The sequence below is a fragment of the Nannobrachium achirus genome, assembly GCF_963921795.1.
Source record: "Nannobrachium achirus genome assembly, chromosome: 17".
Taxonomy (NCBI): Eukaryota; Metazoa; Chordata; class Actinopteri; order Myctophiformes; family Myctophidae; genus Nannobrachium; species Nannobrachium achirus.
Genome location: NC_137824.1, coordinates 49,112,886 through 49,401,243, shown reverse-complemented (window position 1 = coordinate 49,401,243; position 288,358 = coordinate 49,112,886). Strand labels below are relative to the sequence as shown.

The following is a 288,358-nucleotide window of genomic DNA, read 5'->3' as shown; positions in this document are numbered from 1 at the left end:
ATGACTCCATGCATCAGATAGCCATCACAGGATATGAGGTGGGCATTGTGTGTGTGTGTGTGTGTGTGTGTGTGTGTGTGTGTGTGTGTGTGTGTGTGTGTGTGTGTGTGTGTGTGTGTGTGTGTGTGTGTGTGTGTGTGTGTGTGTGTGTACAAACAGAAACTTTGTATCTCCAAATTTCAAATTTTAATGTTTTTCCCCCTGTAAGTTAAAGCTTCTTTGTGGAGTGTCACACAAAATGAGTGAAAAATAGCAGATCTGACTACAAGCACACAACGTGCACACAAGTTGTGCGCTTGTAGACCTGCTATTCTCACAATTTAAAAATGTTTTTTTAAATAATAATAAAAAAGGAACTGTTTTGGGTATACAAGGTTTCCACCCGACAGCGATGTTAGGCAATTATGGTGTACTGCATAACAACACATGACTCTTACATTTAGCAAAATTTGTTACAGAAGCTGTCTTTTTTTGTGCATAAACTGCCATGAATATCGTCGTTGTCGGGTGGAAACCTCGTATCTCCAAGTTTAAAATTTGTATGTTCTTTTGCAAAGTAAAGCCCTGCTTCATCATACAAGGCCACAAAAGTAGTGAAAACAGCAGATCTACAAGCACACAAGACACAACACCTCGTGGTGCGAGGAGTTGTGTGCTTGTAGATCGTCTGTTTTCACTAGTTCAAATCATTTTTAAAATGATAATTGCAAAACCAACGGTTTTGGACATAAAAGGTTTTCACCCGACAACGACGATATTTGATATCCGTAAAGAACCTAGTGAGAATGAAGGCTTTATTTCGTGGGTCACTTTTCCATCTGGATGGGACTGAAACGAGCGTGAAATCGAACCCAACCTCTGTGCGGTTTCCTCTGGCCAGGGGGAGCTGTGCGACCTGGGCCGTGTGCTCATGCAGGGCTCCTTCAGCGTGTGGATCAGCCATAAGAGAGGCCCCACGCGCATGAAGGAGCTGACCCGCTTCAAGCCCATGCAGAGGCACCTGTTCCTCTACGAGAGAGCCCTGCTGTTCTGCAAGCGCAGGGAGGAGCCGGGAGAGGGCGGAGACAAGGCCCCATCCTACGGCTTCAAACACTGCCTCAAGGTTGGTGTGTGTGTGTGTGTGTGTGTGTGTGCGTGTGTGTGTGTGTGAGTGTGAGTGTGAGTGTGAGTGTGAGTGTGAGTGTGCGTGTGCGTGTGCGTGTGCATGTACGAGCTTTGTGAAACATGCACTTTAGGGCTGAAACTATCCATTATTTTCTACCGATTACTGTTTGAATTAGGTCCTGTCTCTATGTGAGACATATTCTGCGCAATCAAAGTGTCTAAAATAAATAAAGACTAAATTCAACCACCCCAATTGTATAAGGTATATTCTATTGTACTCTACCATGCAGATAAATAAATAAATTATAAATAGTGCCGCTTTAAAGGATAAAAACGACTTGAGTAGTTCACACCAAAAAATATTTTTTTTTTCTATCAATTACACACCCCTTGAAGCCTTGAATTCATGGAAATTGTTTTTGATTTTATTGCATTCTCAGTCTCCGGTAGCGTTATTGGCTTAGGAATGTGGAAAAACAAAACAAAACAACAACAAAAAGAAATCTCCATGACTTCATGCTTTGGGTGAACTACTCCTTTAAGAGACAAGTTTTGGTTGGTGTCATCATGCATGGAAGTCACTGCGGATGGTGGTGTCACACCAACAGCTGCCACTGCACTTGATTTATTATTGAGGCTGTGGGGAGGAAACAGTCACACGTCGTGTGTGTGTTTGTCTGTGCCACGGAGCAGATGTGTAAAGTGATGTAAGTCTGATGTACGATGATGAGCGCTGCGTTTGGTACGCCTCATCCTTCTCGATGCCATGTTGTGAGCGTGTGTTTCCTCTCCCCGTCCTTCTCGATGCCATGTTGTGAGCGCCGTGTTTCCTCTCGGCAGATGACTGCGGTGGGGATCACAGAGAATGTCAAGGGAGACGTGAAAAAGTTTGAGATCTGGTACAGTGGCAGGGAGGAGGTGTACGTGATCCAGGTGAGGACACGCTTTCACTGCTGGATCCACAATAAATACATGTGTACCATACTGTGTGCGACGTGCTCACACCGCAGCCATTTCTGTTCTATTCATTTATATTGATGCATTCATGTAACTCATCGTGATGGCAGTGAAAAGGCTGATTTCTGCTTACATGACGGAAAAGCCGATCTAGAAGCTCACAACGTGTTGTACTGAGATGTGTTGTGAGCTTGTAGTTCTGCTATTTTCAGAGCGCAACAACCGAGCGCAACCAAACATGAAATGACTTGTCATTTAGTTCTACTGGATCTCTTTTCCACTAGTCCCTCCCTAACATTTTAGTCTAGTTTTTATTTATTGACAAAATTGAAAATATATTAGTTTTAGTCATCATAGCTTAGTTTTTATTTAGTCAGTGAAAAAAGTTAGTCAGCGAACATATTTCGTCATAGTTTTTGTCAACGAAATCAACACTACTTTCAACACTGTGAAAAAACCACTGGCGGGTCTATGGCTGGTGTCTTCCTACTGTATACATTTGGTGGAATCCATAATAATGTAACATTTCTGACATGTTCGATGTTGTGATCTCCCAGGCTGCCACGGTGGAGGTAAAGATGGCCTGGCTCAACCAGCTCCGCAGGATCCTCACCAACCAGCAGAAGCTCCTCAAAGGTCTCAATGCGTCTCACTCTGCATGTGGTCGCTGTCATGTGGAAACCTTGTATGTCTACAACTGTCGCTTTTTTTTCAGGAAACGGAAGAAAAGAAAAACTTGCGCTCCAGTGGATCCAATATAGTTATTATTTAGTCACAAGCTCGTCTTAATTCTTTTTATTGCTTCAATATTTATTTTCCCATTAAGACCTGAGGCCGATTCTACGAGTGCCTTCTAAATCAGTAGTTCTCACACAAAAATGTTCAAAAGTAGCAGATGTACAAGCTCGCCGCGACCATACGCAAAAAAAAAAAATTACACAAAGACCTTCTCCCGGTTTCAATGGGTTAAACCCAAAGACAGACTTTCACTTTATTCTTATTGTATATTGGCTATTTTTGCTAAGCTTTTTATAAAAATGTTGTAACCCATTTTTTCACGGACACCGGCCAATTGTGTTTTTATAGAGGCCCAATAAAGCTGGATGCACCCTGTCGGATTCAAACCCACAACCCACAAGTAGAAATAATGTGATGCAAGGTTTCTGCCTGACAGCGACAATATAATACCACCTGAATGATCCGGATGCGACCAAATTCTTTTGTTTCTCTTTCTCTTCTTTCTTTCTTTCTTTCTTTCTTTCTTTCTTTCTTTCTTTCTTTCTTTCTTTCTTTCCCTCCTCCTCCTCCTCCTCTTCCTCCTCCAGATGAAGCTTATCAACACAGCCACATGGTTGAACACATTCCCCTCTCCTCGCTGTCTGAGAGGTCAGTCAGCGCCAGACTGTGGCTGCTTACTCATGGCTATCAGTGTATTCTTCTGTCTGTCTAGAACACTGTTCTCAGGGCATGTACACACACACACACACACACACACACACACACACACACACACACACACACACACACACACACACACACACACACACACACACACACACTCACACTCACACACACACACACACACACACACACACACACACTAAATGTACTGTAAGTAACTGCACTACTGTCTGCCTTTTGCTGAATTTTCATCTAATCTTCACTGCTTCAGTGAATGTGTGGTGAGTGTTTTGTTGAGCCTTTGGCATAGTAGGCTGTGCGTGTGTGTGAGGTTGTGCGTGTGCAAGTGTGTGTGCGTGTGTGTGTGTGTGTGTACAAGTGCGTGCGTGCGTGACTGCGTGTGCGTGTGAGAAAGGGGCCAGAGTGGCCCGCTCTATCTCTCTCTCTCCTGTGGTTGTGTGGTTGCCTATCCCCACTCCTGCCATGCCGTCCCTTGCAGGGGCGTGCGTCCGTCCAGAGGGGTTCCCAGGGGCTGTCTGCCGGGGCTGGACTTTGTCTCGCTGTCTGCCGATGTGTTTCTGTGCCTGCGTTCCCGGAGCCCCCGCCCCAGAAGCCCCCGGCAACGGCCCCGGCCACGCCCCCACCACCGCCCCCAGCGCCACTGACCCAACCCTGACGCTCAGTGGTAAACTCAGCCTGGCCCGCCTCGGTTCCACTCGCCTCGGCATGGCCCGGCCCGGCTTGGGGGCGGAAAAAAAAAAGAAAGAAAAGAAAACGAAACCCAGGGCTGCTGTGTTTGCATACTGACCGTCACCTGCTACCCCCTCCCTTCTAGAGCTGCCATTATGGCTCATAACTAACCCTAACTAACACACACACACACACACACACACACACACACACACACACACACACACACACACACACACACACACACACACACACACACACACACACACACACACACAAACACACACACATTGAGAGGCCAGTGTCCCTGCAGCCCTGCCACCTCTCACATGGCTCCAGCCATCACTGCACTCATCTTTGCATCTCCCGAGCTGCAATTCTGCATGTAATGCAAAGGGTTCAATTCAAATAACAACAAAAAAAGGAAGAAAATGAAAGAATGTGTTGCCTTGACTTGAATTTTCTACATTTCCTCATGTCAACCGCTTTTTTTCTTTTTTTAGATGAGTCCCGTTTTTTGAGATCTAATCCGATTCCGTTCCAAATTGAACTGGAATCTGTTTAGGAGAAAACATTTCTCTCCCAAAAGAAACATGTTTCATGTTTCGTTGCGACTCAACGTCCGAGTGCTCTATTTGGATCTTGATAAATGGAGACCAGATCTTTTGACTCGTTTTTTGACCCGTGTCCAACCTGTGTTGACATCCTGGTGGTCAGCTAACGGCCTTCCCTCTGCAGAGGAGCTTGCAATGTGGCTGCTCTGTGTGCTCTGCCCTGCTGTCTGGCTTGCACCTGAACGGTCATGGCTGTATGAGTTTGTACTGGACACTAAAGGCGTGCATTGGCACTACCCTCACGATTCAATTCGATTGCGATTCACAAGGTAACTATTTGATTTGATTTGATTTGATTCGATTCTACAATGCATTGCGATGCATCACACTTTTCTATATCACTGCACACCATGGCAAATTTCAGTCAATACAAGCAGTCAGATATATTGAGCATCATATCTTATTTCGAATTATATTAAAATGTTGTTGTCGGTTGGAAACCTTGTATGTCTAAAACCGTTCATATTTGCACTATTTTTTTGTGCGATGATGAAGGATGGCTTTACTATTTATATATAATTTTATTTAGGCTTTGATTATTGATTATCGATTATCAATTATGTCAAGTTGCTGCATTGAATTGAATTGAATTGAACTGAATTGAGATGCATTGCTGAATCTTTGACACCACTGAATTTTTGAGTACTGGACACAAGTTGCTCCTACAGACACTGATCTGAGGAGCAGTTTTTCTGTTCTCTGCCATGGTTTCTGGGTTGGATTTCAGTAGGTCAAAAAGCTGCTCCTGTAGATACTGGAGAAACTGTGGCTGAGAATAACATCTCCCCTGAGTGTGTTCGATCACCTTGCATCACAGCGTGCAGAGCATCTTGTAACATGTATTCCATGGTGCGGTTTCTTCCAGCAAACAGCAGAGGGCGTCAGTGAGTTCAGATGATACTGAGTCAGGCCGGAGCAGTCCGGACCCCCAGTCTCACTCCCCTCCTCATCGCCGCAACCGCAGGAGTGAGTGCACCGCACGCACACACACACACACACACACACACACACACACACACACACACACACACACACACACACACACACACACACACACACACACACACACACACACACACACACACACCAAGGCCGAGGTTGGTGTTTGAGTTCCTCCTCCTGAACAGAGTGTCACAGCAGATTATAGCCTTCCATTACTATACCAATGATACTATTGAGTGGTCCAGACTAGAGATAACTTATTCTATTATTGCTATAAGTCAGCACCTTCCTGGTTCTCTTAAAAAAGGTCAATAGGATTTTTACATGATACTGAACATAATTTTCTCAACTGAACACCAGTGTTATGTGATTTGTTTTAAAAGTTTGCAATCAATCATGTCATGAACGCCACTGTGACAATTATTTTTTGTTTGACATGATGATGTGTAATGTCCCCCGTCTGTAGTTTCATTTAGCCACTTGTTTGTAACCGCCTTTTTTAAGACACACAAAATCTTTCAGAATGTCTACAAGTGAGCTATTTACTAACATATTTTATGTTGTGGAACAAAAAGCGTGAAAATCCCTTAAACTTGTGTTAACCACAGATCTTATTTCAGACATTTAACCAAAACCCCATAAACAAAAAGCCCATAGACTTTGAGAGAGAGTACAACATGCTAACTCGTTTCCATGTTTTAATTGGGACCACAAACTTTGCCACTCTTATTAAGGTTTTGTTCCATTGACGTTAGAGAGAGTAAGGTACATGTTGGCTCACTGGAAAGGCTATGCTACACTAAACGGAATGTCAGTATGGCTGCCATGAAACAACTCTCGTGTGTGTGTGTGTGTGTGTGTGTGTGTGTGTGTGTGTGTGTGTGTGTGTGTGTGTGTGTGTGTGTGTGTGTGTGTGTGTGTGTACTCCCAGGTTGGCCCGGCGCTCACCACTCAGTGGACGTCTGTGAGAGCTTGGAGGAGTGGTCTGGAGGACAGGACCCCTCCCATCCCTCTGACACGGAGGAAGATGCCCCCGGACAACTGGTCAGCACCATAGAGTTATAATAAGAATAGAGAGGACACCAGATATCCCCGCCCGTCCACTTGCATAGAGTTGCTCACCCAGCGCATGAGGCGTTTTCACCCCTCCTTCCGGCCAGTAAAACCGTGACGTAGTGGGTCTACTGTGACGCGTTTTGCGTCATAATTTGTGTTCATGGACGCGCTTCATGAACGAGCACTTCCGGTATGAACGTGCGTCAATACAAGGAAGCCTAGACGCGCGTTCATGTGAGTAGACCCAACTGCAGTACCTCAAAACGGCCACCATGTCCATTTGGTTTCAGGGCGCCCCCAGGGTTCTGGGGGCTTGGTCAGCACTCTGACACTACTATAGAGTTAGGCCACACCTCCTCCATTGGTTGTGCTCTGTAGTGTCTTGTGACTGGATGACACAACATTGTGTTTCCTGTAAAAACAGGTCTTTTAATGCAGGACGACCGCAGATATGGATTGGCATTCATGGTAGCCAACGGGATTCCATAAAAATCTGGTGTTTCGCCCAGGGGGTGGGGCCTTACAGACTATAAAGGCACCCGCCCTGGGTGAAACATCTGATTGGGTCGTCTTGTCAAGCTATGCTAACTAGGCTAACAAAAATGGAACCTAAACAATTATTAAACTAATCTTAAGCTCTAGATGTGACTTCAAACTGAGCTTATTAATGCATTTGTGTATAAATGATAATCGATTGATGAAGATAACACTAGCTGCTGCAGCCTGGTGGCCAGTGAAACACATTGTCATTGTACATTTCCACAGATACTGTATCTCTTGTGCATTCAGTAACTGGCTGGATTTATAGAAATGGTTTTGCACCTCTGCACCTCTCTCAGTCTCCAGGCAGATACAGGGCCTTGGCAGACTGTCACAGGAACGGACCGGACAGCGTCACCATCAAATGTGGTGACGTCATCCACCTGCAGCACCAAGGCAGCCAGGGCTTCTGGTGAGTTGTGGCCTGACACCGGCAGTGGTGGGAAAAGTACTCACATTTTGTACTGTTCAAATAATTGTAGTGGAGTAAAAGAGTCAAGTGTAGTAAATATTTGCGTTTGAAATGTAGTGGACTTGTACTTAAGTATAGTACTTAGAACTCTTACGACAGGGTCTTACTGTAACGTAAGGTTTGTACCCTGTTACTGCCAGGGTGTGTGTCCATCGATGACTGTGTCGTATGGAAGTACTCGATAACAAGACACTTAATCTACCTTACTTACTAGCTGGCTGCATCAGTTATATGCCTAAGAATGCTTGACCTGCCTGACAGAATCGCAAAGTAGGATATTCCAGTGGTATATTTTAATAGGAGGTTATTGGGCACTGGAAATGTTAGATCTTCACCAGGAGCATGGACTTGAGCATCCCTACATCCACAGGCAATGTGAATGTGGGGATGTTCAAGGCCATGATAAAAGATGGAGCTGAATGGTTGGAAGAAATCAATGACAAACCTAAATTACGTACATAGTGTCAGTTTAAAACTGTGTATGAATGTGAAATATATGTTGTGTATGATCTATCAAAGAGCCAGCGATCTCTGGGTGAACAGAAACGGGACGGTACACTGGAACAGAGTTAGATCAAAGACTACAGTATGTGGCTGTTGTGGACTTGGTGAAGTGGAGGATGAAACCCAATTTCTATTGTACTGCCCATTTTATTATGATTTAAGGGAAACACTCTTTGACAAAGTACATGTACAGTCAGTAGGTCTGTCCCTCCCTGGATAGTGATTTAGTTAAATACTTATTTGATAAACGCATTCGCGATTTCAAATTTGGTCCATAAAGCCTCGGTCAGAAGAAAACAAGCAACTTAAGCATAGTGGCACTGTGATGGATCATACCAACTCGTTCTTATTCCTAAATATTGAGTTATTTGTATTGTATTATGTACTGTACAGTACACCTTGTCTAAGTTAACATTCAAGTCTGTCTTCTGTTTATTCTCTCCTTGTTCTTTTCTTTTCTCTCTCTCTCTCTTTTGCCTTCCACTCTCTAGTTTGAAAATTAGACCACTAAACTGTCTCTGTACTTTTGATCAGTGATGTATACAGTATGTGGTATTTATTTATTTTGTTTATTATTTTGGTGTCAGCATGTTGGCACTAGAAATATTGTGTTCTTTAAAATTATTCATTCATTCATTCATTCATTCATTCATGCATTCACCCACCAGTGTAATGAAGCTGCTTGTCTGTCACTGTGTCCAGTGTCCACCACCAAAAGGTGCAGAAAACGCACACCTTCAAGTCGCCTCAGTTGCACAGCACTTTTTGAACGTTAAAGTTACAAAGTGCTTCATAAATGGTAAATGATGCATTTATATATTTTATCCAAAGCGCTTTATATAGATCTGTGCATTACATTCACCCATTCACACACCGATGGCGGAGGAAACCATGCAAGGGACCAACCTGCCCATCGGGAGCAATTAGGCGTTCAGAGTCTTGCTCAAGGACACTTGAGCATAGAACTGGGAACCTCCTGGACGCTCTACCGGCCACTCTACCCCTGAGCCACTACCACCTTTCTATGCACAAGATATTTCAGCCTTAGATCAAGAGTCAACGCAAAATATTGGAAAGAAAGTGCAAAATAAATTAAAGTTACGAACCTGGATCAAACAAAAAGATAACACCCTTGTGTCAGGTGGTATGTTGAATGCACACTCATTTCCTTCGCAGTCCCTCACCCCCTCAAAAGCCGGTATGAGTTGATGGAATAGTTGTGACAACGACCTAAAAATGTGCAGTTCAATTTATAAATGCAGGAACATTTTTAAAGATAATTTGCTGTATAAAACTTCATTATAAATCATAAAATATAATTTCTAGTATGTGAAACGTCCTCATTTTTTTCTTTGTTTTTGCCTTTTGTAACAATGTTTTGTTATTGTTTCCGTTTTAAGTAGATTATAAGACAAAAAGGGTAGGCATTATAAGCTACGACTTCAGCCTACACCTTTTCGGTCCAAGTATAGTTTTTTCTTTCATGTTTTTAACTCTGTACATGGCTTAAGACCAAATAAAATAAAATAAAACTATTCATTCAAATCTCTTCCTTCCTCCAGGCTAGTGAAGAACTTGAGTCGGCGACAGGAGGGCCTGATCCCAGCATCCAGCCTCCAGATGATCTTGGGAGACAGCAGTCGAGGACACTCCACCAGACTGGAAGGTAAATGGAACTGGGATGGGAGCATAACACAGCACAGGTACCATAAATGTATTATATACTGTAATGTCTTCAGAGAATTCGGAGAGTGTTTGAAATCTCTATATTCTCCCGTAGACGCAGGGAATCTGAAGGCCAGAAAGCTCAGCACCCCATAGGGAAGAAAGCACAACCGAATGGGTAAACTTTGGACTTACAAACATGCCCCCGGACAGGCAAACAGACATGACGACACAGCTGTCTCATAACTGATGGACGACACGTTCCTCTCTCCAGCGGCTTTCACCACAGCATTCTGGTCAGTAGGACGAGTACAGTACGTAGAAGTCTGTGGACTCTGCCTTTACCCCAGCTTTTGATTGACAATCTCCTGGATCGATGCTTTTATGTTGCTTCTCCTGTCTCCTTCAGTGGACACCGTCACTGAATGTGTTGGACAGATGGACAACCAAAGGTGGCACCAGCAATACGGCACAGGAGCTATTTGGAACTATTAAGAACTATTAGCTCTCATGGAGAATCCACAGCCTATCCCTGGCTGAGGTTTAATCAACAGTTATTACTATCTGAACATATATTTGGTCCCTCTAATACTTGAGACTGCAGAATCTGTGTGTGTGAGTGTGTGTGTGTGTGTGTGTGTGTGTGTGCGTGTGTGTGTGTGTGTGTGTGTGTGTGTGTGTGTGTGTGTGTGTGTGCGTGCGTGCGTGTGTGAATGACATGTTAGTGGTCACCATTATTTGGACACTAACCCAGGATTTGCCTGAAACTTTTCTAGGAAAAACGTTTATACATATGCAGTACAGTACCACTCATTTTTAACATGTACCTCGTTGTTTCATTTTACCTCATCATTGTATCTTCATAGATTTCATTCCTTAAGGCACCTTTCCTCTGAAAGAGTTAAAATGCCAAAATGTGCCGTGCCATATTGCCTTTTTATTCCTCCTCTTTTTTGGAATTTTATGCTCTTTTGTAAGTACTGTACTGTTTTGCGACGCAAGGTCAGTGTTTAAATACTGTTCCTGCTTCCACCTCACTGATATTCAAGAGGCACTTTAACACGGTCGAAGGTCGATAGGAGAAAAATAGAAAAGAATTGTGCTTATCGAAAGGTAAGCTGGTCTCTGCTTTATATCACTGTACGCCTTCCTAATCAGCGCTGTTGTTGGCTTTGTTTGTCACTATTCAGGATAGGCAGCAGTCCCCCTGTACCCCAGGTAGTTGCCACAACAGGGAAGATGAAGTCAGACTTAAGCCCTTTGCACACAGGCGCGTTTAACCGCACGGATAAAACGGACAATATAATTTTTTGAAAAGAAAACAATGATTCTCTATGACCTCATGCACACCGGCTCCGAATTAGCCGTGCGACGAGTGGCTGCCGCCGTGCGTTTTTTTCTCGATCGAAACCAGTTCGATTCGTGCGTCTTGTCGCATGCGGTAAAAAACTCATCACTCCTTTTATGACTCCTTTTTGGATCCGCAGCGCCGATTCCGCACAGCCTTGCACACCAAATCCAATGCGTTTTATTCATGCCGCAAACGAAAAAAACGCAACTGTCCTGTGTGCAAAGGGCTTTAGCCCCGGGTGATGAAGAATGATATGAAAGAATTCATCAGTCAGCTATATGAGAAGACGCTGCTACAGACACAGCTCTGTCCTCTGCATCCCACTCTCTGTCTGTCTGTCTGAGACAGACAGACATCTCCATAATGGAGGCTGATTGTCTCCTCTTTGGCATTACAACTCAGTTAATCTTGGGGCTCGCCAATTGGGGTGATGGGGGAGGGGTGGTCATACAACAAACATGAAATATACCCACTGTGTCGAACGCTTAATTAAATATTGATTGCGGACTTATATGAATTTACCACATCAAATCAAGGCCCCAGTAGGAGGGCCGCCTTTGATATGTCGCCTTTGATATGGAAATGAGCCAGGCGAGCGGTAGGGGCCCTGCTCCGCACATTTCATGTGTTGTTCATTTATTTATTTTGCTATCATGTTGTTCCTTTCGCAGCGTGAGGCGTTGACGCAGCCCCGCGAAATGATGTCTCTTTAAGTTTACGGGAGACACACTTGACTGCACCACCACTGAGTCCTTTTATTGTCTTCCGTACATGGCAACAACTATAAAATACATTTTTTTATACCTTCAATCCAAAATGCTGCAGTTTTTGCACTGAATTTCCAGATATGGGAAAGGGAAATTGTCTAGTGTGTTTGTGTTGCTAAATCTTTATTTATGACAGGAAAATGCATGGCAATGGCAACTGAGCAGGTTTGTACTGTATTGTTGTTAAGAGATGAGTCATTGGCCTTGACTGGCTTCCTTTTGTAAAGCCTCAGTATTGTACAGAAATGAATAAAACATATTTATTGAAATCGTTATGACATTTTTATGTAACAGCTAATGTGAATAAAAATGACACATTTGTTATGTTTATCTTTTGTTTCGTTTTTTCTCTTTTTTTAAGTGAACACAGGCTGCTTGCATCAATCAATCAGCTTTATTGTTACAACACAATTACAGGTAAGGTTGAGGTGAAAGTAACTGTGAAAGTAACTAGGAATTACGTAGAAGCAAAGAATGGAAAACAATATGAGCACAACAAATCTGAAAAAGCAGCATGTTAATATCAGTATCTTGTCTAAAGAGATCCTAAAAATGTTGGCCTAGTGTATTCAATACAGTGCATGTCAGTATCATGTTGCTTAGAAGTCTGAATGGGAGTCCTAAACACATTAAATGTAGGCCTACATCAGTATAGTGCACACTCATTCTAACATCACATGTATTTTGCACATCCCACAAGAATCTCTTGATACCAAGAAATCTTGGAAACTCGAGTCACTGTGGAAGCATAAAAGAAGTGTGCCAAACAATGTGCATGCGAAGAAATAAATAAAGTATTGGAACAGCACATTAGTTCAAGCTTGAGATATGCTCTTCTCTGCTAATTAACTTGCATGTGTTTTGTTTGCCTTCAGATGTGAGTGATGTACTCTGATTGTCATTTGCGCCAACTTTCTTTGTAATTTTATTACTTTATTTACATAGAGACAGGAACCCATGGGCAGAAAGAGGGGAGACATGCAAGACATGATGTGAGTCGGATTTAAATTTGTGTGCTCGCAACTCACAAAGAGCATGTGGTCAGTGCACAAACTGGTTAAACTACCCGGCCGGCACCCACTGTTCGTTCGCTATTATAATATTACTGATATGAATCTGATTTGATATAATCCTATCTGTTATATCCATAATTAATTTCAATTTGAATACAGCCAAAACACTAAACATGCTGGAAAGTGTACATATTATGCATTTATCGCAAATACAAGGGTCAAAGCCCAGAGATTGGCAATGAGGTGTCGTAAATTGTGGGACCGGTTGAAAACTGTCCCTTTGGGTTACTCTCAATAGGCCTACAGTAATTTTGCAATCAAGCGAGGTGAATAATTTAAGGTAGGAAGAGATTCTAAATGGCAAAGGGGCACATCATCGGAGGGATTGATTCTTTGAACCAGGACTTTATTTCATATTCAGCATGTGCTGTTACTATATTTTGTACAGTATTGGTTTAAAATGTGCACGTAAAAGGAGTAGTTCACCCCCAAAATGATTAGTTTTCTATTGATTACTCATGCCATGGAGACTTGAGTTCAATAATATTTTTTGGTTTTAGTCGCATTCCTAAGACAATAATTTAATTACAATAAATGTACCCCCATTGATTCCGGATGGGGACCCGAATGCATTTGGGTCCCCATCCGGAATCAATGGGGGTGAATTCACTAAAATCAATTTTTTCTCTTAGGAATGCGAAAAATAAAAAATAAAAATTATTGAACTCAAGTCTCCATGGCATGAGTAATCAATAGAAAAAAAGTCATTTTGTGGGTGAACTACTCCTTTAAGGCAGTGTCTCTCATAAGTTAAGGGTCAGGTTCATCCACATCGTTTGCCACTGCCAGTCTGCTCCTGTCCTCCTCCATGACGTATCTTATCCAGCGGTAGTAGTGGGACACGCGGGTGTACACGCCGTACTTCCCCTCCTTGGCGCACTCCTCTCCCCAGCTTATAATGCCCGTCAGGAACCAGGTGTCGTGGAAGCGGTTGGCGTGCGGGCCGCCGCTGTCCCCCTGGCAGGAGTCCTTCTCGGTGTCATAGTACCCCGCGCAGAACATGTAGCGCGTGATGCGGGCACTGCTGCTGTCCTTGCACTCGGTCCGGTCCATGAAGGGGACCTCCACCTTCTGCAGGGTGCTGCTGGTAGCGCCGTGGAAGCGCGTTCGGCCCCAGCCGCTGACCGTGGCCGGAGAGGCCTCGGTCACGATGGCCTCCGTGAAGGCCTTGGGGCCCAGGCAGATGGGGCGGGCGGTCGCCGAGAAGACGATGGGGGTCTGGAGGCGCACCAGGGCGATGTCATTGTTGTACAGGCTCACCTGGGATTGGTAGCGAGGATGGACGCGCTGCTCGGACACCTCGTGATCCTGCTCAGTGCCCTCCTCGATGTAGACGTTGTGCTCCCCTGGCAGAATACGGGTTACAGTTTATAATAATAATAGCAATACGTTTAATATGTAACGCACTTTATATTTGAAACAAATCTCAAAGTGCTCTGTTAATTTATGTAGCCATGATTTTTTCTCTTCAATGGCCCACGTTGCCATGGTTACCATAGACTTCCATGTAATTGCGCAATTGTGTAAAAAGTGCACGCCCATGCCTAGATGATGCACCACGTGTGTGCAGGCTGTTCACAGCTTTCAAACAAAAAAATCCGCTTGGAAATCCGTTCAGGCATTCATGATTTATAGGCCATTATGTTTTCTTCAGATGTAAACAAACATGGCTGGCATGTTTGAAAGAATGGGTTGGTATGGGGGTTAAACATGCAATTTCGCGATCGCGATCATGCCTAATACATTTCTGGAGGTCAAAAAAAAATTTTTTTTTTTTTAAATGTTGAAAAAAAAAAAAAATGTTTTTTCAAAAACGGCCCAAACTCGGGAAACTCGGGGTTGGCACAGCACTAGTACCAATACAAACTCGGGAAACTCGGGGTTGGCACCATATGTGTTAAAAGAAAAAAGATTTTGAATGAAAATAGTGAAATGAATAATATTCAAATCAGTGCTCAACTATACATAGCTAAGAAAGGTTTAAAAACACACAAGGAATCAATAAGTCCATCTAGGCAAATGCCTTGTTCCACAGCCGAGGAGCAGCTGAGCAGAAGGCCCGCTCCCCCGTGGTGCGGAGATTCATCATTTTGGTTTATAACAGTACATCATTGCTGTTGGACAAAAACCTCCTATATATTAAAACCTTTTGTGTTGTTTTGTAAATTAACACCCATAAAAGCATCAAAAGTAGCAGATCTACTGTACAAGCTTGATAGCTTGTAGATCTGCTACTTTTGCTATTTTTTGCCATTTGAATCTTGAAAAGGTTCCACCCGACAGAGACGATATAATCCATACAACCTGACAAGATTTACCCTAAATGAGGCTTTGTACAGAGACAAGAGACATACAGTAACACTGCCTCCATTATGCTTTGGCTACAGTGTTTAACAGAGGAGTGGAATAAAAACCCTTAATTTGCCATGAGTGGCGTCCTGTCTTACCCACTCTAACGAAGAAAGATCCCTGTCCCTCCACCAAACAGTGTGCAGCAGTGACGACCCACAGCTCGCTGAGAATGGCCCCCCCGCAGAAAACCTGACCGCTGGGACGCGCCACCAAGGCTACCTGGGCCAGAGCAGGAAGAGGAGAGCTGGTCATCAGCTACAGGTCAGAGAGTGTACAGCAAGCTAGGTTTCCCAAACTTTTCAGGCCGCTCAAAACAATCATATTTGAACTGGGGACCCCCACCCCCCACCCAGACAAGCACTTGGAATTGCAAACATTACATTCGGTTTGACTTGGTTCCACAGATATATTTTGGGAAATAGCCGAACTACAAGTTCACAACGCCTCACACTGCGAAGCGTTGTGTGAGGTTGTATTCACAATGTTTGCCTCTTTCTTATGTAACATTTGACAATTTGGTATTAAAAATGTCTTAAAAGTAATTCAATTGTAACTTTAGAAATGTGCAGATATACCCTGTATAGTGTATACTTATATTTACAATGAAAACCTGCAGCTCCCATGCGTCAGTCAGTCAGTCAGTCAGTCAGTCACACCTCATGTCACGCTCCATACAGTATACTGTATAGCCAATGGATATCCATTATTGGAGCTGACTATCATCACCTGGTACTGTTTGTTGGTTTGTTTACTGTTGAGTGAGAAAACAATGTTGCACATTAAGCTAATCATTTGGGGACACACCAAAATAATTTGTGGACCCCCGGTTTAGGAACCACTAGTGTACAGTAATGTTTCAGGTCCTGTTACAAGGAAATATAGCCTGTCGTTACCTTTCTTTATCCCCTTATACCAGCTTTTGTTAGCCACACCACATCCAAGGTTCAAGTTAGTTTTCAAGCCATTTTTCACACTCTACCTTATATGTACGGTACATTTCATACCTGCCATGGGATCTCTCCGGGTATGACAGTTTCCCCTCCGACGATGCGTTTCTTGACCTCAAACAAGGGCAGCCTGCTTTGGGACGGGGCTAATGTAGAATCCTCTGCGGCTGGAGAGGATGCGGTGGTGCTGGCTACCGTCGGAATGGGGGAGGTAGTGGCGTTGCTACTCATGTTGGTCTGCAAAGTGCCATTTCCGAGACTCACTTCTGTGTTATTTTCGAATAGAGACCTCGTGGATCCACTGATCACTGTCAGGACGTCTCTGCCACACGGATATTCAGCTGCTCACAGTAACATTGGGAACCTTGTTAGAAAAGGTCAGTATTGTAACATTTAGCCCAGCTTCTGCTGAATATAATAGGGGAATGAATTGGATGTAGTTACCGGTTGGCTCACAGTTGACCCCGTCCTTTGCCAGTTTGTATCCCTCTGCACAGGAGCACTTTCCTCCGAAGGTACCCATCGACTCGCAGAAGTGCATGCATTCCCCATTGTTCACACTGCAAACTCTAGCAGTGACTGAACACAGATACCACACCAACAGTTTAAAAAGTGCCCCATGTGGCTGTCACCTCGTATGTATTAAATCGTCGTTGTCGGGTGAAAACCGTGTATGTCCAAAACCGTTCGTCTTGCATTTATCATTTTAAAAATGAAGTGAAAACAGCCGATCTACAAGCACACAACGCCTCGCACCGCGAGGCGTTGTGTGCTTGTAGATCTGCTGTTTTCACTACTTTTGTGTGACGGCCTTGTATGATGAAGCAGGGCTTTGCTTTGCGAAAGAAATTACAAATTTGAAACTTGTAGATACAAGGTTTTTGCCCGACAGTGACGAAATCATTGTTCATCGTTCATTTGAACAATGAACTTTATAAATCTGATTATAAACAGATTATACATCTGATGTCTTCTCATTTGACATCTCTATTGGGAAACATTTAAAACAAAGCCATGAATGTTACTCTGGGATCAGGCACCAAGTCAGAGACTGGAGCAAAAACTGTATCTGGCATTTAATCGAGGTCCCGTGAAATGATCAGGTCACAGTCCTATGGGATTATAAATCTGATGTCTTCTTATCCCGTTTCAAATCCTAGCCGTGGGATGTTCACTTACAAATCTCACAGTTTCTGCCGGTGGAGCCGCTGAGACAAGAGCAAGTGTAGGAGCCTAGGTGGTCCGTACACTCTCCCTGGTTCTGACACGGACTCGATTTACACTGGTCTCCATCTGAACACACACACACACACGCACACGCACACACAAGCACACGCACGCACGCACGCACGCACGCACGCACGCACGCACGCACACACACACACACACACACACACACACACACACACAGTAATTAGTTTAACCACTTAAAGGACGACTTCACCACTTTTCAACCTACATCTTCATATAATAGGTCCTCACTAATGTTCAGGATAAAATAGAACAATCCTTTTCTACTCTGCCTGTCTACCAGTGACATCATCGTTAGGCAGATTTCTTTTTCTTTTTAAACAATGTTTAATTCATTTGCAAGTGTGATTCACGTCATGGCAACCACACTTGCAAATTAATTCTGCCCTTGTCCCTTTTATGCCCATATATGGAGATCCCTGATGTCATCAATATTTGTTTTATTATTATCGCAAGAACAATGGCTTCCATTATAGCATGGTAGTATTTTCAGCAATAGAAAGCCTGCAGTTTCTATTAGCTTGGATTCCCCATCGATGATGTCACTGGTAGGCAGGTTCCTGAACTTCCCACAGAATTGAGTAGAAAATAATTGTGCTGTTTAATCATGAACATTAGTGAGGACCAGTTATATTAAGATAGGTTGAAAAGTAGTTGACCCCATGAGTCCCCCATGGCTCCATACTTGGTCTGCTCCTTTTTTCCCCTCTTAAGCCGAACATAGCCTACTTCATAATGTGTCGTGAGCTTGTAGACCTGCTACTTCCACCAAATGTTCCCCCCAGAATAGGAATGCTATGTGGTTTAATAACAGCACCATTTGGTTGCTTATAGACCAAGTTATAGTGAGAATTGGTAGACAAACACAGGGACAGAGAGGCATGCACATTCTTGAGTCATTTCTCCCATGTTTGATGTGTCGATATATATAGGTCAGTCGGTTAAGCAAGTCTTACCTATATATCCCACCCAGAACTCCATCTGAAAAACAAACGTTAAAGCCTTGCAGATTAATGCAATCCATGTTAACAATGATGTGTATGACTCGGATCAACAAACACACACATACGGCTGTGGGCATTTCATAAACGCACGCACGCACGCACGCACGCACGCACGCACGCACGCACACACACACACACACACACACACACACACACACACACACACACACACACACACACACACACACACACACACACACACACACACACACACACACACACACACACACACCGTCAATTCATCATCCTCAAACACCTCCCTGGCCTCCTCTAGATCACATCTTTCCTCCAGACACTCTCTCTCCAGGTTGCCTTGTTGCCACTCCTCAAACAGCCCGGTGTTGTGGCGTTTATGCCTCCGTAGGACGTTGTCTGCTGCCTGGCCGGACAGGAACACATGGCTGCTGTCTGGAGCTGCTGGGGCTAGAGAGCAAGGATGTAAAGTAACTACCGTATGTACATTTACTTAAGTAATGTACTTAAGCACACCTTTTTAGGTATTTGTACTTTACTTGAGTATTTCCACATTTCCAATACTTTTACTTCTACTCCACTACATCTCAAGTGCATCCTGAATTCCAGACTTTAACAGAGTATTTCTATATTGTAGTATTGATACTTTTACTTAAGTAAAATATGTGAGTACTTTTTCCACCACTGAGAGCAAGGCCAAAGAAAAATAGTATACAATCACTGTCGCTGAGTGCGAGTGAATGCTCACACACAGAGGTTCTGTAAACACAGCAGTGGACCCAATACAAAACAAACAAAAAACGGATGTTAACTTTATGTTTAACTTAACCATACCATACCATACTTATTTTAGAATAACCAACGCAAACATCTAAAATGACAAGGAAGCTTTCCCGGTTTAAAAATCCCAAGTAGGACATTTTCCAAAACCTTAAAGAACAAATCCTTTTGGGATATGCAGGCAAAAATAACTCCAGTATACTACTCATATATAACAGCATACACACACATACAGTATGCACACCACACAGAAACACCCACAAGCTCTGGATGACTCTTGTAAATATATTCATTACCTAGCTGTGTCCTCCATAAAAAAGGCCTTTCTTGTTGAAATGAAAAGAAAAAAAAGAAAAAAGAAAAGAAAATTAAGAAACGTAACAACCTTAACAACTTAACCATACTTCTCTCTTTCATCAGTAGCATGCATAACTGTGAAATTAGTTTTTGTGATATGACAGTTGCTTCATATGGGATTCAAATTGGCCCACTTACTGAAATTGGTTAGCAAAACACCTATTCTAGAAGTATAATTTGCCTATAACGTGGGGGGATTCCGGACTATTGCAATACCCCACCTCTCTTCTCTACTGCCAGCCCTATACAGACGCACAACTGGATCACTGGACTCAGAAATCAAAATAAAACTTTTGAGATATTACGTGTGGCTATATGAGATAAAGATAAGCCTTATTATACTGTACCTGCCAAGCCCAGCTGACGGTCCAGCAACAGCACACAGCATAGAAGAGACAAAATGACCGGAGCCATAACAATCTGATAGCCTGACATATACACACACACACAGTGGGTCACCACTCCAAAGTACAGCACATGGTTGTTTATACTTAATCTGCACCGTGTGGGTGCAGATTAAGTACCGTAAGAAATGTTTGTCCAGAAACTGGAGTAGAGTGTATAATGTGTGACTAATAGTTATTGAGTGTTTCACTGTGTCAAAACAAGGATGTTTTCCTGTACTGTATGTGCAAGGTTTTAGAGAGTTAGTCACGTTTAATAGATTTACAAGAAGGGAAATGTAGAATTGAGACCAAAATGTACTTAGTTTAATGTAATGTGTGCAGTGCACTTTAGACTCTTCACCACAAGATGGCACACGTATACCTCAGTCTTTTTCTCTGTGGTTGGCACAACATAAGTCAACACATTCTTTGTGTACATGCGTCCGTGCCTGTGTGTGTGTATCCAGTTGGGTCTACATAATACAAAACATATTATGTTTTGTGGATCTGGAGAAGTTGTATGACCGGCTCCTCCCTGAGAATGGAGATATTGTGGAATGTGCTATGGGGTGAGGGGACCCTTACTGAGGGCCTGCCAATGTCTGTAGTGTCATACAGTTGGGATGATCAGCATCCATGGTTTTTCAGGCCATGGTTTTTCAGCAGGGAGTGAAGCCGCTGTTCTTTGCATGGAAAAGGAGCCAATTTAGGTGGATCAGGCATCTAGTAAGGATGGCCCTGGCTTGTTCCCCAGGGAGGTCCTCTATAGGCACGCCCAGCTCAGGGATCATCAATATGTCCGTACACGGACAGACGTGTCTGTGGCAAAGAGTTGGTCTTTGGATAGGCAAATTTTAGATTTTCTTTTATAATGTTCTTATTTTGATCATATATGACCCAATTACTGAATGTCAAGTCTTTTACAATATGTACAGTATGACACTGATTTACTTTGACACTATTGCACATTATGAGTCCACAAGGACTAGTTCTCAAACGTTTTATTTGCAAGGACCGCTTTAACTCTGAGAGTGTACAAATGAACACTCTCAGAGTTATAGACCTGTTATGGTCATTCAGGGCTATCCTTTTATAGGTTTCTGTTAATATTATTGTCCAGGTGCGCCCACTGGCCTAATAGTCCAGGCGCATATATCACATAGGTTTTGATGCCTGATGGCGTCACCAGATCGATTCCCAATCCGGACAAACTTTTCCACATGTCACTCCCCATCTCTCTTCCCTTTTCCTGTCAGTCTACTGTCCTATCAATGAAGCCATAAAAGCCCCAAAACAAATCTTTTAAAAAGTATATATATCATTGTCCACTCATATTGTACAGTATGTCCATGGCAAAAATTCAATTTTGACAAAAATGTCCACCACAAGCCAGCATAGCGATGACCCCTGGCCCAGCTGGGAAGAGACCACGGGTCAGGCAGTGCACTTGACATGCACTTCATCGGCTATAGCAGTTTTAAGGATCTGGTTGATATTCTGCACATTTATAAAACTTTACCTTATGTGGCCCTCCCCCTTTCTAATAATTTGCTTGTGAATGCATCCCAGCCACGCTCTCAGGTCAGGCTCAGATCATGACTTGAGGCACATGCTGATTCAGCAAGCCAATTGAAGATCTGTGTCTGTGGTTGTACTCCAGTGTCAGTCTGTGGTCTCGCTCGTAGAACCCAAGCCCCCCACCGGCCCAGGAGCTCTCCCGAAGAGGGAGTCCCAACGCTTCTCGAATGGAGACAACTATTGACCGGTGGCATCATGTATATTTCATTGAATCGTTAACAGGCTGAATAATTCATCCCTGAGTAATTAACACGGCTCTCTCAATACAAGAGCTTCTCAATCATTTCCCCTGGATTGAAAACCAGAGTGCACAAATTGACACTAACTTGACAATTAGCTGTAGAACGTATTCTTGTTATCATGTTATAGTTATAGTAGTTGTTTGGTCTCTAACAACACAAATCAGTGGAGAGGAGTGTTGTCACTTAGATTAGGTCATCCATTTCATATTTCAAGTTTAAAATGTAAATTTACACAGAAGGCTTCCAGTTGCTGAGGCTCTTACCGCTGGGCCAAAGACAACCCACTTGATGAAGCCCTAGTACACTTATAAAGACAGTATATTGTGTGTGGACTGTGGACATTCCCATTTTCTTCACTTGATTATTTTTGGATCCGACACTGTGTTTAAAGAACTGTGGGGATGTGCCTAATCCTTTTGCATCAACTATTGGGATGACACAGAACTGCAGGCACACCCGACACCCCCCTCTATTTTTGAAGACATGGCACTCTAGGGGTCATTCGGGCCCAAATATCGAGTTAAACACAGTTCCGGTCTGACCTCCAAGTACTGGAAGCTGAACCGTCATTAGACCCTGTCATGTTTTTTGTATTTTTAAACAATGGATTGAGGATTCACATATTGATTCTGTCCAGATACAATACGATAAAGCGACATGCAGGTTTGTTCTTTGTCTCTGAACAGAGGCTCAGGCTGTCGCTGTTATGGACATGCTATTCAGCAGTGTCAGGAGTGATGGATGGATGGACAGGCAGAAAAATGAAAAGACATTTGGATAGAATATAGGAGAACAGTCTTGACAGTGACAATTTATTTCCAGTGACATCTCTTACTCTCCCACTCTCTCTGTCATCTGCCGCACCATCTGAGCAGCTGAATCTGTTCTGGCTGAAATTAGATTAGGCTCTACATTGGGGGATCAAGGCAGAGACTGGAACATTATGAGAACTCTGATGCTTGCCCCATGCTATTGATTGTTCAATGTATAGTAGCTACTAGCTGCTCCTGGCCTATGGGGGATATGGAGGCTTGGAGGTGTGTGAGGAACTCCAAAGGCCTTGGCATTATAGATTTCAAATGTTGCCTTTTTCCACAGCCTCGTCCAGGCTCTCTGCAGGGACCCATTGTCATTTATGGGGGGCTTATAGCGTATAGCTTGTGCCTGCACAGTAAAATATTAATGCAGCTGCTGTTTGAAATGTTTGCAGAGCTCAGACGTGACCAGCATGGTGGCTTGGATAATGATTCAGCAACAATATACTCATAGTCAACGCTGTCATGTTCAAGCATTTGATCTTTTGATAGTTAAAATAAAGAGATGTTGTGAACTCGGCTAACCCACTGTAAAATGTTGCTGTTGGCGCTGCCATGGAGACAACAGAACAAGTTTTATTTTCATAGGTTTATTGATTTTGGCCGCCACATTGCCGATGACAAGCATGAGATTGCTTCAGTCTCCGCTACCATGGAGGAACTTGTGATTGATCCCACGTGATCAGTCTGGCAATATGCCAGGCTACAGATTGCTAGGAGGACATAGCACTGTCTCAGAGGTCATCAATATGTCCTTACACTGACAAATGTGTCCTTGGCAAGACTTGTCCTCGTCCTTGGCAAATCTTTTATTTCGTTTTGACATAACATTATAATGTCCTTATTTTGACCTTAGACCCAATTACTGAATGTCATTATAGATAGAATATAATCTGAATTGTGAACTAACTCCCAGCAGGGGGCAGCAGCAACAACTTTGTTTCAGCTGATGAACCAGTGATGAGAACTGAGCCATACACTATTACACATCCAGCAACTGAGTGTGGGCAGTTTGCTTCCTTGGAAATTGTATTACCTTTTTTCGACTTTCCAAACGTCAATACTTAACCTACATTTTCCAAAAGGAACCTCCTGGTCAGGGGCGTCACAAGGGGTAGGAAAGTGGGACTGAGTTACTGGGGCCCAAGGTGGAGGGGCCCTAATAACTTTATCTATTGAAAAATAGCAGATATACAAGCTCACAGCGCGGCACTCTTTTGAAAAGTCCGCGCTGTGAGCTTGTATATCTGCTATTTTTGAAAAGTTGTGAAAATGTGTGAAAATCTTTGAATATATGTATTTTTTCAGCGAAAATTAACTAAAATTTTGCTTCTGGGGGTCCCTGGAACTAAATATTTTGAGATGGGGGTCCGTGGCCAAATACATATCATCTTGGGGGTCCTTGACATAGATTTCTTGCACACATTTTCACGATTGTTCAAAAATAGCAGATATACAAGCTCGCAGCAGTGAGCTTGTATATCTGCTATTTTTCAATAGTTAACATTCATGGGGGGCCCGCAGTGAATCCTTGTACCCAGGGCCCAGAATTTGGTGTGACGCCCCTGCTCCTGGTACCTGACCGATGGAGCCAAACAGAGTGGCCTCTGCACAGGGATGAGCAGGAGTCAGAGCTGCCTCTTCCTGGGGAAACCCCCAATATCATCTCCTGTCTGATTGTTGTGTGGATGAGGGCTGATCACTGCCGTCATGTGTTGTCAGCTTCTATTTAAAACTGTCTAGAACTACAATGTCTTTGGAGGAAGGTTCTTCAGCTCACTTAATCTGACCTCACAACCCTGTAGTGTAAACCACTGGTTCCCAAACAGCGGGTCGGGACCCATTTGTGGGTCGCGGACAAATTTGCATGGGTACCTTAATTTTTGGTTTCCTACATTTATTTATTTTTTATTTATTTTTTCATGAATTAAAATACAAATTCAATGATTTTTTTCAGTAATTTCATGGAGAAATAAAAATTAAAAAACAAAGAAAATGAACGTGCCACATTCACTATTTTCACTAGTTTGAGTCCTGGGCAAACATCGAATTTCTCTTTTGGGTCTTGAGCTCTTCCCGTTGCTCTCTTTCTCGTCTCTCTTACACTGCTCTGATTGGAATCCCATGCAGAGCACTGAGCACAATCTGACAGATACATTGTTATCACATATTATTGTGCCCTTAGGGCGAGGTTGCATGTCGCCCTGAGGCGTCTTACTAGTATATTTACTGTATATCACTGCACTCAGAGGATAGTATGTGATCTGCAGTTTGGTCATTTGGAAAGAGCTATGATTGCATGTTTGAACCTGTAACTGGCTGTACACATTGATACGGTACCTCGACTAAGTTGGCGTGCCTTTGAGGTTTAGTGACATTCAACTGATGCACTGACATATCCGGGGGCATCAAGAGGATGAGTGCTGTAGCTAATTAATCATAGCAGTGATTCTCGGGAACTGTATGAGCTGTATATATGGCTTGAAATCAGGTCTTTCCTCTGGCTGTAATGTGTAAATCGTGTTATGTTTTATTTTTTTTCAGTCAGTCAAAAGCAGTTTGCAGAAGCCGCAGGCCACACATGACGAGCACCAGGCTGATACCAGAGGTTACAGTGGTTTTATCGTCACCTTTGCTCCTCTGAGCGAGGTTTTTACATAATCAGCCCACCGGTGGTCTCCAGATGAGGAGCTGCTGTCTCTGCGCATTAAGGGAACTGCAAGAGCAGTGTTAGACTTCTCTATTCATAGACTCTTTGTGTGTGTGTGTGTGTGTGTGTGTGTGTGTGTGTGTGTGTGTGTGTGTGTGTGTGTGTGTGTGTGTGTGTGTGTGTGTGTGTATACACCAATTGTTATATTGTACTATTAACATACTCTACCATACAGATTGGAAAGAAATTGCATTTTATTCAATTAAAAAAAGTTACATAGTGAGGCTTTAAGGACAGTATTTGAGTAAATGTACTCTGTTACTTTCCGGCAGCGAAGGGAGAAGCAGCCATTGTGAGCAGACCGACTGAATGCTTTTCTTCAAGGCACACATGACTTTGTGGTGCATGACGTCATTGTTCTATTTCAGTGGGACTGAGACCCTGGGAAATGGAGAAGTGCTCTGGTTGACAAAGAAGGCGTTAAACTACGAGACGGTCTCCTTATGAAGACTGAAAGTGTGCTTTTATTACCGTAATCTGATGTTATTCCATCTATTAACCATAAATCTTAGAGGTGAAAAGATAGCTACAGTAGCTCTGGGCAGGGAGGTGGGGTTTAGCAGCCATTCGCTTTTTTACGGCAAACCAGGAGGCACAAAACTCTGTGTGGAGACACTCTGTGTGGAGACATACCTACCTGTACTTATTTACAGTATAGACCTATTGTTGCTTTCGGGCAGAAACCTCCTATCTCCATAATATTCTAACTTTGTTTTAGTTTTTATTAAATGAACGCCCGACTTCTTACTACAGCGTAGTGTAGATTTTGACAGCAAGTCTTCTGAATAAAATTCCATTTAGTTTTAGTCATATCTTATTCGTCTGAAATGTTTTAGTTTTAGTCTAGTTTTAGTCAACTAAAGATCATAAGATTTTAGTCGACTAAATCTACAGTTGATTTTGGCGGTTGAAGATGTGTTTGATGTATATTTTTTTGTAATCAGAATCAAAATCTACAAAGTGACTAGTGACTAAAGTTTGTAAAAATGTAGTCTACTTAAGTAAATGTACTTGTGTACTTATTTTACACCACGGGACCGAGACGTTATAGGATATATACGCACCTTGCTCCTCCAACACCACCCGTCTCTAGATATGGTCATTGACATTAAAGTGATATTTGAAAGCGAGAGACTCCCTCTGTTAATTACTACAGTCATGCCTGCATGCCATCTGAAAGGCTAATGTTTTGCTCCCCCCCTCTCCCCCTCGCTTTTCCTTGCATCCCCCACCGAACCAAACACTCTTGACATTTCAACAATCGTCTTGGTTTATTGCCAAAGAAGGCCAAAGAACGCTTGCTTTTTAACTGTCTCACATCGCTGGTCACAGTCCAACTAGACTGTTGGAGAGCGATCAGATGAAATCCAGCCAATATAAACAGGCAACAGGGTTGCTGTTTAGAATCCATTGTATATTTGTGTTTATTCCGGGAGTACTGCTAATAATAAATTACACAACACTTCACTGTTACATTTTAGCACGTCCTTTTGATTTACGGCACACTTCAGCCCCCTAGAAAGAGGGATGGCGAGAAGCTGCCTAGAAACAGTATACTCTAGTAGTCTCGACTATAATATATATACCGTATTGCGACCATAGCAGTTAACTATGAAAACCGTCACATTTTGTCAGTAACGTCAGTAACGTCAACCTCAATGTTATAGCTGACCTATGACATCACATTGATGTGACATCACATTCTGTCCTTGACCCTTGTATGCCCATGTATGGAGATCCCTGATGTCATCAATATTAAGCCCCTAGCTTGGAATGCCCATATATGGACATATTGTGTGAGTCTCATGTGGTCTATAACATAAGACATCTATGATGTCAGACTCACGTCACTCACGTCAGTCACTCACGTACGTCACTCACGTCAGTCATATCCATATTTGGGAAAAATATTTTGTCCACATTTTGTCCAACTTAAACAACCAACCGCAACTCGATTTGCCTATCAACTGACAAGAGGGAGATTCATCGGTAGGACACAGTGTGTGGAAGTAACACTTTTTGTTAGGGTACCTGCCCTAGGGGACACGGGGAGAACATGCAAACTCCACACAGAAAGGCCCTTTCGCCAGCCCCGCCTAGGCGCGGAGGAGAGAACACGCCCCCAGTGCCCACAGCGTCACCCGGCAATACTTAATTTAACCGTGACTGCCGTAGTCTATAGGATGACCCAGAAACATGGCTGCTGTATAATAATAATTTAATGAACACATACTGTAACAGCTTTAAGCCCGTGTTCTGTTGCCCTGCCATCCCTGGGCTGATCCTGGAGGGGTGTGAGCCGTGATGCAACGTGCTGGCAGCTCAGGGATGTTCAGCCACCGTTAACTAAAGGCGGAGCTCCCGTCCCTCCTGGACAGACAGAGCTGCCCGTAAAGATCACTGTTTGCCTGCTGAATGTCAAACATGAAGTCAAAGCTGCAGTTGCAGTGCACAGAGACCCGAGTGTGGGAGGAGAGGACTCTCTTGACAGCACGTTTTTTACTTGAGTAAAAGTGTAAAAAGCAATATAAAAATACTCTGTTACAAGTGGAAGTCTGGAATTGAAAGTTTACTTGAGTAAAAATGCAAAATGTACTTAAAAACAAGTACCAAAGGCTAGGTACTCATTATGCATGCAGAATGCCCTGTTTCACATTTCAAAAGTATACAAATCCATTGAAAATATCAGAACTACCAAGCTCACAATGCAAGATTGGCCGTAATGTATATAGTGCTGAGGTGGTTAATGTTTGTTTTGTCAGGAACACTCACGTCAAAGTAGATTTAACCATTTATTGCAACAAATGGAATACAGTTAAACTTGGCATTAAAAGACTCCGTGTTCGGAGATGTTCCCTGAATTTTGTTCATGCTTGCTTGCTATGCAAAATCAGGGAACGCTAAGCAAGACCCCCTATAGGGATACAATAGTAGTACAAAGGCAAATAGCAATACATGTCCATGCCAGTTTCTGCATCGCTTAATTGACAAGAAGATTGTTTTATTTTGATCAATGTTTGGCTGTTGTCTCTACTGTGGTACCACATCAATACAGCGTGGACTTATGGTCAAAAACTTATCCAACGATATAGTATAAAATATGAACAAAAATATTCAGTTTTTGTTTTGAGAGGCTAAATCTCATCAAATGGTGGCCGTGGCTCAAATGGAGAATAAAAATCAAACCCATGTTTGAAGTGAGCAGTGGATGTGAGCAGTTCATTTCGTAGTTAAGTTTCCTAACGTGCACGCGCGTGTGTGCGTGCGTGAGTGTGTGAGTGTGAGTGAGTGCGTGCGTGCGTGAGTGAGTGCGTGCCTGTGTGCTGCTCAACAGCGACCCTTATTCACCCAGCGGTATTCAGCTCATGCTACAAAGAGACATAGTAACATACGGTTAACGTTAGTAACATACGGACAAAGTCAAGTATAGGAGACGGTGTGACCACTTCTCAAAAATGAGTTGAAAAAGGTTGAAAACCACTGATATGTATCAAGGTCTGTCACATACAGTACAGTCCTGTTGCAGTTTAATATTCTGAAAAGTCTAAAGAAGTCAGTGATGTTTATAGTAAAGCACAGGGCACCTTTGGTCATCATTCAGCTTGCCAAGAAGCCTGGCAGCTGAAGACTTCATCACCAGAAGTAAATGGGAGACTTGTCAGCTGCTGTGATTTCTCCACACCCACACACATGCCAGTGAACATCATTTACCCCACTGCTAAAATATACCCTGACCATGTGATATGGGAGGTATGAAAATGCACTCCAGGAGACTTACAGAGTCCATTATGTGGTGTGCGTGTGTGGAACGGAAAACGTGACAGAAATATACAACATCGTGTTACGGACTTTTGACCCCGGCTGCTCGATTATAGAAACAAGCAGCTAACCCCATGCATGACCTGTGGCACGGCGGTCAGCAAGGCTCCTCTGTGGGCTCAGAGATAACCGGGCAGGTGTGACCTTTCTCAGATTGATGAAATTCTGAATTAATGTTCCAACGAAGAACATTTGTGTGGGTGTGTGTGTGCGTGTGTGTGTACACTTCTGCTTTGGCAATGTAAACGTATGTTTTCTCATGCCAATAAAGCCCTTTGAATTGAATTGAATTGTGTGCGTGTGTGTGTGTGTGTGTGTGTGTGTGTGTGTTTTAAGGCTTGACTCATAAAATATGATTGGGGCATAATGGTAAATGTAAAATGTTTGGGGTGCCTGCTGACCTAGCGGTCCAGCACATACCACATAGGCTCTGATGCCTGACAGTGTGTCGCGGGTTCAAGTTCCGATCCCGACGACCTTTGCTCCGTGTCACTCCCCGTCACTCTCACCATTCAGTGAGAGTGTCAGTCTACTGTCCTATCAATATAGGCAGGTGTGTGTGTGTGTGTGTGTGTGTGTGTGTGTGTGTGTGTGTGTGTGTGTGTGTGTGTGTGTGTGTGTGTGTGTGTGTGTGTGTGTGTGTGTGTGTGTGTGTGTGTGTGTGTGTGTGTGTGTGTGTGTGTGTGTGTGTGTGTGTGTGTGAACATGGAGAGCTAGATTAATACAGGAGTCATCCTTACACTGTATAACTGTGGGACCCTCGTTCCATCCACAGGTGTTCCAGATCACCCAGCAGTCTTTCCATTTGTTCACTCTTTGGATCATGTTGTGTTTGCTTCTCTGTTGTCAGTTCCTATGCTTTTTGAAATTGTCTCATCTTAAAGTTCTATTATGTAAAAGACATGTATTGAATAAAATCAACATTTTATTCATGGTAGAGCATGTTAATACAATGATAACTTATACGATTGGGGTGGTTGTATTTGGTGTCCCTGCTCTTAGGTTCGACACAAATGTATTTGCACAGAAAGCAGACAGGTTCTATAAGCTCAGTGGTAAGAATTGTCGCAGGAGGAGACTCGGGTCAAATCTGAGCTAGAAGAGTAAAGTCAAATAGCGCAGCTTTAGGGAAAGATTTTACTTAAAGTTTTTTTTACTTGGCATAATGTGTTTAAGAACATGCATTTTGATCTCCACCTTATCGAACACAAGCTTTACACAGCATGTGCACTTACTATCCTATGCTAACAGACAGATGCTATAGATAGAGGTAGATTCAGTGAATCAGCCATTCTCTGATAACACATCACTAGAAGTAATAGTAGAGGTGGGACGTTCGCGAACGAATCGAGTCTTTTGAACGGCTCTTTGAAATGAACGATAAGATTCGGTTCACAGTAGGGAGCTGTTCCTTTCTAATGAACAGTGGTGTGAAAAGTACTCAATTTCTTTACTTAAGTAAAAATATCAATACTGCAATCAAGTAGAAGTTTGGAATGTTAATGTACTTGATTAAAAGTAAAAAGGTATTGGTATGAAAATGTACTTAAAGTACCAATATTAGAACGTACTCATTATGCAGAATGTCCTGTTTCACAGGTTTTCCAATGAGTAAAATGAAGAAAAATCATTTGAAAATAGCAGATCTACAAGCTCACAATGCGTTGCGTTCAACGCATTGTGAGCTTGTAGATCGGCTATTTTCAAATGGCAGGTTTGTACCTATATATGTCTGAAATAAATGTATATACGGTTGAAGTTAACTAGTAAAATGTCTTTTGAACGGCTCTTTGAAAGGAACAGATCCCAGAGATTCGGCTCACTTCAAAGAGCCATAAATCCCATCTCTAAGTAGTAGTTAGTAGTCATCACTGAATATATTGAATATAATTTGGGAGTACACATGTATAAACACAGTAAGCCGTCACAAAGCCAAAGCCTCACCTCCGCCCCACCCCCCATTATCTGTGTCCCCTGTAACAGAGCTGGGGCTGAGTCCCTTATCAGCCACTCCCAGAGCTTGACTCGGGCAAACATCTGCAGTCAGAGAGACAGAGGACTAAACCTTCAGCACCGCATCAGGAACATTAATCACCGGCCACTGCCTGTCCCAGAAAATATTTTAAGACACACGCAAGCACGCACACACGCACGCACGCACACACACACGCACGCACGCACGCACACAGCCTTCCCTACCTACAAACCGTGAGTTGGTTTCAGTTCTGCCTAATTTGCAATTTTAGGCATTTAGCAGACACTCTTAATCCAGAGCGATAAGCACAGACAGCACAAGGTACTGTAGGTCACAGTAATACATCAAATCCATAGAAATTGTAATCTAGAATCATAAGTAAACCAAGAACCTCATCAGTCTAACAGTAGAATAACAAAGAAAATCTATAATCTGTACATTGAGACTACAGTACACACTATAGGACAGTGGTCCTCAACCTTTTCAGGCCACGACCCCCAAAATAATCATATTTTAACTGACCGCCCCCACCCTGATGTGCACTAAGAGTTGAGGAATTACATTTTGTATAACGCGGTTCTATTGAGAAAATAGCAGATCTACTTGCTCACAACGCCTCGCGTTGCAAGGCGTTGTGAGCGTGTAGATTTTCACAATTTCTGTCTAATATTTGACAATTTGGCCAATGTTTAATTTGTCATTTTAGAAATGTGCATATACCCTCTATATACACTTAAACTTTATGTTGGGTTGTTTACTGTTGAGAGAGGAAAACAATGTTGCACATTAAGCTAATCATCTGGGGACTCCCCAAAATAATTTGGGGACCCCCGAGTGGTCCCGACCCACAGGTTGAGAAACACTGCTATAGGATGCCAGTTCAACAATAACCTGGCAACAGTCTACATATCATGCTATCTGGGTTACATTTTAGGCTTTGCATAATCCTGCAAGGTCATCGAGGCTATAGGGCAAGTGCCACGGGCGAAGGTGGAGTCTGAAGAGGTGAGTCTTCCAAGTTGCAAATCATGTACACCCCAACCCACCAGCCACCATCCTGCATGGTCTGATCACGGTGCCAGATGCATTATCCCATCCCAGCTGATTTATGCCTCAGCTTGCGTGCAGATGAAGAGTGTGGCCCATGTTGTCCATGCGATGGGAAATTGATTTCAAATTGATTGCCACGGTAAATTAGCACCGCTGGGGGGCTGATGGGAGCACTGCAACGTTTTATGGGTTTCAACAATAATCTGCTCTAATATTGAGAATGTACATCATTATGTTGTGCATGGAGAGAGGGAAAGACAGACTACAACGTAAGAACTACAACAGAGCTTATAACGCATTACAACCGGGAAAGCATCTGTGTCACTTTAGATTTGAGCTAAAAAGCGTTTTTTTTTTTATACTTTGGCTATAAAGAAAATCACACCTAGTGTGAAGTGAGTGGTGCTATTTATGTATGTACTGTAGTGTAGACCACGCTTATGCTTACTTTTGGGCCCAGACATTTTCCTTTTATGGACAACAAACTTTGAGACGTTTTTGCCAAGATGTAGGCCATATCTAAGCCAGATGTAGGCCATGCTTCAGTTTACTTTAGGGCCCCGAAATATTTTGGGAACCGGACAAAGCCAGATGTTGGAGCTTAGCTCCTTCGAGGAGCACCGCTGCAAAAGTAGCAGATCTATAAGCTCATAGCTTGTAGATCTGCTATTTCTTTTTTGAACAATTGTGAAAATGTGCGTGAATCTTTGAATATTTATCTTCTTTTAAATCAAACGTTTGCTTAAATCAAACTCAAATCTTTGCTTCTGTGAGGTTCCTGGAACAAAACATTTTAAGATTGGGGGTCGGTGGCTAAATGTATAAAAGTTTGGGGGTTCTTGACATGAAATTGTTTGAGAACCACTGATATACGTAGCAACATACGTTTTTAAGTAAGCTCAGGTCAGGTCTAGTGTTGCCACTTAGATTTTGCGATAGAAATAAGCAACCAGGTCTATGAAACAAGCCCAAAGGAAGTGACTAAATTAGGCAATCACAGAGCGTCCTGCGAAGCTTGACGAATCTATGTATTTCGCAGAAGGGTGGCCGGCCTCTCCCTTAGAAGGGTGGCCGGCCTCTCCCTTAGAGATAGAGTGAGAAGTTCAGTCTTCCACGAGAGACTCAAGAGTAGAACACTTCCTATCACTTCACTTGGATCCTTCACTTGAAAAGGAGCCAGCTTAGGTGGTTCGGGCAACGCCTCCTCAGTGTCTCCCTATAGGGAGGGCCTCGCTGTACGTTGCACTGGGAGGAGACTCCCTGGCAGACCAAGGATCAGAGGGGGGGATTACATCTCCACACTGGCCTTGGAACACCTCGGGATCCCCCAGGAGGAAGTTGCTAATGTTGCTCTGGAAAGTTCTGTTGGAACTGTTACCCCACACCCAATTCCAGATAAGCAGTTGAAAATGGATGGATATTTGGGAAGATCTTTGAAGCTACACAAATCTGGTACGGGCCTCCCTGGCACATGGGGGTCAGTCAGTGGTCAAATGACATGAAAATATTGGTTTTAAATAATAATAAAACAATTTGGAAGCAAGCCGAAATTAGCCACCTACACATTAGAAATGAGCCCAAAAAAGCGCAACCCACAACTACCAATATTTACAAAGGACTTTACAGAAAAGAAGACACTTATAATAAGCACATGCTGTGCACATGGCAACACTGGTTAGGCCATGGTTGATTTCTATCAACACCTGAGTTGCCCGTCTCCTGGAAGACCTCTGTCCATCTTTGCACTAATAAAGGACCGCTGTACAAGGACACACACAGTCATGAGACCTTTCAAATAGCACTGTGTTATCTGTAAGCCTCCAATGTCCATCCCCTAACAGATGATCTTCATTAAAACGTATTGAGACAGGACAGAGAGAGAGAGAGAGAGTGAGGGTACTATGAAATTTTAACCTGGTCAAATGAATGTGTAGCCTACCACACAAATTGAGGGATGACACAGGCATATCAATGTGTGCGTGCATGTGTGTGTGTGTGTGTGTGTGTGTGTGTGTGTGTGTGTGTGAGAGAGAGAAAGAGAGAGAGAGAGCTTGCATTAAGGGAACATTTTAAGCTTGGGCTGGGATTGATGGTGTGTTTTCTAAAGGAATAATTAATGTTACACATAAAACCACTACTTTCACACATCCGCGTACAGGCAAAGAGTTTAACGTCAAGGGATTGAGCACATGTAAAACCAACAATTTGATCTACGTATATAGCATATAGAGGTAAAACCACCAGACCAGATTACAACTAGGATCTCTGAACAGAGATCCAACATCCGTATTTCATCACATTAAAAGCCCAGGAGTAGTACACTTTACAGCAGCATCTCACAATGTTTCAACACTCATAGAACATAGAAACTTCCCAGACGTGGTGGTGACATAAATATATTACTGCTTAAACAAGAAGCTTTCTGGATTTACACTTAAGAGACATAATTGGCCCCCAAGGCTCTAAATGAGGACTTGATTTGCGGCCTTTCCTGTAGTGTGCCTGTCTGTTTTGTGCTGGGTCAGCCTTTCCACTTTAGCCCTGTTTTAGTCCTGTTTCCATCCAAAATGGGTCTATGCTACCTATAAGTAATACATACAGGTCCAGGTGTATAGTCTTCACTGTGCTCTCTGAGCCCCACTTAACATTTTGAACATGAGTTTACTGTGGATAACATGTAGATTTAAAATGTCCATGTATGTTTCATTTATTCCACCATTTTTGAGTGGTGGTACACCGTCTCCTTAGCTTGAGCGTGTGTGTAGGTTACTATGTGGGTATGCGTGTATGAGCATGGGTATGTAGCCTGCAATACCGCTGGTGACCAACGTGGCGCTGTTGCGTCACACACACACACACACACACACACACACACACACACACGCGCATCTGCGTGCGGCGCGAATGGCGCGAACAGGTATCTTCTGTATCTTCGCATCATTTGCATATGACATAGTAGATATAATTTCCTGTTTTCTGGTGAATTTGGGGAGTTTGATTCCAAATTCAGGAGAAATTCAGGAGAAATGACAATTCAGATGCACTGCAGGAGAAGGTGTTAACATTCGGGAGAGTCCTTCTGATTCAGGAGGGTTGGCAACACTGTGTGAGAGATGGTGTAGTTGTATAAAGAGCTGACTCTCAGTGCAGAGGTCCCATGTTCAAATCTCAGTCCTCCCACATTGCTGTAATACATTTTCAACATTAAAATACAAAAGAACATGTCAAAATATCTTTATTGGCATATGGTTTAGACTTTAGAGGCCTGGTGAATGGACTCTCAGGGCCCTATTTTGAACCAGGTCTTATGCCTTATGCCTTAACTTCTTTACCTTTTTTTCACTATTTTGAAAAACATTTTTAAATACTTCAAATGCTGATCTACATCTGCACGTTGTGAACTTGCAGATCAGCTATTTGAAATATTTAAAAAACAAAAACAAAATAGTAAAAAAAAGGCAAAGAAGTTAAGGCATAAGGCATAACACCTGGTTCAAAATAGGGCCCTCAGTTCAAAGGATCCATGTTCTAATCCGAGTCCTACTAGGAATAAAGTTAATACCTCTGATGAGAGATGGTCTACTCTAGTGGTCTAAAGATCAGCCTCTCAGTGCTGAGGTTCCAGGTTCAAATCTCAGTCCTCCTGCGTTGCTGTATTACTTGGACCTTTTTCAAGGCTAAAATACAAAATAATTACTCAAAAGCACCAAGAGGTCTCTATGTTGAGAGATGGTGTAGTGGTCTAACGATCAGACTGAGTACACCTGTGAGCAACTTGATCTGTGTTTGGAGAGCCTTCTGAAGCCAGGAAAATCAGTTTATTTTCGCCTAAAGACTTGATTTTTTTTCGAATAGCAGTTTGTTATCAGTGTTTCTTTAAATCCCCCAGCAGCTTGCTGTTTGGGGGATTTCTTCGTTGGGCCGTTTTGGTTCTTTTGAGGCAACAATGGAGGTCGGGCAGGGACAAGCACCAGAGGGACCGAATGAGAATGTGAAGGAAAGAAAAGGAGGATATGAAAAGGCTTTGACAATAGGAGTCGAGATACAAGGAAAGGATTCTGTTACGATGATGGAAATGTTGGCGGTGGTGAAGAAAGAATGTGGAATTGTTCTGGGGTGCAGGATTAAAGAGGGACGAAGATATGAGCTGACGATGAAGGACAACAAAGGCAAAGCAAGGCTGTTGGACGGATTGAAGGTAAAAAATAGTCGGATTATGGCAAAGGAACTATCAATGAATGAGTTGGTGGTGTCGTTTTTGAACCTGCCGACATACATTGAAGACAGTGCAATTTTAGAGAAGTTGGCCATATGGGGAGTGAGGCCTCTGTCCCCAATGAGAAGGAGGATGTGGCCTGGAACAAGTATTGCAGATGGCACGAGAATGCTCAAGGTACAGTTCACATATAAAGTGAAATCATTGCCGTACTCTGCCCGATTCGAAACGCTGGAGGGGGTTGAACATTTCCGTGTCATCCATGACCGGCAGGTCAAAGTCTGTAGACTGTGCATCCAGCCTGGTCACATACTTAGGGACTGCCCAGACTTCAAATGCCATAACTGCGGGGGCCAGGGACACTACGCGAGAGAGTGTGGGCGCTGTGGAGGCTGCCGAGCATTGAAAGACAGCTGCATCTGCTACGCTGAAGAGAAAGGGGCTTCTGAGGCTTCTTTTGGTGAGGACAGCAGCGAAGAGGATGAGAAGATCGACGATGTGGAGAACAACGGCAATGAGGAGGGAAACGGTGACGAGGAGGGAAACGGCGATGAGGAGGGAAACGGCGATGAGGAGGAAAACGGCGGCAAGGAGGAAGACGGCGATAAGGGGGAAAGCAGCGAAAGGGGGGCTCAGGAGGAGATGGAGATGCAGAGAGAGGACAAGGAACCGGAGCCTGGGGCACCAGCCCCAGAGAATGCTGTGGATGGAGATGGGCTTTCTAGTAGTGGAAGCCAGCTGCCCGCCGGGCAGGGCAGGGGCACTGCCAAGGATGGAGATGCTGCTGGAGTGGGAAAGGGCGATCCAAGCAGTAAGCCGGCGGGATACTGGTCGCAGTTCCTGCCGGATATCGGACATAAAGAAGTTGAAAGCGAGATGGCGTGGAGGTATGGAGAGAGTGATGGCAAGGGACAACAGGATTTGGGGGGGAAAGGGGAAAAGGGGGCTGGGGAGGAGGGGTTGGCTCAGAGGTTGCGTGCTAAGAGGAAGGCAGAAAAAGACAAGGCATGGGAGAGCAGGGTCAAAGGGCCGCGGAGCGGGATGTAAAATGTGTGCATAATGTCTGGCTTTAATTTCTTTTTTTTTGTTTGCTCTCATGGCCACTGTTACTTCTGTAAATGTAAACGAAATGTGGGAATTATAGACTTATTCAAGTCGTTAATGAGGAGAGATGTAGGGTTAATTTGCAAATATGGAGGGGAGGTAGTTAAACAGTTTTTTATGAGTGGGAACACATTTGTTGTTGAAGGAGAGGCAGGGGGCATTAAATTTGACTGGTGAAGTGTTTGATTGCTGTTCAGAATTGTGTCCACTTGAGGGAGACACAGACCACGGGTTGATTTCAAGGGGTTTCTGGGTGTTTGGTTGCTGTAAGAATTATGTCCACTTGAGGGAGACAAATATCATGAGTGTTCTTTATTTTTTGTTTGTTCCCATGCTGCATAAATGTGATTGTGGACCTGTATATTGAAGATAAAAAAAAAGATAAAAAAAAAAAAAAAAAAAAGATTAGACTCTCAGGGTAGAGCTTCTGTGTTCAAAGCTCACTCCTCCTATGTTGCTCTTTTACTTTAACATTTCTTTCAAGGTTAAAATATAAAAGAGTTAGTCAAAAGCACTGGAAAATGCGTCTAAAGATCAGACCCTCATTTTCAAATCCGAGTTCTCGTACCGATCATTGTTGTTACTTTTCAAGGTTTAAATACAAAAGAAGTATTCAAAAGCACCGGGAGAAAAAAGCTCCCATCAGCTGTGGGAGAAGGTGTAGTGGTTAAAACATCAGACTCCGAAGGTAGTCTGTAGGTTGAGTGGGATTTCAACATGGAACTTCTTAGTTGAGAGTCTGAGCATTAGACCATCAGGCCATCTCTCACTGTAATTTTGTTCTGGTGCTTTTGAGTAGTCATTTTGTATTTTAACCTTGAAAAGATCCAAGTAATAGAGCAGCAATTAGTAGGGTGACTGGGTTTTGAACACAGAACCTCTGCACCTCAAGGCTGATCTTTAGACCACTACACCATCTCCAACCTAAAAAACATCAGGTGCTTTTGAGTAATTATTTTGTACTTTACCCATGAAAATGTCAAAGTAAAACAGCAATGTAGGAGGATTGAGATTTGTACATGGAACATCAGCAATGAGAGTCTGATCTTTAGACCACTACTCCATCTCTCACTACCTTTTGAGTGCTCTTGAGTAATCCTTTTGTATTTGAACCTTGAAAAGCTTAAAATACAAAACAATTACTCAAAAGCAGCAGGAGTTATCTACCTTGAGAGATGCTGTTGTGGTCTAGACATTTGACTCTCGGTGCAGAGCTTCTGTGTTCAAATCTCACTCCTCCTATGTTGCTGTTTTACTTTTACATTTCTTTCAAGGTTAAAATACAAAAGAGTTAGTCAAAAGCACTAGAAAATGCATCTAGTGGTCTAAAAATCAGAGTTCTCGTACAGATCATTGTTGCTTTTCAAGGTTAAAATACAAAAGAAGTATTCAAAGCACCAGATAAAGTCTACTGTGGGAGATGGTGTAGTGGTTTAAACATCAGACTCCGAATGCAGAGGTCACATGTTCAAATCCTTTCCTGTAGTGCTTTGACCTTTTCAAGGCTAACATAGAAGAGAACAACTCAAAAGCACCAGGAGATACCTGTTTAGGGCCCAAAGGTGCCTTGGCTCAATGGTATGGTCGCTTGATCGGTTGTCCCTGTTACAGGCAGGTTTCAGACAGGTTCAAGTCCCATGCCCGAGGTACACGGAGGACCATCGTGGAGGGGTGTCCCTCCCCCTGTTTCCTGAGAGCTAAAGGTGGGGGGTTATATCTGAAAGAACTCTGTCCAACTAAAATTTTACTGAAAAACAAAATCTTAGCTACATGCCCTGAGAGCACTGGTGGAATCTGAGAAAATTGAGACAATTTTAGCCTTAAAAAGGTCAATGTACTCCAGAGATGGACTGTAGGTTGAGTGGGATTTGAACATGGAACTTCTTAGTTGAGAGTCTGAGCATTAGACCATCAGGCCATCTCTCACTGTAATTTTGTTCTGGTGCTTTTGAGTAGTCATTTTGTATTTTAACCTTGAAAAGATCCAAGTAATAGAGCAGCAATTAGTAGGGTGACTGGGTTTTGAACACAGAACCTCTGCACCTCAAGGCTGATCTTTAGACCACTACACCATCTCCAACCTAAAAAACATCAGGTGCTTTTGAGTAATTATTTTGTACTTTACCCATGAAAATGTCAAAGTAAAACAGCAATGTAGGAGGATTGAGATTTGTACATGGAACATCAGCAATGAGAGTCTGATCTTTAGACCACTACTCCATCTCTCACTACCTTTTGAGTGCTCTTGTCTGAGTAATCCTTTTGTATTTGAACCTTGAAAAGCTTAAAATACAAAACAATTACTCAAAAGCACCGGGAGCTAACTACCTTGAGAGATGCTGTAGTGGTCTAGACATTTGACTCTCGGTGCAGAGCTTCTGTGTTCAAATCTCACTCCTCCTATGTTGCTGTTTTACTTTTACATTTCTTTCAAGGTTAAAATACAAAAGAGTTAGTCAAAAGCACTAGAAAATGCATCTAGTGGTCTAAAAATCAGAGTTCTCGTACAGATCATTGTTGTTGCAACATCAGACTCCGAATGCAGAGGTCACATGTTCAAATCCTTTCCTGTAGTGCTTTGACCTTTTCAAGGCTAAAATAGAAGAGAACAACTCAAAAGCACCAGGAGATACCTGTTGAGGGCCCAAAGGTGCCTTGGCTCAATGGTATGGTCGCTTGATCGGTTGTCCCTGTTACAGGCAGGTTTCAGACAGGTTCAAGTCCCATGCCCGAGGTACACGGAGGACCATCGTGGAGGGGTGTCCCTCCCCCTGTTTCCTGAGAGCTAAAGGTGGGGGGTTATATCTGAAAGAACTCTGTCCAACTAAAATCTTACCTACATGCCTTGAGAGCACTGGTGGAATCTGAGAAAATTGAGACAATTTTAGCCTTAAAAAGGTCAATGTACTCCAGAGATGGACTGTAGGTTGAGTGGGATTTGAACATGGAACTTCTTAGTTGAGAGTCTGAGCATTAGACCATCAGGCCATCTCTCACTGTAATTTTGTTCTGGTGCTTTTGAGTAGTCATTTTGTATTTTAACCTTGAAAAGATCCAAGTAATAGAGCAGCAATTAGTAGGGTGACTGGGTTTTGAACACAGAACCTCTGCACCTCAAGGCTGATCTTTAGACCACTACACCATCTCCAACCTAAAAAACATCAGGTGCTTTTGAGTAATTATTTTGTACTTTACCCATGAAAATGTCAAAGTAAAACAGCAATGTAGGAGGATTGAGATTTGTACATGGAACATCAGCAATGAGAGTCTGATCTTTAGACCACTACTCCATCTCTCACTACCTTTTGAGTGCTCTTGTCTGAGTAATCCTTTTGTATTTGAACCTTGAAAAGCTTAAAATACAAAACAATTACTCAAAAGCACCGGGAGCTAACTACCTTGAGAGATGCTGTAGTGGTCTAGACATTTGACTCTCGGTGCAGAGCTTCTGTGTTCAAATCTCACTCCTCCTATGTTGCTGTTTTACTTTTACATTTCTTTCAAGGTTAAAATACAAAAGAGTTAGTCAAAAGCACTAGAAAATGCATCTAGTGGTCTAAAAATCAGAGTTCTCGTACAGATCATTGTTGTTGCAACATCAGACTCCGAATGCAGAGGTCACATGTTCAAATCCTTTCCTGTAGTGCTTTGACCTTTTCAAGGCTAAAATAGAAGAGAACAACTCAAAAGCACCAGGAGATACCTGTTGAGGGCCCAAAGGTGCCTTGGCTCAATGGTATGGTCGCTTGATCGGTTGTCCCTGTTACAGGCAGGTTTCAGACAGGTTCAAGTCCCATTCCCGAGGTACACGGAGGACCATCGTGGAGGGGTGTCCCTCCCCCTGTTTCCTGAGAGCTAAAGGTGGGGGGTTATATCTGAAAGAACTCTGTCCAACTAAAATTTTACTGAAAAAAAAATCTTACTTACATGCCCTTAGAGCACTGGTGGAATCTGAGAAAATTGAGACAATTTTAGCCTTAAAAAGGTCAATGTACTCCAGAGATGGACTGTAGGTTGAGTGGGATTTGAACATGGAACTTCTTAGTTGAGAGTCTGAGCATTAGACCATCAGGCCATCTCTCACTGTAATTTTGTTCTGGTGCTTTTGAGTAGTCATTTTGTATTTTAACCTTGAAAAGATCCAAGTAATAGAGCAGCAATTAGTAGGGTGACTGGGTTTTGAACACAGAACCTCTGCACCTCAAGGCTGATCTTTAGACCACTACACCATCTCCAACCTAAAAAACATCAGGTGCTTTTGAGTAATTATTTTGTACTTTACCCATGAAAATGTCAAAGTAAAACAGCAATGTAGGAGGATTGAGATTTGTACATGGAACATCAGCAATGAGAGTCTGATCTTTAGACCACTACTCCATCTCCCACTACCTTTTGAGTGCTCTTGAGTAATCCTTTTGTATTTGAACCTTGAAAAGCTTAAAATACAAAACAATTACTCAAAAGCAGCAGGAGTTATCTACCTTGAGAGATGCTGTTGTGGTCTAGACATTTGACTCTCGGTGCAGAGCTTCTGTGTTCAAATCTCACTCCTCCTATGTTGCTGTTTTACTTTTACATTTCTTTCAAGGTTAAAATACAAAAGAGTTAGTCAAAAGCCCTAGAAAATGCATCTAGTGGTCTAAAAATCAGAGTTCTCGTACAGATCATTGTTGTTGCTTTTCAAGGTTAAAATACAAAAGAAGTATTCAAAGCACCAGATAAAGTCTACTGTAGGAGATGGTGTAGTGGTTTAAACATCAGACTACGAATGCAGAGGTCACATGTTCAAATCCTTTCCTGTAGTGCTTTGACCTTTTCAAGGCTAAAATAGAAGAGAACAACTCAAAAGCACCAGGAGATACCTGTTGAGGGCCCCCAGGTGCCTTGGCTCAATGGTATGGTCGCTTGATCGGTTGTCCCTGTTACAGGCAGGTTTCAGACAGGTTCAAGTCCCATGCCCGAGGTACACGGAGGACCATCGTGGAGGGGTGTCCCTCCCCCTGTTTCCTGAGAGCTAAAGGTGGGGGGTTATATCTGAAAGAACTCTGTCCAACTAAAATCTTACCTACATGCCTTGAGAGCACTGGTGGAATCTGAGAAAATTGAGACAATTTTAGCCTTAAAAAGGTCAATGTACTCCAGAGATGGACTGTAGGTTGAGTGGGATTTGAACATGGAACCTCTTAGTTGAGAGTCTGAGCATTAGACCATCAGGCCATCTCTCACTGTAAATTTGTTTTGGTGCTTTTGAGTAGTCATGTTGTATTTTAACCTTGAAAAGATCCAAGTAATAGAGCAGCAATTAGTAGGGTGACTGGGTTTTGAACACAGAACCTCTGCACCTCAAGGCTGATCTTTAGACCACTACACCATCTCCAACCTAAAAAACATCAGGTGCTTTTGAGTAATTATTTTGTACTTTACCCATGAAAATGTCAAAGTAAAACAGCAATGTAGGAGGATTGAGATTTGTACATGGAACATCAGCAATGAGAGTCTGATCTTTAGACCACTACTCCATCTCTCACTAACTTTTGAGTGCTCTTGAGTTATTCTTTTGTATTTGAGCCTTGAAAAGGTCCAAGTAAAAGAGCAGTGACCTATGGGATGACTTGGATTTGAACATGGCTGCTCTGAACTGAGAGACCAATCATCAGTCCACTAGACCATATGCAGGGATGGCAACATTAGAATGTCAGAACCAATAAGATTTCCATTTCTATTTTTTTAAGGGGGTAGGGGGGGGATTCCCTAAACGGGGTCTGAGGGTCCTCCCCCAGAACTTAATCTTAACATATATATATTTTCCTATGTTTTATTGAATTGATTTACACTAATGATTCACCATGCAACAAAACTGTTCTAAAGTCAACCGCACCAAAGCAATTCTTTGCAACTGCCATAATGGTTGCCTGATGTTGCAAATCAGTGGTGTCAGGGTATAACATGAGTTGGCTTGTTGTCCAGGACAACTAATACATACCGGTATTTAAACGTAGCCTACTGGCTTGTGGTTTCATCTCTATGTGAGGGGGTGGAAGTAGCGTTATCCTTTTTATTTTTTATTTTCTTTAATAATTGTTTGTTTTTACAATTATTTCCTTTTGTTTGAGCATGTTTTGTATAATTTCTCTAATATGTTTCGTTGTGATAATGCTATATTGCTGTCTCCCTCTAACAACCTCCTCTCTTTCCATGTGTGAGTCTGACTGCGAACTGATAGGATAACTAGACGCCGGTGCTGGCCAATGTATGGGGGACTGACGTCATGACCAGCCAATGGGCGGCTGGCAGAGTGGGAGGCGGCCCTTTAAGAGGAACGCCAGGCTCAGTCTAGGTTGACAAGCAAGGGGCGCAGACGTGTGTGTGGAGCAGGCTGAGGGAAGTGACTCAGGTGGCCGGCTGTGATGAGCAGAGAGACAGGCACAGGCCGAGCCAGGCAGTAACTGAACTGAACCTTATTGAACTAAAGTGCTAGGACCGAGTAGCGCTTTACCTTACAAACCCAGCGGATTCCAGACGGTGATCCGGGTGTCAGCGGTACCAGGCAGGGTCCGGCCATCCAGAGACGAGCGAGAGGGTCCTGACGAGCCGAACCGGCTACCCGGCTAACGAGAGGGGTCGTTGTGACTACTGTGGTGTCGTGTGAACTATTCGCAGCGGCAGGTCACAAGCCTGCCTGCGTGTGAGTATCCAATCCTGTACACCACTGTCACTAAAGTCACTGGCCTAGAGTTGAGCTGTATAGTCGTCACGACAAGGATACTGGCGTATTCTTTGTATTCACAGAACGGTGGACTAAAGACGTAGATGACCAAAGATGAGCTGTGTGCCGCTGTGTGTGCCATCCCACCTGCTGTAGAAGTCACTATTCCCACCTGCTGAAACGATACTCTGCCTATTATTTCATATCTGCTTAGTTATATAACATTTATTCGTCCTTAAATCTGCGCTCCTTGCATTATAATTAATTATCGTAATTATTATACTATTACGATTTGAGGCCTTAACGAGCCGGTACCCTAAACTAAGTGCACTTTAATTGTCACCAAGAACGTTACGATAAGAGAAAGAAGGGGGTTTGAATTAATGTTTTATTGTTGACAGTGCTCTTATTTTTAGTTTTTTAGTTAGTTGGCGCCGTAGGATTTCAGGGTTCCCTTTTATTTTATTATTGTGTTTTTGGCGTGATAGAGGCCGCTGTAACCTAGTAATAAAGATTGTTATACTTTTCTAAACTGTCGTCCTGGTCATTCTCTCCTCATGATTTATATTGCTCTGGTGTTCCGTAAACGAACTTGTGTGTCCCTAAAGGTTGTGCCTTTTGTGCACTTATTTTCCTCTTTAAACGAGGTGGCGTTGTCGGAAACTTATAATTATACAATCTGCTAATGATAATACTTAATAATATACAACAAACCAAAAAGGTGTATTTACAATTATTTATTGGCAAATTCAGTAACAAGGTAATGACAAAGGTACCAGTTTAAACACTGGCGGTTGATGTGAGTTGGGCCACCCTTACATAAATTGGCGTTTGTAGCGGCAGGATCGGACACAGAGCAATATAGAGGAGAGAGTGAATAAGTGTGTAATTGTGAACTTGTTAATATGATGATGATGCCGGTGTATCCGGGCGCCCCGTGGCTGCCCACGTTTGGAGGTACAGAGGGTGAACTTAAGTACAGGGAATGGAAAGTACAGATTAAAGGGCTATTGGGGACGCAAGATGTTAATGAGGCTAAAAAGGTTGCCATTCTATTACAAACCTTGACTGATGAAGCTAGACGGCAAGTTAATGTGTTGGATGAGGGGGATCGAGATACTGTGGCCAAAATCTTTGCTCATCTAGATAACGTGTACAAGGAAACAGTCCCTGTTGCAAAGGTACGCTCACAATTTTATAGTTGCGCACAGCGCCCTGGAGAGAGTGTCAGTGCCTTTATTCTGAGACTTAGAGAATTATTTTGTGGGTTGCGGCGTTATGATGCGACTACAGCCCCCTCCGAGGCCGTCTTGAAAGACCAGTTTCTTATGGGGTTAACTGAGGGCCCACTTGGTCAAGCACTGAGAATATATGCTCGACGCCACCCTGACGAAGACTTCGCCGCGCTGCGACAGGAGGCCTTGACGTTGGACACGGAACATGGAGGTACGCCAGCTACTGAAATCGCTTGTCATGCTATTAACCCCGTAACTGTCCCTGTGCCACCACAGACCTCTGCGTGGAGAGATGAGCTGAAGCGAGAAATAATGGAGGATGTCAAGACGCAGTTGCACGGTATGACGAAAGAGTTGATGAGTGAACTCCGACCGCTCATCCAGGCTGCCGCTCCTGCTGTGCGTCCCCAACCACCGCCGTCTGAGGCGTCCTATGTGCCACCTGCGCGCCGGTACGCGCCACCTCAGAGATATGAATGGGATGGGGAGGGGAGGCCCATATGCCGTCAATGCAAACGGTCAGGACATATAGCTAGATGGTGCACTACTAATCAGCCGTCGTTAAACTAAATCGTCCTGTTGCCGAGGTCCAGGCAACAGGAGTCCCCTTATCTGTGACACATACTCGGGCCAATGATGCATTTATCGGGCAATGCCCCATGATTAAAGTAAAGATGGGAGGCGTTCACTTAAAAGGGTTGCTTGATACGGGGTCCCAAGTCACTTTAATGCAACAGAGCTTATTTGAAGAACACTTCTCTCAAACTGATTTAGGTGCAGGGCCACTTGTGTTTAAATTAAGAGCAGCAAATGGCCTTGACATACCGTACACTAGTTATGCGGTATTTGATTTGGAGCTAGAGGGAGTGCAAGTCCCAGGGCGAGGGGTCGTAATTGTTAAAGATGAACACTGTACGCAGCCCTTGATTATTGGCATGAACGTAGTGAGTGCATGCTGGCGTACACTGTTTAAATGGCCTGGGAGGGTTGCGTTTCCCCCGCGTCAAGCGAACGCGTTGTGGCGAGACGCATTCGCTGCCTGTAAAAGAGTTGAGGCTGTGACTAATGATGACGGGTCTTTGGGTTATGTGTGGCCCGTCAGTCGCCAAAGGATTCGGGTCCCCGCCCGCAGTGAAATGGTTGTATGGGGACGCACACGTCGGGGACCGGGAGGAACTGACTTTGAGGCTCTGGTCGAGGCGCTACCAGACATGAAGGAATTGGGGTTGGCGCGCGCCTTGGTTACGGTACGGGGCGGGCGGGTCCCTATTCGTCTCTGTAACCCCTTTCCTTATAGCCTGACGGTGAGGCGCTATCAGAAGTTGGGGAAACTGTACCCTGTGCATGATGCTGATGTTCGGGGAAGTCAAGATCTGAGCCTGTCCATGTCCGCTGATGGCCTGGTGGATGTTGCCCTGGTGAGCGCTGCGGAAGACGGACCCGTGCGCACCCTATCCCAAGAACTCGGTGGGCTGGCTGATCGCACTGACCTGCCCGAGGGAGAGAAAGAGGGACTGCAGTCCATGTTGCTGAGATGGGAAAAGGTGTTTGCTGTACACGATGAAGATTTCGGGCGGACGGACGCCGTGCAACACCAAATCCACACAGCGGGCGCCGCACCCATTCGTGAGCGACACAGGCCACTGCCGCCCTCCATGTACAAAGAAATGAAGGCCTTGTTAGGTGACATGTTGGCGAAAGGAGTCATCGCGGAGAGCTGTAGTCCGTGGGCCGCACCGATTGTGCTGGTTAAGAAGAAGGACGGCAGCTGGAGGTTCTGCGTGGACTACCGTAAGTTGAATGCAGTTACCCATAAAGACGCGTTCCCTTTACCTCGTATTGAAGAAACATTGACCAGTTTGACTAAAGCACAGTGGTTCTCGACTCTTGATTTGGCCAGTGGGTATTGGCAAGTAGGCATGGATCCACGTGATCAAGAAAAGACTGCCTTTACGACCCCGCTGGGTCTGTTTGAATTCAAACGAATGCCCTTCGGGCTGTGTAATGCGCCTGCTACGTTCCAGAGACTCATGCAGCACTGTTTAAGTGGACAAGTAGCTGAGTCTTTATTAGTTTATTTGGACGATATTATTATCTACTCCCCTGACTTCTGTTCTCATCTACAGCAGCTGGATCGGGTGTTCCAGCGACTATGGAAGCACGGACTGAAACTGCGCCTTGATAAATGTAAACTGTTACAACGTGAAGTGCAGTTCTTGGGGCATGTGGTGGACCGGGAGGGAGTGCGCCCCGACCCAGACAAGTTAGTGGCGGTGCGAGGGTGGCCAATTCCAACCACGGTGCGGGAGGTTCGTGCATTTCTGGGTCTTGCAGGCTATTACCGCCGTTTTGTAGAATCATTCGCTGCTATAGCCCGTCCACTGAATAATCTCTTAATTGGGGTCCCCGTTGATAACAAGTCCTCACAGAAACCGATTATATGGACGGCAGAATGTCAAGCTGCTTTCGATGCGCTAAAAGGTGCCCTCACCCAAGCTCCGGTGTTGGCCTATGCTGACTATGAGGAACCTTTTGTGGTATATACGGATGCGAGCAACCGGGGGTTGGGTGCAGTGCTAGCCCAAATCCAAGATGGGAAGGAACGAGTTATCGCGTATGCGAGTCGTAGTTTGCACCCGACAGAACAAAATGATGCTAATTATAGTTCCTTTAAATTAGAGTTATTGGCCCTTAAATGGGCTGTAACCGAGAAATTTAAAGATTATTTGGCTGGGGCGCGGTTCACTGTATTTACCGATAATAACCCGGTGGCGCACCTCCAGACAGCTCGCTTGGGCGCTATCGAACAACGCTGGGCGGCCCAATTGGCTTCTTTTACGTTTGAGATTAAGTACCGGCCAGGCAAGAACAATGCTAATGCTGACGCCCTATCTAGATTTCCTGTAGACACCGGGGCGGTCGCGACGGTGGAACTAACGCCCGCAGCAGGGAATGCTGGCTGGGCTGGTGCTGAGTGGCTGCGAGCACAGAAGGATGATGAGGCTATCCAGGTGGTGACGCGGTGTGTGGAGAGGGGCATCCACCCTACGTTGACAGAGAAGAGGAGCTGGACGAAAGAGGCGGCCCAGCTGTTGCGCCAATGGACGAAACTGCGGGTGGAGGGGGGGATATTGTACCGTAATGTGACTGACCCTTACACCCAGGAAGAATATTTACAAGTTGTCTGTCCAGGTTCCAGGAGGAAGGAGGTGTGGAGAGAGATGCATGTGGCTGCGGCACATGCGGGGGTGGACCGGACGCTGGTGCAGCTCCGGCGGCGTTTCTACTGGCAAGGCATGGAGGGGGAGGTACGTCGTTTCCATGAGGGCTGTGTAAACTGTAGCTTACAAAAAACTAGGGTCGAGCCTAGAGCCCCTTTACAACCTTTCGAAGTCTCGTACCCCTTAGAAGTGGTGGCTATTGATTTCCTTACCCTGGGTCGACCTGCCGACACCTGTCAAAATATCCTTGTAGCCACAGATCTATTTACTAAATATAGCTGGGCCATACCCACACGTGATCAAACTGCTCAGACCACTGTTCGGGTGTTATGGACCCATATTATACAGCCGTACGGTTGCCCCGCCCGTTTTCATTCGGACAGAGGCGCTAACTTCGAGTCTGCGCTCATGCAACAGTTATGTAATAATTATGGTATTACTAAGAGCCGTACTACGCCGTATTATCCAGCCGGAAATGGTGGCGTGGAACGCTGTAATCAAACGGTACTTAATTTACTACGCTCGTTGGACACTGATAAGCATGGCCGATGGCCTGAGCATCTGCCTGAGTTGATTCATGCGTATAATAACACTCCTCACAGCGCCACTGGCTATGCCCCGGCGTTTCTAATGTTTGGCCGCCATCTGCGGCGCCCTGTAGACGTGGAACTGGGAGTACAGCCTAGGCAGGACAGATTTGGGGTGGGGGACTGGGTTCAGCATCACCAACGGCGGTTGAATGATGCGTATCGCACCGCAGGGCAAAGGATGGAAAGGATGGCAGAACAGCGCAAGCGCATGTATGACAAGAGGGCGGGTATCCCACCGTTGGTATCCGGAGAGCGAGTGTGGGTGAGAAATCGGAACAGACAGGGGCACGGGAAGTTGGCTTCTTGGTGGGACCCAGAACCCTTTGTTGTACTAGAAACAGTGGGCGAAGCTGGGCTAGTTTATAGGATTCGACCAGAAAAGGGTGGGCGAGATCGAACGGTGCACCGTAATGCCTTGAAAGTCTGTGTAGCGCCTCCAGAGGTGCCCCAGTGTCCCGAACCGACACCCCAGCAGCCAGTCGTGGGGCCGGTGTGGCAGCAGTGTTATGGTTTTTTCCCCGTAGCTCAACGACGTTCAGGGCGGGCTAATTTTGGGCAGCCGCCCGTACGCTACAGCCCTGGTTGAGTTGGTCGCAGGGACTGCTAATGATTTAGTAGGGGGGAGTGTGAGGGGGTGGAAGTAGCGTTATCCTTTTTATTTTTTATTTTCTTTAATAATTGTTTGTTTTTACAATTATTTCCTTTTGTTTGAGCATGTTTTGTATAATTTCTCTAATATGTTTCGTTGTGATAATGCTATATTGCTGTCTCCCTCTAACAACCTCCTCTCTTTCCATGTGTGAGTCTGACTGCGAACTGATAGGATAACTAGACGCCGGTGCTGGCCAATGTATGGGGGACTGACGTCATGACCAGCCAATGGGCGGCTGGCAGAGTGGGAGGCGGCCCTTTAAGAGGAACGCCAGGCTCAGTCTAGGTTGACAAGCAAGGGGCGCAGACGTGTGTGTGGAGCAGGCTGAGGGAAGTGACTCAGGTGGCCGGCTGTGATGAGCAGAGAGACAGGCACAGGCCGAGCCAGGCAGTAACTGAACTGAACCTTATTGAACTAAAGTGCTAGGACCGAGTAGCGCTTTACCTTACAAACCCAGCGGATTCCAGACGGTGATCCGGGTGTCAGCGGTACCAGGCAGGGTCCGGCCATCCAGAGACGAGCGAGAGGGTCCTGACGAGCCGAACCGGCTACCCGGCTAACGAGAGGGGTCGTTGTGACTACTGTGGTGTCGTGTGAACTATTCGCAGCGGCAGGTCACAAGCCTGCCTGCGTGTGAGTATCCAATCCTGTACACCACTGTCACTAAAGTCACTGGCCTAGAGTTGAGCTGTATAGTCGTCACGACAAGGATACTGGCGTATTCTTTGTATTCACAGAACGGTGGACTAAAGACGTAGATGACCAAAGATGAGCTGTGTGCCGCTGTGTGTGCCATCCCACCTGCTGTAGAAGTCACTATTCCCACCTGCTGAAACGATACTCTGCCTATTATTTCATATCTGCTTAGTTATATAACATTTATTCGTCCTTAAATCTGCGCTCCTTGCATTATAATTAATTATCGTAATTATTATACTATTACGATTTGAGGCCTTAACGAGCCGGTACCCTAAACTAAGTGCACTTTAATTGTCACCAAGAACGTTACGATAAGAGAAAGAAGGGGGTTTGAATTAATGTTTTATTGTTGACAGTGCTCTTATTTTTAGTTTTTTAGTTAGTTGGCGCCGTAGGATTTCAGGGTTCCCTTTTATTTTATTATTGTGTTTTTGGCGTGATAGAGGCCGCTGTAACCTAGTAATAAAGATTGTTATACTTTTCTAAACTGTCGTCCTGGTCATTCTCTCCTCATGATTTATATTGCTCTGGTGTTCCGTAAACGAACTTGTGTGTCCCTAAAGGTTGTGCCTTTTGTGCACTTATTTTCCTCTTTAAACGAGGTGGCGTTGTCGGAAACTTATAATTATACAATCTGCTAATGATAATACTTAATAATATACAACAAACCAAAAAGGTGTATTTACAATTATTTATTGGCAAATTCAGTAACAAGGTAATGACAAAGGTACCAGTTTAAACACTGGCGGTTGATGTGAGTTGGGCCACCCTTACATCTACTGTGATGCTCCTAGCACCTTTAATAGGTTTGTTCAAATCTGGCCATGGTTGAGGCGGGGTCTGCTTGGGGTGTGTGGGCAATGCATGCAAGATCATACAGATATTCACTTAAGTAATGACTTAAAGATGAGAAGGCGGATGTCTTACTTTGCATCAAATCTGTACACCATTTGGTATTTTAAGGCTGAAATTGTACCCACGCTAAAGCAAGCCTGATAAAAGTATCAAACATGTAAAAAATATTTAACAGAACACAGGGGAAATATTGGAAATATAGGAACCCCAGACCCTTGTTGTGGAGTTCTGTGCACCCCCACCGACCCAAAAAAGTGAGTCCCAAAATCAAGGCGGAACACCTGGAAAAAAGTGAGTCCCATCAAGGCGAAACACCCAGAGAAAAATGAGTCCCAAAATACTAAAAAATCCCCCAAAAAGTGAGTCCCAAAATCAAAGCAAAACACCTGGAAAAAGGTGAGTCCCATCAAGGCGAAACACCAGGAGAAAAGTGAGTCCCATCAAGGCGAAACACCTGAGGAAAAAAAAACTCATGCTAATGAAGAAGGCCACTTCTGTCTGTAATCGAGAGATTCTAGGCTGATTTGTTTTTTTTTTCCCTCCGGGTGTTTCGCCTTGATGGGACTCACTTTTCTCCGGGTGTTTCGCCTTGATGGGACTCACTTTTCTCTGGGTGTTTCGCGTTGATTTTGGGACTCACTTTTCTCCGGGTGTTTCGCCTTGATGGGACTCGCTACACTTTTCTCCGGGTGTTTCGCCTTGATGGGACTCACTTTTCTTCGGGTGTTTCGCCTTGATGGGACTCACTTTTTTCCAGGTGTTTCGCCTTGATTTTGGGACTCACTTTTCTCCGGGTGTTTCGCCTTGATGGGACTCACTTTTCTCCGGGTGTTTCGCCTTGATTTTTGGACTCATTTTTAGGGGATTTTGGGGGATTTTGGGACTCACTTTTCTCCGGGTGTTTCGCCTTGATGGAACTAACTTTTTTCCAGGTGTTTCGCCTTGATTTTGGGACTCACTTTTTGGGGGATTTAGAACACACACACACACACGCGCGCGCGCACACACACACACACACACACACACACACACACACACACACACACACACACACACACACACACACACACATGCACAGTGCACGCACAGCGCCGTTTTTCTGCTAGCCAGATTGATAAGGCTGAAGTGGTTTTTGCATGTTTTGTAATAACAATTAGAATCTTCAAAGTAACTAAAGTTTTCAAATAATTGTAGTGGAGTAAAAGTAAAAATGTTACCTCTGAGATGTACAGTAGTGGAGTAGAAGTAAAAGTATCGTAAATCGGAAATAATCAAGTAAAGTACAAATACCTTAAAATTGTATTGGGAGGGTAGAGTGCTGTAGTGTTTACATAATGAGCTGGAGGGGATCAATTTACATTAAATTAGCCCATTAATTATTGTTTGGTGAGGAGGGGAGCGACTTGCATTATATTAGGCTGTAAATTATTGTTAGTGACCCGTTTCTAGAAAAAACGAGAAAAACAAATAATTTCACGGAAAAACCCAGAATCGGCCTGAGCCTAGGGCACAGTTTGACATTAATACGGCCCTGCGCACACACACACACACACGTACCACCGCTCACTTCAAATTTGGCAGCAGAGGTGCCTCTAAACAGCTTTTAGGTTAACTCTTTTCAAGAGTGTTTTTCTTCTTGTTCACTTGACTTCTATGGTCCAATGTGTAGAATTGATGGTTTTTGGATTCTAACCTCTGCTCTGGTACTTGCTACTTCAGTGAGCGGTTGTTTCTGTGTTTTCTAAAGAAATAAATGAATAAAAGAAAATATGATGTATCAGGTAAACAAAGGATAGGATTTTTGTGATTATACTTTGGTGGACAAGGGGCATCACTGCATGTGGGACGCTGTGTCTGTGTGTTGTAGACTAGTGTTGATTTCGTTGATCACTAAATATAAGACTTAATATATTGACTATTTCGTCAATGAATAAAAATAAACTAAAATGTTAGGGAGAGACCAGGACGAGTGGAGAAGAGATCCATTAAAGGACAAGTCATTTTATGTTTGGTTGTACTCTAGACGGGTGTTGCGCTCTGAAAATAGGAGATCTACAAGCTCAAAACGTGTTGCAGCACGACACGTTGTGAGCTTGCAGATTGGCTATTTTCAGCACGCCACCAAGTGTAAAATCACCATCAAGGCCTGTCAAAATACATTTTTGTTCACAAAATCTACTGTAGATTTTGTCAACTAAAATCTTATGACAATTAGTCGAATAAAACTAGACCAAAACTAAAACATTTCAGACGACTAAAATATGAAAAATATAAAAATTAAATTCTATTCAAAAGACTAAAACTAAATCAAAATGTTCTGACAAAATCAACACTGGCTGTGGCTAGGCTGTGTTTACTGTCAATATTCCAGGATGACCTCCCACTTGGGTAATGACGCCCCCTGGCGATCATTCAGAGAAACTACTTCAGCTCCCGTACTAACGTAGGTAGGAAGGGCCTGTCACTCAAACCGGAGTGACCCGCCTCCAGGCTATATAAGCCCCCGGAGGCGGAAGTAACATCCTCTCTTTTCACTCTCTGCGATATCACATTCAGATAAGTTGAAACTCAGCCTTTGTATTTTATTCTTCGCGCATTAGCCTAAAGCGGTGGCATTGGAGTCGCCCACCGGCGAGTGTTGAATTATACCCGTACTTAAGAATAATTATTCTTGTCCCGTCCTAAACCGACGGTTTTCTTTTCTATAACAAAGAAGTTTACCGCTTGTTCAGGCTTCTGCCCGAACCAAGCGTGGCCTAGCTTTAGCCGTTAGCTTGTTAGCTCGTCAGCTTCCTTTGTTAACGTTAGCTACACTGCTTCGCTATGAACCCTCTTGCTTTCTGCCGAGGGAATGTATGTTTGTTCTGCTGTTAGCTTGTTAAGGCCTCTGCCTGAACCAAGCGTGGCCTAGCATTAGCCGTTAGCTCGTTGCTCGACAGCTTCCTTGTTAACGTTAGCTACATGTTTCGCTATGGTCCCTCTTGCCTTTCTGCCGAGGGAATGTATGTTTCTGCCTGAACCAAGTTTGGCCTAGCTTTAGCCGTTAGCTCGTTGCTCGACAGCTTCCTTGTTAACGTTAACTACACTGCTTCGCTATGGTACATCGGTTCCACCTGGCTAGGGCAGGCCTCGGAGCCTGCGCTCCACCAGGAGGGCTTAACGCTCTGGATCCTACAGCCCAGGCTGTCCGCCCCAGGCGGCCCGCACCGATAGTCAAGGTGCGGCGCTGCCGTCCGGGGCACCGCTTGTTCAGCAGCGCACCTTGGTCAAGATGGCGCCAAGCGACGTGAGACACCGCCTGCCGTGCAGCCGACCGCAGCTAGCTCCACTGTCACTGGAGCTGGCGGGTCTGGCGGAGTTACCCGCACCGATAGTCAAGGTGCGGCGCTGCCGTCCGGGGCACCGCTTGTTCAGCAGCGCGCCTTGGTCAAGATGGCGCCAAGCGACGTGAGACACCGCCTGCCGTGCAGCCGACCGCAGCTAGCTCCACTGTCACTGGAGCTGGCGGGTCTGGCGGAGTTACCGCGAGGAAGGTGACTAAGAAGTCTAACAATATCCCTCCGGTGACCATTTCTCCTACGGGCGCGGTGCCTAAAGAGTAGCGTTGTGATGTGACCGTCGGGGACGTCCCCTTCGACGTGAACTTTAACAAAGCAGTCCGATCCTTCAGGCGCGAATCGGACCTGAGCTCCAGTCAGAGCTAGGGTTCGTACTCAGGATACTCTGAGGACGAGAAGGAGGAGGACATGGCGGAGGAGGATGGCTCTCGCCCTGTCTTTACAGTGAAAGGTAAGGCCCCTGCGGCGCCAGCACTTCAACTGCCCCTCCACCCGCCAGTCAGGCGGGTGGAGCGGGTGGAGCGGGTGGAGCGATGGCAGAGGACGTTGGTTTTCTGCAACGGAGATGTTGGATTCACTAAAGCGCTACAATCCTCATGGAAGTTACACAAGCACAATCTTTTCTGGGTTCTGTCAGACCCCAGTATAGAGTGGTGGGCACGACGTTTATTTTCTGTACCCCGCGTCGGGGAAATGAAAATGAGAATGTCGATGTATATGCCTCCTGTGTCCCAGATAGATCTGTTGAAAGAACAAAGTCTGTTTCTGTCCAACTCTATTGCACTAGCACAGATGACTCCATCTTGCATGACTCCTGTAAAAGTGTTGAAAGTCCTGTCAGGACTTTTTAATCAATCACGGGTTTTATCAGCAACCAGTATGGTTAATGTCAAACATTTATATGGTTCCTCTTACACGCGAGGGGAATATCCCTCGCGTGAACAATGCAATGAATTTAACGATGAGTCACCAATTCTGTCGGCCTACTATGAGCCCTCGTCACGGGACAAGCATGAAGGCCATAGCGCAGGTATTAAACGTAAAAGTTCCTCCCCTGTCAGGGGAGAATGCTTTAGTTGCGGACATTGTAGAGGGGGATTGTGTTGGGGCAGGGGTCCGTGGTGTCACCCGGTTCCCCTCCCCCCAAACGAGGACGTTTATTTTTCCCCGCGTCGGGGAAATAAAAATGAGAATGTCAATGAATATGCCTCTTGTGTCCCAGATAAATCTGTTGAAAGAACAAGTCTGTTTCTGTCCAACTCTATTGCACAGACGACTCCATCTTGCATGCCTCCTGTAAAATTGATGTAGTCCTGTCAGGACTCTGTAGTCAATCACAGGTTTTTATCAGCAACCAGTAATGTTATGTCAAACATTTAGATGGTTCCCCTTACACGCGAGGAGAATATCCATCGCGTGGTCAATGCAATGAATTAACAATGAGTCACAAAATTCTGCCGGCCTACTAATGAGCCCTCGTCAAGGGACAAACATAAAGGCCTTAGGACAGGGGCTAAGATAAATGCATGCCTCCTGTAGTATTGATGAAGTCCTGTCAGGACTCGTTAATCAATCACAGGTTTTTATCAGCAACCAGTAATGTTAATGTCAAACAATTATGTGGTTCCTCATGCGCGCGAGTGGAATATCCCTCGCGTCGACAATATGACTCCTTTATGCATGCCTCCTGTAAGAATGATGGAGTCCCGTCAGGACTCCTTAATCAATCACAGGTTTTTATCAGCAACCAGTAATGTTAACGTCAAACAATTATGTGGTTCCTCATGCGCGCGAGTGGGCTTTCCCTCGCGTGAGCGATGCTATGAATTTAACTTTGAGTCAGAAATTCTGTCGGCCTACTATGAGCCCGGGTCAAGGGACAAGCATAAAGGCCTTAGAGCAGGTATTAAACGTAAAAGTTCCTCTCCTGTCAGGGGAGAATGCTTTAGTTGTGGGCGAGTCTGTTTATCAGTCGAATCGCTTGGTTCTTCCTGTCTCTCTATCGAGCGAAGTGCGAACGCTTCCGGTGACACCGGATACGGATTCGCTCGCTCCCCGCTTCCGGTCCCGCCGCAAAATAGCTCCGCTAGTCAAGCGGTACAACCAGAAGGTGTTTCCGCCATGCGGCCTATTGAACCCTTGCGCTCCGCATCCGGTCGTTCCGGATACGGATACGCAGGTCTCCCGCTTCCGGTCCAGTCGCCAAATAGCTCCGCCGTCACGGAAGCACAGTGGTGGGGTTTCTCTCTCTCAAAACACGCTAGCACGCTGCGCGTGCCAGTGGAGGTTATGCGTAAAAGTTCCTCTCCTGTCAGGGGAGAATGCTTTAGTTGTGGGCGAGTCTGTTTATCAGTCGAATCGCTTTGCTCCTCCTGTTGCTCTATCGAGCGAAAACCGAACGCTTCCGGTTTCACCGGATACGGATTCGCTAGCTCCCCGCTTCCGGTCCGGCCGCAAAAAGCTCCGCTAGTCAAGCGGTACAATCAGAAGGTGTTCCCGCCTTGCGGCCTATTGAACCCCTGCGCTCCGCATCCGGGTGTTCCGGATACGGATACGCAGGTTCCCCACTTCCGGTCCGGCCGCCAAAAAGCTCCGCCGTCACGGAAGCACAGTGGTGGGGTTTCTCTCGCTCAAAACACGCTAGCACGCTGCGCGCGCCAGTGGAAGTTATGCAACCCGAGCCATTGGGTATTTCGAACGATAACCAGGGGTTACAGGTTACAGTTCGCAGACATACCCCCGCTTTCGAGCAGGGTTATTCATACCAGGGCGCGTGGTTTAAAAGCAAATCTTTTGAGAGAAGAGATCAGCTCCTTGCTAAGCAAGGGTGCTATAGTGGAGCTGGACAGGACCCAATCCCGCATGGGATTTTGGAGCCGTTATTTCCTGGTGCCCAAAAAAGGGGGGGGGGCTACGTCCCATCCTGGACCTAAAGGCACTAAACGTGTACCTGAAGAAATACGTTTTCAGGATGCTAACTGTACCCACCATGTTACGGTCGGTCAGGCAAGGGGATTTCCACTGTTCAGTGGATCTGAAGGATGCTTATCAGCACGTCCAGATTTATCCCCCACACAGGAAATTCCTACGGTTCGCCTTCGAGGGTCGCCTGTACGAGTATACAGTACTCCCTTTCGGTCTGTCACTGAGCCCGAGGGTTTTCGTGAAAGTGACCGAAGCAGCCATCGCCCCGCTGAGACAGCAGGGCGTCAGGTTGGCGACGTACATCGACGATTGGATGATTTCAGCGAGCTCCGCCCACGAAGTGGCGCGTCACACACAAGTGGTTTTGGCTCACCTGAAGGCCTTAGGTTTCATAGTCAACCACGGCAAGAGCATGCTGACTCCAGCAAGTCGTCTTACATTCATTGGGGTCCTTCTGGACTCATCCGACATGTCGGCCCGTCTCTCAGAGAAGAGGGTGGACAGGTTTCGGGAATGTCTCGACTCCTTTTCAAGTGGGCCAGGAGGTCACTTACAGGAGTTGCATGGTACTGACGGGAATGATGGCTTCCGCAGTACATCTGTTGCGTTTGGGCAGGTTTCATATGAGACCTTTTCAAAGATGGATGTTATCCCTCGGGATCCCGCCCTCCTTGAAGTACAAGAAGGTTACGGTTTCCCCTTCCTGCGCGATCGCCCTGTCTCCGTGGCTGGTGGAGGGGTTCCTCACCAGCGGAGTCTCGATTGGCGAGGTGGTTTCCCGCAAGTCGATCACGACAGACGCCAGTCTTAGTGGATGGGGAGCCACTTTCGAGGGGCGCACAGCGCAGGGGCTTTGGCCTCTGGAGATGAGGGGTCGTCACATCAACTATTTGGAGTTGATGGCTATACTCCTGGCGCTCAAGCATTTCGAGCCTTGGATTTTGCATTGTCACGTCCTGGTCAGGACAGACAATACGACGGCCATGTTTTATGTCAACAAACAGGGGGGCCTGTCGTCGTTGCCACTGGACCGTCTGGCTCGAGAATTGACGGTTTGGTACTTGTCGCGCCTCAAGTCGATCAGGGCCTTACACGTCCCAGGTCTCCTCAACAGCGGAGCAGATCTCCTGTCCAGGGGAGGTTCTCGCTACGAGGATTGGTCTCTCCACCCCAGGGTGGCGAGCCAGATTTTTCGCAAGTTCGGTCAGCCAGTGGCGGACCTGTTTGCGTCAGCGGAGAATACGAAGTGTCCGTTGTTCTTCGCGGTGAAGGGCAGTCCTCCCTTGGGGTTGGACGCCTTAGCGCACACGTGGCCGAGAGGTCTACTGTACGCGTTTCCCCCCTTCGACTTAATCCGACCCACTCTGGAGAGAGTCAGGAGGTTCGGTCTGGAGATGCTCCTGGTGGCTCCCTACAAGGGCACGTGGAGATCGGCGATCGCCCCTCTCCTTTGCGAACCGGGTTGGCAGCTGCCTCAGTGCAGGGATCTGTTGAGTCAGGCCAGGGGGGAGATCTTCCACCAAGACCTGCAGGTCCTAGACCTGTGGGTTTGGCACGTGAAAGGTTAAACCTGCTGGCAGCTGGTTTTTCTTCTGAAGTGGTTGCTACCATTCAGAGTGCTAAGGCGCCTTCTACGAGGGCGTCTTATGATGGAAGGTGGAATGCCTTTGAGGACTGGTGTGAGTCGCGTGTTCCACCGGTGGTGGCCCATGTGGCGTCAGCCCAGGAAATTCTGGAATTTATGCAGGACCGCTTGAGAAGTGGTCTTGCATTTTCTACCCTTAGGGGGTATTTGGCGGCTATTAATGCCTGTCACCTGGGGGTGGCGGGCAGGGCACCTTCTAAAGTCCCGGAGGTCATCAAGTTCATGCAAGGAGTTGAACGTTTGAGGCCGGTGACTAGGTCTTTGTTCCCAGTTTGGGATCTGCAGGTGGTTCTAGGGGGCCTATGTCGGGCTCCCTTTGAGCCGCTTGTAGGGATGCCTTTGAAACTTTTGAGTTTCAAGACGGCTCTTTTGCTGGCTTTGGCCACGGCTAAAAGAGTTGGTGACCTGCAAGCTCTCTCGGTGTCTGCGGAGTGCATGCAGTTTATGAACAATGATCTCAAGGTGTTGCTCAAGCCTCATCTTAAGTTTGTTCCTAAGAACATGGTGGTTCCTAAGGAGCCTGTTGTTCTTCTGGCTTTTCATCCTCCTCCGTTTGTCTCGGTGGAGGATGAACGGCTGAATTGCCTTTGTCCTGTCAGGGCATTGAAGGCCTACTGTGACAGGACTGCTGGTTCTAGAGCTTCTTCTCAGCTCTTCGTGGAAATGGGCAATGTTCTTGTCAGAAAGCCGGTGTCTAGACCCACTCTTTCGAGGTGGATTGTGGATGCTATTAGGCTGGCTTACTCTAGTGCGGGTGTGGAAGTGCCGGCGGCACTTAAAGCCCATAGCACTAGAGGTGTGGCTACTTCGTGGGCACTGGCAAAGGGAGTCTCCGTTCAGGAGATTTGTGTTTCGGCGAATTGGTCTTCGCCTTCTACCTTTGCAGCCTACTATCACCTGGATATCGAATCCTCTTCGCTAGCGCATTCGGTTATGGGTGCAGTTGCCTCCTCTACGTCATAGAGGAGTCGGATCTTCCCCTCCCACAGGTGGGCATGTAGCCACCTGGGGTATTTTGGGGGGGACCCTGTGTTTTCCTTATATAGTGTGTCTTACTTATAAGGCGGACTTGTCCTTTTCATTTAGTTGAATGAGGCGGACTTCGGTCTATCAGGGTCTCTCCTTATTTTCTCATGCCTTCACACCCAGGTCCGGTGGGCCTGGGACCTTCTGGGTGATGGGTCACGCCCGTTTGGGCTGTGTTCACCCGTATGAGGGGTGTGTGGGGGTATGAGAGTAGGTTGTGGCTTAGAGGGGAGTTTAAGAATCCCAAGTGGGAGGTCATCCTGGAATATTGACAGTAAACGGTAGGTTCCGTACGGAACCATTGTTTACTTAGATATGGAAGGATGACCTCCCACGTAATGCCCCTCTGTTTCACTGAATGTGGCAGAGAGTGGTATTAAGAGGATGTTACTTCCGCCTCCGGGGGCTTATATAGCCTGGAGGCGGGTCACTCCGGTTTGAGTGACAGGCCCTTCCTACCTACGTTAGTACGGGAGCTGAAGTAGTTTCTCTGAATGATCGCCAGGGGGCGTCATTACCCAAGTGGGAGGTCATCCTTCCATATCTAAGTAAACAATGGTTCCGTACGGAACCTACCGTTCTGGGCAGGCGGGGGAGGGGCGTGTGAGTGTGAAGGTACTGCTGTAGTATCCAGCCTCTGCTCTGGAAAGGTCAGAGCTGCACAGGCCACAGCCCACCACCCACTGACATTTAATTTCACTATGTCTCTCTCCAGTGGTGTTAAGTAACTAAGAACATTCAATTAAGTACTGTACTTGAGTATTTCCAATTTCCAATACTTTTACTTCTACTCCACTACATCTCAGATCCAAATACTGTACTTTTACTCCACCACAATTATTTGAACACTTTAGTTACTAGTTACTTTGTAGATTTTTATTATTACTACAACACATACATTAACCACTTATACTGTATAGATTTTGACCATAGCCGATCTGACCAATAGCCGATCTACAAGCTCACAATGCGTTGCTTGTAGATCTGCTATTTTCAAATGATGTTTAAACATTTCAATACTTGAAACGGGACATTCTGCATAGTGAGTATTTTCTCATTTTGGTACTTTAAGTACATTTTGATACCAATACTTCTGTACTAAAACTCAAGTACATTTTTAATTCCGGACTTTTACTTATTATTTCTACACTGCAGTATAGATGCTTTTACTAAGTAAAACATTTGAATACTTTTCCCACCACTGTCTGTCTGTCTGTCTGTCTGTCTCTCTCTCTCTCTCTCTCTCGCTCTCTCTCTCTCTCTCTCTCTCTCTCTCTCTCTCTCTCTCTCTCTCTCTCTTCCATGAGAGACATCACTGGCCAGATGGCCAAGACATGGCCCATATCTGTGGGCCTACACACATACATGCCATCTTGTTGAGTCAGAGTTCAGCCTCATTTACTGTAATGCCCCGTCATCTCCAGTCTCCACAGAGGGTCAGCATTGCTGGATTCTGCATTCTGTATTCTCATTCTAGCATAGACTTCTCTACAGACACGCTGTGCGCTTGTTTGGATGCATTGTGTAATGAGCCTATTTGCACGCATAGGGGTAACGATAATGAATCGTAATTCATCGTTTCGGTGCATTTGATCATTTGACACTACGTGCATGTTAACCGATCCTAAGGCATTACAAACGGATCAATAAGCCTCCACTCTGGTGACCTAATCACAATGTTTGACATACAGGCAGTAATTGTCAACAGCCAAATATGCAGCGCAATATACAGTTCAGTGGGAAGCAGGGCAGGAATTTCAGGGAGGCCATGAAGGCCATGGCAGTCGTTGCCCCTCAGCCTGGCCTTGTGCCCCTCCAAAAAATGGCATGCCCTGAGGCCACAGTGGCCTTAATGCCCCAGCTGACTGTATCACTCTCTCCTCTGTTTCTTTCTTGCCAATATGTAGACACCAGTGTCTTTCTTGACACGTAGAAACCAGTTTATTTGGTTGAGTCCCCATTTTTAAACCAATCCAGTATCTTTGATTTGTGCAGGGCTGTGCATGGACCAGATTGTAAATACCAATTTATTTATTTCACAGCAGAAAGTCTACATATTACATTTTAAATCCTTAACCCTTACATTCAATTAATTATTGATGGCCTTCCTGCCCTGGCATTTGGCCTTTGTGCCCTAAAAGAATGGACAACACCAAAGGCCAAGTGGCCTTGCCCCTAAAATGACAAAATCCCAGGCCTGGTGGCAATTACAACAGGTTATAGTCATAGATTTACAAGTGGATGCTTGTTAACATAGCATTAAAACAATCCTCTGTCTATCTGCCTATCTATCTGTCTGTCTGGGCAGCACTACAAACATTCAGCTAGCTTGCAACAGCTCAGTAAAATCTAAACCTTGGCTTGCGAGCGGTTGAGCATACAGGTGTTTTGGCAGCTGAAACAGTTTTGTTGTGAGTTGATATTGCTGTGTGTGTGTGTGTGTGTGTGTGTGTGTGTGTGTGTGTGTGTGTGTGTGTGTGTGTGTGTGTGTGTGTGTGTGTGTGTGTGTGTGTGTATGTGTGTGTGTGTGTGTGTGTGTGTGTGCATTCTCATATTATATATTATGTCAGTGGTTCACAACCTTTTCACCCCTTGACCCCTCAAAAATTTGAACTGGTGACACCCCCACACACACACACCATGACAAGCACTTAGAATCAGCGGCGGCTCCAGAGAATTGTGACTGGGTGGGCTATGGGGGAGCTGGCTTTTCTAGAGCAGGGTCTAATACATGTTGTCAACAAACAATAATAATGAATAATACTAAGTTACGACAAACGAGATTCTCTCACTTAGAGTATGGATAACTGAACAGACCAGATCATTGGCAGATGCCAGGTCCAAATCTGTGGACTGTAGGTGAACAGATAGGGTTTTTGTGAGGCTGAAGATGCTTTCCAGCATAAAAGGTATGATTTCATAGTATGGTTTACATAGAAGTAAACAGTGGCCAGGATTTTAAATTTAATATGTAGACTATCTGCTGTGAAATAAATAAATTGGTCAGTTGTCTTTCACATATTCAAATATATTTTATGTATTTATTCCTTAAATATTTTTCATCACAACTCACAAGCCTTAACCAGGGGGTCCCCTCTAGCCCCCCTGGAGCCACCGCTGCTTAGAAGGGTTAGAGTTGAGACATTGCATTTAGTTACACGGATAAATATAACTGATCTACAAGCTCACAATGCCTCTTTCTTATATTATCTGACAAATTGGCCAGTTTTTATACAGTTTTTGTTCATTACTTTTGATGCAGTAGGCTAATGGTCTTTTTCATTTATTTTCTTTCTTTCTTTTAGATATCAAAAAGGTCTTAAAATTCCTTAAATTGACATTTTACTTCCCCCCCGACCCACAGGTTGAGGACCACTGTATTAGGTTACTGTAAGGTGTAGCATTTCCACATGTCCATGGCATGCAGTCACTGACTCCCCCTCTGTGATTGATCAGGCCCAGTGTAACCTTGCTGACTTCTCACTACGTCTGCTTCTATTGATCTCCGCTCTCGGGCTCTCCAACTGTTGATGTTCAGATCGCACCTTTCCTAAGATAATAGCCGTGCACCTTCTCGGGCCTCATTAATACTAATGAACAGTCAGACCAAGTGACTCAAAAGGAGGGATACATTCATTTTGTTCATGGGGGATACATCGTCCTCATAAATCTAAAATAATGGGACAAAGGGAGTTTGTCCTGCATCTGCTGTACCTCTGTCTGTCTCCTCTTCAGTCAATTTTACTAATATTTCTACAGCTCTATCTCATTCAATATTTTACAATTAGGCAAAACAAATTGATAGTTAGTGCAGAGAATAATGTATTTTGTGTAGGCTAGGTCTATAGCATTTAGGTCTGGTCAGGGGTGCCCACACTTTTTTGACTTGAGAGCTACTTTTAAAATGACCAGCTCAACATGATCTACCCACTGTACCCACACAATCAAGTCACCTTAATTAAAAAGTGACAGATGCCAAAAGAGTTTTTTGTAAAAAATGTTTATGGATATATATTTTTTTTTATATTTTAATGATATATTTTTAGGGGCATGTCATGTGGTCTACCTGCACAGCCTTTGTGATCTACTGGTAGATCATGATCTACCTTTTGGGCACCCCTGATTTAGGTGATTGCTAAGGAAATCTGTTTGTGTGCCACTGAAACAGATTGGCTGCAATTTTTCCTTAAAGGGGATCTTTATGTGCATTGTATATGTGTCTATTAACACCAGAGGTTAAATGTTTCTGGCTGCACTTTGAGCACAGTCATCCCTGCAGGAAGATCTGAGCATGTGAATAAAGTTTCAAATGGTTTCTAGTTTCTGCTAAAAATAGTATCTGTAGATCTGGTAACCATCAACTGCGGATCCTTTTCCGCACTGTCCCTGCGCGCCACTTAACACGCTCAGGGCCAAGAAATGTGATGTGACATAACGCAAGGTTAGGTCTGGGATTGGATAGAACCTGGGACATCAGAATTTAAGAAAAATAATAAAAGCCAAATACTAAAAAGGTCTTGAGGACATCTATCATAAGAAATCAGGATACATACAGGCTGTCAACCACCCGCTGTTTTATTTTAAAAATAATTGGAGGCTTTCTCTGCAATCAAATGAGGGATTAACTTTGACTTCATGTCAACTTTTTCTTTTCCCTTTTATTTCCGTGCTGTCATATTCAGCAATATCTCACTCCCAACATAAGTTAAGTCACAAGGATCGATAATATATGAACTAAAAGGCATGCCCTAGCTAGTTGATTAAATGTATCGACACTAGTGTAGTTTGAAACCAAAATGCAAGAGATGCAAACTTAAAAACAAAACATATCAAATGTGTGACATACAGCACGACTTTGAACTGACCTGCACCTGTTGCAGGTGATGTTAAAGCCAGTGGTTCTCAAACTTTTTCATGTCAAGGACCCCCAGTTTGACTTGCATTAGGCTACTCTGAGACCCCAATTTATACTGTAAAATCTATGTTAATTTAACTCGAGAGTGTACAAAAATGATTTGGTTCCATTTTCTCTCTGGGTCACAGACCCATGAAGGGTCCATTTGGTTCCTAACTATCATTTAGCTGGGGACCCCCTGGAACTCCCTCAATGACCCCTGCCTGGGGGTCCTCCCGGACCCCACTTTGAGAACCAATGTTTTAGCCTACCTGAAATACCCAAAGTAACCAGTAATAAGGGCTGCTGGTGCCAAAGAAGTGATTGATCAGAGTCACAAGTGTTGCGCTCCGGTAGAATTACGCACGGCGCGCGCGCGCGCGCGGAACGCACATTTGGGCTCCCTCGTCATTTGACACACACACACACACACACACACACACACACACACACACACACACACACACACACACACACACACACACACACACACACACTCTCTCAGCTGTTTGACTCCAGGCAGTGCGTATCTGTCATTCAAGTAGTCTATGCTCGAGGACAGGCGACGGAACAAGTGCAACGCGGACGACAGAGGAGACTGAGGACTAGACTTTTCTGGAGGCTTTTTGTGGGCTTTGTTTGTTTGTTTGTTTGTTTTACAAAGTGAAAGCTGCCACAACGAAGAACAGCACGGGAGGAAGACACAGGAGGAGCACAGTGTGGAGTAGGCTATGTTTACTCGCACATTATTTCAAACACATTATCATCAGTGGTGTAACTAAAAAGTACTCACATTTGTGTACTTAGTATCAATACTGCAATGTAGAAATACGCTGTTACAAGTAAAAGTATGAAATTCAAAAATGTACTCGAGTAAAAAATACAAAAGTATTAGCATCAAAATTAAAGTACCAATTGTGCAGAATGTCCCATTTCAATTTTACAAATATTTTGAAAATAGCAGATCTACAAGCTAAGCTCACCATGCATCTCATGTGAGCTTAGATGGCCGAAATGTGGCTATATAGGGCTGAAGTGATTAATAGCCTACATGTTTTGTAATATAATAATAATCAATTTACAAAGTAACTATAACTCAAGTTTTCAAATAAATGTAGTGGAGTAAAAAGTAGTCTACAATATTTGGATCCGAGATGTAGTGGAGAAATTTTGAATTACTCAAGTAAATAAGCAAATACAATTTAAAAAAAGTACAGTAGCCTACTTAAGTAAATGTAGGCCTACTCAGGTACTTTACACCACTTGTTTATTCGCAGATTAGGGCCTACAGCATTTCAACCTTATTATTGTCAAGTTGTCATTAGGCTTACAACCACAGACACAAACACATTAATAATGTAGCCAACACACGCTATTAATGTGTTTGCTTCACCTAGCTCACCAAGGAGAGTTTGTTATAGCCAGCTAAATTATTGAACACATTGTACATTTGTGATTATAATAATAAGAGTGACGCTGTGGTTGTCCCATATCGACTATATTATGCACGAGTATAGGTCATCTTGTCTGGTACAGACCGTACAGTAGGTCTAGAGCACTGTTTCCCAAACAGTGGCTCGGGACCCATTTGTGTGGGTCACGACTCAAGAGTAAAAATCCCATTTCTTTTCCTACATAAAAAAAAACATTGCATATAGGCCTCTTTTAAAACGTTTTTTTTTTAGATATTTCAAAAGGGTTTCAAATCTAAATTTCCACGATTATAAAATACAGTTTGGGTCCTGGAAGGAAACCCTGGTCCAGGTTATACAGTGACTGAGGGTAATTGAATCGGAGCAACAGCTGCGTAGGCAAAGACGCAGCGCGTCCCCCCTGTACGCGTCACACATTGCCTTCACATGTCATGATAATATGATCTTTACGGTCCCTCCGATGACTCCGATCGCTAATATTTTCTTAACTCCTGATAATTGATTTGAACGCAGTCCTGGTCTACTTTACCCAGGCGCTGTTAACGCAGAGCTTCTCACTTTGTAGATCCTGTTGATTCGCAGTGAGCTCCTCCGTGCAGCAGGCGGATGATAATAAAACGCGTCGTTCTGGCCAACGGGAGGGCATAGCAGGATTTTCCCGTGCGCGTAGCATGAAAGAGGACAGTTTATTTTGACATCATCTGCCTGTTGTTGTTGTTGTGCTTATTTTTTCTTTTTTGGACGGCGTTTTGACATTTGCGTGCGAGAACCTGCGCTTGTTTTTGAAGCTTTTTTTCTATTTTGTGTTGCGCTCCGTTCCTTTGTGTCTCGCACTCTTCATCAGAGCAGGTCGTGATTTTGTTGCCACAGAACATAATTCATGGTGGGAGCGCTTTGTTTCATCAATGTGCATTGATGTAGCAGGAAACGTGGAGGAGATAAGGTAGGCTGTCTACATGCTCGTTTAGACACGAGAACAACCTTGCAGGATGTTTTGGATGCTACAGTAGGATGTTTTTTCCCCAACCATGGCTCTTGGTCTTTATTTGTGGACTCAATATCTAGGTTAATTGTCGTGTGTGTGTGTGTGTGTGTGTGTGTGTGTGTGTGTGTGTGTGTGTGTGTGTGTGTGTGTGTGTGTGTGTGTGGAGAGAGAGAATATCAATTGATGTTGGAATGGATGCTTTAATTGGAGAGAGACTGGGGTAGAAAAATGGAACCCCGGGAAGCCCACATGCTTTATTGTTTTGTTACCATCTTGCGGCTTTACTATTAGTTTGGCTTGATGGGAAATAAAGGAGCCTGTCATAATTTGAGGACTAAAATTGCAATTATCTTTTCCCCACAGAACCCTTATCTCGGCAACTGGCACCCCTGAAGAACACGATTCCACTGAGGACAGCGAGCGATTACAAACAAGGATTTCGATTCTTGCCCATAACTCGGGAATTACACGTCCAAACTGGGATCTATGAGCGGCAAAGTGGCGAAGCCTAAAGAAGATAAGGATGCTTCCAAGGGTAAGAGGCGAGCCTCAGAGCACCCCTACAAACCCCTGGGTTTTTAAAGCGACCGTGCACCCATTCATCTCCTGCATGCATGAGCACCCACAGACAGCGCACGAGCTCCATTCTTTCTCACCACAATAATAATGACAATGGTTTTGAGAGCTTTAACACTTGCTGCTGTTGCAGTCCAAGGTTAATGATACCAGGCCTACACAAAGCCAGTCCGTCTGACCAAATAGGCTATTTAATATTTCATTGGTCAGCAGTATAGGCTACCCTATGACTGACTGTGGAGCAATGCGAATCAATTAAGAAAAAGCACAATGGAAATGGTAAAAGCATGTAGGCCTATAGTCGATGTAGGATGCTTTCTTTGCAGGGTGTGTGTTAAATTGATTTCTTGTTTCTTTTACATTTATAAGAGTAGCCTGCTGTCGCTTTAACACGACGAGGAAGAATGATAGTGAAACATGATTGCCACGGGCATTGTGTCCACTGTGGTAGCCTATTGTTTCCGCACATTATTGCCACACTGCCTGGTATTACTTTGTTCTGTTGTTCAGTGGTCACGACGTGTAGGCTATAGCTATAGCATCCACCTTTTTTGTTCTCCTAGTTAATGACCTAATGCGTAAAAATGAGCCGTTGCATTGCATGCTGCAAGCAAGCGCCTCCCATTGCCATGGAGACAGCTAGAGCGAGACAGGGTTGCCAGAGAAACCTGGCGGGGCCAATCAATGCATTATGCTCCATCCACACATGGACCGGGCGCACACGACACGACACTCTAAGCACTTTACTGCACTCTTTGTTTGTGCGGTTTATATTTTGAATTAAACATGAAAAAGAAAAACATCAACACGTGGCTCTTCTCTGAGAAATGACACATTATTTGTGTGTTTTTTTAAGGCTGATATTTCACCAAATTATTGTATCAGATAAGAGTCGGCATTTAATTTGTTTAATTCGAGTCTGAGGGTCTGTTTTTTATTGGCTATATATGTTCAATTCAATAAGAGCATATAGTGGTCATATTTAATAACCAAGCTGTAAATGAACCTTTTTCCTATGGCAAATGTGCCCCTGAATGGCATGATCATGGAATTTCATGGATGCCTTTTTGTATTAGGTTTCCTGCTTTGTTCATGTGTGGCTCTTGGGTTCACCCACAACCACAACAGATCAATATACTGTAGCTAACAGGTTTACACTAGCAGCGCTGATAAGCATTGGTACTGTATGGGCAGTTAATGGAATCCACACGTTATTTTCAGAAGACAAGCCATGAAGATAAGTAGCCTGCAGAAACTATACAGCTACACTGCACAAACCTTTTGCCTGTATAACACATCTTTATGCCCCTGCTGGCGGACAACCATAACGGAAGAATTATATGTTTCTGGGTCCTCCTCCTCATTGTGAATGCAATCTCTCAGTAGCACCTTGAAGGAATGTCATGACTTTGACACAAAGGTCAAGGCCATTGTGACCTCACAAAACGTGCATTAAATCCCTTCAAAATATTCTTTCAATTCTGGACAGACATGGATCTAAATGGCAACTGGTAGGCACATCCACAATGTAGTGTTGTATTTCTAGTTCTCCCGCTTTCAAGTGTGTAGGCCTACATTAGATTAGACTTTATTATACCAGAGGATTATTTGGTTTCACAGCCTGTTCGACATAGAAACACATACAACTAATAGGGAGGCTCTCTCCATTCCGACATGTCGCCACTCCGAAATTGACTTCTTATTGTCGGAGTGGCGACACTCCCATGGGGGTTCGGTTTAGGGTTAGGGTTAGAGATAGGGTTAGTGTCGGAATGGAGACATGTCGGAAAGGAGACATGTCGGAGTGGAGAGATGCACTCCAACTAATACATGTAATATCTAATATACATCCATATTTCCTAACACACTTCAATTCCATTCTATTTCAGCAAGTTGTCCCAAGGCACTTTATATATAGAGAGAGAGAGCAGAGACCTGACAATGTCCCACCCTGAGCCAGCATTTTTGCGACACTGGCAAGGAAAGACTTCCCCTCAACTGGAAGAAATGTCAGGCAGACCCAGGCTCCAGGGTGGGCAGCCATCTGCCTTGACCATGTCGGGAAGGAGAGGGAAAGGACATGTTAGAGAGGCAAGAATTAGACTTAAAGCGTTCCACTGCATAGCACACACTGGTAATGGGATTCTAGGAATATATTAACTAAAATAACTAAAGATTTAAGTAATGAACCATAATCATTAAATTGAGTGCACTGTGCTGCACTCAGCCACTGAGAACCAGCCTCCAGATGGTTACACTTAGGTTATCTTAATGAACATGCATCTCGTTGTTGAAATGTTTGTGTGCAAGGCTGCTACTTCAGTTCGAGCAGGGGCAGAGCTTCAGGAAGGGCTGAGGGGGCAGATGGCCCTGGGCATTGGACTCTCGGGGACCATCAAATTGAATTTTTTAAGACCGGCCCCTGGCATGTCGGACAATGTTGCTCATTAGTTAAAATGGGCTCCAAAATGACATGGTCGCTGTCCGTGGTGCTGAAATCGTAGGTTGAATGCATGCATGTGCTGTTGTGCATATTTCGTTTTCCCTTTAACTACAATCAAACAAATTAGCATCAAATAAAAAATGTCTAAATAGCATTTAACTCTAATACAGAGGTAGTGGCTTGTAAGCCCCACTCTTGTGGGCATGTTTTTTATTTTGCTGGAAAGCGATGATGAGGATTTGGAACTGCTGGGGTTAATACAGGGGTAGTTGATTTATATTTCCAACTTTCAGTCAACAGCTTTGACTGAAAGATTTATTGTCAGAGGCTTCATTGTGTTTTCCACTCTGCTTTTTATGTTTTATTTATTTCAGTTCAAGGCATGTATAGATGTTATGCACATGACATCATCATCATACCCGGAAATTATGCGGGAACACCTACTGAGTGGCAGAAAAATACTTTCTGGCCTTGACAGCCCATACATCCAAACAGAAAAGTCCTGATTGCATTAATATATTTTTACAACATTCAATTCAATTTGCCACTCACTTTGCCACTCGATTTGCCACTCGATTAGCCACTCGATTAGCCTTTCACTTTCTGCATGCGCCTACCCTTTATTGTCTTCATCAAGTACATACCTGTACTTTATGTAGTCATAGTTAATGCACAATGACTCCCCCGCAACCTGCCGCAATTTGTAGGAATCATTTGATTCAAAGTAACAGGTCATCATCATTGTAGCATCTCTGTAACCCTCACTTCACCCAAGAAACCACAGCAGATCCTGATCTAAAGTTCTAGCTGCAGACCCCCGAACACAGTGCGATGGACACTTCCGTGTGCCACAGTAAAAACCCGCAGGCTGTCCTGTGCATCGCTGAGCAGGGCACCTGCTGCCAGCTGCACTCCATCAAGAACCTGAATGGTGCCAGAGCAAGGACTTGAGCAGGGAAATGAGATCACGGCTGATTCAGGCAACCGCCTGTTCCAGAAATTATTTTCAAGGAAACGTTCCATTATATCCCGAACCAGCTGCCACCACAAAAGGTTTTTTCAATCCTGGCTTCCGACACAACCTCTTAGCCAGAACCTCACTGACAACTCTTCTACAACCCAATCACCGCACAGACAGTATATACACTGATCATTTAGTATTGGATTAGTTTCACATGTATCACGTTCATTTAACTCTGACTTGAATCGACACTCCAGGTTATTTTTAGCCATGGGGGGAATAAGGATGGCAACGTCCGGTTCCTCCAAACAAGATATCTAAAAAACTACTGACTGGATTCCAATGGAACCTCAACATGTCCTTTCCTTTCCTAGCGCCACCCTTAGGCCAAAATCTCCATGTTCATGCAATATATCTCAATAATGTGTGGATGGCTAAGAAACTGCTGAGCACATTGAGGATGAACCCTAACCTCCAGTGCCACCCTGAGGCCGAAATGACAACTTTGCACCCTTAATATTTGATAATCATTAAGATTGCAGGATGAACACAAGTAGCACCTATTTCAACAAATATAGAAAATGACCCTACCACTATAAACAATAAAAAAAAAAAAAACTATTTTGGCCTCACTAGAGAGTGCAGGACTCTAAGGACAGCAGTGTAGGTCAATTCAAACCACTGAATTGACCTACTGAATTGAGTCTGGATAGGTACAGTATAAGGACCAGCATGGCTTCTAGGGGCCACTAGCTTTTATCTGCTGTAAAATGTCCTACATTTTCACAATGGGTTAACCCATGGATATCACACACTATCATATGCATACTGACTATGAGTTGTATGAGACTCAAGAACAACCTTTATAATTCTTTATGCTCTACTATTGGTGCAAGGGTCAGTCAGTTGTCCTGTACATGGTGATCAAGAGACCTGCAATAGAAATCTGTTCTCTGTTCTTTGGCTCAAATCGGTTACAGACCACGCTTCATGTGACACAGTTGGACATCCTGTGTTGGAACATGAGAGTAGAGGAAGAGGAAGAGCAGGGGAGAGCCTCTTATAGTGCTCATGTGGGAGCTGCAATAGCAACACGAGTAAATCATATTGTGTTAGCCTCCCTGTGCCCTTGTGAAGCTGTGTTGTCCAGTCCAGTCAAGGCGGTGCCTCAAAGCCCCTGTGAGTGACATAACCATTCGCCCAGGCACCGTCCCAGTGCATCTCAACTGGATTGAAAGGCATTTACATAAAATCTTAATGCTGACATTCTACCCATATCTCTTTGATAACAAAGCAAGTAGTTATTATATTCTATCTGTTAAGAAAAAAAGAAAAAAAAACATTACAAATTCCATGTTTCCCCCTCAAAATGTCAAATCAAATCAAATCCACAATAGATTTCCTTTAGTTGTGTAGGCACTCTAGTCTCTGCCTAGTGACTACACAAGTACACAGAATAAGTTTCATGTGAACAGCTCATTAGGGTCATCACAAGGGGGGGGGGGGACTGAGTTACTAGAGCCCAAGGTGGAGGGGCCTTAATTATTGTATACTTTAGCTATTGAAAAATAGCAGATGAAATAGCAGATAAAATAGCGCTGCGAGCTTGTTGATCTGCTATTTTTGAAACATCGTGAAAATGTGTGCAAATCTTTGAATAGCGTATATGTATTTTTAAGCGAACATTTGTAACTCTCATTTTGCTTCTGGGGGGTCCCTGGAACTAAATATTTTGAGATGGGAGTCCGTGGCCAAATACATATAATTTTGGGGGTCCTTCACATGAAATAGTTTGAGCACCACTGACATAGAAACTTAGGTTTTTCAAAAAACCTTAGAAGGATTAGAAATATTCTGACTCACCCATTTTCACGATTTTTCAAAAATAGCAGATCTACAAGTCAAGTCAATTTTATTTATATAGCACATTTTAAAAACCACCAGGGTCAACCAAAGTGCTACAAGCTCGCAGCACTCGATGCCACTCGATGCACTCTGTGCCGCGCTATGAGCTTGTATATCTGCTATTTTTCAATAGTTAAAGCACAAAACGATAATGCGTTCCCAGTTCCTCCTATGGGGGGCCCGCAGTGAATCCTTGTACCCAGGGCCCAGAATTTGGTGCGACACCCCTGCAGCTCATAAATCAGCCATTTGGAACTTTAACAGCAGCTCTTTCACTCTGCTCAGACTTCATTTCAGACTAGCACATTGCTAGTCTTCCCCAGCCTCTTGGGTAGTGACTGAGTGTCAGCCAGTGGATTCATGTCTCTGTGGAATTGCACAGCCGTGTCCAGCAGAAGGCATAAGTCTTGCATATTTGCTGGCAGATTAATTCAGGCCGAGGCCAGCCACACAGCTGAATCAATAGATGCCCAGAGACAAGTTTGGAGTCACTTCATTAATCACAAAGAAGGCAGGCTCTCTCCTGCTCTCTGCTGACACCTGCTTCTAATCTCAGAGACAACAACACTGTTTGCCTTATCATTACAATATCTTTTTATCTAGTTACTAGCTGCCCCAAAAGCCACCTTGAATAGCATGCGGTCTGTACAAACACGTGCAATAGCTGAGTTTTGACCATGATACGTTTTTTTGCTGATTGTTATGCTATAGGCATAGTTGTGTTAAAGGGGTCATGACATAAAAAAAATAAAAAAAACACTGAATGTTGAATGTTTTTTCAAATTTCTTTGGGGTGTAATGGAGGTCAGGAAACATGAAAAAAGCCACACAAAAATATTTGTATTTTTTTGATGTCATGACCGCTTTAATGTCACTGCCGAGGGGAAGAATGGCAGGGCTAACTTGCCATGTGTATCTAATGACATGTACGTACATATTCCAACATCCCAACACATTTCTGTTTACAACAGTTGCCCTCACATAATACAGCTGTTAATGACACCTGTGTGTGTGTGTGTGTGTGTGTGTGTGTGTGTGTGTGTGTGTGTGTGTGTGTGTGTGTGTGTGTGTGTGTGTGTGTGTGTGTGTGTGATCGCTGAGAGGAAGTCGTTGTGCTACATTGTCCCTGGTGCTGACGCAGGTATAGCCAGCGCTGCCCGGAGGGAGTTGGCTGGCCTCATGTCATGGATCTGCCACTCTGTATCACTGCGTGGCAGCAGATAGAGGCATGTTTTATTCTTCTATTCAGCTTTAAGCTACTACCTATATTTCAGGCCAGATTTAATTGTTAATTAATTATACATTTGAAGGCATTTCGCTATATATCAACTTCAAGATTGTTTGCCTGTGGCGCTTATAACAATAACAACAACGATATTGGCACTAAAATGTGGTCAACTAAGGGCTCGTACACCCTGCCCGACTTTTTGCGCCGATTATGCTGTCGCCGACCATTTTTGGCGCTCACCGACAAAACCGCCGATCTGCCACAAGATCGGGCTTTGCTTGCCGAGTTTTTGCTTGTTGTGTGTGAAAGGCACTGCGAGAAGAGAAGTTTGATATTTGTCTCTGTCGCAAATTGGACATCATATACTACAGTATGAAAGAGGTTGCGAGCGCACCCCGAGAAGATCCAGACAGCGAATGAGAGCACAGGACAGCTTTGATCACAGGCAGAAAGTATGTCTTTCTGTATAGATGGAGGGTGAACAGACTTCTTACCATCATGAAGACCTTTATTCCAAGGGTAAATTCAGGTGTCATATTGGTAGTTATATTGCTGTTAAATAATAGTCTGTTTCATAATAATATAGATGCTGTTTCATGGCAATATAAAACCGTGCAGCAGCACTGCACTGAACACGTGCGCAGTGCTCTCTCTGTGTTGTGTGTGTGTGTGTGTGTGTGTGTGTGTGTGTGTGTGTGTGTGTGTGTGTGTGTGTGTGTGTGTGTGCGTGCGTGCGTGCGTGCGTGCGTGCGTGCGTGCGTGCGTGCGTGCGTGCGTGCGTGCGTGCGTGCGTGCGTGCGTGCGTGCGTGCGTGCGTGCGTGCGTGCGTGCGTGCGTGCGTGCGTGCGTGCGTGCGTGCGTGCGTGCGTGCGTGCATGTGCAGAGAGTGACAAATCATTAGCGTCCTGCCTCACTCTCATGCACATTATGAATTATAATTACAAAAACAAAATGTTGGCTATGTAGTATATGTATCGGGTCTGGATCGCATCCTGGTATGTGTGTGATCCCTTGTTTGCGATCAATCTTTTTTTAATCACTTAAAATGTTATTCACACTTTTACTTTACATCACACAAACAATAAACAGACAGAAAACAACCAAACACGAACAGTCGGCGATCAATGTTATAGTGTGAAAACCACACCAGCATATGACGTGAAATGTGAAATACTTCAACGATCTGACAAGTCGCCGACACATCAATATCGTACAGTGTGTCCGAGCCTTTATCTCACTCTTGTCAGAAGGTAGTGTTCTATCCTCAATCTCTGAAAACCTAATTGTTATGACGCATTAGTAAACCAGCTGCTGGTAGGTCCACAGGGCTGTGCAACTTCTGATTTGAATGACTTTTTAAGCTGCTCCCTCTGTGAAGTTTAGATCATGACTATGATTGGCACATGTCAGGCCACAGTAATAATAACCCTGATGTGCTGCTGGGTATTTCATCTTTTCTGTGCTACACTGTCCCCTGCCCTTATCTCCCTCTCAATGCTAACCCTTCAACCACAACCTTTGTCTTCATACTGTGGCAATGCTTCCCTAGCGGAAACGTCACTTGGAATTTCATTTCCATGAAAAGACACTGGCCCTCGGCAGATTTGGTCTGACCCTGCTCGGTTGTGATTGGATTTCCCTGCCCTCGAAGTTGTGGGCCACCAATCAGGGCCCAGTATGCAAGTATGGAGCGGGTTTAATGTATTTTTAAACACTTGGAAATGCAGGTTCCACCCAGAGATTCCAGACTAATATCTTATCTAGTCATTAATGTTCAATGAGAGGCAGATTATGTGGGACGCGCGGTGAAGTTGAGGAGCAGAGAGGCAGGCGTTCCCTTGAAATTCTTGCGCGTGTGCTCGTTCGTGCACATGCTTGTGGGTGGCAAGAGCTGGATTGTGGTCATCTTTGTGAAATATCGGCCGGCGTTTACTCGCGGAGTTTTGCGATCCCCGCTGGTCCAAGCCAGAAAGCCCGCGGCAACCGCGCCCGGTCTGTAAGGCACTTATGACTTGTAACATGTGGAAAGAACGCTATAGTCTAGTAATTCTCAACAGGGCTGCCCCTGTTGAGAAACTAGAGACTAGTGCTATTGTTGAACTCCCCGTTTCACAGAAGGGGGGATTAAAATGACATAGAATTAGATAGTCCTCATTCCTCCTCATATACTGTAATACTTTGTGGAGATGGGTGAGACTCCCCCAAATCTGAAAGCTAATGGGCCCATGGGATCAGCCCGGATCAAACGCTTGAGTCTGTCTGAGTTGGAGGAAACGGTTCATCTGTTGGGCATGTGGCCATGCTGACTCATAGTCTGTGACCTTTCATACCACTGCGCACAAACTCACTCTGTGTACTGTGTATGTGTGTACGAGGGCGTGCATGTATGTAGATTTGTGGCAGCTGAAGACCACATTATGTCTACGTTGATTATCAACAAATGGACAAATGAGGACTTTTAGGGTCTTAAAGATAATGTTTTAAAAGGAGATTTAAAAGACACTGCTTTAGCAAGTTGAGTTGCAACAACTGGACTATACTGTAGGTGCAGCAAACCTAAAACAATACATTATTTAATTCTAGTGTATTTGCGCAGAATTACACTTTTAGTAAGACATGGATTTCATGAGTGCTGGTATATTAGTGACCCATTCTCGTACGGCTTTCTTGGTTGGGCCATGAACCACTGAAAGGCTATATTAATGATTAACATATAGTCCCCAGTGGTCCTTATTTGAATTGTCTTGCACATTACAACACTAATGTTATTGCATCAGAAATGGGATTGGTGGGAGGAAACCGCTGATGGTGCCGAGAGCTATTGTAAGTTCTGAGGGCAGAATGAGGTCAGAAAAGCAATTATCCCAAGGTCAGAAGCCACAAGCAGTCATTGTTAATGAAAACAACCTACAGAGCGCCAGCAGGGTGTTGAAACATGTTCATTTAGCATCACTGAGTTGGGATTTGGAGGAAGGGGCGTTTAAAGGCTTGATACGCTTTGTTGCACGCGGTGACACTCACCGAAAAGAGACCTACAAGCTCACAACACAACGCTATGAACATTGTGCGCTTGTAGACTGGCCATGTTCGGTGCGCGACACCGTCCAGCACTCGACTTACTCATCCAGCTCTATTTTCTCCAAGCATCACAAGTGATGAACGTCCAGGCGAAGTCAAGGTCTTGAAGTCCTATATAGTGTGCAAAGCCTTTCCATCCCCTAGTAGATGGCTGTTTTTTAAATCATGCTCAGGATTAATAGTTCCCCTAGACATGAACTAATTAAAGTTAGTGAACATTATAAAGGGGATTATGGACGAGGTAAGAAAGGGAGGCGATAAGGCCTGGCCTCTGGTAATAAACAGGGGCTGCGGGCTGGAACAGAGCGGGGAGGCCCACTAGTATAGGCAGGCTATCGTGGCTCACAGTGAAGCGGTGGATGGAGTGGACAAATGCCTCCAGGCGGAGCAGTGATAAGTGATTTGCATTGGCCTTGCTGTGAGGCAAGGCCCTGGGACATTAGCCGGGTGGACTCCAGATTGACGGCCCTCGAGTGCCTTCCCGTGCTCTCGCACGCACACACAGATGAGTGATGTTACGAAGGCATTATCCTCCCGTCCAGCAGCTCAATTAGCCAGCCTGTTATGTCCACAGTCTCACGTCGGCACCCATCAGCGCCGTGCCTCAGCGCAGCGGCGCTCACTGCCCAGGAGGAGGCGCCCCCAAATTAATGCCATTATCTGGCACAACCCCCAACATGTCCTAAAGACGAGGCAAATTCATTAGTCTCATCCGGAGACCCCTGTGTGACGCATACTGTAGCTGCATGGCTGGGGGAGATGTTGAGGAAACGCCAGGAGTCCTTTTTTTAAAGCGTCAGCTGGGAAACCTGAAGAGGAGTAAGCAATTCCTTTTCCAGATGCCGGCCATTCATTAAAGTCTCGTCTGCCCCCTCCTTGCTGCTATTAAGTGGCTAAAGACCGAGCTATACTTAGCTGTGTGTGCACCGAAAATAGAAGATATACAAGCTCACACTGTTTTGCAACGCTACACGTGATGAGCTTGTAGATCTGCTGTTTTTGGTCCACGGCACGGGCACAACCAAGTATAAGTCGGACATAATACCTCATACTATTACTATTACTACCACATTAATTTGTGGGCCACTCCCTCGAAACAGCCGTATCATTAGGGATGAGATGTGGACTGGCTAAGGATATAATCCGTATTTGTGCTTTCCTTGGTACAGTACAGTATGTGTGCTTGGTGCAGTACAATATCTTCAGGTGTTCTGACTCACAGACAAGCACAGGGTAAAGGCTTGCACGTGAACGGTAAAGTGAGTGGTCAAGACCATTAAAGACATGGAAAGACAGTCAGAAAGGGTGTTAGTATGTCAATGTACCTATTTGTGTGTGTGCGAGAGGGAGAGGGATCAAGAGCTACAAGATCTACCTACCTTCATGAGTGAATAGACACCAGAATGTAATTGCAAAAGTAATGTAATATGTTTTTGATGAATCCATACGTCTTGACACTTCACTTAAGGTTTCGAATGACTAGCCACAAAGGTATTGACTTCTGTATCACTGGATGAAAGATGATATACTGTATATGGTAGTAGATGCCATTTAGTAACATTCCTCAGAGAAAGACTATTCATTCAGCTTCAGCGGTGTTGGGTGCAATCCAAGGGAAGTATACTTAACAGAGAAAACCGACAAAACAAAACACAAAGTGGCGGAGAGGGGGCGAGATATACAGCAGTGTGCCATTCCCTAATTGGTAAAATGCTAGTGGTGCTCATGCTTGCCTGCATTTGTGTACAGTTATAGCCTACTCAAAGCCCATAGCTGAAGCGTACAGTTCATGAGGACACCTATTTTCAGAAAAGGAAAAAAAATCCATTGTTAAGAGGAGTGCTAAATATAGCACAGATCCTTCGCTGGACCCTGAAGCCAACTTTACATTTACACTGCAGCGGTGAACACAGTGGCTGGCTGTGTCTCTTTCTCTCCCTCTCGCTCTCTCTCTCTGTCTCACCATAGGGGAGATGTCATTTACATAATGAGACGCTGCCACAGCAACAAAGCTCCAATAAGCACAGGACTCGTCAGTCAGAAGGTGACACTACAGCTGGTGGCTACCAAGCAGCGCACACCCAGGCTCCACTGAGGGGCCACAGTGCTTTGAACACAAACGCACGCACGCACGCACGCACACACACACACACACACACACACACACACACACACACACACACACACACACACACATGTGCGTCCTTACAGAAACGCGTGCAAAAAAAAGCACACACGCACTCACATTATAGATAAAAGAGAGAGTCCACATAGAGAGATTAGCTTAATGAGCAGTCCACTTGCTGCGTGTGTGTGTGTGTGTGTGTGTGTGTGTGTGTGTGTGTGTGTGTGTGTGTGTGTGTGTGTGTGTGTGTGTGTGTGTGTGTGTGTGTGTGTGTGTGTGTGTGTGTGTGTGTGTGTGTGTGTGTTATGGGATTAGATCTGTTGAAGGTGCAGGTGCAGAGAGACCCAGTTGGCCCGTTCACGACAGTCCCCAAGTTGTTTACATGCAAGCTGTGACAGAAACCGTCTCTGTGGACTTTTGGGTTTAGGACGGCTCTGTATATCACTAACTTTACTTTGTATTTTGTCATTTCTTGTACCCCAGAGATTTTTCAGTCACGAAAGATCACATCATCTGCGCTGTCATTAGAAGAGACAACTCACTGCCTAGCCTGCAGAACAAAGAGAGCGAGAGAACGAGAGAGATGGCAGGCAGTGATCTCACTGTGATCCATGACAGTTGAACTGTCATAAAAGGAGACGAACAGCACTGTGGGTGAAATGAAAAGGTTATGTGCAATAAAGACAAAACGCCTCGGCTTTGCTTAAAGGTTACGGCGGAGAAATTAGGACGAGGACAGTGTTAAATTGCTCCAATTCCCTCACTCACTGCGCTTCCTTGAGTAATAGCTTCTTTACACGTCGGTGCAGTTTCATCTCCAATTCCCCCAGTGGATTTTTATTCTATTCTTTGGGAAGCGTCCTATTTTATTTGAATGCAGCACATGAGCATGTTGGTTCATGGCCTGTGCCGGATTAACCCTTCGTGGTGCCCGGTGCTACGGCCCGTTTCATTGCCCCCCGGGTCAGAGCGGAAAATAGATGCTTTGCGGATGCGCTTCACAGTTTTAGCGCTCCTTCAGCATCCTTTTGCTGCGATAGTTGAGTCTTCTTTCACTTTCTCCCCGCTGTTTGATGCCCTTGCGCCCCCAGGCTTGGTGCCCTGTGTTGCAGCACCTAAAGCCCTTGCATTAAGCCGGCCCTGGTCACGGCAAAACCCATACTGTAGGCCAGGGGTCTTCAACAGGGGGTCTGGGACCCATAGAGCGTCCTCAGTGTCTACTAGATTACAACAGGTCACAGCTTATAGAATTGCTATTTTCGGCAAAGAGGTTTGGTGTAGAGGGGGAAGAAGAACAGAGCAAAAGGTCAATATTGACGGGTGACATATTGGCTAATAGAAAAGATAATCAACAATGAGACAAAAAAATTGCTACACAATTTTATACAATATGTAGTGGGCGTACAGTACCTGCTTCATCTCTCCCAGCTAAGGGGTCCTTGGCCTTAAAACGTTGAAGACCTCTGCTGTAGGCTTATAGAGATACAGTACACTGTAAAATCTGGACTGTAAACATGTAAGACACGTAACTCAAGTTAAATTGAGTAGTGTATAGAGTTTAATCTTGTGTCCTTTCTTGTACAAGACATGCCATGCTAACACACTGCAGTAAAACCTGTGTGTGTGTGTGTGTGTGTGTGTGTGTGTGTGTGTGTGTGTGTGTGTGTGTGTGTGTGTGTGTGTGTGTGTGTGTGTGTGTGTGTGTGTGTGTGTGTGTGTGTGTGTGTGTGTGTGTTTGTGTGTGTGTGTGTGTGTGTGTGTGGAACAGCTCAGCTGGATAGCTGGGGTGCCAGTCAGGTAGATTGTCAAAGCCAAATGTCGCTCCTTATTACAGTCATGCATTAACTTATAGCTTACCCTTACACTTTATTTTTGGAGCTGTGTGAAGCACAGGCTCCCTATACGTGGCCGTGTGGGTCTGTCTGTCTGTCTGTCTGTGTGTGTGTGTGTATGTAGCCTGAACTTCCTAAACTTCGGCACGCCACTAGTCCCACAGTTTTGCCACCACACACTCGCGCCATATGTCAAATCGACCGGCTTACTCGGGAATCGTGGGCTATTACTTTTCTAAGAGAAAGGTTCTATAGTTTAATTGATATTAATTTATTAGTGAATTAATTTTCCCCATTGACTTATAATGGGAATCGCAAAAACTCACATTCAATTATTTGTCTCTCGCAAACCATAGGGGCTACAGTTTCAAGACTTGGAGAGGAGGTTCATAATGATTTCAAGGATTAAATAAAAAATAATTGTGTCATTTGGCCGCATGGTGGCGCCATAACACCCCACTTTACGTTTTGGCCTGTAACTCTTGAACCGTAGGTCGGAAAATTAAAAATATTTTTTCCCTGGATTCCTTGGGTCATGACGCATCTCCCCATATAGGCCACGCCCATTTGCGCCATGATAGATTTTCCGCCATCTTGAATTTTCTCCAAAACACACTTTTTGCTCCTTTTCCTACATATTTTCTTCAAATGTCACAAAAATCGGTACACATGATCCACACACACACACACACACACACACACACACACACACACACACACACACACACACACACACACACACAGCTCCACTTCACACGGGTGTGATTTTTAACTTATATACAGCCGATTTATAGCAACGCGGTGTGAGCTTGTAGATTGGCGATTTTCAATGTGCGAGACTGGTGAAATCAGCCTTACTAGTCTGTGTGAATGTCATATATCGTCACTGTCGGGCAGAAACCTCCAAGTTTCAAATTTGTACATTTTTTCACAAAGTAAAGCCCTGCTTCGTCATACAAGGCCGTCGCACAAAAGTAGTGAAAACAGCAGATCTACAAGCACACAACGCCTTGCGGTGTGAGGCGTTGTGTGCTTGTAGATCGGCTGTTTTCACTAGTTTAAATCATTTTTTAAATGATAAATACAAAACAAACAGTTTTGGACATACAAGGTTTCCACCCGACAACGACGATATACCATATAACTATATTTGTGATTACTTCCAACTTAACCAACTTTATACAGTATATGTGTGTGATTTCCAGTGTGTGCACTCCGTGGACTCACTGTTACTGTATATCATCCAGAGGACAGAGATGTGTATCGGCAATCTTTAGAACATCTCTGGAACTGAGTGAAATATGCTCTGGCCACCAGCCACTGGCCTCGGAGATTACTCACTGTAATGTGAGGCGACATGTTGCCCTCTTGAGTCTGTGGGACCCACATCATTTGAGGTTCTATATCTTCCCTCCTCTCTCCAGTCTGTCTGCTCTGTCTTGGAGTTTATCAAAGTCTCCTTGACCCATCAGTTATTTTACCTGCACTGAGCAGAATTAGTAAGAAGAAGGGGAAGGCAGCTAGACTGCTGTTTCACTTGTGGTGGTGCAGCCTTTGTGCATCCAAGACAAATAATACAAGACCCCACTGATTTAACTGAGAGTGTAAAACATTTTGAATTCATAATTTTGTGGTAGAGGCAACTGAGTAGCATATTTGCATGCTCTCTCATGAATCATTTAGGGGAGTTCAACATTCAAATTCACTTTATTCATATGAGCAAGAGAGAAAACCAGGCGCTCACTGGAGATGAAAATAGTAAAAAGCTCTTGGATCGACAGGATCAAGTCATAAAAAAGAAGAAAGGTGATCCAGGCACTCAAGGTTTAAAAGGGAGGAACATGTCCTGATGATGACCAGCTTCTGGTCGAAACATGTCGGCAGTTGCCTTTTTTAATATGTTGTAATAAAGGCTTATTCCTCCCTTTTAAACCTTGAGTGCCTGGATCACCTTTTTTCTTTTTTATCACTTTATTCATCTCTCAAGGTATTGCTTTCCTACAGTTGGCAAATAGAAACTGCAAAAACGAGAAGAAACATCCTGCCAGACAGACGGTGAAACTACCTAAAGGCTTGGCAGGGGTGTCGCACCAAATTCTGGGCCCTGAGTACAAGGATTCACTGCGGGGCCCCTGTGCTTTAACTATAGAAAAATAGCAGATATACAAGCTCACAGCGCGGCACCGAGTGCCGCGCTGCGAGCTTGTAGATCTGCTATTTTTGAAAAATCATGAAAATCTTTGAATATTTCAAATCCTTCTGAGGTTTTTTGAAAAACCTATGTTTCTATGTCAGTGGAGCTCAAACCTTTTCATGTGAAGGACCCCCAAAATGGTATGTATTTGGCCACAGAACCTCATCTCAAAATATTGAGTTCCAGGGACCCCCCCAGAAGCAAAATTTGAGTTACAAATGTTCGCTTAAAAAATACATATATTCAAAGAAAATAGCAGATCTACAAGCTCGCAGCGCGGCACTCGGTGCCGCGCTGTGAGCTTGTATATCTGCTATTTTTCAATAGCTAAAGTATAAAATAATGAAGGCCTCTCCACCACCTTGGGCCCTAGTTACTCAGTCCCACTTTCCTACCCCTTGTGACGCCCCTGAGGTTAGGCCCGGGACAGCGTGTCATTTTTTATCACCGTGGTGAAAAAGCAACATGTCCTGTTGGTCAACCCGCCCATCCGTAGCTGTCATAGTAGCAACAGTGAATAAAACACTGCAAGAGGTAGTAGTGGGCCAAGAAAACAAAAACTAAAGAAAGATAAAGCAAAAAGATACAATATAAAATAGGCTAAGACACAAGACATCTGCACTGGGTCTTTGAATGACTGTAATGAAGTCTTATCAGTAAATACAAGTAAAAATGTACAGCCTGTGAATACAGTATATGAATGAATTTGGTCTGGGTAATATATCAATACGGTAATAATGTTATATCATAATATGGGACTAGAGGGGTGGCGCAGTTGTTAACGCTTCGCCTCACAGCTCGAAGGTCCTGGGTTCGATTCCCGCCGGGGGACGCTGCGGGCACTGGCGGCGTGTTCCTCCCTCCGCGTCATCAGCGCCCACACCCTAGGTGGGGTTGGCGATAGGGCCTCTCTTTGTGGAGTTTGCATGTTCTCCCCGTGTCTCCTAGGGCACCCGCTTCTGATGATATCATGTCATACAATGGCCACTTATCATGTATTATCAGCCCATAGTAATGGGGCCAGAAGGGCCATGCTCTGCAGACTGCTGACGCATTTGCACCCTCTAGTGGTCAAAGAAAAGAAAAAAAGAGACGCAATTGCATCCTCTAGTGGTCAAAGAAAAGAAAAAAAGAAGAAGAAAAGGGAATTGAGTAGGAATCGAACCCATAACCTTGTATTCCCCAGCCACCCAACACTACAGCTCACGCCACAGGATCCATGATGGAAACTAGGATTTGCTTTAGATTTAGCCATAGTTTTACTGAGGTTAGGGTTAGGGTTAGGTTTAGGGCTAGGGTTAGGGTTAGGGTTAGGTTTAGGGTTAGGGTTAGGGTTAGGGTTAGGGTTAAAAAAAAAAGAGTTTGGTCAGCCGCTTGGTAGCTCAGTGAGTAGAGCAGGGTGGCTACTAAAACCAAGACCCGGGTTCGCCTCCCACTGGGGAGATAGTGAAAGTGTAAATATTAGCACTCTGACTGACTCAGTAGGCAGAGCATGGCCCTCCTGGCCCATTGCAATGGGCTGATAAGAAGTGATAAGAGCCCAAGTAATGGGATGATAAAGGGAGAAGCCGCTGCCTAGGGTTGATACCCTCACAAAAACATGCAGTAATCCTGGTCTCAATAATGCCTCCCCCTGGCCAGCTGGGGCGCCTGATGGAGGGGAAAGAAACTGGTTGGAATAACGTGTTCCTTCCACGCGCTACGTCCAAACCAGGGAAATGTCCACTGTCAGGTGAAAAGAAGCAACTTGGGCTCCTCATGCATAGAAGGAAGCATGAGGTCAGTCCGTTGTCTCCCCAGTTGCGGCAGAGGGAGAGCAGAGCCCAGGATTACATAGGCAATTGGCACTGGGTGAAAAAAATGGGTTACAAAATCGTGGGACAAAAATTATTAGAAAAAAATAATAATATGGGACTAGACACCGTCTGTGATTTTGACAAGTGTTGTCTTTTCTTCTATGTTAAGGCTGCATTACAGCAAAGTGACTTAACTGGCTTAAGGTTGGAGTTCACACGTTCAAACTTTGGTTTAAATAGATGAATAAACACTATTCAGGCTGTCAGTTCAGTGGTGTTGTGGATCGAAGCTATACACCGATTTTCTTTACTTCACAGCGACACACACACACACACACACACACACACACACACACACACACACACACACACACACACACACACACACACACACACACACACACACACACTACTGTAAAGCCACACATAACCTATGTGGACTCTCTTTTATCTATAATGTGAGTGTGTGTGATTTGATTGGCAGGCCTTTCAGTGACCTTACCCCCAGAACTGAGTTTCATGCACTACGTAAACCAGTGGTCTGGGAGTGCTGTTCTCAACAGCAGACTTTGAAGGTCTAAATCCATATTAATGTTTTATGCAGAGTGCCAAAAAACACCAGGATTTCCGTGGATAAGCCTCAAAAATATATTCGTTTTGGGTGGAGAAGCACTTTTAAGTTTTAGTCTTTATGTCTAAAACAATCGAGCTTGTAGATCTGCTATTTTAAAAGTTATCCTCTTAACGCTAATGTCGAGGGTCAGACTCAGATCATAACTCGGTGTGTGACTTGGAGACTGGTGGACATGGGGCGTCCCTCTTGGTAGGAACAAGAGTGTGTGTCTGTGTGGGTGTGTCGACATCAACTGCATGTACTTTGTGCAAGCATAAGCAAAAATAATCTATATACGTGTGTGTGTGGGTGTGAGTTCAAAAGTCTATACTGTGCAATGCTGTAAGGGACAGATGGCATCACCACCCCATTGTGAGTTCTTTTATAGTCTTTGGCTCATGGTTTTCATCCTGCCTTGGATGGAGGATCCGACGACAGCCATTAACTAAACCCAACCAACCAACCCAAAAACGACACACACATGCACACGCAGAATACTCGCCACCAGACAAGACACATAACCCGACTATATTACACTGACTCTTTTAAATTACAAGTATATATTAATGAGAGTCATTATAGGGCATTATTGTGCGCTTGCAATCTCCCACATGTTATTACACAGGTCAATACACTCTAATAAGGCCACTGTAAAAGTGTGTTCTCTACCCATAGAACTACTGCCTGTTAAAACCACTGGGCCATTTCTCACTTACCCCTCTCCCCTCTGTGTGTGTGTGTGTGTGTGTGCGTGTGCGTGTGCGTGTGCGTGTGCGTGTGCGTGTGCGTGCGTGCGTGCGTGCGTGCGTGCGTGCGTGCGTGCGTGTGTGTGTGTGCGCAAGTTTATGTGTGTACCTGTGTATGACATACAGATGCAGAGGCAATAAGGAATCACTTATGCAGAGACGGGGGGACTTATGATTTATTCACACTGTTGAAAGAGGAGAAAAGGTTATATACTTAGCCTGTGGTTGAATTGATGACTGCTGTCCTGAGCGCTGCGCATGATGCTCTGAATTAAACCCCCGCTCCTGGTGGATGGTGTGTGTGTGTGTCTGTGTGTGTGTGTGTGTGTGTGCAGGGGCGTCACAAGGGGGAGGGTGGGGGGGGGGAGTGGGACTGAGTTACCAGGGCCCAAGGTGGAGGGGGCCTTAATTATTTAGCTGTTTTAAAATAGCAGATATACAAGCTCATAGCGCAGCACTTGTGCTGCGCTGCGAACTTGTAGATCTGCTATTTTTGAAAAGTTGTGAAAATGTGTGCAAATCTTTGAATATATGTATTTTTTTAAGCGAACATTTGTAACTCAAAGTTTGCTTCTGGGGGGGTACCTGGAACTAAATATTTTGAGATGGGGGTCCTGGAGGACTTGCCCAGATTTTCAAGATTTTTCAAAAATAGCAGATTTACAAGCTGGCAGCGTGGCACTTGGTGCAGCGCTGTGAGCTTGTAAGATCTGCTATTTTTTAATAGTTAAAGTACCCAGGGCCCAGAATTTGGTGCGACACCCCTGTGTATGTGTGTGTGTGTTAGCTAATGCATGTGTACAGTATATCTGTGTGTATGCGGGTGGGATAGAGAAGCTGCAGCATGCAGCTCTATTTCCGTAGTCTCTCTGTGTGCTATGTTATGTACTGCACTCAAAGTCTTGGAGACTGATCAAACAAAACGCTGGGCGCGTGCGTCCTGTTAGGACCGATTTATACTTTGTGGCACTGCGACGCATCGTGAGCTTGTAGATCAGCTATTTTTGGCGTGTTGTTTATGTATCAGGCTTTAGATGCACTTAGCGTACACACACCCTGTAAAACATGCACACACACACACACACACACACACACACACACACACACACACACACACACACACACACACACACACACACACACACACACACACACACACACACACACACACACACACACACACACAGGAGCACACAGCTCAGGCTTTTTATAAGTCCCCTGTTCACAATGTACAGTAGACTACACCATTCGCTACACGGTGTGAGTAGGAAAGGTATGTGTTTGTGCGCACATGCCTGCTTTCGTTTACATACTGTTTGTGCGTAGGTGTTGCTGATCAGTGGCAGAAAGTAGGAATATCTTGAATTCTTGATATAATCTGATTACCATCGGTTATGTCAATATTGCTTTCACATGACATGTCGCTGCCGAGTTCCTGCCATCTCCTCCTGCAGTGAGCTTCAACAATGCCCTCGCTTTTAAAAATGCAACTCTACTGTAGCTTGGGCATAATTATAGAGTGGCTGATATGATGATACGATGATAGCCATGTTTTTTCCGAACCATACTGAGCTGAACCTATTGATGCAGTGCTGCCACTAATTAAGTTGTTTGTGTTTGCAAAGTAATCTCCGCCCGCTGCCACTTACTAATAGCTCATTGCATCATGGCACCCTGCTGGGAGGGGAGATGAAAGCAGGAAAACAAATTCCAGACAAAAAGAATCCGATGCGGACAACCTTTTTTATTATTATTCAAGACCTGGTGAGGCCGCACACCCACACCACAGGCACTCAAAGGGTACCGATAGAGATTCATTACTGGGTGTGACCGTTGTGTTGGTGTTTCCGAAGGCTACTGTGATGATTCTTAATGATCTTTCTCCCTACTCGAGAAACACACCAAAAAAGTTTTAGGTGACATTGTGCTGTAGTGTGGTGTTCTGTAATGGAATCTCACGTCAGCATTACATTAAAGGGATATTATTTTTGGGTCATTTTATTGTCTAATCAGGCTTTTGTGAGCCACCCACACGGTTTTTAAATTGCTCGATTCAAGCACTCGATTATGTTAAAGCAGTGGTTTCTCAACCTGTGGGTCAGGACCCCCAGAGAGGTCCCCAAATTATTTTGGGGGGTCCCCAAATGATTAACTTAATGTTCACCATTGTTTTCTCTCTCAACACTAAACAAACCAACATAAAGTTTAAGTGTATCTGCACATTTCTAAAGTGACAAGACTTTTTTATTACCTCTGGTCAAACATTGGTCAAATTGTCAAATATTAGATGCAGAAATTGTGAAAACAGCAGATCTACATGCTCTGTAGATCAGCTATTTTCAGAATGGAATAGATTGAGTCAAACTAAATGTAATGCCAACCCCTACAATACATACGGTACAATTCCAAGTGCTTGTGCAGGGCGGGGGTCCCCAGTTGAAATATGATTATTTTAGGGGTCGCGGTCTGAAAAGGTTGAGAACCACTGTGTTAAAGCACCCACGGAGCCAGGGTGTGTCTGTGAACTAACATGGACCTAATGACTTTCCCATCTGCTGTGTCTGGGCCGGTGTAGGGTTGTGGACTGACCTAATGGCTCCTTACAAATTGTCTAATCCAACATCATCTTTCACCTTTGTCTTTATTTGGTTATTTTGGGGTGAGGGCAGGAGCATGTCCTGGAATCGTCTACATAATAAAATAATAAAAAAAGCTGCATACAAATAAAGTAAATGAAAATCGAGTTGCACGGTCAACACCAAACACAAGGTACACCTGTAAATACATTCTACTATCTTATAATAAACAAGCATAGCTGACAAGATCATCATAAACAAACAAAATATTATCCAAGGTTGGCAGCATCGTGAAACATTTACACATTCATCATCAAAGCACCACACCATCAACACTATCCATTCATCCCCCCTATCCTGAGCTTGTATCTATTGCTCCTTACAGAGGGAAATGTGAACCGGCAGCCAGAAGGATCCAAACTCAGAGTGAAACGGGTGGGTGCTGACTGATGGGATGGATTTAGCCTTCCACACTAACTGTCTGCTGTACAGATCAGTCTGGCTACTATGCCGGGAAGCCTAGAATTTTACTGCTGACTTTCACTGTTTTGGAAAGAGACGTTATAGCCTTGACACTGGAACTGTCATACCAGCAGATTACAGAAAATGTTAATACAGTACGATTTGTTTAAAAGGGGACTTTATCTAAGGCAGACGTTGGGCACTTTTACACAGCATCTCTGCGTTGGAGTTAAAATGTAATTATTATTATCATTCTGCCAAGATACGTATCGATATCATGGGTTCGGGAGAGGGACACCAGACAGGTCTTTTGTCGCTTACTCCTGTCGACCCCGGTTTAGCAAAGTGTGCTTGCACGATTCTGGATTAATGATTAATAATTATGTGGAAGGTGGATGCGTGTGTGAGCGTGTAACCATGCTTGTCCATGTGCACTTGCACGCATGGGTATGCTTTAGTGCATAGGAAATCACAGCGTGTGGTGTCACGCACAGTAAGCTCTGCACATGCACATTCGACTTTGTGCTTTGAGACCGAGGCCTATGATGCTCCAGTCAACACAAGATTGCAGGGTTGGGATCTGTTAGATGCTCCAGTCAACAAGAGGCTCCAGGGTTTGGACCAGTTAAGCCTCATTTATACATATGTGAGCCAAGCCGTGGCTCCTGGCTCACAACCCATAGCTCTGTACTAGATACTATTGGAGCTACAGTATGAACCATGCGCCACAGCTAGGCTCACACATAAATTAGGCTTTAGATGCTCCTATCAACACTAGGTTGCAGGGTTGGGATGAGTTGGGTGCTCCAAGAAACACAAAGCAGCTGGTTTGACTTCCTATTCATTTGTTGTGACATCGTAAGCAAGCGTGCACATTTCACTTTTGGAGCGGTGGTCACACCGTCTGCGTGTGTATGTTAGTTTGCTTGTCTGTAGCATGAGCTGCAATACCGCTGGGTGACCAAGTGGCGCTGTTGAGTCACACACACACACACACACACACACACACACACACACACACACACACACACACACACACACACACACACACACACACACACATCTAGCTTAAAGAAATAAACTGCTCACATCTACCGCTCACTTCAAACTGTGGTTAGATTTTTTATATCTGGATGAAAATGTCCTTATCTAATTGACTGAATTCATTGAATTCTCTGCGTAGCACTGCATTTCAACAGTGATAGTATAGATGCCAAGGGTCATGAAGGAGAAAAAAGTACTTAAGGCAAACCATGATAGTATTTTCCCCCACTAGATCTATAGACAACTATTTCACCCATGAGTAGAGCCCAGCCACCGTGCATGCTAAGATTACCATGGCGTGTGTGACGCTGATTAAGTATGTATGGATGTGTGTGTGTGTGTGTGTGTGTGTGTGTGTGTGTGTGTGTGTGTGTGTGTGTGTGTGTGTGTGTGTGTGTGTGTGTGTGTGTGTGTGTGTGTGTGTGTGTGTGTGTGTGTGTGTTTGTGTGTGTGAGAGAGAGAGAGTGTGTGGCTTGCATGGCAGTGGCCCATACTGACAAGGTTATTTCATGTGACTCTTCTGGCTCTAAGGTTTGTCTGTGTACTCTCTCTCCTCTCTCTCCTCTCTCTCCTCTTTTCTGTCTTGTCGCTCTCTGAAGCGTGCTGTGGATGGGATGCTGTCTGAGCCAGCAGCAGTCTGGATGCTGATGGCTGTCTGCACACATAAACTGGGACTGCTGTCGCTGGCTGACTCTCCCTCCCTAAAACCTTAACCCTTATTTCACCGGGGGAGCTGAAGAACAATGCATTGCTAATACGGTAGTAGCAGAAGTTGTGGGCGGTGATATACTTAATCTACTGTAGGGTTATCCCACATTTACTTATTCATCTTCAGACTTGCAGAATATATAACCAATGTTCAAGATTCAAGATTCAATAACTTTATTGTAGTGTCAACATAGTTGATAGGAATTTGTCTTGGTTCACTCTCAAATGTAAAAACAAAAAAATTAGGACAGTGCACCATAATATACGAACACCCATAAATACACAAGAAGGAAACAACGGGAAACAATCCCCAGAAGCAGTTTAAAGTGCTATATACATACACAGTATATTGCCATGTGAAGCAGTTCATTCTGTCATACTGAACAAGACTAAAGCTGGGTTCCAAAAACATACAAATTAACACCAAACAGACAAACACAGAGAGTAGAACCGAGTCGCCTTTCCGCGGCGCCATAGTGTCCCCAGCAGCAGTAGCCCGCGCTGTTGCTCAGTGTTGCACTACTGTCCACTGAGCAGCTCCACAGCTGCAGGCACTGCGTTGCTAATTCTTAATTGAGGGAGAGGAGAGTTTTAACTTTTAATTGTACCCAAAATAACAGATCTACAAGCTCACTATGAGCTGAGATCAGCTATTTTAGGTGCACGACACCCACATGAAACTAAATGAAGCGTCAGCGTTAGTATATGCAGGACACAGGAGTCGTTCCGCCCAGCTGTAGTCAGCTGTCAGTCAGCTCTGTTCTCATACCTCATTATCATATCTGCTGGTCATTACGTCACATGACTGCCATACTCCAATCAAAGCTTTCAATCAGTAGAGAAGGCTCTTTTAAATACGGCTTGCTTTCTCTACCTATGCATGGTTCCGAAGCTTCTGAATCATCGCTGCCTCCTCCATCCCAGCCTCCACCTTTGCACGATCAGTATGTCTAAGCTCAAATACTTGTGATTGTCTGATTGAGTTACATGTCCATGTTGTTAAGCTCAAATACTGTGATTCGACTAATTTAGATGACAATGTATTGCTATTGTTCTGCTATTGTATCCCTATGGGGGGTATTGCTTAGCGTTCCCTGATTTTGCTTTGCATGCTCAGAAAGCTTGCACAAAATTCAGGGAACATCTCCGAACGCGGAGCCCATTAACGCCAAGATTAACTGTATTCCATTCATGCAATAAATGGTTACTCTACTTAGACGTGAGTGTTCAACCCAGTACGACCCAGGCTTCAGCACCCCTTTGTATCCAGCCCACTCTCACCCTTTTCATTCAGGCTAATGAGCAGGTACCCCAGCCCCTCAGTCATCCAGTCATCCTCTCCAGCCAATGAGCCAGTCATATCCCAGGCACCCTATTCTCTCTTTCAAATACGGAATGAGAAAAATAATTGACCATTTTTGTGTGTGCTGCTGTGCATGAGGTAGTTGCCTTTCCAGAGGCCAGATGAAGTGGGCTCTCATTCATCTGAGACCAGAGCGCCTATTACCTGTCATCCATTCCCCTATAGACCTCATCGACGAGTTGCCTCCTACCCCCTCCCTCCCTCCCTCCCTCCCTCCCTCTCTCGACTTGTCCTCTGTGCTGCTCTCATCACCAACGACTCGCCCTCCCTCTGCAATGCACTCTGCCTGACCTCGGCACACCAGCCATGTTGTCACACGCTACATTGTGATGCCACTTCCCGAAGGTGTGGCCCAAACAAGTGTGTGTGTGTGTGTGTGTGTGTGTGTGTTTGCGTTTGCACATGCGTGTCCAAACATAATTATGCACATACAATACAGCAGGGGTCTTCAACAGGGGGTCCGGGACCCCTAGGGGGTCCTCAGAGTTACTACAGGGGGTCCTCCAAATCTTTTTTTCTCCTTTTTTATATTAACCACTTGAACCCTGGTGTCCATCCATATTCTGAGAACTTTAGCCAAAAATAGCTGATCTACAAGCTCACAACGCCTCGCGCTGCGAGGCGTTGTGAGCTTGTAGATCGGCTTTTTTTAGCAAAGAGCTTTGGTGTAGAGGGGAAAAAGAGCACACTAAGTACAGAGTGAAAGGTCAAGTTTATTAAGTATTGACGGTTCAAGTGGTTAAATATCTGAAATCACAAAATTGACTTGAATCCAAAATACACTGATTGTGCTGTCAAACAATGAAACTATATGGAATCTATGAACAGGTTGTGGGGGTCCCTGCTTCATCTCTCTCTCAAGGGGTCCTTGGGCTGAAAACGTTGAAGACCCCTGCAGTACAGTATGTGGAGCGAGTCATGGCCACCACCACGCATGAGCGCAGGGATCCCAGGGTGCAGTGGGGGAGCGCTCGAGGAAATGTAAGCAGCTTAAGTAGATGGCGATGTTGTCATCTTCACTCAGCTGAGCTCCCAAAATAACAGAGCCCCGTGGGCGCAGGCTGGCAGAGCTGAGAGGAGAGGACATAGTCAACAGACAGGGCCAGAACAGCCCGGCCCAGTTTAGACCGACTCAGTCTAGCCCAGTTTCTCAGCCCAGTTAAGCTCAACACATGGCACCGTTATAGCCAGGGCAAAGAAGCCATTCCTTCCAGTGCCATTTCCTCTGGCTTGGCAATTTCCTCTGCTCTCCGTCACAGTTCGGTGCTGAATTGAATTTTGCACTGCATTGGCTTCATGAGGTATAAACCTCACAGGCAATCAGCCATTAAACCCTGCCCTTGTCCCAAAACACAGCTTCTCAATGTTGAATGATCTTAATGAGCGTGCTCTCTGGATGAGCCCAGTGTGACTTTCGGCAGTCAGGACGGTGGCAGGGGAGATGGGATTAACGCTGTTTTACACGCACGCACGCGCACACACACACACACGCACGCACGCACAAACGCACGCACACGCACACACACACACACACACACACACACACACACACACACACACACACACACACACACACGCACACACACACGCACGCACGCACACACACACGCACGCACAGTATTCCCTGTTAAATGGGTTTGTTTTAAATGTGTCGGAGAAGGAGTGCCTGACACTCCCACTGAGGCACCAGAGACAGAGAGGTGTTTAAGTCTCCTTGTTGCCCCCCTTTCTACCATGTAGGTCATAATGTAGGTCTCCTCCATATACCACTATCCTATATGCTACAAATGCATTAAGCCTTTGCTATACAGTACGAAAGGGAATGGTTCCTCTCATTTGTGTGAAGGGCCTCTGAATGCATGCCACATACACGCTGTGGTTTTGCATCTGCATATCGGCTTGACTTTGCTGCACTGTTTTTATATCTAGTTGTACTGTTGCCCTTGAAGCAGCGCTGCATGTTTAGTCAGATGAGCTCATCTCGAGTCCTACCTGTGATCGTACACTGAATTATTCATGAGCGAGATTTAAATCGGAAGGCGCTGACAAAAATGCCTTTTTCTGGTCTGTCTCATTAGAATTGTAAAGAAAAACACACCATAACTAGAAAAGGTGCTCCTCGGGGCACAGGTCTCCGTCAGGTCAGGTAGGTTATTGTGGGCCAGCAATGTTCTGAATTGGCCAATCAGGATGGAATATGAAAATTAGGACAGATCCGAATTGATCACATGACTTTAGAGGTGCCGAGTTGTGTGATGTTTGGACAAGATCTGTAGGAGTAATAGCAAAACATTTGTTCAGCTAAAATTGGCCTCCTGGTAGTGCTATAACAGGACAATGTGAAAAGGGGGTTCCTTAGCCTATTGGGAATGTGCGCGCAGTTTCACTGCAATTGCACACTGCGTTCATAATTTGAGGCATTTTTTTCAAAACAAGACACTCCTCCTTTAGATGCAAATTAGCCAATCAGGATGGAATATGAAAAATCGGACACAGCCGTCTTGATCACATGACATGGTCTGTACTGCTTACCAATTTGCGTGATATTTGGATCTGTAGGAGTAATATTAAAAAAAGCTATAACAAGCCAATGTGAACATTTGGGTGCAGAGATTCTGCTCTGGCATCCAGGGTGTGTGTGTGTGCACAGTTTCACGCCGTTCAAGCCAACGGAGATGTTCACAGACAGACAGACACACACACGCGCGCGAGTGGATCGACAGATGGACAGGGTGCAGAACATATAGCCTAGTCTCTGCCATGCTTTCGGCCTGGGGGAGACAACAACTCTCAACTCTCAAATACCTGTACATTGGCAACATAAAACTTTTTTTCTCCAGATTTGGAGAGATGCTGATTGCATTTTGAAGAATGATGACCAGACTTTTGATTGGACTTCTAGGCTCAGAGTTAACTTGAATCGATATTGAGCGTTGCTCTTTTAAAAAAAAAAAAAATCACCGTTGCTAGTGAACCCCGCCGCCATTATTCACATTTAGCTTGCAGACGTTGTTCTCTGTCCTGCCACATAAAATGAGTAATGGAAAAACAGCGAATGTTGTGCATCTGTGATGCACATACAAATTGTTGGAGCTGAATCTATCTATCTATCTGTGCTGTGGGGTGGCATGCAGTGGCAGGAGTGTGATGAGACGGGGCTATTCATGCAGAATTCCTGCCATTTATCAACGTGCGGCAGACTGATAGCACCTGACAAGTGTCATGCGGGGTTATGGTGGGGAGTCATGTACTGCGATTGCTGTCATAGTCACAGTCCTAATCTACATGTTTTTCCTCTGGTTTATCACCTACTTTTACTCACCACCATCTACAGTACGAACCGACAGAATCGCACTTGCCACGGCGCTCTTCTGCCAAATGCCTTTCGAGTCTCCCGACTTCAGGAGCCTGATTGGGGCCATCTCACGTGCTTCCAGTGGCCCATTGTGAAATTCAACTGGCCTTGGGTTGTGTAACTAGAACTAAATGTCTGTCATCCATTTTGGTTGTCAAACCCCAAGGCTGTGGTCAGTTCCTGCCCTGGGCCGGCGACTAGACCACCATGGGCGTCATTTAAGTCACTGATCGGTCACAAAGCTGTCATCATGGTCCCAGCCTTGGACTGCCATGGTCAGAGCGTTACTCGCAGTGCCATTACACCTGTTTATTGTACAGGTCAGGGGCCAAGGCACTGGTAAAGGGTCTGCGGCATTGATGAAGGGAATGATGGATGTTAAAGACGTGATGATTGCTGCTGTGGTTGCCATGTTGGTTGGGGTTGATATTTTTGCTGGGTGACCACTGAGGTGCTGGTATGTAATGGACGAGTGCTGGTTGGTTTGATGGCCTCACATATACAGTATATGCTGAGCATAATTGCCACCGAAGGTCGCAGTTTAGCATGAGAAACGCCACAGCTCGTCCGCGTCTGTGTACACGTGTCAATGGGTTTGCACTGTGATGTCAGGGGAACCACTCTACCAGAATGGGTTTGCCGCTCTGATATCACACACTCTGGCTTCACTGTGATATTTTCCCTTTTATGCCCATATATGGAGTTCCCTGATGTCATCGATATTAACTGTTCTGCTGCTGTTGACGGTGCTCACCGTCATTGAAAGGGTTAATACCATGGCGCCGTTGACGGTGAGGACTGTCAATCTTACTGTATATACAGTAAAGATATTATTACTTACTGTACGTCGCTCCGGTCCCGCCCGCATCGGCAATGTCCGCGATTTGTTTACAACGCACGTCGGGCGTGCACGCGAAGTTAACGTCCTCCATAGTAAATCCATTGAGAGGCCCATAAAGATACTTCATTTTCTCCAAAAGGGACATTCTTATACAAAGGATGGTCTCCACTCTTCCATACTGTACACAAAAGCTGGGCGCAGCCATGTTCTCTTGTGGGCCCACACTGTCATGTGACTAGATGACGTAATCGTTGCCGTCAAGTGATAATCCAAAAAAACAAAAACAAACCCCTTCCGGCCCTTCAAAATAATAGCGGCGGCCTATGGAGGAAACGGCGTGGCACCGAGGCACCAAGCAACTTTCAGATTGTGTTAATGATGCCCTGTTAGAGAGATCGCTGTGATTCCACGGGAACAAATCTCTTTTATGTCCATATATGGAGATACCTGATGTCAATGCTCCCTGATGTCCACATCCCTACATCTGTGATGCTAGGGGAACAAATCCCTTTTATGCCCATATATGGAGATCCCTGATGTCCACTTTCCTGATGTCCACAGTCCCTGATGTCCACATAACTGTGGCGCGACCTCGCCCTGAGGCGTCTTACTAGTTTATTTAGTCTGTCTGTCTGTTTCATTTATCCACTCTTCAAGAATGAAGGTGCTGACCTGAAAGACCACTCTCCTCACGTTCCCCACTCTGCTGTCTCGCTGCCTTTAACCACGATCCCCTGTGGTTACCAACACTGCAGGCAATGCAGCAGCAAAGGTCATGGAAAATCACAGCAGCTTACTTTGTTCGTTGTTTTTGTATGCAGCTGTGACTCTGTCTCCAAGACAAATTTCTCCCCTGGGAGACAAATAAAATTGAACCTTGAACCTTGAACCTTTTCTAACCAGCACAATGAGCACATTATGCCATGTTGAAGAGGTTTAGACGTACAGTAGGTGTTGATAGAGTGCATGTACACGTCTCATCACGAGTATTCCGTAATATACCCTTTTCACAAAATGTTCTTTTTGCCTGTTGTTGGTTCATCATGTCATAAAGCAGACCGATGCGTTTGGGTGGTGCAGGGCTGAAGTTCCTGCCCAGTCCCCAACACCATGGAGACTAGAACATTGACTCTAGTCTAAGTCTAGGCTTTGGCTCCTCCTCGTTGCATTCTAATGAGCACCACTGGTCGTGTTCACGGATTGAAAGCCAGTGGGGAGGGCTATCTCTGTCACTGTACTAGTGACTCTGACAGGTTGGTCAGGGTGACTGTTCAGCTGCCTGTGGAACCAGGAAGAATAGCCTTAAGGTTGGGTCTATAATGTGTTATAACCAGTGGAACAGCCCATTATAACTACCAGGTAACACTTTACTTAACGGTTGAGTCTTTAATGCATTATAATCACATTTATAGTGCATTTTAATACATCATAATACATTATTATAATGCACTTATAATGCTTCATAACTTTGACCAAATAACCTTTTTTAACTAATACTGTACATTTAAATGTTGGCCAAACTGTATGGTACAGTATCTTAATACAATATAGTAAAGTATAAACAGTCTGATACTGTATATCTTATCAGACTGATTTGTTTTATACACGGTTTGCTATGGTATACATAGTCTGATACAGTATATACACTCAAATAATGGTATTCACGGCCAGATGCGTATACACAGTTTCTTACAATATACACATTCCCTTGAGGTTTTCGCAGCCTGAGGCTCGAGTGGAATGTTTGTGGTCAGGTCATCTGAAGGACAGCAGTCGATGCAGCTGTCTGCATTGGATTGTGACTTGGGTAAATACAGTAAAGCCCAACACTCAGCCTTCTCAACTACTGTACACTGTAGTTGCTAATCCATACTGTATAACCGGGGCAGGGAGTTGGTGTTTATGAGCACTCGTGCCATTCTGGCACAATTTTAACAAGCTGTGATCTAAAGATACTGCAGATAGATAGCTTTATTGTCATTCAACAATACATGAAGTGAATAATTGAACGAAATTCCCTTCCACTGGCTTACTATAATTTAAAACTATTCGTAGTTAAAAGAATACTAAAATACTACAATTCTAAAATCACCACCAATAAAATCAGTCAGTACTTACAATAATAACACATATTGCACAGAAAGGATTACTCAGCAGCATATACAGTAGATTCAAAAGATAATGGATATTGCACTCATAGGGGATTCTTGCACTTATTAAGAGTTCACAAGTCTGGTGGCTTGGGGGAAAGAAACTCTTGCAAAATCTGTCTGTTCTGTGGAACCTTTTGCTAGAGGGCGGCAGAGTGAACAGTCCATGATGTGGGTGGGTGTAGGGTCTGTCCTGATGTTAGTGGCGCTAGTCTGACAACGGTTGTGTGAGCAATGTCCTTGATGGATGGAAGGCAGTGAAGTTTATGATCTTCTCCGCTCTACCCAAAACAATTAAGTGGCAGGCAGCTGTGAAATTAAAGTGTCCCCCCCCCCCCCCCCCCCTCCGCTTTTATTTTCCTCACAATTTTGTTATTCAAATTAGTTTGATTTCCTCCATTATCCTATTCTTCTGACTACACATACTGTACGTCACGTGATTCCCTTGTTCGGCCCAGAAAGAAATCTGATGTGTCTCTCAAAGGATATATTATTGGCAGAATCGTGGAAGGTTTCGAATATTTGGCGTTCCCGTTGTTTTGACTTTTTGTCCTTCGGGTATGAAACTAATAATCGGCCCTGTAGGCCTCCGTAGATAATGTCCGTCTCAACAGTATGCCCAGGTCACCACCCGCCAGTATAGAAGAAGAATGATGTGGTAATAATACGGAGGCGTCTGGGAGTCTGTGAATATTATTTTATTGATGGATAAGTTTAGTAGAAACGGCATTGCTTCTTGACACTTCTGGTCCAATAAAATCAGCCGGCGTACATCCCCCACTGACAGACCACGCAATAAATAAACTTGGATGGATGCTATAATAAGCCTCTGTCTCATTTGCAGTCACACCACTTTGGCTGCTTCTGAAACTTTGTGTTGGACTTGTACGGTACTTAAAATTCACTGTGTATTTTACAGGCTGTGTAACGTTGCCTTCAATCCTTCAAGCTGAGAACGGTTTGCTGTGAAGCCATTTATATAACTGGTGTGGAGGACCAGCATTACACGATTCCGTTTTCTTCATTCTTTATGAGCTGCTTTCCTTGAGAGACCAGAAACCAAGTACTAATTAACTTGGAGTGATGGAATCAGTCAGCGTCTCGTTTGTTTGTTGCTTTGTCATGAAAATGCTATGCCATTGGGTTTATTCCCAGTATCTCTGCATCCCAGTTGAATGGGACATCTGGACCCCCACTCTGCAAATGTAATAACATGAGAAAATGGATGCTGTATCAAGACCCAGCATCTATTTTCCCGTGCCATTTGCCGCATCAGCCTGGCGATGTGTCCATTTGTGTTTGTGTCTCGTGTGTTAAAAACAAAAGGGCAGCCCTGTTATCACAAAGTGATCCATGAAACTCTAGAATGCCCATTAGCAAAACGTGAATGTTGTCAATTTATGGTCTGTGCTGTGCCTCTAGAGAAACAGACTGGCTGGAGGGAGATTTTCACCACATGAATAGGTTTTTTTGTGTACAGTATATATACACACACACACACACACACACACACACACACACACACACACACACACACACACACACACACACACACACATAGCACAGTATTCTTTTTTTGTTCCATAGAAGTGCACAACGGCACAGTACAGTAGAGTGACATGGTAATTGACTCAGCTAGTTTCTCTTGTGCTACAAATAGCTGTACAGTAGCTATACTGCACAGGCATGGCCATCAAATATTCAACATGACAGTTGACAAGGATTTCTACTTCCCAACATATTAGAAGAAACACAACGGTTTGTTCGTCAGGAGATTTTATTTTAAGGGATGGTTCAGATTTGTTTCCCTCTGATGCCCAAGATGGAAAAAACTGTGAATGTACCATAAACAAGAACACTGCAGCTAATTCATGTAGACAAGACTTGCATCCCTGCAGTTACTACTGTAGTATTCTCTGAAGGCAGGGTATATTCAGCTTGACGGCGTTGGTAAAGGAAATGCTTTTAAGCATTCTGAACACCTCCCTCTCTGGATCGCAACCATAACGCTGCTTAACTTTAAACATCCTGGGCATTGCTCACACACATAGACTCACTTACTCAGTACATTTAGTAAGTACTGAACCTAAGGGCTATTTTGAGGTACTTTCACTTTACTTGAATAGTGCCATTTTTCTATACTTTTTTCTCTGCTACAATCTTTTGAAAACTTTAATTACTAGTTATTTTGTCGATTTAGATTAATATTACGAAACATATCAACCAATTTTATAGTTTGCCTATTCAAAAATAGCCGCTCTACAAGCTAACATAGATCAGCTATTTATGAATACTTTAGAAGATTGTTGAAATATTCTGATGGCAATACCTTTGTACGTACCTCAAGTACAATTCTGGGACTTTTACTTGTACAGTAACAGAGTATTTCTACATTCTTTTTTTAAAAGATTTGTTTTGGGGCTTTTATGCCTTTATTGGATAGGACAGTAGACTGACAGGAAATGGGGGGAGAGATGGGGAGTGACATGTGGCAAAGGTCGTCTGGATCGGGAATCGAACCGGTGACGCTGCCAGGCATCCATGCCTATGTGGCAATGCCTAAGTGGTATGCGCCTGGACCAGTATGCTAGCAGGCACCCCACATTCTGGAATGTCTACTTGTAGACTTAAGTAAAACATCTGCTAATCCATATATGCATCTGATGCCAGGCTCCCACGCTGCCTAATCAAATAAGCACTGTGGCAGATAACTATGATGTAGCAATTAATTCTTAAGTGTTACCATTGTTCCCCATTAAATGGATATCGACCACCCTTGATAGCTCATACCCCAGGGATAAACTGGCTCAATCAATGGATTCCTCTGACATCGCGGCGTTCCCATTCCAGCCATGCTATCCCGTCTCCTTTCAACCCTTTAGCTGTTGTCATAGGGATTATCTGCATCAATGTGAAGCGGTTTTGCATATTGTGGCTTTGAGTCCTGCTCTTCTACATGTATTTGCACCGTTTACATGGGCCACATACAGTATACACACACACACACACACACACACACACACACACACACACACACACACACACACACACACACACACACACACACACACACACAAACAACACATTTACAGTATGATCACTTTCACAGTCACGTACAACTGCTGGTCCATGAAAAGAGGATTGGAAAGTACAGTGTAATCTCTCCCTGCAGGTGGAGGATTAAGTGCGTACAGCTCAGGCATGGGTCGTTTTCATGAATTAAACTATAGCCAATTAATCATCTGATCTATCGATCAAAATAATGTAATTATATTTTGTTGTATTGTGCTGCATATTTTGAGGGAAGAATTATCAGTTACTGTGTCTCAGTATTCTAAACACAGACAGATGAAGCAGAAGCTAGCCACAATATTACTGTAGCAACATGGATTCTAAAGCGTACTGCTGCTGTAGACCCAATTCTGCTCTCCTTTGACCTGCCCCTATTTGAAATGGGGAAATAGGCTACCGGTATTTCCTTCCCACCTCGGCTGGGCTGTTCTGGAGTGCTGATTCTACTGAAAGGACAGCTGGTAAACACGTACTGTAGCCTTTAGTTACTGCTTTCATGCGACACAAGGATCATCAACAACCAGACCGCGCGTCTGATCATGGCTCAGTTTACGAGCATAAAAACATCTGTCCCCCCCACCCCACCCTCAGTTTTGGAAGAAGTACTCAGATTACTCAGATAAGTAGCAATACCATGCACGATTGAATAATACTGTTACAAGTAACAGTCCTGTGTTCAAAAATCGATGTTGTGAGATTGTAGATTGTTTATTTTAAAATTGCCCAAGTGTAAAATAGGGCTTTGGTTAATGTATGTTTTGTATTAATAATCTAAACCTGCAAAGCAACTAGTAAATAAAGCTGTCAAATTGCAGTGGAGTACAAAGTACAATATTTGCCTCGGAAATGTACCGGTACCGTAGTGGAGTAGAAATATAAGTATAAAGAAATGAAAATAAGTAAAGTAAAAGTACTTCAAATTTGTACTCAAGTACAATCTACTATTTCCACCAGTCTGATGGCTCAGTTTGCAGGCATAAAATGCCCCCCTCCCCCAACCCCCCACACTCTGTCTTTCTCACATGACAAGGGTAAACCTTTCGACAGCTCTAGTCTTATTCTAGGTGAAAGGGAATAGGCTCATGTTAGGGTAAACAGAGTTTCTGTCCCAGTCACTGGGCCAAACATAATCTGCTAATGTAGACCCAAGCCTGATTTACACTTTGTTGTGCACGGGTGTCATGTCTCGTACCCGAAAATGACCGATCTACAAGCTCAAAATCTGTTGCAGTGTGACGTGTTTTGAGCTTGTAGATCAGCTACTTTTGCTGCTCTGCTGGATTATGTCACCAACTCTGCTTGTAGGCAGACGGTGCTGCTGTGTAGTTCCAGCAATTAGGTCTGAGCAAATGGTCACTAGGGCACTGTTGTCATAGCCATGTCCCAGAGCAGTTCAGAGTGAACTGCCACCGGCCTTTTCATACAAGCCCTGCTGGCTCCTCCAATTAGTGTGTACATTTTGTACTGTAAATACGAATATTGTTGCGACCGTAGGTCGCATTTACTACCAAAACCTCCACCGGCTGTCTGTCTGTCTGTCTGTCTGTCAGTGAGTGAGTGAGTCCGTCACACTTTTGCCCTGCTCATATCTCCACAACCGTTGCCCCCATCCATGCCAAATTTTGCACACACACTCCTTGACTGCCAAACTACAACCTCCAAGGACCTCCGGAGCCCCAGGGACCCCCAGGTCCCTGGGGGACCCCCAGATGTACAATATGACCAAATGTGCTCACACGTCACACGTCACACTTTTTCCCTGCTTATATCTCAGCACCCGTTGACCCGATCCATGCCAGATTTTACACACACACTCCTTGCCTGCCAAACTACAACCTCCACGGACCCCAGATGTAAAAAATGAACAAATGTGCAAAAATGACCAAATGACCACCCCAACGGGGCTGCTCACGGGGATTTCCCGGGGACCACCGACTCCTGGTGCTCCAGAACGGATGCAAAAGTGGTGGCGCCCCCAGTGGAGGACCCCCTGCCACTGCAGCGCACATAAAATGCCGTAACTCGGGCTAGGAGCGTCCGGGAGAGCCGGGGCCGGTACCTATTCGTCCGCCAAGGCAACGCGGAGACCCCACCCCTCATTTCTCACATGGCCCTATTCTAGCGCCACCTTCAGGCCGATTTTTAAAACACATTTTTGGACACTGCTCCTACAGTTTTTGCACTAAAATCACGAATATCACTACACAGCATGTCTACACTCATGTCATCAACATGGATCAGGAAGATTTTGGAAAAACAAATTTTTGCCCTATTTGTGGAGATAAGCCACCTACGGTCGCTTATCTCCCGATTAGGGAGTCTTACTGGTTTTAGAAGCTATTTGTATTGGTATAGTCAGTGTCCTGAGAATGTTGCAATGATGTTGCAACGATTCATTTAAATTATATTCTGAAGGTGTTATTATTGCGACTGTAGGTTGCAGTTTACTATCAGAACCGGCACATCTTGTACGTAAACGTATGGGTAACGCCTGACACTGTGGTTCCCCTGATACATCACTGTGACATCACAGGTGACATCACAGGTGACATCACAGTGATGTCAGATACTCAGAGCAGGGATAACGTCTGACACTGTGGTTCCCCTGACACATCACTGTGACATCACAGGTGACATCACAGTGATGTCAGATACTCAGAGCAGGGATCTGTATGGGCATAAAAGGGATTGTATGTTGTGAGGGTCATGGGAACCACTCTCACAGAATCCCTTTTATGCCCATATATGGAGATCCCTGATGTCATCAATATTAAGCCCATATCCAACAGGGACATAAAAGGCATTCTGTTAGGGATCTCCATGTATGGGCATAAAAGGGATTGTATCCCAGATGATGCCCTGTTAGGAGAACCACACTAACAGAATCCATATATGGCCAAGACAGATGGCGCGACCTTTAGGGCAAGGTCGCTTTTCGCCCTTAGGTTATTTGAGTTCTGTAGAGAAACAGACTTTAAAATGTCTTGCCTGCTGATTAAGCTACCTGTTCACATGAAGTTGTTGGATGCAGTACTTCGGATGTCTGTTGGCCACTGGTGTGGTGTTATTGTGTGTGGAGTGTGGGTGGTTGCAACAACTTGTGCTAGTAAAGCATCTATCCTAAGCTGTGAAGTAATCCCCCCCCCCCCCCCCCCCCCATCAGGTACTCTGTAAACAGAAGATAGTGAACCTACCCTGGAGGGAAGCTCAGAGTAGAACACACATGTACCCTACACAGCATTTCTCTTTCCCTTTCCTTTTACACACACACGCGCACACACACACACACACACACACACACACACACACACACACACACACACACACACACACACACACACACACACACACACACACACCAAGAAAGCCTGCTGGTTTTTGGTGCCATCCTTGTGTGAGTTGTCCTTAGGTCACAGTGAGCCATTCTTGGAGAGTGAGCAACTAATTATAGCTTCAGTATTCTCTACTGACTAGTCACCATCTGCAGGGCTTAATTTGTTGACCCTTTATCCATCCCAAATTTGAACAGATGGTGTCCCCATGGCCCTATTCATACTTATTATATGACTCCACTGCGACTGTCACGAAACCTTCATCGGGTTAAAATATCGTCGTTGTCGGGTGAAAACCCTGTATGTCCAAAACCGTTTGTTTCGTGTTTTATCATTTTAAAAATGATCTAAAATAGTGAAAATAGCCGATCTACAAGCACACAACGCCTCGCATCGCGAGGCGTTGTGTGCTTGTAGATCTGCTGTTTTCACTACCTTTGTGCGACGGCCTTGTCTGATGAAGTAGGGCTTTATTTGCTTTGCGAAAAAACACACAAATTTTAAACTTGGAGATACAAGGTTTCTGCCCGACAGTGACGATATACAGAGATGAGAAGAGCCATGTGGAATCAAAAAGAACTGTCATTCCCTTACTCTCGTGTAAGATTTGAGGTACCCACACGCCTGCTCGCTCTCACTCACTCCATTCCTCGCTCTTCTCCACTCTCTTCCTTTCTCTCTCTCTCTCTGCTGCTGTGAGTGGCGGGAGGCAGGGTTAACTTAGCTCTCTCCTGTTAAGGCATTCATAAATGATACAGAGCTACACGTCTGGATGCCCCGACTGCATAATTCATGTCGTGGAGTAGAGCTAAATCCTACAGTGCACTCACTCTCCCTTTCTTCACTTGCCTCCTTTCCATACCTCCTTCCCTGCCATAGCCACCGCAATATACAGTAATGGTCTCAATGTTGACAAAGAAAATGCTCTGTGGTAGCGGAGACTAATTTCCCACCTTCTCACCCACATGCCTTCCCATCGACCCCGCCCCCCCGGCACCCCACCCCGCCCCTCCAGCCCCAGCCCTGGCAAAGAGTCGGAACCAGAACTGCACTCGACAAAAAAAAAAATCTGCACTTTGTAGGCATATTTTATTAATCAAACTGTTGTCTTCTTCCAACCCAATGTACCGCCACTCACTGAACGTGGGAGAAATAACAGTAACGCACTTGTGATTTGACTCACACACTTGAGCACTCTGGCGCTGAACGTGTTTGTACAGCACATGCACGCCGTGTTCCCATCTTATGTGTTAACGAGCTGTCATTACTGCGACCACAGGTCGCATTTACTATGAAAACCTTTTTGCATTGTGAGTTTGTGACTTTGGGGCGACGGCAGAGGCGTCTTACCGACTTGTCAGACAGGTCGGGGGCATGGTCGGCAAAACTGCTATTGCGGCTCTACACATGCACAAATGCGAAATATAGCTTCCGGAGAAGTTCTGCAAGATGTATGCGACTTGTCCGGAAGCCTTGTTTAATGTATTAGTCTGTATTTTTAAATAAAATTAGTTTTTACCAAGTGTACTGCTTTTCCTCGTTTGCTACAATGTTAGCTGCAACAGCGCCCGTTGGTGGCTGGAAGCATTATTGTGCATTCTTCCATATGCACATACGTCATGTCCTTGTATGAGCGAATGGGGGAATGGATGAACGTCACGTGATAAGTGCAGCCATGTTTAACCAAACCAGTGATGCTCGATTTGGAATTGACACACACTTAGTAAAAACTAATTTTATTTACAAATACGGACTAAAACATTAAAGAAGGCTTCCTGACAAGTCGCATACATCTTGCAGAACTTGTCCGGTGTGCTATATTTCGCATTTGTGCATGTGTAGAGCCGCAATAGCAGTTTTGCAGACCATGCCCCCGACCTGTCTGACTAGTCGGTAAGACGCTTCTGCCGTCGCCCCAACGTCACAATGCGAAAGACTCGGCAGAATGCGTCTTAATGTAAGGCTAGTCATGCTCCATATATGGCCAAGACAGCATTAATTTGCAAGTGTGACTCGCGTCACGGCAACTACACTTGCAAATGATTTTTGGATATCAATAAATGTTCTTCGATATCCTAAGTCACTCCAGCTTTTGCTTTAAAAATACAAATCACATTGTACAAAGTACAATTACACATTATGTTGTAATAATAACCTTTGTAATTTAGAACAGATTTAAAACTGTTCAAAGAAGACGCAACCTCTTGACATTTATTTGCTTGTTTCAGATTAATGTTGCCAGGCAGCTAATCAATGAAAGTAAACGCTTGTCTTAGGCTATTTGGAAAGGGTTTCTGTAGTGCGATAGGGTGCCAGTCGGCATAAGATCAGTGTGGTGCGCACACACACGCACGCACGCACGCACGCACGCACGCACGCACGCACGCACGCACGCACGCACGCACGCACGCACGCACGCACGCACGCACGCACACACACACACACACACACACACACACACACACACACACACACACACACACACACGCATGCACGCACTGTACAGAGAGAGAGAGTACATCTCTTGATACCCATAGGCCCCCTGGGCAGAAGGACTCTCCAGACAATCCTGCCTGCGCACATTTCAACTTTCATTCTGTTTGTTATGTAAGCATATTAAACAAACAGCATGCACACATTTCGGTGCACGAGGCATGCCTGAAATATGTGACCACGAAAAAGCAGAATTATGGTGTTTTTCTTTTTTGTTATGAGAAAAGTGTGACGTTTTTCCCCACTAGCATGCATTACGCAAGTGTGTCAGGCCATCTGCCTGTGCTACTGAGCCTGGTGGTATACTAACATGCCCCATTTAAATCCTCTAGTAAACCAATACTTGGTTGACCTGGGGGCCCTCTCTGTACTTGGTCCGCTCCTTTTTCTCAGCTACACCAAATATCTTCACCAAAAATAGCTGATCTAAAACTTAAAACACGTGAACTTGTGGAGCATATACCTGTAGATCTGCTGTTTTCTCCTCAAATGCCCCCCGCACCCCCCGAATAGGGATGCTATGGTTCAAGTGGCTAATTGAACCTACATCTGTGTCCAGCTCTGGAGGGAGCTCTCTCTCACACGCACACATGCAGGCACACACACGCAGGCACACACACATACGCACGCACGCACGCACACACACACACACACACATACACTCACGCACACACGCAGTGTACAAAAGGCCAGATCGTGTACTCAGGAGCTCAACAGTGCCATGATGACTGACTGGCACGTCGTTCACACAGTACAGTACCACGCTCTCTCTCTGCTGACGCTCTCCACCTGAGTGGTGCTGAGTGCTAACTCTCCAGTGGGGCCACCGTGTGTAATCGTAGGACAACTACTTTGGCGTAATTATCCATGATGGCTGCCACCGACGCCACCCTTCACCATCCCTGCATGCACTGCTCCTCCTCCTCGTTGTCATGCCTTTGTTCTCATTCTCTTTTGCTGTGTGTGTGTGTGTGTGTGTGTGTGTGTGTGTGTGTGTGTGTGTGTGTGTGTGTGTGTGTGTGTGTGTGTGTGTGTGTGTGTGTGTGTGTGTGTTTGTGTTGCACATGGTAGTTAATAGTGATGATGGGAGTTGGAAATGTTTAGACTGGCCTGCAGCAGTTTGCCATGTCAGTCTGTTTGGGCAATAGAATTCAATCCCTGTTCTGCTTCCACCTTTTTGGATTATACATCTTTGGATTTATACCCATATATGGAGAACCCTGATGTCATTAATACAACCACCTCACAAAAAGATCAGCAACTAAACTCGGGCAGATTATTTCTCCCCTTCAATAATACCAATTGGTATTGTATTGTATTTTATATAATTTTTATCACTGATTAGTCACGTTTACAACAATGTATAACTTGTAATCGTGCAATTGTGGAATGAGCAACAAAGCTAAACGTGTGGGTAGCGCCCCCCAGAGATTTGACACACCTGCTGGCAGGTGTGTTCAGTGAGTCACAGGTGTATGACTGGCACCTGAGCATGGGTCCTGCAGCTTTGACATCTGTCTGTGTTGCGACTTGCCGTTGTGCAAATCTTGCCTGTAAATCTCTGGAAGAAAGAGAACCTATGGTTTCTCAGTGAAGCAAGGGTGAGCAACCGGCCTTCTTGGGATGTTGTCTTCCTGGGACTGTCCCAGTCTGTCTTTGACTTCACCAGTCTGTCTCACAGAACTTGGTTCTAAGTTTGTAAATTGTACCAGGGCTGACACCAAATTATGCTGCCACTCTGAGTAACGGGACACCAGCTTCCACTTGCCCTGTTGCACTGGCCTTATCCTGAAGGGACAAACATGGCATCTTTCCATGGGGACGGTGTTGCTGCTTGGAGCATACACAAACTCAGTAAAGTTGCAGGACTCATGCTCAGGTGCAAGTTACACATCGGTGACTGGCATTTGCTGGCAGGCTCACTAACTGTGTCATTCCCACCTTCTTTTACAAAGGAAGGCCCAGCTGTAATCAATTAGAGCTATTTAGTCCATACTACCATAACTATAACGCCTTGACTGACCTGTGGATCTCTATATAACTCTAGAGTTACAGTATATGTCTCTATAACTCTGAAACTATAGACTATACCAATAGAGTTATTGGGGGAGACTGTAGATTTGAGCACAGGCAGATTTATAGCCCATGCAGTTTCACAACCCAGACCTAAATAACCTTAAGTTCCAAAGGAACAGAGCTTTAGCGCAAAGTCAAAACCGGAAGATAACCCAGCTCTCTATCGATCTGAATTACACCTATAAAGTAGGACAAAAATAATTCAGTTTCTGATAACACTATTGAAAAGGCACAAGCTGAGTGTCGGTTTAATCAACAAGGTTGATAGGAAACTTATTTCTGCTCTCAGATATTAACACATTTTCAACTAAATATTATTAATATTGAGTAACGTCATGGCTTATTTGTCACCTAAAAATCACACCTAGTGTGAGGTGAGCGTGTGGTGCTATTTATGAGTTAATTTCATTAAGCGTCTCGCGAAGCTTGGCCAATGTGACCAAAAACTTTTAGCGCTTTGTGCCAAGATGTAGTCCAGATGTAGGCCACGCTTTGTGTCCCAGACAAGCCAGTTGTTGGAGCTTAGCTCCGAGCAAAAATGTTCTTATTTGAAACAAGTTTTTAATAAGACAGACATAATGGGCAGCAGGGTAATGAAACTGCAGCACCCCCCTTATCTTATCATTTGGCAGCTGGGGGGGGGGGGGGGGGGGGTTTAGCCTGATTCATATCTAATTGCACATCAGTGTCACAAATCAAACATAGCCGATGTACAAACTCACACAACGCATCAAATTGTGATGTTTTGTGATTTTATCGATTTTTGGTGTGTGACACACCACGCAACCAAGTATACTAAATCAAGCATTATGCTCTAAATTTCATATTACTAGGGTATGAAAGTATACATTCCCATCATGCTTGCTTGAATGTACTCTGTCTCAATGTGTCCCATGCTTGCTTCGTTATTTAGTAGACTTGAAAACTGTTCAAAAAGTTGTCTCTCTCTTGCTACGTTTTCCTAGCAAGTTCACATTGTACTAATTGATTCACAAAGACTTTGAACACACACAGATTAAAGTGTGACATTGAACTCAGATGGACGGCAGTCTCTGGCAATAAGCAGTGTTGTGGAACAACCTTGTTTGAGAGAGAAAACAGAACTTGTCCTTGTTTTGGGAAACAAGTCTCCCACTGTGCTCACATCATTAAATGTGGCAAACAGCTGGATGTGGGCTCAACTCGACACAGGCAAAACAGCAGCTGAGGGATTCATGCTGCACCACAGGACACCAATCCTATATATACTGTACAGTAGTTGAATTATTAGATAGCATATAGGCTGTACCTAAAGCTCCCTTCTCTGAATGCCCTACTTTATGTAATCCAGGGGATCAGGAGCCAAGGGACTCTAACAGTTGTCAGATTCAAACCAGTAGTGTGTCTGTGTCCATTACGTCACTGCATTTATACTGTATCTCAGGGAATGTTGGCCTTAATGCAGCCTCACGCCTTGTTTCCATTTCGTTCTGTGTGATGTCGGTAATTGTGTTTAGTCCACTTGTGAAACTCCTCCATCCGTTTTTAAGCGGTGCTAACCGCTCCTACGTCTGTCTTGGTCTGTTTGTACGTACTGTATTTCCCGCGTCTGTCTGTATGTCCCGCCCCATCCCACATTGGCCATTGGCGCTTAATGAAATGAACTCATAAATAGCACCGCTCACTTCACACTGCCATGGGTGTGATTTTTTCCTCTCTTTCCCATACAGAATTTGCCTCGAGTACACGATTTCAGAGAGACTGTATGTATTGAATGCCAGGAAACAAGCAGAAGACAGTATTTTGATGATCCCCTCAGTCCAATCCTTTTGTTTTCTTAGTTGTCTTCGATGTTCTTTTTTACTGTCAGTAGCTGTTGTTATGTGATCAATTTGCGAATACGGAAACGGTGTGTGCATGTGTGTGTGTGTGTGTGTGTGTGTGTGTGTGTGTGTGTGTGTGTGTGTGTGTGTGTGTGTGTGTGTGTGTGTGTGTGTGTGTGTGTGTGTGTGTGTGTGTGTGTGTGTGTAAGAAAATTACTGGATATAGTGGGTGGGCTCTAGACAGGATCTGACTGGTTCGTTTATGGAACCATTCTCATTCATTCATACATATTGTACTCCTTCCTTCGAATGTACAGTACTTTGCTACTGTACTATTCTGAGGTGATTCAGAATAGAACAAGTGCTGAACAAGCATGCACTCACTGACTCTCATCATCACTTCTGCAGGTGTGTAATGTATTCTTTGTTGCATCCGTTACTGCCATGCATATAGAGGGTATGCGTGTGACATCATCATCATACCCGGAAGTTCTGCGGGAACGCCTACTGAGTGGCAAAAAACGACTTTCTGGCCTTGACAGCCCATACATCCAAACAGAAAAGTCCTATCTGATTGTATTAAACAACGTTAAACAACGTTAAACTCACTTTGCCACTCACTTTGCCACTGTCTTCCCCCGCACCCAGTGTCAGAAAATAAACAGCAGTCTAGTAGCATGCTCCTCTCGTCTGTGTTGTTACATAAACATATACAGTACACTGGGTACTGAGAGAAGTGATCCTTCCTTGTTGGTTTTCCAATGTCTGCTTTCAGAAGGTTTTTGATATACACAGTCTAGAAGAACATCTGAAAAGTATGTGCACAGTGGGAGGTGTAGCAGCATGCTCAAAGTGAGAGAGTAGTTGTCGGAAAGCCTGATTTATACTTTGTCATATGCGGTGTTGCGCCCGTTGAAAATACTGTAGCTGTTACATGCTCGCTTGTCACCATAGGGGACGTTTCTGTGTATTCTGTGCCTTTTTATTTTCACTCTATGGACAGTTCAAAGAACCTGTGGCCTGGAATTTTGTCACTTTAGGGGCCACTTGGCCTTTGGTGTTATCCATTTTTTGCGGGCACTAAGGCCAAATGCCAGATAAAATGTCAAATAAAACGCATTTTATTATTTGTCATTGATCAGATTGCGTGAATCGCCGGCTACAAATGATTGGAATTCTCCGATCTCATATTTATATAAAAAAATCGGCTGATTCGATTGGGGCATCAATATTTCCCTTTTATTCTCACTCTCTCTCACTCTCCCCCCTTCCTTCCACCTCTAATAGTTTCCTGCGCGGCTCTGTTCATTAACTTCAACCTCGGAGATGTTTAACCTTTCCCTGTGGTCTTTCACTTCAGTCGGTCTCCCTCCATTCTTTGTTTCTCTCTAAAACACCCATCTGTCTCTGCTGGCAGACTTTCAGACTCAGCAGTGCTTGTTTTGGGACGGCTCTCGTCTTATTAAAGGTCTGCTGGAGAGCTCCGAGGTGTCCACAGGGCAAGTCCGCACTGATGGAGCTTTAAGGTCATTCTACTCTACTTCCATCCACTCTCAGTTTGTCGGAAAATGTACCCACTTTTGCTGTTCTCTCTCTCTCTCCTGCCCTACTCCTGCATCCCTCCAGCTCCCCGATGTGTCTGCCACTAATGAACAAGCAGGGCTGCCCATAAAGCCGCGGAGACAGTGTGTGTGCGTCAGTCTTTTTGAAGGCCATCTGGGAAGTGTTCTGGTTTGCACGGGTCAGAGCAAAGAAACTGCCCTCCATGTCTGCTGTGCCACAAAGAGCATCTTTTGGCACAGAGGCAAAGGCAAGGGAGGGAGTTCGCATACTAATTGAAAGAGAAGTCACAACCTGCAATTGTGGGTGGCTCCCCATTGATACAGTACATTCAGCGTTACATATTTTACTGTGCAAAAAGACGTATTTCCGAGTTTCTTTGTCGACAATGGGCTGAGTCCTCTCAAACTGCACCTATGTCTGTATTCACATTTCAAGGCAGAATGCACTGGATAGATGTAAGTTATAGTGAGATAACCTACTGTATACACTGTATCATTGCCATGTCAATTCGGCCTGCAGAGATGCGGTCTGTTGATCGCTATGACTACCGAAGAGGGCGGATGATGAAAGTGTCTGACAGGTCCTGACTCCTGAGTTGGTGCCAAGTGCAGCGAGCCAGAACCTGACAGCTCAACATTAACTTATAGAGATGGATGGCTGTGGGATGCTCCAGGGCACTTACAGATCACTGAGTGTTGGATGGCTGTGGGATGCTCCCGTGCACTTAGAGATCACTGAGTGTTGGATGGCTACGGGAATGCTCCCAAGCACTTGGAGATCAGTGAATGTCTGTGACAGAATAGAACAAAACTGTCACTATTTCTACCCAGCCACAAGGACAGCTCTTCCATTATGATGTTTTAATTTTGATCAGGAAAACCCATAGCAATTTCAAACAGTCTCTGGTAATGTGTTGACATGGCATTATTTAACCGCTTACGGTACATCCCATATGGTTGACCTGTGTCCCCCAGGGCTCTATAGTGTGTTTTCTGATATTGTGGGGAAAGCTTTTGCTGAAAATAGCCGATTGTCAGCCTGTCGGGTTTAAGTTGTTAAAGTAATATATTCATGTTAGAAACACATACTATATTGTTAGGGTTATAGAACTACATTGTCAGTAGCCTGCCCGAACACAGGCTGATTTTGGTCTAGAAGGGGCGGATTCAAATGCCGCTGAAAATAGCCGGTGGATCCTATTGGTTCACCGATCTGTGCACCCGCCCCATGGCCCGCCCCCGCTCCCCATAGCACACAGCTCAGAGCCCTGATGTCATTGTGGACACCCCCTGCACTCTGGTTGGTTGGGGAAATGGAAGATTGACTCCCACTTCCTATGCCAGAAAGTTCAGCAGCATAGCCCAGGCTTTTCTTTTTGTGCAGAACGCAGATGAAAATAAAATCCTGGATACCGAGGCTACATCGTCAGTGTCAGTCACGGTGTGTTACTCCGATTCTGGTTATGTACATCATATACTCTGTAGACTACAGCATGTAAGTTCTATCTAGACAGACTTCTTTGGTCAATAACAGCTGTTGTTTGTTTATTTTTTTGTGTGTACAGATTATGCTTCACTTTATGGAGCAGCAACTCTCTCTGTTTCTGATTCTCAGAAACACACGTCCCATGCTGATATTGTGTACTGTGCGTAACTGGTCAGACTAGTACAATGCCATGTTGGTAGATAACGTGTGTGTGTGTGTGTGTGTGTGTGTGTGTGTGTGTGTGTGTGTGTGTGTGTGTGTGTGTGTGTGTGTGTGTGCGTGCGTGCGTGCGTGTGTGTGTGTGTGCGTGTGCCTGTGTGTGTGTGTGCGTGCCTGTGTGTGTGTGTGTGTGTGTGTGTGTGTGTGTGTGTGTGTGTGTGTGTGTGTGTGTGTGTGTGTGTGTGTGTGTGTGTGTGTGTGTGTGTGTGTGTGCGTGCGTGCGTGCGTGCGTGCGTGCGTGCGTGCGTGCGTGCGTGCGTGCGTGCGTGTGCGGTTCTTTAAGCATTGACTTGTATGTGTTTTTGACGCAGTAAATTGATTGTTTCTAGAATTTCTTTTTTAAATGACCAAGTCCTCCGGGTCCGTATTTGCTGCCATTTCATGAAACATAGCATATTGGTATTAAAGTATAATCGGTGGTGCTTATTTAATTCGTAAATAATTAGTTGCCAGAGCACCTGCATATATTTTTCATAAAATACATTTAATTTCTTTAACCATATAATATCCCCAGAAAAGGGCCAAAGAGATGTTGCTTCAAAGGAATGCATTTATCTGAATATTCACGTAAGCGACAGAAGAATGCGAAATATTTATTTATTTACGAACGATTCTGTCAAAAAATGTAAAGGGGAGGTGTGTGGAATGAGCTCTCTTGTCTGTCTCTTTCTGTCTCTCTCCCACTCCCACTCTGTGGCTTCACTTCCCTTGTCTCTCTTTTGTCTGCGCACAGAATTGTAAAAATGAGCACAGAAAGAAAATTGAATTGGACAGCACGACAAGTTTCATTTTGTGCACGCGATGCTCATATGAACCCACGTTCTCAAGCAACACTGTTTATCAAACATATAGACAATCTAGGTCTGTTTATGCAATCCATATGACACAATATTTAAACAATCAAGAGAACATGTCTGAAACGGTACACATTTTGGCTATTTATAGGCTGCAATATTTTCAATTCCTCCGTTGACTTTTCTGTCATTTTAATTAGTCCATGGTGAGTAGAACTTGATAATGTGTTCAATGAAATTCTTCTGGCTGCAGGCCTACAGTATGTGTGAACGTTTGTGACTGCTGATTGCGTATATTTAGTGTCTGGGGATGTTTTCATTGCCTGATATCTTTTTCTAAAACTCACAGGTCTGTGATGTTTTTTCACAGCAATAGTATACAATAGAGATTGTCAAGGCGAATTTATCATCTATCTATAAATGCTAGAAGTCTCTGCGTGTCTGTCTGTCTGTGTGTCTGTAATCCGCGTATCTCGAGAACCGTTCGTCCCACCGGCTTCAGATTCGGCACGCGAGTTCCCCGCTGCGGCACGGAGTGCAGTGCCGGGTCTCGACCCGACCCGACGCGCGGTTTTCCCGAACCGGCGCGAAACGTTCGGAATCTCCTTATTTGATTGTTGGTTTATTTGGTTGATTGTTGACATCAGGCTGTTCCGGAGGAAATCGGCGAAAGCTCTGACTCATTGTGACATCACTTCATAAAAGGCTCTGACATCACGTACGCCACATGAGTCAACAAAAAATCTCTGTGAGTGTGTATGTATGTATGTAATCCGCGTATCTCGAGAACCGTTCTTCCCACGGGCACGCGCGTTCTCCATATATGGGCATAAAATGAATGCCCCCATATATGGGCATAAAATGGATTGCAGACAGACAGATACAGATATCTCCATATATGGACATAAATGGACAGAGGCAAACAGATGGTCAAAGATCTCCATATATGGGCATAAAATGGACGCAGACAGACAGATACAGATATCTCCATATATGGGCATAAATGGACACAGGCAAACAGATGTTCAAAACGGGTCCTATGACAACAGGTATAATGAGGTTTGCATTAAAGGGGGAACCGGCACTGTGTCTGCAACACAGTTGGAGGCACAGACAGATACTCCATATATGGGCATAAAATGGACGCAGATAGACAGATATCTCCATATATGGGCATAAAATGGACCCAGAACTATAACTGCAGTGATCTCCATATATGGACATAAAATGGACAGCGACATACAGACAGACAGATACAGATAACTCCATATATGGGCATAAATGGACACAGGCAGACAGATGGTCAAAACGGGTCCTATGAAAACAGGTATAATGGGGTTTGCATTAAAGGGCGGGGCATTCATTCCCTATTTACATTGTTCCGAGTTGGCCAGGTCGCCGACTAGACGCTTCTAGTGTAAATAAAGGGATGCACCTAAAGCTAATAATGGCCAAATATTTTACTACTGTATTATAGTCCATGTTAAGTTGGACAAATAAATCTAACATCTAACCCCATTCTCGAATAAAAAGAATTGAAAACATAATCTGACATTTTCAAGTTCAACCAAGAATATAAAAGTAGCCTACTTCTGCTGTTATGTTGTGCGTGTTTGTTAGATTTTTACCTTTTCATATTTATGTTTGTGTGGATGTGCAACATAGTACTATAACATTTAGCATATTGATTCAGTGATGTGTTGCATCAATAATGATGCAGAATCACAGAATGATATCTGTAATTGATAAAGGGTTCAAAGTTATTAAAGCATCCTCAACCTAACCCATAGTAAGAAGGCAGGCTTCAATCTCCTTGCATTACGTCCATAAACGGCATAATATTTTTATGGCTCGACAGTTTGATCTCTTCGCCTCTTATGTTAAGCTGATTTTCTGTAAGTTTCAATCTCTGTCTGGCTGTCTGGCTGTATGTATGTATGTATGTATGTATGTATGTATGTATGTATGTATGTAACACACACACACACACACACACACACACACACACACACACACACACACACACACACACACACACACACACACACACACACACACACACACAGTGTGAGTGTACTATATTGCCAACACACTTGGGGATTTGGAGGTTGATATCATAATCTTCTCTGTGTCGCTCACAGTGCGGTCCTATGTTGATCCTATTACATTTGAACTCCCTCCCACAGAGTCGTCCTAGGCTAATGATGGGTTAAGCAGGCAGTAGTATATGCTCCACAATCCTATTTGCTCCTGTCAGCTGTTAATTGCAGAGAGCATGATCCTTAGCATTAATCTGCCGTAGTGCTGGTGTGTGTTTGGTCTTTGTCTGTTGGCTATCCTCATGAAACCTTTTAAATCCGATGCTTTGTGTACCTCTAGCCTATATAAGATAAAAGTATGATTTTGAGACCTGTTTAACCACAATTTGAGAGTGAATGGAATCAATCACTACCCATGGTTTGTCACTCACAGAGGATAAAACAAACAAATAAAGTTGTTCAATATTTTGATTTATACCATGTCCATCAAGTTCAACATTGCTAAACGCCCACAGTAAACTGAATAATTACTGAACACACCATATCCCAAGCCACTTCATAATCCACTGATTTCCAATTTCCATTTCTGCCAAGCAGCAGCTAACTACCGGTAAGCTAGTTCGGCATCAACTAATTTGGTTTTCAGATTGCGGAGCTACGCAGGCAAAACAAAAGTGGGGAAATAATCTGAATAATTCAGTTCAATTCCCGTTGTCCTACTACTGGAGTTTTACGACACAAGAGAGACATCGAAACACACATGTGAGTGACTCATCAAATGGGTTGGAGGGTGGATTAACCCTAACCCTAAGGCCAAGGTAGCTGTCATGATAAAGACAAATGAGCCCTCTTCAAGGTCACACTGTGATGCAGGATCAATACATTTTCCGTGGGATCAGAGCACTCTCTGTATGTCATACGTAGAACCTTCATTGCATGGGAGCTCTATCATTTATCTTGCCTTTTGCCATTGCTCTCCTCCCTCCCCATCATAAAATACACAGACATCTTCTGTCCAACCAATCCTTCTCCCTGTGCCTGTCTAATAGAAAGAATAATGATGGGACTCATACTGTTGGTGTGACAGTGTGTCAGAGTAGAATCAACCCCACTTAATCTGACCATGTTGTTACGCACCATCTCTCAACAGCCCTCTGTTGCCTCACAGCACACCTGACTCAATTACAGGTTGTAACCACTTAAACCCTATAGGCCTATACGTCATTGAGTCATTGGACGTGAAATGGTTGTGGCGCCTTGTGAGCTTGTAGATCTATTTCCACATAATCGTCTATTTTCTGTCTACTAACATTTTCCAATTTTCGACGAATGTTTGCCTATTATGTTAGGTTCATGTGGTTAAAGGAACACTCATGCTATTAATGTGTATTTCAGTAAATTATTGATGGTTATCATAGTTGAAAAAACAGAAATATTTGGCATACAATCTATATTGACGGTTCAAATTTTCAGTCTGTTTCTCTGTTCCTATTCACATGATGCAGACACAGAAGATGACTCCGTACTATGAAGGAACATTAGCCCTACTCGAAATAGAGATAAGGTTTTCTGGAAAATCATCATAGTGCTAATTAAATAAGACTCTAACAATATATAAAGGCTTGATATGAGTTTGATGTGTTTGTACGCTGCATGTGTATCGGGGGAGGGCTTTGTATGTGTTGTACGGAGGTGAGCTCCACTCTCTTGATGAATAAATACCATTAGGTTGTCACCCTTTCATGAATGAAAGACTCAGCAGATTCATAGCCTCTCTACGTATAATGTACATTGACTTAAATAAATTGCATTCGTGCTTCGAGCGTGGCCTGAGCCATGACCATTTCGCACAGTGTTTGAGTAATCACCAGCATTAGTGGAAATGGTTTCTCTGCATCACACCTCCTCTATGCGGATGGCTTGAGACTTACAAAAAGCAATAAAACATGTTTCTCTCAAGACATGGAGTACATACTCATTCTGTGCCAGATGCCAAAATGGCTCCAAGGTAGCTGTGCCGAGATTTTGTATGTTTTTCTTTACTATGCAATGAAAAAAAAGAGATTTTTTTTTTATAATTTTTTCCCCCCACAGAAACAGACACAGTTGTTGTGATTCAGTGGCAAAAATAATTTTGGCAATCGGACAAATGGTTCCAGAGATAGAGCTGTTTGAATGAAAAAAAGTGTCCATCCACTAGAATGGACACACATGAACACACATTTTCTCAATCAGCTAAACGAGGGAGCGAACACACAAACAGAGAAAAGCATCTCTCTGATCTCAGGTCATTTTGACATCTTTAGAAAAAAAAAAAAAATGTTTTTTTTTTTTTTTTTTTTTTTCTATGTAAAAAACACAAAAACCGTCATAAGCCGTCATTGGCACACAGGGCTATTGGAAAAAAAACGTCATAAGCAGTCATTGGCACAGAATGAGTTAACTAGATATATAATTTCATTTTGACAAACAGCCTAATGGTTTTAAAATGTGACTTCCACAAGGTTCTATGAGACAATGTAACTACTGCATACTGTACGTATCTATCCTATGTCCTATGATGTCTATGACGTCTGACATAATACCCTTTTATGCCCATACATGGAGATCCTTGTGTACATGCCGTTAGTGTGGTATGTGGCCGATGTGGCCTCCATATATGGGCATTCCAATATGAAGTCCTGTTAGATATGGGCTTAATATTGATGACATCAGAGAACTCCATATATGGGCATAAAAGGGATTCTGTTAGTGTGACATCACAGTGAATGTCAGAGCGTGCAGCAAAAAAATCATCGATCACTGATGAGTGATTAGTGATCGATGATGTCATTAGTGATATATATATATATTTTTTTTTATTTTTTTTATTTTTTTTATTGGATATTTGATTAAGTCTCTAGATTTTATTTTATTTTTAAACATTTTGTGAAACCACCTATGTTAGAGGGTTTACAGAAAGACACAGTTAAGAAAAGGCGCAAGTTTGTTCAGCGTCAGAGTGCAGTCTTCGAGTTCCATCAGTCATGGCTGCCAGTTCCCACCTGATGTTGTGTGGGAGTTCAGCCTGATCCAGATTGTGCTGAATAACTGCTAGTTTACATAATGTCTTCAGACTAGGATTCAAGTCTAAGATAAAAAGGCCATCACTGCAATTTCCAAAGAAACGATCTCCCACCATGCCACAGCAGCCACCATTGATCCATAATGGGCCTTCCCGCTTGGGCTTCACCTCCTTCCACTGCTTCCAGGAGAAGGTCTCTGGACTGAACTTCCACAGATGTACAGCCTTCACACCACAAGAGTTCACACCACCAAATATGTACAGCTCTCCATTGTAGGCAAAAGCTGAATGACGGCAACGTCCTTCTGGAGGACGCTGTGCAGAAGGTGTGTTCAGCCAGCGGTTGGTCTCTGTGTCAAACACTCTGATGGTGTTGCAGTGGTGGAAGCTCCCACGCCAGCCCCCAAATACAAACATCTTTGTCCCGATGATGGTGGCAGAGTGTTTTGATGAAGCAGGTGGAGGAGTGCCTCTGGTGTTAATTAAAGACCAGACCATTGTGGTGGTGTCCAACGTGTACATGTCATTAGTCCATTTCCATCTGGTCATCTGGGTGAATCCCCCATGAATATACATGACCTTCCCCAACGCACAGGCCGAGTGGCACTCCCTCCCCTCGGGGACAGTCCCAGAAATCCTGGGTTTGAACCATCTGTGGGCGTCAACATCAAATGCATAAAGCACGTTGCAGAAACCCCTGTTAATCCAACCACCCCAGATGTAGATGGTATCTCCTACCAGCACAGCAGTGTGGTACCGGCGCCTGCAGGGAACCTCAAGGGGACGTTCTCCTCGTCTTGTTGCCACTGGGGGCAACGTCCTCCATCTCAGAGACACTATGTTGAAGACGTACACATTCATGTGATCCTTTAGAGGTTCACTAGAATTTGGAGGTTCCTCACTAGAGGAACCTCCAAATAAGTACACCTCGTGCCCCATGGTCACTGCAGATCCATCATCTGGTGCTTCTTTCAGATTCACCGTCCAGTGCAACATTTTACACACCAACAGTACACTGTATAAGAACTAATCCTCATGACTCCTGTGTAAAAGAATGCGGTTTTATAACATGGGCCACCATTTATATAGGATGCAAGTCGATGAGGTCAGTCATCTATGTATGTCATTATTGTGACTTCATAAATAACCATATTTGGGCAAAGTTTCATCCCAAGCCTACTTACTAGATAGATGGATGCATTTATTACTTGCGTCATTTCCTTTGTCTGTGTTTGTCATCCAATGGGAAAACCCTTGAAAGAAAAAGTGTTAAGTCGCGTCCTGTGTTTGTGTTCACACCCCTAGCCAATCAGGGACCAGCATTCTTGGTGACGTCACCATCAGCAGCCAATGAGGGACCAGAATGTTTGGTGGTGTCACCATCAACAAGTGGGACCTGATATGAATAACAAGTAGCGCTCTGCTGGCGCACAAGTAGGCCATACATGGCCACGAGTGCACAAGGCATAAGTTGGCACCTTGACAAAGTGCAGTCTAGTTTACATCGTCATTAGAGAAAAGAAAAGATGAGTGTTAAAATGTTTTCATTTACTTCTTTCTATCGTTTTAGTGATTTTAACAGTTTTGATTTGCATGCATGCCCCCAGGTTGGGGGCATGCATGCTAGTGGCTAAATATGTCTTTTTTAGACACAATAAGCCCATTCCCAAGATGCACCGCAATCTTTCATGGACAGATGTGACTTATGGGGTCTGGTGTAAATAGTAACAAAGAAATCGCCGGCTTATTGTGTCTGAGTGACACAATGTGTCCATATATGGGCATTCCCAGATATGGGTTTAATATTGATGACATCAGGGATCTCCATATATGGGCATAAAAGAGACAAGGACAGAATTAATTAGCAAGTTTGGTTGCCGTGACACGAGTGAATTCTGTCTTTGCCATATACGTATGGAGCGTGACGTGAGGTGTGACTGACTGAGGGACTGACGCACATGAGTTGCAGGTTTTCATAGCAAATGCGACCTGTGGTCGCAATAAAATGGGGACAGAATTTGTTCACACAGAAAAAATGTATACTCGCACAAACCTTTCTCTGCTTTATTTTTACATTACATTTACATTTTGGTCACAGACTGTCTTTGGGATAAAAACACAGGTGATATAAATATTTTAACCATCACCAAACAGAGATGATTGGATTATTGAGAATCATCCAATTCCATCTCCACTGGCTGATCAACTCCATGGCACCTCCCCTACACAGCGAGGGGAACATGCCAGACAGAATTTGTCTGGCATAAATCAGTTTTAGTCATTTCCTGTGAATTTATTCAGCGATAAATTTGCTGATTATAAAGTTGTGAGATGTGTCCCTGGCTATCATGTGACTGTAGAAAGCTACTGAGATTTTCTTTTTAGAGAGAACGAGAAACACAAGAGGAATGAAAGAACCTCAAATCTGTTAGCTCATTCTATGCTTCAAATAAAACCTCATGTTCACTGCAGTCATCGTTTGCCTGCAAGGTGACTTCCAGTCCAAATAGAAACTCTTCCTTCTTGAGATGGAGCCAGACTTAATTCAATTCAGGACAGGCTATTTTAGCAGCACATACCTCCTCAGGGCACAGACCTGTGTCTGCGCTTCATTCTGATTCTGATTTAGTGAATATACTTTTCGCTTACCACAATTTTCCAACAATGTGTACCACCCATTTGATGGATATGAGTGCTTACTTGTAAATTCTTGTCGCCACTTAATCTCTGTGACCCCAATCTGCTGTTACTGCTCATATATATAATATATCGTTTGTAGGTCAGATGAAAACCTTGTATGTCCAAAACCGTTCGTTTTGCATTTATCATTTAAAAAACGATGTAAACTAGTGAAAACAGCCGATCTACAAGCACACAATGTCTCGCACTGCGAGGCGTTGTGTGCTTGTAGACCTGCTGTATCTCTCTTACCATTCGCATATCAAATCCACAACCAAATCTCTACCACCTCATGTTCACCTCTAGTCTCAGTAGGCAGATAAGTATTTGTGTGTGTGTGTGTGTGTGTGTGTGTGGCTCGGTACACACAGTACAGTACAGTATACTGTATATAATATATGAAAGGAGAGCTTGTTACTCTGGACTGAGACCACCTTAATAGCCTAACACGCATGTGTCCTTGAACCCCTTCCCCGCCCATGGAGTTTAACATGAGATGACAGGTGCCATTTGTGAGCACCGTCACCAATGTCGGACCTTTGTCACTTTAAACCCATCAACACCTGCATTTGGTCTCGCAAGGACATTGTTTGGCACTTACACTGCTGTAGAGTGCAAACACTGTACTGTATGCACTGTAGGCCTAATATTAAATGACATACTGTACTCGCTCTAATCAACAATGTAACCGCGTGCGTGCGTGTGTGCGTGCGTGCGTACGTGCGTGCGTGCGTGCGTCTGTGCGTGCGTCTGTGCGTGCGTGCATGCGCAAAATATGATACTTTTAATCCTAGTAGTTTGTGCGGCCAGAAAGACAGACTACAGACAGATATGTGAACTCAAGATTATAAATATAGGATGGAATTGGAATGTTCATGTCCAAGAGCACCAGTGTGTTTTTTTATCTTATGAACATGCAGGTTAGCTAGAGTGGAGATTTTACCTTCACAAATGGCAAGGTACAGTAGATGTTTGTAATGGCCCTTAGACTTTCGGCCGTTCTGGAAAAGTCCCTTATTTTAAACACCAGCCAAGAGGACACACACAAAGGCCCGGGATCCATCCATGCATGTGCCTGACAGTGGCAATGTCATGTCACTGCTGAATAGCCTGAGAGCATATCCTGTCATTACTTGCGTCAGCGGAGCTCACAAGTACTGCGTTCGGCTGCGTATGTACGTACTGTATGTATAACATGTTGGTGTCTGCCCGTGTTTAAGCCCGTAGCCCAATCAGGGACCAGCATTTCTGGCAACGTCATCATTAACAGCCAATGAGGGACAAGCATTCGTGGTGAATGCCAGTTGGTGATGTCACTGGCATCGCCAGTGGTGAGCGCACCTTATGGCACGCTCTGCTGGCGCACACGTAGGCCATACTTGGCCTACTTGTGCGCAAGGTGCAAGTTGGCACCTCGACAGAGTGCAGTTCTAGTTGGTATTTTTGTTTCCTTTTAATTGGCCTGTAAAGCCCTCTGAGACCATAGCAGTGATTAAGTGCTACAGTATACAAATGAACTTGACTTGAAAACACACATACACACGCACACACACACACGCACTCAAGCACTGCTCCCATGCCCCCCTTCCTTGTCTCTCAGCAGCGGCACAAGGTCATTAATTGTGGCTGTGGTGGTGCAGTGTGAGCGGTGGTGTCTGTATATCATGGCCCATCATGCGATTGGGTGACAGCTCATTCTGAGTGGCTGGCCTGATGGAGGGAACGCTATTCCGGGGGCCGTCTCACCGTTCATCATGCGCTCCCCTCAGCGTACACGCTTCATCACAGCAGGGAGGAGAGAGAGAGAGAGACGGGCAGTGAAATATGGCTCCCGCCAGGGGTGTCTCACCAAACTCTGGGCCCTGGGTACAAGGATTCATTGTGGGGGCCCGGGGCCCCCCATGAATGTTCTTCATTGGGGGAGGGGGTTTAACCCATTTAGATCGGGAGCGCATTATTACGCGTTATTTTGTGCTTTAACTATTGAAAAAATAGCAGATATACAAGCTCACAACGCGGCACCGAGTGCCGCGCTGAGAGCTTGTAGATCTGTTATTTTTGAAAAATCTTGAAAGTATTTGAATATTTCAAATCCTTCTAAGGTTTTGTGAAAAAAAACGATGTTTCTATGTAAGTGGTGCTCAAACCTTTTCATGTGAAGGACCTCCATGACATGTATTTGGCCACGGACCCCCATCTCAAAATATTTATTTCCAGGGACCCCCCAGAAGCAGAATTTGATTTAAAAAAAAGTGTTCGCTTAAAAAATACATATAATCAAAGATTTGCACACATTTTCACAATTTTTCAAAAATAGCAGATCTACAAGCTCATGTGAGCTTGTATATCTGCTATTTTCCAATAGCTAAAGTATAAAATAATGAAGGCCCCTCCAACTTGAGCCCTAGTAACTCAGTCCCACTTTTCCCCCCCTTGTGACGCCCCTGGCTCCCGCCGCACGGCCATCCTCTCTTCCCTTCACCGTTGCTCATCTTTATTGCTTCTGATGAGCTAGCAGTTAGCTGGCTCATTAATAACCACTAGCTGGAATTAGGTGTTGCTCCAAGTCCCCCAGAGTCTCTCTGTTACTCACTCACTCACTCAGTCAGTCACTCTGATTGCCTTAGTCTGCGTTTCAGTGACCGATTTGAAGTTTGACCCTTTGCCTGTGAACGATAATCACATCGGCCTTGTGTTGTCTCTTTGGACTGGTTTACCCACTTCATTTTCGGTTCTCTGATGGAGGTGAGAGACTGTGTCACTTGAACTTGTGTGCGCTCAAAAATAAACCTCTCCCTGATGATCGCACCCGGCAGTGTGAAAGACTGGTTTTGTTTGAGACTAGAATACAGTTGGACCAGCAACCACAAAGTACACAGACAGTACAGAATTTTATGATTGACCAGTTACTTTTTTGTGTTGACTTGGCTCTCAGACATACCTCTTAGAACAAGGAAAGGGTCTGGGTGCTCTGAAGTTCAAAGGAAAATGTGGCTCTTTCGTGGGCACTCTTCTAGTGAAAAATTATAGATAGAAAAAAAAGATAGATAGATAATAGATCATTAAAAACTGGGATAACCCTAGAACATCATGAATGAATGATTATGTTTTTGTGTGTGTCCGTGTATCTAGATGTTTAGCCCTTCTGTCAAAATGATACCTACAGACAGCGACAAGAACCAGACAGAGAGACCAATTTCCTTAGGTTCAAGTTTTTGAAGGTTATTCCAAGAAGTAATAATAACAAACTTGCCAGTGATGTATTGGACCAGTTACCCATATATGGAGACCCCTGGTAACCATTTATGGAGGTCCATGTACTGTATATGGTACATCCCCTTTATGCCCATACATGGAGATCCCTGTCTGAACCAGCCACACAGATATGGGCTGTCCTCCTCCATATATGGGCATTCCCATATGAAGTCCTGTTGGATATGGGCTTAATATTGATGACATCAGGGATCTCCATGTATGGGCATAAAAAGAATTCTGTTAGAGTGGTTCCCATGACATCACAACATACAATCCCTTTTATGCCCATACATGGAGAATCTGGACATCCCCATCTGAACCAGCCACACAAATACGGTCCATGTCTTGGCCATCTGGCCAGTGATGTATATCGATGACATCAGGGATCTTCATATATGGGCATAAAAGGGATTCTGGGGAATACCCATATATGGACTTTTACTTACTGTAGGTGATGTCACCTGTGATATCTTAAGATGCCGTTGATTAAACATTGATTTTATTGCAAAGTGTGCCAGGGTTTTTTAATGTTTTTTTCCTTATTTCGGAGGATCTGAGTAATTAGAGTAAATGTAATCAGAGTATTTACGGTTTTTCGTTGCGATCGTATTTTCTTTCACCCAGGACAGAAAAATGACAATCGCGGCCATCAGTGCTTTTGTAACGGTCAGTAGAGAAGGGCTTGTTTTAAACATGTACTGTATGTGATCTGGAGTTGGATTACGAGATAAATCCACTTTTGTGAATCTTATCCACAACTTTCCAACGTCCCATCGTGCATTGCGCAGAAGGTGTGCAGCAGCTTCCGGCGCCGCAGCCGAGTGTGATCTACAAGCTCACAACGGTTGCATCTGCGACGCGACGTGAGCTTGTATGTCTGCTGTTCTCCGGAAGTGTCCCACAAATAATGCTACAGTAAATTCTCACGGAAACAGGTGGATAACATTGGCCTGTATGGAAAACCGGATTTCCTGATTGAGCTATCTCGCGTTGCATTGTGGGAATTTGAGTTTTTCTCTTCAGCCGCGACTGCCCCCAGACAGCAAGCTACGGTTTAATATAAAACGTGAGTTAAAAGCCATAATGCAAGCGGAACATATTTCAAGACTTGCTTGTTAGGATATCTTTTTTTTATTGTGAATAAAAGACAAAGAAAACACACTTGCTGCTCCAGCTCTCGTACATTTCATAAAAAGTCATAATTCAATTCAATTAAATTGCTAGTGAAGTTTTGCCAGTGGGTAATATAACTTGGATTATAGAAGACAAACCAAGCAAATGACAAATAACAAGGTGTGATGTACAGTAATGACACAGCCTCAGTGTTATAAAGGGTCCCATTACCCTGCTGTTTGTCACACAGTAATACCTCTGTCTGGATATTGGACAGGGCTAGGTGTCGTAAAACGGCTATAAAATGCAATGTGTATGTTTTAAAGATGAGCCAAGTCTAGAATAGAGTGTCTTGGGGAATTAGGATTGGCAATGCATGTGACAACATATTGTTCATACTGTAGTTTGCAATGCCACTCCAAATGGTTCTATTTGAGTTGCAAATGAATACAAACTACACTAACGTTTGAAGATGTTTGATAGAGACTTGACTTGATTTTTGAAATGGTAAAAAATAGGGGCATAGGCAAGATAAGCTTAGACTTCATTCCTACTCCTTTTCGAACAATTATTATTGTATTGGAAATTAATTGTGATTATTATTGTATATTATTTAGTTTTTAATGTTTTTAATACAGTATTATTGAATTATCATCTTTTGTATTTTAATTTGGGTTTTTTTTACGTTTGAAATAAAACATTCAAACCAAACCAATTCAAAAAGACGCTCAGTCGTTGAACTAAAGAAATGTCTTACACTCACTGCTTTGCTTTCACCGGGGTAAAAAAAAAAAAGTTCTCTATAGTTCCGCTCCGCTGGCTGGTGTGTGTCGGTTTGCTTAGAATCAGGTCAAGTAGTTTTCCAGGGAGCTGGCCTGACCTCCAGACTCGTGAACACTTGCTGATAACACTTTCAGCAGGTCAGGGGTTATGCTGAGTAGTTGTCTGCTGGATCGGGGCCTCCTGCCAGGGCGGACGTGTCGGGGGAGTGCGCTGACCAGCTAAGCACCTGGAGCAGGCACAAAGATGCAGCACCTCTAGGAAACTAACTAGGTGCATGGTGATATATTATACTGTGTGTGGGCCCCCACAGGTCTCTCCGCCTGTGTGTCTGTGTATATACCGGTATGTGCGTGTGCGTGGGCGTGGGCGTGTGGGTGCGTGTGCGCGCAACGCAACTTTGAGTCAGCTACTCTGGCGCTTTCCAATTCTCAGTCTCCCTCCTCGCTAATTGTGAATCAGTTTGCATTAATTGTGACAGTAATCTAGATAATGTAGTTATAAACAAGGACAATCAGATGAGACTCATTAGCCGTTGCCACCGACTGAAGTCATGTTTAATCCACTCTCAAATTGGCGTGCCTATTTTGGGGCATGTCATAGGCATCGTACAACAAAGTATAGTATTAGTATTTAAGTGTTTAATGTTGTCCTTGTTCAGAGACAAGGTAAAAGCAACCATTAACTTTTAATTATTGCAACCCTTTGCAGTGCCCTTTTCCTGCTGCTATTTCCGTACCAGAAATGCACAATAGTTTATAACTTGTTATCCCTGTTCTTTTTATAAAGCAGAGAACTTGGGCTGCATCCACAGCTGTATGCAGCTATTAATTGGTCCTTCTATTTATTCTCCTTGTGTATTGTAAAGAGTATTCATTCGTGTGTTGAATGCTGTTCTATTACTCTATAGAATGCGCTTGTTAATATGCATAGTAGTCTGAAGTTGCCTGTAGTTGGAAATCAAACAAGAAGCAGCACTATAAATCTTTGTAAGAGAATGCACAACTACTTTCTTCTAAAACCTGCTGCATACTCCGAAGTATAACTTTTTCAGCAATCGATAAGAACTCACATAATTACATAATTGTGGAGCAAACAAACACAGTTTTTTGCACCTCCAAGTATTATAGTACTGACTAACTAGCCGATCGGAGTCACCAATGGGAACATTGTGTATGACTGGTCAGACACTCAGAGGGCTGTATTTTGATTGTCTTAAGTACCTGCTCTTATGCCTTAACTTAAAGGCCTGTCCATACTGTCTCCGACCACCAAACTCTTCGCCTGACTTTCCAACATGCAGCTTTCCAAACGGGGTAATGGTTTTCAGAAGATGCGAGTAAAGTCATTTTGTAGTTGAATCGGACCTTCACGACGAAAAGTTCGGTGGTCGAAGACAGTTTAACTTTAGACAGGTCTTTAAGTTAAGACAATCAAAATAGAGCCTTTCAATGTCCTGGTGATTTATTCTATTTCCGCAATCTGACAGCACCATACAGTACCATGGAATGGTACAGTACAAACACCTCCACTATCATCCCTCGTTGAGGGATTGCAAACACTACCATACGACAATTAATTAATGGAAAGAGACGTGGAATATGCTGCAGGCTTAACTTAATGTTAAAGTTTCTTACAGGTCTAGAAAGGTTCCTTTACAATCAAAGTGAATACCAGCACTCACAGAATTGTCCTTGAGTTACATTTATTTAATTGACATACAGGTACTGTATAAATGTTTTCTTTTTGGCACTATATTCGGCCGATTCAGCACTACATGAACAATACACAACAACAGCCTACTGTACATAAAACACATTTTGGACATACCCGGAAAAGATGGTGTTGTTGAAATATAACACATTTATTTCTCTGAGCAAGAGGTGGACCCTGTTCCATAATGAACAATTCATTAAGATCTACTTATGCCTTTTCCACCAAAAGAACCTTGGTTCCAGAACCAGTGCCGGTTCAACTTTCTTCGACCCGGCTTGCGTTTCCACCAGATTGAACCATGATTGAACCAGAGGAACCAAGGATTTTGTGGTTCCCATTCGGAACCAACTTTTACGGTTCGGAACCAACTCCGGTTCTCCGTGGAAAAGCTCACCTCTGGTTCATCCCATAGGCGGGAGAAAGAACCAGAACCGGTTCTTTACCAGTTCTTTAGTGTTGAGAAAGGTCAGTGGGATCTGTGCGTATGCATTCAGGAATCCATTTCATGAATCTTTTTCTTGTTAAATTGAATATACTGTACAGTTGGCTCCATCGTGTATCATAATTAGACAGGAGTGAAGTAAATTGTGGTTTAATGGCAGGAAGTGATTTAACACAGTCCAGTATTGAAGCCTTCCGAGCAGTTGTTTTCATTAGCCAGTGAATGTGTCAGACAGGCATGGTGCCCAAGGCCATTAGGAGAAAATGCCATTTAGCGGGCCTGATTCCCTTTTTAGCTAATCCATCAACGTGGAGAAAATGGGTCAGTGTTCGAAGCCAACTGTGCCCATAAGTGGAGTGCTGCCCTGTAGATCAAATACACGCTGGGCACTAAACTCCTGGCTCTTCACAAGACCCCAACAATAAACCCCCCCACAAAGAAAAGAATCCTATACCGTACACTTAGGGCTGTCACGATTATGACATTTTACATGACGATTAATTGTCACTCAAATAATTGCGATTAACGATTTAATTGTGTAGCCTACCGGTATTTGTCTTTGACAATTACATTTCTGTTTGGCTTTTAGGCTTTGAAGTTGCACATGGCAATCATCATGACACATGACTTAAATATACAAAGAAATTACTGACATATTTGATAATTTTATACTTAAAAAAGAACATTGATAGCTCGTAGATCTGCTATTTCCACTACTTTTTGAAAGTGTTTGTAACTAACTATATTAACACATCTGTTGCCATGGCTTATTTCTGTCTGTACTGTGCTCTTGCCATGTTTTTGACCAACTTCGAAGACAGCCTCCGCATTCAGTTTTATCGTGACAAAATCACACAACAACTAACCGAATGAAAGAGGAGATTCTCTAGTTTCACCCGGTCCAAGAACCATGTTTCTACGATGTTCGCTTCTGTATTTATAGGCCAGACAAAAAAAAAGCGGCCAAAAATGACCCCTTTTTAGACCTTGTTTTGAGAAAAACAGCTTTTAGTGAATGATACTGTATCAGGCTGAAAACTCACTTGATCTTTTTAGCTTTGACTTCAATGACTTCAATATTGTATTTACAGTATTTTTCCTTCAAAGTTTTCAATCAAGTGTATTCTTGCTAGTTCAGTGTTTCTCTGGCTTGTTCACATTGTTTCTCACATTGTGTGTGTGCGCGCGTGCATGCGTGCGCCTGTACGTGTGCACGTTCACAGTTCAGAGTCTGCATGCGTGCTCGTGTGCGTGTGCATGTTCACAGTTCAGAGGCTGCGTGCGTGTTCACAGTTCAGAGGCTGCGTGCGTGTTCACAGTTCAGAGGCTGCGTGCGTGTTCACAGTTCAGAGGCTGCGTGCGTGTTCACAGTTCAGAGGCTGCGTGCGTGTGCATGTTCACAGTTCAGAGGCTGCGTGCGTGCACGTGTGAGTTGAGATGAGGCCGGTCAGAAACAGCAGGCCAAGGAAAGTTTTCAGTTCTCCAAAGGGAAGTCAGCAGGCTCCTCTGCACATACCACTACCTATAAATATAGAAAAATAAAATCCATTTACAATACAATACAATGTGTCTCACACGCACGCACGCACGCACGCACGCACGCACGCACACACACACACACACACACACACACACACACACACACACACACACACACTCACACTATTTCTCTCTCTCCCCTCCCTCTCTCTCTCACACACACACACAACAATAAATACTTTTTCTCTCTCTCTCTTCCTCCTCCCTCTTTCTCTCACACACAATACATTCTCACTCACTCACTCACTCACTCACACACACACACACACACACACACACACACACACACACACTCACACTCACACTCACACTCACACTCTCTCTCTCTCACTCACACACTCACATACACACACAGACTCTCTCTCTCTCACACACACACACACACACACACACACACACACACACACACACACACACACACACACACACACACACACACACACACACACACACACACACACACACACAATACATTTCTCTCTAACCCTCTCTCTCTCACACACACAATTCAATTCAATTCAAAGGAGCTTTATTGGCATGAGAAAACATACGTTTACATTGCCAAACAAGTATCACAAATACAATAAAAAACAGTTGAAAATGGGGAACATAATACAGTTATACACACACACGATACATTTTATCTCTATCCCTCTCTCTCTCTCACACACACACTACATTTCCTTGCTATCCCTCCATCTCCTCCCTCCCTCTCTTTCTGTCTCCTCCCTCCCTTTCTTTCTTTCTCTCTTTCTCTCTCACACACACACACACACACACACACACACACACACACACACACACACACACACACACACACACACACACACACACACACACACACACACACAATAAACACATTTATCTATCCCTCCAGCCCTCTCTCTCTCTCCCCCTCCCAGATGGGAGGAAAAAAAAAACACAAATCAATTTACACCTTTAGCCTAAAAGTTTTAGCAGACACATTTATCCTACCCAGAGCGATTTAGATTATAAAAAATACATTGATTCATCTGACGATTATATAGGCTATATATATATAAAATACAAACTCACTGGAAAGTTGTGGTCTGGGTCTCTGGGAATGGGATGTGTGCCTTTGATCTCGCTGTGGTTTCCACTCTTCACCGAGTCAGTCAGGGGACTACACAACGCCTCCCCATGCGAGGCATTGTGTGCTTGTAGATCGGCTGGCGTTGTGTGCTTGCTGGCGTTGTGTGCTTGTAGATCGGCTGTTTTAGACTGCGACTTCTGAGAGCTGAATGGACTCGCGTTCGCGACTGGTTCCGCGCACCACCGCAACCGCGACCAGCTGCTGTTGTTAGCGCCACCGTCTTTGAAGGAGGTGACATTGTTGTAATGAAATAGAACACGTTTTTTTGTCACAGTGACCCACTAACAGGACATTCACAGCAGCCCGTGATAGACTAGAGTGTGTTGTGATGATGATGATGATGATGAGGAAGAATATGTTGTTTGTCACCGCGACCGACTAATTCTTGTGGGGGTCCGCTCACTATCCCGACGGGCCGCTGTTCCGGCTAGCGTGGGCAGGTTTTTAGTTACTGAGGTAATGTTACTGAGGTTGTGATGATGATGAGTAAAATGGATAGTCCCGCTGCTGTTGTAGCGCAGCGTCGCCATCTTTGATGGTGAAGTAGAAATTACAGCGACCCACTAGTTTGTTTGATGTGATGATGATGATGATGAAGCTGCAGAATAATGTAACGATAGGCAGGCAGACTAGAGTTGTTGCGGTGGCCGTGGGTGATGATCACGAGTAGATTGTGTGTCACAAACACACACCCTGGCTTCAGTCCATTGGTTTCACTTCAGCAGGGGGTCCACTAATCTGACAATGGCGTCATCGTGTGTAATAAAGGTGAAATTGACTAGCCTGGACGCACTGAAAGGCATTTCGTCATAGCGAGTTATTATGAATTTCATATTTGAGCCATTTGAGCCATGGTTTAGCAATATTGTGGTTCATGGGAAGCATTTGTCTTTGTTTTTGGTCACATTACTTGTTGAATATGTGATTTCTGACTTATTTTTTATCACAGAAGCACCAAACTTTGTCACAAGATGGGTGAGAGTGTAATTAACCTAATTAAGTAATTAAGGCCAAACTCGGGAAACTCGGGGTTGGCACAGCGGTCTATTTGAAATCAAACTCGGGAAACTCGGGGTTGGCACCATATGTGTTAACATTTCTCAACATGGAAACGATTATGACGATTATGCAAAATAATTGCGATTACCTCAAATAATTGGCGATTAGACGATTATGTAATAATTGTGACCGCCCTACGTACACTACAGTAGATTGCCTGGAATCCACACTGATGCATGACTCCTCCATGACGGCAAGTTTCATCATTCTTCTCTGCAACAACAGCTGTATGAAGGGTGGCTTGCAGCCCCGTGCATGCATTTGCATCTGCTTGTCTGCTTATGAACGGGGGGGCAGTGGGGGGTTGGATGCGCTCAGGAGAGGAGTGGTCTATAGCTGTAGGTAGCTCTATAGCCCCGCCCCATTCCAGGTCTGTTTAAGCCGACTTCCCATCCTGCTTTGACTGCATACTCACCCTGCTATTCACTAACAGCCACCACCCCAATGCCAGCCGCCATACGGACAGTCACGTCATCCGTGAGTGCCACAGTGCCACTGCTAAAGCTTCCACTACACTAAATCCTCTGTTACTCTTCTTTATCGACGCCACTTCTATAGAAGCTCCCACTGTTGTTCATTTAGTTGTCTTTGATTTAAGTTGTTTATTGAATGTGATGTCCTTTTCCTCTCTTTACCTGTGAATATCTCTCTCTGGATGTCTCCTGTCCCCCCCCCACCCCCCCCCCCCCCTCACTCTCTCTCTCTCTCTCTCTACTACTACTATTATGTTATTTTAAAGTTACTGTGGTTTGTTGTTGTCTTTTTATTTATTTAATTTACCTGCCCAGCAAGCACGTCAGGACCTGCCTGGACCAATCAGTGGCGTCTGTCGAATTGGGGCCAGATCACAGCCCATATGGGGATGATCTTGACATTGTCATTACCAGGATGTCATTTGGACAGGATTTATGTTGGTTGAAATCAGGTGATATTCTAGGCCAGATAAATATCATAACTAGTTAGATATGTCCCAGAATATAACCTTATATGCTCATATTTCAACTAACATTACAAACAATAACAATAATCCTGTCAAACCTGTCAAGTCCATATGACGTCCTGATAATTACATCAAGATCATCCCCATATGGGCTGTGATCTGGCCCCAATCGAGACGTCACCAATTCGTCCAGATCCTGACGTGCTTGCTGGGTGTATTTTAGCCTGGAGTTCTGTATTATTGTTGTCGTTTTTGTTTTCTTTCTGTGTGTGGAGAGCTCTCTAACCCCAGTTCATTCTGTTATGGCACCCCCTCCACCACAGTCCAGGATGATGCTGCCCCAGGTACCCAGGAGTACATTATGTTACGGCAGGACTCCATCCACTCTGCGGATATAAGGAGTAAAGGGTCCCCCTTTCGTGCTAAGTGTCATGAAATCTTCTGCTGCCCGCTGAAGCAAGTCGTCCACAAAGAGAGCTCAGAGCCCGAAGGTTTGTTTGTACACCCCCTCTTTGTTTCTGTAGTTTGATTTGCTGATACCCTCAACCTCGTCCTGTCCTCCTTTCCCACCCTCTCCTCCCTGTCCTGCCTTTATCTCTCATATTCTGTCAGAACTGATAGTTCTGCTCCTCTCTGCTTCCCCCTCACCACAAACTTCTCTTTCATTTCTGACCCATTTTATTTTTAGAAAGCATATGGTGTGATTATGCTCACAGTAGGAGACTATCTGAAGTGGATGGATGCATGTCTGCTTCGCGAAGTGCATGTAGGACATGCTCTCGTGCTGGCTCTCCCTCTGTGTGTGTGTGTGTGTGTGTGTGTGTGTGTGTGTGTGTGTGTGTGTGTGTGTGTGTGTGTGTGTGTGTGTAGGTGTGTGTAGGTGTGTGTGTGTGTGTGTGTGTGTGTGTGTGTGTGTGTGTGTGTGTGTGTGTGTGTGTGTGTGTGCAATGTCAACAGGTTCTCACCCCTATTGCGTCATACAACTGACGCGATCTTAAATACCGAATGCTTCTCACCATAGACGCGGACGGATTGCCTAATGTCTCAAGGGTTAGACGCATTGGGTGGTCTAAGAAGAAAGAAAAAAAAGTAGTTCCTGATGCGGGATTCGATACCGCTCTGAAGGCTTCTTGGTTTACCAGCCACCCGTCGCTACCGTTCACGCCACTATAAACGACGGAGCGGCGCCGTCTCAGGCGCCGATGACCCCCGTGAGTCGCCACCAAGGCGAGCGATAGCGAGCCGAGTTGCCGCGACGAGCGGTGGGAACGGTGCATGAGCCGACTCAGCCGCGTTACCGAATTACGTGCCGTTATGGACAGAATAGTAAATCTTGACCAGGGGACTGCTTCCGCCTCCGAATGTGGCTCAAAGAAGGGACTACGTTATCATTCCACGTTTTGTCAAAGATAAAAGCACAAAAAAAAAGGAACTTTCCAGTCACTCTGGTTAGCTCAGTCGGTAGAGCGTGGAGATACAAATCCAGGGACCGGGGTTCGATTCCCCGTGACGGCCGTCAGTGAAAAATATTCCAGTAAACACATGTCGGCGCATGCGTACTAAGACTCTGTCTCGTCCAAAAACTCTCCGTCTCCGTCGCACCCTAGACGCAATAGTCACTCCCAAAACTTCACAGGGGTGAAGCAAAGGAAAGAAAGACACGGCCTCGGGAGGGTGAAGCAAAGGGAGTGAGAATGGGTTGGCAATGTACATGCAGTTTGGCACATTATGAAAATGGCATGATATCCCTCCCCTACTCTACCCTGAAAACATCCATATTGGATGTTTGATGATAATGATAGTAATTTTGTCATGAAAGTACACAACTTAAGCATCAGTTATCGCTTCCCTCACTTGTTCAACTGCAGCCTACCCCCACATTCACAAACCTCTACTTTCTACTTTCTACTTTCTCCCAATCCTTCCTTCCTTCCTTCCTTCCTTAACTTCCAACCTTCTAGTAGTTAGATATATGCCGGTATAAGTACAATATTGAGGTATTTGTAGTTTACTTGAGTATTTCCATTGTCCAATATTTTTACTTTTACTTTTACTCACTACATCTCAGATCCAAATATTGTACTTTTACTCCGCTACATTTATTTGAACACTAGTTAGTTACTAGTTACTTTGCAGATATAAGTTATTATATTATAAAACATACATTAATCCACTTTTGCCCTATTTTTATACCTAGGCTATTTGAAAATAGCCGATCTACAAGCTCACAACGCGTCACGATGCGACGCGTTGTGAGCTTGTAGATCGGCTATTTTCAAAGATTTTGTACTTTTACTTTTGGTACTTTAAGTATATTTTGATGCCAATACTTACGTACTTTTACTCAAGTACATTTTAAATTCCGGACTTTTACTTGTAACAAAGTATTTTTACACTGCAGTATTGATATTTTTACTTAAGTAAAACATTTGAGTAATTTTTCCACCACTGTGGATTTCACATTGATATGAGGCAAAAGTATGTACTTTACACCTTTCCTCTTCCTTTCCTTTCCTTTCCTTTCCTTTCCTTTCCTTTCCTTCTGACCTTCCTTTCCACCTCATATTTGCCTCCCCTCTCTCCCACCCACCCTGTACCATTCCTTAACTGTTTCCTAAACATCTCCCCCTCTCCCTGGAGCTTGCAGAAGCATGAGAACACGCCTGTGTACCTTGTGTGTATTATTCCATCAGTCTTGGTAGACAGAGGACAGTACTGTACAGTGCAGTGCAGTGCACTGAGATCCCTGTGTGCTTCCAGCATGCTATTGTACTGTACTACTACACTGTCAGTCAACCAGGCATGATTGCTTCATATGTCGCCGATCTCTCTCTCTCATGGTAGAGTGCTAAGATTGCAACAAAAGTGCTTTCCTTTTCAGACGTCAAGATCGGTAAGATACAAATTATAAATACAGTACTGTATACTTCTTCAGCAAGCTGTAAAATGTGTGTGCGCTGCTGCCTCTGATGAGGAATGGTCTTGTTGTTATGACCTTGCTGTGCTCGTTTTATAGACCTGTTCACCTGTGGTGGCATTGTGAGTTGGATCTTTGGAAGGACACAAACAGCCAACGCGCATCTATTTCTGTACTTGTAGGGAAAGCTGAAAGCGAGAGTCAACTGAGCAAGACGAGATGCATCAACAGATATAGTCGGAAAGATAAAGAGATGGAGAAAGGGGGAGAGAGAGAGAGATGCAGAGAAAGGGGGAGAGAGATAAAGAGGGGTGTGTGTGTGCCTGCGTTCGTGCGTGCATGCATGCGTGCACTAGGAGAGGTCTGGCTGAAGAAGTACAGATGCATTATTCAGTTTGGCTGCAGCTCCAGTTGGACGTGACTGAGTTTACAAAGGAAGGAGAGGAGACTACGGTACCTCTCTTACGTAAACCGTCCACACAGGGGCGTCATTAACATCCACGCCTGATGTGGATGGAGTTTGTGTAATACCCTGGAGCGCACACACACACACACACACACACACACACACACACACACACACACACACACACACACACACACACACACACACACACGCACAAAGAAAACCCACAAAAAGTAAGTACGACTATTTAGATGGGAGGTTTCTGCCCGGCAGCATCGATATAAATTGTAAATGGCGCATTTATACTGCGCCGTTATCCAAGACGCGTTACGATGATTGTGCAATACATTCACACACACGTTCATACACCGATGGTGGAGGAAACCATGCAAGGCACCAACCTGCACATTAGGGGTTCAGAGTATTGCTCAAGGACACTTCGACACTAACTCTGGGGGAGTCCGGGATCGAACTGAGAAGTGGCCACGCTCTACGTCCTGAGCCACTGCCGCCCCTATATAACATTATACCCTCTTCCTTCCTATTCCTTCTCTTTTTCTTTCTCACTCTCTGTATTATGGGGTTTATGTTTAGAATCAGTGCTGCTCCACAACACTGCTACAGCCTGCATCCACTGTGCAGCTAGCTACAAGTTAAGCCACACGCTGAGCAATCCCCAAAACCTACATGTCTACATGCTACATAAATCCTTTTCAAGCCAGACCATATCTATCTATAAATGCGACAAATCTCTGTCTGTCTGTCTGTCTGTTTGTTTGTAATCCGCGTATCTCGAGAACCGTTCGTCCCACCGGCTTCAGATTCGGCACGCGCGTTCCCCGCTGCGGCGCGGAGTGCAGTGCCGGGCCTCGGCCCGACTCGGCATGCGGTTTTCCCGAAGCGGCGCGAAACGTTCGGAATCTCCTTACGCGGAGCTGATTGTTAACATCAGGCTGTTCCTGAGGAAATCGGCACAATCGCTGACTCATTGTGACATCACTTCATAAAAGGCTCTGACATCACGTACGCCAGGAGTCAACAAAAAATCTCTGTGAATGTGTATGTATGTATGTGAATCTCGAGAACCGTTCTTCCCACCGGCACGCGCGTTCTCCAGATATGGGCATAAAATGAGGAAATCGGCACAATCGCTGACTCATTGTGACATCACTTCATAAAAGGCTCTGACATCACGTACGCCAGGAGTCAACAAAAAATCTCTGTGAATGTGTATGTATGTATGTGAATCTCGAGAACCGTTCTTCCCACCGGCACGCGCGTTCTCCAGATATGGGCATAAAATGAATCCCCGAATGCGGAGCTGATGTCTGACATCAGAGTTTTCCGCAACCGGTACTGTGTGTGCAGAGATCTCCATATATTGGGGTTTGCATTAAAGGGTGGGGACAAAGGCTAACAGAAGGCAAACAGATGGTCAAAACGGGTCCATGACAACATGACAACAGGTATATTGGGGTTTGCATTAAAGGGTGGGGACAAAGGCTAACAGAAGGCAAACAGATGGTCAAAACGGGTCCTATGACAACAGGTATATTGGGGTTTGCATTAAAGGGTGGGGACAAAGGCTAACAGATGGTCAAAACGGGTCCTATGACAACAGGTATATTGGGGTTTGCATTAAAGGGTGGGGCAGGCAATGGGCTTATGGGCATAAAATGGACCCAGAACTATATCTGCAGTGATCTCCATATATGGACATAAAATGGACGCCGACAGACAGACAGATACAGATATCTCCATATATGGGCATAAATGGACACAGGCAAACAGATGGTCAAAACAGGTCCTATGACAACAGGTATAATGGGGTTTGCATTAAAGGGCGGGGCATTCATTCTCTATTTACATCGTTCCCGAGTTGGCCAGGTCGCCAACATGACAACAGGTATATTGGGGTTTGCATTAAAGGTTGGGGACAAAGGCTAACAGAAGGCAAACAGATGGTCAAAACGGGTCCTATGACAACAGGTATATTGGGGTTTGCATTAAAGGGTGGGGACAAAGGCTAACAGATGGTCAAAACGGGTCCTATGACAACAGGTATATTGGGGTTTGCATTAAAGGGTGGGGCAGGCATAAAATGGACGCAAATAGACAGATATCTCCATATATGGGCATATGGGCATAAAATGGACCCAGAACTATATCTGCAGTGATCTCCATATATGGACATAAAATGGACGCCGACAGACAGACAGATACAGATATCTCCATATATGGGCATAAATGGACACAGGCAAACAGATGGTCAAAACAGGTCCTATGACAACAGGTATAATGGGGTTTGCATTAAAGGGCGGGGCATTCATTCTCTATTTACATCGTTCCCGAGTTGGCCAGGTCGCCGACTAGACGCTGGGCCGCCCGAAGGGCGGCCCAGCTTCTAGTATTATACAATACAGTATAGTATAGCACATTTCTCATTTTCACTCAGTCATGCTTTTACCTCGAATATTTTTTAGAAGGTGAAATATGGAAGAGAGGAAAGAGGCCGCACACTCTTCAGCCACGATGCAAAATATTTTATTTACCGCAACTATTTTTTGCATCGTGGCTGAAGAGTGTGCGGCCTCTTTCCTCTCTTCCATTGTTATCTGCGTGGTCAGCACCTCACCTATTTAGGTGTGCGCTCCTCCTTATGTGCTTTCTTAGAAGGTGAAATATATCACTAAGTTGTAACCATGGTAACAACATTTCAACACATCTACTGTATGCAGCGGTGATGAATGGTTTTCTACACCAGTGGATCCGCCAAATGTATACATATTTGGGGGTGTAAAATATATATATTTCCTGAGTGTCTGAACCCTTCTGATGCACCAGGGGTGGAAAAACTACTCACAGTAGTAAAAGTAGTAAAAGCTAAAAGTAAGTAGAAATGCAGAACATCACATTTCAAGTTTTCAAATGTATACATTTTATACTTAAAATGTATAAAAGAAATGTTAAAAATGTACAAATGGCAGAAATTTGTGTGTTTTATAATAATAATCGGCTAGTGAGCAAGAAAATGTCATATCCCATGATCCCAATTTCTCCAAAAACTTCGATCGCCGAGAAACGCTTTTTTTCACGGCGACACTGGACCGCGACGCTCGGCCGCGGTTAGAATGTTTCCTTTCCGTGTGAAAGTAAACATCCCGGTCTACATCCCTCATTTAGTGAATTTTCACAACATGGACACAATCGTGGCTTCCGGGGCTCTTCAAAATAAAGCGCAGTGAATGGCGGCACTCTGTATCCAAATAATTACAAAAATAATGGCATCCCAAGTTGTTAATGTGCTTAGTTACTTCACACCTCTGCCTGGGTGTCTGCTCTGAACCCTTCTGGGGCTCTACACAGCACCGCTAGCTGAGAGGGGCAGCAAGCTATATATCTGATGACAGATAAAACATTGATAGGCCATGAATGAGGGCCGCGGTGTCCACGGAAAATGAGTTCAATTCTCAGCTCAGCTCAGCAGAGCTCGAGGGAGCAGCAATACCTGCCTGTCCAACTCTATCGCCTATCGGTCCGTTTTGTCTTCCGGCGCCGTGACTCAGCCACGTCGGCCTCCTTCTTCTTCTCTTGTCATTTAAATACCATGTCACTCGTTGTCTTCTCCTGCGGTTGCTTTCTCTCTTTCTGTGTGTCTCTCTCCACCACACAGATTAAGGTAGTGTCCAGAGCGCAGATCTATATGAATTCCATCCATAATTAAAATAAAAAGAAAAAAAAGAACGCCTTCTAAATTCTGACCTGCGTTTTCTGAAGAACAAAAATGTCAATGTTGCTAAATACTGCCCAGCAAGCACGGTCAGCACTTGGACCAATCAGTGACGTCTCGATTGGGGCCAGATCAAGTCAAACCATGACTAGTTAGATCTGGCCTAGAATATCACCTGATTTTAACCAACATAAATCCTGCCCACGAAAACGGACATCCTGGATTAATCAGAGAGGGTCCGATCGAGGCCAGATAAATAACTAGTCAGATATGTCCCAGAATATAACTTTACGTGCTCATATTTCAACTAACATTACAAACAATAACAATAATCCTGTCAAACAAAAAAGTCCATATGACGTCCTGGTAATGACGTCAAGATCATCCTCATATGCGCTGTGATCTGGCCTAGTTCTGAACGCCACCAGAGTCAACGGAGGACGTTATCATAACGTCATCATGACGTCATTTGGCTTGCAGGATGTACATAGCAACAATAACCCCAAAAGAAGGGGTTCAGGATTGAAAGGTATAGTTACAGTACGTACAGTATAGGGGTTACCGGACTAAATGGGATATACATAAAAACTGACACAAACTACCATACACACCTAAATATACAGTACCAGCACACTCCGTGTATGGTGATGACATCTTTAAATAACCCCAAACTCTAGAGGCACATCGTCTCTCTGTTGTCAAACATGTAGTCAGATTGTACACACACACTCTCCTCCCTCGCTAAACTGTTCGATTTCGCCCACGCTCCCCAATCCCAGAGAGACAGACCAGGCCTGCTGTGGAATTTATCCAGCTCTGAGCCTCGCCTCCAGACTTTCAGAAATGTAAACACAAGTGTAGATGTTGTAGCTACTGTCTCCCTGTGTTTCCTCAATGTATGTTACTGAAACCCTTGGAACACCAGCTCGCCCCATTCTCCATGGGATCATTAACTTAATATATACATGCTGTATATACCAGTGGTGTAAAGTATGTAAGTACATTTACTTACAATTTTGAGGTATTTGTACTTTACTTGAGTATTTCCAATTTCCAATAATTTTACTTCTACTCACGCATTGTGAAACTGTAGATCTGCTATTTTCAAACATTTTGTACTTTTACTTTTGGTACTTTACAGTAGTACATTTTGATGCCAAAACTTTCATACATGTACTTTTACTCAAGTACAATTTGAATTCCGGACTTTTACTTACAGAGTTACAGAGTATTTCTACATTGCAGATACTTCTCTGTCGGGTACTGAAAATAACTGATGGAGGCTTAAACATCCAGCCAAGTTGAGGTCCTTTTAGTTTAGCAGCCCTCACTTATTGACAAAAAAGCAAAAAGAACAAACGTATAATGCTATCTACTCTGTGATGGAGACACAAGCATGACAGTTAGTGGGCCTGTCCGTTTCCTGGCTGTTTGCTCAGTACAATGGCTTTAACATGCTATGTTGACAACACGGTGTGATTACATTTCACGAGGCCCACGTCCTTCCTCATAACCGGAGCGTCACCTCACGTCTCTCTCTTTCTCTTTCTCTCTCTCTCTCTCTCTCTCTCACTCACTCACTCTGAGCCCTGCTTGCTACTGCAATGTTGACATGAGACAAACACACATCCCCCCGGATGCACTCGCACTCCAATAACAGCTTAAGTGCGTTCGCTTGTTCTTTCCTTTTCTCTCTTTTTTAGCGCCATCTATTTATGTAAGTCAACGCGTACTGTAAATAGAAACAGCATGAATAAGTGATGCTCATGATAACAAGGCGTCGGTGCCTCCGCAGCCTGGCTGTGGTGGGGAGTTTTAACACTCAATAGGCCTGATTCACTGAGCTGTTTGTAAACGGTGCCTAAATAAATGTACAAATGTACGATTCACCAAACGGCGTGTGGGGAAATCGCGCTCTTTCGAACGACCATCATTTCGACCGGAGGGTTAGCGACTCACTCCACGGAGGTTAGGGTTAGGGTGAGGGTTAGAGTCGGGTGTCGAAAAGATGACATGTAGTAACAGCGACACGCCTTCATTTGTGCGCATCGCAGGCGTAACTAATTTTTGCCTGACTGTCACAAGCGCGTTCCCGTGTGGACCATTTAACACCATAAAAGGCGACCATAAACTCTGACGTCAGACCATAAATGTCATCACGCTTCAAAATGGACAGATCTACAAGCTTAGAACACGGTGGCGTGCACCCACTTGACAACTTTTATATCAACGCAAGTGAGTCCGTCATGCTGAGCGTTAGGTAAATATAGCCTACTCTCTCGTGTAACGGGAATAAGAAGTTAATTTACAAAGTTTAACCCCAAGGCTAATAAAACTTGAAATGGATATTATGCCCTTTCTACTAAACAATTGCTCACTCACATTTGCCGAGGTAAAACGATGAAGCGGGAATCCGCCAATATACGATCATGTTCATCAGAACTTTATTGATTACTGAAGGGAATCTGTCCTTTGGAGGAGCCCTCAATTGTCCTACATCGGAATCGGCAAGATTTCATCCATACTGTATCCTCATCAAGGTAAGACTGCGTTCATGTTGCGCCGCATCTGTGAGCTGTAGTTTCAAACGATGTAAGCAATTTACCCCGAGTGAGAGGACATTATGCTCTGATAATGTCCTGTGTTAGGGTGTTATCGGACGAGGCGAAGCCGAGTCCGATAACACCCTAACACAGGACATTATCAGAGCATAATGTCCGACCCCGAGTGGTAAATAGCTTTTCTACCACTTTTTCCCTTATACATGAAAGAAAACACATAGTTGTAACTTGCAAGGATCTTAAGTTACAATCATTATTGCCTATAAAACTTCCGCGAGACAGCAGATAGTTCCACCAACAACATCTTCTACTCACCAACAGATGGCGCCAACTCCATACTAATCCATGCGTCTAGCTTACAGCTAAGCTAACGTCAGTTAAAAGCACCGTTCCGGCCGTAAATAGAGGCTGTTCGCTTCCAGAAAGGCATAGGTTCAGAGAAAAGGGGCTTTAAAGTTGGCGGATTGCATTGGATCCAAATAAATCGGCGACGATAGTACGCACGTTAGTAAACATAGGACCGCTGCGACCTTCATTTGTTGGTTGGGGGAAAGGTGTTCCGACTACCTCCTGAAGTCCCCGGATGTACACTGAGGCGCATTGATCTCGGACACACAACTTTGCGGCAGTTGTCCTCTCATAACCTCCGGAATTTAGCCAATCAGAATCCAGTATTTGAACACGTGACTCGAAAAAGTGGTAGAATATACATTTAAGTATATTTTGACGCTGATACTTTTTTACTTTCACTCAACCAAATTTTACATACAGAGTATTTCTATATTGCATTATTGATACTTTTACTTAAAGGAGCTATATTCAACTTTTTCTTGAAAAACGGATGCTTCATACATGTGTTTCTATTCAAAAATGACCACAAAAAGCGTAAAATAATGATAAAATAATCATTTTGGCCATTGTCAGACCGACACTTTGTTTACATTCTAGTCTATAGACTAGGATGTAAACAAAGTGTCGGCCCTACAATGAAAAAGTTGACTATAGCTCCTTTAAGTAAAGATTGTGAGTACTTTTCCCACCACTGACTGTTGGGTAATAAACACAGTTAAAGACACACAAACACACAGTATAAAACACTTGTCCCTCGTGCTTTCAGGCATGCAAAAAGAAATAAGAACAATGCTGATGCGGAATTAATTTCTGTCTCCTCCAGGCCTCTGTCCTCAAGGGATAAACAAATGGCAGCAGTGGGTGTGTATGACACAACATTAACAAGGAACCGCTGTGGGGCCCATGGGGCGAGGGGACCAGAGTCAAGTAGCTGGGTCTATTACCTTCCATCACGGTCTATTTAATTAGCCTTTCTCTCCCAATTGCCCTCCTCCTCCCAGCACACTCTGTGACAGCCACATAACGCAAGGCAAACATTTCTTTATTCCGAGAAAGAGGGAGTGTGCAAATAGTGTGTGTTGCAAAGGTAGATATGGAGGCAGACAGAGATAGACACACTGCATTAAATCGTTTTATGCACTTAATATATGTTTTGGCAAAGACATTTTTTACTTCTCTTTACTCTTGGCTGTTGTCCAGTTGAGTTTTGTTGTACAACAAAGTAGGGGTGAGGGGCGTCTTTGTGTGGCGTAGGCATCAAACACTCGCCCATCACCTCAGAGACCCGGGGTTCATTCCTCAGCTGTGGTGCTTCCAGACTGGCCCACCAATTGAATGAACACAACTGGCAGAGTTTGCAGGTGGGAGGCTGCCAGGAGATTGTGTCCTACACTAGTGACTGCTTGGTAGATAATGTGAACCTACATATTATGTTATGCTCTTCTGGACGGTGAAACTCCTCGCTGTTGGGTGAAAAGAAACGTCTAGTTGAGGAGGCATGTGGCTGTCTGCAGTAAAGTAACTAAGTACATATACTCAAGTACATTTTTGAGGTATTTTTGCTTTACTAGACAGTACTTTTACTTCTACTCCACTACATCTCAGAGGCAAATATTGCACTTTCAATGCTACAATTATTTGAAAACTTTAGTTACTCGTTACTTTGTAGATTTTGATTATTACAAAACATATATTACCCACTTTAGCCCTATATAAATTCCGGCCATTTGAATATACTCAATTTACAAGCTCACAATGCGTTGCAATAGACTTTTATACATTTGTATTCATTCGAAACTTGTGAAACAGGACATGCTGCACAATGAGTACTTTCTACTTTTGGTACTTTCTGGAGTTTTACTTGTAACAGATCATTTCTACATTGCAGTAATGCTACTTTTACTTAAGTAAAACATGTGAATACCTTTCCCATCACTGGCTGTCTGCACTCTCCCCAGCTCTACAGTGAAAGTAATGAGAACAGTTATGAAGTGCTGCTGGCACTTCACGCCTCGAAGGTCCGGGGGTTGCTTGGGTTGCCTTGTAGGCCATCAACAGTGTTTGTACTGACCCCAATCTAATTTCCTAGTCTAACAGTGCACTAAAATCTGTTTCTGAATGGAGTTGGAGAGAGAGAGAAAAATAGGAAATGAAGTAACAGAAACTTGATGTAACTTGTAAAAAAAGAAAATAAAAACGTTGTGGTCCACTGGTCTAAGCGAGGTGACCTCTACTACTCGCCATGACCAGAATAGAATGAGTGCCCAGTGTCCAGGCGGTCTACTTTACAATGAATTGCGTCACCATTCAGAGATTAAATATTCACCAAAAGCAGGCTGTCGCTGGAGGCTCTCACTGGCACAGCCTATCAATGAGCCTTAAGTGATGATGATCGAGTAGGACTATTTTAGGATATGTTTATGCTACATGTCAAGGGGGGTGACCTGCTCAGTATACCTATAAAGACCCTGTTGCATTTTTTAAGTGCTCCCATGGGTGGCGTTTAAACAGAAACAAGCAGATTTGTTCCCTGACAGCATAGTTGGTTTGGGGGGTGTAGGGGCTGACACAGGGGAAGCGTGTAGATTGTCCCCAAGTGTAAACAACCGTTAACGCTTTAAACGGTGCGATGAGGCATACTGCTGAGTCAGAGGCTTGTGGACGTGGTTAGCGGAGGGGCTGCTGACAGCCTGCAAGATTGAGAGAGACCGCGGCGTCGCGCGCGTGCGTTTTGTGTCCCTCGCCGGTGAGAAGCGGTGGTGAAATGAGGCTACGTGCTTCATTTTGCAGCCACATTTAGCCCTGTCTCGTGGGAATCCTGCAGAATGTCCAATTCCAGAATGCCATCCTTTGCCTATCACACACGCACACACAGGGGCGTCAATTGGGTATGGCAGGGGTATGCAGCTGCCATACCCTGGGTCCAGGGGGGAAAATAAAAGTTACTTTTAAATATAAATCCATGAATGTCTTTTGTCTATCTGCGCTGGTTATTATGTTGTTAAATTACAGTAAAATAACTACAAATGCAAAATTTAACATAATGGTCACTTTAACAAGGTATTCTAATTATATTCTCCACACTTGTATTCTCCCCAGCTTGACAAAATGGTATATTACCAGGTTCCGCAGGTCAGCTGCACAGGTGCAATGCATTATTGTTAATTGTGGCACGTTTACTAACATGCTAAGTTTAGCTGCACTTGAAAAACCATTCCAGGCTGCCATATTCAGCACAAGAAACCGTGGAAACCTGTGTAAACAAGAATTGACACACAGTCAATATAAAATCTGGTGGATTGGTGTGTTGAAGTTAGTGTAAAAAAAGTTTGGAAAAAGAATGTTTTGAAAAAAAAAAAAATGTTTGATTTTTTTTTTTTTTTTTTGAAAAGGGGGGGCCCTTTTTTAGGGGGGCCCCTCGCCGGGGTTAATCCGTCCCTGGGCTCGGCCCTCGCGGGGGTTAATCCGTCCCTGGGCTCGGCTGACACAAACACACTACGTTGTCAATTCACCATACAGTAAAGGAGGGGAGCGCACTTTTTATGATCTATATACCACTTTGCTTGTTTCTCTCCCATAAGTCTGGCAACACGCTTCCTTCCTCCTCTCTCCACTGTCCACAGTTTGGCTAATGGCTAATGCTAGCTCCGGTAGAACTGGTCGTTTTAAACTCTATTGAGGGAATTAACAAGAAAGAGAAGAGAAAACGCTGCAATTTTTCCAGTGGTGGAAAAAAGCGTGGAAAACGCTAGCCCTTTCTGGTTTTACATTGGTGTGTAAAGTAACTACGTACATTTACTCAAGTACTGTACTTATAAGTACACTTGAGGTATTTGTACTTTACTTGAGTGTTTCCAATTTCCAATACTTTTACTTCACTACATCTCGGATCCAAATATTGTACTTTTACTCCACTGCATTTACAGAGTAGTTCTATATTGCAGTATTGATACTTTTACTTAAAGGAGCTATAGTCAACTTTTTCTTGAAAAACGGATGCTAAAATAAAAATAATGTTTCGAAAATATTTTATAAAAAAATAAGCTTCATATATGTGTTTCAATTAAAAAATTACCACAAAAAGCGGAAAATAATGATAAAATAATCATTTTGGTCCTTTGTTTACATTTACGGGCCCTGTAAATGTAAACAAAGGACCAAAATGATTATTTTATCATTATATTTCCGCTTTTTGTGGTAATTTTTTAATTGAAACACATATATGAAGCTTATTTTTTTATAAAATATTTTCGAAACATTATTTTTATTTTAGCATCCGTTTTTCAAGAAAAAGTTGACTATAGCTCCTTTAAGTAAAACAATTGAGTACTTTTTGCGAGAACAGGACAGGAGGAGAGAAACATGAGCCTGTCTTCCATGCGGAGAATAACGCAGCGTTTTTGAAACTATTCATTTCATCAATATATATATCCTCCTTCAAATCACATACTTACCCCAAAGTCGTCCATAAAAAGTTGTTTTTGTATCCTTCTACTTTGAAACTATTACGCTACGGCGACGGGCGCTGATTCATAACCAGCTCTGATCCATAATGAGTTCTCCTTGACGCTATGTCACCAATGAGCCCTTGCGAGGCAGGAAAGGCTGCGCACCCTCTCATCCGTAGTAAAAATAAAATATACAGTTTCGCTACTCACCAAAACAAAGACGGATTTAAGGAGGTTTTAGTTACTCCACACCGCCCTCTACAGATCTTGTCAATAGAAATGTCCATTGACCAGATTTTGCCTTCCGGTGAAATATTATCTTCTCTGGATAAAAAGTGTATTTTAGACGTGACGTGGGGGGCTTTGAATGTTCCCACTAAGTAAAGTAGGCTTTCAACTCTCTAAATCCGTCTTTGTTTTGGTGAGTAGCGAAACTGTATCTTTTATTTTAACCACAGACGAGTGGGCACACCGCCGCTAATGCGAGCACAAGGGCTCATTACAGTCATTAGTGACATAGCGATCTGTAATCTCTACTCTTATCTGTACGTTAGCACGTTAGCTGCTAACGGCTAGCTAACACTTGAAATGAATGAAGACAAGTAATGTACAAATTGATGAAGAAGGGGGGAGTGTTTCTTACCTCTGCCTTGTCTGATGACGTTTTCCACACTTCTCATATTATATCCCCAACCATGGTCGCCGTTATATTAGCTTAGTGCCAATATGGACAGAATAGCACATCTTCGTCCCCCCGACTTTCGAGTTTAAAAAAAAGAGTCACATGGCTTCACATTGTTCTGTTTTATTTATCACAAGCAGGCTAGCCAGCTGCAGGCCTACTGTACATACTACGTTTCAATGAAGGTGTATGATTCTCTCTGTATCATAAACATTTGGTTGCATAACACAAAGAATGATAGCCGATCTACAGCTGCAGAGTCTTTTCTCACTGGCTCCCGTTGCCGTTTGTAACCCATAGTCTGGAGGAGTGTTAAACTCGCCTGCGATTGGCTCTAATGCAGTTCTTTTCCCCCCTTCCCCCCCATTGTCTGGGGGGCCGCGACAGCCAATAGGCAAATAGGTCCCCTGTATGTGGCGCCAGAACAACAGCGAAATGTTGAAATCTGTTTCCAGATTTAAAAACTGACCAAAGTCTGACCAAAGTTTTTTTTTGTTGAAAATAAATTTTTCACAATAGAACCGTGTTATCCAAAATGTAATGCCTATTTTCCATGAGGACCCATCTTTGCCATACCCTAGCTTTTGCTGAACTGACGCTACTGCGCACATACACGCGCGCGCACACGCATACACACACACGCACGCACGCACACACACACACGCACGGCACACACAGGCCATTGTTTGTGCTGTGGAAGCCCACAAGGCCCCACTAAACATCACTCACCAACACAAGTGTTTGGATGGGAGCCAGCTCTGCGGCATGCTTCTGCGGGTCATCCATCAGCCGCCTCCTTTCCACCGAGCCACGTTACATAGCGTCACTGTCGGGCAGAAACCTCGTATCTCCAGGTTTCAGATTTTACGTTTTCTTTTCCCGTAAAGTAAAGCCCCGCTTCATCATACAAGACTGTCGCACAAAAGTAGTGGAAATAGCAGATCTACAAGAACACAGCACTTTTCACTCTGATAAGTACAAAAACAAACGGTTTTGGACATACAAGGTTTCCGCCCGAGAACAGCGATAGACCAGCACCCAGTCTTGACTGTTCCCACCTGCCCTGTTTTTGCTCAATAAAATGTTTTATTCCCTTGATATTCCCCCCTAGAAGCCTAAAAGTAAGCCCCCCCCCCCCCACACACACACACACAACACACATACAAATAAACAAATAACCCTCAGCCTCTATGTCACCTGAGTTAAAAAAAAGAAAAAAAAAAGACGTTTTTGTCATCTGGCGTTATAATGACGTGCTTCATCTGACAGGCCCTGCTCCCATGCATGGGAAAAGCTATTTGAGCTGCTGTCACTGTCAGTCCCCAGAACGAATCAATACCCTCAGCCTTCATATATCCATTTAAAACTCATTTGTGCTCTTGCCTCATTTCTGTTTTGTTTCCCTTTTTTCCCCTTTTAAAAAACCTTCGTTTGGCTTGGCGGGGCGCTCCAATTTCTCTTCAAAATGTTTATGAGAAAACAAGCCAGGAGGGCTGAGACGAATCACCCCACCCAGAGTTTCATAATGCTCAGCTGTAGCTCCCCTGCTCAGTGTCTGAGCTGTGTGAGCCTCGTCATCATTATTATTTGACTGATGATTTGGCAAGGGGAGATTTGAGAGACTAGACCACCGTTTCCCGAACAGCGGGAGGGTTTCCTGCAGGAAAAAGGCTTGGCCAGGTGGTAGGTTAGGGGGGGGGGGGGGGGGGGGGCTCTGGCGCGCGTTGCATGCGCAAAAACGCTGAAAAGAGTTAATTAAAGGGATATTCCACTTTCAACAGGGAGCAGTGGTAGGGCCTCTCTCCACATACAAACCCATTGTAACTTCAAACTCCATTTTAACCATGATAGATTCATTAAAAACACCCATTATCTTTTCTGGGGACTCATTTTACCTTCCTAATACGTGAGCAGGCTGTGTTTTTTCGATAACTTTTTTCATTTATTTGTAATAATTTTTTGGGAAAATGGAAAAAATGAAATACAACAAAATAATTAAAAATAAATGAAAAAAGTTATCGAAAAAACACGGCCTGCTCACATATTAGGCGGGTATTATGAGTCACTAGAAAAAATAATGGGTGTATTTAATGAATCTATCATGGTTAAAATGAAGTTTGAAGTTACAATGGGTGTGTGTGGGGAGAGGCCCTGGGCCTGGAGGGCCTGGTAACATTTACATCAAATATCTAAATATTCAATCAACTAATTAAAAACTGTTCAGGGTGTTCATAAAAGCCTGATTAGATGATAAAATTACCAAAAGTTTTTTGAAAGTGAAATATCCCTTTAAATAGTTCATTCATTCGATTAAATTAAGTCTCTTAATTTTGATTAATTCTTATTTTTGCCCTCAACACAGGAGGAGCTTAAAGAAACACAAACGCAAAAGTATAGTTTGTTTTGCACGTTTATTTTGCATAATTTTCACCAGACTCTTGGCCGGGTGCTAGAGATTTTAGGACGGGTGGCCCGCCTGGCCAATAAAGTGCTGCAGGAAACCCTGCGGGTCAGGAGATTCAGGACCCATACTGTATGTGGGTCGCAGACATATCTTTATGGGTCACCAATAAGTATCCCTTTATTATTTCAAAACTTTATTTTATACAAAAAATAAAACATTAATAAATCAATAGACGATCTACAAGCTCACAACGCGGAGCGAAGCGACGAGTTGTGTGCTTGTAGATCTGCTATCACTAGCTTGGGTCCCGGGAAAATGTCTATTTTCTCTTTTGGGCCTCGAGCTAAAAGGTTTGGGAACCACTACTAGACTTCTGCTTATTCAAGTTATTCAGGCCCTGTGCCTTGATTGTCCAGGATCTGCTCTGGGCTTTTCCTTCAATCTCTTGTAGATCTATCTGCTAATTCTGCCGATTGTTAGCCCTAGAACAGGGATGCTGGGGTTCAAGTAGTTAGTCCCTTCTGACATGTTCTTTTGTCTTCCTCGTTACAAATAATCGCACGGACCCATGATGCGTGGTTGTCCTCTGGATATAGGCTTGCGCCAGACAGAGAAATGGCTCTGGCTCAACTATAACACACATAAAGCCATATTAGCTGGGTCTGTGTGTCATCATAATAGGCAGCGAGGGGGTTATGTACTGTAAAGCCATGGCTCGTCTCGCCTCAAGGGGCACCAGGCAGTGTGCCAGCCTGCCAGCCAGGGATGATGTTGGCTGGGATTCATACGGACACCCGCTTTCTCCTATCTTATTCCCTGCCAGCCCCTGAGAAGAACAGGCTCTTCCAAGGATGTAGGGAGGTACATGAAACCAAGATTATTGACCAGTGTTCAATGTTTTGATGGTGTCTTATTTTGCTGCAAAGGCGTGATCAAGTTTGAAGAATGTGCTACACTGTAGTAGCCAGACAGGTTTGTCTGACTCCTCCTCTCGTTGCTTTTATTTTTGGTGCTGTGCTAGAGATCAATAAGGTGTACGTGCTCCTCATGGGTGGGTAAATGTCTGGAAAATGTCCAGGCTATTCCTGAACTGCTTTGGCTTGTTTACTGCCAACTCACTGATCTATGCACTGTGGAAATCTCTTCTTCCCCAACCCCTCACCACTAGATAAATACAAGCCAAAGCATCCAGGCTAAATTGGTGTATTTAACAATGATGAATATGACTCGTAGTGACTTCTAAGCTTTGTTTTCCAGTTCCACTCCCAGCACTCTTGTGTTCCTTCTGTAGACCTTCTGCTAGACCCGGTAGAGAGAGCGTTTCTCAACCACACGTATCCAAAAGGATCCAAAAGGGAACTGTGGGAAAGGAGCAGAGCTTTAATAGTAGATTGTGGAACTGCTCAATGAACTGGGACTGCCTTATTAATCAAAACAAATCTTCCTGGGGGAAACCATTATGATGACATAACACGTTGTGGTGTGCTATACAGTATGGCCTCACAATAGGTGAGGCAGACATACTGTATACTCTATACTGTACAGTATATTGCCTACAGTAGTGTTCTATTAAAGTGGTTATTTTACACATTCCCTCACTCATCACGTCATCAGTCCAGTCCCCCCCCCCCCCCAGCATGCACTGTGGTACACCAATGTGTGCCCTGCCATTCCATTACCCTCTGCAGGTGTTTGTCAAATGAGCAATGATGCAGCGAGTAACTCGATTGGGCCGCATGTCTGAATCTTTTTCACTAACAACCTCCAGCAGAGTGTATCACCGCGGTTGTACAACCGCATTTCCCTCTGTCCTTACCGCACACACACACATGTACACATGCACGCACACACACAGACACACGCTCTATTGTGCACAGCCAGGTTCCTTGCACATCAGCATGCAGGGCCTAGAGCGCCAGCGAGTCATCATCGTAGAACCAAATCTAATTTTGTGGCAGGCAAGCAAGCGGGTGAGGTGAACCCCTGTGTTGGAATGAATAATCAGTGTTGAGAGGTTGTACCGTATATGGGGGGGACTATGGCTGACAGGTACTAGAGAGAGAGGAAAAACATGCTCTTTCTTTCTCTCTTTGGAGAGATAAAAGAAAAAAAAACACTCTTTCTTGCTCTCTTTAGCTCAGGTCTCATTCTCGTCTCTGTCCTGCTGTCTCTTTTGCTCACACGTGGAAACACGCCGTTTGCACCCACACATGCAAACACGTGTACATACAGGCCTACAGCCAGGCAGGCTGCTTGACTTGACCAAAACACCCTCCCATTGTTCAGTCAAGTCATGTGTGCTCCTGCAATGTGCTTCGTTAAGACCTGAGGCCCTTTCTACAAAATGTCTGCTAAATCCTTTTAAGGTTTTTGAAAAAGCTATGTTTCTATGATCAGTGGTTCTCAAACCTTTTCATGTCATTATCTGCTATTTTTGAATAGCATAAGTATAAAATAATGGTTAAAGTGGTTAAAATCTAAAGGGACACAAATGCTTTCCAGGTCTAAATGGGTTAACCAATTAAGATTTGTCATACGACGAGTAGCAAAATTTGCAGAGGTAACATGTTGTGACCTTGGAGATCAACTATTTTCACAATTCTTTGACATTTTGGAGAATTGGGATGCCTTTGATGGTCACCTAAGCTGCAGATCAGACTTAGAACAAAGCAAACGTGTTGTTGTTTTTTCAAATGTAAACCCATCCGGACGACCTTTGCCACATGTCACTCCCCATCTCTTCCCCCATTTCCTGTCAGTCTACTGTCCTATCAAATAAAGGCATAAAAGCAAAAACAAAAAAAAGTCTCAGTCTATCCCAGTTTGTGTCGACAGCTTTACTATATAAAAGAATATTCTCTGCCTTATATGGCACATTGGTCTATCAGTAATGAGCACCATATAAGAACTCACTAAGCTTAAGCAAGTCTTCATTCTCTGACTGTTATGACTCCTGAACCTGTTGTATATTATTATACTACTAGCCCTTACCCGTTCAAAGATATGAGCTCCAAAATGATGTGCAGTGTGTGGGTTATGGGATGTGCACTGTGCACACCGTATATGAGGGATGGAAAGTAACTTTAACTGGTGCTTGCATGATGTAGGAGCATCAATGTAAGAAACACGTTTCGTTTAATGGCTACAGAGATACTGTCCCCCCCCCCAGCCTGCCCGCCCACCCGCCTGCACACACACCCGCCTGCCTGCACACACACACACACACACACACACACACACACACACACACACACACACACACACACACACACACACACACACACACACACACACACACACACACACACACACAGCTGGTTAAACATGTTGCCTCATGCTAGATGCAGAATAGATGTGCCTCAAGCTAGATGCAGAATAGATAGTAGATACACCATAAAAATGCTAATATACAGCATATGATTTGTGAAAGTGACAAACGGGCTTCACAGTTATGTCAGGTGTGTTCATATGCTAATGGTGATGCGATTTCAGATCAATTGCTCCAGCCACTGAGGAGAAACGCTGTTTCAGACAGACAGACAGACAGACAGACAGACAGACAGACAGACAGACAGACAGACAGACAGACAGACAGACAGACAGACAGACAGACAGACAGACAGACAGACATTCGCAAAATTATAGTATAGATAGGCAGGATTTTAGAAAGGTGCTTATTTAAAGTGCTGAAGGCAAATCTTGTTAATTTATGACATACATGTTTGAGGGGTTTTAAGGGCTGCTGAATCGAAAATTGCTCTATGTCAATCTAAAAAATGGACGCTAAGCCCTCAAAATGGACCATTTAAAGATGGCAGCCACCACTATGCTGGAATATATTACAACTAGCCCTTACCCGTCCAAAGATATGAGCTCCAAAATGATGTGCAGTGTGTGGGTTATGGGGTGTGCACTGTGCACACAGTATATGAGGGATGGAAAGTAACTTTAACTGGTGCTTGCATGATAATATGTAGGTGCATCAATGTAAGAAATACCCGTTTGGTTTAATGGCTATAGAGATACTGTGTACCGATCTGCATGATTTTTGGACAACATCTGTAACAGGGCCAGACACCCCCCCCAGCCCCCAACCCCCCCGCACGCGCGCGCACACACACACACACACACACACACACACACACACACACACACACACACACACACACACACACACACACACACAGCTGGTTAAACATGTTGCCTCATGCTAGATGCAGAATAGATAAGCCTCATGCTAGATGCAGAATAGATAGTAGATACACCATAAAAATGCTAATATACAGCATATGATTTGTGAAAGTGACAAACGGGCTTCACAGTTATGTCAGGTGTGTTCATATGCTAATGGAGATGCGATTTCAGATCAATTGCTCCAGCCATTGAGGAGAAACTCTGTGACAGACACTCAGGCAGACAGACAGACAGACAGACAGACAGACAGACAGACAGACAGACAGACAGACAGACAGACAGACAGACAGACAGACAGACAGACAGACAGACAGACAGACAGACAGACATTTGGAAAATGATATGTTTGATATTAGGATTTTTTTACTAAACAAGGTAGAAACTTGATCATTGGTGAATATTAGTAGGAGTGTGCTGGTTCAAATCCAGTCACCACCACCTAATTCAAGAGATAATTGAGATAGATAGTCAAAGAATAGCAACCAGCAGGACTGGGATTTGAAATTGGAACCTCTGTGCTGAGGGTCTGATCATTACACCTTCTCTCAGTAAACTCAGCAGAATATTTGCTGTGAGTGCCTGAAAGGTAGTATAGTGGTCTAATAATGATCAGTCCTTCGGCACAGAGGCGTGATGTTCAAACCCCAGTCTTCCTATAGTTCGATGATGCAGTACTTTAGAATTTTCTATGCAAACATATACTGTACATGGATATTGGATAACATAAAATGTCTTTGTCAATGCATTGGGCACACACACAATGTGGGTTATGGTAGCTCAGTTGGATGAGCTCTTGACTCATGATCAAAAGGTCATGGGATCATATCCTGGCACTGGTAATTCTGCATCTGAGCAATTGATACTGAGGGATTATTTATATTTTCTCTCCTTTAAATGGTTCGTTTAAACGCCTGGGCCATTATTTGCAATGCATTTTGTTGATTGTTGTTTGTTCTTTAAAAAAAAAAAAATTGTTAAATCAAGTGCATTTGAGGGAACATTAGTGAAAAATAGCAGATCTACAACCTCACAACACATTGGCGTAATCATTCTGGGGGTTTATAAACCAAAGGTTAAGGATTTAACAATCACAAAGAACATTTTCACAAAATTCTAAAAGCTGGTTAATTAGATTGTCGATTAAATCTTGCTGACCAATTTGGCTTAAAGGATAAATATGTGATTTATACACTGAAGGTTTGGGGTTCGAAGTTCCTAAAGGAACATTTTCACTAGCCTGGGTTCCAGCCCGACTGAACTCCACCCCATGACGAAGTGTGTGAAAGAGGCTGGCAACGGCAGGCTACGTTTTCACTGTCCATCCAAACTCTAAGGCCGGACTCACACATGTGCGTTACGCATCGAATCTTATCGTCTGAGAATGGCCACTGGGAGCGCCGTACTAATGCATTGTCAATGCAAGGTTGTTTGGTTTTTTGTCTCAAGCTCAACCGCAGCCTGTCTTTTGGCCAAGAGACACGGCAACGACAAAACACCAAACAACCTTCCATTGACAATGCATTAGTACGGCGTTCCCAGTGGCCATTCTCATACGATAAGTAGAAGATTTTCACGCATATGTCTGTGGCGCGCCTAAAAGGTGGATTAACTATTTAATTACGTTTCACTTGTTTCTTCCAAGTTGTTGTGGCTCAAGAGAGAAGTCATGGGTTTGTATATGAAAGGTCTGGGGTTCGAAACTCGTGATGAACATTTTCACTGTCCATTTGAATTCTAAAAGGTGGGTTAAATATTACATTCCCGATTATTTCTCCATGCCAGCATGGCTCAAAAGATAAAACAAAGGTTCATGAATCAAAGGTTGTAGGTTCAAAGCTCAAACAAAACTAAAGATCAACTCAAACAACAAAAATCTCAAAAGCCTCAAAATAAATAACCTAGATGAAATCAAGTTGCAATCAGGTAAAATAAATAAAGAACACAATTATACAATAACAAATGCCTCAAAATGATCAAACAGTAATGCTTTATCTATGCTCCACCCTCTCCTACAGAGCTAAAAGAGGGCGTGACGAGGAAGGCAGGCTCTTCGCCTTAAAAAGACCAAAGTTAAAGACTTTCCAGTAGTCAGATTCAAACCCACAACCTTCAGGTTGTGAGTCCTCTGCTTTACAGTTGCGCCAACCGGCTTTTCACACTAATGGTGGTTTGGAGGTTATATTTAAAGTGAAGAGGAGAGCCGACAGGTCACTGGATGAAAATCCACAGTAAACACCTCTACCCCTGACAGAATGACTGAATCTACTAGATACACCCTCTTATGACTAGGGTTAATTGCCACAATTGCAATTTAGGTTGTTCTTTAACACACTTCCAAGTTGTCGTGGGTTCAAAACTCAAGTTCAACATTTTCACTGTCCATTTGAATTCTAAAAGGTGGGTTAAATATTACATTCCTGATTATTTCTCCATGTCAGCATGGCTCAAGAGATAAGTCAAGGGTTTATATATGGAAGGTCTGGGGTTCAAATCCCATTATCAACATTTTCACTGTCCATTTGAATTCGAAAAGGTCGCTTAAATATTACATTCCCGATTGTTTCTCCATGCCAGCATGGCTCAAGAGATAAATCAAGGGTTTATAAATGAAAGGTCTGGTGTTCAAAGCCCATGATCACTATTTTCTCTGTCCATTTGAATTCTAAAAGGTGGGTTAAATATTAACTTCCCGGAAACTTCTCCATGACAGCATGGCTCAAGAGATGAGTCAAGGGTTTATAAATGAAAGGTCTGGGGTTCAAAACCCATGATCAACATTTTCACTGCCCATCTGAATTCTAAAAGGTGGGTTAAATATTACATTTCTGGTTAATTCTCCATGTCAGCATGGCTCAAGAGATAAGTCAAGGGTTTATATGTGGAAGGTCTGGGGTTCAAATCTCATGATCAACATTTTCAATGACTATTTGAATTCTAAAAGGTGGGTTAAATACTACCTTCCGGGATATTTCTCCATGACAGCATGGCTCAAGAGATACGTCAAGGGTTAATATGTGGAAGGTCTGGGGTTCAAAACCCATGATCAACATTTTCACTGTCCATTTGAATTCTAAAAGGTGGGTTAAATATAACATTCCCGATTATCTCTCTATGCCAGCGTGGCTCAAAAGATGAATCAAAGGTTCATATATCAAAGGTTGTAGGTTCAAAGCTCAAACAAAACTAAAAGTCAACTCAAATAAAACAACTCAAAAAGCTCCAACAAAACTAAAAGTCAACTAAATAAAAAAATTAAAAGCTTCAATAAAATAATAAGTATAATAAAAGGTGAACAAAAAAACACAAAAAATAAATCACACAATAAAAATAATGATATAATTAATATGTAAATTTCCTAAACTCCTCCCCCTGGAGGCAGGCTTTATCTATGCTCCACCCTCTCCTACTGGAGCTAAAAGAGGGCGTGAAGAAGAGGTTGGGCCCCTCCCTCTCCTACCAGAGCTAAAAGAGGGTCTGCCATTGTGCCCCTGTGGTAAAGTGACTAACTTTGCCACTTTAAGTTTTACTTGTTCCTTATTTTTCTGCTTTCTCTTTGTCATAACCTCATGGTCTGCAACAAACATTTTGAATGCTAGTATCATGTGCACTACCTGTATTTGGAGTGTTTGTTTCACATCTAATATTTCATTCTTTATGCCTTGATTGCAAATAACAGAGTCGGTTGGTTTTAAAACATATTTTATTCTCAGCAGTTAAAGTCATCATCACTGCTAACAAATACTTACTTCCTGTTTGGTCGTCCAAAAGAATCACAACTGTGTCCGGTGCTCAATTTATAGTGTGGAGCAGGGTGATTGGAGCGTACCATTGGGCAGGGGAGTTTGTATGGGGACTAAAGCTTGTATTGTCCATTTAAGGGAGATTAAGTTAGTTAATATGAAGAATACCTTTCTGCTTGTTGCAATTGTATTATTGTTATCGTGAAAGGTTTTCTTGATTTTTCAACTTGAATTGAAGTTGAGTAGTGTTCCTTGGACTAAGGACAGTTTGTTTAATCCAATGAGGGGAGGAGCTCCCACACTATTTAAGTTCATGAAATTGTATTTCATTCAGTCATTCTTGTCTCTGTGAGGAGAGATAGGGAAGTTGGGGGCACAATGTTCTGAGAACTGTCCTTAACAATGGTATGGAAGTCAGTAGTACTTTTACCTTATGCCTGCTTTAGGTATGCCCTCGTTTATTGCTTTCATTTTTTTGTCGATTATCTATTTTTGAACCTTACATTTTTAACTATATTTTGTCATCTACATCTTGCAAGAAGAGAATAAATCTCCATTTTTGAAGTTTTTGGTCTCTCTTGTTCTGCACACTTGCCCTCATCAAAACAAACTCATTTACAGACCCTTGTTAATGTTAATCTCTAAAACCATGAAACATTTCAAATATTCATTTTCAGGCAAACATTTCCACAGTAAGCTGAACATGATAAAGTTTGAACGGTGTTTCTAGGTGTAAGTATGTAGCTCTAGTAGCCTGCCAAAGTTTGCACTTTTTACATTGACAATGCATTGGGTGTTTAAAGTTAAATATTTAAAAAACTTCAAATTATTTCAAAGTAAAAATCTCAAGCATACAGGTCCATTTGGTTTCATTTTAAACTCGAGTTAAAGCTCTATAAGGGTCCATTTGGTTACGAACTCTCCATCATTTAGCTGGGAACCACCTGGAACCCCCTCAAGGACCACTGGTAGTCCCCGGACCATTGGTTGAAAACCACTGACCTACGTAGACGCACTGCGGCGCGACAGCGTAGCTGACAACACTGTAGAGCTCAAGACCCTGATGTTAGGAGTGTGTGGAGGGCAGCGATTCAGGAGTCCGTTCAGGAGTTGGCGTTGGCTAGACCGCACTCTTGCATCGCATCACAATAATCACATGTAAACCTTTGTTGTCACAAGGCAATGATGTCATGCCCTTGACGACCTTTGCTGATCTGGTTCTATGACTGCCAGAGCGTTGTCCACTGAGACCGCATGCACTTGACCCTGGTCAAAAGGCAACAGTGTCCCTATTGTGGGCATATCATTCAAAATATATACATTGTTTTTTTTTATCAACACAATCATTATATTGGTTTGTTCAATCAAGAAACATTTGTGTGTTGAGGGGTCTTTTTTCAAAAGATTTTCGAAAATAGCTGATATGCTGTTTTCACTATCCGTCCTATGATGTACAGTAGTGTACAGTACAGCCTATAGGGCTTAAGTGGTTGAATTCCCCCTCTCCAAACAAGATCTAGCCCAGTTTTTATTGGTGGTTAACCTCATTATGAAAGCATAACCTCTGCCTTTTAACCACTTAAACCCTTTAGTACGTCTCTGACCGGAGTCAGACAATGTACAAAAGCTCCCAACGACGCGCCGGGAGCTTGTAGATCGTCTATCTTCACAGAAACGCTCACCCACTACGACATACCCAGAGTAGGGATGCTATAGGATCAGAGTGGTTAACGGGTGGCACAGTGGTCTGGCTTCAGGGTCTAAACAGAGGAGAGCCCTCTGAGCCCCTCAGGCAAAATAGTAATGTCCCCCTAGGCTCATGCTAAGAACACACTAAGCCTAAGCGGGCCTCTCCTGTTATGACTTGATGCAATCTCTCTCTCTCTCCCTCTCTCTCTCTCTCGCCGTCTCTCATCCTTTATTAAAGCCAATGCTTTTTTCCTTTCCTTTTTTCTGTCTGAAGCTTGCGGCAGAGAGAGAGACAGAAAGAGATGGAGAGGGAGAATATTAGGTTTCAGGTCACTGGGAGACAGCAGGCAGAAGTTGTACAGAGGCAAGAATGAGAGGAATTTCAATTTGCTGCTTGCCCTCGACCCTTCAGCTCAGATGGCTGATGAAGAGATGAGACTGTGAAGAAAACAGATGCTAGTGTGGTCCAGAGTGTCTTCAGAGTACAGATTTACATCTAATATACATATTTATATGTGGCTACAAGGGGGACTCGTGTCGTGTGGGACTCGCAGGCACAATTTCCACTGTGGGTTTACTTTAGGCAGAACTTCCTCAGGCAAAAAGTGGCTTTAGGCTACACTATGGAAGAGGAGAGTCCTCCATAAATAGGTAATAATGGATGTCATTTTAATATCACCTTAAGCAAGTTACAAAATCAAAGTGCTTTACAATGGTCCATTCATTCATACATTGGGAACTGAAGCAGTGAACAGTCGACGCCAGCGTCCTCACTTCCCACACCAATGGTAGCAAGCCAAGCTTACACTGACCGACTCAATGGAGGCAATGTGGGAAGCCTGTAAGAGCCAGTACAGAACCATTTAAAAATACATGGGATCCATCCTGTGTCTATCACCACTCTTCCCATGACTTCTTAAACCCAAAAGTTTGTTGTACAATTGTGTTGCTTGCAAGAAAACGTAACATTTTTGGTTTCAAATGTGTTATTTTCGTTGAGTAAAATGGTCAGCTAAGCCATTAATTAGGCTTTCACAAGTTAAGGAAATACAGATGTGTGAATCACAGAGACGTTATAATTAGAAGACATTGCACCCTTTGAAATGTGTTTAATAAAGAACATGTTCAGTGCTGTGGCTAGGTGTTTGATCATTTAGCAGTGCGACCAGGTTCTGTTGAATTTGTATTACCACTGGTTTATGAATCCAATGACGATAAGAAATGCTGTTTGATGTTTACCTGGTATCGTAGTAGTTTTTTAAGCACTAAATTGTTTTTTTTTGCACCATGCCATATGCTCTGATCTGATCTCGCACTTTCTGAGAAGTGTAAGTAAGCAGGCACTCTGGACGAGTGCCTGCTAAATGTCTAAATCGTAAAAGATTTTCCTCATTGTGTCCACTATCATGGAAAAAGACCACCAGGCTTTTTGTGTCAAGCATAGTTTTTTTATTTTCAATTGTTTGTACTACCGTACAAACTGCTAATAAAGTCGATTCCAGACAGGAAACAGGATACTGTAAATATACGCTTGGCCATAGTGAGCTCACTGCTGCGGCTCTGCTGTGCTTGACACGTTCTGTTTCCTTGGTGGGTTTCGTTCTGCAGTGCATAGCTCCTCCCACTTGTTATTTACCTACAATCCATTGTCGTCATGCTTTCCATTGATTCCCTGCCAGTGCAGGCTTCATAAACACACTTGGAGAAATGCAAGTGGAAAGTGGCTCTAGAGTTGGCTCATGGAGCGTGACCTATATTCCCGCCCACAGCCACCGGTTGAGTTACATCTCCTGCCGTGTGTTTGTTTTCAGTTTAGTCAATCCGTTTCGCCAAGAAGGGTGGGCTTTATAGCCTGAACAAAAAAAATGGGAAAAAAAGAGAGGAATCCGTGCCAATCCGAAAGCACGGCAATCAGATTAATCACTTGCATTAAGATCTTTCTCTAGACGTACAATCTCATTATCCTCTCTGGCTTCATACAGTATAATGCCTCATTCACATACAGAAAAGCCAAGCTAATGGTTTGCTTGGTAATTCAATGTTTTCTCTATGCAAACCAGCTTTTAAAATTTCCAAGCTGGAAAAAAAGCTTGGAAATTTTTAAAGCTGGTTTGCATAGAGAATACATTGAATTACCAAGCAAACCATTAGCTTGGCTTCTCTCAGTGGGAATGCAGCATAAGCCAGTGGTTCTCAAAGTGGATTTCAGGGATTCTCTAGGTTCCTTTATGGGGGTCTAAATTGACCCTTACAAGTCTGTAGCTCTTGACAGTGTACACATGGAACCAAATGAACCCTAACAGGTTCATTTGGTTCCATCCATTTGTACACTGTCAGAGTTAAGGGGAGACCTTGATATTTAGAAGTTTGAGAAACACCGGTATAAGCCATAATTATGCATATGATACGGAGCCAGTCAGTCACATGCACTTGCCTTTTCTTTACTTGCCACACACACACACACACACACACACACACACACACACACACACACACACACACACACACACACACACACACACACACACACACACACACACACACACACACACACACACACACACACACACACACACACCAACTTTGGCAGCTGTAGAAGCTTCTTCCAAACGTGGAGGTGTCATGGGCCAGCTATGCCATCACTGTGTGCCATCCTGCCACGGTGGGGTCAGACACCAGACACCCTATGGAGGAAGAGCATCGCCAGTGTGGGACAAGTGCATGATGGCCTGTAGGTTAAATCAGGGTTTCATGATGGATTGCCTCCGCTTTGCCACAGAGCAAATTAGACCCTCATCGCAAAATATTCACAGTTATTCTGCACAGTCCAGACTAAGTGATGTGATCTGGGTTATTCTTTAACCCAAGGGGCTTGGCTGATGCTAAGAATAGCACCTGGTACAGTACGACCACCGGCACGGAAGAATGGAGATGAGACACTTTCACTGGAGTCAGTAGCTGTTAGAGAACCTGACCAATATATCCGTCTGGCTGGTATTTTGGCTGTTATTTGCCTTTTTTGACGGCATGGGTTTTGGCAATTATGCAGCTGGTGTGTCTCGATTTTTTCATTTTTAAAAATAAATGAATTTATTGTAGCCTGATCTACAATATTGCAACGCGTCACCGCGATCAGCTATTTTTAGAATTTTCCATAAAAATGTTCAAATGTTTTTCAAATAGATAAATTCATTTAGCACTTTTTGACAAAATTGGTATAAACATCCGTAATCAGTAGGCTAGGACTCTGTATCGACATGACAACATCAGACCCAATAGTCTAGCTGTAGTATTCACACCAAGAGAGCACATCATATCAAACCAGCTCCTTTTTTGTCACCTCATCGTTAACATGGTGTGATACTCTTTGAAGGTCGTTCAAAAGAAACATGCAGCCTTGACTTTACAGCACGTTCCTGTAACGGCGTCAAATCTTTCCCTGTCATATTGGACACACTGTAAACCAACTGGCATCTGTGACGGTTCATCTGTAATCTCTTTGCATCCCCCCCCCCCCCCCCCCCCCCCCCGATGTGCCTCAATGGGAAGTATATATGCCATGTCGTCACAGCACACATTCTGGGACCAAGACGGTTCCTGCCAGCGTTGCTTGGGTGGTGCAGAGATAAAAGTTCCTCTCGACCACCATGGGAAGTCAGGGCTCAAATCCTCCGTGGTATACGAGGACAACTGGCAGAAAAGCCGGACAGGGTCGGGACTGCAGTGTTTGTCCGTGCACCAGTGTCTCCACAGGTTGGCCAGGGTGCCTGTCAGCAGGGGCATTGAACTGTGTGGAATAGGGTGTTCCTCCGCACACCGCTGTATGTCCTCCTGGTCAGGCTCCGCACTGGCAGGTGATTCCATGTGTATTATAATTTATAGGAGGGGAGTGGTTTCAATATCATTCTTATTGCCTGGCGAGCCTGCCTGTTTACAATCCTTGGACCAACCAGTCTGAAGATCGAAAGACTAGAAGTGATTTTGTCAAGACATATAGGACCCTGACACAGTCTTTAATCTCCCTGGATGTCATCTCTCTGTAGCTGTCCTGCTGTGAAGGATATTGCCAAAAGGGCAGTTGTTGTTTCACACATTGAAAAACCACTGTTCCTGTCAACAATGTTGGCTGCAAAGCCCAACCCACTACATCTCCCGCAACACTGACATGCAACGGAATATAACATGAGACATTCCTCCACCCGTTGCTGGCTGGTGATGGAGACACGAATGTTGTTCTGATAACGGTCATTTTGACACACTGACTTGGCATGATGTGTGTGTGCGTGCGTGCGTGTGTGTGTGTGAGAGACCGTATTTGCGATAACAGGTATTATGTATTGTTAGGGAGGTATTGGGGACGAGGTGCAGTATCTAACCTAGAAATGGACACGAAGCATACTGTACACCAGCCTAGTTCTTTAGTGTCAGTGTTATTTTTGGGCCCTGGCATTAAGTTTAGCTTCTTCGACTCAACCCTTTGTACAAAACCAACTATGAGTTATACTTACAGTATGTACAGTAAGTTCAGCCCATCCGTTCCCCTTAACCACGTGAACAACAGCATCCCTATTTTGGGCACAAGAGATCTGGTGTAAAAAGGGTAAAGAGGAGGGGACCAAGTATAGACCCCTGGGGGACCCCAGTCAAGGTCCAGATTGAGGTGGTCATTGATGTCTATGTGTGCATGTGCCTGAGCATGGTGAATGAATGGTGCATTTATACAGTATATGGCCTTGCAAGGCACCAACCTGTTCATCATGAGCAGTTGGTGTGTTTTGCTCAAGGACACTTTGACAGGCAGCCAGGAGGAGCTGACAGCCACTCTGCTCTGTCCCGCCCACACACGCGATGGACCGCTGAATCTTTTTAATTGAATGAACCCTTATAATGCGTTGTAGCTCTGTAAAACATGCATTTCCCTGCGTTTTTTTTTTAAAAGAAGAAAAAAACCTACACAGCCCCCTGCCACCGGAGGCTTTTCAGTTACCTTCCCCCTCCTCGCAGAAAAGCTCACCTATGATTACTTCTTACCCACAATCCCCTGGGGTTTACTGCCAGGGACTTAGCGGTCACTGAATTGACACCGGTACATTAGCGCACGCGCACACACACACGCGCACACGCATGCACGCACGCACACACACACTTCACACACACACATTTCCATTTCAATATCCATCAGTGACAGTGACTCAGAAGTACATCACCACAACCATACTCCGCTGACATGATCTCATTAATGTTTCATGACGGATATTGAGTGTAAATAAAGCTGTCCTTTCTTTTTTTCCCCCTCATTATTCCGCTCGCGGACAGAAAGGCAGCGTGTCGCCGTTCATTAGCCTTGTATTTACCTGTGAGAAAGGTTGCGGGTCGTCAGCTCGGGGCTTTTAAGAAAACTACCCACCACACACGCTCACGCGCGCGCGCACACACACGTCTTCATCCTTGTCGGTACTGACGACATAGTGAGATACAGTGGGGCTGGTGAGAGGAAGAAGTGTAATTGGGAGCTTCTGTGGCCCGTAGCGCTGTGTTCTTGTGTGTGTCATACTAATGAGAGAACAGCATTAGTCATTCTGAGCAGGCTGCTCTGTAAGCCCCAGACATTTCACACACCGTTTGGTGCCACTGATTGAGATTTCTTCACGTCATTACAGGCTGGGAGCCCTTCATCATCATCATCACTTATACAGTATACCGTCGTTGTCGGGTGGAAACCTTGTATGTCCAAAAGCGTTCGTTTTGCATTTATCATTTTAAAAATGATTTAAACTAGTGAAAACAGCCGATCTACAAGCACACAACGCCTCGCACCGCGATGAAGCAGGGCTTTACTTTGCGAAAGAACATACAAATCTGAAACATTTGAATACAAGGTTTCCACCCGACAATGACGATATATTAAATCCTAAGCCGGATTACACAATATTGCCTTCTAAATGAGTACTTCTCAAACATTTTCATGCCAAGGACTGCCAAGGATATTGTTCCCAGATACTGTAGAAGTATGTTGTTTTGTTTGTGACATTGCCCTGTGTTTACATAACCAAACAATAAATGCATGTTTTACCAGTCATTTCCCATTATACCAGAAGTTATCGCCCATTGGAGTAGTGTGGTGGTGTTTATCTGCAAAAACACACTGCCCTCTCGTTGTGTTTTTTCTTTTTTGGTGTATTCACTGTGTTTTGGTAGCCCAAAAACTTCCCTGTCTACAAAAACACATTTTTTAAGACATTTCAAGTTTCAACTTGAAGATGTAACTCTTGCCACCTCCAGTTAGCGTATAGATACACACAGCCAACGATGGATTACTGCACGGGCAAAATGTGCACATGCCCAGGGCCTTGGAGCCAAGTGATGAGTTTGCGCCTAGGGCCCAAACTCGTCACTCGCCCCGGTGCTCCAAGCATGCATTCTCTTATGTACTGTAGATGCTGGAAAGACAGTTTTTTTCATCTAGTGTACTGTATGCTCATGTGCAAGGACATGCAGAGAATGTTAGAGAGGCAGGGGCTGTAAGTTCTAAAAGGGCCTTTTGTGAAAATAGCAGAAATAGCAGACCTCCAAGCTCACATTGTGTCACAGCATGACGCGTTGTGAGCTTGGAGGTCTGCTATTTTCGATGCTTGATACCACCCTGCACAATCAAGTCAATACTGGAGATGTGGTGTAACGGCAAGGATTTCTACACAGAGAGGGCAATTCTTTCAACATAAGATGCTGTATTCAAGTTCAGGAGCGTTTGGACAAGGCAATTCTCTTGAATGCTACCTTCGGGTATGGCATGGAAAGAGGGCATTTGCATTTCTTTCACCATAGTGAAAACTGCATTCATGGGAAGAGGGCACTTTTTTACAGACGGATAAAATATCCAAAGATACTGTTTAAGGAAAGTAAGCCCTTTTTACTTCGTCATATGTCGATTCCCTAGATAAATACATCTGCTATTTTTGGTTGAAAGTGGTTCATTTGCTTTAAAGCTTGATGTTGACTATTGTAATACATTTCCAGAAATATTTTTGGAACAATAATATCTATTCTCTTGTCCAAAAGATATTTTTGTGCCTCTCTTCCCATGGCTATTTACTCTACAAACAAATGTTGGAATCTTTAGTACATGACAGTGCTTTTGAAGGTGCAAACCTGGAAGGAACATCTAAGGGTGACTGAAAATGATTTGGTGGTGCATCTCTTAAATTTGCATCAGTAAAGCAAACAACACTTCCAGAGTGTCTGGCAGATGCTTGGCGCCTAGAGTTAGTTCAGTCCAATGTTTCAGCACCATAATTAGCCTCCGTTGACGTATGAAATAAACGTCTGTTCCTCTTTCCCCGGATGACAAAAAGACCTGCAATTATTCTCTCTGCCAGGGAGAAACTTCGCCAAGGTGTTGATGATCAGACAAAGACTTTGAACGCTGTAGAAGTGTGCTATACAAAAGGCGAGAGGTCGGATGGAAATAACCAGGCGTTCTGTCGGCTCTGCTTGGTTCCAGTGTATTTTGGTTTTCCTTTTTAAGTGATTCTGGGATGGAACCCTTTGGTCTAATGAGGAAGAGCCAAGGCAGGCACAAAGAACAGATCATTTTCACATTCAATAACTGGTCTTTGTACAGACTCACACTGTCAGTAAATTAGAAAAGCACTATAAAGCCCTCTTTAATAAAATGGCTCATTTGACGGTTAATGGAAATGATATGCAGTATATCGTGGTGCAATACAGAGAGTGGCTACTTTTTGGGACATTTTCACAAGGCTGATTCATTTTGTGTACTTAGTGTACTACTTATGTGAGTTTTTATGCCTCCACTGGTGGAAGCATTGTGTTTTCTGGTTGTCCGTCCGTCCGTAAGTCTGTCCGTCCGTCAGTCCCTCCCTCCATCCCATTCTTGTGAACACAGCTCAGGAACGGCTCGAGAGAATTCTGTTACATCTGGCACAAACGTCAACTTGGAATCGAGAATGAACTGATTAGAATTCGGTGACCAAAGGTCAAGGTCAGCGGCCACTGTGACCTCATGAACTGTACAGTTCATAAAGTGCAACTGGCTGGCAGAGGCATAGAACCGCGATGCGGCATTTCCAGTCATACAATGAAATGCTGTGGCGCTATCTTGAACCCTCCAGTTGTTAGTCGGTCGTCCCTCCAGGGAGTGGCGATGACAGACACATCAGTGCTGGCCTCACTGAGCGTCCTGCCTTTATCTCCTGCATTCAGTCCTCCACGGGCAGAGAGGGCAGAGGAGAGCACACGGCGCTGGCCGTGGCCCTGCTAGAGTCAGCCATGACAGCACTACCCCCCTCATGCACTGGAGCCTTGAGTGGCTGTGGGTCTTTCATTCTCTAATAACCCAACCCCCATCCTCACAGCCCCATCGCTCTCTCTCTCTCTCTCTCTCTCTCGCTCTCTCACACACACACACACACACACCCACCATACGTATTTGAGGTCTCCATGGTAACGCGTGCTGCTCTACGCAGATAGGGGCTGAATGGTGTGAACAGCAACACATTGCAGCTTATCAGGGATCATTCCTTGCTTTTAACGCATCAATATTTTACTTTATCCCTTCGACGGGTGCTTGCAGGTAAAGCAGCAGTCCTCGTTCCTGCATTTTGCATTGCTCCGTCCGGATATTGGTTTCTCTACTGTGCCAATAATGTCTCAATACAATCGGCATTCTATACAGATTTATCACCTTTGCCCTCCGTTAAGAACAATGATCAACTCAATGCCATTCAGTCAACGCCTCATGCTTACCCTCATTATGCAGTAGACAGCTTCTGTTTGAATCTCTTGATAGTCCAATGTAATAGAATTAGGCAGCGCAAATTGTCTGGTTACATCTAATATCACAAGGGGCAAAATGCTCCTCAACCTTGACACGACCCCCCCTACCCCCATTATGTTCAATTTACTCTTGGACTGCTGCTCTCTAGTGGCCAGGGGTGCTAAGCGCAGTAGCGTGCAAGGATGATCTGGTGCTGGGTGATGTGTGGCTGCAGTGGGCCTTGCTTGCATCATGCAGGGAGGTGTCTGCAGGCTAAATGGTGATCTAGCGGGGCATGTTCACAGTTTGAGCAGCACACGTGCACAGCACGGTGCAAGGGATTCTAAACGCCATCTGTGGGCCTTTTGCATGACAGCAATCTGTGCAGTAAAAGCAGAGCTCTTTAGGCTGTGTAACCTACTTTTAAATATAGCTTTATGTTTGTTTCCTACATTTTGTTATTACCGGTAATTAATGTTATTATGCCAAAAGACATTTCCCCCCCCAAAGATTTTTATAAATTATAAACCAAATAAAACAATTCAAAATGATTAAATTACTAGAATCTAAGACATTTCATAAATTTGAGAAAGAAAAAAAAACGTGAAAAAAAAACATAAGAAATGGGGCAGATCTACCAGCTCACAACGCATCACATTGTGACTCCTTGTGAGCCTGTAGATCTGCTATTTCCACTTGTGGGATCCGGTGAGACCACTGCTATAGCTCACTGTATTTACACATTGTTCTATGACAATGTAGTGTGCCGAATGCAGCAGATCTACAAGCTCGCAGTGCAGATTAGCTATTATAGGCACACGTACATACAGTATTCATTCCTTTTGTTATGACATAGGAGATTTGTACAGTACTTTTGTTTGAAATCCTGGCTTTATGGCAACACCTTCTTCCTGTAGCTATAAGGAGGTTGGCTCTAAAATAACGTCGTTGTCGGGTGGAAACCTTGTATCTCCAAGTTTCAATTTTGTACGTTCTTTCGCAAAGGAAATCCCTGCTTCATCATACAAGGCCATCGCACAAAAGTAGTGAAAACAGCAGATCTACAAGCACACAACGCCTCGCGGTGCGAGGCGTTGTGTGCTTGTAGATCAGCTGTTTTCACTAGTTTAAATCATTTTTAAAATTATAAATGCAAAACCCACCGTTTTGGACATACAAGGTTTCCACCCGACAACGACGAGGTATTTTGGCCTGAGGAGGAGAGGGAACAAGCAAGGCTGAAGCCTTGCAAGGAAAAGATGGCGATGCTGTCTTCTTGTTTGATAAATAAACATAACAGATTCATCCAATTTTCTGCATGGACAGTATGATTTTCCCACAACACGGTACTCTGAGGGAGCACACTACATTCCCTATCAATAGAGGCCTTCCACATCCCTCGTAGTTCACAAAAGCAGATACAAAACAACAGGTGCTGGAGTGAGCAGCAAGATTTATAGCACAGGCAGCAGTAGGCAGCAGCGAACGGCAAGTAAGGAACGAGCAATGCAAACATCCACATTTAAATAGGGTGCTCCATCAATAAAGTGTGTATGTGATTGGTTGAGAATAGAAGTGTGGAGCTGAGACTGACCAATGGTCGGCCAGCAGCAACAGCACTGAGTTTCTTGACCGAATTTGCTCTGCGCATCAGCGCATGTACCGTGACATATTTTGTCATGTTATCGCCCATTCATCACTTTTCATTACAACGTGCTGACAAGTGGTCACATGACTGGTGTCATTGCCATTGTGTACACACATTCCCTGTCTTCTTCTGATGTCTGATTGCAGCTGTATGAAGCCAAATACATGTATATTCTGTTGGTGTTACAGTAGCAGTGGTGTAAAGCAACTAAGTACATTTACTTAAGTACTGTACTTAAGTACAATTTTGAGGTATTTGTACTTTACTTGAGTATTTCCAATTTTTTTACTTCTACTCCACTACATCTGGGATCCAAATATTGTACTTTTACTCCACTACATTTATTTGAAAACTATATAGTTACTAGTTACTTTTCTGATATAAATTATAATATGTTAAAACATACATAATCCACTTTAGTCCCATTTTATACCGTGGCTATTTGAAAATAGCCGATCTACAAGCTCACAACGTTGTGAGCTTGTAGATCTGCTATTTTCAAACATTTTGTACTTTTATGTTTAGTACTATTTTGATGCCAATACTTTTGTACTTTTACTCAAGTAAATTTTTATTTCTAGATGTTTACTTGTAACAGATTATTTCCATATTGCATTATTGATACTTTTACTTAAAGGAGTAGTTTACCCCCAAAATGACTTCTTTTCTATTGATTACTCACACCATGGAGACTTGAGTTCAATAATATTTTTAGATTTTTGTCGCATTCCTAAGACAATAATCTGATTAAAATAAATATACCCTCATTGATTCCAGATCCGGAATCAATGGGGGTAAAATTGCTATTTAATTTTTTTTGTCTTAGGAATGTGACAAAAACAAACAAATAGCATTGAACTCAAGTCTCCGTAGTGAGTAATCAATAGAAAATAAGTCATTTTGGGGGTGAACTACTCCTTTAAGTAAAACATTTTAGTACTTTTTCCACCGCTGTACAGTAGCTTGAAAATCAGTTCTCAATATCCCCCACTCCTGTCTGTCTGTCTCTCTCTCCCCCCCCCCCCCCCCCCCCCCCTCTCTCTCTCTGTCTCTGTCTCTCTAACTCATATGTTGTCTGTGATAAAGACAGCCATCATCCAGTAGGGTAGGGCTGGCCTGCCTGCCTGTCTGATTGATTGATGGCCCCGGCATATCGGTGGTGGGGCTGAGACCGATGCTGCCGGGGTAGAACCTGGGATGGTGCGTGTTGTTAACATCCAGTGTAGAGAGGTGTCCATCAGTATTATCCCACGGTGGGATTAAGGATGGAGGACAAGCCCCAGCAGAGGCAGAAACTCTCTAAAGCAATCGAATGTATGCACAGATATACTGTATATGGGACATAATAGAAGAGAATATATATATACAGTTACAGTACACCGACCCAGTTAGGGCTGAGCTCCCAGAGTGGGAGTAACCTACAGTATGGACGCACTTGTAGTCACCTACTTATGGAAGGTAGATTTTTGCAGCGTATCCTGTATGTAAAGTTAAGTTTTCATAAGTGCACTGCAATGTTAATTTGACTCTGGAAACAATATCAGAGTTAAATTAACATTCAGGATTGCATTCAGGATGGTACTGTGTATGAGATACACACAAGTAATTTGATGGAATCGGTGGACACCATCATAATGTGCCTGAATATAATTATAGGACTGGACATAAAATATTTGGACAGGATGTTTGTGATGTTCGAGTAGGGGATGTCTTAATCACTTTCAATCCTTTTCACATATGCCCCCCAAAAACCTAAAAAATAGCAGATCTACAAGCATAACATATTGCATTGCGAGCTTGTAGTCTGAGGTATAAAACAGAGCTTCTTATTCAAAAGTGACATACTGCATTCCTTCCAGTACACTGTAGAATTTGCTGTTGAGAATTCAATGGTCTGGTGAAATTTGAAGGTTGTGCAATGTCAGATCACCATCATGACTATTAGAATAATGTCAGAGCACCATCATGACTGTTACACTTTGCTTTAAAGGATGTTGCATAAATGTAGCAACAAATGGAAAGTAAAATACTAGAAAGCGGTGTTCCAAATAACTGTTTCAAGTGTGAAGGAGAGGGCACTGGAGCAGCTTGGGCAGAGTTGCTCCGGTGTCCTCTCCTCCTTCGCCGCTGTATTGTCCCGTTCCTGTGACGCACCGGACCTGCCTTGTTCTGGCTGAGGCACGGTGGTATTCCTCTTCTTCTTGACTATTTTAAGTGTGTTTTGAAATACAAACAATTGTCTGTATTCCATGAAACTGTAACAAGGTTTATCACTCCCAGGGCTTATGATCCAGGTCTTATGCCTTATGCCTTAACTTCTTTGCCTTTTTTTTACCATATAGACATATTTTTATTAATATTTAAAATAGCTGATCTGCAAGCTCACAACGTGCAGATGTAGATCAGCATTTGAAGTATTTAAAAATGTTTTTCGAAATAGTAAAAAAAAAGGCAAAGAAGTTAAGGCATAAGGCATAAGACCTGGATCATAATAGAGCCCCCAGTGTGTGTTTTTACTTGAAAAGTAGACTTTATGGCAGGGATGGTGAGAACCCCATGGGGAATTAAATCCAGGTTATTATGGTCAGTCATACCCACAATTGGTTCTGTTTGTAAGTGTCAGGTGGTTTAAATCAGTGGTTCTCAACCTATTTCCCAAATTATTTTGGCGGGTCTCCAGATGATTAACTTAACTAGCCCTTACCCGTTCAAAGATATGAGCTCCAAAATGATGTGCAGTGTGTGGGTTAGGGATGTGCACTGTGCATACAGTATATGAGGGACTTTAACTGGTGCTTGCATGATAATATGTAGGAGCATCAATGTAAGAAATATCCGTTTCGTTTAATGGCTACAGAGATACCGTCTCCCCCCCCCCCCCCCCACCCCCCCACCTGCTGGTTAAACATGTTGCCTCATGCTAGATGCAGAATAGATGCGCCTCATGCTAGATGCAGAATAGATAGTAGATACACCATAAAAATGCTAATATACAGCATACGATTTGTGAAAGTGACAAACGGCCTTCACAGTTATGTCAGGTGTGTTCATATGCTGATGGTGATGCGATTTCAGATCAATTGCTCCAGCCACCGAGGAGAAACGCTTTCAAAGATATGAGCTCCAAAATGATGTGCAGTGTGTGGGTTATGGGATGTGCACTGTGCACACAGTATATGAGGGATGGAAAGTAACTTTAACTGGTGCTTGCATGATGTAGGAGCATCAATGTAAGAAACCCGTTTCGTTTAATGGCTACAGAGATACTGTTCCCCCCCCCCCAGCCCGCCCGCCCACCCGCCTGCACACACACCCGCCTGCCTGCCTGCACACACACACACACACACACACACACACACACACACACACACACACACACACACACACACACAGAGCTGGTTAAACATTTTGCCTCAAGCTAGATGCAGAATAGATGCGCCTCATGCTAGATGCAGAATAGATAGTTGATACAGCATAAAAATGCTAATATACAGCATACGATTTGTGAAAGTGACAAACGGGCTTCACAGTTATGTCAGGTGTGTTCATATGCTTATGGTGATGCGATTTCAGATCAATTGCTCCAGCCACTGAGGAGAAACGCTGTTTCAGACAGACAGACACTCACTCACTCAGACAGACATTCGCAAAATTATAGTATAGATGTGGAACATTGTTTTCTCTCTCAACAGTAAACAAACCAACATAAAGTTTAAGTGTATAGAGGTATCTGGACATTTCCAAAGTGACGATTTAAGTACTTTTTAATACCTCTATAATGACAAATTAAACATTGGAGAAATTGTCAAATATTAGAGGCAGAAATTGTGAAAATAGTCGATCTACATGCTCACAACGCCTTGCAACGCGAGGCATTGTGAGCATGAAGATCTGCTGTTTTCACAATAGAACCGTGATATACAAAATATAATGCCTCAACTCATAGTGCTCCTAGGGTGGGGGGGTCCCCAGTTCAAATATGATTATTTTGGGGGTCACAGCCTGAAAAGGTTGGGAACCACTGCTTTAAAGCTTTGTTCCGGACAGCCTCTGGGGGGCCATAGCTCCTCAGAGGCTGTCCGGAACCCCCCTCCACCAAGAGTGTGTTGGGCTAAAGGTCACAATGTGCCCTGTGTGGTCAGAGCACTCCTATATTTATGACACTGACACCATGATTTCCGCCTTATGACGGGAGAGACAGAAATAAATGCATTATTTTCTTTACAATGCATGTAATCTATCCCTTAACCGGAGCTGCATGATCAATACACTGACATATTGATCCATGAACAAATGATATCCCCAGCCATTTCTGTCCTTCAATAGAAAAACCATTATGAATGGACCTCTGATAGGGACTGGAAAAAATCCCTTGCTTTCAAGCCTTCTCGTTCTCATTTCTTGTTTCTATTTCCTCACCACCATTTTAAATGTCCCTTTAATGTTGTTGTGACAATGGCATTTATTTTGAGGTGGCACTTATTTAATAAGTGATTTGCTGTTGCACTCTGACAGAGGTAGGAATTGGTAGCTGTGGTTTATATGGCACTATTCTAGTGATTCTGGCTGCTATGTGCTGCTTTATACAGTGTGCGTACGCCACCTAGTGTTCATACACGAACCTTGCTCTGAGAGAACCAAGGTTCACAGAAGGGTTACAAAGTTACTGTAAAAACATCCCTGCTGTTTTGTCTTTGTATAATTATGTCATAAAGGTGCCATTTACCTATGCCATTGCTGACTTATTACTGTCTGCACTTTAATATGCTTAAACTGTACCTACCTAAACTGCTGTACTGTATATATGTAGAAGATGCTGTGAAGTTGATTACATGATAAAGTAATGTGGCAGAGCTACTGAAAAAAATAGGTTGGTGTATTCATGCACATGTACATACTCTGATATTCTATTGTTAACTCTCTTTTTATTGCTGTTGTTATTATTATCATTAGTATTATTAATAGTATTATTATTAGTATTAGTATTATGCTAATTCCGGAGGGTGACTTATTTATGACTTGTTTAAATTGAGATCCTTTTTTAACTCAGCATTGAATGAAAGACATGCAGATAAAACACAGCACTATGCAGAGAAAATAAGAAAAAGGTTATAAATGGTATTTACAATAGAAAGGTCAGGGGAGGTTAAGTTTAAGTGTAGTCTTTTACAGTAAGGACAAATAGACAGACAGACCCATCCTTATGTCAATGTCAATTATCAAGGGATCACACTTCTGAATGGAAGGTTGTGTAATCTCTCATGTGTGTAATGTCCAGTGTGGTCACAGTACTAGTCATGGTCAGATAGTTTGGGGGAAAGAAAAAGAAAAAAAAAGCGTCCTCTACATGCCCAGAGGGCAGAAAACCTTCCTTGGAAACAAGTTTAGACTAATGCATATTATCATCCCGGTTGATTTTACGTCGATATTTTTCAGTCGAAAGTGGAAAGGCCCGTGTAACCAGTTTAGCCCAACGCATTATCGGATCATTTTACATCATTTTGTAACATGAGAGGAAAGTCTTCTCTGCCCCAAGAAGGAAGTACAATTCTCTGGCTGCATTTTAGATCACTTTTCTTCAATCTGGCCCACAGAGCGCAGTAGCTTAGCGAGCACGGACAAACCAAGACCTCCAAATGAATGTTTTATGAGCAATTTAGAAGTCATAATGGCATGTCGCTAATGTCCTTTAATGATCTTCCTGTTGATGGCTGTTGATGGCCCCGCCTCGATGCTTCTTTGTGTGTACTACGCCTCTCTGACAGTTCTTTGACTATGGTTTAAAGTTAGTTGAATCTGGTCTCTTCGCTTTCACTCATAAGGACTGCACGTATTCTACTCACTGCTTGGGCTTCGCAAAAAAGAATCATGTCTAAGTCTTTTCCCTTGAGAAAATCTGTATCAGGTACGTGTAGCTGTCATTGCTTTCCATAACTTGCTACTTTTTTTTTGCTGTTTCCGCAAGTATTTGACTGTTATAAAATGTTTACAGTCTATCATGACCTTGGCAGTGGTGATATAGCATTTTGGGCTGTTTTATGACCATTTGAGGAAGGGTTTTGCTGAGCGCTTGTGGCTTTTACTGCATTTGGCTGTTTTGGAGCTGTCCTTGGTCCTGAAGCGGCAATGACCTCAGCGATCATGTTTCCATTAGCTCCTGTGTGCGCGTTCTCGAGGTTGAACTTGAAGTTGTTTATACCGTACCGTAGCCCTGAGACTTAGTTTATGTGACTTGGTTTATAAATAAAAAAACATAATCTGGCAGACATTATAATTCCAATGAAAATGTTAAGAAAAGGACAGAATAGAAAACAATGTAAAAAGATTTAGATTCGTAGGGAAATGATAATTTTCGCCTATTCAAATTGATTCCGGTAACAGTGGGATCAATTTAAATCAAAATGAGTCTCTTTAAGGCTATTTCAAGTGAGGACTGTAGATGGCACTATTGGAGAAGACATCGTGCCATGTGGGACGACAGCTTCCCCAAACGAGGCACTGAATGCTGTTCAGTGTCGGGGCACACAGAGTCACAGACACACACTATTGATTGACCGGGCTTTCGTTTTAGTTCATTCCATCACATTGTCCTGCTGACACGTCTGCAGTGGTGGGGGGAAAGTATACGACGTTTCTTAGTAAAAGTATCAATACTGCTAGCCTACAGGGCTATAGAAATATACTCTGTTACAAGTAAAAGTCTGGTAATCAAAATTGACTTGAGTAAAAGTACAAAAGTATTGGTATAAAAATGTACTTAAAGTACCAAAAGTAAAAGTACTCATTGTGCAGAATGTCCCATTTCAGAAGTTCTAAATGCATAAATATAAATGAAAATAGACGATTTAAATACAGTAGCCTACTTAAGTAAACGTACTTAGTTACTTTACACCACTGTGCATGCGCCTACCATCAGTATAGCCTACCATGTGACACCCTTAAGGGGCGCTGCCTCATCCCACTTGATTTTAGACCAGTGGCGTCAGTTAAAAAAAAGCTAAGGTATGGCAACATGACTGGCGCGTGCGACATCAGTCGTGTTGTTGCCATACCTTAGCAACAGGCACGATGAAAAGTACATTTTATTATTTCCCCCTGTAGCCAAAGGTATGGCAGCTGCCATGGCTTGCCATACCCAATTGACGCCTCTGTTTTAGACCCCCCCCCCCCATGAAGTGCCAATGGTGATTATAGTCAATCAATCTGACATATAGGCCTATTCAGCTGCAAAGATGATTGCTGTTTTGTATTGTTTCAATGTTCATTGTTTTAAGGATTAATTCATCATTTGCACGGATTTTAAATAATCCTTTAGTTATTTTAAACCATAAACCCCCTAATGAATTAGGCTATACAGTCAGATGACACAGGTGCAGAGCTAAGACAGGACCTAATTATTTAATTTCCCATCTCTCTCTCTCTCTCTCTCTCTCTCTCTCTCTCTCTCTCTCTGGACTAATTGTGAGGATATTTAATATTTCAGGATATCGTAGTACAGTATATCTAGCTTTACTGTAATGAACAAGCCTCATCACAACTCTCACAGGATTTATTAATAAGCCTATCTCGAGCCATGTGTCACAGCTTGATTCGACCCTTATTGGTTTCTTCAACCCTTGCTCTTCTCGTCTCCAGTCAGTGGCATAAAGTATCCTAACTAGGCCCATGTATTTACTTAAGTTACTTAAGTACAATTTTTAGGTTTTTCTACTTGAGTATTTCCAATTCACTAATACCTTTATTTCTACTCCGCTACATCTCGGATCCAAATATTGTACTTTTACTCCACTATTTATTTGAAAACGCAGTTACTAATTACTTTGCATTTGAAAATGTAGCCGATCTACAAGCTCACAACATGTCGCATAATGTTGTGAGCCTGTAGATCTGCTATTTTCAAACATTTTTGTACTTTTGGTACTTTAAGTACCTGTGATGCCAAGACTTTCACTTTTACTCAATTATGCCTACATTTTGAATTCCGGACTTAAGAGTATTTCTATATTGCAGTATTAGCACTTTTACTTAACATTTGAGTACTTTTTCCACGGTCCACCACTGCTCGTGTCTCCCCTCCCTCCCTCCCTCCCTCCCTCCTCTGTGCTGTCCCTCGCATTACAGGGTCTTCTAGGTAGGTGCGATGCTTTTAGGGAGCGCAGCGGCAGTCTGTCTGTGCTCTGAGTCTGCACTGGTAGGGATATATACTCATACTGCATCTAAAATGAGGCGATAATTCATGCTATCACCGTTTGTTCCGCCGCTTGAGAAAGAGAGGGGAAAACAAGTGAGATCATCTCATTGATTCGCTGCATTTCTCAAGCCTGGTTATTTTTTTCTTATTTTTTTTCTTTTTCTTATTTTCTTCTTTTTGGTAGAAGCAGCAGTTTGTGAAAGCGATTAGGACAACCCGGATCACTGCAAAAACATTTTCTCTGTGTTTGCAAACAGGTGTTTTCCTTTTTCCCCCCGTAGTTGCGCGCGTTATACGCTTTCATTCACTACCTGCCTGTAGCCGACCATGTAGTTTTATGGGATAATAAGGCAATAAACGATATGCGCGTATTGATTAAGATGCCGGTAAAATGACACCGGTCGGTGGACCAATGCGCTGTGGTGGCGAAACTCTCCGTGGAACGTCAGAGTGGAACACGTGTGCCTTTTATTTTTTGTTGAGTGTCACTTTTTTCCCCCTGAGGCACAATTTGCGAGAGACGCCCAAAAACCAACCAAAAATGACATAGACCTGCAGGACATATGACTGGCGCTGCACTCGCTTATTTACTACAGAGACTTTGTGATTAATTGCCGTGTAGACTCTTCTTTTCGTTCAACGAACAGTTTATTCACTACAGTTATTGACGACGGTGCCTGGGGCCGTTTTCCTCCCGAATCCGATTATTTTGGAAGGAGGGGAGGAGAGAGGGTTTGGTCACTGGAGGAGAGAGACTGATCCTCTAACTCTGGAAGTTGTCTCCAGAGGAGCGCAGTCAAACTGGCCATGGCCGCGGCTATCGCCAGCTCCCTCATTCGGCAAAAAAGGCAGGCGAGGGAGCGCGAGAAAAACAATGCCGGACGCACGGGCGTCAGCAGCCCCAACAAGACCAAGGGAACCTGTGAGAAGCCCAGCAAACTGAGCGTCTTCTCCCGGGTCAAACTCTTTGGCTCCAAGAAGAGACGGAGGAGACGACCAGGTCTGATGTGATGTGTGATTTCATTTAGGCCATCGTCATCTTCATCATTTGCTTCTCACATAGATTTATGTGATGTTTGTAGGACTGTAACTGCATGCGCCTTCTTCAAATGTACCAAGTCGAGGAGCTTGCCTGATTGATTGATAAGATTGATTGGTTTAGGTTATTTGGTGAGAGCACATTAGCACTTAAAGTGCCAAAGGGCATATATTTGTTGTATTGAGGGTTAGGGTAAAAAAAAAAAAAAAAAAAAAAAAAAAATACTATAAACCTGAAGGCTTAATTGTTTCCACTTTCCAGGCATTGTGGTCCTCTCTGGAATTGTTGAATAGACTAGTAGTTAGCTATCATAGTTGTGCCAAAGTTGGTTGTGGACAACAGGGATCCATAATGAATTTTACTCACACATGAGAAGTAATTGTGACATCTTAAAGACAGCACCTATAAGGGATGTATTATTTATTATATTGGTTCTTCATTCTTCAAAGCCTACATATTCAGTTGGAATAGTTAAACGTGTGCTTGTTATCAAGGGCTTGTAAATGATCCATGTATTGCTCATTGTATCACTATACAGTGAATGGTCAATATTTCAAAGTTTAATTAAAATCCACACATTGCCTATTATTTCACATGTTGTATAGGCAAATATAAAATAAGGTATTTATTCATTTTCTATGATCATCCATGGTAATTCGAATATTGCAACCAATAACCAAAACAATATTTGTTGATGCTTGTCAGTGTTCATTTATAATTAATTGTGAGCAGTTCAGTTCGACCAGGGTTACTTTATAAATCAAGCTAAATTCTGTATGTCCTTAAGAATCATAATAACCAGCCCTTAGAAAAACGACAGAATTAACAAATTAGTGTAAGAAGAAGAAGAGTTAATATTAATGACCAGGCCACCCACTGTAGCTTTCTCACTGCGCTGCTCACTGGGACCACTCATGATGCCAAACTGTCACTTTAAACAAATATTTTGAGACAAGATTAAACAACATCAGTGATCCTGTGGGGAAATGTGCAACTAGCAACAAAAAAAAAGTGTGAGTGGGGGATATTGATGAGTAAGAATAAAACAAGTGCATAGCTTGGGGCTGCCAGTGCTACAGTACATCCCCAAACACCTGATCTCAATTCCAGAGTGACCAAAACCCCTCTGCACTTAATAATGCAGGGAAGACATTAGTCCTGACTGCAGCTCTCAGCCTCCACGATCGGAGCCAAACCCCACAGGGAAAATGCTTAGTGTTCATTTTTGTAACTTCGAAGGGTGTACTGTATACACAAAATGTAACAAAATTACAAAATGGGTCCATTTGGTTACATTTGTGTACACCCTCTCAGAGTTGAATTACGTCGCCACACGGTTTCACCGCGTAGAGACACTGACCACGTACTGTCCAACATGTAGACCAGGGGTCTTCAACAGGGGGTCTGGGACCCCGAGGGGGTCCTTAGAGTTAGTACAGGGGGGCGGCCACATCCTTGTGTTGATAGGATAATTCTTTTAAATGAACAACTTGAACCCTCGCATCCCTATTCCGAGGAGAACTTTAGCCAAAAATAGCCAATCTACAAGCTCTCAACTTGCTCTTGCTTGTAGATCGGCTATTTTTGGCAAATAGGTTTGGTGTAGAGGTAAAAAAAAAAAAGAGCAGACCAAGTACATAGTGAAAGGTCAAGTTTACAAAATATCAACAATTTAAGTGGTTAAATGTCTGAAAATACAATAACATGCAAATCCAACATAGACTGATGACAGACTGTCAAACACGTCTATGAATCTATCGATAAGAGGTACAGTATAGAGCTTCATCTCATGTCTCAGCTAAGGGGTCCTCGCATGGCCTGAAAACGTTGAAGACCCCTGATGCAGACCATTATATCTGCCGCAGATGGCCCCCGGGCTTTGCCCTCTCCCTGTTTGGTGTTCACGTCTGCAGAGCTGGTTCAGGTTAATTGATGACTGCAGAGGCTTTGCTGAGCATGATTCAGCGCTGTGTTGTAGGTTAAGTCCTCTCTGGGTCGTGTACACGTTCCATTCCTCTTCTCTTCTGAGGGGGCTGAGATGAGATGCAGCCTTTCATTCATTCATTCATTCATTCATTCATTCATTCGCCCCTCGTTACAGGGCCTGGCATCATTCAATCATTCTCATCAACTTCAACGATGAGAAGAACGATGAATAATGACCATTATTTCAAACTGTTGGCCTCGATTTTCCGATTAATGAACGCTTATTTTTATTCATTTTTTTAAAGTGAAAAAGGCAGATCTACAAGCTCACAACGACACTTTGTGAACTTGTAGTTCCATTTTCACTATTTCTGTACACCACCATTGTACAAGGAAGTATACATTTAATTAGAGTACGGTAATGGATTTAGTATAAGGTATTCAAATTGTTGTGTCAATTCATTGATATGAGAAAAAAGTGTAGCCTACTATAAATCTTGCTTCTCGATTATTCGGCTGTAAGTCTGTTATTAGTTATTTATTTCGATATATTTTTGGTTAATTGCCCAGCCCCACCTCATTCTCCTCTCGACCACAGGGAGCGAGCAGCAAGGCCGATGGAGGGGGGGGGGGGGCGTGTGTGTGTGACATGCACGTGTTTGTGTAACTAAATTCAACTATCACACCGTGCACAATTTCAATTTGGAGACAGTGGCTGGCATATGCTTCGTTGTACACACCATTGTGTGCAGTAATGTTGTTTATTTAATTCTGAACAAGTGTCCATTTGGGTCTATCTTAATAATCTCAGAGTTAAATTAACACTAACGATTAATTGTGCATTTTCCTGTTTCACTGTTCTATTCACCAAGCAACCTCCTTCCTGGAGTAGATGAGTACTAGTGAATCCAATCGGCTCTTTGGTGTGAATCATAGCATATAACAGAACTGCTCGTCTCCATACAGAATAGATTGTGTGAATAACCCATGTGTACAGATCAAATAAAATAAAATGACATTTTCTTTACATTCAGTATGAACCCCGTGAATCCTAGTGTCCCTGATAGATATGAATTTATGATACATAAATGTATGACAGATGTATGAGGCTCATATGACCATAAAGGTATATTATGTGAACTACTATCTGGACTTACAGTACAGGTCATATCAGTGCGACTTTGGTTACCCTGACTACGAGACCATGTTTTGGTTATACTGTGGGTTCTGGCTAGTGGGAAGTTACTAGTGAAGAAACTACTGTCTTCTTGTTATGATATGTGAACCAATCAAAGACTTCCACGGCTACTGTAATTCTTTATATACTGTATGTCTGACCACCATCTTGGAGAGAGAGAGAAAGCTGCCACGATATGGTATGCTCACTGTTTTGTCCTCTTTGTCTGACTCTCATCAAATACAACAATTTAAGATATAGTCCTTTGGCTGTCTCTGAGCCTTATTTGGTTATGGATTTGTTCATCCATATTTATTTGATTTAACAGTCCCTATTCTGGGCATGCCACAATTAGGACACCCTTTTGTGAAAGTCTGTCAACAATGGCATATCTACAAGCTCACTATGCATCCCGATGCAGCCCGTTGGTGAAGATATTTTGTGTAAAGGGAAATCATTCACTCTACGAATGATGTCTTAAAAAAGTGGTTAAATAAACCATGCAGATGTTCTGCCTGAGAACACCATGCGTAGAACAGCAGCAAGCCCAAAGCCTTGATCGTACCTGTTGTCTAACCTCTCTGTCACCTTGTGTCCCCCCCACAGAGCCCCAGCTGAAGGGGATCGTGACAAAGCTGTACAGTCGACAGGGCTTCCATCTGCAGCTGCAAGCAGATGGAACCATCGACGGCACGAAGGAGGAGGACAGTGGTTACAGTTAAGTGTCAACTTACTATTTCTATTCATTTATCGCCATGTGGTTCGTAGGTAGGGCTATCACGATCATGACATTGTACTTTTACCAAAGTTTAATTATTTGACTGCTAAACGAGCGCCCGTTCTTTGTTTTTCTCGTGTCCGCTACGCCATAACGAGCGTTCGTTCTTTTACCTGTCTGAGCACTGTAAGCAGATGAGGGGTGGCGCGTGTGCACTGTGCAGGCGGGTGTGTACAGTAGCAGCAGCTCCCGTAACGTTAGTCTCAAATCTGGAGCGCACATGAACAATAATGGCGGCGGGATCACTTCTTTGGTGATTTTCTATGCCTGGATCTAGTTTCTCTTTTTCACAGCTCCGTGAGCAATGCCAAGACCAAGACCACAATAGGAAATAATAGATGGCTATGTTTCTATAAATTCGCAAAGGTAAACTTTGATGGCCATGAGTAGACTGTAAACAACCTAAATGGCGTAGTAAAAAAATCGCCTGGGTGGTTTGTTTATTTATGGAACACAGTTCTTATATGACGGGAACTAAGATTCCCCTATGGGATTTCCAATACAAAAATAATGCTGTGACCCAGGGGGATATCGCCCTCTAGCGGCAGTTATGTCAGACTGCGGTGCTTTATTATAACACAAATAATTGCGAATAATTTACACCAAGACTTTAGGCTTAGTAAAAAGAACTGTTGCACAGGGAAGATCGCACAGAGCGATAACTTAATCGTGTGACATATTTAATAACTTAATATTTTCAAGAGGTAAACAGAAAAAAGCCTATCTACAAGCTATCAATGTGAATATATTTCAACAGGGAAGCGATTATGAGGATTATTGTGTTTATGCAAAAATAGTTGCGATTATCTCAAATAATTGTGATCAAGCGAATATGTAAGTATTGTGACGAGCCGAGTGGTGCCTGGGGGAATTCCTCCTCCCTGTGGATGTCTCCAATGCACTCAGCTGTACTGTACCGTAGAACTATACAGAGGATATAGGATTTCACCCTAATCGCTGCTGTTTCCATATGCTGTGCAAACGGGAATATATCACCAGCATCCAGCCTACCATTTATCTCCCACCAGTGACATTAGCAGTGAGCATGGGAATACTGTAAACTTGCTGTCCTGAACACCAAAGTCACACATTTTACAGAAACCTACACAACATGGGTACACAGGCACGTGCACACATAGACATCAGAGGGAACTTGAGCCCCTGCCCTTTTATCCGTCTGTAAAAAGTGCCCTCTCCAGACCATGAGTGCCGTTTTTACAATGGTGAAAGAAACGCGAATGCTCTCTTTCCATGCCATTCCTGAAGGCGGCATTCAAGAGAATTTGCCTTGTCTAAACTCTCCTGAATTTGAATGCAGCATCTCATGTTGAAAGAATTGCCCTCTCTGTGTAGCAATCCATGTCGTTATGCCACATCTCCAGTTTCCACTTGACTATGCTTAGAGTTTATGCTTAGTGTGATCAAGCACCGAAAAAGCCGACCTCCAAGCTCACAACACGTAGCAGCGAGATGCATTGTGAGCTTGGAGGTCTGCTATTTTTGATGTTTTCACCAAAAGGCTCTTTTAGAGATTTCAGCCCCTGCCTCTCTAACATTCTCTGCACGTCCCTGTGGGTACATACTGTATGTGGATTCAAAGCTCAGTTTTGAATCTACCCCTTGATGAGGCTTAACTCACTGTCGAGTTCAGTGGACGCAAAATAGAAAATATGTTTCTGAAGGGACAGAGGGACCTTTGAAATTAGGTTTAATGGCCGTCTGAACAAGGCTGTCAATTGGCTTTTTTTAATCTCCTACACACTTTGATGAGAGCCGGCCGCATCCGATCCTCTGGAGTATTGATGCCTCCCTATCATTACCATTACACCCACGAGCGCTTTGTTTTCCAATGGACAGATTAAACACGAGATCAATACGAGAGCTAACAGCTCGCACTCGCTTTTCTCATGAAAACAACAACAATGCAGCAAAAGTAAAAGCTTTGGTAATTAGAGGGACAGATGGCAGACTTGAGCAGACAGTATTTTGAAGACTTGAACCAGCTTTGTACTGTGTGTGTGTGTGTGTGTGTGTGTGTGTGTGTGTGTGTGTGTGTGTGTGTGTGTGTGTGTGTGTGTGTGTGTGTGTGTGTGTGTGTGTGTCTGTGTTAGTGTCACTGCATTTCACTTTCCCATCCCACAGCTGCTGTCAAGAAAAGGAACAGCATGTCAAACTGGGGCAGGTCTGATTGCACACCTGCTGCCCAACACCAGCATTGAATTAGCACCTCTTTGTTAAATTAAGATCTGTGCAGGCTGCATGTCGACATGGACGTACGACACACTGTAATTGGTGGATAGGCGATGGTTCCTTTCCCCCTCAAAGTGATGACAAAGTGAAGGGCTTCACTTCATAGAATAGCTTGTGCTTGCAAGTTAGAAATGAAGATGGACAGCGGAGGGAAAACACATCGCAGCTGTCAGGCAAACCTTTTGCTTTTTTTTAAATAAATGAAGGCCATACTTTAGACACCAGTGGTTCCCAAAGTGGGGTACGGGGACCACCAGGGGTCCTTGAAGGGGTTCCAGTGGGCCCCCTGCAAAATTCGTTGATATGACATCAAAATGAGTTTAACCACTTTTAACTATGTATACATCGGCTATTTGAAAATAGCTGATCTACAAGCTGTAGAAGTGTTGTGAGCACGTAGATATGCTATTTTCAGATGGGGGGGGTCCGCGGCCAAGTACATAATCAATTTGGGGGTACTTGACATGAAGACGTTTGAGAACCACTGGCCTTCACCGCACTACAAACACGCGACCACTCCCCAGCATGTCTGCGCTGAGCCACTTTCCCTGAGTTACATAACAGCTGGCCTGATTTACCCACAACAACACTTTTGATTCCGAAGAGAGAATTAAAGTGAGCGGCTGAAGAGAGGAAGAGGAGAAAGAGTGAAGCTCCTTTGCACCGCTCCAAAAATAGCGTTGTTAGGCGCCGGGTGCACTGGTCTCCATGGTGATGGAAGCACAGTCCTCTTGGAGCCCATGGTGTCTTGTGGTGGTGGGAGAGGACCCTCTCTAACACACACACACACACACGTAGGGGTGTGTGGGCGATATGGTGATAAATATCGTTGGGAGGATACAATGTCTCCACGATACGCCTTTTCAGAGATGTCGTATATATCGTGATACAATGAGGGACCCTTATAAAAAAATATATCCTGTTGAATTGTTAATACAGAGATTCATTGCAGATTCCATTTAAACCAGCATTTTGGTCTAAATCAGTAGTTCTCAAACTTTAACATGTCAAGGTCTCCCCTTAACTCTAACAGTCTACAAAGGAAACCAAATGGACCCATTAGGTATGTTAGGGTCCATTTGGTTTCATTTGTACACTGTCAGAGATACTTGTGAGGGTACATTTTAGACCTCCAAAAAGGAACCCTGGAGCCCACTTTGAGGACCACTGGTCTAAATGGTCTGTTACTCCTTTGTCTTAGTTTGTGTTACATTGTAGGGGGTTGTACTGTTAAATAACTTAAAATAACCACAAGAACCAACATGGAAAAGAATCGTGATAAGATCGTGTATCAGCTTGGAAAAATATTGTGATATTGTATTTTTCCATATCGCCCACCCCTACACTCACGCGCACACACACACATGCACAATGTCACTAGTATATAATTCTCTTTACATAATTAGCCATTATATCCAACCTCTGATGTGACTGAAATGGCAGTTTGGCTGAAGTTTGATCCTTCCCACAGACATTTTCATCAGAAAGGCAAATTAAATCTCAAATACAATGTTTTCCCACAATTCCATACTTCATTCATCCCCATGATTTCTCATGTCCCATTCTGCTATGGCACTGGAAAGAGCGTCAGCAGTGTCAAGAAATAGACACGATAAGATCAAAATAAGTCACATACTGTACATTTATATACATGTGCCATGAGTCATACATGTGCCATATTAGTCTCATCAAATGCTTGGCTTAGATCATGGATGTAAATTAGCCTTCCGTACTAAAATATGTCCTTGAAAGGGACTCTCAAGTCAAAAGAATATCTAGGTGATGTTTGAGATTCGTTGAATTTAACGATATTTTATACACAGTATACGTTATTCCTGGGATAGAAAATTTAAAGTATGGCTGATATCGATAAAATCAAATCAAAATCAAAACAATATTTATGACCAAAAACCCTAGATGGGGTTGGCGAAAGGGCCTTTCTGTGTGGAGTTTGCATGTTCTCCCTGTGTCCCCTAGGGTAGATACCCTCACAAAAAACATGCAGTAATCCTGGTCTCTATACTGCCTCTACCTGGTCAGCCGGGGCACCTGATAGTGGAAAGGAACTGGTTAGAATAACGTGTTCCTTCCACACGCTCCGTCCTACCGTTGAAACCCCCCCCCCCCCCCGTCAGGTGATAAGAAGCGGCTTGCTCACTCCTCATGCATTGAAGGAATCATGAGCTCAGTTTGGGGCTCTCCATGTTGGCAGAGAGAGAGTAGTGCCCAGGATTACAGCTTAGGCAACTGGCACTGGGTGAAAAATGGGTTACAAAATCGTGGACTAAAAATTTAGGAACAAATTATAAAATCCCTCATGATATCTAGACTCAGTATATATTGCCCAGTAATAAATCAACAAGGGTCTCCATGACAGTTCATTCCATTCAGTCATTTTGCTTTCTATGTCCATAGCAATGTGTCATTGGGTCCCCCTAAAATTGGGGGCTGTGAACTCTATACTATTTGGTGGTGATAGTTTAGTTCCTTTTTACAGCGTGGCTCTGTAGGAGTCTAGGTCTGTGACCAGAGCTAATCCCAAAAACTGCGGTGCGAGGTGTTGTTTGCTTGTAGATCTCCTGTTTTCACTACTGTTGTGCGACAGCCTTTTATGATGAAGCAGGGCTTTACTCTGCGAAGAAACTTACACATTTGAAACTTAGAGATACAAGGTTTTTCCCGACAGTGACGATATTTACACCGCCGTATTATGTTGGTGTGCCCATGGATTCTTGGGACATGAAAAGTGTGCCCATGCAGAAAAAAGGTTGAGAAACACTGTCGTAGATGACTGACGTCACAGGCTAGCCACATTAAGTCAAGATAACCCACATTAGAGCCATGCCATTCCCATGTGGATCCCGAGATCCACATCATCCACACATGTTTATTTTCCTTCACTATAATGGTGTGCGGAAAGGAAATGATAGTGGGGCAGTAACCACCCTTTAAGAAAGAGCTGATGTTTACTGATCAGCAATTAAAATCATGTTATGGAATTCCTTCGTAGACGATGTGCTCTATAAACACAGGGAGTCGTGTCTCCTTGGTGGATAACAAATCCGGTGCCAATAAATGTTTGAAATGAGAATGTCGATTGTGTCCTCAAGGCGCCTTTACATTTATCGTGGCCCTGGAATTGGCTGTGACCTCCGGGCTTCCACTGGGAACTCAGACAGAGACGAGACAGTGAGCATTCATGGAAACTGTCTGCAGGGCCCCTTCAGGTGGCTTGTCGTGAGTCCCGCTGGCCTCTTCTGTGGCAGGAGTGGGCGTCCTCATCCTCCTTGTCAGTGTGCTCAGGTTTGTTTTCTGGCGAGCCAGTGAGTGATTTGGTTTCCCTGCTTGAAAATCCTCCGGAAATGAGCTGTGAGCAATTTGTGTGTCGTGGTGGTAATGTGGGTCGCGCAGGAGGAAAAGCTCAGAGAGGTGGCGTGTGAGTGGAGTGCAATTATATTGGGAAAGTCCCCAATGATGCACCGAGGTGCTTATTAGAGGGGTGGAAATGAACGGAATGCAAATATGAAAACGTTCCCTAATAAAAATGTCCTCCTTTCAAGTTCAGGCTGTGCCTCCAACGATCACGATTCACACAGGAGAATAAAAGTTCAAGGAGTTTTCAGACACACAAAAAAATGGGATTGAGGTGACTCATAAGAGTACCCTTTTATTTCAAATGAGAGGGAACCCAACATGCTGCATGCTGGGCCTTTATCAAAATAGGTTGATGGTTCACTTATGTTACGTTGACTTCTAGGCAAAAGTTGTGTGTATGTGTCAGTTTCCTGTACTTCAACCATACAAATGTGAACACAAACATGACACAATTGTTCCTTTTTGGCCAGCTAGTTAGTTTTATCCAATACATAAATGTACTATGCACAATACATAATGTATCCTTAATTGTATAAAGAACAGAATAGACATAAGCCTGACAATGCAGCGAATGTGAATGTTGTTGGATCTGTTGGAGAGCCAGCAGCCTCAGCAGCTGCACATGAGGGTGAGGGGCTCCTGGGAGTAAGATTAACTGAAGAAGCCTGGCACAGTCCTGATGTGGCATTAGTGGAGCGAGAGACACTGAGGAACAGAAACTTGACTAGAGAGGAGGCGCAATATGGTGGTTGAGGAGGGTGTATTTCTGAGATTTTATGCCGAGCTGCTGAACCAGAAATGCACTGGCTACTGCTGTTTCCCTATGAAATATGCATTCATATCCATGTTGTTTACAGCATGGATATGATTTTCTGTCTCCCATCAGGGAGGAAGAAATATCTTAGCTGCAGACTGCGACTGCCTCTATAGTGCACTTTGTATGAGAGTAGCCAGTGGTGGTTAACAAGAGGACCTACTACAGTATAGCTGTGGAGACAATCTATGACTCGCCTATCACTGCATGTGGAAGAGAGGAAGCCCTTCAGTCCTTGGCAGACTTCCAAACGTTCAGGTGTGCGAGTGTGTCTCTGCGCGTGTGTGGACCTACTCCAACACACACACACTTGAATGCCCATGCGCAGACATTTTTTTAATGTCTACAGTACGTTCTCTTAATCTCCTAAAAAGACATATTGTTGATGATTTCGTTTGTTTGTCCCTCTGGAAACACCTCCTGCGACTGTACTGTACTGTACTGTACTGTACTGTACTGTACTGTATCACTCTAGGGGTTGGATGTGATAGAGTTCTCATTACCAACCAAGGAACCACTCCTTCATCCAGACACAAATGGAGAACACAATAAAACAACTTACTGTAGATAACCCACACTATGCTCGATGCAAAGTCCTGGTTTATAATTTAACTCTGATTTATATTAGCACTCTGGATTTCATAGTGTGCTTGTTCTGTCTGTCTTGAGGAATTAGAGTTCCACTGTGTTTCCTTCTATTCCTTCCCTATTCTCTTTCTCTCCCTCTCCCTCTCTTAGATTAAAATAATTCAAATATTTTATCTTGCACATGCTCATACAGTATGTGTGTAGTTAAATGTTGGTGCTGCAGATTCCAACAGACAGTGATAACAATATCCAACATATAATACAAGGTATAATACAAGTAAGGTAATACAAGTAAGGTACTAAGTATATTAAAAAGTGAAGAACGTTTATGGAAAATAGATTAGTGTGCCAAAAATTGCATCAGTACACAAGAGACATTGTTGTAGTGAATGATGATAGACTATGATTAGAATTAGGATGTGTAATATATTATGTTGCACTGCAGCCTGAAAACGAAATATACGGTGAAATATATTGTGTAGAATATACAGACATGAATACATTAGCAGTCGAAGATATACTATAGCTACAAGATTATAGGCTACATCCAAGATATCCAAAGTAAAAAGCTGTCACAATTATCAGAATCAACTTTGTTGTCACATCACAGGTTTACAGTTGTAAAGAAGTGTGTGAAAATGAAAATGTTTGTTTTCGTGCAAGCTCCATTATGTTTTCAGAAAAGGGAGGAAGGCTAGAGATGGAGGAAAGAGCAAGGAGAAAAAGCACAAATCATAAAGATGTTTGTATACTGTATTGTATACAGTGCGTACAGCATAAATAGAATGGACATAAGGTTAGATATGAGCAGTTAAAATTAGCAGCAGGCGCAGTAAATAATAGGCAACACTAGAACACTAACAGATACAGTATGGCACACATTCTGAGCTACTGTACATAATATACAATCAAAAAACAACATTTGTGCAAAGAGATATGCGTAGAGGTCACCCGAAGAAATAATGTGTTTGTGTGATCTATGGTGAGCGGATATGTACAGATTACTGTAAAGACAGTTGGGTTCTTTCTATGCAGAGCTCGGAAAGCTCAGAACAAGTGGTTGCTATGTGGACTTGCAGGCATTTGCCTGACCGAAGCAGCACAAACTGTCCATCGCAGGGGTTTTGTGAGTGCTTCACAATCCTTATTGCTCTGCTAACGCACCTCCTATTTGTATTCAAATGTGCTTTCATAAAGTGTTTAATGTTTCTTTGGCACTTTGTCTCAGTGCTCTTAATGTTTTGTGTAAGACTTCGAATCGCCTTATGGTTGAAACGTGCCAAGTCTTGCCGTACATTGGAAGTCCTGACTCCCCACGGTGCGCTTGGCCGACCCACACCACCCTCTGCAGGGCTCGCTGGTACAGAGACAAGCCATTTCCTTAACAAACAGTGATAGCCCCAGTCAGAGTACTTTGTGCAGTAGAAGAGTACAAGGACTTCACGACCTTCTGGGAGACTTTGAATTTCCTTAGCTGTCTGAGGTGACACTCTCCATTCTCCTTCTCCCTTCCCTTCCTTGTCGTCTACTTTTGTCTCAGTCTCACTCTCTATGTCTCTATCTCTCTCCTTTTGACAGTGAGACCTAGTATTTAAAGGGAAGACTGTCAGTGTTATGGCTTGTGCAGTGACAGCGAAACAAAGTTGTGCGAGAAGATTTGTCATGCAGGCCATCACTGGGTAGTGATTTAGACAGCGTCTGTCTAAATCACGAACCACTACCTCGCCATTCACCAGGCCCAGATGGAGGTACCTCAATGCAGCTGTGAGTTGCGAGGCAGCATATTCTCTGCCATTAGGAGTTGCTTGTTACATGCTAGCGTTATTGGTAAATCGACCCCAGGAAATGGATAAATAATATTAACTAGAAAGATGCAATTCTGGGAAACTGACACGAGTCACGAGGAATCCGCTTAACATTACCATTTGTCCCTTTCACGCCCATATATGGATACTGGTATCTCTGTATCTGTCCGTCCTTGGCCCTATTTGAGCGGTGCTAAACATTCCGTCCTTGTCCCTTTTATGCCCATATATGGAGATCCCTATGATGTCATCAATATGAAGCCCATATCTCGGAATGCCCATATATGGACATACTGTGTCAACCTCATGTGGTCAATGACGTCAGACATCTCCATATTTGGGAAAAGTTTATTTTTAGCATTTTCCAATTCAAGTCAATGGAGAAAATTAATTCACGAATAAATGAATATAAATGAAACTATATAACGTATCTCTTGGCAAAATGAACCCAGACGAGTCCCGATGACGCCGGTCGATTTGACATAATGGTCCAAAACTGTGGTAGGAGTAGCGTTGCAAAATAAAGTTTATCTGGAAAGATGGAAAGAATAAAGTCAGACAAGTACTATAGTCTGGTTGCCCACAGGCTGATGCCTTTTGGGAGCGATGCCCGCTTGGGGAGAGATGCCTGTTGGTTAAAAAATGCCCGTTGTATTGTCAGAGTACCCGTTGTCAGAGTACTTGGAGACAGTCCATGATGTCAGTACTATAACATCATATTGATCAGTGTTCTCCATATAGTATAGGCATACAACAGACACAGTCATACAGACGGACAGACAGCCTTGGGCCTGAACGCGTTCAAAGAACGATCGTTCACAAACTCGTTAATATTTTGGGCGAACGTGAACGGAACATTCTTTATTTCCACTTGATTCTGGCGTTTGTGAACGGCGCTCATTGGCTCGTCTTTGTATTCACTTTGTATGCGGCGCTGGAATGCATCTTGGCTTTACAGTAAATGCTTATTTAGCGTCGGGCAATGCTGTGTGCGCACAGTGCATCGGCTCCTCGTCCAACAGTAACACACATCTTCCAAGTAAAGGCTGACTTAGAATTCATCGTACGACGTGCTGCATGCCGAAAATAGCTGATCTGCAAACTCACAACGTGTCGCATCCGTGACACGTTCTGAGCTTGTACATCATCAGCTATTTTCTGCACCTGGAAACTTGCAGGATGTGGGATATTTAGAAACGTTTGCCTTCACAATAAAAGCTTATCAGCATTATGACAATGACAGTGAGAAAGGATAACGGATTCAGTGGCATTTCACATTGCAAAGGGGTGCAGGAAGAGTGGGCAGTGTGCACCTCAATGTTAAATTGGATGAAATCATTTTGACAAATAATAGCTCGCAGCAACGTATTGGAAATAACATCATTTTTGGAACCATGAACCTTTAGTTAAAAATTTTGAATTATGAACTATGAACTGAACTAGTTGTTTAAAAATGGTGAACTGAACTAGTTCATGTAGAAAGTGAACTTTCCCAACAATGCGGACAGACAGATGTGGAGATTTACGTATTTCTAGATAATGGTTCGGGACAACTAATGAGCTGACCGACTCTACTTGGCTCATCACTCCCTCAGGTCTTCAGCGATACACACATCAAGTTTGAAGTCGATAGTTTGGACAGTTCTCGAGACACACACACACACACACACACACACACACACACACACACACACACACACACACACACACACACACACACACACACACACACACACACACACACACACACACACACACACACACACACACACACACACACACACACACACTTATTGATACATTTCTGTCATTTGATTCCTATTTCCCCCGATGCAGAAAAAACTAACAACATTTTTCATATGAAATGTAATAATAATGCATCACACATATCGAACGCTTTTCTAGGTACTCAAAGACGGTTTACAAAATAACAAAATTGATCTACATACTCACATGCATGTAGATCTGCTATTTTCACAATAAAACCGTGTTATACAAAATGTAATGCCTCAACTCTTAGTGCTCATCAGGGTGGGGGGGTCCCCAGCTAAAATACGATTATTTTGGGGGTCACGGCTTGAAAAGGTTGAGAACCTCTGCCCTAGGGCCTAGGGGACACCATGGGTGACAGGAGAGTTGTGACTGATTGTTCTAATGTTCTTGTCTGCTTTTGTTCTTCTCTCCACAGCCATGTTCAACCTCATCCCAGTGGGGCTACGAGTGGTGGCCATCCAAGGAGTACAGACCAAACTCTATCTGGCGATGAACAGTGAGGGTTACCTGTACACATCGGTAAGTCTGTCTTTACTTGTGTTACTTTTGTTCCTGATGTCACACTTTGGGACATATTTGGGACAAACCAGTTGATAGGGAACAATCGGTGTCCTAAATATTTTTACTGCAGCTTCATAGGGTTAGAGGTTAGGGCTAGATTAGTCTCACGTAGCCAGACAACTATTCCACAATCTCCGAATGCTATATAGAGTCTGTAACTACACCTCCTGAACGGTGAGTAATGGCAGCTGGCATTTCCATTCACGAAAATATATTTTAAAATGTAATTTCTGCTAAACAGCAAGCTAAATATGCTTAGATGATTTTTATTTATATAATGATAAATGTGCGCGATGTGAGACGGAAACGGAAGTGAGGAGTAGGCTTCACTTCCGCTTTAACCGGATACTCATCATTCTTCTTCCGTTATGCCAGACTGTATGACGGGAGCATTTCCAAATCGCAGAGTCAACAGTCTGGACACGCGAGACTAGGAATAGATCAGCTATGGTTGAAGTTAATGTAAGGGTCAGCATTAGTGGATATACAGAAGATTGAATGTCAACGCAACTGTGTGTGTGTGTGTGTGTGTGTGTGTGGGTGTGTGTTGCTTGCGTGACCTTCCTGTCCACCCGTACGCAGTCTCTGGCAGACATCTTAGTTACTATGGTGATATGAGCAAGGGGAGGAAGCAGATAAAGTATGTGGGCTGAATGAAGCCATTCCTCTACCACAAACATACACATATGAGAGAGAGAGAGAGAGAGAGAGAGAGAGAGAGAGAGAGAGAGAGAGAGAGAGAGAGAGAGAGAGAGAGAGAGTGGAGACTCAAATAGCCTGCTTTGGAGACACAAATTATTGGCTTAGGGTTAGGGTTGCATTTTGGGGGTGAACTACTCCTTTAAGTAGTTGCGTGTTAATGTCTCACAACGCTTAACCAAGTATAAATCTGGCTTTAGAGCTGGTGGGATAACAAGAGAATTATTCATTTTCAGTGTGAAGGGTTTTCATCTGCGTTATCCAGCTACGGCAGCTTGGTCTTCATCTTGGCTTGAATGTGCAACTTATGAATCCCACCCTCCCCCACTCCAAAAAAGAAGGAAAAATGTACTGTTCCTCTGCATCACAAATGTCGCCAACAACATGCAGTATATACTGTAGTTTGGCAGGAGTCACCATGGAGACTGGCAATATTGGTAGATATACTGTAGCCACACTCACACACTCATGCACACACGCACACACACGTGTACGCAGTCTATGCACATGCACATGCATAGCAGAGACATCATGATTGATGGAATCCAGCTCAGAGAACAACCAACATCTAACATAAAATAGAGACGTGCGTATGGAGCAGTGCGTGACCCATTTTTAACAGCCGATTGTGTGAGGTTGAGGCATGTTACAGTATGAGATCTATGCCTCTCATCTCAACACAGCCAAATGTAACCATATAGATAGAACTCAAAATTAAAACCGCAATCCATAACTTTACGGACTATTTGGACCAATCTATACATGGTAGAGTATGTTAATACCAAATACCAACCCGGAAGTGGTGAATGTAGTTTGAAACTAGAACTGCTCTGTCGAGGTGCCAACTTACGTCTTGTGCACAAGTAGGCCATGTAGGGCCTACTTGTGCGCCAGCAGAGCGCGCCAGCAGAGCGCACCATGAGGTGCGCTCACCACTGGCATCACCACTAGCGATGCCAGTGACATAACCACTGTCATCACCAGGAATTCTGGTCCCTCACTGGCTGTTAATGATGCCGTTGCCAGAAAGGCTGGTCCCTGATTGGGCTACGCGCTTAAACAGAGTCAAGACACCGACATACATACATACGCAGTACTTGCTTGCTCTGCTGTTGCAGGTAATTAACACTTATGTTGCTATGATTTTTTTCTCTTCAATGTCTCACGTTGCCATGGTTACCATAGATTTCCATGTAATTGCGCAATTGTGTAAAAAGTGCTCGCCCATGCCTAGCTGATGCACCACGTGTGTGCACACTGTTCACACACTCTTAAAAATGTTGGGTCAAATGTTCAACCCTTTTGCTGGGTTGACACTGTTGGGTCAAAGGTTGGGTCAGTTTGACCAAACATTGGATTAAAAATACTTAAAATTAGTAAACCATCTGTTGGGCTATGGATGGCCCGCCCACATCATCAGATAAAATGCACCCAAGTGTTGGTACAGGCTTTTGAATTCGAGTTTACCCAACACATGGTTCACTGCATTGCACCAACTTGGGTTAAAATAGACCCGCCCTCTCTGTCTATCAACACATTGGTTTGTGAATTGCACCACTATTGGGTTAAACTAAGTGGGTGGGCAGTTACCCAGCATGCAACTGTGCTCCCATACAGATATTTTTTACAAACTTTTCCATTATTTTATGGTTTTAGATAGAGAAAACAACATTGTATTGTAGATGATCGCAGTGGATGTAGCCCAGTCATAATCCCTAATTAAAAAATATATAAAAAAACATAGTTGCTTACAGAAACAGAAACCATGACTAAGATGGTCCAGACTGACACATACAAACAGGTTTGCTGTTCTTTTAATGTGAAGCACCACATAATCTGTTGTGTTCAAAGTTGTGATATATTGCCACGACTAAATGCACAATTTACTCCGCATGCATTCTTCCTTGAGTAGATTAAGCATGAAAAATGTCATTGAAGAAAATGCTGTAAAAAAATGAATAGATTTAATGTGAATGGGCGTACAATCCCAACAACAAGGTCACTTTTAAGCCATTTTTGGGTGTTAGATTCCAACCCATCAGCAGTATCACATTAACCCAACAGCAAAGTCACTTTTAACCCATTACTTGGTTGTACAATCCCAACCCAACATGCTGGGTCACAGCCTTAACCCAACCCTGTTGGTCTGCAATAACCCATGTTGGGCTGGTCCAAAACAGTGTTACGTGTTGGGTTACATAAATAACCAACTTGGGTTGTTTTTGACCCAACAATTTTAAGAGTGCAGCTTTCAAACAAAAAAATCCGCTTGGAAATCCGTTCAGGCATTCATGATTTATGGGCCATTATGTTTTCTTCAGATGTAAACAAACATGGCTGCCATGTTTGAAAGAATGGGTTGGTATGGGGGTTAAACATGCAATTTCGCGATCGCGATCATGCCTAATACATTTCTGGAGGTCCAAAAACATTTTTTGAAAAAAAAAAATTAAAAAAAAAAAAAAAAAAAAATTTCAAAAACGGCCCAAACTCGGGAAACTCGGGGTTGGCACAGCGTTGGTACCAATACAAACTCGGGAAACTCGGGGTTGGCACCAGATGTGTTAACTCATTAATAGCTCCGCTCACTTCACACTGGGTGTGATTTTTTAAATATATCTTCTGCCCAAACAGTCTGTCTGTATTAGCTCAGCAGCAGTACAAGTGTTGCGCTTGCGTCTTTGACACGTTTTTAAATATCGGGTTAGGAGGACGTTAAAGTTCCAGATTGCGGCTTTAATGTATAGCCTCTGTAGGATCAGATCCTTGTTGTGCATAATTGTCCTAGCCCAGGGGTCTTCAACGTTTTCAGGCCAAGGACCCCTTAGTTGAGAGAGAGAGATGAAGCAGGGACCCCCAACCTGTTCATAGATTCCATATAGTTTAATTGTTTGACAGCACAATCGTCTGTGTATTTTGGATTCATGTCAATTTGTGTTTTCAGATATTTAACCACTTGAACCGTCAATACTTATAAAACTTGACATGATTTTGCTCTGTACTTAGTCTGCTCTTTTCCCAAGTACACCAAAGCTCTTTGCCTTGGACGCTAGGGTTCAAATGCTTAATGTATAAAAAAGGAGAAAAAGAAAAAGCTTCTATCACACAAATATTTGGAGGACCCCCTGCAGTAACTCTAAGGACCCCCTAGGGGTCCCGGACCCCCTGTTGAAGACCCCTGCCCTAGCCTGTTGAGAACGTGGAGTGGTATGAGCTCACTTTGAACACATACAGGTCTGTGGGAACCACCAGAGCCGAGTGCAAAAGGATTTTACAGTTTTAAACAAAGCTTAATGCTGTACGACCTCAACACCTCTCCACCACACACACACACACACACACACACACACACACACACACACACACACACACACACACACACACACACACACACACACACACACACACACACACACACACACACACACACACACACACGCATATTTAATAAGGCTCCCCTATAGTCCAATAATGTTAACGGTATGAGCACTGTTGCTAATTAAGCAGACACTGCAAGCTGCAGGTTTAATGTAACAACAATGGATCTTGCTGGATAGGGCCCCACAGCACAAAGTGGATCGTACTGCATGGAGCTTATTACAGAACTGCACCTCACCCTCAACAGAGAATATGCATTGAACAAACACTTTGTGTGTGTATGTGTTTTTTTTATTTTTTATTTTTTACCAGACACGATCGAATTACAACTGAAATGGCACTGCGGGTAAGATGTTAATTACAGAAAAGAAGAGAGTTATATTTCACTTAACTTGTTTTACTTAACTTTACTTTAGGCAGGAACATTCACGTCAAGAAGATTTAATCATTTATTGCATAAATGGAATACATGTCAAGCAGATTTAACAATTTATTGCATAAATGGAATAGAGTTAATCTTGGCGTTTGAAGGGCTTCGCGTTTGGAGATGCTCCCTGAAATTTTGTGCAAGCTTTTCTGAGCATGCTAAGCAAAATCAGGGAACGCTAAGCAATACCCCCCATAGGGATATAATAGCAGAATATAGCAATACATTGATATGTAACTTAGTCAAAAACACAGTATTTGAGCTTAACATCGACATGTAACTTAGTCAAAATCACATTATTTGAGCTTAACAACATTAACATGTAACTTAATCAGACAATCAGAAGTATTTGAGCTTAGCCAGACTGATCGTGCAAAGGTGGAGGCAGCAAGCAGCGAATGATTCCGAAGCTTTGGAAAACCAAGCATAGGTAGAGAAAGCAAGCCGTATTTACTACAGCTGGGCAGCGACTTGACTCCCATGTCCTGCATAAACTAACGCTGAAGCTTCATTTCATATCACATTATCTCACAGGTTGAACCCCTCCTATCTGATCCACCCCACTCAATATACTGTAGTACTGTATAGACTAAAACAAATGCTAATTTAAGCCACTTTACTAGCTACTGTATCAACTACAATGCGGCATTTGCTGGTTTTACACAGACAAGCTACACAGTACGCACCATTTGTCGTTGACAGTGATATGTGCACTGACAGTTGGTTCACACACACACACACACACACACACACACACACACACACACACACACACACACACACACACACACACACACACACACACACACACACACACACACACACACACACACACACACACACACACACACACACACAACCCTGTGACTTGATGATGATGAGGAGGTTTAAGTGGTGGAAGTATGCAGGCTTAAGCACCAGTATCCCTACATTCTTTTCATAAATGAGAAAAGAATACCTGAGAGTTAGAGTCGGGGAACACTATAATGATTCTAATAGCGAGGAGCTCATTCGTCTGGAGATTCTTGCAGGGGGCGTGTCTGGCCCCGCACCCTAGGCCTACGTCACGGCTACCCACTGCCCTCCCCTTGCCCCCTCCCCTCAAAGTAACGCACGCACAGTCGCACGCACACCTCACACACACACACACACACACACACACACACACACACACACACAAACAAACAAACAAACAAACAAACAAACAAACAAACAAACAAACAAACAAACAAACAAACAAACAAACAAACAAACAAACAAACAAACAAACAAACAAACAAACACACACACACACACACACACACACACACACACACACACACACACACACACACACACACACACACACACACACACACACACACACACACACACACACACACACACACACACACACACACGTGAACGACAACAACACAGCGACTTTGATTTTTGAGACGACAACAACGATTAACTACACTTTTTCTACGGAGGAACATTTTGTTGAAACTACACTTTTTCTACAGAGGATTTTGTTGAACCATCTCAAGACGTAGGATTTTGTTGAACCATTTTCAAGACGTTTGCATGGGTGAACAGTTTTATGACGGTACACTTCACTTGTTTTGTGTGTAACAAGTGTTTATTTTTGGTATTTAAGTCGCCCACTTCCACTGCTTTTTGCAGAGACGCGCATTTAACATTGAATGACAGACAAATAAATGCATGCCTCCATGGAGAAGCATGCATTGCAGGAAAAAAGGGGGAAAATACCAAAGGTGTTTATTTTTTTATTTAGGCTACACATCGCCCACTTCCACTGCAATCTGCGGAGACGCGCATTTAAATCACAGACAAATAAAACGCAGTAGGCTTATAGCCTATGCAGAAAAAAGGGGGAACATAGCCTATGCCAAAAGAAGTGTTTCTTTTTGTATTTATACGTCGCCTGTGCCACTGTGTTTTATGAGGAATGACAGATAAATAAAACGCAGGGAAAACATACCAAAGTGTATATTTTTGTATGTCGCCATTGTGTTTTCTGAGGAGACGCGCATTTAACATTGAATGACAGACAAAAAAACGCAGGGGAAAATATAACAAAGAAGTGTTTTTTTATTTTTTATATTTACACGTCGCAGCGGTCGCACGCTACCACTGCTTTCAGCGGAGACACGCTTGACACAAGCACAGGCTTATACTGGACACAAGAGGTCTCCCACTCTCCAACCCCTCTGCCTAGCCGTGACGTAGGCCTAGGGTGCGGGGCCAGACACGCCCCCTGCAAGAATCTCCAGACGAATGAGCTCCTCGCATTCTAATAATAGCAGTTTGTACTAGCTGCAATGTGGCCGTTTATCTCAGCCACATCGCCTGCGTTTTTGCATATCGTCATTGTCGGGTGGAAACCTTGTATGTCCAAAACCAAGTGGTGGCGCCCCCAGTGGAGGACCCCCTGCCACTGCAGCGCACATAAAATGCCGTAACTCGGGCTAGGAGCGTCCGGGAGAGCCGGGGCCGGTACCTATTCGTCCGCCAAGGCAACGCGGAGACCCCACCCCTCATTTCTCACATGGCCCTATTCTAGCGCCACCTTCAGGCCGATTTTTAAAACACATTTTTGGACACTGCTCCTACAGTTTTTGCCCTAAAATCACGAATATCACTACACAGCATGTCTACACTCATGTCATCAACATGGATCAGGAAGATTTGGGAAAAACACATTTTTGCCCTATTTGTGGAGATAAGCCACCTACGGTCGCTTATCTCCCGATTAGGGAGTCTTACTGGTTTAAACTAGTGAAAACAGTCGATCTACAAGCACACAACGCCTTGCAACGCGAGGCGTTGTGTGCTTGTAGATCAGCTGTTTTCACTACTTTTGTGCGACGGCCTTGTGTGATGAAGCAGTGCTTTACTTTGCGAAACAAATGTACAAATGTGAAACTTGGAGATACAAGGTTTCTGCCCGACAGTGACGATATACTGTAACAATTATTGGGCCACTATAGTCAGTTAATGTAGATACATCTTCCTGATGGTCGCAACAAGCAATGCATAACATTATGTTGAGTGTCTTGTCCTATTCATTTGCTTATTTATCAAACGTTCTTACCACAGTAGAGCTCATTCAACCTCAGTTCACTCAGTCAGAGATTTACTGCATTGGCACGAGGATGAGTTTGATTAAGTTTTCTGACTGGCCCGGTGCTGCAGTAGCTTTGAGTCAAATTATCGTCATAAATGAATAGCTAAATCTTCCACTGGTTCCTGTCAGGCTTGAAATTGTGCGGGCAGGCATTGGGTTTAAGTAGTAAAAATATATATTCATATACACCGATTAAAAACCTAATATTACAGTTTGAATTGCCTTCCACCAAAAGAAAAATAAATAGAAAAATAAATACAAATAAAATAAAAATACAAGCTCTTGAGTAAGCTGCCTTTTGCACTGTAGGTGAATTGGAAGATGTTTTTTTAGGGGCGACGGACGGGTGGAAGTGGCAAGGTTAGCACTTTCCATTCCAGCTAAATTAGAGGGTGAATTGAATTGATTTGAGTGTGTAGCTGGCTGCCTAATAGCTGCTGACTTGCTGGCGAGTGCTGCTATGGTAAAGTGCTCCCTTTGAAGCCAAACGCAGAAGCCGGCAGCCAATTGCAGGGCAGCATTGCAGGGAGATTCCCAATCAATGGTGGAGACCCAATAGATGACGCATTCTAGCAAGGGAGTGCTGGCTCTGTGATCAGGCTGTCTCACATTCTGTGTGTGTGTGTGTGTGTGTGTGTGTGTGTGTGTGTGTGTGTGTGTGTGTGTGTGTGTGTGTGTGTGCATGTGCGTGTGTGTGTGCGCGCACAGTGCTCACGCTATCGTGTACATTACCGTACAATGATTAGATTTGTACACATTTATTACAGTCCCTGCTTTTTAAATAATCCATGCCCCACATAATAATCCTGTGTTATCTAATATAATCTGATCTAATTGTTCCATATATTGTACAGTATAGTGACACAAAGAAACAGAGAGAGAGTGGGGGTTGGGGGGGTTGGGTGGAGAATGAGGAGTGCACATGTGTGTGGGTGAGGCAGAGTGTGCACCAGTGAAAATGTATTCATCCAACACTGTCACAATGTGTTGGAGAAAAGAATCAATTAAAAATGTATTCTCCTCTAGCCTCTCACTCCTCTCTCACTCTTCTCTGTTTCTCTGTATCTGCCCCTCTCTCCCTCTCCCCCCCTCTCTATTCCACCCGGTTTCAAACACTTGAAGTCACTTGAAAAGCGTCACGTCTTTTCAGATATAACTGATAATAGCAGGGAGTTGGGAGGAAGGGGGGGACAGGGACAGTGTAGAATATACCAAAAAATTCAGCTGTCAGTTTCAAAAAAGAAACATATCAGTTGTTGCTTTTTTACTTTCTCAAAAGAGTCAGTTTTCACACACTTCTCTCACATTTCATTTACCCCATTGCTTTTCACAGCGGGAGCAAAAGAGGTGCGTTTGGAATTGGTTTCCATCCATTTCTTTTTTAGAGAGTATTTTTAGATGTTCTCCTCAGTGGTCCCCGCACGCTTCTGGAGGTGCCTTTGAAGTGAAATCATTAACTTTCGGGTGGGTCATCGGGATTAAAGTGAGCGAGTCACTATAGCTCCAGTCTCGTCCAGTCCGTGCTGCATGTGAGTATGCATGCGCGTGAGTGCAAGCGTGCGGCTGAGGGTTTGCCTTTCAAGGAGACCCCGGTGCTACGGCACGTCACACAAACGGGACAAAATGTTTTGCTATAACGAAAGATGTGTGAAATAATTCTTAGCATTATTAACCACATTAACTCTGGAGTCCCTATTTTGGGAATGTATTATAGAGTTGTTATTGTGAACTTATAGATCAGCTATTTACTCTGTGCGACACCATCATAATGACGTTAAAGACTAAAGAATTCAGAGTAGAGTATTTTGTATGAATCCCTCTCTTGTGTGTGTGTGTGTGTGTGTGTGTGTGTGTGTGTGTGTGTGTGCGTGCGTGCGTGCGTGCGTGCGTGCGTGCGTGCGTGCGTGCGTGCGTGCGTGCGTGCGTGCGTGCGTGCGTGCGTGCGTGCGGTGCGTGCGCGCGTGCGAGATAAAGAGTGAATCAGAGGCAGAGAGAATTGTGCGTGTGTCTAACTTTGTACTTGTACTGTACCGTGTTTGGACGTTGGTAAGCTCCTGTTTGATGTGCGTGGTTGGCTCACATCCCTGCCTTTTCAAGGGTTTACTAAGCACAATGCCTTTGGTAAATAACAGTGCTGTAGGGCCTCTCTCCAGTGAGCTGTGTCATTAACAAGCCTGTGTGTGTGTGCGTGTGTGTGTGTGTGTGCGTGCGTGCGTGCGTGCGTTTGCCTGTGTGCTGTACATGCATTAACAAACGTGTTGCTCGTGTACACATGTTGCTTGCTCCCATGTGTGCTCTCTTGCGTGTGTGTGTTTAGTCTTTTAGTATTTGCAAGGGTCTTTGTCTCGAGCATAAAGCTTCAATCTGTTCCAACACAAATTAATATGGTGAGAGCGCCATTCATCTTTAGCTTGAGAGAACGATGCCTGCTAATCCACTTCCACTCTGATGAACAGACCAGGATGTTGAAAGGCTAGTGTTTTAGCTGGAGTCGTCTCTAGGGCCCAGCTTTTGGGGTAAGCTTCCGTGACTTTCACCATCATCGAACGTGGCTGCAGCAAAACCAGCACTGCGCTCAGCCCCGATTCATTTGGCCTAATTGGTAACATTTTAGTCCGGATATGGTTGCCTGGGTGACATGGTATGATATTTGTGCTGCATTGATTTGGCTCGGCCCAAGAAGCATCTGGCCAATACCTTTTACAGGAGAGATCATTTCCATTATACAGGCGTTTCTGCCCTTAGATGAACGGCGGCTAGAGGAAACATTATAGGGGAAACACAAAGTAATTACTCCCCTGAAGCCAGCATGCGGCTGTTTTTAGGAGTAGATGGTAATTGATTGCATTTCCTTGACATTGTTACATCACCTTATTATTCATTTTTACAGTCACGCATTAACAGTGTGATTGCGCACCAGAATATAGTGTGTGTGTGCGTGTGTGTGTATGTGCGCGTGTGTGTGCGTTGTATGGTGGATGTAATAAATGTACGAGGGGAACCTCTTGCTGCATTGCTTGCGTCAGCTTGTTGAAGGCCCTCTCCCCACACATGCAGCTACTGGGTCATAAAGCGCTAAAGGCACTACCACTCGAACCTGAGTCGGGATTCCCCCTTCAGCGGTAAAACACCACGCCAGACAGAGCGCTCGATATAGAAAGCTGAGCGTATAAAGAAACGTGCGCACGTGGTTAGAGGACAGGACACACCAAACTGAGTTTTTTTCTGCAAATCTACAGGCAAGTTTTTATGTGTGTGTGGCAAAATTACAGCCTACCTGAACAGATCAACCCCCAACCAGGAAATGTCAAAAACCAAACAAGCTACACAAAATATTAGACAATGTTACAAATGGAAGGAACAAAGTGCAGAAGCTTTCCAGCACGCGATTAAACAAAAACAAGTGCAATCACTATCAGACAAATTTCTTAAAAGAACCTTCCTCGCCACACCCGAAAGTGTAAACGGGGCAGTAGAATGCCTCAATAACATATTCGACCTTACAGCCTCATTAGCAAACCTAAAACTCTCTCAGAGGAAAACAAAGAACAAAGACAACACAATTGGTATGATAATGACTGTAAAAACCTAAGGACTAGACTGAGACATTTATTAAATCAAAAACAGAGAGCCAGACAACAAAAATACAAGAATCATCACAAGCCTATGATCACAAGCCCTTCCTACAGCATACCCTGCTATAACATCAAATATAACATAAATTGGACAATATTTTCATAAAACACATATCATGGTGATTGAAACAAGGCTTTACACTAGCGACAGGAACCATAAAGTATTTATGACAATGTTTATTAAGGTAAGAAAATCAAATGTAAAGGTTCGGGGGAAATGGATGGAATCCTATGGAGAACATGTTGCTTTTGGTGCCAGAACAGCGCAACTAGCGGCCAATCATAGGAACTTTCAGTTCTGTGTTGCTTCATTTAAATCGGGACAACTACACCCCTGTATAGAACCCATCTCCCTCTATGGCTGTGAGATCTGGGGTCCCCTTGCCAACCAAGAATTTGAAAAATGGGACAAACACCAAACTAAGGAAAACACTTTGGACCAAACCAGATTATAAGAAAACAAAAAGAAAGCTACCTAACATACTGGAAAGAGACAACCCAAAACCAAAGCAAAATGGAATGCTATCTGGCATTAAAAAGACAATATACATTAGCAGAATATCTGAGCACAGTAAACGACCCAAAACTCAGGAAAGCCTTGCGAACACAGCCTTGCAATAGAGAAAGGCCGCCACAGACAGACCCTCTCCCAAGGGAAGATAGACTATGCACCCACTGCACACAAAATGTGGTAGAAACAGAGCTACACTTTCTAACCACCTGTCCACTACACCAAGACATCAGAGACACATACTTCCCACAGATTACACTCTCCCGAAGTGAGTTTGAAAACATGACCAATTATGAAAAACTCCCATACCTACTGGGAGAAATACAACAATGTGCGAACACAGCAACAAGATTTGTGAACTGTTGCGACAAAAGAAGGCTAGAACACAACCACCCTAAGGACTACAAACCATGGATTGACATCTAGACCTACTGCACCTCAGTGTTGTACCCGAACGCGTTCAATGACCGATCGTTCATGAACACGTTCATATTTTGGGCGAACGTGAACTGAACGTTCTTCGTTTCCGCTTGATGAACGCTATTGTCGAACGCGTTCATTCTGACGTCCATGAACGGCGCTCGTCGGCTCGTTCGTGCGGGTCTGTCCTCGCATCTTTCTTTTCATTCACATGCCCCAATATCACACAGCTGCAGCCTCGCAAACCTCGCGAAAGTTGTATGTGAGTGCCGCGGTGCTGTCTGCCTGGGTGCTTCTCTTCACATCAAGTGTGTGAGTCTCGTAAGTAAAGCCTGTCTATACTTCGTCGTATGAAGTGTGTTGCATGCCGAAAATAGCTGATCTGCAAGCTCACAACACGTCACATCCACGAGACAACGTGAGCTTGTAGATCAGCTATTTTAACCGATGCGGAAACATGCAGATGTGCGCGACGTTTAGAAACCTCTGGCTTCACAGTGCAGGAAGAATGGGCACTAGTGGGCACCTAAATATTGTGGGAACTTCAATGTTAAGTTGGATGAAATAATTGCTGTGTGTGGTTCTATATGGGCTCATGTGTCAATAATTTTTACAAATAATAGCTTGCAGCAATGTAAAAAAAAAATATTTGAATAGCCAAAAGTATAAAAATATTATGGTTAAAAAAAGAACGAAAAAGAACTAAGCTAGTTCATTTTGGGGAACCATGAACTTTAGTTCAAAATGTAGAATTATTAACTATGAAATGAACTAGTTCATTTTAGAAGTTTTGAACTTGAACTTGTTCATTTTGAAAGTGAACTTTCCCAAAACTGCTGCACATACAGTATGAAACAGAGCTGCTACCTTTAAATGCATTTGGAGAACAAATAATGCTGCTATTTGTTCCAAAAGCTTTATACCCTGTATATATATAAAATGTCACAATGCGACATAGCTCTGTTTACACAATGCTGTACCTCCTCCAACTGTATATATGTTCCCCATTTTCAACAGTTTTTATTTTATTTGTGACTCTTGCTTTGGCAATGTAAACATATATTTTCTCATGCCAATAAAGCTCCTTTGAAAATTGTGTGGCAGGCTGTCCTTATTGGATTATAGAGCAGGGGTGCCCACACTTTAATTTAAGAACTACTTTTAAAATGATCAGCTCAACATGATCTACAGTACCCACCCAAAAGAAATGTAGCCGGGGGGGCTTTGGAATTGCGGCACTGGCGTTACATATAAGACAAACACATGAAATGTAAAAGAAAGTCTTCATCCCATTCCGTATGGAAATGGTAGGTTTTTGGGTTCTTTGTAAAGCTACAAAGTATTTTTGTATGTATATACTGTATAAAGTACGTATTATTTAGGGGCATGTCATGTGGTCTACCATGTCTTTGTGAATTTTGTGGTCCACTGGTACTGTAGATCACAAAGACGATCTACCTTTTGGGCACCCCTGTATTTAGTTTTGGGCCACCATGCCGCTCACTGTCCATTTAAAAGGTCTTTACCCGCCAGCGATGTGACGAATAAACGATATGAAAGTTGCAGACGAGTGTTCCAAATCAAAACTATTCGTGTAGTTGATGCATGGTGAAATATCTACTGTTCCTCTTGCCGAATAAACATTTTGTCGCTTTTTATTCGTGTTCTGTGTGGGTGTATTCGTGGCACAAACAACTGTTATTTTCGGGCGAATTAATAGCATGGGAAAAGAACGAACACCCCCGATGTGAGAGTAAAAACTGGTGTGAAAGCTTAAATTAACACTGAGCATTCCCCCCCAACAGTACACTCTCCTGCTTGTTCCTCACACATACCGTACTCAAGTACTTACAATTTTCAATACTTTTACTTGAGGCAAATAGTATACTTTTACTACACTACAATTATTTGAAAACTTTAGTTAATAGTTACTTTGTAGATTTTGATTATTATTACAAAACATACATTAACCACTTCAGCCCTACGTACAATCCTGTACAATCTCACAAGCTTGTAGATCGCTTTTTTATACATTTTATACATTTGGAAACTTGTGAAATGGGACATTCGGCCTAACCACTACTTCCTACTTTTGGTGCTTTAAGTACATTTTGATCACCATCAGAGTTAAATGAACGCTGATGATTTTACTGTGTGTGTCCGGTACATGATTCCACACAGCCAGGAAATACCCTCTGAGGGGGGAGGGATGCTGGGATAAGAACGGAGGGAGGAAGAGGGGTACTGCGGGATTTCCCCATGCCACAAAAGCAGGAGAAGTGCGTCACAGATCTCCCAGCAACGTGACTGCGGTACAAAAGCCCTGATAGGACTGACATGCAGGCACACACACACAGCAGGGTGTATACCAGGGGTGGGCGACTTTGATGATGGAGAGGGACATTATTTCCACACTCACTCCAGAGGGCCACATTGCATAATACTGTCAGTCTCTGTATTCTCTCTGTATTATAACAGCAATTAATGCTCTACCATGTCAAGTATCAAAAATATCCGATCTACAAGCTCGAAATGCGTCCACACTGCGATGTGTTTTGAGCGTGTAGATCGGATATTTTTGCAAAGTTTTATTGGAATCTAAATAAATCTTTGCTATTTTTTAATTGGAATAACGAAAAGTAATTTCAAATGCATTTAGTTATACTTTATGAACTTAAATACAAATACAATGGACATAAAAAAGACAATAACATTTTAATGCTAGTCATTAAGCTACTAATATAGACTGAATTGTAACAGCTGAAATCAATAATACTGTATATCAGAATTCCATTAAGTGAAGGTTGGGGGCCAGATGTGGCCCCCGGGCCGCCAGTTGCCCATGTATGATGTGCATAATGTGTCTGCATGTGTTTGTATGTGAATGTGTTAGTACTCATATGTACGTTTGTTTGTTCTATACTTAATTGTACGACAAATAGCAAAAATAGACACAATCGTTTTGTTATTTAAAATATTCTGAAAACGTGTGCCCAAAATAGAGACTCCAGGGCTAATGCGGTTCAGCGCAAAACAAACACCATATAGCCTTTCATCTAATTTCTCTCTTATCAGGCTAATTGGCTCTATATGAGAAGGGGACGGACATATTATTGCACCGCCTCGCGGCATATTTACTCTAAAGCTATACGCTGTATTAATGGCTGCTTTTAGCAACAACAACAACAGAAAACAAAGAACAACAACTCCACAAAACATGTCCATGGACATAACGCTAAGCGACGGCTCCCAGTTGTGCAACATTTTGGGAAAAGGGACTCATCATACTTGCCGTCTTTATTTCCGAGGAAAAGCCCATGTAGCGTAATGGGATCATTTAAAGTCCATTTAGCCGAACCGCTACACCGCAGACAGGCAGACATGGGGGAAGGAAGTGACTCGATGGCGGAGATCATTTCTATGCAGATAGCTTTTGCTATTTATTTATATTCCACCACCACTCTGCCTGCCACTGGAATCATGATTAAAGTGATGTGCATTTCACCCCCCCTCCCTCCCCCCACACACCATTGGGAGATTGGTTTCAGTGAACAGTAGCTGCAGCTATATATTGACTGAAGGAGAGCGATTGCTGGAGCCCAGTCAAGTGGATATGGTCTGTCTATCACCATCCTGTTATAATAGACCTGGTGGGTGGGTCTCCCCAGCCATTTTAGCCCCCTCCTTGTGTCAGTCAGAGGGGCGTCTGTCGCCGTAGGCCCTCTCCGTTACAATAGAGCTGGCAAGCAGCCGCAACCTCCATCTTGGCTCTCAAGTGTGTCTGCGTCTTTCTGTGTGCGTCTGCCGTCGGTAGACTCCCGGTCCTATCCCCAGCAACTGTAGCTGGCCAAATCCACATAAGCTCATTATTATAGGTAGTGCAGAGCCCCTGGCTGACAGCTGGGCTCCGTTGTGCCCATTATTTAGCCACCAACTGCTGCGAGCGCATAACTGAGCTCTGAAATGAGTGCCGCCTGGGCGTCTGCTGCTGCCAATCAGCCTGATCAGACAGAAAGAGCCATAGAGAAACCTATAGAAAAGAGAGGCAGTGTATTGGAAGAAGGACAGAGGTGTAATACATTGGAAAAGTGATTGAGCGAACAAGATACAGTATGGATTCAAGAGAGAAAGAAAAAGACAAACCTATTACTTGGACGATCAAGTATGCAAGGAGGATAGGAAGTTTGTAATGTATTGCTTTAACACTTTCACCTAAGCTAAATGCCTTGTCTCCTATAGCAGTCTAGACAAATGCCCTAGCCTGGTGTTAAGAGAAGGTTAATGGGTCGCTAGACATTGGAGGGAAAAAAAGAAAGGCATTTTAGGAAAGAAGATCTGACTATCGACACCTCTATATGATGCTCCCACTTAAACTACAGGATTTACTCCAGGGTGTCTTAATTGCGACCGTCAGGTCGCAAGTTACTATGAAAAGTTCCACCGGCTGTCTGTCCGTCCTTCCGTCTGTCACGTCACACTTTTGCGTCACTCTTATCTCTGCCACCGTTGGCCCTATCGATGCCAAACTTTGCACACACACCCCTTGGCTGCCAAACTCATTTCTCACATTGCCCTCTTCTAGCGCCATCATCAGGCCTAGTTTTGCAAAACACATTTTTGGATACTGCTCCTACAGATTGTGGCCTAAAATCACGCAAAGCGGTACACATGTATCTCTAAAGTCATGTCATCAACATGGATCTATCCCATTTCCCATATTCCCTCCTGATTGGCTACGATTGCCTTGTAAAGTTTGTGTTTGCGACCTGATGGTCGCTTATCTCCCGATTAGGGAGTCTTACTGGTGTTATAGGTGGAGACGTGGGCATGACAAAAGTGGAATGTAATGTGATTAGGAGGAGATATTTCAACCTGGCAAGTTTTGCATAGAGAGATAATCATGATTCATGACAATGTAACTCAACATGGCATGACAATACAATGTATCAGTCGACGATACAATAATTTAGTGCCGGGGGGGATCTGAGTCAATCTCTCTGGCTCAACGTGGCTTAATGCTTTGCCTGCATTGTTTTCATGAATGTCATAATCATAATGGCACTTAATTACCTCTCACGAGATAAAACTCTGCCTTTAATCCGATCCCTCGCTGAGTACTGCAAGCAGATTTGTGGCCGGTGTTCAATTGATTCTAATTAAGCTGACCTTCAAACCTCCTGCATTAGCCACTGCATGCTCGTACAGCAGCGGTACAGCCGTGAATATCAACTGGTAATCCTTCTGTGAATTCATATTTGTGCATTGCTGAGGACCTGAGAGTGTGACCAAGTGGGAAGTTGGGCAGATCAGTGGTTGTCCAAAAAACTTTACAGTGATTGACTAGTCTAGATCCAGGATTATGGGAAAACATTTTTGTGATCCCTGTACCCTGCAAGCCAAATGATGCCATGATGAACGTCCTCCGGTGACCCCGCTGCTGTTCAGAACTAGGCCAGATCACAGCCCATATGGGGATGATCTTGACGTCATTACCAGGACGTCATATGGACTATGTTATTTTAAATATGAGCATGTAAGGTTATATTCTGGGACATATCTGACTAGTTATGATATTTAGCTGGCCTCGATCGGACCCTCTCTGATTAATCCAGGACGGACGTTTTCGTAGGCAGGATTTATGTTGGTTGAAATCAGGTGATATTCTAGGCCAGATCCAACCAGTCATGGTTTGACTTGATCTGGCCCCAATCGAGACGTCACTGATTGGTTCAGGTCCTGACCGTGCTTGCTGGGTACTGTCAAAGACATTTTTTAAGTAAAATAATGAAACAAGGTGCGCCGAGTGCTTCATAGTGTAGCATGTGTAGTATCTCCAGTCTTGTCGTGTTTGAGGTGCTAGAAGTTAATATAGGATCAAATCAGCATGGGGTCCCATCGGGAAGTTCTTCTCGCACACTCAGAGCCAAGGAACGCATTAAAAAGCCTTTATTTGACAACTAGGGCTATTACATATTAAAACAATAAAAAGCCAATAAAAAGCTAAAAAAGCTTTATTGGCTTTTTATTGTTTTAATATGTAATAGCCCTAGTTGTCAAATAAAGGCTTTTTAATGCGTTCCTTGGCTCTGAGTGTGCGAGAAGAACTTCCCGATGGGACCCCATGCTGACATTTTTTAAGTGTCCTCAAAACTATCATCCTACTGCTTCCGTCACATCACGGATGCATTTTCATTCCAAGTGAACATTTGTTGGAAATGCCCAACTGCTTATGGGCTTACGTGCAGTATGATGCACACATGATTACGTTTAAGGAGATTAAGGAAGATTACGTTCTTCACATGAAGACAAGCATCATTTCCAGTCACTAAAGCTCAGTCACATACTGTAGCATAAAGTAGTATAGACATCATTTCAGGCCAGTGATGTGGACATGAAGAGATGCAGTAAGGAGTAGGCCCTACATAGCCAGCCGAGGCCCCGGGCAGATCCTTGCAAAGAGATGGACATGGGCTGACAGGCACGCACGTACACACGTACACACGCACGCACGCACGCGCGCACACACGTACGCACGCACGCATGCACGCACGCACACACAGGAAGTCTAGATATCCCTAGGCGTGTCTAGGGTTGAGACTGAGAGATCAAAGAAGTAACCAAGTGCAGACATGTCCTCTAATACATATTGATTGCATCAGCTCAGAGCTGGCTATTGGACACAAGGTCATAAATTATAGACTCACGATATTGTCGCTGGTGGGCAGAAATTTAATTTTTCATCTTTTTCTTTTGGTTCATATGAATGCCCTTTTTTTATACATAGTCGTATGACACACAAAAATAGACAATCCTAAAAAGCTTTGCTATTGCAACACTATATATTAACAGAGCTTTAATGACAGAATTTAACAATTGTTTTATGGCATTTTTTTTATTTTTTCATAATCCTGATCCTGATGAAGATCCTGTGGAATCGAAGCGTACATATTGTAGCTGTCGGGCAGAAATCTCTCATCTCCATATTTTATCTTTTTGTGTATTTTCTTAAATGAATTCCCTATTTGATCATACCACAGCGTCACACAAAAGCATTAAAAGTAGCAGATCCACAAGATCTATTTTCAGATCAGTCGTCGACTGATCTCCATACATCCGTACTAATACATTTGGCTAAGACCGAGGCCCGACCCCACTTGATCATGATTGGAGGAAGGCCTGTCACCTACAGTATAGTACATGAAAACTGAAACTGAAACTTAAATCACTTACCCTAACTTTAACATTGAAGTCAATGTAGTATTGGAGGATTTACCTCTATACGTGGGCTTTTTGAGACATAAGTAACCTCCTCCATCTTTTGCCTCTGGTTACCCATACTAGTGCAACTTCCTGCTACTCAGATTCTGAGCTGGGCTGACTTCCGGCCCAGAGATATAATGTTTTCTGCCCAGAAGTTCTTCTTGCCCCCCTAGTGGTGAAAAAAAGAACTTCTGGGAACTCAGATTAAAGTCAATTGGAGACTACCTAGGTGCAAATCAAGTTTTAAAGCTGCTTACCCCCAAAGAGACAGGCGTACAGCTACACAGGACTCTTGACAGCTAACACCATACAATGGCCAGTCACACCTTTTTAGTGTGACATGGTAGAATAAATATTTTCTTCTCTTTCTTTCTTCCATGGGGGGGGGGTCGCCTGGCCCCACCGCACATAATGGACACGCTGTCACTGATTTCCAGCCGGTTATCCATCATCCCCGGTACTCCTAGTGTTTAGTGCTGAACTCCTGACACCCATGAGGCTCCAGCTTAGCTAAGAGTCAGGACAGAGCCGACATGATGTGTCCCCATAGAGGTGACGTGTCACAAGCTCCTTTTGACATCAGCTGCATTTCCGTTAGCACTCTCCTGACTGCTGTTGTCTGTGTAAGACAGAGCATGGAGAAGAGAGGGTGATGGATGAGTGGAGAGAGCTATGAGTCTATGATGTGTGGGCATAACAGACTCTAGGGCGCAGACCTCGAGTCTAGTCTGAGCTCATTGAATGGGTAAGAGAAAAGTCCATGAAGTGTCCGAAGATTTGCAGTTTGCTAGATCAGTGTTTCTCAAATGGGGGTATGTGTACCCCTAGGGGTACACAGAGGTACTACAGGGGGTACTTGAGAGAAAATGGAAACATTTATTTCGCTGTTATGTTTAATGATAAAACATTGACAAATGTATGTGAATGTGCTGTCCGTAAAGCTTTAAACAAAATTCAGTACAATCTTTTTACTGTTACTGAATAGAAAACAGGCTATTTGCTTTTATTTTCATCATATTAATATAAAAACTGGACTTTTGATTGTCAGGGTACTTGGATTCATATAATCAGGAAAAGGGGGTACTGAAGCCCAAAAAGCTCGGATCGGGCACAAACTCCACATTTGGAGTCATATGTTACAGGCTGGTCACATTGAATGTGTTCGATGTGGATCCAGAGATCACGATTCAATTTCGTTTGACAATTCTAAATCGGTTGCATCGTGTCCACAACAGCTCCATGACGAATTTCCATCACCACAAGAGGCAGAATCTCTCTTGCCCCTGCATGGAGAGGCGATGCTGTTGAGCAGTTATGGAGACCGGTGTGAGGTTGTTATTAATGGCCTCCTGTCTCACAGTGACACAGTGTTTGGCAAGATGTCGTAGTGGATCTTCTTTGGCTCAAGGGACATATGGTCTTGTTGTGTCACTGACACCAACCCGACTGTGATGTGTTTAGCCCACGTACAACTGGTTCTAGCTTGACCTGCTTTCAGTGGATGCATCAATCCACACTAACTCTGCATTTCTCTTCATAGTCGTCATCCTATGGTAGGGTTGTAAAAAACACCAACCATCAGTCTGAGGGTGCCAAATAAACTATAATACGTAGATTTTGGACAAAACAACATCTTGTGGAATTTGGCACTTAATTATTTCTGATAATTATTTATATTGTCTATATTCCATTACTATCGTCGGAAGTGAACCATATGTGTGTGTGTGTGTGTGTGTGTGTGTGTGTGTGTGTGTGTGTGTGTGTGTGTGTGTGTGTGTGCACGTGCGTGCACGCGTGTGTTAGGCTTAACCTAAATAATCGATCGAGGGAGTCTTAGTCAATCTATTTATGTTAAAAAATCTGACCTCAAGCAACCCCCATAGGCCAAATGGAATGATCCTCTATTGCATAACATTTTTTATGTTATGCAATCAGACCGATTCGACTGCCAATCTCTCAGTCAAAACATGCAAAAAACTGTAGTTGCCTAATAGTCGACTGCCAGTCGACTATAGGCAATATTCGACCAGTCAGATTCGACTATACTAATCCTTAGTCGGGGACAGGCCTAGTGTGGGTACAGTATTGTGTAATATAAGTGTGTATTTATACAGTAGTACACTTGAACATTTGTACTTGGATGCAAATGTATCCAACTACATGCTCATGATGTACTTATGTTTTCCTTTCACACTGTACCGTAGTGCACACTGTTTCCTATTAAAGAAAAGTCTAGAACCAATTGAAGCAATTGGAAGAAAGAGGAGCAGGGACGACGACACAATGTACTGCTGAGTTGCAGTCAGATAATGCCTCCTCCCTGATCTACAGTCCCTCCTGTCTCAGGGGACAACACTCTCCTCTCTTAGCTGATTGCATTCTGTGGATTCGCCATCAAGGCAGCCTCACGAAGTGAACAAACCTTTGTGTATCTCTCTCTCCCTCTCCCTCTCTCTCACACACATGCTCTTAGACAAGCACGCATGCAAGCGCATTCGGTACATGTAGATGGAAAGCCGTATTATCCCATGGGGGAAAATAAAGCAAAATATATCTATCTTTCTACATGTACACACGCAAATGGTGTGCACACTCTTGCAGTACTGTACACAAGCGCGCACACACTAACAGTACGCACGCACGCAACACAGTCACTTGATTTTTACCTCTGGGGAAATAAAACACATAGCTGGTGGAGCATTAATTGCCAACTCCTATATACTGTACAGTTGGCACCAGGAACACCAGGCATGGAGAGATAGAGGTAAAGCAGTGGTTGCCTAGTTATCTAATTATTAATTATTATTATTATTTGGGGGGGGGGGGTTATTAGCTTAAAGGAGACATCCAGACCAAAACACATATAGGGTTAAATCTGCCTTTTATCATACCCCTTCATACCTGCTTTAGTCGATTTTTTTCATAGCTGCCCCTGTTGCTAGATTTCGGCTGCCCCTGTTGCTAGATTTTGCGGGCTCTCTCATAACTAACACAGTGGATTGTCCTTAGGCTAGTGCGGTTATTTCTTCTTTTTATTGGATTGTGTTTACACAACATCCTGAGACCAACCAAACCGCTGTTTTGACCTCACAGGCACCCTTACTCGTCAAACAGACCCCTCCCTCCCCTACCTTTCTAGGCTCTCCTCTCCCTGCTCTGGTGCAGAGCAGAAGCCGTTTGACAAGTAAGGGTGCCTGTGAGGTCAAAACAGTGGTTTGGTTGGTCTCAGGACGTTGTGTAAACACAATCCAATAAAAAAATACTAACTTTGAAGCTAAAGAAATAACCGCACTAGCCTAAGGACAATCCACTATGTTACTTATGCGAAATCTAGCAACAGGGGCAGCCGAAATCTAGCAACAGGGGCAGCTATGAAAAAAATCGACTAAAGCAGGTATGAAGGGGTATGATAATAGGCAGATTTAACCCTATATGTGTTTTGGTCTGGATGACTCCTTTAAGATGATTAGCTTAATGTGCAACGTTGTTTTGTCACTCAACAGTAAACAAACCAACAAACAGTAGAATTGTATACAGGGGATCTGCACATTTCTAATTGAATGACCTATTGATAGCAAATTGCACAAATTGTCCAATAGTACGTAAGAAAGAGGCAAACATTGTGAAAATAGACGGTCTACAAGCTCGTAGATTGGCTAAAGCTTGTAATTCGGCCATTTTCACAATGCGAGTCAAGCTAAATGTAATGCCGACAGTTACAAAAGTGCTTGTCAGGGTGGGGGATACCCAGTTCAAATATGATTGTTTTGGGGGGTCGTGACCTGAAAAGTTTGGGAACCATCAACCATTGGGGTAAAGTGCAGTATGGGCGGTAGATGGCAAAATCTGACATCTCTAACGAGTCTCTGACATCCCAAATTGAGCCATGGTCTGTTGAACAGCCCATTAGCTAAAGAAACACATGCTTCGGCATTAGATAGAAACTGTGAGTCATGACTCATGATGTATGCATGTCATGTGCATACTGTACATGAGCTGAGTTCAGTCCACGCAGTGGGGACTTAATACTGCATGCATCTGTATTCAAATTCTCTCATGCTGGCAGCTGGACACATGGAGACTTGTTAACTTGTTGACTTTTTTTAATTTATTATTATTGCTCTACTTAGGAAGACTGAATAAGACTAGCAGTGGTGGGAAAAGTACACAATTTTATTTTTTACTTCTGCAATGTAGAAATAGTCTTACTCAAGTAAAATTTTTATTCCTGACTTTTACTTGTAACAAAGTACATAAGCATTGGTATCATCAAAATGTACTTAAAATACCAAAAGTAGAAAGTACTCATTATGCAGAATGTTCCATTTCACAATAGTTTTCAAATGTATAAAATATTTAGAAAATAGCAGATCTACAAGCTCACAATGGTGCGACGCACTGTTAGCTTGTAGATTGGCTATGTTCAAATGGATATACTGTAGGGATGAAGTGGGTAATATATAATGTAATAATAATCCAAATCTACAAGAGGCCAGTACTTCTACAATATATAGCATAATGATAAGTCAAATGATGACAATGATCCTGTTGAGCAGAAGCCGAAATAGAGGGCACAGACCTCTGACAAAGATTATGAATCAGCCAATACATAATTTAACGCGGGGAGTAAAATGAGAATCCGCTCTTCATCATGCAGTATGTTTAATTAATGATCCAATGTATCTGTCATATTACTGTTGTCTATGCTGTAAAGCACTGCATTATTCACTATGCTAAATGGAATGCATGCATTTAGAGAATCCTCTAGAGATGGAAATCTTCAATCAGGGGCCTTGAAATGGATCCCTGGTTCTCGATGTGCTGGAGTACATGTCAGACGTGCGCTCCTTAATGAAGTGTTATATTTCAGCAGCTCTCTGAGTCTGTTAGTAGGCTACCAGTATGAAAATTATCCTCTCGAGACCACAATGATTAGTGTCCGGCGACCACCGTACACTCAACTGTCTCTCTCTCTCTCACCCTCTTTCAACAGGAACACTTCACGCCGGAGTGCAAGTTCAAGGAGTCAGTCTTTGAGAACTACTACGTAACATACTCGTCCATGCTCTACCGCCAGCAGCAGTCGGGCAGGGGCTGGTACCTTGGTCTGAATAAAGAGGGAGAAATCATGAAGGGGAATCATGTAAAGAAGAACAAGCCAGCAGCCCATTTCCTCCCAAAACCTCTGAAAGGTGAGAGCCCTTGTTTAGGATGCAGTTCTCTGAGCTCATACTGTACTGTATATTATTGTAATGTTATTGAGAAACTTTTCTTTATTATTTATTTATCATCAATGTTGCTCTCTCAGCATTCCTGGACGGGTCATTTTGTTCCAAAGGGAAAGCTTCCAGGAGAGACAATGGCTTTTGGGGTTGATTAAAATATCCCCATTAGTCCCTGGTGACTCAGCCGGTACTGCATTGACCATGTGCTTATTGCGAATTGCAAGGGCCTGAGTTCAAGTCCGGCTCCTGTCTTTGGTTGCGGGTATTTATTTATTTATATATATATATACATTTTTCTTCCAATTTAGTCATTAAGCCAACTCTCCTATGTAGTCCTTGTCACAGCTTACACCTGTTGGTTGGTCTTTAGGGAGGGTGTAGACAACCGAAACATGTGATGTCGCCAGCCGCTTCTTTTCACCCGACAGTGAGGAGTTTAACTGTGAGGAACACGCTCTTTAACCGCCCTGAACAGGCACCCTGGCAACATGTATGATTCGCTAGTGCAGCGACAGAGACGTCGTCCCTACCCGGCTTGCTACCTGTAAACATGCCCAATTGTAGAATGCCCAGTCAAACCAGATGCACAGTGGGCGATTCAAACTCCAGTTTCCATGGTGGTAAAAAAAATAATCATCATATTTTTTTAAAATCCCCATTTCCTTTAGCGACTCCATGCTCTGTGGGTATTCTGTCTCTAAAGACTAGAGAGAAATGCTCTCTCTTTCAGCCTCCGTGCCACTGAGGCATGGCAGGGACCAGGCCATTGAATGCTTCCAGGTGGCTGGTCACACTCTGCTGGAGACAGAGCCGTGCAACCGGGAAGCGTCATTGTCTGTGGCCAGAAGCAGTAGAAATGATAAGGTTCTGTACTTTGAATAGAAGCGGCGAGGCATTTTATTTTACAGGGGCGTCAGGGCGAGCCCCACCCATCCTGGTCGTGTGCCCTGGTGCTTACGTGTGGTTATGGAGAAAGGACAAAGGAGAACAAGGGCAGGAGAGCGGGGCGGGCTTGCAGGTACTGGGTCTGTTCTCTGTGTTGAAAAGGCCACAGCCCTTTCATCTCCCAACAAGATGCAGACTTACCTGTCAGCAACGACGGAAGAGAGAGAGGGAGAGTGTCTGTTTTCAATTCAGCGAGATGAAAGGCGAGCGAGTGTAAAAAGGAAGCGCTAGCTAGCAAGTAGCAACACATTAGTCATTCAAACATTGAAGGCAGCAGGTAGTTTATTTATTTGGTTGATCGCTGAGTCGGTTCACTATAATTGAATCTGTCGAGTTTGTCTCCTTTTATGTTCTTACCTCATTCTTGTACAAACAGTACAAAGTACAAACACATCACTTACTAACACAGTCAAGCATTAAATGGTTTACAATATTATATAGGCACATCCTTGTAAATCTTAAAAATGTCAGGACAGAAAAAAACTTCTATATTTATCACTTTATGTAATAGTCTCCATACATCATCAGGTGAAAGCAGGGGTCACATTCATTATGCTGTACTTCATACAGTACGTATTACAAACTCATGTCCTGTTTGCCAACTCTCTGGTGAAAAGTGCAGCGTCTTGTAGTCCGGCTGGTGGTGCTCCTCAAAGCCGAGGGTTCATTACGAATCTATGACTGCTCTCGGAGATCACTATAATAGCTTTTCACTTCCATTTAACAGGCTGTCCGGGGGGCCTCAAACACCCTTCAGAGCAATAGCCAGAGAATGGCTCTACATTGAGAGGGAAGGTGAAACAGAGAGAATAATAAGGGGAGATCAAAGACGGGGGAATGGCTGTGTCCGGCTTTCAAGGACCATTTTATACCAAACGGCAATTTTCATTTTTTTGTGCGTTTGTGCTATTATCCAAAGATTTTTTGCATTCATTGTATCCTACTCATACTAGCCTATACATTGCAGCAGAAAGAAAAAAATAAGCATAATTCAAAAAGGAACAGAGGAAACAGAAATAATAATGACTGAACGGATGAAGGAAGGAAAGGAAAAAGGGAGACAAGAGGCAGCTCATAAAGATTCTCATGCGGTGGTGTTAACAGGGCACCAATTAGAGAGCTGTCTCTGCGCTGGCAACACCATCTCCACCAGCCGCTCCTCACTCCCCCACTGGTTCCAGTCCATGAGTCTCAGCCCACAGATTTTTAATTCTCACCCTCCTCACTTCGCCTCTCTCCGTCTTTTCTCTCATCTTTCTGTAAGCGGAATGCGGGCAAGTGAGCAGACGAGCGACTCCAGCATGTGTCATACAAATGCAGCCGGAGCAAATACCCTTGGAACCTCTCCTAGAATGCACACAGTGCATCTCCGCATGCATGCTGCCTTTAAACTGTGAGAGGGTAATTGCAGGCTGGTGTCCCTCGTGTGAAAGATAGAGAAATGCAGGCACGGCGTGGAAAAGTATGGGTTTTATTGGATGGTTGCTAGTGAGAATGGCTAGCAGCAGTTTCGTTGAGGTGATAACCTGACCCCTGGGTCAGTCAGCTCCAAAGTTATAATTGCTTAACACCATCACTAACAAGCTTGGTATCGATCCTCAGTCATTTCCCGATGAGGTCCTGCCTTTGATTGACGTGTGTACATATGGATGCTCTGTGTATTGCCGGCATAACCAGAAATGCTGGGCAAAGCGGGGCCCCTCTGCAGTGTCGGGTTCGCTGTTTCAGCCACACGTTCCCCTGGGCCAGAGATCAAACAGCATTCTAGGCAAAAGGATGTTGTGGACTAGTATCCTGAAACCAGAGACTGATGCAGGATCCGCTGAATGGGCTGTAGTGTGCACACACAGCAAAGCTAAAGCACTAGACGCTTCAGAATTTATAATGCCATTCTGTGGCAATAAGTACACTTTTTACACTTTTTGGCACTGATCAGTCCAGATTGATTTGCAAAATGAGTACCTGACACACAGACACAACACAAGACAGACAGACAGACAGCTACTAGACGGCTTGCCCCATAAGAGCCATTCTGTATCAAGCATGAATACATCGGTAAGCCTAAGTGTTGTGGCCCTTCAGGCTTATGATATATGTTCGATAACACAGATTTGCGCAGGTGCCATGACAGTTCATCCATGATTATCCCTCATTTGGCATTGTATGTCCACGACTGGCCAGTCAGAAAACGAAAGGCTGCAGCAAACACCTGCACTAGCTGAGCATCGTGTGTGATTGGTGAGAAGTTCAAGGTGGTTGTGATTTATTTTGTTTTGTTTCCGCATTCTGCCCAAGGCTTGATGCTGCCGGCAGCGAACAATGTTTAGTTTTGAAGAGAGGTTGGCTGAGTGAGGAGCTTAGGACATACAATCCCTCTCTAATGCCTCTCTGAGAGGCCATAAACACAACCTGTCGCAAACAATGGCAAAACCTTGTGTGCCCACTGAAACAATTAATGATTGTAACTAAAGATCCTTGCAAGTTACAACTGTGTTTTCTTTCATTATAAAAGTGGTAGAAAAGCAATTTACCATTCGCCTCGTGCCACAACCCTGAAACAGTGGTAAATCAGCCAACAACCCACTCCCCCTCATGGTAAATGGCTTACTTCCAGTACTGTACACAATTCTTCAGTGGCTCAAGTGTTGCTAGGCAGACTAATGAGTGACCAGAGTCTAAAATTCTGAGCTGTGCTGTAGCAAATATATAATAGTTTTGTTCTTAAGATCTTCAATTGGTTCAGCAAACCCTGCCGAAGCGAAGTTGAAAAAAAGTTAGGCTTCGTTTGAAGTAGGCTGTGCTTGCAGGCTTAAGTGTGTTTTTGTCTCTCCATGATGCATTACGGGATACATTTATGATGTACGAGCACCACCAATGTAAAGGACTGTTGAGCATTGTTAGACTGAATAGAGCTGGCTAGACTTTGTTTTCTGTCCCAACCTCGTCCATGTTTACAACGTATTCACATTTCAGAAATAATTACCACTTAAGCTGTTTCTAAAATCGCGGAAATAGTTGATCTGCAGGCTCTCAGCACGTTGCTAAGCGACGCGCTGAGATCAACTATTTTCACTATTTGTTAGGTAGCAGAAAGAGAACATGTTTGAGAATGTTTATCCATAATGATATTCCCAAAATAGGGATGCCACATTGAAAGTGGTTAATGAATTAATGGTACAATATGCATGAAATAACTGAAATTGAGGTTAAATGTGAACACTATAGGGCAAGGGTCTTCACTATAGGGCAAGGGTCTTCCCTAGGCGGTCCTCATAGTTACTACAGGGGGTCCTCCAAATCTTTGTGTGATAGAGCCAGATTCTTAAACAGATTCTGATAACTTTAGCCAAAAATAGCCGCTACAAGCTCACAACGCCTCATGCTGCAAGGCTGTGTGAGCTTGTACAGTAGATCGGCTATTTTCGGCAAAGAGGTTTAGACATGAATCCAAAATTCACTAATGATTGTGCTGTCAAACAATGAAACGATATGGAATCTATGACAAGGTTGTGGGGTCCCTGCTTCATCTCTCTCTCAACTAAGGGGTCCTTGTCCTGAAAATGTTGAAGATCCATGCTATAGGGGGTGGCCAATTGCCAACCCCTGATACGCCAAATGACACCCCTGAACGTATTCTCATGCCTGTGTTTCCACAGTGGCCATGTACAGAGAGCCCTCCCTCCACGACCTGACAGAGTTCTCCCGCTCCGGCAGCGGCACGCCCACCAAGAGCCGGAGCGCCTCGGCTGCCCTCAACGGAGGCAAGGCTGTGAGCCAGCATGAGTCCACGTAGCCGGGCCTGCCAGAGCCGGAACCGGGCCGCCGGGCACGACCACGAAAAACCTTACCTCCAGCAGAGCGTGAATTCAAGCAGACTTCTGTCTCCAATCAGCAGATCGGGATTAGCTATGACAACACAAAGCATACACACACACACACACTCTCATGCACCACCCTACACGCCACCACTGATCATGATTAGGTAACCATCTCGGGTCAATCTTTCTTTCCTTCTCAACACGACATCGATAGTACGACATCAACGCCAAAATGAACCATACTTGACTTTAGAAAAATGATGGGAAAAGAGCAACCTATTTCCTTTCTTCTTTTGGTCACATGACGAAGTTAGCTCATCTTTAGAATTATTAATATTATCATTTATTTCCAATGGACGATAACATAACGTTTGCTTACGTCACTGTCACCAACCATTTCAGTACAGGGAGGGAGGGAGGCAGGCAAGCAGGAAGGCATTCAAAGGCAGCCTGTCACAGGCTGCAGAGGTACGGTACGGTAGAGGAGGGCCCCCAGTCCCCCCCAACACACACCCCATGTCCTCTGTCTCATCCAAGCTTCTGTGAATACGATGCCTATGTCCTCCCTGGTGCCTGGAGCAGCCCAGCCATGCTGGAGCCTGCAGCCAGCCGGCCAGACGGTAGCTCTCCTGCATTCTAATGCACACGCTCAGAGACTGAGCTCTCTAGCATGGGAAAACAAAGCCTATGTTCAGCTGATCTGAAGTATGAGGGACAGTGTGGCTCTTGCTTTTTGTTTTCTTTTTTTCTTTATTTTTCTGAGATGCCACAGTTGCAACCTTGCTTTCACAATTTGTGGGGAATTAGCTGAGAACTTTATTTTAATTTGTTTATTGTGTTTTGTTACCCGCCTCCCCCCTCCCAACACACACACACACACACACACGTGCGTTGTAATCTTTCCATCGTCCGTTCCTCAGTATTCATATTTCTGTTGCTGTTCCGCCATCGAGGGGTTCCAGCACACCAAAGACAGAACTGAAAGAGTGTCCCTTTAAAGCCGTTCAAAAACCAAGCCAGTATACAGTAGAGGCACAGCCCGGGAGTCCATTTTTTTTATTTCTTATTGTGCATTTTTGATGAGGGATAGAAACAATATCAAGGAGGAGAGGATCAGCGGAGGGAAAAAAAGGATGATTTCTACTTTTTATTTTTTCAAGCCTGTGGAAGTTGGCAACCTGCTTGGTGGTCTTGTGCTTTCTGCTGATGATACGTTTTCAGACAGAGGTACAAAATGACTGTTCAGTGTGTCCCCCCCACCACATTCCCTTCTGTTTCTATTGTGTCACATGTCTCCGTACATCCCCAGCCCAAGATCTGTCCCCCCCCCCCCCCTCGTGTTCTTGTTCGTGTGACTTCAGACCCCCCCAACCACCCCGGTCTTGTCTCGTCTCGTTGTCGACCATTATCGGCCGAATTTGTTCACCATATAGGAATATGGTGCGAGATCCTTCCATGGAATCTTGTTATGTGTTTGAGTAAGTTATTGTGGTGACAATTTTCTATATTTAAAGAAATGAATACTGTGGAATTTTAGGTGGCTTAACATTTTATAGGATATGTCATTTGTAAAAGTGCAAAAAAAAAAAGGAAAAAATATATACTATAAAAAAAATAAAAAATAAACTTTCCTCTTGCACAGGGCATGTACGACACAAAATCGTGTACAAAAGGACCCTTTTTTGTGGGCTATGTACTCTTTCCCTTCAGCTTCTTTATTGGCACATGCTTCGGGGAGGATTTCTTTGTCGGAGGGGTTTGTATTGGGTGAATAACTGTTGCATGGGAGGAGGAAGCAGGGGATTCTGGTCTAGAGCTGCATGATGTAGGCTATGTGTATTAACCCATGTTGGATCATGTGTTCCAAATTACCAGGATCAATCTGATTTTGAAAAACAAACCAAGAAAAAAATAAGAAAACACACGACAGGCTGACATGGCTGTCTGGTACCTTCCAGTTGTTTATTATTTGTTGTATACACAAAATGCACTAAATAAAAATGTTTATATTAAGATTTAATTTTAAAATATGTTTGGCTTTTTCCTCTTTTTGCGTCGTCACCTCGAATGTGTGTGCAGTCCATGTACAGGTGTTTTCAGGTTGCAGATACAAGTCGGCGTGCATGGGACTGCAGCGGTGTGTGTGTGTGTGTGAGTTGGGGAGGGGTGTGTAAATGCCACATTACAGGACGATAAGCTGTTCCGATGACACAGGTGACACAAATGGATCACCTGGAGCTTAAAGACAGACTTTACTGTGATTGCCTGCAGAGTCCAAACTGGTGGAGGAGCTTACAGTACAGGTGTCCCCCTGACCTGGACATTGTAATAAAGCAATACCTCGGTTACATGTTTGTTCATTTTTTCTTCATTTGATTGGTACAGTGTAGAGAAGCAGGGAACATGTAGCAACTTGTATGGACAAACGTGGAATCAAACCAGGTAGGCTACTCGCTGTCAGGCATTAGAGGAGTTAAGCAACATATCCGTTTAGCTACTGTATATCGGATTGCCCCTGCAACCATGTTCAATATTAAACATAAATGTTGTCATTTGATGTATTGTGCCAGATTTTGCTTCAGCTAATTTACATCTGCCAGTCCCATCATGGCAGGTTACGGTTTACAATTAGTACATGTCATGTGTTTGTTTAGCCTTACGGCATGTTTTCACTTTGTGAAGCTGCTCAAGGCACTTATAACCACTTTGAACCGAGCGTCCTCATTTTGGGCTATAGGCAAAAACATACCGTATATATACAGTATATATAATTCAAAATTGACAGTTTTTTTCAAAGACTTTCACAATTAAAATTTGCAAAATAGCAGATCTACAGGCTCACACTGTGTCGCATCATGACCTTTTGTGAGCTTGTAAATCAGGAGACAGAACTACAGGATAAATTAGTGAAATTGGAAGTAATCGAACAAAACCAAAAGTTGATGGAACCAGAACATGTATAATTGCGACCGTCAGGGAGCAGTTTACTATGAAAACCTCCACCGGCCGTCCGTCCGTCCGTCCGTCCGTCCGTCACACGTCACACGTCACACCTTTGTTTGTGTACGGTGTGATGTCATATATCTTCAGTATGACATCACACCACATGTGTACACAAACCTTTGTGTACGTTGCTGTGGCAACAGTCTGTTGTTGCTGGTCTGTTAGTGTACGTTAGCAACCACCTTAGCAACCATGGTTTTACCCTAGCAACCAACTGTTTACCCTAGCAACCAACTGTTTACCATAGCAACCATGTTTTTTTACCCTAGCAACCAACTGGGCATAAAAGGGATTCTGTTAGGGATCTCCATATATGGGCATAAAAGGGATTCTGTTAGGGATCTCCATATATGGGCATAAAAGGGATTCTGTTAAGGATCTCCATATATGGGCATAAAAGGGATTCTGTTAGGGATCTCCATATATGGGCATGAAAGGGATTATGTTAGGGATCTCCATATATGGGCATAAAAGGGATTGTATCCCAGATGATGCCCTGTACTTGGGATTTGTTGATGTAAATGTTCACATAGAGTGTAATAATTGGTAAAACAAACTTTTGGCCTATTTGTGGAGATAAGCGACCAACGGTCGCTTATCTCCCGATTAGGGAGTCTTACTGGTAATATAATATTGGTATCCTGACCTCAAAATGTATTTTCTGTTTACTAAAGAGCAAGAGAGACTGCTGAACAAACACTATAGCAATGATTTATTTTAAACCACTCACTTGCACACCTTTTAAGTGGTTAATAGTGTACCATACTAAAACAATGTCTTCCAATAGCATAAAAAAAGATAAAGCAGACTGACCACCACACATGTATCACATACATGTATTCTGTAATCTCCTTTATATGAAGTCCTGGCGGATTTGATAGTGCAGTCGGCATGATGTCATAAATTCAGACAGAGGTGCGTACTCCCCTCCTACTCTCCTCGTTCTGTGTTTGGGCCAATGCGTTTGATGATCTAATGGGCCCATAAGCATGCGTGTCCTTTATTTGTCTACTGTACATCACAAACTATCTTCCTACCTTCCTTCCATCTATAAGGAGGTAGATGCTTAATTATTTTATTTTTTTTACTTTTACTGAATTCAAATGTCCTGTAATAACATGTTTCTTTTGTTTAAAGTTTTATGTAAATAACATTGAATTGCCTTGTTGTTGAAATGTACTATACAAATAAACTTGCCTTGCCTTACCTCCATGTGCATTAAAGCCCGTGAGTCGAGCACATTTAGCTCATTCATGTTTTGGGCCCAAACTTGCAGTACCAGAGTTGGCCCCTAAGCAACTTCCATCCATCCTTGGCCGCTGATGTCTGTTCCCTAAACCCCTAGAAACAGTGACGTACAGACAGTCACATTTAAGATTTTCCCCCACATATTATGGCAGTGAAAATGAGGCTTGCTTACACATTCCGCCTCTGTGTTTCCTCTGAATAAAGCCTATAATATAAACTCCTTCCTACAATGACGTCGCTTGCCAAAAATCACAAATTTCCACGCTCAAAACGCGTTGCGATATGGCGTGACGATAGCTTGAAAATCTGTTATTTTCGGCAAACCTCCTTGTCAAGCGATGAAGTATAAATTAAGCTTAAGGTGCTGTACTGTATGTGGCATTCTCACGCACTCAGCGCTTGATATAATTAGCCCCTACAGAGGCAACGCTCTAATTTGATGAGCAAAACACCTAACAACACATACAGTATAGTGTTTGCAGAGAGGCTGTCGATGTATAATCCTAATTGCCTGCTGAGCCCTCAAACGGAAAGACAAGGTGGGGAAGAGTGATTTGAATGGCTGTGTTCATAAGGCCAGCTTTCTGTCTCCTCTCCTGTCATCTGTTGAAGAAACACTTCCTCTAATGCCGTGCTTTTCAAACATTTGACATCACGCTCTGGCTTGATGTCCCTTTTATGCCCATATATGGAGATCGCTGATGTCATCACGGGTCACACTTGCAAAATAACGACCGCTGTTTCCTTGGCTTCACAGCAGAAAATATGAAGTTGAAGCTGGGCTGAATGAATGAATGAGAAGACACCGCTGAGCACCGAAATTAAGTCGGGAGGTCACAACATTTCGGCAGCACCAAACCGCCGAGTCTAAGTCGGGTGATGCCCCCCCCCCCCCTGAACCGCTCAATGACGTCATATCGTGGTCTGGACAGTGCCAAACCGAAATAAGCTCGGCTCCTTATTAAAGTATGAATCGACCCTAAGTGCCCATGTGGCACGCGCCATATGGGTGCGTACACATGGGCGTGTGCACGCATCCGCCTGGGTGACAGCTGACTGCTGGGCGAGCTGAGCACTGGTGCTTTGGCATGGGATCAACTTTGACCAAACAAATGCACAGACCTGGTTGGTTGTTAAGTTGGACAAAATGTGGCCATATTTTCCCAAGTATGGATGAGCTGGGATGAGGTGTCACGCATTGTGATGCACATGGGCTTAAAATTGATGACATCAGGGATCTACATATATGGGCATAAAAAAAGGCTTAAAACTGCAATATAGGCCCTACTGTACTGTACATCTTTCTGACCTCCAAATGATACAATTAACAAATTATAGCACATTTTGCTAAACAGCAGGAATAGTTAATTTAGCACAGAATGTCATTGTTTTAACCTTTGGCATGAGAATTATCACTGTATGTCTCCATTAAAGACTCCATCCAAGATCACTTGAATGCAGATAAATATTTGAAAACTTATGTTAAACCATGCCTCACCTAAACAACAAAGCAGAAAATAAACTGTTTTGTTGTTATTATGGTACAGCAAGTCTTTTCCCTTGTACAGCATTGTACCCTCTCGATTCTTAAACTGAAAAAGTGACTTTTGCATCAAAAACATAGTGAATTTTCTGTACCTTCAGCACAGTACATGATGAATAGAACCGCAGCAAATGCCTAAAAGGCTGGCTGTTCACTATTTCACTGTTAACGTCAGCCTGGACCTGGCAGTGACTCACTGGATCCATGCCCTGACTTGCTCTAGAATCCATGGCCTCTATTTTATAGAGCCTCTACATCACGGGTCCCTGCCATCAAATGCACTGGAGGGGAAAATCTGCTTCTTGAAATAAGGTAAAAGCTAAGTTCTACGAAGAGAATGCTAAGAGAATGCATGGTGGTCACTAATTGACAACATGTTTCTGCTTAGTTTTATTTGAATAGCACAAGTGTGGGTTATTTGGTGTAGTCGAATTTCTTTAGTGAGTGTGTTTTGGCCACCACTACAAAGTCACAGTTGGGATGAATACATTTTCAACTAAATTATTAAAGTATGAACTGAAAGTGCAATTCACTTGGAATGAATGAAAACCCTGCTGAACATTTTAGACATAATTACTCTGACAAAATGAAAAGGTATCCTTACTCATAATCTAAAAGCAAAGGAGAGCTGCACGAGTTTTAAGAGCAATCCATTTGGTCTTTTGGCATCTTCCACCGAAATGATGGCCATGAGAGACTGGAACTCTGTTATATAAACAGTGATATGAGGCACATCGTTCTACCTAAGGCATGACACTTTTCATTTCCTTTCGCTCATCTCCAGGCTCCATTCATTAGCATGGGACAGTCAGCGCTATGGTGGCGATCACACATTTTGGCTCTCTTATCTCTTGAATAAAAGGTTATACAATCAACATTATTTCCCCCTGGATTCCTTGGATTATTATGCAACTCCGCATATAGGCCACACCCATTTCCACATGACAATATTATGATTGAATGATTGGCTTTAAAAGTTTGTGGGAGGGAGCCGTTTTGAACAACATGCTACAAGCACTAGTAGGAAGGGAATATCTTCAGAAATAGTGTCATATCCTGGAATAAATTCCTTACCAAAAACTTTCTTCACCAATGTGTTTGTAAAGGTGTCTAGTAACACATCTCACAAAGACTGAAATTCAGTTTCCCTAGGAGAATCCTTGACAGCTGCTGAAAGTTGGGCTCCCATTAAATTAACAATACAGGATAAAACACACCAAAATATATATGCTTTGAGTGTATGTGAGGGGTCAAACTAGGGGGGTTTCATGATTCTGAATCCTTTGCAAGCATTTGTCTTGCACGAAAAACATTCTTTGGCCCAAAAACGGCCCGACAAGACTATGGTTTAGTGATGAGTCAATAGTCATGTGCAATATACGCAGTTTTTAAACTGTACACTGTTACACTGTATGGTTGTTTGTTGTTTTTGGGTTGTCCTGGGTGACCTGTTGTTGTCTTGTTTTTAGCTGGTCAGCAGGACCAGCTCTTTAAACAGATTACATTGTCCTGAGACATTCAGGGGACCTAGGGGACCTATTTGCCGATTGGCTGTCCATGTCACATGGTCACCGAGCTCATGATTGGGAGCCAGACCTGTACTGCTGTAATGAAATATTTTGTCCAGCAGGGAGCACCATTCCTTCACACTGAGCCGGTGCCTGTAGCCAGCCTGCTTGTGATAAATGAAACAGAAGAAAAGAGAGGTCTATACTTGAGTAAAAGTACAAAAGTATTGGCATCAAAGTACAAAATGTTTGTATGATTGCTTGTAGATCGGTTATCATTCTTTGATTTTCACAAGTCATTGTTGACATCATCATCCATTTAAGCTTTATAATTAGCTTCATACTAACATTAACATTATTTTTCTTTCAATTCTAAACGTAGAGATTAGGTTATGAAAGGAAGGTGATTAGGTGATGAAAACTAGCAAAACTATAGCAGCCATTCACTTTAATCAACGCGATGCATCCAATGTAATTGTGATGAGGATGTCAAACAAACGTTAATCACGTCGTATTTAATTATACTTCATCTGTTACAGATGATTGTCCAAATAAACCGTACGTTATTTAAACTGTGAGCCATTTATAGACAGTGTTGCCCTGGGCATCGTTGTAGGCTGTAGTAGGTGATGTGTCACACCATCTGCATACCATCTGCATTAACATATGAACTGAACGAGTATGCAAGTTGTCAATGATTTAACTCTATGACCATGATATGGGCTTTGGTGTGAAGTCATGAAAATATCGTACCCTACACAATTTACAAAAGCAACACAAAGTACATTCATTGATGAGCTGCTTCTTCCTGTCATCTGATCAGTGTCCACACAGTAGATTAATTCGAGTTGCATTTTAATATCAAATGAAACAGAGCAAAAACGATGTGCTGAATGAACCAATGCGAGTCTTTGAGAATTACAGTTAGTATCTTCACCAATAATGAGCACATTTCTAGAGACACGGTAACACATTCATTGTACTAAATGACAAGAAAGCATATATTTAGAACGATATGTAGCAGTGAAATACCACAAGATTTTGGAAAATGCCTACAATCAATACACTTATTTGAACACCTTGGTTACATTAAGTTCTGCATAATGCGTACTTTCTGCTTTTGGTACATTTTAATACAAATACTTTTTATACTTGTACTCAAGTATCCTACATTTTGAATACAAGACTTCCACTGACATTGCAGTATTGCATGATACTTAAGTAAAGAATGCGAGTACTTTTCCCACTACTGCCTAATAAGCATGCTAGTTTTAGTACAATCAGACATCACAGATAGATTTATAGAGTAATAGGCTCTAAGGCAACTGCAAACTTAGCAGGAGTCCTCCAGGCTATGGGGGAAAGTAGCTGTTGGAAAAAGTACTCAAATGTTTTACACTTGTTTTTTTAAAAGTATCTTAAAAGTATCAATACTGCACTGTAGATGTACTCAGTTATAAGTAAAAGTCACACACACACACACACACACACACACACACACACACACACACACACACACACACACACACACACACACACACACACACACACACACACACACACACACACACACACACACACACATACACGGGGGGGGGGGGAGTGACAAAATTCATAGATCTAGAACACAGACTTCATAGATATAGAACACAGAATATGTACAGTACAGTACAGTGAGGTACAGTATACAGTACAGTAAAGTACAGTAAGGCAATACGCAGTTATTACTGTTGTTTGAGCACGCCCGAGTTTTTTCAAAACTTTTTTTTTCCAAAAAACTTTTTTTTCCAAAACTTTTTTTTTTTCAAAAAACATTTTTTTTTTTTTTTTCAAAAAACTTTTTTTTTTTCCATCTGACCAGCTTATATATTGACTGTGTCAATTCTTGTTTGTGTGTAATAAGGCTGAGAGTGCTCCTGGCACAAGCATTTCATTGTATGTCTATACCTGTATGGATATGCATTTGACTAATAAACCTGAACCTGAACCTGAACCTGAGTCATCACTTTTCACAGTTTTGTGGGAGCCGCCTTTACCCCAAGGAATGTTTTTTGTGGGATATGTTACCAGACACCTTTACAAACGCATTGGTGAAGACATCTTTTGGTAAGGAATTTATTCCAGGACTTTTTAAGATATTCCCTTACTATAGAGTAAGCACCATAGAATCTATAGATAATGGGTAAGCACCACAGAAAACAGAAAAACCATAGCACCATAGTCATTAACTCATTCAATGCAATGGGAAATTATGTCATGATGTGAGTTATAGGGGTTGTTGAAATGAAACAGTGTGAACCACCAAAGCAGAGCAGTTCAGTTACAAGGGAGGAGCAAGAGATAAACTAGAAAAGCAGTTCATGCAGAAACTGCATGGACTCGCTGAACCCCCCCCCCCCCCCCCCCCCCCCCCATATAGAATCGACACTGAACCAGGTGGTACTGAATCATACATTATTGATGTTACAAATTGTAGATTCACATATAGTAGATTTAATACTGACACCAAGATACTGACACCAGTATCTCATACCGTATATCTACAGTATACCGGTATATACAGTATATACACACGCACAGAGCCGGCGACTCGGATGTATAGATCTGAGTCTATACCATAAACAAACCTGATACATCCATATACTGTATAGGCATGTCACTAAACAAACCCGATACACATACAGTATATAGGCTTATATGGAGACCCGGTTGTCCAGGATCACAGATTCGACCACTATGCCCATATAAACAGTACTATATACATGTTCCCCCATTTTGTGTTTTTTGCTAGCTACTACTCCTACAGATTTTGTCTAAAACTGACACAAATCGGAACACATCATCTCTGGGGTCATCTGATCAAGATGTTTGAGTCGGAGTTCTCAGATCCCATTCCAATTGACTATGCCTTTGTCCTCCAAAGTTTGCTGGGTCCTGGCGGAGAACTGTGCTCCCAGGAGCACACTTTTCTAGTTCTTCTCTCTAGTTGTAGGGTATATCAATTCATGGTAGAGCACAGATGGACAGACATACAGTAAATCATTATGGAGTATGCTTTGAACTAGACAATTGTAAGCCGAGAGCTCTCACATAATCACTCACAAGATTGTATTCATTTCTTTTTTTCAAATGCCTGTATGAAGCACCATAATATGACTTTAAGAACCTCAGAGCGAAAGCAGTAATCTTATTCCACTTTCCACTCACACATATATTTTTCATTAGCCTTAATATTTCATAAGGGATACAGAGTTTATTTTCTCTTCTTCAATTAACTCTCAAAGATGTGATACAGTACACTGATCTGTTCTCTTACTGATGTTGTGTCCTGTTGTTCTTATGTAAGTCTTCTCTTGCAGGGTCTCACCCAAGGGGTGTGTTTTACGCAAAACAAAATTCTAGCGCATGGAATTGCTGTAATTATCTTTGCATATTGAGGTTATTACCACTTGGTCAGTCAGCTCAAAATACTTTGTTAAATTGGATTATATAATGTAATATGGAGGGTTAGGGCTATGTTCTTTAAGGAAAACTCTATGCAGAAAACAGGTTTAATTTTAGTGTTTAGGCTACAGCCAAATTCACAGTAATGAGCTGCCAAGCAATCAGAAGGTTGCTTACTGTAACTGCTCCTGCTGCATCAATAGTGTCCACGGATCCTAATATAGAAGTAGGATATTAAAGGTAGCGTGTTCTATTCTGGTTTAAGTATTATACTGCATGTGGGTCAGTGACAAAAATGGGGTTGACAAGATGACAAATTCAATTGTTTTACAGTAAAGGCATGTATCAGGTTTGGTAAAATGTACATTCACTACAATGTATTTCATCAAACTTCCGATCCCAGTTTGCCACCCATGGGTGTTACGTCCAGGTCTTCCCTTCCTTCTTATTTAAATTCCTTCCTTACCAAGGTAAGGATACTAAATAAGGTAAGGGAACAGCCCAATTTCTTGCCAAACGTATGTTGCACCCAAAAAGATTGAGTGAGTATAAAATATATCAAGAAAAGCAACTGAATATATACTATATCATATCATCTAGTATATATGTACTGTATACTAGATTAATGACCCATGTTGCAATTAAAAATAATATGTGGATGTGGGATCCACATAGAAAAGGCATGGCTCCAGTGTGAATCTTGGACTTATAAATCAGTCATCTATGTCAGTCGTTTATGACATATTTTATTTATGAAATACGTGACTATAAATTTGGGAAAGGTTTCAGTCACTGTCCCATTGACTTCCATTATCTATCTATCTATCTATCTATCTATCTATCTATCTGTCTATCTATCTATCTATCTGTCTGTCTGTCAATCTATCTATCTATCTATCTATCAATTAGCCAAAATCTATGTTTGTCTGTGTGTCTGTGTTTATGCCCGTAGCCAATCACAGGCCCGTAGCCAATCAGAGAGGGGCAAAAGGGTGACGTCATAACATCAAAACACATATATATAAGGGCCACAAGGGCTGTCTATGCCCGTAGCCAATCATATGGGCATAAAAGGGCATATGTCCGATAAGCTTGAGGATTGGTGAGCTTCATTTTGTCCGAACATACTATAAATGAGCCATCTCCATGATTGGTCAAGTTTCACGTGACATCATTCATAATATCTTACGATAAAAGGGGCGGAGGGGGCAAAGCGGGCACAAACCTCTAGTAAACTAAATATTTCAAAAAGTATAAAACGTGATAGAAAAGTGACTGCATGTGGCCTACAGCAGATCCCAAAAAGTGTACAAAAGGACACACAGGGTAAGAAACAATAAAACAAATATATGGTTGAGTATGGTATGGTACTATGGTTGTTCCCCATGGATTTGAACATTTAAAACAGCACCTTGTTAATGAAGCTGCTTTAAAATGGGATCATGTACTGGAAACAGTGATAGGCAGTTAACTTACCAATTTATGTTGCAGCATGTAAAAAACAATATAACCATCAAATTGCTAAGTTCATTTAGAAACAAACCTACTGTACTCTGTAAATGATGGTTTGCTGCCTTTTCAGCGTTACTAGTTCACATTATATACTGTATAGTCTACTGGAGAAAAAATATAAATCAACACACCTTAGATGTCGATGATAACTTTGGACAAAAAAATGTATCTAAAAAAAAGTAAAACAAAGGTCTCCACCTTTTCCTCTCAGTCTTTCTCTTTTACAAACATCTGTATACTGAAGTCCTATCCCATATAACGGTTCATTCATTTTTGCCAAAAGCATCTCTTTTCGACATTCATTCCTGAAGGGTGTAGAAGTTTCTATTCTTGGATCTCTTCTCCTTTGCAGCCATGTCTGCCCTGGTTGCCCACAGTTCAGTTGGCAGTAGTTTCTGTTCTCCCTGATGCTCCTTAGTTCTGGTATCACTGAGCAAATTCCCGTGCTCCGCTTTCCGTCGCATCTGAATGAAGGGAGCCTTTTTGAGTCTCTTTATCATCCATTCTTACGTTCCATTGCCTGGAACTTGCTCCTTGCCATTGTCATTTATTTGGGCTGCCAACTCCCACCTGATGTCATGTGGGAGCCCTGACTGCTCCAAACCGTAATTGATAACGGCTAGCTTGCATAACGTCATCAAACTAGGACTCAGGTCTAAGATGTACAGGTCGTCAGGTGTGTATCCTCCAAAGAGGATGATACGATCTCCCACCATGCAACAGCACATGCTGGTCACCCCACATGGGCCCTTTCCCTTGGGCTCAACCTTCTTCCAGGAAAAGGTCTCTGGATTGAATTTCCACAGATCATTGAAGGTCCCGTCCACATGTGAGTTGTCGCCACCAAATATGTACAACTCTCCATTGTAGGCAAAGGCTGAATGATCCCCACGTCCTTCTGGAAGGAGCGGTGCTGAAGGATGATCTCCGAGATCTTCTGGAAGGATCTGTGCTGAAGGATGATCTCCACGGCCTTCTGGAAGGCGCTGTTCAGAAGGCGTGCTCAGCCAGTAGTTCGTCTCTGTGTCAAACACTCTGACGTTGTTGAAGTTGGTCTTGCCCTGGTACCCTCTGCCCCCAAATACAAACATCTTTGTCCCAATGATGGTAGCAGAGTGACAGTCTGAAACATGTGGCAGTGCCTCTGTTGTGCCTCTGTTGTAAATCAAAGACCAGACCATCGTTGTGGTATCCAGCTTATAGATGTCATTAGTGCGCCCACACCGCAAGTTGAATCCTCCAAAGATATACATGACCCTCCCCAAAATACAGGCTGAGTGGCCACACCTTGCCATTGGAACAGTCCCGGTAATCTTGGGCCTGAACCATCTGTGTGTGTTTACTTCAAATGCATAAAGCACATTGCAGTTTTCCCCTGAAATGGTAAACATGTTGCCAGCCTCCCTTATCTCAAATTTCATTATCCCCCCCCAGATGTAGATGGTGTGTTCTATCAGCACGGCTGTGTGGCACACGCAGTTGGAGGGAACCTCGGAGAGGCATTCTCTTTCAAAGAGGCATTCTCTTTCAGTTGTCACAGGGGGCAACTTCTTCCAGCGCAGGGACACTTCTGAGGGAACCTCAGGGGGGCATTCTCTTCCAGTCGTCACCGGGGGCAACTTCTTCCAGCGCAGAGACACTGTGTTGAAGACATGCACATCTATCTGATCCCTGTCGTTTGTGTTGCCGTACCCTCCAAAGGAGTACACCTTGTGCCCCACTGCCACAGCAGCATGGAAGGATCTCCTTGGTCCTCCTTTCAGGTACAATGTCCAACACAGCATTCAAGATACCACAGCAATGTGGATAAAAATGGATAGATCAAGTATCGCTCTGTAAAAGAATGGAGGTCTGTTGTGTGCAAACACTTATATTGGTAAAGTGACACAAAAGTCATGCCAACCTTGCCCGATGCGCCAAGGCGATGGGTTGGGTTGGCCTTCTAATAGATAGAATGCAATTGGAAATTGCAACTGTGGTTGCCGACGTGACTATATTCTGCAGCAAGCTAACTGTCATGTGAATGCCTGGGGATCTCCATATATGGGCATAAGGGGGTACCCTAACAGGGCATCATCTGGGAATGCCCATACTGTATATGGACATTTTATTTATTTTATCCTTTATTAATATAATCCATATACATATATGGACTTAATATTAACGTTTTCGGGGAAGGAGGGTGTAAATCAGAGTAAAGCAGGCTTTTGGGCCAGTTAGAGCCTGGGATTGATGACATCAGAAATCTCCATATATGGGCATAAAAGGGATTTTGTTTCTGGGAATGACCATATCTGGACTTTTTATTTTATTTTATCCTTTATTAATAATAATATGTATCCATATACATACAATATATTTTATGCCTATACATGGAGATCCCTATCTGAACCAGACACACAGATATGGTTCATGCCATTGCCATCTGGCCAGTGATATATATTGATGACATCAGGGATCTTCATATATGGGCATAAAAGGGATACCCATATCTGGACTTTTACATAGGTGATGTCACCTTTGACTGTGTGATGTCACAGTGACATTGATGAGGTGATGAGGTGATTCCGTACTTCCTGTACGGACGGACAAGCTGCGACATTTCTCATGGTATACTGCGACCTTCGGTCGCAACAATCAAATCTGTTGTTAATTGCGCCAACGTAGCGAGCAAGTACTATTTTCTGGTCGACAGTACAAAGGCTTTTTTTTAACCAATGAGGAAGCACCGTTCTTGGTGATGTCACCACCAAGTGCAACCTGATATAAATAACAAGGCGCAAGTTGACATCTCAACAGAGTGCTAACTTGCCCACCCACATACTGTAGTGTACATACAGACTGCACCGAACAGCACCAAAAATAGTACTTGCGGTCACCACCATCACCGTCGTCTGTAGCTCAGCTCAGCTGTGTGTGCATGTGGAACGCAGCGATGGCCAAGAAAGGCAACGTGCAACGCGACATTGAACAAACTCTACAAGAGCTCCGCGCTAAGGAGCTGGAGGAACTGAGAAAGTGCAGCCAGGCAGAACTCATTTTCTATATAACAGAACTGCGGGAGAGAGTTGTTACGCCATTTTCACTGGACAACAGGACAACAGGACAAAGGCAAGATAGAAATGAAGACGATAGTCTTCAGACAGAGAAGGGTCCTTCCAGCAAGAAGTCACCACGGGAGATAGTACTGGACAACAGGATGGGTCCTTCCAGCAAGAAGTCACGGCGGGAGACAGTACTGGACAACAGGATGACAGGACACAAGCAAGATAGTCCTCAGACAGACAAGGATTGTTCCATCAATCAGGAGCAAGCTTTACTGGACAACAGGATGACAGTACTGGAGACAGTACTGGACAACAGGATGACAGTACTGGAGACAGTACTGGACAACAGGATGACAGTACTGGACAACAGGATGACAGTACTGGAGACAGTACTGGACAACAGGATGACAGTACTGGACAACAGGATGACAGTACTGGACAACAGGATGACAGGACACAAGCAAGATAGTCCTCAGACACACAAGGATTGTTCCATCAATCAGGAGCAAGCTTTACTGGACAACAGGAAGACAGGACAAAAGCCAGTTGTTCCTCAGACAGCCGAGGGTCTTTCCAGCAAGCAGAAGGCGAAGACAGACAAACTGATTTACGGTCAGCCAATCCCCGAGCATCTCTTTAAATTAAAGAGATGAAGGAAACGAAGGATCCGAAGGAATATTAAAAGCAGGATTTGATGGGTAACTTTTTTTTTCTTTCAATATAAAGTAACTGTTATTTTGGTGGGTGTCAAGGAAACGCCACACTCCACAGATCAACACATATCTGGATGGCTTGAATACACTTGAACGTTCTCCTTGTTTATTTGATGAGTAACTTTTTTTTTCAAAATAAAGTAACTGTTGTGTTATTTTGTTTGAATTTAAAAGTATTGGTTCTGACACTTCAACATCCTCTTTGTTTATTTGATGAGTGACGTTAGTTATAATCCTTTGATCTTGGACACTGAATAATAAAACCTCACCATTTCGTTACTGCTAGGAAAAAAAGTAGTACTTGCACACTCTGCTGGTGCACAAGTAGGCCATATATGGCCACGAGTGCACAAGTCGCAAGTTGGCACCTCGATAGAGTGCCGTCTAGTTTTCTTTGAGACACAGACGTGCAATGAAGCATACATTAGTTTAGTCCCACACAAAGAGTAGTTACTTGCGTTCAGCAAGACGCGCAAGTACTGCGTTCAGTGGCGTAACTGTCGCATATCTGTTTGTTTTTGCGCCCGTGGCCAATCAGGGACCAGCATTCTTAGTGACGTCACCATCAACAGCCAATGAGGGACCAGCATTCTTGGTGGCCTCAACAACGACCTGATATATAAACCAGGGAAGAGAGCATTCCTCGACTCAGACCTTATCGCCAAGATCAACTAAGCTTATAGCTTATCATCACATCCAACCATCTTAAGATACTCAGCTAGTGGGGAATGCTCTCTTCCCTGGTGAGAATTGCCCCTTTATATAAGGCTTGTTTGTGTATTGTATGACATCACGCCACATCATCAGCTGTGGACTCTGTGATGTCATCGTATCTCCATATATGGCCATCTCCGTATATGGAGATATAAGTCGTCCATGCCCAAGTATGGGCTGGTGAGGTCAGACTTTGTGTGATGCGTAGGTTATCTCCATATATGGAGATTCAACATTCCAGGTGTAACTATGGCTGCCGATGTCATACTGATGTCAGCAGTGTGATGTCATATTGATGCGGAGATATGAGCAGGGCAAAGGTGTGACGTGTGACGTGTGACGTGTGACCGACGGACGGACGGACGGATGGACGGCCGGTGGAGGTTTTGATACTAAACTGCGACCTTACGGTCGCAATAACAAGGCGCAAGTTGACACCTCGGCAGAGTGCCAACTTGCCCACCCACATACATACAGACAGCACAGATGGCAGTACTTGCCCGCTCTGCTGGCGCAAGTAGGCCATACATGGCTACGAGTGCACAACAATAATAATAATAATAATAATAATAATAACTTTATTTATATAGCACCTTTCTAGACATGAGCCACAAAGTGCTGCACAAGCAAGATAATAAAACATCATAATAATAAAAAAAATCGCACCCGTGCGAAGTGAGCGGTGCGAACTAATTCCTGTAAGGGCGCCTGCGCGAATCAGTGTTGATAGGCATGCATGGCAATATTCTTTGTGTTGTGTATGATGTCAGTCTAGAGGTCTGTTCAGACTATATAAGGTTTTCGTGTGTCCTGACCTTTACACCATACAGAGGACGGAACCATCTCTGGACAGAACTACCTCTGCCACCAGAGCCTGATGACTCTGGTGGTCGTCAGTTAGTGTTTCATTCTAGCGGACTCATGTCATCATCATTTGTGACATCATGGTTTTGGTAAAAAAGCGGTCTATAGGAGCGGTTAACACCGCTCAAAAACAAATTCAAAAGAAGCAAGAAAACACAGGATGATCTAACATAATTACAACAAGTGTATACAAGCAAAATATAACAAAATAAACATAAGCAAATGCTAAAAAGAACATAAGGTTGTTTACAGGAATGCTTTTTGGAACAAATAGGTTTTTAAAAGTGATTTAAATAGCCCAAGGGACTCTGCAAGGCGAATGTTCTCGGGTAAAGCATTCCACAGTTTCGGAGCTCGGACAGCAAAGGCCCGATCACCCTTTGTAACAAGATTCGCTGTACGAGCTTTGAGGAGACCCTTACCGGCAGACCTAAGGTCACGAGGAGGGTCATACGGGGGCAGGAGCTCAGTGATGTAGCCCGGGGCAAGACCTCTTTGGGCCTTAAATGAAATTAAAAGAATTTTAAAATCTATTCTAAAAACAACCGGGAGCCAGTGAAGTGACATCAGGACAGGGGTGATATGATCATGCTTTCTGGTGTTTGTTAAAAGCCTGGCGGCTGCATTTTGCACTAATTGTAAGCGGGAGAGAGTTTTTTGGGGTAAACCTGAGTAGAGAGCGTTGCAGTAATCTAGGCGGGACGTGATAAATGCATGAATGAGTTTTTCAAGGTCGGGACTAGACAGAAAGGATTTGATTTTTGAAATATTTCGTAGTTGGAAGAAGCAGGTTTGAACAACTTTTTTGATGCGTGTATTGAAATTAAGGTCTGAGTCCATTAAAACGCCTAGATCTTTTGATGTGGATTTGACATTAGTGGATACATTTTCAAGATTATCTTTCAGAATTTGGGTGGATTGTGGAGGGCCGAAGAGAATGATTTCTGTTTTATCTGGGTTCAACTGTAAAAGGTTTTGAGACATCCAGGAGTTGATGTCCGCCAGACAGGCTTTCACGCCGTCTAGGCTTCCTGATGTGGGTGACTTGATGGGGACATACAGCTGCGTATCGTCCGCATAGCAGTGAAAGTGGAGGTTATGTTTTTGAATAATTTGACCGAGAGGGAGCATATAAATTGAAAATAAAAGAGGACCAAGAACGGACCCCTGAGGGACACCAGAGGTAAGGGGGGCGGATGAAGAGGAAGCATCACCGGACACAACGGAGAATGTTCTGTTGGCGAGGTAGGAGCGAACAAGTTCTAGGGCGGTACCACGCAGGCCAACCCATGTATGCAGGCATTGAGATAAAATGTTATAATCAACAGTATCAAAAGCCGCACTTAAATCTAAGAGTATTAAAATAAATAAATAAAAATCGCCATTATCAGTTTCTAGTAAAACATCGTTAGTGACTCTTAAAAGATCAGTCTCAGTACTGTGTAATGCTCTGAAGCCAGATTGAAATGTCTCAAAGATATTGTTGTTATTCATGTATGTTGTCAATTGGGAGTAAATTATTTTTTCTAGAACTTTGGAAAGAAATGATAATTTTGAAATGGACCTATAGTTGTTTAAGTCAGAGGGATCAAGGTTTGATTTCTTGAGGAGAGGTTGGACAATGGCGTGTTTGAATTGGGAGGGAAAGTTACCAGATGATAGTGACGAGTTTATTATCATTAGTAAATGTGGTAAGACGGTGGTAAGTGCTTCCTTTAAAATTGTAGTTGCAATCGGGTCCAATTTACAGGTGGAGGATTTCATAGACAGGATAGTATTTTGTAGAGTGAGAGAAGAGATGAGTTCAAAAATTATTGAATGATACTGAGATTGTTGGCAGGAGGGGGAGGGTATATGTAGTGGGGATGATTCCAAACCTGATGGAGTCAACCTTGTTTATGAAGAAGGTGAGAAACTCATCACACTTTTCTTCTGAGAATTGTGCATTTTGGGAGGGGGTTTGCTTGGCGAGGGAGTCAATGACTTTGAATAGGGTCCTGGGGTTTTTACTGTTGTTTGTAATGATGGAGGAGAAATATTTACACCTTGCGTCCTTTACCGCGTTTTCGTACTCAATCATGGTTGATTTTAAGATTTCTAGTGAGATATGGAGCTTGTCAACTTTCCACTTTCTCTCTGCTTTCCTGCATTGCTTCTTAAGGCAACGAGTATGGTCATTAAGCCAAGGTGCAAGTTGGCACCTCGACAGAGCGGTCTTGTTACACCTGCGAAGAAACTATGTTGAATATATTGGCCACAGTAGATAGATAACAGGCCAGCTAGCCGCCAGCGCTTACAGTACTTTCCATTCCTGGGAACATCAATGCTCCCAGAGAGCTGGGAGTCTGTGTGAGTTAGATCAGTTCACCTCCAGTAAACTCTGCTGTTGTCTGCACCCCCAGTGACCTCCACTCTCCCTCCATCATCCACTTCCAGCTCCCTGTGCCTTGGCCTGGCACCAGGGGTGTCGCACCAAATTCTGGGCCCCGGGTACACGGCCTCACCGCGGGCCCCCCATGAATGTTCTTCATAGGGGGAGGGGGTTTAACCCATTCAGACTGGGAGCGCATTATTTTGTGCTTTTAACTGTTTTTGAAAAACCGTGAAAATTTGTGCAAGTCTTTGAATATTTCAAATCCTTCTAAGGTTTTTTGAAAAACCTATATTTCCCATCTCAAAATATTTAGTTCCAGGGACGCCCCCCCCCCCCCCCCTCCCCCAGAAGCAACATTTTAGTTACAAATGTTTGCTTCAAAAATACATATATTCAAAGATTTGCGCCCATTTACACGACTTTCCAAAAATAGCAGGTCTACAAGCTTGCAGCGCGGCACTCTGTGCCGTGCTGTGAGCTTGTATATCTGCTATTTTTCAATCGATAAATAATTAAGGCCCCTCCACCTTGGGCCCTAGTAACTCATTCCCACTTGTCCCCCCCTTGTGACGCCCCTGCCTGGCACATTAGTGGTTTCAACTCAACAGATTACCTCTGAGCAGAGAGTGTCTCGCACATGCTCTTATCTGTCCCGCCTGCACATCAGAGCACCACAGGACTGGAGGGGAGACATGGATAAGACACGCAGGCCAGCAAACGCACCATGATAACGCCCACCGTGAATAGCAGCAACACACACACTGCTGCTTACAGTATACACCACACCCTCCGGACCACAGGGACAGTGTGGCTGGGAGTCACGACACGGATTCCCACATCTTGACTCACAGACTGGAGGATAGCCGAGCAGGTCGTGTCTGCCTGAGAGGAGAGCCCTGAACGATTAGGATGAAAGAGGGTATAATCGGATGGCAATACAGCGGAACAGAGACCTCTTCTTTTGGACAAGGTGGCACCATGGCCGGTTTGTAATTCACTAGAAGTTTGCGGCCCTTCGGGCCGCAAAAGTCTAGAGTTCAGGCCGCACATTTTTGAGAAAAAAGTTTTTTGAGAAAAAAGTTTTTTGAGAAAAAAAAAATTGGAAAAAAAAAAGTTTTGAAAAAAAAAGAAAAAAAGTATTGGTGATGATGCGATGACGTGGTGTATACGGATGGCGAGTGTTCCTACCATAGGAGACGCGTGTGCATAAATGAGAAAGCGCGGCCTGTGATTGGCTGGAGCGGAGTTCAGGAGCGCTCGGCTGTGGTCACTTGGACTGCGCGGGCGGGTGTGAATGCGTTTATCGTGGGCTTGCCCAGGCCGTATAACGATTGCATTCACCACGGCTTCGTAACTCGCGCGGCCGGCGGAGCGCGAGTGGCCTGCGGCCTGCGACGCTCGGGGGCGAAGAGCAGGACCAAGGTCCGCTGGCCTTCGCGCCGCTTGCAATGTCGTGGACAATAAAACGAGCGCTCCTTCAAACGGCGTCTCCTACGGTAGGAATCATCGCATACGGATGTTACTGCGATTGAGGTGAAAGAGAAAAGTGGAAAGTTGTGAGCTAACTATTAGCTATTTGGCTAACTGTTTCCGGGTCGACTTGAGGCTATTTTATACAGAGGCAAAATATGAGGGTAAAAACGAATACAACTGTATACAGAGGTTTGGAAACGACATCTTGCAAAGGTGACATGGGTGTTTGAATTTTTAAGCTATATTTAGTACATATGTAGTACATCTTGGCCAAGTGGTTTGGTATTAAGTTAGCGATACATGACCCGGAAGTAGATCACTTACTCTTTTGTAATATAAAGATGTTCAAGAATCAACATAAACCCTCCCTGCTTTATCTTGTATTATTATTCCCAAAGCTTTTCTTTCATAACTGAAATCATTCATTTCAAGTGTGAAGGCTATACGTTTTGTGTCAATTGTGGCAGAGAGTTGCGTTATAGCTAGTGTATATTAAGTTCATTCATATACTATAGGGAGGGATTGTTAAAAAATTATGCAGGCATAATTTTGGTAGTGGTACTGTATATAACGCAGTATGAGTTCAAAGGAGAATTTACAATAATTCCTGTAGTGGCAGTGTGGCACTGTTCCCAAGAGTTCCCAAGCTGCTCAGTTCCTGCCATAAGCCTTTTGATATACTGGCTAGTGGCTACTGCCTCAAAGCAAATTAAGGTACGTAGGGAAGCATGGTTTATGACCACATAGTCCATTCATTCACTAGAAAAATACACAAAAAGGCAAAGCTAAATTACATGAAAAGCCAAATGAAAATGAACATGATTGATTCTTTTATTATCGCAGCCATGCAGGGTGGTACAAAAATGGGCCAATGGCATTATGTATATGACATGATCACACCTATCTGCATGAGCTTTACCCTTTGGTAGTGCTAGGCTCTTATCTGATGTATATGGAGTAACACAGTGTCATGGTTCCTGTTGTTTGTATAAATATGGCTTGCATAACCAGATGTAATTATACTAAGTTACACATAATGGAGACAAAATAATTGGTTGATGCTGCACACATTAAGCAACAACAACAACAACAAACAGCCATGAAGGTAAGATTAACAATTATAATTATAATCCAGACAAACTACACAACCCATTATTTTAATTACTAATCCCAAACTAATTACCTGGAACCACAGCTAGGAGTGTTTGCTCTATTTTACTACAGGATGTGCTTATCCTGATGAGAAAACCTGGCAGACCAAAGTTATTGTCATCACTATGTTATAAAATGTTATGTGACAAACGTAACATGCCCCTATACGGAGAAAACCAGTGGTGGAAGAACTAACATTTTTTACTTAAAGGGGCTATGTCACCTAAAGGGGTACTGTCACCTTAAGAAATCATCTTAAAAACAAGTTAATATTTTTATGATGTCATTGTGGGGATGCGCAATAAGCCAATCAAATGAATTTACTGTACTTACTGTACTGGTCAGCTGTTGCTGGGGGTGAGGGGCAGATACTCTCCCCCTCGCCCACAGCTGTCACAAAACAAGGAAGTAACTCTACACGAAAATGTCTTTTATATATAAATCTGTGTAAATAAAAATTATATTTCCACACAAATGTGGTTGTTACATCAACATTGTTCATGTGAATATGATGGTTTTTGCTTATTTGTAAAAAAAAAAAAAAAAAACACTAAATCACAAGAGTTATTGTCGTCTCCCCGGGGACCAGGGCTCTATCCGCGGGGAGGAGAGGTGGGAAGACAGCCTGTCCTGACCGAGGAGGAGAGAGAGAGAGAGAGACAGTCAGTCAGTCGGACGGACGGACGGACGGACGGACGAGCGCACTCTCCCTCCTCCTTCTCCTCCCTTTCCCCTCTCCTTCCCTCACTCCTGCTTCTATGTGCGGGAGGGAAACCCGGCTATTGCCTCACTATGTTACATAACAGAGAGATAGGGAGGGAGGGCGGAAAAATGGAACAGACAACCAGCACTCACTGATGTTAGCAGCACGCATCCAGGCCGGCAGTGAGAGGCAAGCAGGCAAGCAGAGAGTGGCAGGCAGGGAGGTAGCGAGAGGCAGGCAGGCAGGCATGCAGGCAGAGGCCGCATTCAATATTGATGATGTCTCTGCAACATCAAAAATGCATTCTTAATTCTCCACTACTGTACATGTAGACAGCTGAGCCCAGCCCCATCCAGCAACAGTACCACAAGAGGCTACTGAAGGATCTGCAGTTGAAAGTGTTTTACTTACAGTACAACCATCCATATTGGGTACATCTTATTGTTACTGTCGGGCAGAAACCTTATCTCCATATTCTAACTTTTAGTTTTTCTGTAAATTAATGGCGTACTTGCATATCTACAAGCTCTATTGTTTGAGCTTGCCGATCTTCAACTTTTAGTGTTTTTGAATTTGAATCGTGAAAAATACCAATGTGAGGTTTCCACCCGCCAGATATATTCTCTATATTCAGAGATATTTTACACATGTGTGGGCGCATGCAAATATCACTTGCATATGCAACTAAAAAGGCATGTGTGTGCATATTATGTGTGTGACAAGACAATATTCCACTGGATGTGCATCACAGATGAACAATAAGACCAAAACAGGAAGTGTTAGCGGCACAGGTCTTCTGGGGGTTGTACCCTGTCAAAACAACACTACGCAGCTTTAATATCCTGCGTGATTGACTGCTGCCAACCAAGGTCTCGCAGATGCATCGATATTACGCCCCTTATCACAAGGCGGACTGACATGATTTACTCATTTGATATTTGAAGAAAACAATTTGCTCTGCGAGGAAAACATGATGGGGTTTGTGAAGGCTCATATCCTCTCCCACATATGCATACCAATCTCACACACACACACTCACACAAACAACCTTGACATGGAACATGAGCAAAGAATGAAATCAGGTAATGGAAGAAAAGAAGTGCATTCATGCATACGCACAAGACAAACACATGCAGCAAGAAAGGAAGATAGATACTCTAGAGTGCATGAAGCGCACCAAAAACAGGGGTTAAAATCCCCTGTTGGTGATATCTCCACTTCATCAGTGGCTGACAGTTTGCAATAATTGAGCAGTTCGAAAACGAAGTGTGAATCGAGCAGCCCTGTCATTTTGAGGCACCCCCGCCTTCCTTTACTGCATAATCCTTTACAGTATATATTTCAGTCTTTCCCCTTCGCTCTCCTGTATCGCTATGCTATCTCACAATCACGTTTTCTCTGCCCACGGCTCTATCTTTCCTCGGCTTCATCCCAACCATATCATATCATATCTCTATATCTCTTTGCCTGTTTATTATCTCCATGCCTCACACAGACGGCTCACTCCTTTGTGGTAAAATGTGACGGCCAGCCGCGAAACCTCTCTCTTCTGGATGGGTTGGTGTCGACTCCCAGCTCGTCAACAGGAGGACTGGTGAATGCAGGGCCAATAATGCACGCGGTTAGGGGGGCCCAGCTAGGCCAGAGATGCACATTAACGTCTCTGTCTTCCGGCTCTAATTAAACTGTCTGTCAATATCTCAGCCCCAGGCCTATCAAACTTCCTAAGTGGTGCTGGAGAAGAGGATGTGTGGGAGACCAGGGAGTCTGCGGGAAGGCAAGGCAGTACCCCGTTGCTTCACGTGGCTCTTGAGTAGGCCAATAGGCTTCTTTCCAATAGACATAGCAGCCATATTGGAAATAAATTGGGCCTCTTACTTCCTTCACAGGTGTTACCAATGATTCTAATGGGCTCTGTTCCATTTAGTAGTGTAGCACAGTGGTTCTCAAACCTTTTCCTTTCAAGGACCATCATAACTCTGAGAGTGTACAAATGGAACCAAATGGACCCATACGGGTTCATTTTGTACTCCCTCACCCTAAGTTTTACCAGCGGGTAACAGCTGGCTACTCTGGGCGATGAAGATCTCCTAGTGGGCGTTCCTGCCGTCATTACCGTATGTCCTCCATTGGGTAAACAAAGCAACACATGAATTTGTCTATTGCCGGACGATGTCAAAATATATTTTCATGTTTTTGGACTACGTTCCTCCGGCCACTTTTCGACTTTCGCCTCTCGGCCTGTTATCGCCAGTAGCTGCCGGATCCCATTGACAAATAACAAACTTCTGGAAAATACGGACAACTGTCGCCCGCTGTTAAAACGCACCGCCAGTGTTACTGTACATACCCGTAAAGGGCCATTTGGAACAACCTCAAGAAACCATGAGGGTCCCTGGACTCTTGGTCCCACTGGTGTAGCAGAGTGTTTCCAGTGATGCAATATGCACAATATCAGAATCCTGACTATGTTTGACCAGAATGGAACAGAGGCTTCATTAGTAACACCTGAGGCAGGGGCCTACTTTCTTATGCTGTGCACAGAGCCTATTGCTTCATGATTGCCATTAATAGCATCATGGCCGAAGTAAATTAACGTTCAACATCATCATCATCATGTCATCGTTGCCTGCTGTCGTCGTCTTCATTGTCATTCTCAAAATTCTCATTATTATTTTCGCTCACCGTTAACCACACGGATGATGGCATATGACAATATAACATTCTGCATTTGACGCACGGCAGTGAATTGTGTATAGAGTTTAAATAGTTATGGCTATTAAGGTGGTCCCCAATTCCTGGAGTGCTGGGGATAGACTCAAACACCTTGGTGTGTTTTTTTTTAGCCTGCCACCAATCTGTACCGTATACGGTAATGAGCCTGTGATGTCATGTCCTATAAAAGCCATGTTTCTTCTGCATTTTTAGTCACCTTGTTGGAGATTTTTACACCAGCCAAACAGATATGGTCCCTTCTACTATCTTTTCTACAGTTTAAAGCAGGGGTCTTCAACGTTTTCAGGCCAAGGACCCCTTAGCTGAGAGAGAGATCAAGCAGGGACCCCCAATTCATATTGTATAAAATTGAGTCTCAGATTAGAAATGTTCATAGATTTCATAGACAGCTTAGACTTGTTTGACAGCACTGTCATCATGTTGGAGTAATGTGTATTTTCAGACATCTAACCACTTGAACCGTCAAATACTTTGCAAACCTCTTTGCCAAAAATAGCTGATCTACATGGTCAACCATATTGGTCTTTCATGGTCACTTCGTTTGTCGTCTTCCATTTGGCAATCACTCGTGCTTCCCCCGTAGGCCAACTCTCTGTGAGTCACGATGAGCAACGTGTAGAGTCACTTTGATTCCATTTGCAGACTCCAACCTCTGCACTCTGAGTGAATCCGATTACGCTGAAATGTTTACCCCGACAATGCTGTGAAAACACCAGACGCCAACAGTCACAAGCGAGTCATTTCAGCTACAGCTTTCATGCAAACTGTTGCCTGCAGGCAGGATATCCATCTGGGTCTGTATAATGATAACAGTGAGTATTGTTCCCTTGTAGAAAAGATTTCACACACTCAAATCAAGGCCCTAGAGATGCTGTCTAAACATCTATTAGTTTGACATTTAAAACGTGCCTCTTAAGGGAGTAATCACTTGCACACTACCTGGTGCCAATAATCACTGAATAGTCATGAGAGTATTCATCACAATCAATTAAAGTACAATTTACCAGGTATGTCAATGTACGGTGAAGAATCGACAAAACACACAAGATTCTTTTCCACCATCAATTACAATTTAGGCTAGCAAACGCTTTCATGGAGAGCAATTTAAAAAGTGTGAGATTGGAATAATGAACTCTACTCAACAACAATCACATAACAGAGTGCAGAGACAATAATGTAGTGCCTAAAAGAAACTACGAAACCAAGTAAACCAATAACCAAAATAAATTTAAAAAAAATTAACGTTTGTGGTCAAGACAAAAACACAAATAAATCTTTGTAACAAAAACAACTATGGCTGTACAGAAGCAGAGCTAAACATGAGGAGAGGTGTCTTCACAACATGCAGAGACGCAGATGAAGGCTGGCCAAAGCATTATATTTAGTTGGCAGCACTGTCGGCGTGTGATTTCTTTTCTCTGCTTAGTATTATTTATTTGGCACCCTCAGTATACACGAATTGGTGCCTTAACCTTATACCTCACTAAAGTTTATTACGCCTTTTACTGAGTGCTAGTGTCGTCTGCCAGCCTTATGCCGTGTGAGATGGAGGAAGAAAACGATTCAGCCACCCACTTCCCATAAATCAGCACTATTGTACTGTACTAGAAGTTTGCGGCCATTCGTTTATTTGGGTTGTACATGACGCATAAATGACGGGAATATTAATGCGACTCGGCGGCCAATAGTGGAATACGGACATTACCGCGATTGAGGTGAAACAGATAATAAGAGATAACTATTAGCTATTTGAAAGTACACTCGTCAAAGGTGACAGGGGTGATCTAATTTTGTGGCTACATGTAGGCTGGATTTAGACTGCAGTCAAATCTAGCCTGAATCAGATCTGAGCCACATCCAGATTGGAATCCGATTGGTTTAAATGGACACATGGAACCAATCAGATTCCAATCTGGATGTGGCACAGATCTGATGCAGGCTGGATTTGACTGCAGTCTAAATCCGGCTGTAGTACATTTGGCCAAGTTGTGTCGTGGAGCATAGCAGGGCAAAAATGTCATGCCAATGACCCCTGGAAGTGCATCGATTAGGCAATCATATTATAATTTATTAGATGCGTATTTATTTCCATGCAGGTCTAAACACATACTGTAGGTAATATACTCACACTAGTGACACTGTGTGTGTCATGGCACGCGCTTCACATTCACACACACACACACACACACGCACGCACTTACACGAGCACACACACAAGCGCGCGCACACACACTTTGACAAGCAGCAATAAAGACCTCATGGCAGGTCCTTTTTATTTAAGAACAATGATATGACCATGTTCCTATCTGGATGGATCAGAATATTTTTTTCTACGTGCCCTACTTACTTTAGAACTACTATATACTTTTCTTTTCCCCGAACATGAAACCTCAAAAGCTTCAAAAGTTGTACTTTTTGGCTGAAATTCATAAAGAATGCACTCACAAGGAACCAAATATGTCTCAAAGGGGGCGATAGGTTAGTTAGTTATTTATGAGCATCTTGTGCATGTGCGTGTGCGTGTGTGTGTGTGTGTGTGTGTGTGTGTGTGTGTGTGTGTGTGTGTGTGTGTGTGTGTGTGTGTGCGTGCACACACACACACGTGTGCGTGTATAATCAAACAGGACGCAAAACAAAAGGCAGACAAATTTCTTAGCTCCGTCCTTGTGCTGCAAGACAAGTTTCAATACCCAAAACTCCAATGTGCCACAAAAACAAATGTATTATTTTAACTCACTATCCTGTCATGGCCTGTCAAAACTGTATTAACCAAGCACATGGGTGTATATACTGTAACCTTTCCTGTACAACTACACAGGTTAAACATGTCAATAACATTTATATACTTATAATTAGGGATGGTCCGATCAGGTTTTTGGAACCGATCACTGAGCACCGATCACAAAAGTTTGATCACCCGATACCGATCAATCACCGATCCGATCAAGTTATTATTTATATATTATTTATATTTTCTAAATGTTAATGTTTTAACTTTAATTAATTAATTCACTCATGAATTCATATATTTGTATATTTGCCTTATAGTTATTTACCAGCATTACTATGTATTTATTATCATAGCAGTAACTAATTATTCCTTCAGCACTGTGGAAATCAATACCCCAAAATGGCCTCAAGTGGGCATACTGAACGGCTGGTTGATCCATTGCCGATTGATCGGTAACATCTCTACTTATAATGATAATGTTGAGTGCTCTCAGCAAGTCTTGTCTTTTTACTTGACCGCTTACTCAGGTTCTTGGTGGACTTGTTTGTAAGTCAACTGGATAAGAGCCTATATTGTAAATTGTAGTTGTTAATGAACACACACATAACATGCACAGAACAAGCATTTCTGGCCAAGTTGTCAGATGTCAAAGGCTAATTCATACGAAAGTAACATTTTTACCTCACCTGTCCATTCTACTTAATGTAATATGAAATGGAATGCAGTGCAATGAAGCATACAGTATGTTATGGTCCATAACGTAGAAGGTTGTGCATTAAGAAATCTTGTGCGTGCGTATTGTGTGTGTGTGTGTGTGTGTGTGTGTGTGTGTGTGTGTGTGTGTGTGTGTGTGTGTGTGTGTGTGTGTGTGTGTGTGTGTTTGTAAGTGTGTGTGCACATATGTTTATGTGGTACAGTATGTGGGTAATTAGGGTTAAAGGGGGTCCCTGGAGCACAGGGTCCTGATAATCAATCTCTCAACAGGAGATGAGGAGGAGAGAATGGGGGGGAGAGGGAGGCAGGGAATGAGAGAGAGAGAGAGAGAGAGAGAGAGAGAGAGAGAGAGAGTGGGGGCAGGGGCGTCACAAGGGGGGGAGTGGGACTGAGTTACTAGGGCCCAAGCTGTAGAGGCCATAGCAGATATAAAAGCTCACAGCGCGGCACCGAGTGCTGCGTTGCCAGCTTGTAGATCTGCTATTTTTGAAAAGTCATGAAAATGTGTGCAAATCTTTGAATATATGTATTTTTTAACTCACAGAGTTAAAGCACAAAATAATGCGTTCCCAATCTAAATGGGTTAAACCCCCTCCCCCTATGAAGAACATTCATGGGGGGCCCACAGTGAATCCTTGTACCCAGGGCTCAGAATTTGGTGCGACACCCCTGAATGGGGGTACTAACATGGATGGATGGGCTCATTTGTGGGTGTACTCACTCCGGGCTTTGGGAGATTGAGGATGGCACTTGGGCTGAAAGTTTGAGTATACGTGCATGCGTGGAGCAGTGTTAATTTTTACAGCAAATTCTGATTTGGTCTTAGTCTTTTGAATAACACACCATTTAGTTTGAGTCCTATTTTAGTCATCTGAAATTGTTTCGTAAATAACACTGGTGTGGAGTGCATGCATGCGTCTGTGCGTGTGTGCATGTGTGCATCTGTGCATGCAAGCATGTGCAGGTAACACACATGCATGTACAGTACTGTATGTGACCATGTCTTTTTTTGTGTGCATATGAGATGGAGCAAGCGTGGGTTATGGAATATGAGTGGGCTGGTGAAGGCATGTTCAGATCACGTGCCTCCTTTGATAGATTTACTGTATGTACTGCTTCATGTATGGTGTATGATGTACAGTACATTACCATATACATAAAGCGTCACACTTAACAGCAGAGGTGGAAGAAGTATTCAGATTTGGGACTTAAAGTGAAGGGGAAGTAAAAGTAGCAATACCACATTGTTAAAACATGTTACAAGAAGTCCTGCATTCAAAATCTTACATAAAGAGGTGGTGCCAGGGCAGGAATTTCATGGAGGCCATGAAGGCCATGGCTGCTGTTACCCCTCAGTTTGGCCTTGTGCCCCTCCAACCAAAGACATGACCTGAGGCCACAGTGGCCTTAATGCCCAAGCTGACTGTACCACTATCTCCTCTGTCTCTTTCTTGTCAATGTAGACACCAGTGTTGTTTTTGTTGAGATTCTGAAATCTTAGCTCCCCTGAGTCCCTGAGCATTGATTGTAAATACCATCATTTATCTATTTGACTGTAGATTAGATTACCATCCCTAACCCTTAAATTCAACAAATTCTTTCAATGGATTAAAATCTTGTTTTATTTGATGGCCTTCCTGCCCTGACATTTGGCCGTTGTGCCCTCAAAAAATTGACAACACCAAAGGCCAAGTGGCCTTGCCCCTAAAATGAAGAAATTCCAGGCTTGGGTGGTGCCATAGTTTTGTACTATTTTGTATGTGTCTATGCAGTTAACATTACTAATAGACCCCCAGGTGTGGTTATAATATGCAAATGTCTGCCCTGTGTGTTTTCGGTTTCTTCCTGAAAGCCGAAAGCCTATCAGTCCAAAGGCTCAATTAAAATACACTGCTTTAATGACATCATAAAATCATCCCCTCCCCTTTTTACCATACAGCAACACTGTGGGTGTGGTTAACTTCAGCTGGGTTACCACACACCTGAAAACCAGGTATACTTAATGAACAGGTGGGTGTGGCCACATAAAAACACTTTCTGTACACCTTTTTGAAATAAATCTATATAATCTATATATAATGACTAGTAAGGCGCCTCAGGCGACAAGCGACAAGCGACCTCACCCTTTTGGGCGAGGTCGCGCCACAGTGATGTGGACATCAGGGTTGTGGACATCAAGGATCTCCATATATGGGCATAAAAGGGAGTTGTTCCCCTGGCATCACAGGGATCTCCATATCTCCATATATGGGTATAAAAGGGATTTGTTCCCCCTGGCATCACAGGGATCTCTCTAACAGGGCATCATTAATATTGATGACATCAGGGAACTCCATATATGGGCATAAAAGGGATTCTGTTAGTGTGACACAGTGAAGCCAGAGTGTGATGTCAGAGCAGCAAACCCATTCTGTTAAAGTGGTTCCCCTGACATCACAGTGTATAGAGCGGCAAACCCATAGACCGTAAACATGTGTAGACGTCTACACGTCCAGACAGACAGACAAGCTGTGACGTTTCTCATGGTAAACTGCGACCTTCGGGGAAATCACGGTACCCCGTCTTTAAGTACTGTAAGTACAAAAACAGCCAGGAAGTGATATTCCACAGTGCCTCAAGCCCAAGTCAGGTTGTTCCGGTGCTGCGTGCACGCGCACGGACTCCACGCGTGTGCGTCTTCCACGGCCCCCCTGGGATTTATGACTTCCCGCGCGCCTGACAAATGGAAATGGTTCCATTTGTACACTCTCAGAGTTATGGTGGTCCTTGCTAATAAAACGTTTGAGAACTACTAGTGGACTCATAATGTGCCATAGTGTCGCAGTAAATCAGTGTCAAACATATTCTGAAGAAAACCTGGAGATCTGACGTTCAGTAATTGGGTCTTATGATCAAATGTCTTTGCCACGGACATATTCTTGTTTGTGAGTGTGCTGGTTGTGGCTGGTGGGATCCCCAGGCTGATGGGAGAGAGGCAGGCAGCTGGCTGCCACACAGCAGCAGATGGAGCGATGCTGAGACACTGTCCTCTGCCCTTCATGTGTCATATAATCCCTGTCACCATCATCATCATCATCATCATCACACACCAGGCACATGCACACATAGAGATCAAATGGGGCTTGAGCCCCTGCCATTTTATCTGTCTGTAAAAACTGCCCTTTCCAGACCATAAATGCAATTTTTACTATGGTGAAAGAAATGCAAATGCCCTCTTTCCATGCCATACCTGAAGGCAGCATTCAATAGAATTGCCTTGTCAAAACTCTCCTGAACTTGAATGCAGCATCTTATGTTGACAGAATAGCCCTCTCTGTGTAGAAATCCATGCCATGCCACATCTCCAGTATTGACTTGGTTATGCTTAGTTCAGTGTGGTTTCACACACCGAAAATAGCCGTCTGCTATTTTCGGTGCTTCCACCAAAAGGCCCTTTTGGAAATTCCAGACCCTGCCTCACATTCTCTGCACGTCCCTGGTCACCATCATCACACACATGGGGCGTTATCCAACAAAATGTGTTGTGAGTGTGACTCAGATCTCACGGCTCTCTCAGTGCTCAGTAGATCAAAACAGGAGCACACAGTGTTAAAAAAACACACTCCATTATGTTCTTGTGAAAACTGTGTCTTTCTTTTCAGCCAAGAAACATAATTATTGTCAGTGTCGGGCAGAAACCTTGTATGTATTTTCGTAAATTAACACTTCTTCACACGATACAGCAGCGATTCTTAGTTGTGTATTTGGCCGCGGACTCCCATCTGAAAATGTTTCGTGTTTTGTTTGAGCTTGTAGATCGTCTATTTGTGCTACGGTATGTTGGAAAAGCTTTGAAAGTGAAAGTTGTAAAGGGTGTCTGTGGGTTTTATAAATATTTAACAAGAGTGACTAAATAATTACTATAAAGTTCTGGACCAAAGTTTCCTCCCCACAACAACAATACATTACATATTAATTACCTGACTATCCCCTATTCTGTCATAACAGCAGGCAAACATTCGGCGGAAATACACAATAGCAGATCTACAACCTCAATGTGCACTGTGATGCCGTGTGAGCTTGTAAATCGGGTGTTTTCAGCAAAGAGAATTGTTGTAGGGCAGGGTTCCCCAATAGGGAGCCCGCAGCCCCCACCAACCCCAGCAAAAAAAGAAATAAATATTTTGGGGGAGTAGTGAAAGTTACAGGTATGGCGCGTGTGATATGAAACGTAAGCTTACCATAATAACAGTAATCCTTAATCATTTTCAATCATATTCAAGGGCTTTTGGAGAGAATTGAGACAGACACAGAGCACTGCAGAGAGAAAGTGTGTGTGTCTGTGTCCAGCTGATGCCAGTAAGTCGTTGACGGCCCTTCGTCAATGGATCAAAGGAAGGCAATTATGTCTCTGCACTGTCAACTAGCTGCTGTATACAGAGGCATACTTTTCAAGCAGACTATTTTGTTTCAACTTTAAGGAGTGCATTTCTCATAATAATTATAATAATGGTGGTATAAGAGCAGCAACAACACTATCTGAACTGTCGCTGGAGTAGCGGGAATGCCCCCGTCACCTCCCGCACTGCTGTGGCCCTCGGCTTGGTACCCTAGACATAATTCAGCTCATGGGGTAAACTAATTGGGGAACCCTGTTGTAGGGGAAAGACAAGGTTTAAAAGTCAGGTTTAAGTGGTTAGCATTAACGAAGGAGAAGATACAGTAAGTGGACGATGACCTGAGAGACAATGTTTTTTAGATGACGTTTGCAAAAAAAGATAGTCCTGTCTCTGTGGGATTATTTTCCGAGATCATAAATCATCTTTTTTTTCTTCCTTGAGAGCTTAAAAAAAAAAGAAAAGAAAGAAACGAAGCTCCGACAGCAGGTAAGACATCCTCTCAAGTATTCTGAAGTGCACTATATTTAACTAAGGTACGGTCTCTGTAGATATTTGTCAAGCAGAAGTGCACATGTTTATCCCCACTCTTATTATATTATGATTGACTGCACTGGACTTTGAAGATAAAAGTCTCTGCTGTCGTGTGTGTGTGCGTTAGGGATGGGACGATATGAAAATTTCATATCACAATTATTGTGACAAAGAAATCACGGTTTACGATATTATCGCAAATAATCAAAGTCCATTATCTTGGGGCGGAACATTTGCCAAAAAAATAGCAGATCTACAAGCTCACAACGTGTCGCATCGCGACGCGCTGCGAGCTTGTAGATCGGCTATTTTTTTGGAAAAGAAATTTGATAGAGTGAAAAAAAGACTGTATCAAGTATGTATATTTTAAGTATCTTTTACCAATTATAGAGGGTTTAAGTGGTACCGGATATGCAGCTTGGCAAATAAAAGGTGAATCGATCCCAGTGCATGACTGAGGACGATATCACGATAAATGAAATCTCCACGATACGATTATCCGGAGTGTTTTTTTATCACGATAAACGATAATATCGCGTATCGTCCCATCCCTAGTGTGCGTGCGACCGTGCGTGCGGATATGCATGTAGCTTACATTACAGTACTGTACATGTAGAGAGGTACTGTATATGCATGTGTGGATGCATGCAGCCCGCAGGGCTATCCATTGTGTCAGCATCTTCACACAAGATATAATGCAGAGTTGAGGAAGCGAAGCCTCCCGGAGGGAGGCACGTGAAAACAATAAGCACACGATCGCCAGGGCCACGACTCTGAACTTCAATAACTTGAAGAGAGATGAGTCTAAACATAGCCAAGCACCGTGAGATATGAGATACACAGCGGAGATTCTGTCATACGGCACACAAAATAATATCGCAATGCTGCCCTGTTCACCAAGGGTAGGACTAGGTCATCACAAATCCAATGGAAGTTAAAGCCGCCCATAGGATTTATAAGCACAGAGGTAGCAGAAAAACACAATAATGCATCCTACACATTGTATGGTTCTCTTCGTCTCTGTCGGATGGAAAACCTCAAGTGTCCAAAACTGTTACTTTTCAGGATTCAAATAAAAAAACTAGACTAAAGTAGCTAATGGACAAGCTTTAAAGCTTGCCGATCTGCTACTTTTGATGCTTTGCGTGACACTGTAGTATGATCAAGTATAGGCCGTTAATTTACGAAAAAACAATAAGTTAACATTATGAGATAAGGGTTTCTACCTTACAGCAATGTATTGGAATTGAATTTCTTCAACACATGGTGGAAGTAATAGGCTACTCAGATTTGCTACTTAAGAATAAGTAGGCCTAGTAATACCACAGTATGAAAGTCCTCTACTCAAATTTGACTTGAGTAAAAGTACAAATGTATTGGCAATTTGCATCAATACTTACAGTACCAAAGTAAAAAATAATCATATATTTGTTTTCATATAAAAAAAATATATATATCTAAATTAGTCTTTAAAATAATGGTTTAATTGGCTATTATTATTATTATTATTTTTAGTAATAATCAAAATCTACAAGGTTCAAGTAATGGTAGTGGAGGAAAAGGCATTTGCCTCTGAGATGTAATGGTGTTGAAGTAAAAGTATTGAAAATTGGGAAATACTCCTACAAAATCGTACAGTACAGTACAGTACTATGTACAGTACATGTACATGTACATGGTTACCTTCCGCCAGTGGTCATCACAAATTGAATGGAAGTTAAAACTCATAAACACAGAGGTAGCCAAATAACACAATAATGCATTCCACACATACATGATTCTCTTTGGAATTTAACTTCCTCAAGCCTATCATGACAGTCGACAGCACTGACAAAGAGACATTTTTGTGGTGTTACCATGGAAACATTGGGCTAATTGGAGTCCAACACCATGGCCCTGGTTTTTAGTAGAACACAGCTCTTAAGGGCGGTCCCTGAAGAACAAGGAATATGTTTACTGGCTTCTCTCTCAAAGCTGAAGTCTATGCTTCAACAAAAGCCAAACTACTGTAGAATGGCACGCTTGGCAGTGGTGGAAAAAGTACTACTAGTAGCCTACAAATGTTTTACTTGTATACTTGTATAGAAATACTCTGTTAACTGTTCTGCTGCCCTTGACGATCCTCACCGTCATTAAAACCGGTTACTACACGACGCCATTGACAGCGCTCACCGTCAATCTTACTGTATTTACAGTAAATGTATTAATACTTACAGTATGTAGCTCCGGTCGCGGCCGCATCGGTAATGTCCGCGATTTGTTTAAAACGCACGTTGGGCGTGCACGCGAAGTGAAGCTCCTCCATGTTAAGTCAATGGAGAGGCCCATAAAGAGACTTCATTTACTCCAAATAAGACTTTATATCCCATAGCACAGCTCCAAACAACAACAACAAGACAAGCCTTGCGGCCGCCATGACACACTGTCACATGACACATGTCATGTGACTAGATGACGTAATCGTTGATGTCATTCAGCAGTCCGTGTGTGTACACACATTCCAGGCATGCCTTACACAATAACAGCGTGTGCTAATGGGCGGATCTGCGTGGCGTCAACGAAAAGTTAACCCTTCATACCCTGCAGCACTAATTGTGTTAAAAGTAAACGTCCGGAATTCAAAATTTACTTGAGTAAAAGTACAAAGGTATTGCTATCAAAATGTGTGCTCGGTAGAGCACACATCTCTGCCAGGAGGCACGGACCTATCTCCCTCCATCGTTGTGTCTGCGTGGTGCACGTGATGACACGGATTTGGAGTTGAAACTGAAAACAAAGGCACAGAGCTGTGGGGGGATAGGGTGATAAAATAATAAAAATAATTGTTCAAATTAATATTGCACACAGCAATTAACTCAATGTAGGTACTGTTAAAGTGCACAATGCAAGGACTAACTTGTCTTTCAACCAGGCATCTCTATTTTGGGCATGCCGTTATATCCCTGAAGAAAGCCTTAGTGGTTATAACGGCCTATTAATTTGATCTTCATGTCTTCTGCACCGTGGTTCAACAACCCTGGCGTGCGCCCCATTGTTCATATTTTCTGGGCATGTGACTATAGGTGAAATATATATGTTCACAATGTTAATTTCTTTTAAATAAATTGTGCAGATTAGCAGATTACAAGCTCACAACGCGTTGCGATGGGAAGCGAAGCATTGATGTAGTTTCTGAGATTATAGGAGATTGCGAGATTAGCCGTGGACGTAAACACTGGCAGTAACACAGAAAGACATTGATGAAAGGAATTATGTGAAAATAAATGAGGGGAGGTACTAAATGCTCTGTCCAGCAGTTTGAGATTAGCTCCACGCACGCATGCACACAGACAGATCTGATAACAACATGACTTTTTTTCACAGATTCCAAAACCATTAACATTTACTGTAAATCATTGCAGGCAGTTCAGTCCCAGTAGATAATGGGTGTACGCTGTACGCCATGTGCATGGAGTAGTGCTAAAGAAGGTGTAAAGGTGTTTGGAGTAAAGTAGAGTAAAACCTAACAAACCAAGCACAGAATCAATGTAAACCCTGAAGGAAAGGAAAGCACTACTCACTGCTCCGATTAGCAGCCATTTATTGCTCTGGCCTCTCTGACCTGGCAGCAGGTCCAGCAGGCACGTCCACACAAAGACATAAAAGGGAGCTTGAGCCCCCGCCCGTCTGCAAAAAGTGCCCTCTCCAGACCATGAATGCAGTTTTTACTGTGGTGAAAGAAATGCAAATATCTTTCCATGCCATATACCTGAAGGGAGCATTCAAGAAAATTGCCTTGTCAAAACTCTCCAGAACTAGCCTGACACTCAGCCTGATTTGACATTTCGTTTCACTCCATTATTCAGTCTGAAAGTGCTTCCCTCCAGAGCAGTTTCTGGGATGGGCGTTGCCAAAGAGGCAGTCTTCTGCGATTGGTTCACTGTCTGACCAATCACAACAGTAGCAACGCAGATGACGCATTGTTGTTATGTGGCTGGCTGCTAGTGGCTAGCCTGTTGCTTGCTACTTGCTAACCAAAGAAACAGGCAGAATAGGAGCGCTACGAACTAGTAATCAAACACAACAAAACATGTCTGCTACTGATGTTTCATAGCGAGATCGATACGATCGTATGTTACCGCGACGGGCGACGCGATGTACCGCGAATGTGCGGTACGGTACGGCTGCGATGCGTTATTTGGAATCGCACACGAATTCTAGGAAGACCCCACTCACGCTGCTCACAGGCCCCGACGTAATCGAGTTGAAGCGACGCTGATTCGCCTGACGGATTTCCAAACGAGGAAAAGCTCTTCAATGGGAGCACCACCAGATCCCTGAATCGCGGAAACAAAAATGTAAAGGGGTGTGGCTAGCGATTCAGGGTCTGGAACCAAGCGACACGCTGTGAGCTTGGAGGTCTGCTATTTTCGATATTTTCACCAAAAGGCTCTTTAAGAAATGTCAGCCCCTGCCTCTCTAACATTCTCTGCACGTCCCTGCAGTCCAGATAATCACCCAACAGGCTCTGTTCAACCGCCTTACTACGAAAAGGAAAAAATACACCAAGTAAGATGAGGCGTTGGACAGACAGAGTTGGCGGGGTCTTCTTCACAACAGGAAGTAAACCCAGGTAAGTTTGTGAAGGGTCCATTTGGTTTCATGTTACGCTCTCAGGAGTTAAAGATCTAACAAGGGTCCATTTGCTTACCAAACTCTGTCATTTAGCTGGACCACCTGGAACCCGCTCAAGGATCCCCGGAGGTCCCCGGATCTGTTTGTTTCGTTTTCGCTTGCTATCTTTTGTACACAATACAGTCACGGCTGGTATCGCACAGGAAAAAGGCTTCCCGAGTAATATGGGGATTTTGTCATTTTAGAAATGGAGATATGGGTCATGATGCTAAGAGTAGTCAATGGTAAAAATTGATTTGTTTTGAGTGCACAGGACGCACGGATCCATTTGAAGCCACATTTCTGTCAATTCTAAGGCGATTTTTTTTAATACAAAATCCCCATACTCCTTTGGATGCCTACTTTCCTTTCTGGTACCAGCCATGACTATATTGTGTACAAAAGATAGCAAGCGAAAACGAAACATCAGCCTGATGGCCACAAACATGCATGGATAATATTTTGTTTGATAAGGAAACAATACAGTCACAGATTAAAAATCTGATCAGAATTGAGATGTGGCCAAGTCAATCTGCTGTCCTTATACAACCAAATGGACCCGCGTTGGGAAGCCCTGATGAGGTGCACTCTGTCTTGTGGCCAAATGTCCTTATTTTGATCACAAGACCACTTTACAGAAAATCTGTAATGTCCCTCATGCTGTCTGAGAAAGGCAGGTAAGTGGAATCTTCGCGACGACCTAACCCTGCATCTGCATTAACCACGTGAACCCAAAGGGCATGGCGTATAGGCAAACATTCTGTGAAAGCAGGTGAACATTCAGAGAAAACATCTACAGCAAGCTCACAAGCTGGTAGATCTGTTATTTGAAGTGCAATGAAGTATTTCGTTTTAAGTGGTTAAACTTGAATTGAGAAAAAAGGGACCCCAATTTAAACAAGCCCAAAGCTTTATTGTGGTGTTTATCCATTTAGTTGAACTTGTATCAGTGAACTGTACTGTCCTGTACCTTTTACTATGCAAACTTCTAATCAAGTGTTCAATCAACCAATCAAATACCACAATAATTAAATCCATGATACGTTTTGAACAAAATCCTCAGACCCTAATTTTAACAGTAAGTGGGCATCACCATGAATGCACACTCACTGCATGGAGGGGTGAAGCCAGGGCTGCGGGACACCCTCTGGGGCGCAGAGTCACACGAACGCTTAGGGATGCAGAACAGGAGGATCAACCCTTATTTGCAATTCCTACACCCTGCACGCCTTCATACATACATAAACACATGAATAACATTATGCTCACGGACCGAAATCCAGTTTTCCTATATGGACTGTACACATACAGTGTACTAAATACATACATAAATATATAAATGCACAGAAACATTCAAGCACACCGATAAAGTGATTGCAGAGAACTTTCTTGGCCAAGCCAATGACACGCATTGATTGATTGATTGAAGACTTTATTAGAAGTTTGCATAGGAAAAGGTACAGTTTCATGACGGTACAGTTCACTGGTACAAGGTCTACTAAAATCTAGACATACTTAAAATAATAATGTAATGGTACAGAGGATTATTAAAGAAAAGCACGTTTTCACATTGAAGAGCCTCTTCATTCTAATCTCTCTCCCTCCCTCGCCCTCCCTCTCCTCCGCACTCCAGTCATTCAGACCCTGATGAATATGTAAGCGCGTGCACCGGTGTTTATATGGGAAGAAACACCCGGGCCATGGAGTCACACTCATAGCTCAGCTTAAAAGCCTTTGATCGCTACATCCCTGTCGCCGTTCCACTCAATCACGCATCTCCTCCATCACGGCCCCTGCATGTTTAAGGAGTGGAGACTGGACAGACAACGGAATTATCCCCATTAGAATAATTCATTTCCCCCTGGCGGGAGCCAAATGAGAATATATCAGGGTTATTAATAATATGGCAGCCGGGCTCCAAAAACAGCCATGCTGTGACAGAGATGGAGGAGGCCAGTTAGAGAGAGACTCAGGCACTTACTGTATACCTAGCGAGGATACCAAGGCAGCGGCTATAAGTTTACCCATCAACAATACAGTTTACCTGTGCACAGCCTGCACACACAAGCAGCTCACAGAGCGTTGCAAGGCGACATTTGGAAACTTGTTAAATGGGACATTATGCAACTCGTACTTTTACTTTCAGTACATACTGTAGGTATATTTTAATGTGAATACTTTTGTTCTTTTACAGAAGTACATTTTGAATGCCGGAGTTTGTAACAGTATTTCTACATTGTGGTATTGGTACTTTTACTACGTCCACCACCGCACACGCACAAACACCCACTCATACTGTACATAGATATACAGTATATTGTACAGAGACGTGGTGCACTTGGTATAGGCTACTATACACTATAGCACTTAAGGATGTATTGAATGTACACTGTGCACTCTGACACCAGTATATGAACTCCATACATGGATTTCCTCCCAAGGATACGCCAGGCGATTCATCATTTCTACTGAGCGCCGTGCATTTTCTACAAACCTATAAATCACAGGGATTGTAATTGCCCACAATATTGTGATATCTGCAGGACCTTAGAATCCAAGCAGAGAGAATATATCTTTAAGTATTGATGCCCAGCGGTCTTTTTCTTTTGTTTACGAGACAAGAAGTCATTGGGCTATCAGGCTATCACATTTCATCTATCTTTTTAATCAGAGCAGTACACAACTTACATGTAAGATAGCTACCTAACTTATTGTTAATAACTTAAACTTTTGTTTGCTGTCCCCCCCGCAATTTTGATGTCTTGAAAAAAAAAAAAAAAAAAAAAATATATATATATATATATATATATATATATATATATATATATATATATATATATATATATATTTATTACCCGGCTTGTTTGGATGCTTGATTCTGATTGGTCGAGCGCAGCGGTGAATTATAGGCGTATAATGACCGCTCCGCTCTATAATTCACCGCTGCCTAATCAAAGGCTCAGAGCAGCTGCTGTATTCAGGCTGCACTGCGTGGATTTAGTGCTGTATCCAACATGGCAGCCATGTAAACAAACACACAGCGTCATTTACAACCAAACGTTGCTCTGAAGAATGTTTTAAAAAACATTTGAGGCGATAAATAGACGACGCAGTAACAGAAAATGGATTCTATTTGATCAGCACTTCCTTGTTTTCCAAGGCGACCGTGTTGCGCTCGGGGGGGCGCACTTTCAGCCGTCTGTAAACAAGGGAATACTTTGTTTTGATTTTAGTTTTGAGTCAAATTATTAATGTTATGTATTAGCCGGGTAATAAGTGCTATAAGGTCTTGCTGCTTGGTCATTATGGCTTATATGGACACTTCGGGCTGATAATTATTAGCCCGTCGTGTCGATATAAGCCATAATGACCGTGCAGCAAGACCTTATCGCATACATATATATATATATATATATATATATATTTTTTTCTTTTTTTTTTCTTTTTTTGCAGTGAGTGGAAGGATGTTTGGCAGGGGGAGGAACACACAATGACTTGAGCACACTAGGATTGAGACAGTTTCCACAGCTGTTACAATGCTGATTTAATGCAACTGCAGGGCTGTCATAAAACAATGCTATAGTCCGGCAGCCCCTGAGATGGGGTATGACATTTGTTATATAGTCTTTTTTTATTGGCTAAAAATGTATCTATATTCATGGGTTGCATTTGTAGTCCCAAACGGCCATGTTGAGGACAAACACAGGTGTTTCAATGTGTCAGTTTGGCATAGAACTAATGTTCTATGCCAATCAGAATACCTGTGTTGGTCCTCAACATGGCCGGTGTAGGACTACAAATGCAAACCATGAATACATACATTCAAACCACATGCTGACCGGCTGTCAGCATTGAGCAATTAATATTTATAGGGATAATGTGACCATACCTCTGAATTACAAAAATACACTACTGGAATTTTCATGGGCTCAGAAATGTTAAATGTCAAAATGTTAATTACTTATTGAGAACAAAAACGTGCTGGGTGATACATAGATACACTTTTATGAATATAAATGAATCTTGATTTCGTTCACCTGTGTGTTTCCCATATAGCTGCACGTTCTTCAAACACAGCTGATTTAAATTACAGAACTACTCCGTTTTGAATCTCATTCAAGATGACATACAGATGGTGCATTACTCATTTTTTAAACTTAATCAGCAAACTAAAATATGTATCTAAACATTATAGAAACGTTGTTGTAGCAAACATGCTTATCTAGCCATCTTTCTCTCCCTGACAAGCTCTGCTGGACACAGCTGCCGTGATTGAGATTCCAACGTCCCATAGCCTGAAGGGATTGGACCTTCTGGTGGTGGACCTTTCTTGGTTCAAACATAAAGGCTTCCATTTCAGACTGAAACTTTAAAATAAAATTACAGAAAATGTCATTTGCACCAGACCTTTAATAGCCAAAGATGTTCTCTCCTCTCCTATGAACTAGCACCCACAGTTCTGTTTGATGACTCAGGGGAAATGAGGATATGCAAGTCCAAAGCAAATTTGAAGACCAAAACAAGGGTTGAGGTGTCTTTGAGGAATGCTTACCAGAACAAAAATGATAACATATTTTATAGTGTTTGATACAGTAGGTATATTGAGTTTAGCACCAAGTGTTCTGCTCTCATGGCTAGAAGCACTGGAGTACTTTCACTTTTGGGACTTTACATTTTAATTCCAATACTTGTAATTAATTAATTGTAACTGTACTTTTACTCAAGTACATTTTTTTTAAACAATATATTTATTTAAATTTTTCAGAATGTACAGAATATGTATGTAATATGTATGTTAATTAGGGGTGTAACAATATAGTAACTGTATCGAAATATCGTTTTTAACTTAAAAAATCGAAGTATATCGAAATGAAAACATCTAAAATCGAATCGTATCGTTTTATTTTGTATCGTATCGAATCGGCAGTGCAAAGAATCGATTGTATCGATACTACCTTCTTGTGCATTGAATTTAGAATTTTTAAGAAGAAATTTTTTAAAGGAGGGGTTTAATTACTTTTCCATTCCATATAGCTACACTGGTCTATCGATAAATGTGTGTAATCTCTGGGTTCATGTCAAGGTGCAGGTCTGTCAATATATAATCTAACATATAATTAGAGAGAGAGGTCAGTCAGTCAGTCAGTCACAAAATGCATTATCTATTCACTCGCTTCAGCGACTGATCTCAAATTTAACATGGCATTGGTCATTAGCATTATACACACCGTGACGGAGCCCGAATTTCATTTTTCCCAAATTCTAGCGATTTCTTAGCGTTTCTTCACTCTATAGCTCTACAGCCTGTTGTCAGGGTTACGGTCCGTTCCTCGAGGCCATGGGATCTGTAGCCCCGGGCCCACACACACCTCTCTCACAGTTAGGAATGTTGCAGTCTCTCTCTCTCTCTCTCTCTCTCTCTCTCTCTCTCTCTCTCTCTGCATGGGTCACGCATGCAACGGGTGATGTGTGTCTCATCTTCCAACGGGTATAGAAAACTTATGTGGAGCAAATACATCCTCATACTTCTATTCACCTAATTTTGCTGTTAAATTATTTGTATCCATCATAAATATACACTCCTCCATGGGCTGCTCCTTACATTATGATGCTCCCACATATTCTCACGCACGCACCATGCAGTTACAGTTACTTTCCCCAAAACCCACACTCTGCACATATTTTGCAGCACATATATTCGAACGGGTAAGGTCTAGTGTCCATATATTTGGCAGATAATCACTGTGTTTACTTATTTATATGCATAATAAATAATACATGTTTCCCTTAAAAACCTGCACTATCCACACCTTTTACACATATTTAATTTATTTTCTAAATAGTTACTATATCGATTTTAAATCATTGAACCAAATCGTATCGTATCACCATGAATGAACCAATATCGTCCATGTATCGTATCGTCAACCATGTATCGTGATATGTATCGAATCGCTATTAAAATGTATCGTTACACCCCTAATGTTAATATATTGAACATTAAAACAATAAGACATATAGACACTACATACAAAACACAGACAATAAAAAAAAACAATTACATGGAATGTCAAGACCATATCAACAAACAAACAATAGCAACAAAAAAAACAAAAAAACAACAACAAAAAGAAAACACATAGCAATAAAGGTCATATTCCTCTTTCATACACACTACAGAACAACAGAATCGCTCAATACAGGTCCTATACGATTGTTTTTCATAAAATATATGAACTGTCCCCAAATTTCTTGGAATTTGTCAGACTTCCGTTTAATAGCAAAAGTCAGCTTCTCCAGTGCAAGACAGCTTGATAGTTCTCTGTACCATTGCTTGATGTCAGGTTTGTCTGGGTTTTTCCAAAATAGTGCAATTGTATGTTTTGCCTGGAGAAGAGAATATATGATCATACTCTTCTTTTTACTTTTTATTTTGAAGTTATTAGGAAATATGCCCAGAATGCACCTGTACCTTGTAACAGACATTTCTAAGTAAAAGAATTGGCCAATGTGTGAAAGTGTGGGCAATTTGTTAAAGAGCGATTGTCAGACGTAATGTCTTGCACAGTAAAATGGTCTATCACGCATTTTATGGCCCTATACTCTTGACATTTACAGCGAGAGTCATAACAAACATTTGATGTTTCCAGGCCCACATTTGCAATATTAAGGGATCTGACGTTGGATTGTGAGAAATAAGCTTAGTTAAACAAAGTATAAATCATTTGAAGTATGTTTGATCATTTTGTATAAACTTTCTTAAAGAAGGAAGTAAGACTCCTCTGAGCTGAGCTTTGTGGTCTTTTCCTTTATTTTCCAACCATATAGTAGTATAATGGCCTGTGGAAAGTCCTAATAGACTAGACTGGCATTAAGTTGGAATCAGCTAGTTTTTGCAGTTTTCTGATCTTTTGTCTAGACTAGCCATTACCCGTTCAAAGATATGAGCTCCGAAATGATGTGCAGTGTGGGTTATGGGATGTTCACTGTGCACACAGTATATGAGGGATGGAAAGTAACTTTAACTGGTGCTTGCATGATAATATGTAGGAGCATCAATGTAAGAAATACCTGTTTCGTTTAATGGCTACAGAGATACTGTCTACCGATCTGCATGATTTTTGTAGGAGCACCAATGTAAGAAATACCCATTTCGTTTAATGGCTACAGAGATACTGTGTAGCCTACCGATCTGCATGATTTTTGGACAACATCGGTAACAGGGCCAGACCCGTCAGGCTGCTGTTTAGCAACATGCTGTGCAATTTACTAGACGGAATGTCAGTGAAAGCTCCTCTCCTACTGGGTTCACACACCCACCTGAGTGCCTGGTGAACCTTGTCTTTCAGGACACGTTGTTCAACCCAACGCATGTGGTGAACCTCGTCTTTCAGGACACGTTGTTCAACCCAACGCAGCATGTATCTCATAAAACACAGTGTTCCTCTTTCCCCCTAAAACATTTTGTCTTGTCTGTTATTTCACTATGCACAGCAATGCTTGCAAGCCGAATCCTTGTTTAACCCTTACACAGCAGGGACACTTACTTAGCTCAGAGAGTGAAGTTTGTTGGACTTTGTTGGCAGGTGTGTGTGTGTGTGTGTGTGTGTGTGTGTGTGTGTGTGTGTGTGTGTGTGTGTGTGTGTGTGTGTGTGTGTGTGTGTGTGTGTGTGTGTGTGTGTGTGTGTGTGTGCGGGCGTGCGTGCGTGTGTGCATGACTGTGTGTGCGACGCTGTGCGTGCGCGAGTGTGTGCGTGTGTGCGGGTGCCCACATGCATTTGTATGTGAGCCCAAAAACCATCTGCCAGATACAATCTAAACAATTTAGGCTCAGCACAAGGCTATATAGCCTGTGGACATGTTGATTGATAGATGTCCAATGGTCTTCATTATGTTCCCTGGCCACAGTGGCCAGGGGGCTCTGCACTCTAACCTGATCTCTGCCTCCCAAGAAACTTGAGGAAAAAACACTGTCTGTCTCTGTTTGTCTGAGGCAACTGGCTTTATCAATCAAGGCGATGTAGTAGCTATAGCTTCAGGGAGCAGCTGTTCTATAGATCGAATGCCGCAAAGGCCACGGCTAGCTTCAACCACTTTAACCATGGCAACCCTATTTTGAGCACATCATTATCCACCTGTTTCCGCAGGAGTTTACTGGAGATTATTTGGACCACACTTCCGGTTTAACAGCAGACATACAAGCTCACGTCGCGTCGCAAATGCAGCCCGTTGTGAGCTTGTAAATCACACTCGGCTGCGGCGCCGGAAGCTCGGTACAACGTCTGCGCAATGCACTATGGGGCGTTGGAAACCCGTGGATAGGCAATTCACAATTATATAATACTAGCGTGCTGCATTTAGTTTTACTAGAGGTTTGGTCGGTATCCCTTTTATGCCCATGTATGGGGATATCTGTATGTCAGTCCTTGTCCCAGTCATGCCCATATATGGAGATCCATGATGTCATCAGTATACCCCCTACTTCAACTTCAAAGGACTTTACAGTGACAGTTATCTCCATACATGGATTTCCGTGCCCATACAGACGCTCATACAGATATAGGGACCTACACACAAAGCCAGACATAGGAGCGGTTAGTACCGCTCAAAAAGACACTTACATTCACAGTACATAAACGGTCACTATAATAAAAAGCACTACCTGCATGCTCTACCCCCCTATATTGGAGTGCCATATGGGTACAGTATATTGGCTGGATCGGTGGCTCTAGACAACTGGATATCCAAACTACTTGATGGCGGGCCCCGCACACACTCACACTCTCTCTCTCAATCTCTCTCTCTCTCTCTAGGCATTGCTTCTCACGGCGGCGACAGCGCCTTTGAATGGTTTTCACACTTGTTTTCAACATTGTATTGCCCTGTTTTCAATCAGCTCTGTGACAAACAGAATGAATGCCAGCATATTGTTTTCTACTTTTTTTACAGTATTAATAATCTCTACATGTTTAAAAAAGATGTCTAGCTTTTGCATATGGGCCATTTTGCTTCAATCCACAATTGGGCTTAGCCAGTTCTATTATTCATGACACGAGGGGTACTATTGTATGACTTCCATTTCCTTCAGCCTTCTGCTGTCGTTACTGCTGAACATATTCCACAGAAGAATCCTCTGTTGTTATTTTTCCTCTCTACTGCTCCGACAATCAAACACACTGTTCTACAGCATCTTCGAGGGAGAACAGTTTTTGGCAGATATTTCAAACAGATGCCAGAGTTACAGTAAGAGTAAACTGTAAAATAGATATCATATCTGAGCTCTCTCTACCTGTCTATAAGTTTATCTGCAGGGCAAGCATTAGTTTTCCTCCCCTAGGAACCAAGTTTTAGAGCCACATTAATATCAAACTGCTTGCCTGGTGCTCCAGGATAATGTATGCGTATGCGTGTGCGTGTGCGTGTGCGCGTGCGCGTGTGTGTGTGTGTGTGTGTGTGTGTGTGTGTGTGCGCGTGCGCGCGCGAAAGCCAAAAACCCACGTTGCTTGTTCAGACAAGGCAAAACAAACCAAAACAAGTCGAAACAAGTTAGGGGAAAATGAGAATAAGTCGAAACAAGTTAGGGGAAAATTAGAATAAGTGTGTGTGTGTGTGCGTGCGTGCGTGCGTGCGTGCGTGCGTGCGTGCGTGCGTGCGTGCGTGCGTGCGTGCGTGAGAAAAGTGTGTGGCTGTTGGATGGTGGGGTTTTATGGAATGAGTGCTGATGAAAAATGCAATGAAAAGGCCTCTGAATTTTAAATACATAAAACTTTAATGACAGACTCTTTCCATGCCGCTCATAATATTCCCATGTTTTCATGGGGGGTTTTATGTTTTTGTTAAATTTTTCTGTTTACTCACCACTTATTTCAGACCATCTCCTTTGAACTTGAAGGGATACTCGCCTCTGTCATTAGATCTGCCCTCGTATCAGGGGACGGTGGTCTATTTTCGAATCCCCTTTCATCATTGGAATGGAAATTTAGGGAGCTACTGTACGCTAGGGATGGGAAGATATGAACATTTCATATATCACGATTATTGTGAGAAAAAAAATCGCGTATTACGATATTATCGCGATAATCAAAATCCATTATCCTGGGGTGGAACATTTACCAAAAAAATAGCAGATCTACAAGCTCACAACGCGTCAGCTTGTAGATCGGCTATTTTTTGGCAAAGACATTTGATAAAGAGTGAAAAAAAGACTGTATCAAGTACGTATATTATAAGTACCTTTTACCAATTATAGGGGGTTTAAATGGTACCAGATATGCAGCTCGGCAAATAAAAGCTGAATTGATCCCGATGCATGACGGAGGATCACGATCATTTAAATCTCCACTATACGATTATCGTGAGTGTTTTTTATCACGATAAACAATATCGTTCCATCCCTGCTATACGCTATGTACAGTAGTAACATCACCCAAAAAGCTCTAACCATTTTAACCGCCAAAACAATCCCTCCCCGCTTCCCCTCCATCAGAGTCATGGTGCGCTTCCTGTCTAATCCCTCTTGTCTTCTTAAATGTTTTATCACTGAACATCTACAATCATGTCCAGCCCATGTCCTACATTGACTTATGTACTTTTACTGAAACCCTTTTGCTCTTTTGGGTTAGGGTTTTCTTTCCCCCTGTGAGTCCCAGGTTAAGGCCTGCCAGGTTGTGCAAGGGGGTTCCTCAAGGTGTGCCCAATCCAGCCCCATTTCTTGCAGTTATTTGGGGTTTCAATTTGTTGTTGTTGTAAATTACGAGAGCTCTTCATCTGTGATACTATTAGGCAATTAAAATGTCATGATTTGAATCAACTAAATCTACAGTCGGTTTAGTCGACTAAAATGCATTTTGGCGGGCCGTGATGGCATTTGACTGATTTATACTTCTTCTCCACTAGTCCTCACATTTAAGTCTAGTTTTTATTGGTTTTACGGAATCTCATAACACTGGATAATGGTGACTTTCTTAGTTTTGGTGAAGAACCTTGAAGTGATGATGTGCTTGTTCACTGCCTAAGGCCAGGGCTCCACCAAAAAGATGGCGTCATGCCGGCGTCAGACAGCGTCAAAAAATGAACCAGGGCGAATTTGAGCGTCCGACGTTGACGTCCGCAGTGGAGCACGTTTCATTTAAAGCTTCTCCTGAGAGCATGATTGCACCTCCTGCTGTGTGTGTGGGGCATCGCCCTGGTCATGACCTGAGTACGTTATCGTTTCTCCACTTGAAAGTTGTGTTCTTCCTGATTGAGTCCATCTAGGTTCTCTGAGCCCTATTAGGGAAAGGCTGTTTCGTTTCATTTCAGTTGCTATCTGGGATGCTTTGTTCTAATGCAGTGGTGGAAAAAGTACTCACTTGTACTTAAGTAAAAGTATCAATACTGCCCGCCCTGTAGATGTACTCCGTTACAAGTAAATGTCCAGAATTCAAAATGTACTTGAGTAAAATTATGAAAGTATTTGCATCAAAATCTACTTAAAGTACCAAAAGTAAAAGTACTAAATGTTTGAAAATAGCAGATCTACAAGCTCACAACGTGTTGTGAGCTTGTAGATCGGCTATTTTCAAATAGCCATGGTATAAAATAGGGAAAATAGGGCTAAAGTGGGTTAATGTGTGTTTTATAATATTATAATTTACACCTGCAAAGTAACTAGTAACTAAAGTTTTCAAATAAATGTAGTGGAGTAAAAGTACAATATTTGAATCCAAGATGTAGAGGAGTAGAAAAAAGTAGTAAAAGTATTGGAAATTGGAAATACTCAAGTAAAGTACAAATACCGCAACACTGTACTTAATTACAGTACTTAAGTAAATGTAATTAGTTACTACACTACAGTTCTAATGTTCCAGGAGTACCAGGAGCTGAGGTATTATGTCATAATTGAGCATCTTCAGTGGCTACAGTACAATATTTTATGCCTTTATGAAAATTCGAATTCAAATCAATGCTGCAATAGCTGTCCTTGTGGGGCCAGTTCATTGTCAGAATCTATTTTCTCAAGTGATTCTGTAAATTGAAGGACCACTTAACCCATCTTCATCCTATCTTCGTATAATTGGTCCTCACCAACGCTCATCATAAGATGGCACCACTGCCGTCTACTCGCCTCTGTCTGTGTCTCAGAGGAGGTCTGTGTACAGTTTATCATCAGTAGGCACGTTTGGTAATTTCAAACAACTTAAAACTTTTTAATGGCTTCTAGTACTTCAGCATGCAAATTTTACAGGAAGCGAAAGGCTGTAGTTGCTATTAGCTTGGAATCCCGCATCGATGATGTCATTGAGTGAGAGTGTGTGGTTGTGTGGTTGTGTGGGTGTGTGTGTGTGTGTGTGTGTGTGTGTGTGTGTGTGTGTGTGTGTGTGTGTGTGTGTGTGTGTGTGTGTGTGTGTGTGGGGCCAGCATTTTAGCATGTCGAATTTATTAATACTTAAAATATTTTGAGGAAGAATGCTGCTTTGTCCCAAAGCAACTGCAAAAGATTGCTGCTATTTGTTTAAAAAAGCTTTTTACTCTGTATATATAACATGTGTATAACGACAAAATGTGACATATCTCTGTTTACACAATGCTGTACTACAACTATTATATATGTCCCCCTTTTTCAATGGGAACAGTTTTTATTATATTTTGACACTTGCTTTGGCAAAGTAAACGTATGTTTTCTCCTGCCAATAAAGCTCCTTTGAGTTTGAGTGGGGCATGTACGGGTCACGACTCACACATCATTGAGCAGCTTACAGCTAATAAACAAGGACATCACATGCCTCACACCTCATCCACCTCACTGACTGCTGCTCTGCTACAATTGATTTTGGACAGAATGCACTTTGTGCTGGTGTGGCTTCTCCTATACTTGGTTGCACTGCGGTTTCGCACACCCAAAATATAGCCGATCCTCGAGCCCACAACGAGTCAGGCTGCTACGTGTTGTGAGCTTGTACATTAGCAACTTTTTGCACGACACCGGCACGCAACCAAGTATAACGGGGCTTTTATTCAGCATGGCCTGGTGCGCTAAAGGATCCATTTTCATTCAGTAACCACAAATGTAGGCTGTAGGGCAGAGAAACCTTGTATCTGAGTATCTCCATATTTCAACTTCTAATGTTTTTTCTTTTTCGTCGCCTTTTGAGCTTGGAGTTCTGCTCATTTTGGCTCATTTTCAAAAATGATGAAAATTGGTCAAATATATTTTATAAATATTGAACCAATGATAATACTAACAAGAGCATTTTGACTAAATAATAACTATATTGGAACCATTCGAACACAGACCGTCCTTTTTTCCTGAGGAGGTTTTGGACATACAAGGTTTCCGCCCGACGAGGCTACAGATTGTGCTGTGGGTCTGTACTGCGTCAGCCCCTTTGATATTTTATGCTCTGCAGGCATATGGTGGGCTGACATTCTGCCATTAAAAGGGGGTGAGTTGAGTGAATGAACAAGGATTTATGTGGACTTCATTTCAAATCCTCATGGCCGCTCTACAGGCCCACACTTTGTTGACCGTGGTCCCCCAGGGGTCCGTACTAGGCCCCCTCTTTTTTCCCCCCTCTACACCAAATCTCTTCGCCAAAAATAGACGATCTACAAACTCAAAGCGCGTCTTCTTGTGCGGACATATTTCCCCCCAGAATGTTCGTCTATCATGACATGCCCAGAATACGACGCTATAGGGCAGTGGGTCCTCAACCTTTTCAGGCTGTGACCCCCAAAATAATCATATTTTAACTGGGGGGACCCCCCACACCCACCCACCCTGACTAGCTCTAAGAGTCGAGGCATTACATTTTTTTATAACGCGGTTCTATTGTGAAAAAAGCCGATCTACATGCTCACAACGACTCGCAACGCGAGGCGTTGTGAGCATGTAGATTGTCTATTTTCACAATTTCTGCCTCTAATATTTGACAATTTGGCCAATGTTTAATTTTTCATTTTAGAGGTATTAAAAAGTCCTCAAATTGACACTTTAGAAATGTGTAGACACCCTCTATAGGATGAAAACAACATTGCACATTAAGTTAATAATCTGGAGACCCCCCAAAATAATTTGGGGACCCACAGGTCCCGACCCACAGGTTGAGAACCACTGCTATAGGGCTCACAATCACATTGTTAATGAAGATCAAAACACAGCAGGCAGGCTGACTACTGGAAATGCAGCAACTGTTTAAGATTCCCCAACTGTGCATTAAGCTCCTGAATCTTTGTGTTTTACAATGTTTATCCGATTCCTCACTGACGATGTTAAACCTGTAATAGTATTTGGATGATAATGTTGCACGTTAACCTTTGTAGCACACAAACAGCCACCAATCAATGCCTGCAGTGGCCAACACACAAATTACATTACAATGGCTGTTGTGTAATCAATCACTTAACGATGCTTTGGAGTCCTGACATTTAGAAAGAAAATATCATGCGGTGTCCAGTGCTACTGTAACAAACATACATCATCTCTTATCTACGTTGACAACAGGCTAAAGAAGGATTTATGAAAGCTGTTAGCCTGTTGGCCATCGCTGGTACAGTACTTTTCTATTTGTATTTGGAGTTATAGTTATGGTCTGGAACTTTTTTTGTAGTTCACAAAACTATAAACCACAATAAACTTATAGAGAAAATGTACATTACAGCCTGATAAAGACAGCCATGAGTCCTGTATTATGGAATTTCTTAGATGTTTGTTTGTTGGAACATTTATAAAGTTCTTGAAATAAATGTATTATTTCAAAAGATTTTCCATCTTTTGAAATATATAGCCTATTACATTTTTTGTAGGAAAAGACATTTCGATTTTTACTTGAGCCGTGACCCATAAAAATGTGTCCATGACCCACAAATGGGTCCCGACCCACTGTTTGGGAAACAGTGCTGTATACAATACGGGAGTGAGTGAATGAGTGAGCGAGTGAGTGAGGCTACTTTATGGAATACAAGGTGAGTTCATTTGTGTGTTTGAAGGGGAGGGTGTAACACCTTTGCTGTTACTTTACAGTGTGTTTGCATCGGTCCAATGCACCATTTACCATTCATCACTTTGGTTGTTGAGTTCACCCTCCCCTACAACCACACCTTCCCCTGGATGATGACGCGTACGTCCAGAGGCAAATGAACTCACTTTTCTGAGCCTGATTACAGAAAAAACACTGGTTGTTTTTTTTGGTGTAATTGAGGTCAGGAAACATGAAAAAATAGTCAAAATAAAAAATAATGAAATTTGATGTCATAAGACCTTTAAACGTTCACGCGATGTTTGCGATTAGGCCGACAATGTTCGTGTTTGTGTTTACAGTTTGTCCACATGTGTATGAGTGAAGTATGTACGTGTGTGTGTGTGTGTGCGTGTGCGTGTGTGTGTGTGTGTGTGTGCGTGTGCGTGCGTGCGTGTGTGTACATCATTGCCTGTCAGGGCTCCCTTCCAATCCTAATGGTTTAATGGGCACCCTGTGGCGCCTCTCAAGGTCCCCCGGGGCGGCGCTCACTCAGAGCGCGCGAGAGCACAAAGCTACGGTCGTGTCCCTGGAGAGGGCTGCCTTTGTGACGAGAGGCCACTGCTGTGCTGACTGTGGCTGGCCTCATGGTGATTACCCTCCCCAGGGGGTCCTCATTGTGGACCCCGAGACCCCAGAACCTCACCTTTTACATCGGCCCCCCGCCGTGGCCCAGCAGGGGGGCGACTAGGCACCACTGTCAATCACATCACCACTTGACTTCAGCGGACCCGTCTAGCACACAGCGAGCTGCCTCGCATCCACACAGACTATCGCTCCGTCTGGAGAGCAAGGCGCACGGCGAGGGAGATGTTTAGAGGCCATGAATCCAGTTAATCGTGTTTTTGAAAGCATGCAGAGCAGATAGCCTTTAGCTGTTATTAATTTCAAGGACGCCCAGTTTGATACAGATGCATTAGGCCACAGACTCCCATTTGATGTTTTTTTTTATTTATCTCTGGGGCCCCAATCTGTTCATTTAGTTACATACCCATAAGGATTTGGTTCTCTTAACTATCAATCATTTAGCCATGGTTTTCAGGGCAAGGACTCCTTAGCTGAGAGAGATGAAGCAGGGACCCCCAGATTCCATATAGTTTCATCGTTTGACAGCACAATCATCAGGGTATTTTGGATTCATGTCAATTTGTGTTATCAGATATGTAACCACGTCAATACTTAAATAAACTTGACCTGTCACTCTGTACTTAGTGTGCTCTTTTTTCCCCTCAACACCAAACCTCTTTGCCAAAAATAGCAGATTTGTTGGCTAAAGTTCTCAGAATATGGACAAGTGGTAAATATAAAAAATGATAAAAAAGGTTCCTATCACAAAGATTTGAAGGACCCCCTGTTGAAGACCCCTGCCCTAAAGGACACCTGAGGGTCCCCGGACGCCACACTGAGAACCACTGCTTTAGGAGATACTGAACGTTCAAATTCACGATATAGTTTTAAGCCAAGCACACGAACGCCCATACTAGTGTATTTGAAGGCAGCAGAGGCATGAGCCTGTAGAAATTCTGATTTTAAATATAAACATGTTAGCCCTTTTCAAATCTCCTCCTCTGCGATGACCTACATATGAACAAATTCATATTTTATACGTGAAGCAATTTCAACCACAACCATGCTTCGACACAGAAAGCTTTGTATGCAGATCCTATATCCCACGCGGTTCGCCCACCGGCTCCCGCGCTCACTCCACAAGATCGAAGCATTCCGCCAAGCAAGAAGAGCCTATAATTGTGTCTTGGCTATGTTCCTCAAGAAAGGAGCCTCTAGTGCATATCTGAAGACTGCAGTTTGGAGCAGAACAGGCAGCCTCGTATTTAGCTCCAGGATGTGAAGACGATGCTCAATTACTCAGTGTATATCTATACCCGTTGATCAGGGGCCACACTGTGTGTGTGTGTGTGTGTGTGTGTGTGTGGGGGGGGGGGGGGGGGGGTTGGGGGGTTCCTAGTCTGTCCTTGTGTTGGGCTGCTGAATATGGGCAGGCTAATTCCCTCTTTTGTGTACATTTGCCAACGCAATCGCATAGAAGAAAGTAAAAGTGACCGTCAACTTTTGCCACTTTCTGAAAAAGTGGCAAGGTTCAATGCAAAGTCTATGGCAAGGAGCGACGGGCACACTGTGGCAGGAGGCGCAGCCAGCAAAAAGCGGAGTGACAAAGTTGACAAAAGTTACATTTTGATGCTGCTTCAGCGCAGCGAGAGAGTACTGTATATTTGTAACAAAGCTTTAAACTAGCAGATTGTGCAAATGCCTATTTCTTAAAGATGGGGATGCCATGAAACATTATTATCAGCTATTATGATTATATATTTTTTCCAAAAAAGTGTACAGAAAGAGTTAAAATTAGGTTTTGATGTGGCCACACCCACCAGTTCATTAAGTAAGCCTGGTTGTCATGGTGGGTGGTGACCCAGCTGAAGTTAGCCACACCCACAGTGTTGGGTGAATGGTAAAAGGGGAGGGGTTGATTCTATGATGTAATAATCTCTGTTTTTGGACTGGCACTTTTGACCCACAAGGTGGCAGCCTCCAAGAAGAAAAACAAATACAAAGGGAATACATAATTGCTCATAACAACCACATCAGTGGGTGTATAAGTACTGTCAACCTCCTAGACACATGAAAACCAGAAAAAATACACAACTATGTGTCAGTACTTCTCCTCCCTGCCTGAGAGCTCTCTTGCTGGACCACAAAATTGCAGCTTATTTATGAGACACAAGCATTTAGTAGAAAAACTGTGGGAGAAATCGTTGGGAATGCTGGTGTGACTTCAGCGCTACTCTCACAACGGACTCACAATGCGAGCGCGTGGCAGGGAAAACCCGACACCTCCCTTTGATTGACTGGGGATTACAACATAATAAAAAATCTGACTTTGTGGATTACATTTTCATTTTGATAGAAATCTGAAATAAGGATGAAGAGAGGTAAATAATGAATGTGGGAGTCAGAGGGGACAGTATAGAGACAAGTAATCACATGACATGCTATACTTTCATAGCCGATTTCATAGGTAATTTCATAGCTCATTTCACAGCATACATGACTATTATTATTGGGGTATTAGGGTTTGCCTCCTGGTTGAGATTTGTGGTCTTATGCACGCAATCCTTCTAATTATAAACTGAAATTGGATCCAGAGCCATCATGAGGACGTGTTTAATTTTGCTCGCAGTGATTGGAGATGCAACTGTGGGGTCTGCTTTGCCCACCACAATCGATAAGCCCTCTGCACGGTGTCTAGGGACTATGTTTATGCAAAGGTCTGCTTAATGTGGAAATCAATGGCCAATGCCTTTGGGGAAGATGCTGAAGTGAATATGGGCCAGTTGTATTTTTCAGCTCCTCTTTATTTTCATACAGTAGACCTATGGCGAGTCACATTTATGCGTACAGCTTGCAGTCAACTGTGATCTGTATCTGGATAAAGACAAACACGCTAATGCAAGGTGTTAAGCACACAGCCAGGTGTAAACACAAGGGTGAGATCAAATAATTCATTATCCAGTAATATCCAGATACAAATCAAATCACTTAAGCCATATTAAAATTAAACTAAAAAATCTGGCACAAGCTAACCGCATTGCATTATTGTGTGTGTGTGTGTGTGTGTGTGTGTGTGTGTGTGTGTATGTGTGTGTGTGTGTGTGTGTGTGTGTGTGTGTGTGTGTGTGTGTGTGTGTGTGTGTGTGTGTGTGTGTGTGTGTGTGTGTGTGTGTGTGTGTGTGTGTGTGTGTGTGTGTGTGCGCGCGCGCGTGCCCGTGCGTGCAGCTGTGCATGCGTGTGTGCGTGAACTTACCTGCCATAATATTCTTTGAGACACAGGTACCGGTATTTCAGGGCTTGGACGAAAGCGCCATTCCTTCACCTGGTGAAAAAACACAGATTTACCCATTGGAATTACATTACGTGTTTATGTTGTCAACATACGCAAGTTCGCAACATATAAGTGTTGTGGGCTAGTGCAAGTAATTGCAACAACCACCGATCTTGTGAAAAATGAAAACGGAACCGCCAAAATATTCTAAACTTTCCGCAATTCTGACAATATAGGGCCTAATCATGTTCTTTGAAACACACATACATCCAAGTTCTTGCTGGGCCAAACACGAGAATCATGTGACGTTGATCCCCTTCCCCTATTAGCTCATACATGTATACTACCGAGATAGGTCTGCCATTTCTCCACCGTGGAAAACAGAACAACTTTCATGATAACAAACCATTTTCCCAGCAGACATTTTGACAAGTAAACACAGCTGAAGGCAACATTAATTGTGGGAGCAGTGAATGTAATGTAGGCGCCGACTGCTCCTGTGCAGTGTAAATTCATGCTGTCACACAGCGACACAGACAGCAAATGAAACACAATTAACACTATAGGCTAAGCCTCATCTGCATTTCCCTGTCATTGTTGCTGCTGTTAAAAGGGTCCAGACAGTGTCCAGTTATAATGTTACATAGAAAGACTGCACTTCAAAATGTTGCTTTTTTTTGTCAGTTTGAGGGGAACTCAGCACTACAAAGGGAGGAGCAGCGAATCGTGACTGAGGCTATGTAACCCGTTTCCTGACAACACTCTCCCTTTCAATTAACTTCTTTCACGCTCAGCTGCCATTCGGCTCGACGATAAACATTCAAAGGTGCCCGCTGCCCCAAGTGATGTCTGAATAAGGTACAGTTTAATCATGGAAACAGCTCATAAAACTAATGGAAAAATGTAAGCAAGGACCAGGTGTTGGACCTCTCTTCCTATCAAATATTTCGATATCGATACGATACGACACAATATTACCGTACACATTTCATATTTAATATTTTAAGAATTGCAACAGTGAGAAACAGCTTAATAATAAGTCTATATCACCCTTGATTTTAAGTGCTATTGGATTCCCACACTAGTTATTTTGTAGCAAAAGGCAATGATATAGGCAATATGGGCAACATTACTATTTTGAAAAACATTTTAAAGTAGTTCAATTAGCTGATCTACAAGCTCACAACATGTCGATGTAGATCTGTGTTTGAAGTATTTTTAAATGTTTTTCAAAATGGTAAAAACAGGCAAAGAAGTTTAGGGATAAGCGGTAATGCATGGACAAAAATAGGGTCCAATATCCTAAAGATGTTTGACAGCAAGGCAGCCAGAAACAATTAGTGGCCAGTAGAGGGCAGGCCAAATGCCAGTCAAATGGAAATCACACAGTGCCAATCATTATAGACAGTGTGTATATACAGTAATGTCATTTTGGATCTAATTTGAAATAGGATAAAGAAACTCTTCTTGGTAGAGAGAGAGAGAGAGAGAGAGAGAGAGAGAGAGAGAGAGAGAGAGAGAGAGAGAGAGAGAGAGAGAGAGAGAACCACTCACATTGTGCTGCTGAGGATATTGGCAAGCAATTCACACCTCTGCACATGTTCTCACTGTAAAAGCCCAGTGGTCGGTATTCAGAAGCAGCCAGATATGCTTTCCACCTTCAGGAGAAGCTGCCATAAACTATTTATGACACTTCCATTACAGGCACAGTGTTCTTCCCGGCTTGTACCTTCCTTTTTTCAAGGGTTGTATAAGAATTCCACTGTGCGAGAGGTCAGAGGTGATTAGCGTTAATTTATGACACAAGTGTGTCAACGTGTGTGTCAACGGGGGGGGAGGTGGCTGCGTGTGGCTACGGTAGAATCAGTGCTGCTGTACAGGGTCAAGACATGGAAGCTCACAGTAATAAAGCTGGAAAAGGCCCTGGATGGCGTCTACACCACTGTTTCCCTAATCTCTCGAGACAGCCTCAGTGTCACTACGAGACAGACCGAGTGGGCGTCGCCCTTTCTTTGATGATGGGTTCCCAGATTGCTGTTTCCCAAACACTGGGTCGGGACCCATTCGTGGGTCACGGACACATTTTCATGAATATAGTTATTTTTCGATGGGTGGGAAGGTGGGGTTAGTTGGGAGCTGGGGGGAAACTGGAAGGGATGACTTTGAACATTTTTATATACCAGTAAGACTCCCTAATCGGGAGATAAGCGACCGTTGGTCGCTTATCTCCACAAATAGGCCAAAAGTTTGTTTTACCAATTATCAAGACATACGGGCAGTTGACAGTTGGTTACTCATTGAAGTTGAATCTCCATATATGGAGATAACCTACGCATCACACTAAGTCTGACCTCACCAGCCCATATTTGGGCATGAGCAACTTATGTCTCCATATATGGAGATATGATGACATCACACAGTCCTCAGCCGATGATGTGGCGTGATGTCATACAATACACAAACGAGCCCTACAGTATAAAGGGGCAATTCTTGCCAGGAAAGAAGCATTTCTTCGACTCAGACCTTATCGCCAGGGTTGGCTTATAGCAGCTGTCGGTAGGACCATATATGGATTCTGTTAGTGTGGATCTCCTAACAGGGCATCATCTGGGATACAATCCCTTTTATGCCCATATATGGAGATCCCTAACAGAATCCCTTTCATGCCCATATATGGAGATCCCTAACAGAATCCCTTTTATGCCCATATATGGAGATCCCTAACAGTATCCCTTTTATG

General features: G+C 43.4%; 3 protein-coding genes across 7 annotated transcripts in view; 2 read left to right on the top strand and 1 right to left on the bottom strand.

Annotated features, from left to right (window-relative positions):
- mcf2a (MCF.2 cell line derived transforming sequence a) overlaps positions 1 to 10,101 on the top strand; it is a gene marked incomplete at its 3' end in the record, with an annotated part of 44,355 nt that extends 34,254 nt beyond the window's left edge. Inside the window, exons 21-30 of the mRNA XM_080745450.1 lie at positions 1 to 38; positions 881 to 1,102; positions 1,945 to 2,037; positions 2,619 to 2,697; positions 3,387 to 3,447; positions 5,632 to 5,732; positions 6,640 to 6,752; positions 7,604 to 7,716; positions 9,843 to 9,946; positions 10,061 to 10,101. The exon at positions 1 to 38 is cut by the window's left edge and continues 88 nt beyond it. Coding sequence (XP_080601576.1) covers positions 1 to 38; positions 881 to 1,102; positions 1,945 to 2,037; positions 2,619 to 2,697; positions 3,387 to 3,447; positions 5,632 to 5,732; positions 6,640 to 6,752; positions 7,604 to 7,716; positions 9,843 to 9,946; positions 10,061 to 10,101 — 965 coding nt within the window. The remainder of the gene's footprint in view (positions 39 to 880; positions 1,103 to 1,944; positions 2,038 to 2,618; positions 2,698 to 3,386; positions 3,448 to 5,631; positions 5,733 to 6,639; positions 6,753 to 7,603; positions 7,717 to 9,842; positions 9,947 to 10,060) is intronic.
- A 2,114-nt stretch (positions 10,102 to 12,215) lies between these two features.
- Positions 12,216 to 20,250, bottom strand: f9a (coagulation factor IXa). 2 transcript variants are annotated; one of them, XM_080746377.1, is made up of 8 exons: positions 20,148 to 20,250; positions 18,923 to 19,113; positions 18,643 to 18,667; positions 17,615 to 17,728; positions 16,880 to 17,014; positions 16,493 to 16,776; positions 15,584 to 15,707; positions 12,216 to 14,482 (listed from the first exon to the last, which is right to left on the bottom strand). In XM_080746377.1, exons 1-8 carry the CDS (start codon positions 20,233 to 20,235, stop codon positions 13,887 to 13,889), a joined length of 1,557 nt encoding a protein of 518 aa, XP_080602503.1. In that variant the 5' UTR covers positions 20,236 to 20,250; the 3' UTR covers positions 12,216 to 13,886. The 2 variants fall into 2 exon arrangements, with proteins under 2 accessions (XP_080602503.1, XP_080602502.1); XM_080746376.1 differs by lacking the exon at positions 20,148 to 20,250 and adding an exon at positions 19,740 to 20,066.
- A 48,135-nt stretch (positions 20,251 to 68,385) lies between these two features.
- fgf13a (fibroblast growth factor 13a) lies at positions 68,386 to 227,717 on the top strand (the record flags this gene model as incomplete). 4 transcript variants are annotated; one of them, XM_080745611.1, is made up of 6 exons in its annotated part: positions 68,386 to 68,434; positions 136,795 to 136,962; positions 186,957 to 187,067; positions 198,149 to 198,252; positions 222,748 to 222,946; positions 227,581 to 227,717. In XM_080745611.1, the coding sequence occupies 6 exons, from the start codon at positions 68,386 to 68,388 to the stop codon at positions 227,715 to 227,717; spliced, it is 768 nt and encodes a 255-aa protein (XP_080601737.1). The 4 variants fall into 4 exon arrangements, with proteins under 4 accessions (XP_080601737.1, XP_080601736.1, XP_080601738.1 ...); XM_080745610.1 differs by having other exon boundaries at positions 136,747 to 136,962; XM_080745612.1 differs by lacking the exon at positions 136,795 to 136,962.
- Positions 227,718 to 288,358: the final 60,641 nt, after the last annotated feature.

What these genes read in the sequence shown, in the direction of transcription:
- f9a (XM_080746376.1), bottom strand. Translation starts at nt 19,869, where the DNA reads ATGCTACTGATGAAAGAGAGAAGTATGGTTAAGTTGTTAAGGTTGTTA. An exon ending in GTTCTGGGTGGGATATATAG is followed by an intron (nt 17,729 to 18,642) that starts GTAAGACTTGCT and finishes GTGTGTGTTCAG; the next exon opens with ATGGAGACCAGTGTAAATCG. An exon ending in CCGGAGAGATCCCATGGCAG is followed by an intron (nt 15,708 to 16,492) that starts GTATGAAATGTA and finishes GCTCTGGCCCAG; the next exon opens with GTAGCCTTGGTGGCGCGTCC.